This window comes from Rhododendron vialii, chromosome 2a (assembly GCF_030253575.1).
Source record: "Rhododendron vialii isolate Sample 1 chromosome 2a, ASM3025357v1".
NCBI lineage: Eukaryota > Viridiplantae > Streptophyta > Magnoliopsida > Ericales > Ericaceae > Rhododendron > Rhododendron vialii.
In genome coordinates, this window is record NC_080558.1 from 24,558,860 (window position 1) to 24,847,217 (window position 288,358).

At 41.6% G+C, this 288,358-nt stretch overlaps 6 protein-coding genes and 3 long non-coding RNA genes across 21 annotated transcripts; 5 read left to right on the forward strand and 4 right to left on the reverse strand.

Moving 5' to 3' along the window:
* Positions 1–4,743: 4,743 nt before the first annotated feature.
* On the forward strand, positions 4,744–5,574 carry LOC131317334 (uncharacterized). Its single transcript, XM_058346892.1, has 2 exons — positions 4,744–5,118; positions 5,215–5,574. Exons 1-2 carry the CDS (start codon positions 4,744–4,746, stop codon positions 5,572–5,574), a joined length of 735 nt encoding a protein of 244 aa, XP_058202875.1.
* A 6,868-nt stretch (positions 5,575–12,442) lies between these two features.
* On the forward strand, positions 12,443–31,074 carry LOC131315843 (uncharacterized). Its single transcript, XR_009196918.1, has 2 exons — positions 12,443–12,602; positions 30,656–31,074. It is a non-coding gene; the product is annotated as an uncharacterized LOC131315843 (long non-coding RNA).
* An 8,252-nt stretch (positions 31,075–39,326) lies between these two features.
* Positions 39,327–61,150, reverse strand: LOC131315844 (ras-related protein RABA1d). Its single transcript, XM_058345054.1, has 2 exons — positions 60,746–61,150; positions 39,327–40,074 (listed from the first exon to the last, which is right to left on the reverse strand). Exons 1-2 carry the CDS (start codon positions 60,964–60,966, stop codon positions 39,639–39,641), a joined length of 657 nt encoding a protein of 218 aa, XP_058201037.1. The 5' UTR covers positions 60,967–61,150; the 3' UTR covers positions 39,327–39,638.
* A 14,664-nt stretch (positions 61,151–75,814) lies between these two features.
* Positions 75,815–117,595, reverse strand: LOC131316355 (uncharacterized). Of its 2 annotated transcripts, XR_009197076.1 has the most exons (9): positions 117,214–117,595; positions 101,507–101,599; positions 101,227–101,374; positions 101,046–101,099; positions 97,383–97,470; positions 80,099–80,975; positions 79,814–79,995; positions 77,666–77,728; positions 75,815–77,362 (listed from the first exon to the last, which is right to left on the reverse strand). It is a non-coding gene; the product is annotated as an uncharacterized LOC131316355 (long non-coding RNA). The 2 variants fall into 2 exon arrangements; XR_009197077.1 differs by lacking the exons at positions 97,383–97,470; positions 101,046–101,099; positions 101,227–101,374; positions 101,507–101,599; positions 117,214–117,595 and adding exons at positions 99,847–99,987; positions 100,063–100,639.
* A 7-nt stretch (positions 117,596–117,602) lies between these two features.
* On the forward strand, positions 117,603–122,420 carry LOC131316356 (uncharacterized). The gene is made up of 2 exons (XR_009197078.1): positions 117,603–117,670; positions 122,111–122,420. It is a non-coding gene; the product is annotated as an uncharacterized LOC131316356 (long non-coding RNA).
* Positions 122,421–135,638: 13,218 nt separating this feature from the next.
* LOC131317335 (uncharacterized) lies at positions 135,639–136,352 on the forward strand. Its single transcript, XM_058346893.1, has one exon. It carries the CDS (start codon positions 135,639–135,641, stop codon positions 136,350–136,352), a length of 714 nt encoding a protein of 237 aa, XP_058202876.1.
* Positions 136,353–156,179: 19,827 nt separating this feature from the next.
* LOC131317336 (uncharacterized) lies at positions 156,180–156,774 on the reverse strand. Its single transcript, XM_058346894.1, has 2 exons — positions 156,406–156,774; positions 156,180–156,347 (listed from the first exon to the last, which is right to left on the reverse strand). The coding sequence occupies exons 1-2, from the start codon at positions 156,772–156,774 to the stop codon at positions 156,180–156,182; spliced, it is 537 nt and encodes a 178-aa protein (XP_058202877.1).
* Positions 156,775–160,323: 3,549 nt separating this feature from the next.
* Positions 160,324–171,846, reverse strand: LOC131315077 (protein HIGH CHLOROPHYLL FLUORESCENCE PHENOTYPE 173, chloroplastic). 7 transcript variants are annotated; one of them, XR_009196598.1, is made up of 17 exons: positions 171,608–171,845; positions 169,805–170,059; positions 169,556–169,717; positions 169,342–169,392; positions 166,921–167,079; positions 166,145–166,168; positions 165,920–166,031; positions 165,292–165,417; positions 165,111–165,160; positions 163,929–164,087; positions 163,756–163,851; positions 163,552–163,667; positions 163,304–163,427; positions 162,096–162,209; positions 161,835–161,915; positions 160,594–160,862; positions 160,324–160,479 (listed from the first exon to the last, which is right to left on the reverse strand). XR_009196598.1 is itself a non-coding variant. In XM_058344166.1 (16 exons), the coding sequence occupies exons 1-16, from the start codon at positions 171,674–171,676 to the stop codon at positions 160,716–160,718; spliced, it is 1,782 nt and encodes a 593-aa protein (XP_058200149.1). In that variant the 5' UTR covers positions 171,677–171,846; the 3' UTR covers positions 160,324–160,715. The 7 variants fall into 7 exon arrangements, 6 of the variants coding, with proteins under 6 accessions (XP_058200149.1, XP_058200165.1, XP_058200122.1 ...); XM_058344166.1 differs by having other exon boundaries at positions 160,324–160,862; positions 169,805–169,958; positions 171,570–171,846; XM_058344182.1 differs by having other exon boundaries at positions 160,324–160,862; positions 169,805–169,958.
* A 20,056-nt stretch (positions 171,847–191,902) lies between these two features.
* On the forward strand, positions 191,903–206,101 carry LOC131316565 (UDP-D-apiose/UDP-D-xylose synthase-like). 6 transcript variants are annotated; one of them, XR_009197183.1, is made up of 4 exons: positions 191,903–193,847; positions 193,960–194,141; positions 204,443–204,819; positions 205,872–206,101. XR_009197183.1 is itself a non-coding variant. In XM_058345978.1 (4 exons), exons 1-4 carry the CDS (start codon positions 192,344–192,346, stop codon positions 205,950–205,952), a joined length of 309 nt encoding a protein of 102 aa, XP_058201961.1. In that variant the 5' UTR covers positions 191,903–192,343; the 3' UTR covers positions 205,953–206,101. The 6 variants fall into 6 exon arrangements, 2 of the variants coding, with proteins under 2 accessions (XP_058201961.1, XP_058201960.1); XR_009197181.1 differs by lacking the exon at positions 205,872–206,101 and having other exon boundaries at positions 191,903–192,062; positions 192,137–193,847; positions 204,443–205,593; XM_058345978.1 differs by lacking the exon at positions 193,960–194,141 and having other exon boundaries at positions 191,903–192,370; positions 204,443–204,535; positions 204,712–204,819.
* The last annotated feature ends 82,257 nt before the right edge of the window (positions 206,102–288,358 follow it).

A 288,358-nucleotide genomic window follows, 5' to 3' on the forward strand; every position in this document is an offset into this window, starting at 1 on the left:
TGGAAGAAATGAAGGGCAAAGAATATTGCAAATATCACAACTCATGGAGTCACGCCACCAACAATTGCATGGTCTTCCAAAATGATATTCAGGATAAGATCAAATGTGGAGAGTTCAAGTTCGAATCCAATGACAAGAAGGCCATGGGAGTGGATGCAAATCCATATTTTTCGACAGACTTGAGTACCAACATGGTATCTTTCAATATGAGGGGCATGCCTAGGAGTTCTCCAAGGCCTAAGATCAGCCTAGGAGAACCATCTAGGCAAGCATGAAGGCTTGTTTATGAAGATCAATCTTCTAAAGAGGAGGGCATAAGGCCTCGTCGCATGAGTAAGACTGAGCAATGGCCATCGCGGTGGAGTAGGCCTGCATCAGAGATTAAGAAGTTCTTCCAACAAAGGTGCTCTCTGGTCTGTAATGAGTGTGGACAAACTGTTGAGTCAACCAGACCGCAGTTGAAGAACATTATGGTTAGGCATCTAGAAGTTAGGCCTGATCAGAGGAAGGAAACGCATAGACGCCCATCTGTTTTCTCTCGCCTCCAATCGTGCCAAGCCAGTGATACAAGACGCAATTATGAATTTGAGGCCTCTTCCTCTGCAGAGAGAGGAGGCCTAGGACTGTGAAGCCTAGACACACTCCGCCAAACGAGTAGTTCAGGGTAGAACATCCTACATTCCCTGCAGTGAGGCTGCCTTTATCCAAATCACAAAAGCGGCATTACCAAAGGTTTAGGCAGGCCGCCAAGAGGGCTCAAGAGGAAACAAGATTGGAGGATATGCCAAAGGATGACCCTTTAGAAGACCTGAAACCTTTGAAGCAATACAGCATGGAGGTGGACTTTCACGAGGCATTAGAGTTCATGAGGAGCAGAAAGGGCAAGGAAAGGATGCCTGTGCAACAGAGCCCTTCTTGTTCGAAGGAAGATGAGGTTTCCAAGCCTAGAAGGGAACGCAGGCCCAAAGAGAGAGTCGTGGGAGAGGCTCCTACCGAGCCTCCACGCCAGGTAAGAATCCTTCAACGGTCTGATCCGGTGGCCATTACTTCTGTCCCAAGCTTGGGCAGTGAGTCAGCCTCAGGGGGCAAGAAAGGCCTGAATCCTTTGGCCAAGGAGTTTAGGCTCGCTTAAGGCTTTTCAAAGCCTTACAACATGGTTTTTATTCTGCCAGAGGAGACCATGGCCAAGGAGGACCAACTTTCCGTCATGGAAGGCGATGTAGAAGAAGTGGGGGAGACAACATAGATTTTGGGACAATCTTCTAGGCTTGTTGAAGCTGTCTCGTCGGTGATCATCTTGAAGGAGAAGGTTGAGAAGGAGCAGGCCGAAAAGGCCGCTTGTGCAATTTTTGAGAAACCAACTTCAAAGGCTGCCAACCATATTAAGCCTTTGTATATCTCAAGCTGTTTGGATGGGGGTGCCTATCAACCATTTGCTGGTAGATAATTGTTCAGCCGCTAACCTAATCCCTAAGTCTCTGATGGATAAGTTGGGGAAGATCGATCAAGACCTTATCGCTTCCAGTGCAAGCTTGACTAACTTCACTGGAGGCGTCACTGCTTGCCAAGGCATCTTGATCATGAAGTTGACAGTTGGGTCCAAGACGCTCACCACTCCTTTCTTTGTGATTGATTTTTGAGCGTCTTACAATGTTCTGTTGGGGAGAGATTGGATCCATGCTTGCATGACAATTCCTTCAACTCTTCATCAATGCATAATGTTCTGGAATCAAGATGAGGTAGAGGTTGTGTGGGCAGATCGTAGGCCTTTCCTCGCTTCTACGAACCATGCGGAAGCAATTCTGTACGATCCAGACGTTGGCCTAATGAAGGTAGCGGGCCTGGACAAATATGGCTGCCACAAGACAGTCTTTCTCTCTCCACAAGCCTCCATGGAGGAATTAAAGATGCTTTTCCAAGAGCTCGTTAGGCCAAAAAACCACAGGCCGATCGCTCCCACAACTAAAGCCATTTCCAATGTCAGTACAACCGATTGAGCAAGAGAAAGACATGGCCCTTCAGGTCATGATTGCGATGTTTAGTTCGTACTTGATGGAGGAAAGGATGTCAGGATTATACGAGGATAAAGGGTCGTCAGTTGGAGCAGCAAAGTTCATCTACGAAAATGAAGGCCTTGCAGAAGGTCCCGATGTGATATAGCTAGAGGATTTGGACGCAGCACCGACCAAGATGGATGATTTGAAGGACGATGTTCAGGATCCTTTGGAAGAAGTCAACTTGGGGGATTCCGAGCATCTAAGGCCTGTATACATCAACCAGCTCTTGCCTGGTGAAATAAAAGAGAAGTTCATTCAGCTCTTGTCAGAATTCAAGTGTTGTTTTACTTGGGATTATGATGAAATGCCAGCACTCCCAAGGGATTTGGTTGAACACAAGCTGCCAATATAGCCAGGATTCATGCTGTTCAAGCAGCCTCCAAGACGGATGTCGGGCGAGGTGGAGCTCAAGGTTAAGGAGGAGATCGAAAGGCTTCTCAAGGCTGGCTTCATTCGGACGGTAAGGTACATGACTTGGCTTTCTAATATTGTCCCGGTAGTCAAAAAGAATGGCAAGATTCGAGTTTGCTTAGATTTTAGAAACTTGAACCTCGATTCACCAAAGGATGAATACCCAATGCCACTAGCGGTCTTGATGGTAGATGAAGTAGCAAAGCATAAGGTCTTGTCTTTTATGGATGGGCATTTGGGTTACAACCAGATCTTCATCGATGAGGCCGATACCGCCAAAACAACATTTAGATGTCCGGGTGCTTTGGGGACATTTGAGTGGATTGTGATGGTATTCGGCTTGAAAAATGTAGGAGCTACATATCAAAGGGCCATGAATGCCATCTTCCATGACTTTATTGGCTGTTTCTTGGAGGTCTATATTGATGATGTGGTAGTGAAGTCTCAATCCTATGATGAACACTTGGAACATCTCCGGAAGGCCTTTCAGAGAATGAGAGAGTTCGATTTAAAGATGAATCCTTTGAAATGTGCCTTTGGAGTGTCCGCGGGGAATTTCTTAGGATTTTTGGTTCATCAATGGGGGATTGAGGTCGACAAGAACAAGGCAAAGGCCTTGATGGAAGCAAAGCGTCCCTCAACGAAAAAGGAGTTGCAGCAGCTCCTTGGTTCCCTCAACTATTTGAGGAGGTTTATCTCGAACTTCGTAGGAAAAGTCAAGGCTTTCTCCGCATTGCTGAAGATAAAAGACCGGGAAGACTTTGTTTGGGAGGCCTGTCATCAGGAGGCCTTTGAAGCAATCAAAGGATATTTAGCACGGACCCCGGTCTTGATGCTGCCAATCAAGAACAAGCCATTGAAGTTATATATCTCTGTGGCTGAAGACTTGATTGGAAGTTTGCTGGCCTAAGACAATGAGCAAGGCATGGAGCAGGCGGTTTACTATCTAAGTAGATTGTTAACTCCTTATGAAAGCAATATTCTTCGATTGAAAATTTGTGTCTTGCTTTGTACTTTTTAGTAATAAAATTGAGGCACTACATGCTTCACGTTTCTGTTTAGATCATGAGTAAAATGAACTTAGTTAAGTACTTGCTAACTTGGCCTATCTTAAGAGGCCGAATTGGCAAATGGTCTTTGGCCTTAATGGAATTCAGTTTTAATTATATCCTTTAAAGGGCAGTAAAAGGCTAGGCCTTGGCAGATTTCCTGACTGATCACCCATGTTTAGAGGTCAGTGATGAAGTCAGCTCAGGCCTGGACACATTTGAAATATCTATAAAACCTTGGAGGTTGCTCTTTGACGGATCTAAAATGCAAGAAGTATCAGGCAGTGGGATTATCCTAATTTCCCCAGAAGGCCTGAGAACCAAACTGTCTTTCCAATTTGATTTCCAATGTACGAATAATCAGGCCGAGTATGAGGCAGTAGTGACGGGCCTTGAAATTTTGAGAGAATTGGGGGTTGGAACTGTTGAGGTTGTAGGGGATTCAGGCCTTGTAATAAACCACTTGGCGGGCACGTTCAAGTGTTACAGTGAGGATTTGACACCTTATTATATGGCTGCAATACAGCTCATACAAGACTTTGATGACGTAACAGTGAGGCACGTACCAAGGAGAATGAACGAGGAGGCTAATAGTTTAGCTCAGGCCTCAACAGGCCTAAAGCTTTCTCCAGGCACTTTTTTTAGGGCCGTAACGGTCCAGAAAAGATTGTTGCCCTCTGTCTGGAGGAGGGTTTAGGCCTGCCAGCATTTATGGTAGAACCTCTTGAGCCCGTGGTGGAGGGTACTCAAGGGGAACACGAGCAGCAGCAGAATGATTGGCGTGATCCCATTATCTCACTCGTTAAAAATCCACGTACCAAGGTAACGAAGAAAACTAGGAGGAGGGCTGTTAATTATCTTTTGGTAGGAGATGAACTATGCAAGAAGAGCCTAGAAGACGACTTACTCCTTAAATGCCTTGATGGAGTGGAAACTTTGAGGGTCATGGGCGAGGTTCACGAAGGTGTTTGCGGTGCCCATCAATCAGGTATCAAAATGAGGTGGTTAATTAGAAGATATGGGTATTATTGGCCTAGGATCCTTGAGGATTGCATCCGACATGCTAAAGGATGCCAGGCCTGCCAAGCCCATGGCTAGGTTCAACACGTGCTGGCTGCCAACTTCCAGGCTGTGATTAAGCCATGGCCTTTTAGGGGCTGGACTATGGATTTAATCGGGATGATCCACCCTCCTTCGTCTAAAAACCATATCTTTATTTAATGGCCATGGATTACTTCTCTAAATGGGCTGAGGCCATTCCATTGAAGGCTATGAACCAACAGGATGTAATCAAGGCCATAAGAGAGAGGATTGTCCATAGATTCAGGATACCCCAACACTTGGTGGTAGATAGGGGATTAGTCTTCTTTGGGAGGGAGGTTCAGGCCTTTTACAGCCAGTACAACATTTCCCTATCCCATTCCACCCCTTATTATGCTCAAGGGAACGGGCAAGCAGAGTCCACAAACAAGACCTTGATTGAGATTGTAGAAAAGATGGTTAAGGAGAATCCAAGGGTTTGGCATGAATTTTTGTCCGAGGCCTTGTGGGCTTATTGGACATCTAAGAAGGAAGCCACTAACGTTACTCCCTATATGTTGGTATATGGCCATGACGTAGTGTTGCCAATGGAGGTCACCGTTTGGTCGACAAGGTAGGCCTACCAGAATGGCCTTACTCCAGCAGAGTATTACCAGGCCATGCTCATGGAATTGGAGGACCTAGATGAAGTGAGGCTAGCGGCCTTTGATCATATGGTAGTCCAAAAACAACGGGTGGCCAAGGCCTATGACAAAAGAGTAAGGAGAAAGAGCTTCTTGGAAGGGGATTTGGTCTGGAAGACGGTGTTGCCGTTAGGTGCAAAGACCCCTAAATATGGGAAGTGGTCCCCAACATGGGAGGGGGCTTACCAAATCTGTCAAGTCTTTAGAGGTAATGTTTATCTCCTTATGGATTTGGATGGTGAGGTGTACAAGCATACTACTAATGGCAAGTTTTTAAAACATTATTATCCTACAATGTGGGAAATGGGGGATTTTATTGAAAAACAACCATAAAAAACATAACGCATGTGCAGAAAAACCAAAAGCCTGGGATTAAGTTTTGAGGCCATATGAAGCAACAAACAAAAGGCCTGAAAAGGGGATTTAGAGGCCAAACATAGTCAAAGAGGCCTAGATGAAAGCAAGCCACTACATAAACAAATAAACAAGCCTCAAGCCTGATAAGGAAAGTTTTAGGCTAGGCAATTCTAAACAAGACAAAGAAGTGCATGGCTAGGATTATTACATGCTCCTTGAAGTTCAGAGCTCACTTTCCAAGCTGGCCTTGAGGTGCTCCCAGGCCATCACAGCATCGTTAATCACCACCTCTACTTGATCCCTCGAGGCCTCGGCTGTCGGCTTTTCAACCATTAAGGTCCAGAGAGCGTCCAAAGGACCTTGAGCAGCTTCAAGAAGTTCCTGCCTCCTCTGGGCTAATAGTGCCTCCTGCTGTTCGTGGTCTGCCAATTGCTGCCAAGTTTTGCTCAATTGCTGCTCTAACGCCTGGATGGTTGAAAGGAGGTCTTTACGCTTTGATTTGGCCTCTCCAATCTCTGTTTTTAGCTGGTCCTGCGCTCTGAACCCCTGTGTCAGTTCTTGTTGTAGGTCTTCAATCTTGGCAAGCTTGGAGGTGGCAAGGGTACGTCTCTCTGTGGCTGCTTCATAAGACCTTTTTAAATTAGGGAGATCTCGAAGAAAAGAATGCAGGGCAGGTTCAGCGTTCCCTCCCAAGGCTTGGGATTTAACCAGAACATTCATCGATTTCCGAACTGAGGAGTAATGGTCCTGGTGGAAAGCAGAATCGATGCCTAGGCCTAGGGCTACTTTCAAAAACTCCTTGGCTTGGTTGATCTCTTTGGGAGTATATGATGCTGGGGTTGACGACTGATCCCACTGCCAGAGGTTCCTGAAACTGTGGGCTTGACCAGTGCTTCCATGGTCTGAAAAAACTTATCAAAGGATTCATAATCGAGATTAAGAAGGATGTATTTTTTCTCAATAGATGGCGGTGCTTTCGGCGTTCCCAGAGAGAAAGAGGTAGTCTTGACCTCCCCAGACGCCGTGGAGTCCGGCTTGGAACCCTCAGGCTTATCGAAGGAACTAGATTCGTCGAGTTCCTGTCAAGACCAACGATGGATCAATATCAGCCATGGCCATGATGAGAGGGCTAAGTAAGATAATTCCTTACATGAATAAAAGGGGTGCTAGAATCTGTCCCCTCAAGAGCGGTAGTGCTTTGTGCCTTTCGTGACGAAATTACCTGCAGCTTCTTCGTTTTGGCAACGGTAGCTTTCATTTCCTTGCTACTGCTACTCTTGCCAATGGCCTAATTCAGTGAAAACAAATGGGTTAAGCTTAATTTGCAACAGAAAAGAAAAGGGCAGGTCTTAAGGTGATAGAAGTGAAGAAACTACTGTCGTGAGGGGAGAGTGAACATTTAAATGCAAGGCCTACAAAGCCAACCAAAATGAAGGCCTGAGAAAGAGAGGATACCTTTGAAGGTTGGTGTTTCTCGATGGTGGCCTTTGGGGCTGGAATGGAGGGTTTCTTGGCTTTCTTGGTGGCTTGCTTCTGTTCCACCTCTTCATCTTCTTCTTCATCAAGGCCTGCATGGAAAACAGTTGTCAGAAAATAAAATCAGAGAAGGGAACAAATTAGAATGATGCGAATATAGTCTTACCCTTTCTTTTGGAGGAGGTTGCTGAGGCCGTCTTAGCCTTAGAACTGCCATTCTTTGGTTCAGGAGGGGGTGGAAGAGCAAGGTCTTTCAGTACCTTCCCCACAGGCTTGGACAAGAGAGGGTTGATATAGCCTTTCCACCAGGTGACAAATTCATCGGATTTCTCGGGGAATTCGGTATAAGGCTTGAAAGTGAAATCAGCCTACGCCTTGTCAGAATCCTTCTTCACCTTCTCCAAGAGTTTCAAATTGATGTCAGGCCTCGGTGTGAAGTTAGTGTTGAGTGATTTATAAGGAGGAAGTGGAATAAGTTGGAGAAGGCCAAACTGTCGTGCAAATTGAGCGGCGTTGTAAAATTTGACTCCAACCTTGTCATTCCTCAATTGGGCACTTAGACCATATAGTAGGTCTCGGGAAACTAAAAAGCTGGCTTAAATCTTTTTATGATCATCTCCTTCCTCCCGACTTCCCTCGGAGAGGCCTTCAGCCAAGCAGGGACCGCGTTTCTTTCAAAGGGCATCCAGCCCTTACCCATCGAGACCAGGTCAGAATAAAAATAACGAAAGTGGGCCTCAAATGTATGGTCTTGGGGGGACAAGTCATGGTAGTGAAGGCCATAGCAGGTGTTGTCAGGAATCTTGTTCAAAGCTGAGCCTAAGGATGGGAAGTAGGTCCATAACCATAAAGTCATGATCCATAAAGGCCCAGCAGCAAAAACGTATTGATTTTCCAGGAGATCATGCATACCCCTGTAAACGTAGGCCAAAACCAAAGGGGCCATGGCTACCTCTCTGTCTGCGGCCAAAGTTTTGGCCAAATTCGTAAAGTCTTTGGTGATTCGGCTTGAAGAAACATAGAAGATGAATTTATTGAGTCACATGCTCCTCATGAATGTATTGAAACACAGAAGTAAAAAGGCCACATGCTTCTCATCGGTTACCTCCACTTCCCCGTGGAAGGGGGGGGGGAGGGACAAAGCGAGTATAGGCCAGGAATTTCGAGGCAGGATAATCAAAGACAGGGGTCGCTTGGCTCAGGAAACAATTGGCCTCGACATCGTGAGCATGGAGGCCAGTAAGGAAACAGACATCTTGCAGAGTTGGACCCATCGTCCCAACTCTAAAGTGAAAACTGTTAGAAGTCACGGACCAAAATTGGGCCGCGGTAAAGAAGAGGGCTTTGTCCATGTTTATGTAAGATCTACTAAGCATAATGGCATCGTGGATGCCTATTATTTCCCACAGTTCACCCTTAGCCTTGGCAACTCAATCCAACCAGGCGATGTATTCCTTGTTAGGCCGAGGCCATAGCCGGTTAGGGTTTGGCTTGTGATAGCAACCCCAGTTGGGTTCCACCGAGTCAAATGGCAAGGAGTCTTCAACAAAGGGGTAGTACATAAAAAGAGAAGAAGGAAACTCATCGTCGAAGGTTGGGCTGAGTGCCAAAAACCAATTTCGTGTCCTCCCCTTCGAGTATTTGCATCACTTGGGTAGCAAGGCTCATTGCTTTTGGGCTTTTCTTAGGAGCCATGGTGGAAGCAAGAAACTTGGAGCTAGGGTTTTTGTCTGCCCTTTGGAACAAAGAAGAAGTGAGAGAAGATGGGAGTACCTATTTTAGGTGGAAAAGAAAAAGGAGAGTTGGTTTTTGAAATTAAAAAGAGGAGTTATGGAAGGAAGTAGTGGAGCAGAGATCATAACCACCCACTTCCCCCTCATCCTTGGGAAACTGAGAAAGCCCATGTGGCGTAATCATCTCTCTCCTCTTGTTTCTAGGTAAAAGTATATGCCTGGAGAGGACAAGTGTCCTTGAAATTGAAAATAGTGGCTAATTTGAAAATTGGAAGTTTCAAGTCTTCCTAAATTTAAATTAGGTGCAAGAGGAACACCAAAAGCACCACTTTTATGCCCAGATTTTCGGGCTTAGCAGCTACAGAGAGACCAAAATGGAACTGATACACGCCTCGATTTTTTGGATAAAATCAAGGCGTGGGGGGGCAATGTTTACACCCATTTTAGCCAAAAATCAGAAAATGAATTTATGGGTTAAAAGAAGACATTGAAAAGCCTTATAACCAGTTGCCCACGAAAATGAGGCCGGTTTGGAAGCCATTGACTGAATTGAAGTTTTGCATAGGCTTGGAACAAATTAAATTATCACAAGCCCAAACCCAAGATAGGCCAAAAATGTGGGTTGGCCCATCAGATCTGGGCGTTTTTATCTAGGCTAGGCCAGTTCTTAGGAAATAATAAGGCCTTCTAAATAGGTCCAAATCAGTTAAAGCCCAAGTTTTCTTTCCAAGATTGGGCTCACAAGGCTTACAAAGAGGATGAAGGCTGTCACGCCCTCGATTTTCAACATAAATAATAATAACTTTAGATAATTAAAATTCTCACGATAATACAAATAATACCCCAAAAGACAGTTCAGTCCCCAAATCCACAAACTTGCCCAATAAATTACAGAGTTCCAAAATAGATTAAAAAAAAAGTACAATGCGGTTTGTTATACAAAGATTATCAAGTGTTCTCTGAAAATAGCTTTAATCGATAACAACAACATACACTCCAAGCACTTCATGATCGTGACCTGCAATGTACCTGAAAATGATAGGTTGAGCTACACTAGCCCAGTAGAGAATTTTAAACTCAAACTATATGAAAATGCAAAGAAACATGCGCCAAGAGTGAGTGGATTTCAATAAGCAAATATGATAAACAAAGGTTTACCACAATGAACAAGCGGGCTATGACTACAGAGTTCTAGATGTCTTATAAGTATTCCTAGCTATTCACACATCAAACTTGCAACATTAATAAACTTGCATCAGTCTACATCAACCCATAACCAATCTTCAATAATCTCATTGTTTCCCGTACGGTACCATAATCCTCCACATTTCTATATCGTTCATCATCAAACCCTTTTACCATAAAAAGTTTCCCTTTTGAAATAAGTCAATTTGATAAAAACCAACCTCTCTTCCCTTTTCCGATAATCTCATATTATAACAAACAAAGTTTTCGCATGTATCGCTCGTTTTCGGTCATCTCACCGAATGTCCATGGTGATACCCGTAGTGTCAATTCCGGTCATCTCACCACCGAGTGGTGATACCCGTAGTGTCAAGTTTTCGTTGTGTCTATAACCTCAAACATTCATTCATATCCTATGTTATTACAAACAATCAACCATGTCATAAATCAACAAATACATAAGTTCACACCTTTTTCCCGAGTATAACACCATGCCCGATGTAACGTACTGAACCCACAAATAACTTTAAAACGCACCACCTACTAGGTCCTATACGAGAATCCTATAGAACGAGCGCCAAAGTGTAACGACCCAGATTTTTTGCCCTATTTTTTCGAATAAAGAAAAAAAAAGTACAGTTCAAAAAAAAAAGAAGATTTTTTTTCCAAATTTTATTAACTAATTATTTTACTAACTATTTATGTGATTCCAAAATATATTGGTAATTGTGATTAGTATTTATTTTGTATTAAATAAATCATTTAATTGTGTAAACGTGTATATATGTACCTTGTGCCATATGTACTGTATAATTTTTCCCACCACCAAATGTGCTCCCAGCCTTATCTCCTCTCTCGCAATCGACTTTCTCATTTCTCTACCGTCTCTCTCTCTCTCTCTCTCTCTCTCTCTCTCTCTCTCTCTCTCTTCCCCAAGCAAACCATCCCCCTTCCCATTTTTGGTAGCCACCTCCCCTACCCAATTTTCTTGCCCAACACCCTACCTCCTCCTCTCCTAACCGGCCTTATCCCTCTTCTCTCACTCCTTGCACCCCACTCCACCCCACCTCACCTCTATAAATAGCACTTTATCTCCATCCGAAAAACAGAAATCACACACACCCTCAACTGTACCCAGAAAAAAGAAAGAAAGAGAGAAAATTCGATTTCCTCCCATGGAGGTCTAGAGAGAGAAAGTGAGGTGGGTTTTTGTTTTGCTTTCAACCAAACACAAATTCAGTTCACATGTCATTCATTGAGTTCCCAACTATCCCAAAAATGTTATCCACTTGTCTGAAGTCAGTCCCAAAGTCTTTCGTCCCAGTCGGCCAAAATTCACCAAAATCGTCCACTGTGTTTTTCAATCGAATTCGAGGTATTATAATCCTTCTCCTACCTCTCCCTAAGTATATTAATGTACTAAGTTAGTTTTTATGATTAGAATCGAAAAGAATCGAAAAGAATTGAAATTGGAATCGAACGAATGAAACCCAGTTTTTCCGAAAATTCACTGTTCACTATTCTTAGGCGTGAACGCTATTCACATTTTTGGGAACTGTTCATAACTGCTGAAAGTTTAAAAAATGGCACAACAATTACACTTATCCCCCTAGGTTTCCTAAGTTTATAATTTCGGCCCAAATGATGTGTTTTGTCCTCTTGTGAATTTAATTTGTATACAAGTAATTGATAAATAAGTCCATAATCATGTTGCTTTGGTTTAAACTGAAAAAATGGCTATATCAAATAATAATAATGTTAATTTTTTTGGGGAATAGAACAATATTAAATAATTATTTGGATATCTTTTTTTTAAAAGAAAAGAAAAGAAAATTTGATACGACAAAGTACATCGTAGAATAAAATTTTGTTTACAATAATAAGAGACTCAAATACTTTTAATAAAATGATTGAGTGGTTTACTAAAATTATAGATATATGAAGATATTATTAAGTAAGACCAAATTGTGTTAAATCAAATAATTTGATAAATGTAGGAGTTAATAACTTAAACTAATCTACTTGTTCGACAAAACTTTAACTATCAATTGCCATGCTTGCTTATTATGTTTATTGATTACGTTATTATGGATTCATGGTTGTTGTATTTGTTGGATTGGACTTAGGTTCGCTTGGTGGTTTCAAATGAGAAATTAGGCAGACGTTGTTATGGTTAATGGAAAAGGAAAAACGGATGAAAGTAATGGGCTTAGCAGGACCTCGGGGGGAGCCTTAGAGGACCTCGTATTGATCGGAGGTAACCTGGTAGGACCTTGAGGGTAGCCTGAAAGACCGGATATAGCAAGGGTGGCCAAACAGGACCTCAGGGCAATCTGGCAGGACCTCAAATATTGGGGTAGCCTATCAGGACCTTGAGGGCAGCTTGATGAACCTAGAATTGGGATGGTGGCCAAGCAGGACCTCAGGTATTGAGGGCAGCCTAGCAGGACCTTGAGGGCAGCCTGATGGAACTAGAATTGTGTGGATAGTCTACTAATACCCTATGGTATTGAAGGTAGCAGAATGTTTGAAATATGTTCAACGAAATTTTGAGTTTGAAAGCGATGGACACTATGGTGCAGGAATGATTATGAAATGTGAGAAAAAAGGGTAATTTAAAGGCTTGCTAATGGATTTACTTATTTAATGCTTGTTGTTCTATTATTTTCATATGAATTGTGATAATATTGCTTAGCTATAAAGGAAGGGGTTGGCAGGGTTAGGATTATTCTACTTGGTGAACTATTACTCACGGATACGTTGTATCCTGGTAAATTGGTTGCTTCGGCGATCAATTTGCCAGAGGGTGCAGAATTCTAGGGTGGAGCAGTTTGACACAGGAGGAATACCTGGAGCGGAGACTGAGTATGCTTGGGATCTATATCAAGACTAGAGTCGCTCTAAAATTATTTCAACAAAATGTCATATTTTGTTAAGGTTAATTAAGTATTTTTTTCCGAGCTAGTATCTTCCAGGAGAAGTTGGCTCAATGCTTATCAAACAAATGTTTACCTTTGAATAAAAGCTTAGTTTTTTCAATTTGGGTTGAAATAAAGAAATCCCTATGATGGAGCATTCGTATATATTTGGTTGACCAAATAAATCTTTTTCGAAAATGATAACTAATGCTGCGATATTCGTTTAAAATATCAGGGTGTTACAAATGGTATCAGAGCATACGTTCAAGTCTCGGCCTTGGGTAGATGGGGTAGATCACTTTCGAGAGCGTAAACCTGAGTTACTAATTGTAGTTGTTATGTATTTTAAGTCTAAACTATAAGTACAAATCAAGTCATCACCTGACCTAAATTTCGGGAGAGTACTGTGAGAAAACATAGGCTTTACTTGTATGACTAATAGCTAGGCTAATTGTAAATGGTACGTGTCCAGTCTATATGACGTTCCCTGTATTGATATGTGACTAGTTTGCTATTATTTATTTAATATTCTTAAAAAAAGAGGAGAAAAAGGGTGACATTTCATTATTATGAATTGTTAAAAATATGTGTGTATATATATATACACACACACACACACACATAATAGTAATATTACTTATTCTTATAACTTCAAAATATTTGTCACGAAACTGATTTGTTAACATGATAATTAGAAACCCTTGAAACCCTAAACCTAACTTCGTGGGGTAGTCATTACAAGATTGGTACAAAAGGTCAACGACGTCATTCTCTATGGTCATTTTGTCGACCCCAGCAGCAAGGACAATACGCGTAGCCCTGATGCCAACGACAATGATGCTTATGTTGACAAGAATGCTTGCACGAGTCCCGAGGTCATGTCAACACTAACTCTCATGCAATATACACCTGAAATCAACAAAACCATTCAGCTACTACTAATGATCGCCAACACGGCTTATGGACACCCCTGACTTAAATTTATATATTTTAGATGATAGAAACGATAAACGGTTCGCATGAAAACAACCAGAATAATGGCCAAAACATTGGACAAAACGGAGGTCCACAGCCGAATGGACAAATCGGAGTGCAAGACCTGTTTCAACTCATGCAAGCATTTATTGCCGCAGCCACCGCCAATCCTCAACATCAACAACAGGCCACACATGTACCACGAGGCCCTCTGACTAGGAGTCAGGCATTGAACGAATTTTGTAAATGCTGCCCACCGTACTTTCTAGGCGAACCGAACCCCGCTGCTACGGAATCTTGGTTGGAAGAAAATAAGAAAATCCTTGAAGTTTTAGACATCCGTGGAAATAACAATCGCATCGTGCTAGCCACCTACCAAATGCAAGGAGAAGCGCAACATTGGTGGAAACTAATGAAGAGTACACATGCTACAGAGACAATGACTTGGGAGAGGTTTGAAGAAATCTTCCTCAACAAGTACTTTCCTGCCCCAATCAAACAGGCAATGGTTCAAGATGTAGACACCCCAATTTGGCCTAACGATTATTTCAAGTCCCACCTTGGGGACCATCCCGATGATGATATGGATACAGTGATTGTTGATTGACTTATTGTGAACACATAGACTTATGGTGAGTACTTTTAGCCACTTAGAGGACCCAATCCAGAGCCAAATAGCCTTTCAAATAGAAATACAGTATCCTAGGAAAATCTATCTTTCGGCCGTAACATTGATCTCACAGCCTCAACATCATTCTTTCACTCATGAAACATGTTGCTTGAAAATCTCCCTGAGAGATCGATTCCTCGGCAGCCGGATCGATTCTTCGGCCGCCAGATCGATTCTTCGGCCGCCAGATCCATTCCTCAGCTGCCAAATCGTCTTTTTCTAGAATTCTAAAATGTTCTGTCATTCGTTTGATTGACGCACCAAAACCCTAGCAATATTTTTTCAATTCTTTCGGGCTACGAAAGTAGATTCGAGCAGAGATCTTGTTACCCTAAACTACCTTATTGATTCACGCCATTTGATTGGCCGGAGTGAGTCACCAATTGCCTATATAAAGAGACCTTATGGTTCCAAAATTAACATTCAATTCCCCCATCTCATACCTCCAATCTCTGTAGAAATCATCTCTCATTTCCTCTCTACAAAAGCCCTAAACCTTTGTGAGCAGCCACATCCCGAGCGATCAAACCCCGAAGTACAAACCCTAATCCTAGGGTTTTGAGAAGAAGATAAATCAATCACCCTCAATCCGAAGCAATCAAGCACTAAGGGACCAAGGTGGTAAGGCCCTGGGGCCTATTGGTTTGATTCTTTTATGCTTCTGTACATTAATCGTAGCATTTTGATTTTTTGTTAATCATTTAGTCTGGTGTGAGGAAGAACATCGGTTGGGGAATCAATCCTTCGGCCGATACATCGATCTAGTGGGATCCCTCGGCCGTGACATCCATTCATCGGCCGAGGGATCTATTTCCCGGGACAGTCCATCTTTCTTGTCTATTTTTATGCATGTTTCAATTACTGTTCTGGCTCATCTTATCTACTGTTAAAGGCTAAATAAATAGATTACTTGTTTAGAATTAGATAAAACATGTATTAATCGTATGTCGAACGATTATGGGCCAGTCTCAAGACTGGGCAAAGAGGAGTGCCTAACACCTTCCCCTTATTGTACTCTTGGCTCCTGTACCCATAATCTCTATTTGTTTTTCCCAGTTTTTATAAACTAGGTGGCGACTCTATTTTGATGATAACCGCTATCGTGTGGAGATCTTCCTAGCCATAGGAATATCCACGATCTTGGTTTATGAAGTGGAAAGCAAACAAACGTGATCAATCTATATGGCGATGCCCCGTTTGGGAGGTGTCTACAGTATTTGGCGACTTTGCTGGGGACTTGAGAGCCATAACCAAAAAGTTTGACATAGGATTAATATTTTCTTTATCTAATTCTTTTATCATATGCATCGAGCGGGCAACCTCGTTGAGTTCACCTAATATCTCGGCATGTTACGGGCTATGTTAGGGGTTCCAGCAAACTCCACAGTCACTTGTACCTAGTGGTATATCAAAAAGGGGATCACCCGATCGCCGCCTATGATGGGCTGGCGAGAGGACTGGCACCCTTTGACAACGGAGCACCCTTGAGACTACCCAAACCTTACATGCGTTAGAAAGCCATAGAACCTATCAAAATAAGACAGGATCCCGCAGGTTAGGAATCTACTTGCATCTTTTATAGAAGTTCTTCAATTCCTCACACCTTGTATATGTTGTTGTAACATCGCTATCTGTGTAGAAGGGTTGGGGCTTGACCTAAGAGCCCTAACTCATAGTCTTTATAGTTGAGCACTGAGGCATAGCATTGCCTGCAAGGTATGTTTTTGGTAAGTTGAAAGCACCACTGCTTACTTCCTACTCCTACTTCACTTGAAGCACCACGGAGCATAGATTTCTAAAGCAACATCAAACAATGGCAGTAGTGTAAGCCGCCCACCAAAAATTGAATTGAGGTTACTCTAGCAATCTCTGCTTTGAAAGGCCGAGAGAAAGGAGGAGTGCGAAGTGGAAGAGTAGGTTATGGGTGATGGCATGCAAGATTGAGGATATTATCGATAGAAGTGGCAATATTCAAATGGATGATTCAACATGACAAGTTTAGGGCTTTGATTCCTATTTCCAAATCGGCGTAGCAACCCATCTTTTAAAATTAAAAATTTTGAGCATGCTTACTGCAACGAGTCGGTAAGATTTAGGAGTTTGTCAATGTGCTGGCAGGTAATCATGTGGATCCCAATTACCTCAATCATGTTTTAAGAAAGAGAGAGAAAAAGGAAAAAACTTGTTGAATGAGTTTCTGAAAGATCAACCCCAATGTGCTTTGGTAAAAATAAGTTTTGATAAACACTTGCTGAAAGAATAAAACCAAAGTTGGTAAAAGGTCGCATTAGCATTGTTTGGAGTGAAGGAATCTTCCCTAACCAAGAATTGAAAGAGAGAGAAAAACTTTCAAAACTTTTTGCAATGCCTGATAATAATCCTCAAATGACAAGTTTTTCTTAAAACCAAAAGTTGAGTAAGGTGCAACATTCAAATAGTCACTAGCACAGTGGTGGACTCTGACTCTACTCTCCGTTGTAGTCATTTGCTCAGCTTTTTCGGTCTATCTTATAGTGTGGATTGGCTTGGAAGTAGGATATTAAGTGGCATACAGTATTTGTAAGCAACGAGTCTTAAGAATCATCCATATCAAAAATTGCTAGCTATCTATGGTATCCAATAAACTCATGCATGCACACGAATTACTATGCATGACTCATCCATAATCTGTGCAAGTAGCTATAGTGCTATATATATCATTTTTTTTTACCCTTCTCTAACGATGCATGAGACTAAATCAAAGGAGGAGTCCATCACTCTCATTTCTTCTCATAGCACGTTACATGACCACGTGTCAACATTGAGTATCATTTGGTTAAGCCACCCCATCATACTAGATTTGCATATTAAGGGCAATGAGTGTGTCTATTGTGTGCATTGCATAAACAATTGATTTTGGATATCTCAGCTTGAGCGTAATCGAGTTTTTTGCTTTTCCTAAATTTTGGGTTTGGTTTAAGACGTGACAGCGATGGTTGACAAGAAGATTGAAACTCTGGCCGCAAAAGTTAATGTATTGGCTGAATCAATGGCTCCTCTAGCTACCATTGTTCACAGTTTGCAAAGAAGTTCTCCACAAACTCCACCTCCACCCCCCCTGCTAGATGGACGAAGAAAGCAGTTCAAGCGGAAAAAGGAAAGACAAGGAAGAACAATGATGAACCTGCAGCAGCAACATGAGAAACAACTTCTTCTCGATACCGTCGGTCTAAACCAGGAATCTCTCAAAGAGAAAAATAGCTGTAACATGAACATAAGCAACAGTAATGTTGAACTAGTGGGGTCTCATCTCAACCATAAGTAAAAGAGAAATTTTTTTCCTCTTGGAATGAACTTGGAGAAGGTGTTCTCTATCTTGGAAGCAAAAGGGGTATTAAAGCCATTACAGCCAAAATTTCCTAAATTTATACAAAAAGGCGGAGGGTATTGCAAGTACCACCAAGTAAATGGTCACTTTATCAGAGAATGCGGAGCTTTCAAGAATGCGATCCAAGACCTCATCGATCAAGAGAAGATTGATCCTACTGAGTTTGATCACTGGGCAGCAGCATCCATGCCTGTCACGTCTTAGGCTATGAGGCAATCTTTTGAAGAGTATTGTCTAGCTACCTTTGGCTATTGTTTTGGTCCGTATCTGTTCCTCTTTTAAAAGGCTACGAGTTTATTTTGGGTCGTAGGTCGGCTTGTTGCACCTAGCATGAAATGTGGACCTAAAATGAAAATCTCCTTGGACTTGAACTACGAATGGCCTGATTCTTTTTAGGATACGTAGGCACCTTATGGTCGGCCAAAGTTTTCAAACTATTTTCCTATGTGCTGAGCTGCTGCTATAGCATGTTCATGATAACGTCAAATGTTGAAAAACGATCCTTAGGGATTTCAAAGTGATCTCATGATATCTTTTTGAAACACATCATAAATCACTGGAGTTGTTAGATGCTAAGAATGAGTTTTCAAATCTATGACCCATGTCATTTCTGTTGAGCTAAGAAAGAGTTGAAACATTTTTGCACCCCCGCAGAGATCACTTGCAAGCAAATCATGCTATATGAAGAGTAGGAAAAAGGAGAAAAAAGAAAAAAAGAAAAGAAAAGATGAGCTCGCTAGATTGAAAACCCGCAAGGGCGGTCTAGGCAAAAGTTAGAGCACGAATGAAGAGAGAAATCAACCATGTCTCCCTGCATCTGCTATGTGTCTCAAAGAATTGTCCTCAATTTTAGAAAATCCACTTGGTTAAACATCAAAGCTCTTAATCTTTAGCTAGGATCCCTATCACTTTGTTGTATGATTCAAAACGAAGAGAGGCATTTATTTCATCTATCGTACACTTATCCCTTGCTAGCCATGTTGAGCTTCTGGATAATTCCTTTGAAAAGCCTGCTATCCCTTACGCTGGGGCAAACAAAAAAATACAAAAAGGAAATATGAAAAAAATATCAATGAAAAAAATGAGCACCTCATCATACAAGGGGCATTTTGAAGGAAACATTTTTCCAATCCATACAAAGGAAATTTTGAAGAAAATAACTCTTTCACACAAAGTGAGACAAGAGGCGACAAGAGTTGATAAGAATGTTGAAGATGGCTGCTAGCTTTTATAATCCAAGCATGAGTAGAAGTTAGGTTTGAGCCTTTACATCCGCTTCTTTTCTTAAGCCAAAACCCTAAGCCTACATTATGGTCCATAATAAAGTCCTCTCAGATTGAAGAACATGACTTAGAAGCAGGATCCAAGGCACTAGGGGCATAACCAGTATGGAAAAGTGATGCGATAAGCAAACATCATGGGGTACGTATCACTTTGGCAAAGTGCACATCATGAAGACTCATATAGGATAAGGGGTTTGACTAGGCCCTCCTCTACTCTCCTCTTAGAAATATCCAACCTCCCGTGAGGATAGCCATTTAACAATTCAACTCGTGACGATTGACTCAACACAATGACCACACCTAAAATGACTAGGGGCATGTGTTTGTGAAGCTATGTCTCATGGAAAATTGAGTGGTATGGATGTGGTGCATGATTGATGGAATGGTATGATTTTGAAATTCTCGAGGAAAAGTTTTCAAAGCTAATTTTATCCTAAGCATTCTTGACACAGCAACATGGGCACATTTATTATCTGCAAACATTTGAGGAGATAACATGAGTTTCCCATTTCATGAAGAGTGTAGCAAGATGGGCTCTTGGCCAAGCAGTACTATCACTAGAGTGTCGCGATGTTTTAAATCTTATCTTGTCATAACTGCTTGGCTGGTGTGAAGGTTTGTCAGTAGTGAGTCACCTTAGGAAGCATCGGATCAAATACGCGAAAGTTGAGATGTCCAGAATACATTGCGAATTTGTGTGCATACCATTATCATCCTGTCATCTGGTTTGGGCATTTGCATCATCTCTTGGCCCTAATCTTTCATGCACACATCCTTATGGTGGGTGTTTTGGTTTCTTGATTACATGACATTTGTTTGGACTAACTTCAAATATGAGCTGCTCTTGTTCAGGGAATTACTATCGTCAGCAGAGCATTTCCTACAAGAATTCTTCTAAATAGGAGTATTTAAGTGTAACCACCATCACCATGATGCGAGCAGCAAAGCAAAAGAAATGAGTTTGAGGCCATAAATCGGGCGAGCTGTTTGTGTCAGCCGAAACCATCCCGCTCTCATTGCCTATCAACATAAGCATGGTTTACTAACAATTTTGCAGGTAGGAAGCAAAGGGACAGTGAAAAGACGCTCCGTGGAGCCTGTCTCTTCACCAACATACTTGGCTCAATCTAGCTTGGAGGGTGCCATATCCTGGAAGGGCAGCCCTGCCACAAACCGTTTTATGGAGGGCTGTCACATAGCACTATCAAAGAGCATGCCAGCAAGAGAAGCATTGCGTTCATATTCGTTGTTGCATACATTGCATATCTCTGTGCTAGGGGCAATTAAGTTATCATTATCACACACGATTGAGCTAGCATTCATGGCCTAAACAGGGGGCTTATGTTTTCTTCTTAAAATGCTCAGATTAATGTTCATATGTGTTGCGTCGCACTATGTCGCCCAAAATGGTTCAATGTTTGAACTAGGCTCCTTAAAAGTGTGGTGGCCTTGCCCCTAGCAGTCAGCATAAAAGGTGTAACGACCCTGATTTTTGGTAAACAAAAATTTTGTTAAAAATTTGAATTTTTATTTTTAATTACTTGGATTGCTTATGAAATCCCTTTTTAATTTCTAAAAATCTGTCATAATTAGATTTTGGCCTCTAAAATTCGTTTCTTGATTAAAAGCCCTACTTGGCAAGTGTAGTTAGCTTCTAACCAATTAGTTGAGGAAACCTAACTATCAATTCATCTAGTTACTTTCTCCTAACCCTATCTCTTAACCTTTACCCATTGAACAATAAAAGTTAGGAAAACTTTTATCCATTGGACAATAGAAAACTTAGATTTTCTATCAAAGATATTTTGTGCTAGATTTGATAAAGTACTCATATATAGTTGTATAGAGACTTATATACACATACCTAAAGGACATTTGGTTATTTCAAATATTATTCAAGTATATATTACCTTATTCCTTTTATTCATTGGTCAAAAAATGCAAGGAAAAATATTATCCTTTGGATAATAAGTTAGTCTTACTAACTAGTACTAAGGTTTATTAAATAAATCACTTCATAGATTTTCCTATGTGTTTATATGCATTAAAGATATGTGAATATCTAATTTCCTAGATTTCTAAGTACACTAATAAATATATAAGTACTAGTACTTCTTGAATTATTCTAATAAGAAAATCTTGGCCATATATTTTATTTGATACTTGAAAATCTTGATGGATTATATGGTACCTAATAGTACTTACATTTATATTTGAAAACTTGGACATGTGTGTGTGTATATATATAATAATATAATAGGAACATGTGCTTATTAGATTAGTTTATTAGGAAATTTTGATCTTATATTTTTTTATTGGATACTTGAAAATCTTAAAAGATTATATAGTACCTTGTAAAGTATTTTACTAGATTTTCTAAGTACACAAATATATTTATATATGGGTACATGTACCTCTTGGCCTATTATTTTTCTAGGAAAATCTTTACCCATTGGACAATAATTGCTAGGAAAAATTTTATTCTTTGGGTAATAGCCAAGACTTTTGCTATAAATAGCACCCCATTCTTTCCATTTAACTCACACCTTCCAACCTTTCAACTTCTCTCTCTAGAAATTCTTGAGTTCTTACTTTGTTCTTTCTTGTTCTTGGTGTTCTTGAGTTTTTCTTGAAGTTCTTCTTGAAACTCATCCTAAGCCGCCACTAAACCGCCACCCAACCACCCTCTCGATCCAAAAGTTAGTAGTTTTTAGTCAAGAACTAGTTTTGAGAGAAACCTTTCTCTTTCGAAGCTACCGGAAGCTTATCGTAGGAAGTCACTCCGTCTAATAGCAGACTTACTTTTCCGTAGCCGCCCTACCGCCAAGAAGAACGGTAGATTATTCTTATCCCCTATCTCTAAGTATATGTAGAGTCCCTTTGTCCACTAAACTCAACGTATAACATTAAACCGTAGGTTGGAAAGTATAACGTAGCATCTTTTTATACCCTATCATTAAGTATATAAGGTTATCTATTGCCTATAAGGTTTGAAATGCATGATAGATAGTAAACTTATTCTCGCTAATGGAAGTATGAGCATGTTAGAATAATCGACTTCTACTCTAATAAACATGTGTTGTTTTGAATTTCCCACAAAGGAAGAAAGAACGATTTTCGAAAGATAAGACTTTATTGTTTGGTAGAAGTATTCGTATTTTGATCTTTAGGATGGTTATGAGCATGTGTACATGAATTGCTTGCATTACTTGTCTTGTTGGAAAGCATAAGTGATTTTCACTCCAAAGGCGTCCGTACATGTGGCGTTATGCTTTAAGTTGTGATATGAGCATGATAGAATAATATAGAGTTGGATGATCTTGCTAGTTTAGTTTCGAGATTACAATGAATGATTTATGATTACGTATGTGAAAAGTCCTACCGCGGAGTCGTTGCATGAAAACAAGACACAGAAATCGAGAAAGTAGAAACATGGCACCTAGGGTATGGTTAATGATGAGATGTGTTTTGAAAAAAAAGAAATATTTTGAAACCACAAGTGAGGCCGGACGTGGTAGCCCATTGCGTGGTGTGTGTGTGTGTATATGCCAATGGGAACCCGGAGCGATGGAACCATTGTGCAGATACTCAGGAACCCGGAGTGGCGGAACCGAGGTAGGGTGTGTGGCTTGGTTACCGCGGAGAGGTGCCAATGCCAATTGTGTGCCAATGGGAACCCAGAGCGGCGGAACCATTGTGCGGATACCCGGAACCCGGAGCGGCGGAACCGAGGTAGGGTGTGTGGCTTGGTTACCGCGGAGAGGTGCCAATGCCACCTGTGTGCCAATGGGAACCCAGAGCAGCGGAACCATTGTGCGGATACTCGAGAACCCGGAGCGGCGGAACCGAGGTTGGGTGTATAAAAATGATTTTGGAAATGTCGATTTGGAAAATGAAAAGTGGAAAATGGAGACACGGTTTACGAGATATTGCGTAGGAGAAACTCAAAAATCACGGACACCAACGTTAGTTGAATAGTGAATGTGGATGTGTCATTGTTAATTGTTTTGTTAAATACGCATGTACTATGTGGATCTCACTGATTCTATGCCCTATTATGTGTAAGTTATGGGTTAGCGGGTATGAGATTGTTCTGCTGAGCTTTCGTAGCTCATGGTGTTACCTTTGGTGACCTTGACATATTATACTGGTGGCGACGCTGGTATAATGTGTCAGACTTTGTAGATGAACAGGGAGAACTCTACACCTTAGAGACTTTCGGAGCCGAGGAGCTGGCTAGGATGGAGGAGCAGGCGGAGCAGTAGATAGGAACCCTAGTTTCCCCTCCTTTTGTTGAATAAAAGTACTCTTGTGAGAATTATGATGTAATATTGAGCCAGACTCTATTTAGATTTTCAATGAAAATGTCTATTTAACATTCCCAAAATTCGGGGCGTTACAAAAGAATTTCGGCCCGTGGTCGATTCCAAATTTGTTGAATATTGTTTTCTTATTCATGTCGTTTTCTAAACTATTTGAATGTGGAATTGCAGGTAGTTCTGAATGTTCTCCACATTCAAGTGATAAGTAGGCTCTCAGTCTTCGCGATCGCTCCAGTATGTTGAGTACTACTCAGAGTTGTCATGATCAGAAATCCAAACTACAAAGAAGCTAGAGTCCTCCAGAAGGCATCTGTATTGCCAAAAGACATCCGTATTGCTGAAGGTCCTCCAAAAGGCACCCGTATTGCCAAAGTCCTTCAGAAGGCATGTGTGAAGGCATTTGTGTTGCTAAAGTCCTTTAGAAAGCATTTGTATGGCCAGCTTTCAGAAAGCGTTCGGGCTCCGGAAGGCACCTCGTTAGCAAAGACGATGGAAATCTACCTAACAAGGAGGCGAAGGAAATCTCCTAGGCGTGCATAAGGATCACCTCATCAACAAAGACGATGGAAATCTCCCAAAACAAGTTGAATTTGCTAAAAGAGGCGATGGAAATCTCCTAGAGCATATGTGTGGATCACCCATCAGTCGAGGCGATGGAACTTTCCATGGCACCAAGTTGAAGAAGGCAATGGAAACCTCTAAAGACAATAATAGCCGAAGCATTTAACAAACCTTATGGCATTTTGGGTCAACAAGTTGACGTGGAACATGGCTAGAACTAGCCTTGGGGACAATCCCGAGCATGTGGAATCTAGCCTTGGGGACAATCTCGAGCATGTGGAATGTAGAATGTACTCAGAACTAGGTTGATGAGGTGATCCTTGTTGATGAGGTGATCCTAGGCGTGCATAAACATCCCAAGCATGAGGAACAAATCAAACCCCGTGGAAGATGGAAGATGGAATACTCAATAGCTCTAATCTCAGTAGCTCTACGCTCGCATTCTCAAGCTCACTATCTCAGCCGACTCTATGCCGCAACAAGATATCATCAGTTCTCAAGCTCTATGCTTGAATGGTGGGTTTTTGTTTTGCTTTCAACCAAACAACAATTCAGTTCACAAGTCATTCATTGAGTTCCCAAATATCCTAAAAATGTCACCCACTTGTCCGAAGTCAGTCCCGAAGTCTTTCGTCCCGGTCGGTCAAAATTTACCAAAACCGTCCATCGTGTTTTTCAATCGAATTCGAGGTATTATAATCCTTTTTCGACCTCTCCCTAAGTATATTAATGTACTAAGTTGTTAGTTTTTGTGGTGGCTTCGGTTAAGGGGTTCGGATATCCTTCCGAGCCACAATGAACCGAGGTCTCACGAGTGAACCGGCCAATGACTTTGTGAAGGCTTGGGAAAGGTCCGAGACTTTCTTCGGTTAAACGATTAGGAAAGGGACTCTAGAGTAGGCTTCGGAGTGATCTTGGAGCACGGAGCGTACTTGGTCCAGAGCTCCCGGGACATACGAAGGAAAACAGTTGCACCAGGGGGGACCCATTAGGATTGAGCGACGAGCACAATCATTGGGGTCTGACCTGGCCATGTGCTCCGTAACTGCCTTATCCCCTACGACACATATGACATCGCCTGAGGCGGTTACCCGAGCGTACCCTCCACGCGCTAGCTTGGAGGCCAAGCAAACGAAGGTCTATAAATACAACGGGATAATAACCTAGAAAGGTACGCCATTTGACCTTAACCTTAGACCTCCATATCTTCCCTGAGATCTAACTTGATCGTCGGAGGGTCACTGAGCAATATTTGCCCTTGTGACTTGCTGTAGGTACGACGGAGGGAGCATGGAACTGTGGAAGAAGGAATCTGACCCGAACCACGGCTAAGATCCCGTCAAATCGAACCCCTACAATTTGGCGACTCTGCTGGGGATCTAGTCTCCTTCTCAATGTTTGTTTCCTTCTTTCTCAAGAGCCCCGTTCACCACTCCTGAACCAGATATGGTGGAGGTTGAAGATTCGCACCCCAGCGATACCACCCTAAGGCTTGGTCCCCTTGGAGACCATAACCTGAGCTTCGGTGGAGCCAACGCCCTGGGGAAAGCACACGTGTTCATCAGAGTCAGAGCCGGAGTCTCGACGCTGGACGCGGGTCCATCCTTTGAATTCCACACCTACATACGTCACCTGGAGCGAAAGGTTGACGACCTTGCGACGGTCGTAGAGCGTGACAAGCACGTCAGGGACGAGCTCGTAGAGATCAAGCATCTCCTCCAGATGTCCCCATCCCATTCCGTCGGGAGCCGGGGCGGTCGAAGAAGCCACCACAGTCCTCCCCACTGTCGCGAAGGAGGCCCTCTAGTGGAGCATCGGTCCCGTCCTTCCATCAAGGACCGACTCGCACCGCCAGAGGAGGATGGCCGCATGGAAAATGATACCTGGCGTAGGGAGCGCTCTCGTTCTCCTAACCCTAAGGGTCCCTGGGGGAAACCATCCGCCTTCGAAAGACTCAGACCTGGAAGCGTCTCCGCCTCCTCCACCCATTCTGTCAAAATCGAGAAGGAGCGTCGCGAACCCACCCCTAGTTTCACCAAGGTTGCAAAAGAGGACGGTGGCCTCATGGAGTACCAAACCAAGGGGTATCGCGAGTGCCTAAAAAGTGGATGAGGAAAAAGCCCGGTCATCACACAATCCAAAGGAGGTCGAGACAAGAGCTCGGAGACCGAGCAGCTAAACAACGCATCTTCCTCCAAGCAAGTCGTGTTGGTCGGTCCCGAGCCAAAGCGTGCTTGTACCGATGACGGCTCTAAGTGGACTATCTCTTTTACCGAGAAGGACCTAGACTGCGTCCAGCTCCCGCATAACGATGCCCTCGTGGTCACGCTTCGCATCGGCACCTTTAACGTCATACGCATCCTCATAGACTAAGGCAGCTTGGCAGAGGTTATGTACTACTCCCTATTCAAAGACTTAAAACTTTCTAAGATCAACCTTTGTCCTTCCGAAGTCCCCCTCATCGGGTTCAATGGGGCTCTGGTTTGGCCTCTTGGCATGATAACCCTCCCCGTTCGCGCCGGTTCGGTAACTCTCGAGATGGAATTTGTTGTGGTGGACGTGCCTAGCCCTTACAACGCCATTTTCGGGCGCACTTGGCTACATAAGATGAAGGCTATTGCCTCTACTTATCACCAAGTGGTCCGATTTATCGGCGCTTATGGACATCAGGAAGATCTCCTCGACAACCAAAATGGTGCTATGTCAACGCGGTCCGAAGCAGCAAACAGACATCCCGAGTCAACCTCATTGAGGTCCCCAAGGCCCCAGTTCTTGAAGATGTGGGAAGAAGAGCCGACGAGAAAGCAGTTGAAGACCTTGTCACCATCTCCATCGACGAGGACGGCTCTTGCTTTTTCCTTGTCGGTTCCTCACTTAGTGACACCGAACGGAACCAGATGGTCGACTTCCTCAAAACCAACATTGAAGTATTCGCTTGGACCCCATACGAGATGCCCGGAGTTGATCCCTCGTTCATTTGCCACGAGCTCAACATTGACAAAATCAAGCGTCCAGTTGTTCAAAGAACAAGGCTATCCTCCCCGATCCATTCCGAAACTATAATAGAAGAGGTTAACCAGCTCTTAAACACTCGGGCCATTCAAGAAGTTCAATACCCTAAATAGTTAGCTAACACCGTGGTGGTCAAGAAAAAGAATGGCAAATGGCGAGTATGCGTCGACTATGGCCATTCGAGAAGTTCAATACCCTAAATGGTTAGCTAACACTGTGGTGGTCAAGAAAAAGAAGATTCGCTTCCGAATCACTCGAAATCTCGATCGACAACAGATAGCAATGGCGGCAGCAGTTCATCGTAAGAAGAGAGAGAGAGAGAGAGAGAGAGAGAGAGAGAGAGAGAGAGATTGCCCATTCTCTCTCCAACCACCCCTTTTATAGGAGAAGATTCAAAGGATTGCGCGGGAAACGAAGCATCGTGCACCAAGCTGTAGGATCTCTGACACGTGTCATCATCGGACGGTCGATGATAAGGGTTCTGCAGGGAAGTCGGAGCGCCGAATCACCGAGCCACTAGGGGTCTGGCACGTTTCCTTGTAAAGATGTTTCGTACCAATCAATTGACATTTCACGTGCCGAGGCTCCCATCAATTCGAAGCATTTCGGCGATAAATGACGCGTGGCATCTAGGTTGGAGTCAATGATCTGACAATTACTGAGGCCGCTTTTTGCTTCAGTTACTTGAGGATAATGAATTCCAATGTGACGATTCACGAGCAGAGTAAACTTCCGCGAGTTCGAAGATATCACTCCCACAAGTTGAGGGGCTATTGTGGTGGCTTCGGTTAAGGGGTTCGGATATCCTTTCGAGCCACAATGAACCGAGGTCTCACGAGTGAACCAGCCAATGACTTTGTGAAGGCTTGGGAAAGGTCTGAGACTCTCTTCGGTTAAACGATCAGGAAAGGGACTCCGGAGTAGGCTTCGGAGTGATCTTGGAGCACGAAGCGTACTCGGTCTAGAGCTCCTGAGGACATACGAAGGAAAATAGTTGCACTAGGGGGGACCCATCAAGATTGAGCGATGAGCACAATCATTGGGGTCTGACTTGGCCATGTGCTCTATAACTTCCTTATCCCCTACGACACATATGACGTTGCCCGAGACGATTACCCAAGCGTACCCTCCACGCGCTAGCTTGGAGGCCAAGCAAACGAAGGTCTATAAATACATAGGGATATTAACCTAGAGAGGTATGCCATTCGACCCTAACCCTAGACCTCCATATCTTCCCTGAGATCTAACTTGATTGTCAGAGGGTCACCAGGCAATATCAGCCCTTATGACTTGTTGCAGGTACAACGGAGGGAGCACATAACTACGGAAGAAGGAATCTAACCCGAACCACGACTAAGAACCTATCAAATCGAACCCCTACAGTTTTTATGATTAGAATCGAAAAGAATTGAAATTGGAATCGAATGAATGAAACCCAGTTTTTCTGAAAATTCACTGTTCACTATTCTTAGGCGTAAACTCTATTCACGTTTTTGGGAACTGTTCATAATCGCTGGAAGTTTAAAAAATGGCACAACAATTACACTTATCCCCTGGGTTTCCTAAGTTTATAATTTTGGCCCAAATGATGTGTTTTGTCCTCTTGTGAATTTAATTTGTATACAAGTAATTGATAAATATGTAGGGGGATGAAAACAATTGATGCTTCGGATCAGCTGGATTGCAACGGCTTATTCGTGCCTCTTCACCGGAACCCTAGCTCGACGTCTGAACCCTAATCTGCAAAATAGATAGGGGGTGAGTGCACCTTTGCCTCTCGTGGCAAAGGCCCTCCGATGCCTTTGTTAGTATCACGTACTAGAAAACTCAACCCTAATTATCAGTAGGAAAGCAATAATAATGCAACATATTGCGTACCTTTTGCCTCTAGGTTTGCCTCATATTTATAGATTTGCGTATGTTTGCTGGCCAAGCATCCGTGTTGCCATAGGGTTCCTAACTCATATAGGAAACCCAGGATATCAAGGAGTCTCGTTTCCTTTATCAGTTTATGGAAAAGAGTCTTTTTGGGATTCTTTTCCATTATGAGCCGATCATCCCATACTTGTTGGGTATCTTTCTCAGATCCTATATTCTTGGGATCTTATTCCTTTACGGAACATGAATATTCTGGAATCTTCCAGAGCATTCCCTCTGCTCCTACTCTCGATTGGAGCTCCATCTTTGTTCGGCCGTCTCATGGCCGAACAGACGGCTTGGACCAGTTACTTCACATGTAACTGGTCCTTGAGCCCGTACAACCTTCCTGGACCATTGACTTCTCATGTCACTGGTCCATATTGCCGAACACTTGTTTAGCATGATGACTGTCCTGTCTATATTCAAACTATGGTCCTACGTACCATTTATTCGGATATCGATTGCATTGCTTTCAACCCGTGATCACTCGTATCATGTGGTAGGTTCTTTACAACATCCGTTCGGCTGTATCATAACCGAACAGTCTGCTTGGACCAACTACTTCACATGTAACGTGGTCCAATGTAATCAGAATGTCTCTAACTGCCGAACAGTCTATTTATAGCCATGACTTCTCATATCACTGTTCACCGAACTGCCCGGTGGTAAGTCTAGTCGTATTTACCATGTGTTCCTAAACATCACATGTTTGGTAACTAAATGTACCTGCTCGGGAATACCTCCCTACAAAATAAGTCCATAATTGTGTTACTTTGGTTTAAACTGAAAAAATGGCTATATCAAATAATAGTAATGTTAACTTTTTTTGGGAATAGAGCAATATTAAAAAATTATTTGAATATCTTTTTTTTTAAAGAAAAGAAAAGAAAATTTGATACGACAAAGTACATCATAGAATAAAATTTTGTTTACAATAATAAGAGACTCAAATACTTTTAATAAAATGATTGAGTGATTTACTAAAATTATAGATATATGAAGATATTATTAAGCAAGACCATATTGTGTTAAATCAAATAATTTGATAAATGTAGGAGTTAATAACTTAAACTAATCTACTTGTTCGACAAAACTTTAACTATCAATTGCCATGCTTGCTTATTATGTTTATTGATTACGTTATTATGGATTCATGGTTGTTGTATTTGTTGGATTGGACTTAGGTTCGCTTGGTGGTTTCAAATGAGAAATTATGCAGACGTTGTTATGGTTAATGGAAAAGGAAAAACGGATGAAAGTTGTGGGCTTAGCAGGACCTCGGGGGTAGCCTGAAAGACCTGATGTACCTAGGGTGGCCAAGCAGGACCTCATGGGCAGCTTGACAGGACCTCAAGTATTGGGGGTAGCCTAGCAGGACCTTGAGGGCAGCCTGATGGACCTAGAATTGTGAGGGTGGCCAAGCAAGACCTCAGGTATTGAGGGTAGCCTAGCAAGACCTTAAGGGCAGCTTGATGGACCTAGAATTGTGTGGATAGTCTACTAATACCCCATGATATTGAAGGTAGTAGAATGTTTGAAATATGTTCAACAAAATTTTGAGTTCGAAAAGCAATGGATACTATGATGTAGGAATGATTATGAAATGTGAGAAAAAAAAAAGTGGGTAATTTAAAGGCTTGCCAATGGATTTACTTATTTAATGCTTGTCATTCTACTATTTTCATATGAATTGTGATAATACTGCTTAACTGTAAAGTAAGGGGTTGGCAGGGTTAGGATTATTCAACTGGGTGAATTATTACTTACGGATACGTTGTATCTTGGTAAATCGGTTGCTTCGGCGATCAATTTGCCAGAGGGTGCAGAATTCTAGGGTGGAGCAGTTTGACATAGGAGGAATACCATGAGCGGAGACCGAGTATGCTTGGGATCTGTATCAAGATTAGAGCCGCTCTGAAGTTATTTCAACAAAATGTCAGATTTTGTTTAGGTTAATTAAGTATTTTTTTTTTCCGAGTCAGTATCTTTCAGGAGAAGTCGGCTCAATGCTTATCAGACAAATGTTTACCTTTGAATAAAAGCTCAGTATTTTCCATTTGGGTTGAAATAAAGAAATCCCTATGATGGAGCATCCGTATATATTTGGTTGACTAAATAATTTTTTTTCGAAAATGATAATTAATGCTGTTGATATTCGTTTAAAATATCGGGGCGTTACACAAAGTAATTTAGGAAGATCAACGAGACGAATCATGATGACACAAATTACCCTATTATCATTCAGACTATTAGACAGGCTCACATCAACCAACTATACACCCCACGATATACCTTGTATAGCCTACGATGTTCAATAACAATTCTACGGTACGTTTTCCATTTCATCAATCACCACGTCACGTCATAGCACTTAACAGTCTATATCATTTATTGAAACATGACATAACATCTACTTCAATCAACCAAATGTATAAATAATGTACGAGTACCATATTCATTTAATTATACTCTTTCTTTTACTATGACGAGAGCCAAAGGAGTGAGTATGATCAACGAATCATTGGAATACAAACAATCAAGCTTAGAAGTGATTTGAAGACGTTTAAAAGGTATTAAAAGTAATCGGGGGTCCAAACCATGAAAGGAGAAACTTTTTAGAAATTTTTAGTTTGGTACATGTAGTAGTTAAGGGCGCTACATGTACCCAGCGAACATAATGTAAAATCTGGGTTTTGGTACATGTAGCAGTTAAGGGCGCTACATGTACCCAGCGGACAGAAGATACAATCTAAGTTTGGTACATTTAGAAGTTAAGGGCGCTACATGTACCCAATGAACGAAATTAGAGAAATCTGGGTTTGCTACATGTACCGAGGTAAACACTGGTATATGTAGCACCTAGGTTTTTCAGCACGATTTGACAACTTTCAAGGGCAAATACAAGGCTTCCAAACAACGATCCAAAGCAAGTTTTAGACACCGAATCAACTCATAAACATATAAAGAAAGTTAGAAATCCCTACCTCGAGTCAAGGATTGAAACCCACTTGATTTGAGCGAGCCCTAGCTCTCCGAACTTCGAGATCAACCGAGTACTCCTCCTCCAAGCGAAACCCACGAAATTCAAGGTTGGAATCGCGTATAGAAGACAAATTGGAGGTGGGTTTGTGTGGGTTTTGGTGGATTTTTGAGTGAGAGAGGGCCGAGAGAGGAGTGAGACGTCGGGTAGAGAGAGAATGAGATGGGAGAATTTGATCTCTTACACACACACACCCTTTTATACTAGCACACACACAAAACACACTTGCACTCCCTCAAGTAATAATCCTATCACATAAACCCCTAATCACATAAATTTGACAAATTTCATATTTTCCTTGATTTCTAGCATTTATAAAATTTTTAAATAATATCCAAAAAATACGGGTCCTTACAAAGGCCCATGATTCAACTCAAGTTCAGGCCCAATTGATAGATGGGCCTACTTACTTAAAAATGTCACATATGGCCTTTAAAATTGGCAGGAAAAGGCCTTAAGTTGCTCACAAGTAGCTCAAAAGTCTAGAATGTTCTTGTTGGGTAAAGTTTGGACAAGCTGCTCATAAACAGCTCAAGGTCTTAGTGGCCACCATCCTTTAGCTTGAAGCAAGGCCAAAGACATGTGGCGTACATGCATCCCTTAGAGCTACTAGTGAATGACTCATGTAGACCTAAGCAAGCTGCTCACAAGCAGCTCACCCAAGTCTGGTTGATCATTTGCTTCTTGATTCTTCTTCCATAAGAAATCAAACTTAGAGGATTTAGAGGGCCCACAAGAGGTGCAAGGACCAATATGATGGTGGGGAGGCCTAGAGAAGGCTCGGTCTTCAGCATTGGTGGGCTCGGAGGATGTCCATTCAAGCAGTAGCTTGAGTGTTGAAGCAGCTCAAAAGGCCTGGATGCTTGAGGAATCGAAATTCCTTTTACCCTTTTGCAAAGTTTTATGCAAGAAAGAAGGATTTTTCAGGCCTTGGCCTTTTTCTTGGAGTAAAGAGTACGTTTTGGTCTGGGAGTAGCCTCTCATTGGAGCATTTTTTAAGCAGCTCAAAAGGGCCACATGGCAGCCATGCATTGAAACATTTGAAGCACCTAAAGGCCTGTAACTCTTGCCTATAAATTACAATTTTGAAGGCCTTATGAATGGTCCACGACCTCAAGAGCTCAAAGCTTATGCAACTACATTTCCATTTCTGTCAAACTTTGGTTGTACCTACTTCATAGTAGTTTAAGTTTTTATCATAATCTTTGTATCCAAGCTTCGTTCAACCGTTAAGAGTTCGTTTGATCCAAGTTTAGCCTCATTTCATCTTTCTTTCCATTTTTCTAGCAACGGTAGGAAAATTTTAAGTCCTTAGCTCGTAAAGGCAACCAACGAACCATCACGAGGCCTTACCCATTGGGCCAAGCACAGTCACTCGAAAGGAGTCAGATTTTGAGGCACGAAGGCCTTAAAAACAACTCGGACAACAATCCTGTCCTGGCACACCCGCAATTCCAAGCCGATTTGGTTTGACACTTTTTGTGGAAAACAGTTTCGCAACTTTGAGTGCTCGTTTCAACATTTTTGGAGTTGAAATGAATTAGTTATGGGTTTTATACTAAAACAAGTTTGCTGCCCTGTTTTTCTGTAGAACAGCTTGTTCTTTCGAAATCTTGAGAATATTTGGTTGATGGCTAATCTTTCAATTTTTACAGTAGATACACATGGATGTTACACAAGTTTGGGCGCGGGTTTGGGTCGTGACAGCTGCTGTGGTAATCGGGGATCCGATACTTCATCATAGCTGTATTCGGCCACCCTTGTCGTAGTGGTAGTGAGGGGTTGCAGTCTTGATCAGCAGTTTGGGTGGCTGGATTTAGGTGTGTGGGTTTGTTGTTACTCGTAGGTTTTGGTTTTGTTATTGTTTGCTATTTTTTGTTAGTGTTTGTGTGGGTCTTTCTCCCCTGCATTGGACTTTCTCACCCCTTGTACGTGGGTGTTGTTGTGGCGGGTTTTTTACGTCATCTTGATGACTTTTCGAAGTCGAAGACGAGTATTGTATGTGTGAGGTTCTGAATGTTCTTTCATGAGTTTAGGTCTTCTTTGTGGTTGCTTTCCTCCCTCCTGGGGGGTGGCTGCCCGTTCCCGGTGTTCGGTTTTCATATCAATGAAAGTACCCTCTAAAGATTGACAAAACAAAAACAAAAAACAAAAATTCACGGGTGAGAATTTGTAAATTTACAGGGTGTGAATTTGTAAATTGGACACAAATTCACAAGGTCAACAACAATTCACGGAGGTGTGAATTTCTGAAAAGACAACGTGGGATGTATCAAAAAGAGTGGTTAAAAAAATACTTCTTTATCCATTCATAATTTTATATTGAATTTAGATTTTAGTTGATAAATTTAGTTGAGTAGATTCTGAAAATATAAATTATTATAAAAATTAGACGGGTAAGGTATAAGAGCTTCTCCAACCATTGACATCAAATTGGGGATGTCAATTTTTTTTGAAGGCTGATGTGGCATTTTGGCATCTTCAATTTGACATCAAAGTCTTCCTTTCCAACCCTTATGCTAAATTCTATTTATTTGACATCAAGTTATCCCTCTCCAACCCTTAATGTCAATCCTTATGTCAAATTATATTATTCAAACTGTCATTTTTTGAAATTTGGCATGGAGGAGGGAGATTGTCAAAGTTGGCATGAGAAGGCTTGCCTTCAAATCCACGTAGGAATTGGCATCAAAGAAGGCTGTTGGGTTGGATTGAATTTTGGTGTCAAAATTTACCGTTAACATGTCCACGTAGGATTTGACATCTCCCGTTGGAGATGCTCTAAGTAGTATAAATTTTGAAGTATGGGACACAAAACACAATAAAAAAGAAACACTACAAAGGCAGGATATAATTCATACAAGAAAGAAGAAATCACTGAGGGCTACGCGATTAAAATTTTCTAGGCCTTTCGACAGAGATGAAATCCCTGAGCTTACTCGTGCCACCCTTATAGCTGATCGAGATTAGAGATCATTGATAGGAAGAAAAAAAAAAAGGTAGACAAGATGGCATCCGTCCTTAAGCTAAAGACTAGAAAGCTACAAAGGAGGATAGCCTTCTCAGGTACAAACACCTAGACCTCTTCTACCTCTTCTACTCCTAACCAAAGAACATGTCATCTCATTCGCACTCCAACGCACAAAGAAAACTCACACTCATCAAACACACACTTCACCATAAACTTCGATGCAAATTCAATTGGAAAATTAAAAACGAAAAAATGGAAAAAAAAAATCTCAAAAAATCACAAACCATCTTAAACTGTCACTGGTAGAACCACCGCAACCACGACCATAAACCATGAATCTCTGACGGCCTTGAGATGCTAACCAAACCATATATAACTACGAATGACGATCCACTGGCGACCACGCATTGGAGATGCTGCATGAGGAGCGGCAGAGAAGGGGATTGGTAATTAAGGGGAAGCTAAAAAAAAAGGAAAAGAGGTGATGCCTCAAAGAAACTCTCAGATTTGAGATCGAGAAAGAAAACCCTCACTGAAAATGAGGAGTTCTTGAAAGCGGAAAATGTCATTACTAAAGAAGATGAAAAATATACGGCAAAGCCTCCCCTCCCGCCGCTGTGTTAAGGGTGGTGAAACCGTAGGGGGGTGGAGGGGAAGGAAGGGAGGACTAAGGTTTTTTAAGAGAGAGAGTCGTATGAAGAGATGAAAACTTAGGTTGGCCTATTTGCCAAATTATGGGTGTTAAGAGAACCAAGTTATGGAAATGCATTCTCAAAGCTACAATTTAGATGCACGATTTGAGAACAGCTATGGAGCAGTTTTTGCATTCTGGTTTTTCCATGGGGACAAAAAGATCTAATTACCCCTACCTTTTATCATATTTTTGAAATTGTCCTCATGTTTTGTAAGCCTAGCCCTTATCCTCTTATTAGACCTATTGTCTTGTAGATGTTGTAATGATATTACCTTTAAAAAATTAAGGAATAAGACTTTCTAGTTAGAAATGATGTAGAATACGTGGAGACCCAATTCCATGATCAGCTAGACCGAGCCAAGCCTAGAAGCCCAAAAGATGTTTAATTTCAGATTACCCAATTTGGCAAAATTCGGACGAGCTCGGAATAGGCCCAAACTTGGTAGGCTGATTTATTTTCGCGCTCCGGTCAATACTCCTAAACCCTAGGTTGATGATCAATGGTGCTTTTCGACCTAATTCTTTCGTTTAGGCCTTCAATTGCGTTATTTTGCCGTTTTAGGAAAGATTTGTTTCGTTAATAACTCTTAGACCGTAATTCCTTTTAAGTTGATTCCTTTTGGGAAAGTTTTGTTTTTCTTTTCCGTTTTCAGTTTCAGGAAAAGCCCCAAATTCTGGGACTTTTTATTTTTCAAGTTTATTTTTAGGGTTTCTAGGGTTTGGGCCTATATAAGGGTTTATAACTTAGAGTTTATGCAACTTTTAATCAATAATATTACAGAGATTCTCTCTTTCTTTCTTGTGTGCAAGATTTTCTCATTACAACGTGTTGTTTATCTCATTTGTACTAGTACGCTAACTAGTCTCTCTTGAATTCCGCTGTGTCAAGAAAGAAATGCAAACTTCTAAATATGGGACACAAGTATTTGTCCAGATATTTGAATTAATAGTATTTAAAAATTAATGTCCAACTAAAGAAATGGAAACTCTTAGATATGATACACAAATATTTGTGAAAGATATTTTAATTAGCAATATTTAAAAACTAATGTCAATCTAAAAGGGCCTAAAAAGCTAAGAGAAACAACACCTATTCATAGGGCTAATAACACCCTAAGGGTATCCACAATGACATAATCAAAAGTAATATGTTTCTAAAGTTAACAATATTGGTATAAAATATGACTCACAATAGTATAATTGAACTTAAAAACGTCGTTACAAATAATCAAATTTTGGGCTTCCGATAACCAAAACTAGAAACTTTTTGTCAATAACCAAATTTAGTGGACCCCACATATTCTTAATCAAATACACACATCATTACACAAAAACGTTCTCTCTCTCTCTCTCTCTCTCTCTCTCTCACACACACACACACACACACACAATTTTTAAAAACATATATTTTACTAAAACTAAATTTTTTAACTACTTTTTAATCCCAAATAATTAATTTTTTTGCTTTTTTTTCTAAAATAGTTTTTATACAAAAAAAAAACAGTTCTTTTTTTGAAACACTGTTTTGTTTTTAAAAATATTTTTTAAAAACCTTTTCATATATAAAAACTATTTTTCCAAAAATTGTAGTTACCTGTTTTTTTCGAAAAAAAAATGCAAACCATTTTCTATTTCTAGTAAATAATTTTTATTAGTTTCAATACTATATTAAGAAAAACCATTTTCTATGTTTGTAGTAGACCGAATCTAATGGACCAAGTACGTAGTAGACCGAATCTAATTGTCCAAGTACGTTGGGGAACAGGTCAAGGTCAAGCTCGGCTATCGTCAAGGTGACAACGCGGACAACTTAATCAATCTCGGCAACCGTCTTGAAGAAGAAAGCTTTCAGCCTCGGCCACCTTTGAGGAGTCTCTCTAGATTCGGCTACCCCTTGTGAGGCGGCTACATCAGACTTCCCCCTCATGTTGTTCGCCATGGCCGGCGAGATGTAGGCTCGGCCACCCGCTGAGTCACGTGCTCTTTCACGTGACGGAGCGGTTACGCCAAAGGATAACGACGAGAGCACATGGAGGCTGCCAGGTCACGCACGAAACGGTTACCAGATCTGCTTAGTGACGTCGAGGCAACGTCACCTAACCCGTGCAAAGCGCATGCCCGTGCTTGCGGAGCAAGTCAAGAAGGCTCTATAAATACTGGAGGAGTAACCCTAGAGAGGTACGTGCACACAACCTTGCAAAAAACCCTAGTCTCTTTCCTCTCGCTAAACACATACTTATCCTCTCGCCGGAGGGCCTTGCCAGGCAACCCTGGCCAGGTCTTAGTCGTGCGCTCACTATGCAGGTGAGGAGTAGAAGGCTAGGTAGCCCCCAGCAAGCGGAGGAGGAACTCGAATCGAGGATCGCGGGCCACACAATGTTCACAGTTTTTAATTTTTTATAATTTGAAAAGGTGATGGGGCAAGTTTTGGTTAATCCAATTTTAATTATGTCATTGTGGACCTCTGCATTGCTAACTTTTGCAATCTCTTAAATAGATACTTAAAAGCTGATATAGTAACTTTTGGTTATCTATTTTTGATTATGTCATTGTGAATACATAACCAAGGGCAACATGGTATACTCCTTAACACAACTCTGTTGCAAAGTTTATTCTGCATATATCTTCTAAACATTCATGGTATATTCTAATCATAATCTAAAAATTTACAATTTACAATCCGCAATGTAAAATGCCAAGAAAAAAAAAAATATAGAATCTCAAACGGGCCCAACTGCCATACCTTAGTTTGACTGAAAACTTGTAACTTGGAGAACAACTTATATACTCAGATCGTACAGTGGCAAACAATATCATATAGTCAGACTGATTAAATCCAAAGGTCAAATTAATCAAAAACTTTGACTTTCAATTAAATAGTTGTTGGAATCATCCGACAAATTAAAACCACCAATCTCGGTGTCGGTGGTTTGTTACGAAAATTAATACATTATCGAATGACTGCTTTGACATGATTTCCATCCAATTGCTTGGCTAGCTAAGAGGATTACAGTAATCACAATTTAATTGAACCCGATAAACTTTCTTTTTCTTTTTTTTTGGAAGAAGATCGCTGCCATGGTAATTATTAATTTAAAAAAATCCAAAAAGATTAAATTATGGAGATACAGGACAGTAAGATAAGACGCAGGACGATAAAGTACCCAAAACAAACATTCATAACTTCGCAACACATTCCCGTATAAGAACAACCGAAGCACACTCAACAATGACAAATGCAACTTGCCTACGCACCGATGAATGTCCGCAATCCGTAAAGGCCACGTTATCATTTCTGAACATTACTATATATTCCCATAAAATATGGATAAGAAACCATCCACCGCATAATTCATTCACTAGGACCGGAATTATTTGGCAGTTCGTAAAATGTTAAAGTTTATGGCCTAGAGCTTGCTGTCAAACAGAGCATCAGCCCCCTTGAAAATTTCAAAGGAAACAAGTCAGGCAGATAAACCACCCTCCCAGGTTTACTTTGCAGCCAAATGGCCTAAGGTTGTGATTGGTGAAAAAATGCGTACCAAACACAAAAAGACCTGAAATAGCAAAAGCAATCAAATTGAACTCCAACAGACAAGAATAATCAAACTAATTTTACTAAATTATCCCCTTCAGCTACCCTCCAAATGATATCAATAGACGTTAAATCACATCCTTAAGCAAGTTTCTTTCCCCGCATAAACGTACGATAATAAATCATGGTCAAAAAAACATTGCAAAAAATAACTAATCCCACATTTTCTCCTATTGTAAGCGTCTTTGAGAGAGAATTTTACATAAGATTCACAGTCTACATGATAGATGCAGCACGATTTTTTACCCAAAAAAAAGATGCAGCACGACAAACCACAGCCACATTCGAATTGAAACCAATCAAATCCAATTCAAAACCCTAGCTTGAACAACACCCGACTCTCTTCATTGCCGACACATCTTTACCAACCTCGATTCTCTCCCCTTTGGAAGGGACAGCAGAAGCAGCTCCATCATCTGCAGATTCCATAGCCTTTTTGCTGACAATGCGGTAGATCTGAGTCAGAACTTCAGAAAACGCATTTTCCACGTTAGTAGCTTCTAAAGCAGAGGTTTCCATGAAGAAGAGAGACTCCCTCTCGGCAAATGACTTCCCATCCTCAGTCGAAACTGCCACGAGGTGTCGGAGATCCGATTTGTTGCCGATGAGCATGACGACGATGTTGGGATCAGTGTGATCCCTCAGCTCCCTAAGCCACCTTTCAACATTTTCAAATGTAGAGTGGCGAGTAACATCATACACAAGCAGTGCACCCACAGCACCTCGATAGTAGGCACTGGTGATGGCACGGTACCTACATACCCGAAAGGGATAAGAACGCAGAAAAGGTAGCTTATCGCATCCAACAACAAAAAATATTTACCACTTTCAGAAGGATTTAGGATGTTCCTAAGCAAGAGAAGATTGTTATCGATTTTTGGCATGAAAACATCAGACAAAATATCATCTTACCAGGTTAACCATGCAATTAATCATCTGTTAAGAGCAACTCCAATAAAACGGCTTAAAAATGCAAAGCATGACCACAATCCACTTCTAAAGCTCTCCAGTGCATAGGTGGAAATTAGAATGGTCCAAATTGACAATGACCAAACCATACACCTTTTTCAAAATTTTGTTTCGGCATCTTCTAAATTTAGATCATAGTCTTCTCGATTTCTCTTTGGGACCAAACAGTAGTTTGAACACATATATACTTTTTAAGTAATAAAATCCAAGAAAGTGCATTTCTTGCACTGGAGCCAGGTTGCTACACTTGAGCATTTTAAGAGGCATGGTGGCATGCCAAAATTTGACTTTCACAGGCCTCAGTTTTATCACCTGTGTAACAGAGATGCTCTAAACTGGTTCAACACTTGGCAAAACATCATTTTGTTCACCTATACACTCATGTACCATTTTCCGATCACTATTATACAATCTTGAGGTAAAGACGGTAACATTCTGTGCCGTAACACATTGCAATAACTGAAATCCAACAAATCCTCTAATATAACACTGATCTATGTTATGCTCATACAACTCTGATACTCATTTCTCCTCCCCATACTGACTTTCACAGAGTTTTAGTTACTAAGCTTTCTTTGGTAAGTGAATAATTTATTACCACAATGAGAATTTTACCATGAAGCTCAACGCATGCATTCTTAGATGAAACACAACAGAGCCTACACAGCAACGGCAAGTGACCCATGATTTTTACCTAGTTGTGTACATGTTTTGCTCTTGGTAGTTCAGGGGTTTCGATTTTATGTCCCATAGTTGGCAATCATAAAATGGCTAAGGTTGTAATTTATTAATGGGGGTCCTTGGGCAATCTTTTGATGCGTCATGTATGAAACACAACAAAATACACCTATGCTAAGGGAATTTGCAAGTAGGTGAGGTCACTTGACCCCACAAGTGGCTTTGCCCTCGGATGCCGTCCTAAAGAATACGAGTTTAAAATGTCTTCAAACTGTTATGGAATTACGCAGCCATAATGCTGAACTCACAGAGGAAAGCAACAACACGATTAGAGCTAAAGCATAGGGCTCTAGCCGAGCCGAGCTTTGTCAAGCTCGAGCTTGGCTCGTTTACTAAAAGAGCCAAAAACTGAGCTCGAGCCTTAACGAGCCGAGCTTAGTCATTAACTAAAGAGTTTCTTTAATCGAGTCGAGCCTCACTTAACGAGCCGAGCGGAGCTCAACAAATGAGCCGAAAACTAGAACTCGAGCTTGGCTCGTTTAGTAATGAGCCGAGCCGAGTCGAGCTGAGCATTAACAATTTGAATCTAGCCGAGCTCGGGAGTTGCTCGGTTCATTTACAGCCCTACTAAAAGCATATTATGCTAAAAAATTTCCCCTGTGCAAATATAAGACATTATTAACGTTGTCTTATAACCCTCTTGCATATCATAAACCATGAATTTATAGAAAATTAGTTTGCTTCTATGTTATTAGACCAGCATTTAGCCCCACATGGGATATGGGAATCATTGCTTATTACTAGTTTCTGAGTTTAAAAAACACAATCCCCCGTATATAATGCATGTTTGATGATTATTTTCAATATATTTTTCGAACATCCCACTTGGATAGCGACACTTTTGGTCAACAAAAACAATGTACATTGACACAAGTTCTGACGCCTCAAGCAGTGAGGATCATTCATTTAGGTTCTGAAGCCAAATAAGGAATTTATCCTTTTACCTCCACATATTATCAACAAATGAGCTGAAAAAGGAGACTTAACAGCGACACGCTCTCATAACATTAGAGAATCTTCTCTTTTTCTACTCAGAGATTAGTGTAAGGTAGCCTAAGAAATCCAAGAAAAGTTTTCACGCAAACCATCATGTGACTTAATATGGCTAAAATTTACAGACACCAAGTGGGTACAAACACGAAGTAGGTTAGGATCAAAGAGTGAGAGAATACAAGACATAGGATATAATAAGAAGACACTGGCTTTCATTAACTTGAAGTTTACAGAGGTGAAGCTCTCCTTTTATAGACGGAGTAAGGAGGCTTAAACAGGGTTTACATAATTGGTGCCCGTCCATTTTTCTACTGCATAGTACAACATCTAAGACTTTTGTTACAGGGCATTTACTACTCTAAGACTTTCCTTCCTCGTGACTTAACTTTACAGACATAACATTTATAGTTTATACAGACTTTACTTTCACCCTCTCCGGAAAGAGGATAATACTACCACACTTTATATTACAGTACACACCAATAATATGAGACAACAACAAACAGTAAACACCAATAATTTGCACTCTTGTCCCTCTGGATCATCTGAACTACTTTCTTCATCTCTGTCAGTCAAGTAATACTGTTCCAAAAGATAGCGGATATTTTGGCGCCATTCTTCCGGATAAGTATCATTGAATTTTCAGTTTGCAGATTCATAATGGAGGAGAGATGAGGGAACGTCTGCAGGTGTCAATCCATTAAGTGAACACATTGTTTGAGTCATGACCAGATAATTTCCACTGTGGATCTCAATGCTCGGAGACTCTTGATATGCTGAAAGAAATATAGTGTGATACTCCTTTCTCCAAGTGATAGAACCATCAGGATTAGGAAGACATCTGTTGTTGCGAGTTGTCCAAAAAGCAAATTGGAGGTCTTCGTCTGGACCTGTGGTGACTTGTCTGATCTTCTGTTGTCAGTAGGGTATGTTGCCAAAGAGCAGAAGAAATTTCAAAAAGAAATCTTTTGGAGGCTGAACTTGATTGATCGCCGCATGAGCCAGATAAACCAAGACTGCTGATTTATTAAAACAGACACTTATAGTATACACATTGACTAAATACCAAAAGAGGAGATAGGCTTCTTTTTTGAAATAAAAGACATTATGGTAAGACACTTCAAACTGGGTGAGAAAAGGATAGACAGGGTGAAAAGGTAGACCTTTTATGGGACCTTCATCAAGACCATATTTGAAAATACAGAGATGTTGAAGGTTTTGACACATTTGAACACACCTAGAAAGAAGGGTTAACTCTAAAATATGACACTGAAGGTGGACAGGAAAATTGACCGGATGGAAACAGAAAATCATGGGAAAACAACCAGGAACAAAGAAATGTGGTTTTGTTTTTGTAAACTGGTTGATTTCTTTTTTGAGCCTTGATAAAAAATCAGGGAGGACATTTGTTTTTCCTTTTATGTGAACAGCATCAAAACTCCAATTGAAAAACCAATTTGCCCATCTGAGTAACTGTGCTTTTGGGAGATGTTTCTGTTTGAACTTGAGTATACTGGGGAAACTCATCATGTCAGTCTCAATCAAGAAATGATGACCGATTAGATGAAATTCAAACTTCTCAATGCTCCTTTTGATTGCCAGAATTTCTTTGTAAGTAGAGTGGTAATGAAGTTCTGCTGGAGAGAATGCACCACTCTTGTATCCACAAATTCTGCGCTTTTGATCTGTATTTTCTTCCAAAAGAATTGCTCCCCAATATAGATCAGAGGCATCTGTCTGAAGGACTCTCTTTCCATCTAAAGGTATGGTTAATGGAGGAAGAGTTTTGGTTAGGGCTTTGAGGTCTTTTACAGCTTTGGTACAAAGGGTTGACCAAAGAAGAGGGGTTTTCTTTAGTAGAGCTGAGAGAGGAGTTCGGTATTGGGCCAGGTTGGGAATAAAATCAGCCATATAGTTAACAATTCCAAGGAACTGTTGGACTTGTTTGACTGTGAGATTTTCATCTGAAAAATGATCAAGTTGGGAGGCTATATGAGGTTGGAGGGTATATTGACCTTTAGAGATATGCATCCCTAAAAAATCAATTTCTAGTTGGGCAAGAAGCATCTTTTTCTCTGAAAGCATGATACCATGGGTTTGGACTAGGGAATGGAAAATTTGTAGTATGATAACATGAGACTCAGTATCTGGGAAAAAGAGTAGGATATCATCTATATAGACAAGGGCTGAGGATAGAATAAGAGCAAATACCCGAATCATGGCCTTTTGAAATAAAGATGGAGCTGTTTTCAATCCAAAAGGCATGACTGGCCATTGGAAGTGGTGGTCTGGAATGCAAAAATCAGTTTTAGGGCGATCATCTGGATGGATGCCCAGCTGCCAAAAACCTGCTTTTAGGTCAAACTTTGAGAAAATTTGAGCTTTAGGTAAGTCTGCAAAAAGAACACTTCTTCGAGGAAGAGGGAATTTGTTATCCTGCAAAAAATGATTAAAAGGCTGGTAGTTGATAACCAGGCGAAGCTTTCCTCTTATCTGTTCTGTTCTTTTGTTGACATAAAATGCTTCACATGCCCACTGAGAGGTTGTGGGCTCAATCAATCCTTCTGATTGAAGTTGCTGAAGCTCCTGTAGAGCAAGTTGATCGTGTTCTGGGTTCATTCCATGATGGGTAGCTTTGGTGGGGTTGATGTCTTCATTTTTCTTAAAGGGAAGAGAAATGAAGAAATCTGAATTTTTTCAAAGTGGATTGGAGCATTTGGTGAGGAACTGGGAATGGGATTCAGCACAGGAAGTTTGGACTATGGCTTCTTTGATGGTGGAGAAGTTTTCTATGGAAAAGAGATTTGGTTGGGTGGTCCAAGGTAACAAGTAGTTTTTGTATTTCAAATCTTTTTTGAGCTAGGAAACTTTGCTGAGATTTTGGAGAATATCAAAGCCTAACAATAAATCTTTTCCTGGGAGATCAAAACCATAGACTTGGTGTTTTATGGTGTATCCTGGGAAAAGTTGGATGATAATAAGCTTGCTGATCAGGGTGATAGCAAAAGTTTCTCCATTAGCTGCTGTAAAGGGCCTGAAACAAGACTGCCAGTAAGACCTGGGAAGGATTGCTAGGTTGAGAATGGAGGTTGCTGCACCAGTATCAAAGAAAGCGACGACTGGTATGGGTTTCTCATATTTTCCAAGCAAAATTTTGACCTTGACTAAAGGCTGAGCGAGCATGATGTTGGAAAACCCAATTGTTTGGACTTCATAGGGGAATGAGTCAGGATCATCAGAAGAGTCACCTGATTCTGAGGAATCGTCTGAATCACCAAAAGTGAATGCAAGGACTGCTTCATCTGTTGCTTCATTGTCGATAGAAAAAAGAGACTCGACATCAGCATCGTCAAGATCATCATCAATGAGAGCCAAAGAGCTCACCAATTTGTCCCTTGCTGCCTTATTTGGACACTGTTTTGCATAGTGCCCCTTCTTTCCGCATATGTAACAGCGATCAGACTTTCGCTGCCCTCTAAATTTTTTCTTCTTGAAAAATTTCCACTTCTTCCGGCGTGAGAACCTGCCAGATTTTGGAAACTTTGAAAACTTGCCAGGAGATTGGAACTTCCATTTCTGAAAGTGTTTGGACTTCCGGTGTGAAGGACGGCAAGTGCACTTCTTGTCTTTGCGCTTTATGGATAAGTCCGGTCGGTCACATGCTTTGCCAAGAAGTTTTCCCTGTTCTTCAAGAATTCTGAGGAATTTCTGGTGATTGCACAATTTTTCCAAGGCAATCAAAGAATGCTGGTAAATACCACCAAGAGATGTTGCATTCAACGTCAATCCTTTTGTCTGAAGTAACCTTGTCGTCTCATTTCCCAATGGTTCAGGAAGGGAATTGAGAAAGGCTTGCTTGAGATTGACATCATCCATGCCGTTGAGAAGATAAAATCTCTGAGACATGCGGTCATAATGAATCTCGAGATCTTTCCTTTTGAATGAATAGCACTTCATGCTGAGATATTCCTCTCGAACAAACTCTTTTGTGTTGTTGTGGTCACCAAGAAACTCAGTATGCAAGACTGAGATGAATTGATCAAGGGTTGGCAATTGTTTAAGTTGTAGCTGTCGGTACTCACCCAGAGCTAAATACCATTGACGGAGACGGCCAAGGAATTTCGTTGTACACTTAGTAATGACATCACTGAGTGTAGCGTTTGGGGAAAGCATAGCAGCTGTGCACCAGGCATGAATCTCATAAAGTTTATCCAACCATTTTGATGGGGGAATGGTGTCAAAAGAGAAACCTTGGGTATGGATATTGGAATGTGAGAAGGAATCAAAGGTTGGATTTTGAGGGGGTGTATCAAACTCAGGACCTTCTTCAATAATAGGATCAACATTTTCCTCTGGGTTTTCAGGGTTCATCATGAAAACATGAGGAATGGGCATCGAGTCAATGGATTCAGTATCTGATTCAGACTCAATAGTTGGTTCAGGAGATGGGGCTTCGGGTATAGTGGCTAAGGTATGTAGGAGAGTGGAAATTGGATTTTTAGCAGGGCTTGATGTTGGTTGGACCATTAACTGGGGTGACTTTGAGTTTGGGTCAGATGGTTTGGAGGGAGTAGAGGTAGTTGGAGTAGAGGTCGATATAGATGTAGATGGTGGAGACGGAATTGGTGAAGGCTGGACAGGTTTTATCTGGGGCTTTGGGAAAGGGAGTTTTGGTGGAGATGGTCTTTTTGGTGGAGGAAGAAAAGCTGATGAGCTCCCAAAGATATTGGACTCTCCAAATCTTGAAGTAGGATTTATAGATAGGGGTTCAGACATTTGAGGATACTCAAACAAACTTTCTTGAGAGTAAGAAGGGAAGTCAAATGGGCTTTTTTGCTGAGAATACTGCTGAGCTTGAAGTGAGTGAAGCTGGTTTTTGAGGTGCTTCATTTCAGCATCCTTTTGAGAAAAAGCTGCTGAAAATGCTTGGTTGGTATAGGCCATCTGGAGAAGCTCCTGGTGAACATTTTGAATTTTTTGCTGCAAATCTCTGATAAGAAGTTCCAAGGTGGATAACTTCTTATGGACAACATTCTCCAAATTTTGCTGGGAGTTAGCAATTCTCTGAAGAATTTTGCTCTGAGCCAGAGAATTTGCTGATTGCCAATTTATTGCTGCTTCTGCTGCTGAAACGGCTTTGGTACTACCATCAGGGAGAATGGTAGTAGAGTTTGAAATTTTATGCCGATGGGTTGTCCTTTCTTGGGAATTATGAAATTCCAAAGGAGGAAAATCTGCTTCTGTCCAGGAGGGGGATGAGGTGAACATAAAACATCCACTTGGTTGACTTGACGAAGATGTAGGTTGAGGAGGAGGTGGAAATTTACAAGGAGTGGGAGGTGACGAAGGACATATGGGACATGGTTCTTCAAAGTCCTCGTCATCTTCTAGGAGACTGTCTTCTAGACACTCATCACAGTCACAGGTATCAAAATAACAATGACCTGTTTCTGGATTTTTGAAATAGAAAACTGGAAGGCCACTGGGATCAAAATATTTAATTGGAAGACCAGGCCTAGAACCATCCACAAACATGTTAATTCTTGAGGGAAATATAACAGGATGGGTTGAAGATGAGACAGAGGTTTCTTTTGGAAAAGTGATTTCCACAGTACCATCAGGTTTGGTGATGAAAGTTGGGTTGGATGTTTGGACAGGTATGGGCTTGTTTTGATTTTTCTCATAAGCTGTAACCCAAGATTCTGGGAGAAGCTTGAGAAGCTCAGGACGGGAAATTTGTCGAGGTACATGGACACAAGAAGTTTGGTGAGGTGCATTTATAGTGAGGAAAAGGGCTTCATTTGTGGAGGATGGTAAGGACATGTCAAAAGCATGGTTTTGGACACGGTAGGCCATTTGGTAGTGAAGGGTTGCTGCATATGTGGTGGAGATTTGGGAGGCACCACCAATTTGAACTTGGACCTTCAAGGCGGATAGCAGATGAGGATCTGCTAATGGCATGTTGAAATTGGGGTAGAAAGTAAAAATCACAGTTCCAGCATTTAAAGTGGTTTGGACTGTAGCGATACATGCGTGCTGATACTGTAGAAACCTGGTATCGACCAGAGCAAGTCTGGAAGTAACAGGTAAACCTTTTCTACCATGGAAAGTAACAGCCAAGCGGATTGCTCCAAAGTGAAGATGGGTAAATCCTTGTTGTTGCCAAAGACGAGGCAAATCAACCGGGATTTCCAAAGGTAAAAGTTGTTCAGCTTCTGTAGCTGCTATGAAGCATTGGTCAAATTTAGAGGCTTGAACATATTCTTTTACGGACGTTGGGCGTTTTGTGGAGAAAAGTTGGGTGACGGTCTTTTTTACAGAAGTTTGTGGCCTGACAAAAGCATTATAGGGATTTAAGAAAGGGAGATCAGTAAGAGGGACTTTACTATCATTTACTATCATCAGGAAGGTACTCAAACTCATACAAATATTCAAGATTAGAAGAAGAAGATGAAGAATTTCTACTGGTAGAGGAACATGAAGGAACTAAGGATGACGTAGCAGAGGAGTGGGTGGTAAATAGATGATTTATTGTTAAGTAAAAATCTGGGTTCTCCTTTTTCCTTAGTACAGCAAACCTTTTTCTATTTCAACGTAAAGTCCTTCAACAGATGTTGATTAATAAAATTTTGTATACCAGGGTAGATAAACCGAGACACACCGCTCAATAGCCAAAAGTCTCAAGGTACTTTAACCCACTGATACAAAATTCTTTTAACCAAAATAGTTAATGAAGTTTCTGATGTGGAGGATCCTTAAAAGGCAACCACAGAGCATACCCTTCAAGTTTTTTCTTTTAGAAAAGATTTGAAGTAGTTTTGGAAAAGAAGTTCCCAGAAGAGGGTTTAAGCTAGAATGGAAGACATGGCTTTGATACCAAATTTACAGACACCAAGTGGGTACAAACACGAAGTAGGTTAGGATCAAAGAGTGAGAGAATACAAAACACAGGATATAATAAGAAGACACTGGCTTTCATTAACTTGAAGTTTACAGAGGTGAAGCTCTCCATTTATAGACGAAGTAAGGAGGCTTAAACAGGGTTTACATAATTGGTGCCCGTCCATTTTTCTACTGCATAGTACAACATCTAAGACTTTTGTTACAGGGCATTTACTACTCTAAGACTTTCCTTCCTAGTGACTTAACTTTACAGACAAAACATTTATAGTTTATACAGACTTTACTTTATATAATGCCATGTTACACTGAACGATATTTTGTCAATACTAATACGAGGGAAAGGTGAGAATTCCTGTTTGCAAAGGAAAGTGTGCAAAATGCATGACATAAATAGATTCATAAGCAGATGGGTACTCATAATATGTGTCTACACACTACAATAGAACCATAGTTGTCAAAAGCGCGCCTAGGCGCCAGGTGAGGCGAGGCGACCCCATTGTGCCTTGAGTCACCCCAGGCGAGGCCCATTGAACAAGGCGCAGGAGGCGAGAGGCGAGAGGCGCACGAAAGGCGCGCTTCTTTCAAGTTTTTCCCTGATCGTCAGATCTGAAAGAACAGAAAAGGGGGTCTTAACCTGACCGTCAGATGGAGGTCTTGGTCTCTTTACCTCTCAATCGATCTCTCGGACTCACAGTCTCAGCCGATCTCTCACCACTATCTCCTCTCACTCGATCGACTCGATCTCTCACGCCTGTTGCTGTCATCTCTCTCTCTCTCCTGCTACTGTCGTCTCTCTCTCCTGTTGCTATCATCGTCTCTTTCACTCGATTTCTCTCATTTCATGTACACAGTGCACTTGTTACCCTCTTGTACACGATCACAGTACACTTGTTTGTTTTTATTTTCTTTTTTGTCTTATTATTTTCAGAAATAGGGGTAATTAGTAATTATTTTGGAAATAATTAATTTAAATATATAAAAACAAGTTCAAATTTTCTGAAAATAATTTCTTTAATGTTGTAGCTTTCTGTATAAAAAAAAAGTGCAACTAGGAAAAGTACTTGGATGCTTGTCTTTTATTGATTTTGACGTTGTAGTTTTTCTCTGTGTGAGATCGGTGACTATTTGACATTTCATGGATATTTTTATGTATCTTTTGGATGGAAAACTCATTGGCTTAGTGCTTATTACTTGAAATATTAGAGTTTGCTATTTTTCCTTCTTTTTTTTCCGCATAGGTGCGCCTCGCTTCAAAAAGGCGCGTGTCTCGCGGCTCTCGCCTTGTGCCTCTCGCCTCAGGTCCAACAGGACTTTGCGCCTCAGTGCGCCTTTCGCCCGTGACAACTATGAATAGAACGACGACAATTTGGATATATCTTGCTTTGGTGGTGACTGATGAGAATAGAAATGCACAGAAGCAGTGGTAAACTGTGATCTTAAGGCCATGATACTACACCATATTGGTGGTAAACTGTGCCATATTGGTTGGTAAGATACTAGGAACGAAGGACGCACAATCATGGTGAAGGACAGGTACGATTGGGTTCATAGAAAATACAAGGGGAAGATCCTAAGTTATGGCCATTGGTCTCGTAGACCTTTGACCTTTAATGATTCTATTGGAAGGATTTTCCTCAATCTGGTTTCCAGTTAAATCCCCGATGATCTCTTACATTTTCTCCCATGGGTATAATCAACCCACATTTTCTGCTTTCCCCTTGCCCAGGTCTCAGATTTTCACTTTGACTTCCTAATGGGCAACACATTCTCAGACTCTCTTTTATGAGAGCAAATAGGCAATGTTGTATAGCAAAGGAGTACAAGATGGCCCAAGACCATCGAAAGACCCAAAAGTGCTGTTGATTTGACCTAGCTTAAGCTCTGAGCTCAGAAAAGTGGAAACTCTCTGGAAAACTCTCAACAAGATCTGCAGAATCGATACCAAATGCTGGACACCAAGCCAAATTTGGCTCAAAATTTCTCTTTGACGACTTGTTGGCATGTTTTGCCAAAAGAGAAGATTTCTAGTGACTTAAAAGTATTTCACTTCTAGTCAATATGGATCAACACTCATTGTTGCCCAATTTAGTCAATTTATCATTTCATTTCAGTATACAATGCCCATTTTGGACTAATCTGCACCACTAACTCTGTTAACCTAACATTTTAATGACCTTAGCATCCTCAATGTCTAATTCATTTTCCTTTCTTCTATTCCATCTTTCCCTTTCTTTTGTGATAGTTACGGTTTTCCACTAACATAAACGATTTGTTAAGAAAAAATTACCAAGACATTGTAATATTTGAAACCAAATTTCTCATATACTCCCTCTATTCATTTTTAAGTGTTCAGTTTTGTAATTCCAACTTATTAAGAAAATATCGTCATTACACAGTATACACCTTGCACATCAACTTTGAACTCCACTTTCCAAAATTATCCTTTACTTTTACCCATTACTTTTCAAAGTAGACTCTCATTTGGGGACAGAGGGAATACTATTTAAAAAAGCACTAGTTAATTCACGAGGCTCCTACTACTGCAGAATTATATACATAATACACGTCTTCCATGCTATATGTTGTGCTTGAAAAGGAGGGAGGAGGGGCGTAAGAGTGTCAAAAGCTCTTTATATATCATCTTGATCCTTCTTAATTTCATTTTTGGTGTGGGAATTAAGGAATGAGAATGTGATGTCTTATCACCATTAATTCTTGCACTCGAATCAGGCTGGAATAAGAATGTGATTTCTGATCATACCACAACCTGAAATCAAATTACCAACCTAAGTGGGATCTAATCGCTCCCTACCACACAATACTTCCCCAAACCATAAGAAAGGAATCCTTGACTATGATTAGTCCCTCTATATATTGTTTGCTACATGAGATTCTTCAAGCAAACCAAACACTGGAATGGGACCTCAGCTATTTGGTTCCTAGAAACAATATACCCATTAGTCCTTGATCCCTACAATCCAAGCCTCAGTGTAATTCTCCAGGGGAACTGCACGATATGCTAATGTTCACACACTTGGAAAGATGATGGCATAGCCATGGAGTGGTTAGACAAGTCTCATAGGTTTTGGAAGCCTAGACCAAAGGCTAAGGGTAGCACGAGCATCGAGAAGTCTTCTTGGTCCAAAAACAAGTGTCCTTGGTAGTTGATAGTTCAAGGGTCATCATAAATTTAGTACTTGCATTAATTTTCATCTAAATGCATTAAACACATGTTAGTAGGTTCAATGTATGCATTTATATCTAGGTTCATTCAATATCTTATTAAATGGGTTTAGTGATTAGGTTCATTTCATTTAGACTTCTAGGAATTAGAAGAGTCTTTTCCATGAATTATAAATTGGGCTGTAATCTTTCATTTGGAATAGAGTTGATTAATGAATTGAGTTTTACGAGGCTGAGGCCATTGTGATTGGGGTTTGGGATGCGGTTCTTCATTGTAGAAACCACCTAACCCTTGCGAGGGTGAAGCACATCATATTTCCCCACCCAAGACCACCACGATTCCAATTGTAGGCGGCAATACTCTGAGTGTCCTAACACCGTCCTATATCAAAAGACCTGCCAATAGCAGAAGTGATCTAGAATCTCTTGCATAGAAACTCGTTTTCTACATGGGAGCAGGATTCTGTGACAAGGTATCAAGTGTTGCATAAGCAATCGTTCTAGGCTCATGTAATTAAAAGACTGATAGAACCAATTTCTGCTGTAAGGCTAATACACAGCGTTGGTGGCCCAGTGAAGTTGGGAACTTGGGACAGCATCAGGAACTATAGAGGGGAGAGGCGGAGACTGCTGGTGGCTTGATTTTAGGGCCATGGGTTTTAATGGGTTAGGACTTAGGAGGAATAAGAACACAACACCAACTCTCTCTCTCGGTAAAAAATTTTACATAGGCGTAGGTAGTGCATGGGGTCAGTATGGAAAGAATTTTGTGACTGGAGGGAGTAGTAGTGCGAAATGACTAAAACCATGTGAGGGTAGTTGCATAGACTTGAAAGTCAAGGAGGCAAAACCACAGGGAGAAGTCCTTTTTCAGGCAAGAAGTCGTTTTCAAACATGGAGACAAAGATAAAAAAAATATTCTGCAATATGGGAAGTATGATTCTACTTTGTAACATAAGATGATGCTAGCATGCAAATAGCTCACATATGTTGCAGATCAACATCATACACATGATTATCAAGGATTAGCCAACAGAATAGGAAGACAAAAAATTGAAGTATCCAAAGTGGCAAAGTATTGGATGTAGCTACAATGGGTAACACGATTTATTGCAAAAATCATGCATCTGCAACCAAGTACTTGAAGGCCAAGATGTGGCATAACACAGCCAAACAAGTGCTCCAGGAAAGAGAATACATAAACTGAGCTGACACAAACACTAGTATGGCACTAATACGGGAAACAAAAACAGGTGCTTCTGTGTACTTTTCACTTATTCATGATTATCAATAAAAGGGGACTATATAAGAAACTATATTCTTAGATGTATTACACCCATAAATTAGGTCATATACAAAAATAAATAAAAGAATTGCAAGATTATAGTGGTTAGCGATAAAGCACCCAAGGAAAGACACCAATAAATTGCTGAAAACACGGATGACAAGCATGTGGGTTTTTGGGGAGAAAGGAGAACCCAAAATTAGGTTTCTCTCTCTCACACTTTGTATTTATATGGACAAGAGTAAAGTACAAATATAACCCTAAGTAACAAATACATAACAAAGTGAACCCTAACTTAACACTCCCCCTCAAGTGGTGCAAACATATCTATCAAGCACAACTTGAACACAATGGGGTGAAAGATCTTACTATACTAAGCCATCAGCCCTTACAAACGGCATACATATCAAACCCTTGCTCAGCTTCTCCTTTATGAAATCCCGATCAATTTCTATATGCTTCGTCCTATCATGCTATACAGGATTATGAGCAATATTTATAGCCGCTTTGTTATCACAATAAAGATTCATAGGACCACCATCAGAGATCCCCAAATCTTTCAACAAGGTTTGGAGTCACAAAAGCTCACACACGCCTTGAGCCATAGCCCTATATTCAGCTTCTGCACTTGATCTAGCTACCACTGATTGCTTCTTACTTCGCCAAGTAACCAAATTTTCACCAAAAACGGTGCAGTAGCTAGAAGTAAAGCGTCTATCATCCATTGAACCAGCCCAATCTGCATCAGTAAAGGCTTCCAACCTTAGGTGACCATGATTGGAGAACAAAATTCCTTAACTTGGAGCCGATTTGAGATATCTCAAAATACGATAAACTGCATCTAGGTGCACAGTGCACTGTACGTGGCTCATGCATAAATTGACTGACAACTCCAACGGCATATGTAATATCTGGTCTAGTGTGAGATAAGTATATCAGACGGCCCACAAGTCTCTGATAGTTCTCCTTATCTGTATGTTCTCCAACATCTCCACTAAGATGATGATTAGCCTCAATATGAAGAGTGCAGGTTTGCATCCCAACATACATGTTTCTTCCAAAAGATCAAGAATATACTTCCTTTGGGAGATAAAAATGTCTTTATCAAATCGGGCCACCTCCATTCCAAAAAAAGTATCTCAAAGATCCCAAGTCTTTAATCTCGAACTCTTGAGCAAGACGAGCTTTAAGACGGAGTATTTCATCAACATCATTGCCTGTCATGATTATGTCATCCACATAGAAAATAAGAATAGCAATCTTATCATTACCTCCCTTGATGAACATAGTATGATCTGCATGACCCTACCTGTATCCAAATCTCAACATAGTTTTGAGAAATCTGTCAAACCAAACTCTAGGTGACTGCTTTAATCCATAGAGGGTCTTTCTCAATTTACACACCTTCCCTTCAGTAACAAAGGAAGAGGGGGAGAAATCTGGTGGTATATCCATATACACTTCTTCTTCTAAGTCACCATGAAGAAGTGCATTTTTTACATCAAATTGTTTAAAAGGCCAATTCAAAATAGCAGCACAAGGGAGCACAGTCCGAATAGAGTTCATCTTTGCTACTGGAGCAAAGGTTTCCTCATAGTCGATACCGTATGCCTGAGTAAAGCCCTTGGCAACAAGTCTCGCCTTGTATTTCTCAACCGTTCCATCTGCTTTATGTTTAATTGTGAACACTCATTTACAACCCACTAATTTCTTACTCTCTAGAGAAAACACTAGTTTCCAGGTGCCATTCTTTTTCAAGGCTATCATCTCCTCGACCATAGCTTCTTTCCACTTAGGTATTATGAGTGCTTCCTTCCAACTCTGTGGGATAGATATGGAAGAGAGAGAAGAAACAAATGCACGATACAAAGGGGATAAACAATCATATGAAACAAATTGTGAGATAGGATATTGAGTACATGTTCTAACTCCTTTTCTAACAGCCACAGGATCATTCAGATCATCAGAAACAATAAGGGATGGTTCATTATCAGATGAGTCAGCCGAAGAATCAGAAACTGGAATTGAAGTTGGAGTAGGTGATAGCGATTGGCAAGGTGGCATCACAGGCAGGCTGTCCCTTTTTTGCGTTGAGAAAACTTTTGCAAGTTAGGCAACCTATGCGGGTAAAGCCTATCATCATATTCCACATCTCGGCCACCCATGTCATGTTCTGTTCTTTTTACAGATATAGGTTCTTCCCTAGAGTTTTTCTTCGCCCCCTCACCATAACAAGGTATTGGGAAGTAAGACCATGACTCCGGATTATGGGATGTCAACATCTCCTCCTCCATATTATTCTCCCCCTGAAGAGATGTAGAGGAAAGAGGGTAAAAAGAAGTTGTTTCCCAAAAATTGACATCCATAGAAACAAAATGTTTACGAGAGTGAGGGCCATATCATTTATATCCCTTTTGAGTAGAGGAATAGCCAAGGAAAATGCATTTACGAGCCTTGGGATCTAACTTGCCACCAGGATGTTTAGAAGCATAGACAAAACACAAGCAACCAAAAACTTGGGGTGGAAGAGAAAAGATCGAATAACTACGAAGGAGAAACTCAAGAGGAATTTTAAACTGAAGAACACAAGAGGGCATGCGATTGATAAGATAAGCTGCAGTAAGAACCGCTTCGCCCCAATAAAATTTTGGGACATTCATGGTGAACAAGAGAGAACAGGCTACCTCAGCAACGATTTTTACGTTCAGCAACCCCATTCTGCTGTGGAGTGCCAACACTAGTTGTTTGAAAAAGAATGCCATAATCACTAAGATATGCCCGAAACTGGCCATCAAGGTACTCAGTCCCATTATCACTACGAAGGATTTTAACGTTGGTGTCGAATTGAGTACCAACCATCTGATGAAAAGATTTAAAGCATGAAAAAACTTCATTTTTGGACCGAAGTAAATACACTCAAGTGACACGAGAATAACAGTTAATAAAAATAACAAACCATCGATAACCAGAAATAGAAGTAACCGAGGAAGGACCCCAAACATCAGAATGGATAAACGTAAAAGGGGAATCACTTCTTTGATTAACAGGAGCATAAAAAGAGCGTTTGTGTTTAGCCAGCTCACAAGCTTCACAAAAAAACTGACTACATTGCTTAATTAAAGTAGGAAAAACTTTTTCTAAAATCTCAAAAGATGGGTGACCCAATCTGCGATGCCACTGATGCAATAAAGGAAGAGCTGAACTTGTATCTACTTCAAGAGCTTGACCCAATGACGGGTGTAAAAGATGGACGAGGTGCAGAATCCAAAAAGTATAGACCAGCATGAGCTTTACCACTTCCAATCATTCTCCCCGTATCCAGCTCCTGAAAGACACAACGTGTAGGAAAAAAGATCGTGGAGCAATTCAAGAAGTGAGTAAAACTACTAATAGAGAGAAGGTTAGTAGAGAAATTTGGAATATAGAGAACTGAAGAAAGAAATGGTTGGAGAACAGCGGATGGAACCTTTCCCTGAAATAGCAGATAGGGAACCATCAGCTACTGTAACCTTATCCTTACCTAAACATGTAGAGTAGGAGTCAGAAAAGGATGAACAACCTGTCATATGATCGGTGGCACCAGAATCTAGTATCTAAGGAAGAGAGGAAGAAACAGTAGATGCACTAGCTGGGATACCTGTGTGAACAAAGTACGAGGATGTAGTGGATGTAGAAGCCGTGGAAGATGGAGTGTCAAGCATAGCCATTAGGCGCCTAAGAGTTTGTAACTCCCCCTGAGAAAGAGTACCCCCACTTTGGGAAGCATTAGGCACGTGAGCTTGCAAACGAGCACCAATATGGTCAGGCAACATGTCAACAGTAGACTCCGAAACATGTGCATGAGAACGCACAAGACCACCCCCTCGACCACGTCCTCGTCCACAAGAGGGACGACCATGTAACTTCCAACAAAACTCCCTCGTATGCCTGGTTTTGTTGCAATAGTCACACCGGAGCAATTCCTTATCAACAGAGCCACTTTTATCACCAAGCTGACTTTGGGTAGACTTACCATCCCGTGGAGGGGGGAATGGCAACTGAGGCAGAGCGATCCAGAATTGGAGAATGAACCATCGCACTCAGTCTACTCTCTTCCTGTTGAACACATGCATAAGCCTCTCCTAAAGTAGGAAAAGGAATCCGACCTAGCACCTGCACTCGAATCGGATCATATTTTATATCAAGACCAGCAAGAAAATCATAAATGCGCTCTTTCTCCATCATCTGGTGAAATGTAGTGGCATCAGAAGTGCAAACAGCTTGAAAAGCCCGTAGTAATCAAGTTCCTTCCATACTCCATGCAATTCACCATGATACTCAGCGAGAGATCGATGGGGTTGATCCAATCTATGAAGTTTCTTCATCAACTCAAAAGCCTGAGCATCATTACCTCGGAATAGGTTTGTGCTACAGCAAGCCAAATCGTATGACGTGTGTCTAGAAGCAAAAATGTATAGCGAATGGTAGGAATCATAGAGTTAAATAGCCAAGTCATGGCTAAATCATTCTGCCACGTCCATGTCTCACGTTCATGCCTCAAGTTCTAGTCTAGCAGTTGTTGGTTTTGAAACAGGGCCTATGGTGAATTTCAACAAGTCACAGGCAGTGATAGCCGAGGTAAAAGTGTGAGACCAAAGCAAATACTTGGAACCATCCAACTTAATGTGACAAATATCCAGAGGAGAGTTGTCTAGAGTCCCAACATGACTACTCATTCTTGGCACTAGCGGAAGCAATTTTGGGATCCTCCGACATATCAACGAAGGAACAACAACCCAAAAACAGATAATACCCAGTAAACCCAACACTAACCAGCCTCAAAGCAACACCAGTTGCAGCAAACAGATGTAACCCAACCGAAATCAACCCTAAAAGCAGAGATTCAAGTGCCCAAAAACAGATTGAAGACTCTTACCGCTGTGTTGACTGCCGAAATAGTGATAAAACAGAAAACTGAGCTCTGAAAGGGCACTAAAATGCCTGGAAATGTCAGGAACAGACTTGAATCGAGCAGGAAATGCTGGGTCGAGTCTGAATCCAGCAAACCAAGCTCTGTCGGGTGCTAAAAAGGGTGGATAAAGGTCGGGACAGAGGGACAGCAAGGACGATGTCAGAAAAGGAATGGATCTGACTCGCCGATGTCAGAAAGGAGTACCGGAGGTCTCGCAGCGTCGGAAAGGTCTGCCGGAAGACTCGCCGGCGTCAAGTTTGGTTGATCGAGAAAATCGGTGAACTGGGTCACTAGGTATTTTGCTCTGATACCATGTGGGTATTTGGGGAAAAAGGAGAACCCAAAATTAGGTTTCTCTCTCACACACTTTGCATTTATATGGACAAGAGTAAAAATACAAATCTACTCCTAAGTAACAAATACATAACAAAGTGAACCCTAACTTAACAAAGCACCATGATGAGAACAAATAATCTACAGCTAGGAATTTAAATACAAGCTATTGAATTGGTGGGAGTTATGAATTTGTAACAAACTATAACACCACTTATGGTTCAAATTGGTTCCACTTCGGCACAATCCTGTGAATAAACCAGTCAATAAGGATTAAGGACACAAACTTCCAGCATATAAGACAGATTTACCATACACGAAGGAGGGAGCATATGAAATAACCGACTAGTGTGAAGGTATCAATTATAGCCACCAGATCCTCCCCACATCGATTAAATATTCAAAAAAAAAGATTTTAAATCTACTCGAAATTACTTTAAAGTTTAAAATGATTTAAAATGTAACATTTCTTTGGATGAATAAAATAATTGTGGGCTCCAACTTCCACCTAATGTCAGGGGAAAGCAAAAAATGATTCATCATTGGCATTCAAGTACAAACTGAGAAGGTCAAAAAAGGACAAAATTATTCCTTTTCACTCCATACAACCATTTTCAGTTCAAGGGAATTTTGCGAATCTTCCCTTCCGTCTAATTCATGTCCATGGAAACCAACACAAAGCTAGAGTTTATATTTACTTCATTATCCTTGAATTTTTTCGGGATAAAACAGTTCTTACAAAAGAAATTACGACAAAAAAGCTTATACAAGATTGTAGACTACTAGCACAAACTTATAGGGTGCAAGTTAGAAGATACATCAGAGAAATATGTCTAATAATACCCTTGCACACGTCTCTGGCTGTCCAATACAAAATTAAACCAAACTAAGCATTGTAAACCAACCCATTGAGGATGGCAGAACACTCCCTTTGTCCATGTCATGTAGCCTTTGGCATCTGAACACCACCATGAACCAAGCACGAGGGGCCACACACACAACCAAGCCATCCCCCACCACCCAACACAAGCACATAAACACACACGACTGCTGATAGGCACCTCTTCCTTTTGAGTGTCCAACAGTAGTTCACCAATTTATGAGAGTGCATGAGATAGAAACTGACTTATTTGACTTATAATATGGTCATTCACATTGAAAAGGCAAGAAAGGCCATGCTTCCAATACATGCCACCAAATAAGAGATACACATTCCCCAATCTAAAAGGCCATGCATTGTGTTTGTTTAGTTGACTTGGTTTGATGAGGGTTTATTGGGGAGTTTCGAAGGGCTTTGGATGCCATAATGACCCAACTCCCAAGGCTCAGATACGTCACACTACTAGTTCCAAATTTCAGATCTGGGTCTTTGATAAATAGTATTTGTGTCTTTTCAAGGCTATGCACGTTTTTCTCTTTATATTTTTTGGTTTAGGGTTGGTAATTGTTTGTTCGTAAAGACACAAATACACGTATTTATCGAAGACCCATAACTGAAATTTGGACGTATTAATCCAAGACCCATAACTAGTAATGTGCCAAATCTAAGTCTTCGGATAGTATGGCATCCAAAACCCTTCAAATCTCTCCAAACAAACCCTCGTCAACCCAACCCAACTCAAACAAACCCCCAGATGCCTTACAACAAAACAACCACCGCTGCACTCACCACTCCACAAATCCACCAAGCCTATCAAACCCAGATAACAAACTTAAGCTCTCACAAAAAGCCACCACTCAGAAATGCCCAAATCATACTTAACCAACTAATACAAGGACGAACAGCTACAAACCCAGAATTAAAACTAACCAAAAAAGAATGCATAGTTTCATAAAGACAAAAGTACAAAGATTCAACCAAAACCCAGATCTGCAAATAAAAGTACTGAGAATTGATTAAAAAAAAAAAAAAAAAATCACCTTAACCAACTTACCAAACAGACGACCAAATACAACCCTAAAGTATACAACAAGTAACCAAAAGAGGATGTATAGCTATAAAGAGACAGAATACAAAAGATCAAGGGAAAACCCAGATCTGAAAACAGAACAAGTAGTTAAAAAGATCACCTTTCTTGGCCAGCAGTGTCCCAAATCTGAGCTTTGATGACCTTCCCATCAACATTCAAGCTTCTAGTAGCAAACTCAACACCAATTGTGGACTTGGACTCGAGACTGAACTCGTTCCTAGTGAATCTTGAAAGCAAATTGGACTTGCCAACGCCTGAATCTCCGATCAGAACCACCTTGAAGAGGTAGTCGTAGTCATCTTCAGCTCTGTACCCAGCCATCAGAATCTAAAACAGTACTACAAACTCACTCTCTCTCTCTCTCTCTCTGTATGAGACTGTGTATGGGACTATTCTATATACTTTCTGGTTTGAAATGGTGGGGTTTGGAGAGGTTGTAGTGGGAAGATGTGTTCTTTTCTCTATGCCTTTTTCTGCGCGTCTTTTTGACCATTATTTTGAGTTGGAAACAAGACGGACCACTCTGGCGCTCGACGAGAAATGGGTCAGAGCCTAGCGACCGGGTCCGGAAAAGTCTGTCTGCCCCGACCCGACCGGTGTAAAAAATTAAGTGTTCCAATTTTCAATCCGTTTAAACCGGTGTGAAGATCTTATTTTTCTGAGCATTTTATCTTAAATGGTCATAATAGATTTTTGGCTCAAAGGCCTTTCAATAAGTCCTAAGAGAGTCCTGAAATTAAATAAGGAGTCTTCGAGTGCTCATTGAAAGGCCTTTGAGCCAAAAATTCATTACGACCATCTAGTATAAAATAATCAAAAAAATAAGATTTTCGCATCGGTTCAACCAGATTGAAAATTGGAACACTTAATTTTTTAATTATATTTTTCCGTTAGTTTCATTAACGGTGTTAATGATTTTACCAATTTGTAACGTAAAACAAACTATGGGGACAAAATTGAGATAATTGAAACTAGAGGGACGAAATTGAGAAAGCCGTAAAACTAGAGGGACAACTACGAAAATTTACCCTTCAAAAACTGTTTTTTTAAAACTTTTTCTGAAAAGTGTTTTTTCCAAAATAAAATTTTTCAAAAATCATTTTCTATTTCTAATAATATGTTTTTATTAGTTTGAAAACTATTTTTAAAAAAATTATTTTATATGGTGGCAAGTTTTGATTATTCAATTTTGATTATGTCATTATGGGCATCTACAATGTTTGTCACGACCCGCACTAGCTGACCTGCTAACCATTCGCCTAATCACGTGACTCAAAAGGTTAACCTCAAATTATATAGTAGCTCATCGCGTTTCATTATATATGGAATCACTTTCCATATATTTCCCGACGTCCATATATTTCCCGACGTAAGACCGTCATATTGCTAATTTTAACAATTTCTTAAATAGAAAATCAAAAAATGAGTTGACAACTTTTAATTATTCCACTGCGGATGCTCTTACACCCTTTGGGAATTGGGAATCATCTACATTGGAAACTATATAAGGTCAAGCTCATGCTAATCAAAACAGTACATCGTGATTAGCATGTTGTACAATTCCTACCGTTTGGGCCAAAGAAAAGAAAAAAAAAAAAAAGGCTCATGCTACTGACATGAATTCTGAGAAAGCTTTGGCGGCTCTGAGATTTGTGAGGCCTGAATCAAACTTTTTAAATAGGGCCCTTTAATCTCAACATACTATGCATAACGTAAAATAGTTAAGCAAAAAAAAATCATTTCTTCCCCTCACACACCGGTTGATATAGAAGGAATGATTCGAAAACACAACTCAGGGCAGTTTCTCAAAAAAAGCTACTTGGCTTTTTTATATTGTACTTATTTAAAAATTTCGCGTTTGTTAGTTTTGCGTCAAATTTTTGTGAATTATTAATTCGTCTCGACAAACAGAAACAGTCTCAACAAACAACAAACAGAAGCAAAAAAGTAAAAAAACTATTTGGGTTTTGGTTATAATTTTTTACTTTTTTAATTCCTTTCTGCCTACAAATATCTTTCCCTAGAGGGAATACTATTCAGTAAATTCCCTTTCGATGGAATGTCGTCTTGTTAGTACGTTGAAACGAATTAATAATTTACAAAAATTTGATGCAAAACAACAAAAGTGAGAAAAATTTGAATATGAACAAAATAAAAGGCCAATTTAACTTTTTTAGGGAAACTGGCCCTCAATCAACAACCCAGAAAGAAGGATTCACAAACAATTTCAATTTCATAAACAATTCAAGGTTCAAATAAAGTTGGGAGAATTTTTTCCAGGTCCACTATACCATTTTCCAAACCCACTAAGTCCATTTCTAAATTCTATAACCCCCTAAGTCCACTAACCTATTAGTAAAGATATAATAACCCTGGTTAGTCTAATATACCCCTGCTTTCAAAAAATCTTTTATCCCATTTTTTCCTTCATTCCCTTTTTTTCTCCCTTTTTTCCTCCCTTTTTTCCTTCATTCCCTTTTTTTCTCCCTTTTTTCCTCCATTTACGTTTATTTCTCAAATTCATCCATTATAAAACCCATCCTCCCTCCCCCCTCCCCCCTACCCACCCACCACCACCACCCCCCCCCCCCCCCCCCCCCCCCCCCCCCCCCCCCCCCCCCCCCTTTTTCCAAAAACTCCTTTTTTCCAGAAGAAGAAAACTCGGCAGAAACCCAGACGAACGAACTTTTTTGTCGTCACTTCTTGGTAGTCGGCAATCTTCGTCCTCTTCGGGCTTCTTCGGCGTCAGCCCTTCTTCGTCGTCGGCCTTCTCCCACGTACGTCTCCGTTCACCCACGTTCGTCTCCGTCGCCTTTGATTCGCCCTCGCTTCAGTCGGAAGCCGTCGCCGTTGCCGTTCTTCGCCTTCGTTTCTCCATTGCCTTCGTCAGATCCTACATCGCAATCGAAGGGAAAGAAGTTACAAGATCTCCTCTTTTTTTTCTTTTTCTTTTTTTTGAGTTAGAAAGGACAGAATCTCAAGTATAAAGTTATAAGGTTATATGTTTATTTTTTGTCACACGTACTATGTTTTTTTGTGTGTATTTATTTATGTGGCAAAGTAATCAAAACACATATAAGGTTCTTTGTTTGTTTTTTCATTGTAAACATATATAAGATTATTTATATGTTCTTGCATTGTAATAAAAAAGATTTCAGAAGCTCATACATATACGGTTATCAGAAGCAAGTCAATGAGGCCGCTGCGCGGACCAATTCAATAAAGTATATAACGTTATATAACGTTATACATGTACAATGACGTTATATTGACATTATATAAGGTTAAACCTAAACAACCAAAATCATTTTAGGTTTGCATCCTTAATATCGTTATATGTGGTCTTCTGTCATGAGTGAATGAGTATATAATGTTAAATGCGAGCTGATAAATGAGTATATAACGTAAAATGTAAGTATTTCACATTAAATGTGAACCGATGAACGAGTATATAACGTTATATACAGTGTATCAAAAAAGGAGAATCTTCTGTCGCTCTATTGAGGCCGCTGCGCGGACTAATTCAATAAATTATATAACCTTATATAACGTTATATATGTACAATGACGTTATATTGACATTATATAAGGTTATATCAAACTCTAGTCATTATATGTTCTACTTTATTGAATTGGACCGCGCAGCGGCCTTGCTGACTTATTATTTGTGCAGTAAAAAGATTTCAAAAACTCATATAACGTTAAATGTGAGCCGATGAATGAGTATATAACGTAAAATGTAAGTATCGCACGTTAAATGAGAACTGATGAACGAGTATATAACGTTATATATGTACAATTACGTTATATACAGTGTATCATAAAAGGAGAATATATAACGTTATATACAGTGTATCAGAAAAGGAGAATCTTCTGTCGCTTTATTCCAACGTAACTGCTGGGATTTCAAACGTAGAACGGATAATGGGCTAAAAATATGGGATTTGAATGGAAAGGGTAATCTTCTCTCTCTCTCTCTCTCTCTCTCTCTCTCGTTTGGACTCTGTTTCCCTTCTGGATATGGGAACAACGTGAATATAGGAGATTTTATAGGAGTGGGATATGGGAGATTTTATAGGAGTGAGATATAGCAGATTAACAGTTTTTAAAGGTAAGGGTATTTTAGTCTTAAACTAATTCCTTTTTTAATTGAATTGGACTTAAGGCCTCACCAAAACCTAATTAGTGGACTAGAGGGGTTATGAAATTTAGAAGTGGATTTAGTGGGTTACAAATATGCTATAGTGGACTTCCCAACAATTTTTTAAATAAAGTTAGCGAGACATCACTTCAAGGGCCTTTTCTTTTGTCGATGGCTACAAGAACGTAAATATCAAGCCATCAACAATCCACCCACCTAAACCAAAATGGCGTCTGTAAACGAACAAGGAACTAAAAGACGGACAAAAGAAGTCATAAAAATGAACAAAAATGTTGTCAGAAATTAGTTTTCTAATTCATCGAAAAATTAATTGTCAATAAATGTGAGAGATTCAAATACAAGAACATCTTATGAACCAAAGTGTGGTGCTGTGCTTTCTCCAGTTGAACCCTCTTGAATGATGGCTAGGTTGGTGTATCTTGAGCGTGGATGAGATCTACACACTTAGCACCCGTGTTAGTGCCAAACCCGGATCATGGGGTGTCCGGGATAGACACTCCGACGGTCAAGTTAGAAAGAGGGAAAAAAAGCTTTTTAAGAGGTATTTAGGGTTTCGGAGAGAGAAATCAATTACTTTCTTCTGAAGGTGGATTACTCCTTTTATAGGCAAAGGTAACTTGGAGACCAACCCACGTATATGCACCACGCACTCGGTGATTGGTTCGTCAATTGTGGTGCTAAATCAGGCCCGCAATCTAAGGCCTGTCACAATCTCCACGATCTGTTCGTTCAATAGAGGAAATGGTGTCACGCCACCTGCCACACCTCCCCGACTCTACCTGACTTCCTCTCCAAGTCAGGGAGCATGGGTGGCTTAGTGGTTGACAGTTTTGCCGATTGATATAGCCCGGCTGCGTTCGGGCTTCTCTCGTGTTATTGATTGGTCCGGCGGAACGTTGCTGAACAGGCAAATTTATCCTAGAAAGGCTAACCCACGCCTTGGTCTCTAGTTCCTACCTCTACTAGGGGTAACTGGCCCGCGCGGGATGGATCTGGCGAAGGTACAATGAGAACTGTACACCGTCGATCCGTCCAACCCTTATGACCACGGGTTCTACTGGTCAACGTGACGAGTCCATCCCCTGGGCCACTTCGTCAAGCCATGCCCACCACACAGAGTGTGTAGGGGTCTCTTTTCCTTTCGAAATATTTATTGATGTTCAATATGTCCCTTTAACAAAACTTTAGATTTTGTAGTTAATAACAATCCAAACTTGCTAATAGGTCTCCAATATCAAACAATTATAATCTATTTAAAAAAATGATGGGTTTGGAATGAGCTTAATTTTGCACACTTTTTTTTGGGATAAATATTAACAAAAAATTGGGTTCTACTCGTAGTAAAATTTTAAAACAAAAGGCAAAATGCTTGAGAAAATTTTAATTGGGTCCCTGTACTTTAGCACTATTTTTATTGTTGTCCCTTAGGATGAATTTCCCCACTTGTGCTCCTTCATTTTCACTTTGATACTAACGGAAGTCATCACAGGGACAAAAATTGAACACAAATGAAATATGTAAAAGGTTAAATTCGGTACAATTGTTACTGGAGGGACTAACATAGAATTTGTCGTAATCTACAGACCCTTTCTAAAAAATTTCCTACCATTATCATTTATTTTGTAAATGTTCGGTGGAATTGGAAATGTGCATAACCATTTCTTATCTTGCTTAATTCTGATTTTTATATCTTTTTTCGAATTCATAGAATATGAAAAAAGAATTGTTGTACTAGCATTTACAACCGATTGTAGTGCCAATGGTAAGGAGGTCTCATGTTAACCATATTTCTTATCTTAATCAATTTTATATAGTACTACTATATATATGTTGTAAATTAATATTCTGAATGTAAAATAAACAACAAATGTTACGTACGTACCAAGCCAGCTTAAACCTTATATTAAAAATGGAGAGAAACGCCAACTTGACTTGATACCTCAAATCATGCTACCCACGTTCCACATTAACTTAATTAATTATATATGATTGCATACAACGTCCACACACGTCCTTATCAAAGTAGGAGGGAGTAGAATAGTATTTTCCCACTTTCACAGAAAGAACCCTTCACATGCAATTAAAACTCCCCTCTAAAAATGCGACTTAATTTGTCTCCGGCCTCCTCAATCGATCGATCCGTTCCCGGCCGCCAATCCCAATTCCCCAACCAAAATCATTCCTTTACGTACGCACCTCATTTGATGTTTTTATTTCAACCTGATCTGCCTATTCTTATTATTGTCTCAAATGTCAATCTCCGAAATGCCACAATATTCACCCTCATTTCCTGATGCAATTTTCTCTCCTTGGAGAATCCAGATGGTTTCCAAATCCGTCTCTGACCGAATTCTCATGAAATTCTCAGATGTTTCGGAATTCGACTTCGATTATGCCCGGAGTGGATTGTGGTCTCCCCCGATCAGAAGAAATCTGTTTCTAAGCTCATATGGGGCTGGGGAGATATTAAATGGAAGGGAAATGCTGAGAAAGCCACGTGATTTGCCGGCGAGGAGGAGAAGACGCAGAGTTTGTTTCAGTGTCGGGAACAGTGGGAACTCTTCATTTCTTGGCTGTTGAAATTCTTTGTAAGGGCGGTACAGGGAGAGTGTGCTTCTTCAGTCCGTTTTGATTGAATAATTTGGTTAGTAAACAAAGGAAAAGAAAAGGTTAATTCCAGTTTTCCACCAAATCACTCATTTGGGTTGCATGATTTGGTGGGAAATGTTGGAAAAATGGTTTTGTGAAAACCATTTATATATGAATGAGAGATTATCGCTAAATATCCCTATTTGGAATTGGTTGAAGAATGGCTATTACTAATGGTTTTTGGTGATTAATTATCATTAATGTAGAGGTGTGCCTTTTGAGTTGGTGCCTGTTCGGATTCTTTGGAATGAACAGTTGCGTCCATTCCTTTTTATGATAGTTTGTTCCTTTATATATAAGTGAGTTAGGTTCCGGTGAGGAATTCCTCATTTTATTAAAATGCGGGACTCTCCTTCCCGATTGAATTTCGACGATCCGAACCGCTCAAAGTGATCAGAACGTGATTTTAAGGGTCCCTGTGAGAAATCAGCAAAAAAAATGACCGGGAAGGGCTTCATCCGAGCAGTTTTCATTGAACGGTTCAAAAAAAACTGCTCGGATGACGCCCTTCCCGGTCATTTTTTTTGCTGATTTCTCGCGAAGACCCTTAAAATTACGTTCTACACACATTGAACGGTTCGAATTTTCAAATTTTGATCGGAAAATGAAAGTCCCTCATTTTAACAAAATAAGGGATCCCTCACTTGAAAATTCCTCATATATAAGTTGTTACAATCTCCCCAACTTAGTTATGTTTCAAAATATGCGCTCTTTTTCTAAAAATAAAACCACGCTTTGGCTGCGTACTTTGACAAAAACACATTTTTAGTCCATTCACATGAGAAGGTACAAATACAAGATAGTTCGCGAGACCCTCCAACTGTAGTGCTGCTTTGGAGGGATTTTGATTAAGTAGTTCTCGAAGAACAACTCGAAATGTGCTTTAAGTACATAGTGCAACACTTGCCTTGATCACCATTTCAATCTCAATTTCGAGGCTTTACATTATAATTTGATTATGTTTTGATATAATTGGGTGTATCACAAAGAATAATCATATTTTCTAATAAGAAATTAGGAGGAACGTATTTTTTGAGTGGTTACTTCCTTTTTCCACATAATATTATAGATTCGATCAGGTGAGATTTGATAAGAAAGGGTTTTCCTTTCTCATCACCGTTGATTCTCAATGTCCAAAGGCACTGCCAAGGAAAGAAAGAGGAAGGAAATGAGAATATAGATAAATTTTTTTTTTGCTTCTTTTTCTTTTTGTTTTTAGCTCAGGATAGAAAATAACATGATCCCAAGGGAAATAATTTTAAATCAGTAGGAAACTAGTTTCCTTCTTGTGGGGGTAGAAAATTATTACTCCTATTTATCTTTACCGTGGAAACGAATCGTTCAACGTGTTGAAAAGTCAAAGTCGCAGAATGATGGAACTATTCATACACGAGAGACGAAGCATTCTAATGAGCAAAGTGACATGATTCATTAGAGCATCTCCAATCCAATACTCCATTTTTGCCTTCAATTCTTCATTTGAGAGTATCAAAATAATATATTTTATTGCAAAAGTGATTTTGGAGGAAATCTAACTCCAACCCAATACTCTATTTTTACTTCTATTTCTTTAAAAACTCATCTCAAATCTCAAACTTCCCCACTTTCCCTCCAAAACTCAAATTTTCATTTTTCTAACTTCATTAAAAAAAATACTCAATATGGGTCTTATTTTGAAGATATTGTACATATCTTTTGATTGATACCAATTTTATAAAGGATTAGTGTATCAAAACTAATTTGATAAACAAAATGGGATTTGGTGAGGGTGAATAGTGAAATGAAGGACATCTTCCATTTTTTTCTCCATTCTTCATATTTGGAGTACTAAACTTGATCCCCTCAAATGGAGGAGAACATAAAGGATGGGTTGAAATGGTATTTCTTTCAAAAATGATATTCTCAAATGGAGAAATAGAGGAATGGAGGATGCATTTGAGATGCTCTTAAGAAGGAATATGTTATCATTTAATAAATGGAGACGATTACATTTCGATCCTTGAGATATACAATCCAAAATAAATTTATAAACAAAAGAAAACACGAAAGGGGAGAATGGCTCCAAGCAGCAGTAGCTAGCTCCTTCTTAGTCGCACAGGATGACAGGTCAACGGTAAAACCGAACCTGCAAGTTTAGCCACGATACGAACGGCGCCATGCCTATCTGAAAGGAAGCACCTCGCCGAAAAAGGAAGTAAGGGAGGGGGTCACCGGAGGAAGAGTACGGGCCGCCGAAAGTGATCTCCCAAAACGATGCCCAACCCATGACCAGAAATATCGATGCATGTGTTCTTCCAGTTGTGGGGGCTCGCCCGCCGAGGTGATAACCCTGCCGCTTCGACGGGGTAAGGGGAGGAAGCTGAGCCAGCCAAGGGACGGGTCGAGAAGAAAGAAATCTTCTCCTTCGTGACCTGGTTTGAAGGACCCGGCTATCTCCATGACTTGGTTTGATGGACTCAGTCGGGCTATCTCCAAAAGCCCCATGCTCCAAAGGAAAGCATTCTTGACAGTCTCGCCAAAAGAGTTATGAATAAAGGGAAAAAGAGTATGTATAGAGATTGCTTGGGAAACAAATAAGCATAAGAATAGGTAAGGATTCATCAAACGGATTTATCCATTTATAGTGGCAACACAAGGGACTGAGTCCCTACAGCGCTGCCAAAGGGCTGCAAGCTGCAGTGCCCTGAAACGACACCGTCCTATGCAAGTCAAAACTACCGATCCTATTTATGAAGCCCAATCATCCATATTTGCCTTAATTGACACCTTTTTACCAAATGTCTTTTTTTTTTTTTTTTTACACTTCTCTCAACTCATTTTGATTTGTCTTGATTTTACAAATTTTGATTCGGCTATTTTATTTGTCTCAACAATATAAACTGAAGAACTAATAATATATTTACTGACAAATAAGGTGAAAAGGATAACTCAAAACTTGACTTTTTTAGTTTTTTTTTTTTAAATAATAGTCCACCACGAAAACATGTGTAATTCTTAGATCAAAAATTAAGATTCTTTCATTCGTAATATTTTAAGAATCTTGACACTAAATTAAAGTTTTGATAAATTAAAGTCCTTATCGAAACTTTAATTTGGAGATATCATCATTAGATTTTAAAAGCTAACTTTTAATTGTTTCGTTTATGAATATATTATCGTTACACTGAAATTTTTTGGAATTTACTCGGGACAAAATGGGAATTGCATAAGTTTTTATATTCCACTTACAATAATAACTACTTATTTTTTGAATGAAATGTGATATATTGTGAGAGAATGACCTGTCTTGTAAAGTGAAAAATAAATACTTAAAAAATAAGAACCATGGCGAAACATGACCTAACTTTTTAAAATAGATACTTATCAATTGACAACTCAAAATAAAATATTGAACCATAAAAAATGGACGGAGGGAGTATATATAATCTTATAAGAACATTGTTCGGGGTAAGTCGCTTACTTGCTTTTGTATGTTATCTTTGGACTTATTTTTTGGTCCATATAATTCTACTTTCTAAATTTATATAGTTGAGACGAGTAGAAGAGGCCAATAGTTGTACAAAATTTTTAAGGCTCCGTTCCAGAAATGGAATAAGAACTTATGTTTTGTTCAATAATAAGGTTTGTTCTACAAAGTTAAGAAGGAGGTGCTTATTTTTGAAGAATTTATATAGGTACCAATAGGCGCCGGGGAGGGAAATCGTACCAAGGCCGTGCCGGGTCGTCTCCGGCCACCAGACGGCTGATCCGAGCCATCCAAAAATTCTAAAAAAAAATCCGAGGGGGCCAACGCAGGAATCAACGGCATCCGAGGTGTGTAGGGTCTCGGATTTTTTTTTATCGGCCGTCCGATGGCCGGAGATGGCCCGGCTCTGCCGTCGGTACGATTTTCCTCCGCCGACACCCATTATCATAGCAACAGTCTTATTTTTTGTATAAGGTAATTTCAAGCTCAAAAATCATGTGTTTACGCAAAATAATTTTCCTATCACTATGGATCTTATTTGATAGATCTCATTGAGATCTTTAATACAGTGCAAAAAAATTGAATTTTTTTTTTCATTTACATTATTTTTGAGTTTGAAAATGTAAAAGGAACTTTTTATTTGAATTTTGTGGAATAACCCTTCTTATTTTTGAATGAGAAGTAGCAAAATAAGTACTTATTTTTTAAGAAGGTTTCCGGAACGAAGCCTAAGAGGAATTCACTGAAAAGAAGAAATTGATCAACAAAAAACTATACTACGAAAATCAAGACAAACCACAATTAGTTTAAGCATATTGCTTATGCCCCGTTTCGGAACTCAATATAAGTACTTATTTTTTAAGAAAGCAATTTCAAGTTTAAAAATAATGTGTTTACGCAAATAATTTTCCTACCAATATGGATATTATTTAATAGATCTCATCGAGATTTTTTATACAGTGTAAAAATAATTAAAAAATTATTTTTTATTTACATTATTTTTAAATATGAAAATGTGAAATAAGTACTTATTTTTTAAGAAGGTGTTCTGGAACGGGACCTTAGAGAAGTAAAAAAACAAAGTGAGATGGGCAGCTTAGGGTGTCAAGGCAAATATGAATGATTGGGTTTCATAAATGGGAGCGGTGGTTTTTGTCTTGCATAGAACGGTGCCATTTCAGGACACTGTAACTTGTAGCCCTTTGGTAGCGCTGCAGGGACTGGAGTTCCAACAGGACTCACAACGAGGGGAAGGAAAAGTGAATCTTCCTTTAACCAATGGAAACTGCCTGAGTGGATGGGCATTAAATGTGAGTGACAGCTTGAGTTCTGGGGCAGTCAAAAGAGCTATGAATAGGCACAAAAGCAACAACCAGTAGGAGGTGGTGTTCCAACTAAAGAAAAAAAAGGTTTTAGAAAAAAGAAGGTAATTTCAAGCCCAAAAATCATGTATTTACGTAAATAATTTTTCTACCAATATGGATCTTGTTTGATAGATTTCATTGAGATCTTTTATACGGTGCAAGAAAAATCAAAAAATTATTTTTCATTTTCATTATATTTTAGTTTGAAATTTGAAGAAAAAAAACTTTTAAAAAAGGAACCTTAGTTGGAACACCCCCGGAGTCGAGTAGTCCCATCAATAGCCGTCGGTTAAAAAGAGACCTGCGAGTAAGGTTCCGTTCCAGGAACCTTCTTTAAAAATAAGCAGCTTATTTCACATTTTCAAACTCAAAAATAATATAAATGAAAAATAATTTTTTAATTTTTTTTGCATCGTATAAAAGATCTCAATAAGATGTTTCAAACAAGATTCATATTGCATATTTTTACATTTTAATAAGCCCATAATTTTTGAACTTGAAATTGCCTTTTTAAAAAATAAGGACTTTTTTCCTGTTCTGGAACGGGGCCTAAATCCCCTCAGGAAAAGTCATCGATTGAAGGTCCGCCTACAGGAATGCCCGAGTAAAACGAAGGATGCCACCAAGCCTACGATAATAGTGGGTCCACAAAAAAGCATAAGGGAAACTCGGATGCCACCAAGGAAGCCTACGACAGTAATGGGTCCACAAAAAAGCATAAGGGAAACTCGGCAGCAAAAGGATGGAGTTGAGCAAGGGAGATTAGTATAAATAGCAAAAGAAAAACAGAAACAAACGCAGAAAAAATAGAGAAAAATTACTTTTCATACTAAAAATGCAAAATTACTGTTTGATCAATCAATGAGGATACTAATTGGAAGGTCGGAGGGCACTAATCAGTTAACCAACCGGACTGAGGTGCCCCCTTGACGAGTTGTTTATTGTGCAGAAAACAGGAGTTGGGTCTGGGTGTGGCTCGCTCTCGCATTGGTGAAGTCAGGAGTCAATTCTCAAACAAAAAGTGAGGGTGAGAAAGAAACGGTTCTCACACTTCTCTCTGTTTTTTGGGTTTGTTTGGAACTGGGGCATAGAAATAGGAAAAGAAATAGAAAACTAAGGCTCCGTTCCATAAACCTTCCTAAAAAATAAACAATTTATTTTACATTTTCAAACTCAAAAATAAAGTAAATGAAAAATAATTTTTCAATTTTTTTTGCATCGTGAGATCTTTCAAAAAAGATCCACATTGCATATTTTTAAATTTCAATAAGCCCATAATATTTGAGCTTGAAATTGCCTTCTTAAAAAATAAGAATTTTTTTTTTGGTTCCAGAACGGACCCTAATAAATCTCCTCTCTTCTGCTGTTGAATTCCTGGGTAGGAGGGAAAGAAGAAAATTTTGTTATCTCTAGCTGCTTGCATTTACCTTACCGAATGTATATTTACTTTAGTAGTAAGACAAAATATAGTCTTTCCGATGCCGCCTTCATTGCCGCCAACGTACGCTACTAGGAGTAAGCAAGCAAGCTACCTTGCTTGGGCAAGGAATACCCGGATTTTTCAGCACAGGGAAACTCCTATTGCAACTCTGACTCACCAGATTGAGGAGAAAGTTAGGGCTTTGTATTTTTTTTTTTTGGTAATGAAAAATGTCTTGATGAACTGGACTAATCTCCCCTGTCCCCCCACAGCCCTTTTCACGCGTTTGCGTGAGGTGAGGTGGCCCCAAGGACAAATTGTTGTCGAGAGAAATCGACCTTGCGACCTTGGAGTGGTAAGCCTCGCCGAGACAAGTCGATTACCAAGTGCGCGCGACAACCCCCTTGGGGTTGGGAGAAGGGTGAAGAGGTCAGATAAGAATAGGATCGTGGCCAGTGATTGGAGGGTATCTCAGTGTACTTTTACATCTTAGCTAGGCCTGGTGATTTGGTTTGACTGCAGAGAAGGATACGCTGTTCAATCTAAACCGTTCACATTGACAATCAATGGGTCAGATTTGTATAATCTTTTACCGGTTAAAAGTAGAATACACTTAAGGAGCTCAGCACTACCAGGCCTGCAGACCTGGGGAGTGCAAGCTAGCTCTCATTAAACCTCCTATGAGGGCCAACAGAGAATGGGGCAATAACCTTCCAGCTTCGCCTTTCAGACGAAGCAGAAGGAGGGAGTCCAAGGACCAGCTTCGGCCCCTAGCTCCCGTGAGAAGCGTAACGTCCACGGAATCCCACGAAAGATAAAAGATAAACTTAATCCGGTAAAGATGCCACGGCGGGAAGGATAAATCCTAAAGGGTAAGGTAAGGTTAAGATAAGCCCAAAATGCCAGAGATATGCATAATCATAGTTGACTATGGGATTCCTAGCCCTGGCAGGAAACCTGTGGATTCCTAGCTAAGGCAGGACTCCACACTCCTCAAAAAGGAGATTCGGAACCTACAAGGTATAGTCCTACGAGGACTCAAACTCCGATTGTAATGCCTATAAATATGACGGTAGAACACCAATATACGGTACACAACTCTAACGCAGAGAACTCCCGTTCCTTTATAACAAGTTTTCTACTGACTTAGGCATCGGAGGGTGGTAGGCATGCCACCACACCGGTGACTCAAGTTATCAGCTTTGTTTTGCAGGTCTAGGTTGGAGCTGTCGTCAAAGCTGCTTCATCAATTGAAAATAAATCTGGACCATTAAAAACACTATACAATGGTTGCGATCACTTGGACCTCAATCGTTGGATAGTGTTTTCATGTTCTTTTCTTTGGGGCTTTCCCTTGTGGAGTAGTTGTTTTCATTAGGTGTTGCACCTGCTGAATTTGGTTGTACGGGCTTTGCCCTCTGAATTCTATTTTGTTTGCTTAATGAAGGTTTAAATTACCAATAAAGAAGAAAATCTTGAAGAAATAATTTAAGGACTTTTAACTATTTTTCTGTTCTTCCTCCCTCTTTTTGGGGGGTAATTAAACCATTTTATAAAGCAAACCAACTAAAAACTAGGGGAAAGATGGGAAAATTTCAAAATGGCACCTGAACTTGATACCAAATGTCATAGAGACACCTGAACTTAAGTTTATTTCACTTAAACACATGTACTAACAAAATCCCCAAATTTAGACACCTGAACTTAAGTTTATTTCAATTAAACACCTGTACTAACAAAATCCCCAAATTTAGACCCCCGCCGTTATACTCCGTCCCAAAAATTGCTGATATGGCATCTCCAACCCGTTTAAGTTGCCCCATTGCACATGTTTCCAACAGGGGACGATGCACCCAAGCGAAACCCATCATTAGAAGTATGCCGAGCAAAAAGAAGAACTGGGTTTGGGCAAAAAAATATGTGCAATGAGGCAACTTAAACAGGTTGGAGATGGCATGTCAGCAATTTTTGGGACAGAGTATAACGGCGGGGGTCTAAATTTGGGAATTTTGTTAGTACAAGTGTTTAATTGAAATAAACTTAAGTTCAGGTGTCTCTGTGAAATTTGGTGCAAAGTTCAAGTGTTATTTTGAAATTTTCCCGGGAAAGATCCAACATTACAAAAAAGAGAACCAGGCACAACCTAACAACCACCTATATGCCCAGAAAAAAAATACAAAATAAAGCAACAAGACTTTACATTTGATCAAAAAATCTATAGCGACACCATGTCCTAGCTACCAAACGAGTAGTATCACAAGGCTTCACACCTTGCCATGAACACAAGCAAGCTCTAATCTCTTCAATGATCAGAGTACTAAGACTCAAAGCAGAGGCCCTTTGCCCCTGAAAAATCCTCTTGTTCCTCTCTCTCCAAATCCAGTAAATGGAGGCAGCCAAAGAAAGTATGTACACTGTGCATAAGCATGAATTGCCAGCTCTATGATTGACAACCCAAGCCATCTTGTTAGCAAGAGTAGCACTCTGTCTAAATATATTGTTCCTTTGTAAGAGTGTATCCCACACTGCACTAGAATATGCACAAGCAAAAAACAAGTGTTCATGTGATTCGTTTTCAACTTGATAGAGCACACATCTTTGATCACTAACCACTCCCCAGCTATAAAGTCTATCTTTAGTGGAAAGTCTGCCCAGAAACGCCAGCCACTCAATAAAAGCCCAACGTGGCACATGGTGTGAGAACTAGACACCCTTAGCCCATGGGACCAAAGGAGAGACTTGCCTCATTCCCTGCCATGCTGATTTTGCACTATATACTCCAGATTTACACAAAGTCCATCGCACACAGTCAGGTACAGAGACGTTAGGGATCAGAATTTGATACAATCTCCATGGTAATAGCACTCCTTGGTCTAGGCCACTGCCAAACACCATTATGAATGATTGAAGAAACCTCGGCAGATAACGGCCTACCCACATGGAAGTCCCTAGAATCACCAAATCTTTTGCAAAGAGGACTCAAATTATGCCAGTTGTCAACCCAAAGATATGTAGACTTACCATCACCGATAATGTATTTGATCCAAGGTTGAAGCTCATCTGAGAAGTTTTCTAACAGTCTAAGAAGCCTCCTGAGGAATTTTTACCCTCCATACACTTTGATTCCTTAAAATAAATGTGTGAATCCATTTAATCCATAGAGTATCTGCCTTCATGCAAATAGCCCACAAATGACGCATCATAGAAGTCTTATTCCAAGTTTTTAGCATACGAAGGCCCACCCCACCTTCCTCTTTAGGGACGCACACCGCATGCCATGCCACCTTAGCATTAGAGTGCTTTAAATCAGGACCAGACCATTAGAAGGATCGTAATATCTGTTCAATGTCATTTAGCACCCGTTGAGGCAAAAAAAAAATAGAGAACCAGTAGATTTGAATGCGAAATAGAACAAATTGTATGAGTTGGAGCCGACCACCATAGGTAAGGGTTTTATTGGACCAAGATTGTATTCTGACCAAAGTCTTTTCCTTCATCTGAGCACAATCATGAGCACGGCGCCTCATAGAGATCAAAGGAACTCCTAGATATTTTACTGGGAGAGAGCCTTCAGGGATAGGAAGGACTAGTCGTAGAGCCTCTTTGTAAGCTGCCTCCACCACATCAAAGAATATAGTGCTTTTTTGCATGTTGGGCTAAAGCCTAGAGAAGTGGTAAAAGTCTGACAAAGAGTCAACAATCAATCGAAAAGAAACCATATCAACCCCACAGAGAACAAATAAGTCGTCAGCAAAAATGAGATGAGTGAGATTGAGACTTCTACACTTAGTATGGAAGATAAAACCCTCATTTTTGTCGAACTTTGTATGGCAAAAGTCCAGTGAAATCTTCCATAACCAACAGAAACAAATAGGAGGAGAGAGGATCTCCCTTTCTAACAGGCACAAACGCTAGTAAAGGCAAACAAAGATGTATATTCTCTATAGATGATTGTTTACCTTGATTCAGTCGATCCACCAACAAAAGAAGCGCGTGGTTGTTTCATTGTTTGAGAGGCACCACTAGTACGTAGGACCAGTAGCTAGAAGTTAGCACAACACCAAAGGCATCCCCTCGTGAAGTATTTTTCAAAAACAAAAGTTCAGTAACCTCTGATGAATTTGGGAATTAGACAGAATAGTTTTGTCCAGAATAACAAATAACAGATCAATCTTCATAAATTTCATCGTAAATCGGAAATACTTATAACAAAAAAATGCGGGAGAGATAAAAAAGATGCAGGGTCATTTTGTCTGTTTGGCTAGTAAAGCACGAGATAATTCATATCAGCCAGTCTAGCATTAATAGCATTAGATAACAACATATGACCCAAACCCAAACAGATAAGGATCCATATCTCACTTATTAAGTAATATCAAATTTGGCGGCAATTCTCGAATCAAATTAAGTTGTTGCGGATCCGTAAAACGAACAACCAGACATGAGAGACTCTCCATCAATGAGAGTCAAGACAGCTAGAACCAACAGAAGTGAACATAACTCTCTTGAACTCAAAAACTTGGAAGATGGCTTGATAATCCGGGTACCACCAAAGCTCTGATACCACTCTTAACACATAATGAGGGTAACAAGTAATACCTGCTGCGGATTACACAAATATAAATGATTGAAAACTTGTTTTACGAGCTCCTACCAATATGCATATCCCGCATGAATTTCTGTAAACATTTCACATAGGTGAAGTAGCTATTGAAGTCCTCTACTATTCTTCACATGTTTCAAATCCCTAGGGCTATATAGTGTACCCTAGAGAGAACTGGGAAAGAAAGAGAAATATTGAGTACTTGATATGGGAGTAAAATACAAGTCGTGTATAGATGAGATAAGACATACTTATCTCTATCACTTCGCTGGGTTCAAGAGTGCTGTAGTGTGGCATCTGAGTCGTCCACCTCGCAATCAATGGTCTAGATTTCATCTCGGTCTCTGTCGATCTGAGCCGTCACGCCAAGATGAAATCTGAACACTATTGATTATCTGGATGAACATTTCAAATGCTGCACTATCAGAAACCCAAGTCCCACTTAGTTAATTTTAATCCACCAAGGACTTATTTCCTTAAATGATTGAATCCACTTAGGACTTGTCACCTATTCAAATAGATGATATATACAAATAAATAACATCTCATGTGAATGCGCACATAGGCTCAATGCTACAGACTCATTTGGAAACAATTGTATATTTTGCTTATTTTGATATTGATATTTTATATCTTCTGAATGAACAAATAACCAAAATAAACAACTAACGTTACCAAACATTTAGCCAAAACAAAATATGTTACCAAACCAGCCTATAAAATGGAAACACCAATTTGATACCTCAACTCATGTTTTTCTGATAACTTGATTTCTGAGCCTGCTTGCTCGCACCTCGACTAATTCCGGGGCCATGAAGTTAATGGCCGAGCAAACCTGCAATGGCTCCCAAGGTTTGGAATTCTTAGGCTTCGCTAAATTCAAACTTGCGAGATCTCGGGGGCCAATCTTTTATTTTCTTTTTCATGCCACTTGACCATACCCCCTTGGGATTTGACACCTCAAATCATGCTACAAACGTTTCACACAAGATAGCAAGCAACCATAGTTATCATACATTTTCCCACCTTTACATAATCATCACAGAAACTCCCCACTGAAAATGCAACTTTGTCTCCTCCCTAAATTCTCACCAATTCCAAATTCCCAACCTTCCGCACTAATATTTTTTTCTTATCTTCGACCAACGTACTTTTTTAAGGTTTTTATTTGAACTTCTAACATTATTTACCCAAATGTCGATCCCCGAAATCCCACATTCACCCTCATCTCCTGGTGGCATTTTCTCTCCCCTGAGATTCCAAATGGTGTCCAAATCCATCTCCGACTGAATTCTCATGAAATTCTTAAATGTTTCAGAAATTGACTTTGAGTATGCCCGGAGTGGATTGTGGTGTCCCCAATCAGAAGAATGTTTTTCTAAGCTCACCTAGGGAGATATTTCTATTAACTTGTATGTGTCATAAGCAAACAGCTGGACTGCACTATAAGGTATGATGCATGCGTATGACCTGAAATTTGAAAGCAAACGTTAAGTGGACTTACCAAAAGGCGAAAAGGCATTTTCCTGATAGGAAAAAGCTTATCGAAGAACAAATTCAAAGCTAACAATGCAAAGGACTTGAGGAAGGTTGCCTTTCCAGTACCCTTTAACCCCTTCTTGCTTCCCTATCAATGCGAAAGCATGTAATTTATGTCCAGATAGGCACCATTACCAAATACTCCAACTAAGAAGTTAACATACGAAAGATGAGTCATCACAGATTGTGACTCACAGATTGTTCTAAATCAGCCAGGTACATGATCCATCATACAAATAAGTTACTTAACTGGAAAGGTATGGCAGCAATCCATTGCAAGTCAAAGCAATGACAAATGATCCTGTAATATTGTTTGATTTAGCTGACGAGCTAGAACAAATTCTTTAGTCTTTAGACTTTTTACTAGAAGCACAATACTACTGAAGCGTGTTCTCTCACCCACAGGTGGCTATGCATATTTGCTTCCCCAGGTCTCAACGATCTTGTGGATTCATCCTGCACTCAAGTAGCAGATAATCGAATTTAAAGTGTCCCTCATCCATACTACGGTCTGAAAATTAGTTAGAAGCCATGGGATTCCACAAAGGATCACAGGCTAGAAAAGGAAAAGTGATCAACCTAATAAGCTAATGGGATACAGATACTAAAGCTAATAGGCTAGCTGTCATGGATGTTAGAAGCCAACAAGCAGCAGAGTGAGCGTACATTTAAGCATTGAAACAGGCATATGAGGAAATCCCAGCGAGGATTAGGGACTATAAGACGGATAGGACATTGACTCCTATAAATTTGATGACAGGAATCTTATTAATATCCGATACCTGCTAACTAACACGCTTCCATCTCGTTCCATCCTATGGAATTGCCTTCCCACACATTATAACACAAGAAAGATGAATATGAAATAGATACTAACTTGGGAAGGGGTAATGTCTGAATGACGAATGTGAGAAACAAGTCAAAAAGGCTTCAGTACTGATAATGTCAACTACATTAGAATCCAAATGAATGACCAAAAGCACATGTAGTAGCACACATAGCTGGTCACATGTGGAGCAATTACCAAATCAAATAAGTGGTGCTCTTAACTCATAAGTGGTAAGTGGGACCTCAACAAACCCAATTGCTTTCTTAGCACCTTCTTGTCCGGCTCGTAATCCATGAGTCTGCAAACAGATTAGACTAATTAGGACTATGGAATTGGACCCCAACCACTAAGAGCAAGTTTACTAGTTATTAGCTAAAAAAGCTTGTGAACAGTGCACATTTTTCATTTTATCTACTCACATTTCTTTCAACACTATACCAACATTATCTATTTAACCTATTCTCTATTAAAATATTGTTATTTTTGTAGGTGGACAAATTCAAGTAGTGCTCTGAATAGCACTGGAATGCAATGGCTTCACGTGCCTCTCGAACGGAACCCTAGTTTGTCAATGAAACCCTCGTCCTGCAAAACAGACAAGGAGTGAGTGCACCTTTGCCTCTCGTGGCAAAGGCCCTCCGATGCCTTTGTTAGTCTTTCGTACTAATGGAGCCCTAATTATCAGTAGGTAAATATCGAATAATGCAATGAATTGCGTACCTTTTGCCTCTAGGTTTACCTTATATTTATAGATTTGCATATGCTTGCTGGCCAAGCATCCGTGTTGTATCAAGGATTCTCGTTTCCTTTATCAGTTTATTTCCTTAATCCTTGTAGGACTCTTTCCATAACAAGCCAATCATCCCATACTCGTTGGGTATCTTTCTTAGATCCTATATTCTTGGGATCTCACCTTTTAACGGAATACCGGTGATTCTGGACCCTTCTAGAATGTTCCCTTCAATAGGACTTGTCTTTTTGTTCGGCCATCTCATGGCAGAACAAATGGCCTGGACCAGTTACTTTACATGTAACTGGTCCTTAAGAAACAATGGAGACCATATGCTTTCCTCATTGTTCGGCAAAGAGCCGAACAATGTATCTGAACAGTGGCATCACATGTCACTTTCCTTGTATTTGGTCCAATAACATCTCGTGTTATTGCACAGAGAATCGTGCAACCTCTCTGGACCATTGACTTCTCATGTCACTGGTCCATAGCGTGTTGACCTTTTCTTTGACCGTGCTCGGGCCCGTTTTGTACCTGTTCGGGAATACCTCCCTACAATTGCTCCCCAGCTTTACTTGTTATCCTTTACTTAGATGACGTGTGAAGCTCCTTTACCGAGCAAATTCATTCTGCTCCTGCACCTTATATATTGGTGCAACTTATCATCATTTTACCATGGCAAAAACATCTTTTCGTTAGGCCATCACAGGCTTTTAATCCCTAATCTTTACACGTGTCGATCATTGTATTGCTCATATTTAATACGGACAGACATGTTTTTGGGAAACGGAACGCTCAAACGGCGTCTGGGGTGACGTTTCACGTACGCCACCAACTTTTAGGGTATTTTTGGGTTTTCGTCCCATTTTTCAAAAACCCCAATCTCTCTCTTAGATTCCCTTCGCAGAAAGAGACGATTTCAAGTTTTACCCGCCATTGAAGCTCTGTTCATCATATCAAGACCTCCTCCTTTCTGCTCTTAGGGATTCAATCGACTATTTTCGTAAGTCACCATTCCTCTCCTTATTGCTCTTTTTCTCTTGGTGGATTGTTTACAATCTCTAGGTAGGGTTTCGTCGTCCTCTTTCTTTATACTTCAAAGAACCCCAAAAGCTTTTCTGGTAATGGGGAGATTTTGTAGACACTGTAATACTCCTCAAACCATGGCTAGTTTCAGATCTCGATATGGGATTCGTGACAACGTAGCTACTGTTTTGGCTCCTGAGGATGCCATTCGTGAAAGCTTCGATTTCGAGACCCTTCACATTCCAGTAGTAGCCGTCGTTGAAGGCGGAGTTAGATTTCCCTTAGCCCCTCTGCTCCGCCAAGTCTTAGCATATCACAGGCTTTCGCCAATGCAGGTTTCTGCTAATTTCTTTCGAGTAGTTATGGGCATAAATACCCTAAACCAAATGTTAGGGACTTCTCTAGGCTTGTACGATATTCACCACCTATACAGTATTTTCAGAACTGGGGACGCCCTCACTTATTATTTAAAAAGTAGGGATTCTAGAAAGAAGCTAGTCCTTGAACTCCCTGACTCTGCTCGAGGGGATGACGACGACTTTCTAATCGTTACGGGCAACTTCAAACCCAGAGATGAGGACAACCAAGTGATTGGTTTCCATGCCCCTCACATTTTCGGGAGCCCACGTTAGTGCTTTCCCCTAATTTCATATGTTTTGTCCTTTTTCATAGGAAAAGCTTTTTCGTGCTTTTAATTGCTTGTGCTTTGTTTCAGCATCAAATATTAACCGTGGTTATAACATCATAACCCCACAAGTTCACGTAGCTGATATCAGACGAGCACTTGCATTCAACGGCGAAGGGACATACCTTGCAGGCCAAGCAAGAGCAGCTCAAGTACTTCTCAGCTACAAAGCTTCGTACGGTGGGTTTATTGATCGGCGAACCCGAGCAGCTGACATCCCTGCAATAGCTGGTCCTTCAAGACCAATCCCCGAACAAGAAGAGAGGCGTTCCCGGACTCCTCCAATCTTTGACGAACCTACCCCTCTTGCTGAGGAAGCTTCCAGTTCCACATCTAACTCGTCTTCCAGCGGCCATACCTTCTCAACTTCAGAGATGAACCGGCCAATTGACTTGGGCAGCCTTCTCACCATTCCTGGTCGAGGTCGTGGTTGGGGCCAAAGTATTCAAAGTCGTGGTCGTCGCCCCCAGACTCAAACCGATGCTCCTCCTGGATTTTCTCTAGAAGAAATTGAAGCCCTCCACAGAGAAAAACGTCAACGGGTGGAGGAATCCCAAGAAAGACCCCCACCATCCTCCTCATCTCCTGCTCCAGCATGGGCTCCCTCTTTCTCTCATGGGAACCGAGCTATTACTGCTCGGGACACTGTTGAAACTAAAGGGACTACACTTGCATTGTCCCAGGCCTTTCTGTTGCCTGGGGATATGTAAAAAGAAGTTGCAATGTCTCCTGACAACCTTCTTAGCTCTTTCATGTCCCATAATGCCAAGGTAAAGTTTCTTTTTGTAACCATAGCGTATATAGCGTTTGATATTTATGTTTATCAGAGCTGTTGTTTGATCGTTCCAGGTGATGCAAAAAATGGTGGCCATGGCTCAAAAACTCAGCCAATCTAAGCCCCAACGTGCCAAACTGGTCAGCGAGAACAACAAGCTTCAACGCACCATCATCAGGCTTGAGAGAGAAAGAAACCAAGCCCTGGGAGAAGCTGATGGACTTAAAGGACAACTGAAGGGAGCTGAGGATAGTCTACATCAAACTCTGAAAGAATTGGAAGCGAGCCAGACGGAAGCCAAAGCTGCTTTTGAGAAGGGGTATAACGAAGGAATCAAGGTTGCCACTGAAAGCTACACAAGCCAAATGCCTGGAATTCAGGACCAAGTTTGGGTGGCTTCCTGGACTGCTTGCCTTGCAAAAGCAGAGATTCCTAAATCATCTCACCTTTGGACCAATATGGATTTACCAAGTGCTGCTGCTAGCTGTGAGGAAGATATTGCAGAGGAGAGGGCTGAAGAGCAGGTGGTGAACGTGTCTGAACAACCTGTTACTGAAGTAGAGCCACAGAATGATATGACCAACCCTGGCCAAAAGGAAGTCAGTGGTGGTCCACTTGAAGATGAAAATACCACAGAAGAGCTGGCTGCTCCAGTAGCTCCTACAATTACTTCTGCAGCTGTCAAGATCTCACAGAAGATGAATAAATTCAATCATTATGTGTCTTGACAATCTGTTTTGCCACCTGTTTGAATTGTGGTTTTGTGACGTCAGAATACTGTGCTAAAAAACTCGTTTAGTATTTCGTACTTGTCTTTGATTTGTAAGTTTCCCGTACTTAATCGTTTGAAGGTTTCACGTACTTATGCACATTCTCGTATGCTGTGGACTGTTTGTGCATATTCTCGTATGCTCTATGCATGTATTCGTATGCATCACAGGGGTTTTAAGTTTCTCGTACTTTGAATATTTCGTGGCTAACATGTACTTTTAAAGTTTATGCATGTCTGTCCAAGTTTCTCGTACTTCAATTTCATACAAGTGTTTCTCGTATGTGTTTAAGTTTCACGTATTTAGAACAATTCACAAGTATTTCGTACTTGCGTTCTCACAAGTGTTTCGTACTTGCGTTTAAGTATTTCGAACACGTATTTAGAACAATTCACAAGTATTTCGTACTTGCATTCTCACAAGTGTTTCGTACTTGCGTTTAAGTATTTCGTACTTGCGTTCTCACAAGTGTTTCGTACTTGCGTTTAAGTATTTCGAACACGTATTTAGAACAATTCACAAGTATTTCGTACTTGCGTTCTCACAAGTGTTTCGTACTTGCGTTTAAGTATTTCGTACTTGCGTTCTCACAAGTGTTTCGTACTTGTGTTTAAGTATTTCGTACTTAAATGTTTGAAGTTTACACAAGTGTTTCGAACTTGTGTTTAAGTGTCACGTACTTAAAATGGATATCCTATACCCTGCTCCCCAATACGAATGAGGGAAATTAATTTCGTAAGTCGTATTTAAAACAAATACCAAGAAAGCAGCAGGTATACTAAAAAAGTAACTTTATTCATAACCTGCAAAACTCAAGAGGGCGTTATTCGTACCCCTTGCAGCTAAAATAACAAAACTAGAACACAAGAGAGTTTTATTCGTAACTCTCACACAATCACGATGTGCATAAAGAAAAATTTATTCAGACAAAAAATTTTCTCAGATTATGGACATTCCAAGGTCTTGGCACTGGGTTCCCATCCAAGTCTGCCAATCGATAAGCCCCAATGCCCGCGATTTCTGTAACTCGATATGGGCCTTCCCAATTCGCCCCTAGCTTTCCCTCATTAGCCACTTTAGTATTGCCGAGCACTTTTCGTAGCACAAGGTCTCCAACACCGAACTCTCGTGGGTGTACGTTCTTGTTATAACTTTTGATGAGCTGCTCTTGGTATGAGGCCAAGTGCACCAGGGCCCGCTCTCGTCGTTCCTCGGCAAAGTCTAACTCAATCTCCAAGGCTCTGTCATTTCCTCCACTTTCAATCAAAGTGGTCCTGTTGGTCGGCAGACCTATTTCCAATGGAATAACAGCCTTTGTTCCATATGCTAATGAATAGGGGGTCTCTCCCGTAGACCTCCTAGGCGTTGTTCGGTATGCCCATAGAACCAATGGCAATTCATCGGGCCATTTCCCCTTTGCCTTATCCAAACGTTTCTTAATCCCATCAAGAATTGTTTTGTTTGAAGCCTCTGCTTGTCCGTTGCTTTGAGGGTAGGTTGGAGTTGAGTAATAATTTCTTATCCCATACTGGGCACAGAAAGTTTTGAATTTCTTCTGAAATTGTGACCCATTGTCTGTAATCAACGAATAAGGTACCCTAAAGCGAGTTATGATGCTCTTCCACACGAACCTTTCTATCATAGGTTCAGTGATCTTGGCCAATGGCTCAGTCTCGATCCACTTAGTGAAGTAATCTGTTGCAACTAGTAGGAATTTTCGATTCCCAGTTGCTTTGTGTAGTGGACCTACTATGTCCATTCCCCATTGAGCAAACGGCCAGGGACTTGTCAGCGGCACCAGGTCCTCGGTTGGTGTTCGAATCATTGGTGAAAATTTCTGACACTTCTCACAAATTTTTTACGTACACCTTAGCATTTTCTTGCATGTACGGTCACCAATACCCTTGGGTGATTGCTCGGTGGGCTATGGATCGACCACCAGCATGGCTTCCACAAGTTCCCTCGTGAATTTCGTGGAGGAACTTTTGCACCATCTCAGGATGCACACAAAGCAAGTAGGGTCCTGTAAAAGACTTCCTATATAGTTTTCCCTCTGGGGATAACCAGAACCGAGCAGATTTGGTCCTGATTTTATGAGCCTCCTTTTTGTCCAAAGGGAGTGTTTCATCTCGTAAAAACTCCACTATTGGGTCCATCCAACTTGGTCCTTGGTTCACATCCAAGACCATCTCCACACTTCTCCCAATGCTCGGCTTAGTCAGATACTCCACGGCTATTTTTCTTTTAAACTCAGATGATACAGCTGCGGCTAACCATGCCAATGAATCTGCATGAGCATTTTTTCCAGAACTTATCTGCTCAATATACACCCTCTCGAAGGTATCGAGCAGATCTCTGGTCACCTGTACATATGCCGCCATCTTCTCGCTCCGGGTTTCATATTGCCTGGACAGTTGATGGACTATGAGTTGTGAATCGGAATACACCCTAACACGTTCAGCTTTTTAGGGTTTTTGCACTTCTCAAACTAGCTAAGAGTGCCTCGTACTCTGCCACGTTATTTGATGCACTGAACCCTAGCCGAACAGATAATTCCAACATTGACCCTTCAGGGGGTAAAAGCACAACTCCAATTCCTGAACCGGTGTTGCAAGCTGACCCATCAACAAATAGCTTCCATTCTAAGGGATCTTGTTCGGCTGATTCATATTTCTTCGTTACAGGTGGCGTTGCCTCATGCTCCTTTCTCGTAGGAGGCAAAGGTGCTACTGTGGGTGAGAATTCTGCCACAAAATCAGCCAACACTTGACCTTTGATTGCTGTGCGCGGCTGATAATCAATGTCGTATTGGCTCAACTCCACGGACCAAGTTGAGATCCTTCAAAAGAAGTCTGCCTTTCGTAGCAGTGATTTTAACGGGAACTCAGTGTAAACCACAACTTTATGACTCTGGAAATAATGTGGCAATTTTCTGGTTGCTGTCCTTAATGCCAGGACTAATTTCTCGAGGGGCAAATATCTCGTTTCCGCATCTAACAATGTTTTGCTCACATAATAAACAAGGATTTGCTCGGATCCCTTGTTTCTTAAGAGGACTGCACTTACAGCATGCTCAGAAACAGCTAAATATAAAACTAAGGACTCACCTGGCTCTGGAGTCGAAAGAAGGGGAGGAGAGGCCAAATATCCCTTCAGATCCTGGAAGGCTTGTTCACATTCTGCTCCCCATTTGAACCCTTCCCTTTTCTTTAATAGCTGAAAGAAAGGTCTGCACTTGTCGCTTGATCGGCTAATAAATCGATTAAGAGCCGCTGCCATCCCAGTCAATCGTTGGACTTCTTTCGTTGTCCGAGGACTTTCCAGATTTTGTAAGGCCTTTATTTGGTCGGGATTCGCCTCTATTCCCCTTAGAGTTACAAGATGGCCCAAAAACTTTCCAGAACCAACTCCAAACGCACACTTCGAGGCGTTGAGTTTCAACTTGTATTTCCTCAAAATCTCAAAAGCTTCTCTCAAATCTGCAATATGGCCTTGCCTAGCTTTACTTTTCACCACCATGTCATCTATGTAAACCTCCATAGTTTTGCCGAGCAATTTTCTGAACATGATGGTTGCCAGTCTCTGATACGTTGCCCCTGCATTCTTCAATCCAAAAGGCATGACATTATAACAGTACAACCCTCATGGTGTAATAAAAGACGTCTTCTCCTGATCTGGCCCGAACATTGCAATTTGATGGTATCCTCGATATGCATCGAGAAAACTCATCCGTCCATATCCCGCTGTTGCATCAACCAACTGGTCAATCCTTGGAAGAGGAAAACTATCCTTTGGGCACGCCTTGTTTAAATCTGTGAAGTCAACACACACACGCCATTTTTCGTTCTTTTTCTTGACGACAACAGTATTTGATAGCCATTCTGGATAATAAACTTCCCTTATTGCCTTGGCTTCCAACAAATGATCCACTTCTTCAATTACAGCGTCAACGTGCTGTACGGCTGCCCTTCGTTTCTTTTGAATGACCGGTTTATGCTGTGGATCTATATTCAAATGATGGCAGATAACATCTGCACTTACCCCAGGCATCTCCTCTATCTGGATCAGTCTCGTTGATCAGTGTTTTCTTCAAATCCTCAACTACCCTCTCGGTTGGGTCTTTTCCAATATCCTTTGATGTGCTCAATTCCATTAGACCCTGGGAACTTTACCATCTGATGGAAAGTTGAAGAGACTGCCCTCATCTTGTGCAACCATGTTCTCCCTATAATCACGTTATAGGAAGACGGTACATCCACCACTAAGAAGTCGGTTCGTAGCACCACTGTCCCAGCCCGAACAGGCAGAGTTACCTTGCCTAATGGCCAAACTGCTCCTGCTCCAAATCCGACCAATGGAGTTACTGATTGTACCAAATCTTCTTGTGTGAGCCCCAGTTTCTTGAATGCATCATAGTATAGCACTTCGGTGCAACTCCCTGAATCCACCAGGATTCTTTCCATATCATATTCCCCAACTCGTAGGGTTATGACCAAAGCATCATTGTGAGGTACCTGGACTCCTCCCAGATCTTCATCCGTAAAAACTATGCCCTCGTTACTTGCCCCTTCGTTGCGCCCTCTTTTCTTCCCCAACTGCATTACATGTTGGTCATGTTTCACTTGTCTCTGAAGCAATCTCACCTCATTTCTCATATAAGGTTCGGCTAATCCATGTATCATATGGATTACCCCTTTTGGATTCTGTTCGTAATCCAACTCCATTGCCTTGTCTTTATCCTTGGAATCTTCTTGGATAAATTCTTTGAGATAACCTCGTGAGACCAAATCATCAAGATGCCGTTTAAACATCTCACAGTCCTCAGTCATGTGACCCCAATCCTTATGGTAACTGCAGTGCTGATTCGTAGCACGTTTTGCATCTTTATTCCCACCAAGAGTTGGGGGCCATTTGAAATAAGGTTGATTCTTTATTCGATAAAAAAATCCTGTAAATGGGCTCTTTCCAAACCGTGTTTATGGAAAAGAATGACTTGGGATCCGGGGCTTGTTTATCTTTGTACTGCTCTTTCTTCGCCTGCCCATAATCTTTTCTTTCACGATAAGTTTTGGGCTCTGGCTTGTCAGCTTTCTTTATAGGTCCCTTTTCCTGCTCGGCGGCTAACTTACCATCCTCTCGTAGGATGTCATCCTCGTTCCTGGCGTGCTGCTCAATTCTCTCCATCAATTTTGCCAATGTCTGCACGGGACTCATGTTTAGAGACTTACGCAGTTCCCCCCGAACAGGTAAGCCTGTTTTGAACGTGGCTATTGCGTATTCTTCACTACATCCTTCAATCTCGTTGAAGGTTTCCCGGTACTTCTTTGCATAAGTCCTGATCGGCTCGTCCTCTCCTTGTTTCATAAAAGAAAGATTCTCAAAGGTTTTGGGAGCTTTCCTGCTCGTCAAGAACCGTGCAGTGAATTCCTCGGCCAACTGCACCTATGTTCGGATGGAGCGTGAGCCCAATCTATGGAACCAGGACAAAGCAACCTTCCCTAAACTCGACGGGAACATCTTGCACATGATTGCATCATCTCCTTCATGCATAAACATCGCTTGCTGGTAATGCTGTATATGGGCCACGGGATCAGCATCTGTCTCGTAGAGGATGAATGTTCCGTGTTTTACCCTGGTCGGCAATCTAGCCTCCTATAACTTTTTTGCAAAAGGGGAGGATGCTATATTCTGAAGTGCTTTCCGTGCTGCTTCCCGTGCAGTCATGGCTTCATCCTCTGGTCCTTTCTTGGATCTAATTCTTTCCCAATCGGAATCAGGCCTCTCGTACCTGTCCCTATGATGTTTCCTACTCCTTTCCTCCTCGGGGGTAGAGCTTCGACCTCTGCTTCTCCTCTTTCTCGGAGATACCCTCCTTCGCTCGGGTGTTCGGATCTTGCTCCTTCCTTTTCGTGGAGAAGCTTTATGTCGCCTTGGGGTCAGACTTCTGCTTCTGCTCCTCCTTCCTCGTGAAGGAGCCTTTTGGTACTGTACCAAAGCGTATTCACTGCCTCTAGAATTTCTTCGAGATAGTCCAGAGTCCTCCGGATGTTCTCTGATTCTCTCTAGTTCTCTGATTTCATGTTCTCGTTTTTTGATCAAACGAGCATACTCCTCAATCTCTTGTCTCTTCTTATCAAGAACGTCTTCGCTACGGTATACACTTCTGGAGTGTGCAATCGATTCATCCCCTCGATGGGATTTAGTCCTTCTCGTGGACTTCGATGCCGTCTCTCCATCTCTATTTTTGGAGTTGCCGTGGATAGTAAGGGGGTGGCCCTTACTCGTGGTCCTCTTGTGTCCTCCTTCGGGCTTTCTCGGAGCCCCGGGTGGAGACTTATCCCCTCCTCCAACTAACACATCCTTTGGGTCGTGTGGCGTTGCTGGATCTACTTCCACCATGGTCGTATTTCAAAAGGAACTCTTTCGTTTCCCACAGACGGCGCCAATTGTAGGTGGACAAATTCAAGTAGTGCTCTGAATAGCACTGGAATGCAATGGCTTCACGTGCCTCTCGAACGGAACCCTAGTTTGTCAATGAAACCCTCGTCCTGCAAAACAGACAAGGAGTGAGTGCACCTTTGCCTCTCGTGGCAAAGGCCCTCTGATGCCTTTATTAGTCTTTCGTACTAATGGAGCCCTAATTATCAGTAGGTAAATATCGAATAATGCAATGAATTGCGTACCTTTTGCCTTTAGGTTTACCTCATATTTATAGATTTGCATATGCTTGCTGGCCAAGCATCCGTGTTGCCCTAGGATTCCTAACTCGAATAGGAAACCCAGGATATCAAGGATTCTCGTTTCCTTTATCAGTTTATTTCCTTAATCCTTGTAGGACTCTTTCCATAACAAGCCAATCATCCCATACTCGTTGGGTATCTTTCTTAGATCCTATATTCTTGGGATCTCACCTTTTAACGGAATACCGGTGATTCTGGACCCTTCTAGAATGTTCCCTTCAATAGGACTTCTCTCTTTGTTCGGCCATCTCATGGCCGAACAAATGGCCTGGACCAGTTACTTCACATGTAACTGGTCCTTAAGAAACAATGGAGACCATATGCTTTCCTCATTGTTCGGCAAAGAGCCGAACAATGTATCTGAACAGTGGCATCACATGTCACTTTCCTTGTATTTGGTCCAATAACATCTCGTGTTATTGCACAGAGAATCGTGCAACCTCTCTGGACCATTGACTTCTCATGTCACTGGTCCATAGCGTGTTGACCTTTTCTTTGACCGTGCTCGGGCCCGTTTTGTACCTGTTCGGGAATACCTCCCTACAATTTTTATTTCTTAACCCTATTTTTAAATTGGAGCAAAAGAGAGAAGGGAGAAACCTGACAAAAAAAATAATAAAGAACTCTATTGCTTGTGAACAATTCTTCTCTAGAAATACCTAACTACTGTAGCTGGAGCAATAATACATATGGGTTTACAGAATCTGGTGCAGGGCTGTTTTCTTGTTTTGCATAGCTAAAATAGCTTCAAAAGCATATATAGCTAAGTTGGTAAACATGCTCTAATCAAAGTAGCCGATACCCTGTTGATTACACAAGTCTCTAGCAAAAGGATAAAAGCAAACTAATCTTCTCTGTCACAAACACGTGCATTTAACTCCAATGTCACAATTTTGATATTATGGAGCCAAAAAGGCAATCAAAAGTAGCAGTGTCTCTAGTGATAAGACAATCTTCTCTACAGAGAAAAGGGGAAAAAACAGTGGGATTCTCTGGACTCCCCACCATCGAGACTTATGCATTTCCCTCTCGCTCAAATTTCTGAAATTCTGTAACTGTTCAACGAAACTTTCAAGAGAAAACATGAAATCCATAAGTATGAGCAAGTTCACTCACAATTCATCTAACACGCAAACATCAGCAGTAAATTGCCAGTTTTCTCAATATTCAAGATGAGCTAGACAGTAACCTCATACCACAATAAAAATAGTTTCGTGCAGTTAAGCCCCATTATTGGGTTTCATAACTAGAATAAACTTTTCAATGATTATAGCTAACTTTGTGATTTTTAAAATACCTATCAGTTTACCCCATCTAAGATCATATATAAAGGATGGAGCAAAAAATAGTGGCGACGGCCCCCTCCACAATTATATTGTAAAACTACATTACTTTAATAGTATTTTCTTATTTACTGCCATACACTATAGCATCGTCACCTCTAGATGTTTAATACAGGAACTAAGAATATAAAATAGTAGTTAAGTATCCCTTCAACACTAGAGAATTCCAAACTATGAAGAACGTGTTCTCTCAATATGGTTCCTTGCATGAACTAATGTACTTACAATTCTTTTCGTATAATATAATATGCTTTCCAGAGTAATTAATTTAGTGCTTGTTATGTAAATAATAACCTTTGAGTGTTAAAGATCATGGAGTACACAACTTCAAAGGGGTAAATACCCTCAATCGTCTCACACAATAAAAGGTTGCATGGCGTAGCATTTTAGACTCAATAAGGTGGTTGGATTGCAACATGCAACAACTCTCGTTGACCACTAACATTACCTATTTGAAAATCACACAACCTGCACATTATCGGGATGGTTCCCAAGGTGGGGACCTTAAAATCTATCGAGTCAAATTGCGGTGTCTACACTATTGACTGGTTCCTTACCCTAGATTTCACCAAGTATAAAGAATGGAAGGAGATTGCCAATGCCTTCATCAAGCAGTATGCCTACAATGTCCAGATCGAGTTCATTACTCGAGATTTGGAAATGACCAAGCAAGAGTCCAAGGAAAACTTCACCACCTTCCTAACTAGGTGAAGGGAAAAAGCAGTTAAGACGAAGAACCACTTCTCCAAGGAAGACCAAGTCCGAATGGTCATCAAGAACCTACAGCCTCACTATCTCAAGCATGTCTATCCACAAGCTGTCTCTAACTTCAAACGTTTGCTTATTGGGCAGCAAGTGGAAGACGGCTTCAACCTAGGTCACCTAGAAAAGAGCGAATCATCCCAAGCCAGCAAAACTTTCCTTAACCGCAGTTGTACCTCCGCCAACACCATAAACTCCAGAAATGCTGTCTCCCCACAAAGCCCTTTCCAAAGCTCCACCTCCTTCACGCCCAGAAGCTGTTGCCCTCGCCGTAACTTCCACCCACTCCATATGATCCCAACTCAAGCTTTTGCCACCTTGGTCAAGCAAAGGTACCTCAAGCCTCTTGAACCCCAACCACCACACAGTCTTAACTTTGACCCTAACAAACATTGTGCCTATCTCCAACAACCTGGTCATAAGACTGATTGTTGTATCCGCCTTAAGCATGACATCCAAAATCTCATTGACAACCAAACCATCAAGCCACCTAAAAAACCCAATCTCCAAGCCAACCCGCTTCTTGACTACCAAAATGTACCACCACTAAATGCCAACTATATCAGCCTGTCCTATAGCTCCACATATGACCCCAGCCAGTATATCATCCCATTCAACCAACCTAAGCCCAAAGTTGTCTTGCCTGAAGACGACTTCTACTTCCTAGTTGAGGAAGACAATGACTCTGACCATTCGGAAGTGATAGACCCTAAAACTCCAAAGAGTAAGGAGGAAGAGAAGGAGATAATTCAGAAGTGGAAAGAACACCCTTGGTTAGAATGCAACTCTGAAGAACCAGGCATCCCTTTTGTTGCAAACGATGAATGGCTCCGTTTGTGGTTTGAGAAAAAGAGGAAGGAGAAAGCCATCCGAACATAGGCACCTAAATGCCCCAAACCTGTCATTGTTCCTGCTGACAAACCTGTTCCTGAACCTAAACCTGAGCCGCGAGCCATTGTGTATGAGATGTTGCACAAATGCATGATCACCATCGGTGATACCTTTGAATGGAAGAATGGCAAACTGCTTAACAACAATCGGTGGTGGGAGGAAGCACATGAGGCTTTGGACAAGATAAATCTCATTGACCCATGGGAAGAAGAAATAGCCCATCTTACAAGAAATAGCCCTGAACCTAAACCTGAGCCTCGAGCCATTTTGTATGAGATGTTGCACACATGCATGATCACCATCGGAGATACCTTTGAATGGAAGAATGACAAACTGCTTAACAACAATCGGTGGTGGGAGGAAGCACATGAGGCTTTGGACAAGATAAATCCCGTTGACCCACGAGGAGATGAAATAGCCCATCTTACATGAAGTGCACATTTTAAGCTGAGAAGATAAATCCCGTTGGAACTACCACCTGAAGCCTTGGTGAACTTGGTCACCCCAAACCGCAAACCGGTCATCGCTTTCACTAATGATGGCTAACCTCGTAAAGGTCTAGCCCATAATCGCTCGCCGTACATATCTGTGAAGTGCTTCAAGAAGTGGGTGCCTGTAGCACTTGTTGATAACGGGACCGCCTTAAACATTTGCCCTTACCACATAGCACTCATATTGGGTCTCCAGCCATTTGATTTCCATCCATCAAATCAAGGAGTAAGGGGGTATGACAATGGCAAAAGATAGGTCTTAGGACGTGTTAAGATAGTTGTACAAGTAGAAGCCATCAAAGAGGAAGTGGAGTTTTACATCATGGAAATCCCCGCAACCTTTAACTTCTTGTTAGGAACGACCGTGGTTACACGGCATAGGAGCAGTCCTTTCAACTCTTCACCAAAAACTCAAAGGCTGACTTAACCTACTTGGTGATGTAGAAAGCAAAAGGAGAACCCGTGCAAAGAACAAATTTCACATCATGGGTTAGCCATACTTGAATCCAAAAAAGAACAAAAATCTATAATGAAACAAAAACTACTTGAAGGGGCTACATATCCCTCTCTCTCTCTCTCTCAATGTCTTTTGATTCAGGTATTCATACAATGTTCTCAGAAATTTAGCCTATAGAGAACCCACACTGCTAAGCCTATGTTGTATTTACACCTTTTTTGTACCATCTTTTTTTGGTTTAAATTCTTGCTAGTCAAGAAAATCAATTATCATGGGAAAAAGGTGTAGACACTCCAATTTGGCTCGACAGATATTTTGGGTCCCACCTTGGGGGACTGTCCCAATGATGAGCAAGTTATGTGATTGTTTTGATTGACTTCACAAAAGCCTGAGGAATTTTGTGAGTCTTTGTAGCCCATTAGAAAACCCATAAGCTAAACATCCCGTTTCAAGGAGAATCTTTTTGTCGGCCAACAGAACGAGCCGAAAAATCGTTCACCAGTTCAATCCTTCCCCAGAGGAATCTTTGCAATCACAACCTCTTCAATCCCTTGGCTGACACTTCTTTCTACCAGTCGCCAAATCGATTTTCCAAGAATTTTGAGCAGTTTTGTGAGCATTTGATCCGAACTCAAACTCTTTGTGCCGATCGGTCAACTTGGCAGGCATGTTTAGGGCTCAAAGAGGTAGAGTTGTAGCCCTAAACTACCACTTTTTTTGATAACCGAGGAACAACGCTACAGTCGAGCCACAATTGGACCCAACTGCGCAACCCAAACCTCGGGGGAAACTAGCGCGGCCACACTAGTCACGGCCCCCCACTTACTATCAGGGTACTCACCTGGTGGGTAATCGAACCCCTGACCAAAAGGAGCTCTCCCAAAGTCAGTCATTCGCCCTTACCATTGAGGCAACTACCATATTAATCATGCAATATGATTGGCCAAAGTGAGTCATCCGAAGCCTATAAATATAGAGCTTTTAGGGGTTCGAAATACACATTCGATACACCATTCTCTTACCTCTATATTTTGCCAAATCTATCACTCATACTCCCCCTACAAAAACCCTAACCCCCTGCGAGCAGTCGCATCCCAAGTGATCAAACCCCAAAGAACCCACTTAGTTCTTAGGGTTTCGTGAATCAATCACAACAAATCAACCTTAGTTCAAGCAATCAAGCTATTAAAGGATCAAGGTGGCGAGACCAATTGGCCTATGGTATGGTTTTATTGCTTTCAATTTAGTTTTCTATTGATTCTGTAATTTTATTTCTGGCGTGAGGAAGAACACCAGCCAGCACTTCGATGTGCTGGCCGGTACATTAAACCAGTGTGATATGTTGGCTGACAGATCTATTCTGCGACAGACAAATCAATCTACTGGGACAATGTACTTTCATTTATTTTCTATTATTTCCAACATGGCGCCCCCCTTATCATGTGTGATTTATTTTTTATTTGGATCACCAATCACTTATTAACTGCTTAATAAAAAGGTTTTGTGTATGGAATCAAATAAAATAATAGTTAGATAAGTGTTGAATGACTATGGGATGGTCTTTGTGGCTGGACAGTGAGGGGTGCCTAACACATTCCCCTTGCCATACCTTTGGCTTCTGATTCCAGAATCTGTGTTTGTTTTCTTAGTTTTTCTAAGACTAAGTGGCGGCTCTCTAATAGTTTTACAAGTGCACCGCAATGGGCACTTTCGGTTAATGGTATGCTGCAACAGGTACCATGTCGTATCGTCATGTTCTAAATGCTCTGATCACTGTGTGGAGATGCCTCTCCAAGGGGGTGTCTACAAAAGGACTGGTGCACAAACTTTTATTGGTATATAGAGAAAAACCAAAATTTTCTACCCTACTAAGAAACTCAAACATACGTAGTCAACATATTCTCAACCCAAGTTCAAAAGTGTGGCTCAAAGGACAAAGATGAGTACCTGAACACAATAAAAAAGGAGAGAAATGTAAAGCTACCTTTTCCAATCAGCCAAAACAAAGGACCAAGATGAGTTCGAAGTCGGCTACCTTAAGCTTCTCGTCATTGTCACGGTGGAGTTCTAAGGAGCATGTTGTGGATGTTGTTATAGTGTCACAAAACCACAGGAAACTGATCCTATACAATATCAACTCTGCAACCAATCAGCTTGTTTAAGTTCATAAGCTCTAGGTCATCACTTGTAAGCACTATATCAGCTTTTATATATCAACTTCAACACTTTGGAATATGGATTTTAGCACCCATAGGCTATAACATACCTATTTCAACACTTAATCTTCAATTTTAAAATTCTGTAACTACAAAATTTAACTTAGTTTCTAATGAGGTGGTGGTTCCATGCATAAAAATAATGACCATGTTTGTTTTGGGTTTCAAGGAAGTTTTTTGGGGTAATGAGTGGCTATGTAGCACAGATATGGACATGGATATAGACACGGACACGGGACACGACAATTCTTTAAAAATGGGGGTACGGACACGGCGGGGGACTCGCCATGTGTATAAATCAATAAAAACTATATATATATATATATATATATATATTTCTTTTATGAACCATTGTATATGAATAATTTCACAAATTGTAATTTTTTTCAAAGGCATAATTACAGTTTAACCCAAATATTTTGAATAATTTTATATTAAGCCCCCAAAATTAAAAATATAACATTTTGACCCATAGCCGTGTCCCCAGCCATGTCCCCCGCGTGTCCCCTATCAAAAAATAATAAAAATTATGGGACACGTCATGTGGCGTGTCCAATACGTGTCCCCATGTCCAATACGTAGATACGGCGCCCTTTTGGAGTATCAGGATAGATAGAAAATGAGAGTAATAATTGGAAAGAAAGTTTAGTGGGGACTGTGCCCAGAGAAAAAAGTGTGGGTCTAGAGACCCAAAACGAACATGGCCAAAATGAAGCATTTATGGGGTAGTTGGAATTGTTTAAAAAAAATAAATTTGCATTTTTTCAATTTCTTAGTAGTGGCAATGTGACGGTGGAGTGTTGTGGGTTGATGGTGATGAGGTGTTTGGTGGTGGTGGTGGTGGTGATGGTAGTGATGTATGGGTTCGGCTGGCAGTGATGTGATGATGGTGGTTGTCGGGGTGGGAGAGGGTGGGGTGGGTCGTTTGCCAGTTACTTATTTTTGGTGCGATGATGGTGGTTGTCGGGGTGGGAGCAAAGGGTGGGGTGGGTCATTTGCCAATTACTTATTTTTGGTGCAAAGGTCCAAAATATGTTGCAGAAAAGATAGAATAACCACAATGTCCTAATTAAAACAAGTTTAGAAATTCACCAAAATGTGCTTAGAATTTTTGACTGTACAATAGAAATGGCCCTCAAGGACTAGTCGACTCGCACGCAAGCTGGACACTTTAGGACTAGTTGATCAAATCCCACACCAAACCATAAAAGATGAGCTGAGCTGCATCCCTTTTATGTATAGAACTTCTATAAAATCAAAGAAGAAAAATGCTTTTAATCGTATACTTCAATGGTTATATTGCACAAACAAAACAACTTATGTGTTCTTTTCAACCTTAATAGAAATACTAGTGAAGGGGCCGTTGTTATAGTAATTGGCTCAATGCATGAAGTTTGTATCGTAATGGAACTCAGGGTGTAAAGGATGGAAACAGAATTGTTATGACAAAAGCTAAATAGTACAAGATAAATTCGCGTTGCAACAAAAATATAAGCAAAAAGACTGCACAATTCCATTAGGTGCAGGTGCAGTAACTGGGTGAGGACCACTTGTCAATCTATGTGATTCAGGATCGAAGGGCATGGATTTGAACTCTGCTCAAACTACTATTGTACCATGTGTATATATCATTTGCTGACAAGGTACTATGATAAAAAGACCTAGAATTCAATGCTTGCTCACATTCTTCAACTGAATAATTTCAGGGTACGTGCAAGGCCTGTGACCTAGTGTTATAAAATGAACTTTTTTGCTGTTCGAGTTTTGAACTATAGTACAAGGTGGTGAAAAGAAGATCAAGAGTTTAATGTGGGTGGTAATAATGCTGGAAAAACAAAATACGCAAGCATGTGCTATTAGGAGTTGATTCAAAACTATAGTTATCTTAAAAGAGGAAGATAAATGTAGGTTTATGAGACAACTCAAAAATAGTTGTACTTTAGAAGTACCCGCATTAAATAAAGTAACAATGAAGAATATACCTATAAATCTTGCAAGAATAATCTTAATTGATTATGTAGTACTATCAGAGAGTGCATGGAAATTAACAGAACTAAAGCAAGGATTGCAACAGAGAAGAACTAGAAGCTGGACCTCAAGAGATAAGCGGAAATACCAAGAATGAGGAATTTGAATCATACTGAGTTGTAATAAAAAAAGAAGCCTTGCAACCCATTGCTACTCAACATATTATTTTGATAAGTACCTTGGAATCTGAAGTCCTTTTGAATGCAATTCAAGGTATGGAAACATGAGATTTTTTTTTTAACAGCGTAGGTGTACCTTGGACAACTCCTCTGGTTTGGCTGTGAGAGTAAAGAGAATCCAACCATCTCTCCTTGTCTAAGTTGTTGTTGCAAAGCTAGAAAGTGTTTGTCACTTGATGCTCTCTTGAAGCAACTGTTCTTTCCAATTACCAATTAACTTTGCAAAACAGTTGAATGTGGATAAAGCAGACATTGATTAGATGTCGTATGAAGGAACTGGGCTAAGTAACACACCTGCCCCCAACTCTGATATATGAGATCATGGTTGATGGGTTTCACTTAAGTAACTGGGTTAAATAACCCTTGCCCCCAACCCTGGAAAAAACAAACAAACTTTATTTCTAACTTAGAGCATGGACAAATCTTGGAAGATGAAGTAGTTGCAGGTAGCATATTATAGTTGTCCCAAGTTTTAATCCATCATAAGGTCAAGTTGGCTTAGAGCGTGAACAAACTTCACATGAGAGGCACAACTGACCTAGGAGTTTCCCACGTGCACTTGATTAGGTGGATATGTGAGGGTTGGGAACCAAACAAAGCTTTGCTAGTCCAAAATATGCAACCTCATAATAAACTAAAATTAAGCATCAATGATACTAATGGAGACTAATATTTAGAACCAATGAACAACACAACTCAACACCTTCACCGCCATTTATCAGATGCTCTTTTCTGTATACAAAGAAAAAATAGAAATAAAGAGGGTCGGAAAAGGAACATTTAGTAAAGAAGTAAAGAAAGTACGTTGCCAATGGCCTATGAAGCATCGACACACCTAAGTAGTTGTCATACCCGTGTCAAAGTTAAACACACTAGGGACGCCGACATGCCAGAAAAACACATTGCATACTTATAGGACACGAGGGAAACGTGTACACTAATGTTGGATCAACCATGACCACATACACTGTGTACTTTTGAAAGACCAAAAGGCTTTGAGGAAGGAAAAATTGTTGCCCATTTGTTGTTTTTGGCATGTTGCCAGAAGTAAACGATGCAACCTTCTCTTTTCTTCCACAACTTCTTTTTGTGCACCTCATTGCCTTGAACAAAAGAACATAGAGTAACAAACAAAAACAATAGTAAGCATAAAAATCAGTTTCAAAACTCATCCCCATGAATTTTGATTTGTGTTAGGGCCATTTAGAACACAAAAAATTCAAACACCCCTACTTGCAGAATATAATATAAACTAAATGAATTGAGTAAAACTACCATTTGATGCGTGGTATTGACAGGAATGGTATTAATGGTTCAGAGCTAGAATAGCTGAAAGAAATAAAAAGATTACCCATAAAATCAAAACTTAGAACCAATGCATAACTTAAGAGTAGGATACTACAGTATTTTAAAAAAAAAAAACTCTGAATTGAGCAAAAGAAAACTAAAGACAAACTTGATTGCAATGGTTTCAGTAGATGGGGATGGTTTGGACCCGTTGCCGCAGAATCATGGGTTGCGACTATGGGGAGGGAGTGGGTGCTACAATGGGAGGTGATGCAAGGGGTACACAACACAGGCGATGTTCGTAGTGTGGCTATAGCCTGCATTTGTGGTTGTTGACGAATGACGACCAATGGACATAAAGCTTATTTGCCATTATTTAGACATCCAATAGACATATTACAACAAATAGGAACACAAAATAATTTTGAAACTGAACAAATATAGCTCACCACATAATAAGAAGGCCACTAGTCATAGAATGCTGATGATGATGGCCGGCAGCATTAGAGGGTGATCTTTAGGCTCATAAGTTAAGCCAATACCTGTTTCCAGTAGCAGATGTAATGGTTAAGATGATCAATTGAGTCATTGACATAAAAGGCATAACTAGTCATGACATGAACATGGATATTCTACCATGCTCCCAAAACCACATTTTCAAAATATTGAGTCCAGATTTGTAAGGTGGTTTGGGTCATTTTAAAAAACACCTATGTTGCGAACTCCATTCACAACCAACCAAAGATAATTGGAATTGATTTCAGTCACAAAATAAAAAATTATGAAGGTGATATTTAAAAAACTTGAAGTTCGTTGTCACTCCCCAAAACTGTCGAAGCAGTGGACAAATCCTAACTCATCATTCAAGATTGATGCTTCTCTCTCTCTCTCTACAAAGAAAGTTAACAAAAATCTAAAATCATCATTATTAGACCATTAGTTAACCATTGCCAGATTCGTTAGTCTCAACACTCTGTTTCCTTACACTACTAAATAATCCACCAAATCTAAAGAGATAAATCATAGGGAGGATAAACGTATAGAATTTTTTTGATTCAACAAAAAGTAAAAAATCAAACAGAAAAATAAGGGCAAAAAAAAAAATAAAAACCAAACATTTGTTGCTTGAGGAAGGCTGACAAGTGATGATTCTGTTGGCGAGAGAAAGAGGGAGATAGGAGGGATGGGGGCAATGGGGCTGAAAATAAAATGGTGGTGATTCGTAAGAGAATTGCTAGACCTGGATGGGGCAGTCGAGTGAAGATTGAACCACTGCAAGCAACTAAAACCCCTCCGCATGAAACCACTAGGGGAGAGAGAGAGAGAGAGAGAGACTATGGAGGATGAGAGGAGGAAGAGAGAGAGGAGAGGAGAGTTTTCAAATTTTGAATTGCAAGAAGAGGAAACACGCACCGTTGGAAAGTGAGAGAGAAGGAAATAGCCATGTATTTACAAAAATGCCATCAGATTGTGTAGGATGATGGTCTCAGCTGTTGGATTTATCCCATCAAATTGTGTATGTTCGACTTTGTCCCACATCGCTCATTCAAGCCACCAAAGCTTGGTTAATATAATCAAGAGATTACTTCATCTATAGCCAATTGATTTTAGGTTGGAACCTTCCAAGAAATCTAACATGGTATTAGAGCTAGGTCTTGGGTGGCCTCACCTCTCGTGGTCAAGTCTCTGTCGCCCGAAGCAAATCTCCTGGTCAGCTCAATTCGCACCTCACGTGCATCGGGGCTACACGTGAGGGGGAGTGTTAGACTTAGTCCCACATCGCTCATCTAAGCCACCTTTGGCTTGGTTAATATAATCTAGAGGTTACTCCATCTATAACCAATTGGTTTTAGGTTGGAACCCTCTAACAAATCTAACAGGATAATGGTCTCAACCATGGAATTTATGGAAATAAATCCAACGGTTCAAAATATAGGGATTTCAAAAGCTAAGCTTCCTTGTTGGGAAACATAATAATACTTTTGAACTTCTTTCCCATCGAATCAAAAAAAACAAAAACAAAACTTCCCCATGACAGTATGTGAGAATTTTAGCTACAACTATTCTCATATAAGAGATTGAGATTTTGGCAACTAAAAAAAGCATTGTATCATGATAGCTCTCCATTATGTAACGAACGACATTAGATCCATTAATTCATTGGAAAACCACAAAGGAAGTTGAGCTAAAGGCACTGCATTAGCTCTCAGTAATAAGGTCACCTTATAAATTTCCAAGAACAATCATGTAGGGGGCCGAAATATCCGAAGGTTCATCAGGTCCAAAAGGGGCGATGAGGGTTCACACGTTGTTTGACCCATCATCCAAGCTATCACGGTTCGCCTCCAAATAAGTCTGGACGTCGGCTGGCCGAAAGATAGACAGAACCACGAGTACTTCACCGAACAATTATAAGCAACATCCGAACGTACGACACATAAGTTCGCTCGGGGCTTTATCAAGCGCACGGGTACTTCCGTTTGTTCGGCCAGGGTGTGCCTCGGCCGGGATGTCATACGCTCGGATAATTCGTATGCTGGACGCGGGTCCCGCCGAACCTGGACGATTGTGGAACCTTCCATAAATATCTACTGATATTTAGGCTGTCCTCTCTTACATTCGAAGTGACATCTCTGAACGATGTGACCCTCCTGACATCAGCCCATGTGGCTCTGAAAGACTAGGGAAGTGGTGTTCATTAACTGGCCCTGCTAGAAAGGCGCCAACCGAGCAGAACGTGACACGTGGAAAGTGTGGCCAACTTGCTCAGCACTTCACCTCTTTGCCTATAAATAGAGAGGCATGACCACTGAGTAAAAGGATCAGAAAAATCTAGTCTAAAGAACACTTCTCTCTCCTACATATTGTTCTTACTAAACTTCTTCTTCCCATCTACTGACTGGATCATCGGAGTTTCTTCCCGGAGGAACAACCCCCTCCGGTTTTGCAGGTACATCAAGACCGGCCATACCAGAAGGAGCACGAAGAAATCACGCCCCCACAATTGGCGATTCTGCTGGGGATCGCAGAAAACAACTTTCGGGGTGTTCTTTGTGTTCTTCGCATTCATAATCCGTTGAGGGCCTTTGTTCATCGCAGATCCTGTTTGTTCTTCATATTTGCACGGAACAAATGGCTCAACATCTCCCACCTCCGGGCCCAGAGAACTTTACCCTTGGGTTGGAAGGCTACGGATCTATCAACCTTGAGCCCCGTCAAGCGGCTAGGGCAGTTCCACATGTAGCCCGCCAACTTTGTTTTCCACCGACCGAGTTGGATATCGCCCTGGCCGAACAAAAACGTCAGGCAGCGGTTATTACTATGCTGCAACAACGGCTAGAGGAGCGGGACGGGGGGTTGACCGCAACCCCTACCAACGAACATCATGCCGAGCCCAGTCGACCGAATAGATCCCGCAAACGACGTCGGCCGTCTCGCCCACCCCAAACGGCCGAACTCGCTGTTACCGAACGACGAACTGTCTTTGAGCGCCTCGATCAGGGGGTTTCACGACCTCGGCTGACAAGCATCATTCGAGCCGAGAGTACTAGATCCTCGGCAACGGGCTCCACGGCGGGAACCAACAGGGGAGGCGAATCTGTCCAAACACAACACCGCTCCGAACGTCGGATGAATCAGAAAAGTGGGAAGAGGCCCGTGGACTTAAATGATCCACCTCGGCGACCCCATACCAGTAGCAACCGGGAATATTCATTTCAATCGCGACATAATTCCGAACGTCACGATGGGCGACACTCAGCCAACTCTGGCAGTCGACACCGAACAGAAAGCAGAGGAAACCGTTCGGAGCACGATAATACGATTGTCCTCTACGATCAATTCACGGGCCTGCCAACCGTGTACCAACCCGTCGACCCGGCTCTTCAACCTTGGCACGCCCCATTGACAAGCTTGAGGGAGGCACAGGCGCCCTTAATGCTAGCTGCTCCACGACCGAGGGAAAAAGAGGAGCACCGTCGGCGCCATCGGCGGGAAAAGAGAGACTCCGGAGCGGCATACTGATGTTCTTCCCCCTATCGCCCCACAGATCACAGCCGAAGGGCAGGCCGAAGACAATTCAAAGCTCGGGAAGGCAAAGGCTTCCCCCTTCGTGGATGCTATTCAACAAGAGCGGCCGCCAGACAGATTCGTCATGCCGAAGCTGAAGCGCTATGAGGCAAAAGAGGACGCAGTCGCGTTCGTTTGTCGCTTCAGGCAAACCATGAGCCTCCATAACTTTTCTGACGCTCTTATGTGTAAAATCTTCCCGCTCACTCTCAGTGAATCGATCATGTTATGGTACAATCAGTTGAAGCCCAAATCCATTTCTTGCTTTAACGAGCTGGAATTGGAGTTTAGCAAACGCTTCGTCACCAGCAACATTCAACCGAAGACGTTATCAATGCTGGTGAACATGCGAAGAACGGCGGGAGAAACACTGCGACTCTATACCGAGCGTTACTGGGAAGTCTATAACCTTATTCCCGACTGTGATCAAGGGGTGGCAGCCGAGTCTTTCATGAATGGATTGGACCCAACCTCGGCAATGTTTCGTGACCTCTCACGAAATCCACCTAAGACGATGGGGGAGCTCATGACAATAATCGAGAAAGATTGCGTTCACGAAGAAGCGATGGCCGAGCGGCATACGTCAAAGGCTGAACCTGCCAAGACGATAGGGCCGAAGAAGCAGGTATCGAACGTTCGCCAAGGGCAAGGAAGCCAGGGTAGCTCGGGCCAGGCATCGAACAAGCCGAACAACAAGGGCCGACCCTCTCAGCACCCTCAGCCACAACCCTGGACACAAACGAAAAGAGAACCCCGACCGGACGAATACGTCGCCGAACGTACGGTATTCACTGAACCTATTTATAAACTTCTTAACATCATTGGCAAATTGCCGTTCTTTGTTTGGCCAACGGTACTCTTAGGCACCGTCGGAAGCGGACCGGGGATGTGCACGTATCACAAGGAACGTGGCCATTACACCACGCAATGCCCACCTTTCAAAAGGTATCTAGAAGAGCTAGCAGCTGCCGGTCACCTCAATCAGTGGATCGACGTTCGGCAAAATCCACTTCCTCCGCCTCCCCCTCTTGTTGGCAATCTCGTAAGCGTGATACAAGGGCTGGTATCCGAAGGAATGGCGGCCGAACTTCGTTCGGAAATTGACAGGGCTGTCGCCTCTGCGTCAATCTGCAATGTGGGAGCCTCGGGAAAGCGAAAGTGGGAAGATCCGAGCTTCGGCGGTACCATAACTTTTTCTTCCGACGACTTAAAAGGAGTGCAACTTCCACATGCAGATGCCCTCGTCGTCACTATTGCCATCAAAAAATCAACCGTACAACGGGTATTGATAGATCAGGGAAGCTCGGCCGATGTCATGTTTTTCTCCACTTATCAGAGCCTCGGATTATCTCCCGCTCAACTTCGGACAGCGTCAGCCCCCCTTGTCAGTTTTACGGGAGCCCCGGTATGGCCACTCGGCCTGATTACCCTCCCTGTGCGAGCTGGATCACGCATCCTGGAGATCGAATTTGTCGTGGTCGCTTCGCCAAGTCCGTACAACGTCATTCTTGGCCGAACCTGGCTACACGAGATGCAAGCGGTTGCTTCAACATATCACCAGGTGGTAAAATTCGTCGGATGGAACGGACGACAGGAGAGCCTGTGAGGCGATCAAATCCAATCCAAGAAATGCTACATCAGCACTGTAACGAACAAACAGAGCTGCATGGAGGTACAATGCGTGGCTGCCGCTCCTACCCCAGTGATTGAGGATGTTGGTGTACTCGCCGAACAACGGTCAGCCGAGGAGCTGATACGTTTTTCCATTCCTGGAGAAGAAGGAAGATATTTTTTGATCGGGAGTTCATTGAGCATGGACGAACGGGAGGAGATGTATCAATTCCTGATGAGGAACATAGAGGTCTTTGCTTGGACACCACAAGACATGCCGGGCGTGGACCCTTCGTTCGCTATGCACTCATTGAACGTGGATCCGAATAGGCGACCGGTTGTGCAAAAAGTCCGACGCTCGTCGGCAGCGCATACCGAAGCTGTGATAGCAGAGGTGAATCAACTGTTGGAAGCTGGCGTCATTCGGGAAGTACTATACCCCACCTGGCTTGCCAACCCAGTGGTAGTCCCGAAGAAAAATGGGAAGCTAAGGGTCTGTGTCGATTACACGAACCTCAATGACGCCTGCCCTATGGATCGATTTCCACTTCCTCGGATTGAGCAGATGGTAGATGCAACGGCAGGATGCGAGCGCTTAAGCTTCATGGACGCGTATCGGGGCTACCATCAAATAGCTTTGGATCCGGAAGACCAGGAAAAAACGGCTTTCATCTCGCCTCGGGGAACCTTCTGTTACAAGGTTGTCCCGTTCGGCTTGAAGAATGCAGGCGCCACGTTCCAACGTTCCATCACGAAGATGTTTCCTGGCATGCTCGGCGTGAAAGTAGAAGCTTATATTGACGATTTGGTTTGCAGGAGCATATTCGCTCGGGACCACCTTCGAGATCTGGGGGAGGTCTTTGCTGTTCTAAAACATAGGAAAGTGCGTCTCAATGCCGAGAAGTGTGCGTTCGGCGTTAGCTCGGGGAAATTCCTAGGATACATGGTGAGTCGCCGAGGAATCGAAGCTGATCCTACCCAGATTTTGGCTGTGCAGCGGTTACGAGCTCCAACGACAATTAAAGAGGTACAGCGGCTCACGGGGATGGTTGCTGCCCTGAACCGTTTCATTCGACGTTCGAGCGATCTCTGCCGCCCGTTCTTCCGAGCAATCACAACAAGCCGACGCAGATTTGTATGGACAGAGGAGTGCGAGCAGGCTCTGCAATCTTTAAAGCAATACCTATCTCACGCTCCTTTGCTCGTCAAGCCCCTGCCCGATGAAGATCTCTATCTTTACCTTGCCGTTTCTGACCATGCAACGAGCGCGGTTCTTGTTCGGAGAGAGGGGATGGACCATCAACCGATCTTCTACTCGAGTAAAACGATGACAGATTCTCAGACGAGGTATCTGCCTATGGAAAAGTTGGCATTGGCTCTCGTTTCTGCTAAAACGAGCCTCTTGCCCTACTTTCAATCCCATAGGATTGTGGTCCTCACTGAGTTTCCTCTCAAAGCTGTTCTTCGGAAAACGGACACGTCGAGCCGAATCCTGAAGTTTTCTCAAGACTTGGCCAACTTCGACATCCAATTCGAGCCTCGGACAGCTATCAAAGGGCAAGTCTTGGCCGACTTCTTTGCCGAACTCACTCCCGGCTTACAAGACGAGGCCAATGCCCTGGCAACTGCCGCTGATGAAGCTCGGATTCAAGAAGAAGAGGTTTTGGAAGGGCCGTCCGTCTGTCAAACCGAACCACTCCGTGCTCGGTATACCTTCGGACGCAAGAAACCCAAACGACAATGGAAGCTCTTCTCCGGCGACGCTTGGCGACTGACCGTCGATGGAGCTTCTAATGTTCATGGAGCTGGTGCAGGCATCGTCCTTGTCTCACCTAGCGGGACTGTTCATGAAAGCGTGGTTTCAATTGGGTACACGGCGACGAACAACGAGGCGGAATATGAAGCTCTAATTGCAGGCCTCCAGCTTGCTCTTCGGCTGGATGCGGATTCGGTTCATGTCTTTTGTGACTCTCAGCTCATTGTGGGGCATTTAAACGACGATTATAAGGCCAAAGATCGACGCATGAATGCTTACGTGAGCCACGTCTTAGATTTGTTCGGAAGATTTGGACGCGTAGAAGTGGAGTGGATCGCTCGGGAGCATAACGCCCATGCTGACGCCCTTGCAGGTCTTGCTTCAGTCTACAAGACCTCGGGTAGTCGCACCATCACCTTTGACGAGGTCCCCGAACCGAGCTTCGAAAAGCCGTCTGAACAGGTTATGGCCATCGCCCTCGGCTCAAGCCAGCTGGATTCTGTGGTTGCTTACCTGAAGAATCAAGTGCTACCGACGAACAAGCGCGAGGCGTACAAAATCCGTTGCCGAGCTGCCAATTTTTTCTTGGGACCGAATGACAATCTCTACCGACGGACTTTTACTGGCCCCGATCTGCGTGTCGTCCACGACGACCTCGTGCCAGCCGTTCTGGAGGAACTTCATTCGGGTAGCTGTGGGGCTCACTCAGGAGGACGGTCCCTTGCACAGCGTGCCCTAACGCAAGGCTATTGGTGGCCGAAGATGGTCAAGCAATCCGAAGACTACGTGAAGCTCTGTGTTCGGTGTCAGAAGCATGCATCTCTCATCCACCAGCCTGCGTTCCCCCTTAAAATGATCACCAGTCCATGGCCGTTCGCGGTTTGGGCTTTTGACATAGTTGGCAAGATGCCGAAGGCGCCCGGAGGATTTGAGTACATGCTCACTGCCACAGATTTGTTCACCAAGTGGGTCGAAGCCTCCCCCTTGATCAAGACCACCGCCAGGGATGTGGAACGCTTTATCTGGAAGCACATTATCTCCAGGTTCGGCGTGCCGTACGCCATACTATCTGATAACGGTTCCCAATTTGTCGCCTCCGCTCTCAAAGCTTTTTATGCGAAGCGCCATATTACCATCCAAAATTCCTCGGTGGCATATCCTCAGGGTAATGGACAAGCCGAAGCATCAAACAAGACAATCACTCGGGGGCTGAAGCGCCGTCTGGATCGGAAGCTCTGCAAATGGGTGGAAGAGCTTCCACATGTCCTTTGGGCCTATCGAACAACGCCTCGGCGGTCCACCGGCCGTACTCCGTTCGCTATGGCCTACGGTATGGAGGCTGTCCTCCCTTTATCTACTATGATCCCTACAGTTCGGACGGAGAATTTTAACCCTGTCGACAACAGTGCTCTAGTGGGTTCCGAGTTAGATTTTGCCGAAGAACTGCGTGACAATGCTAACCTTCGGCACGCCGCGTACCAGCAAGAAGTTGCAAGGGGCTATGACCGCAATGTTCGTGCTCGACCATTCAACGTCGGGGACCTAGTCCTTCGGATGGTTACTGAAGCGACAAAGTTGACCAAGCTAAAAGACCCCTATGAAGGACCTTACCGAGTGGTTCAGAAGATCGGGCATGGAGTCTACAGGCTTGCTGAGATGGATGGCACGCCAATCGCTAATCCATGGAATGCCCAAAAGCTTAGAAAATTCTATGGCTAGTGTTGGCATCTTTTGTATTTGCTTTTTTGCTCGGCCCATGCGCCTTTGAGCGTTATGCACTTAATATAAATTCGTCCAGTATTCTGCTTTATTTTTACACAAGGGGTATTTTTTCTAGCTCCAGTAACATCTCTTGTTTGGGTGAAATTCTCTAAGCCCCTGATAATTTGTTTGTTCGGGTGCAATTCTCGAAGCCATTTGTTTGATCGGGTGAAATTCTCGAAACCCATGATCACTTTTTCGGCTCAGTTTTCCCATCCTACTGCCTTATTCTATTCCTACGGTAATACAATAGGGCAGGGGGCTACCATATGGGTAAACCTGAGTTCATCTCTCAGTGACTTCAAAATCACATAAACAGTCTTTCCGAATGAAAAGACTTGAAATATTTCTGAGATGTGATGTATATACCGAATAAAAAGACTTGGCAAATATTTATATACTTGGAAACAACATCCATACCGAACGAAAAGACGATTGTCATTCAAAAAGAAATTCTCCATGATTTCGTTACATCCAATGGTCGGCAGGGTTCCCATCGTTCGGAGCCAACCATTTTCAAAAATATAAAAAAAAAACATAGACTTAACAAGAACAAATCTAATCCGCTGCAGCATCAGCTGGAGCTGGTGGGGTTGGAGCGTCGGTTTGGGCCTGTGGGATTGGAGCTTCGGCCGGGGCTGGTAGGGTGGTCGAGTCGATAGCGTCGGCTGTTGTATCCTCTGCTGTGACTTCGGCAGGGGCGAAGGGTGGTATTTCCACCAGACTCCTCCTTTCGTCGTCAGCTTCAGTGCCTGCATCGTCGAGACCCATGTTGTAGCCGAGCATAAAGCTCTCTTTGTGCTGGGCCTCCTTGATCTCGTCCTGCACTTCAAGGACTTGATCGGTCACGTCCTCTTCGGCCTGGGCGTATCCTTTCTCGTACTGCCCCTGCGCCTCTTTCTCCATCTCCTTCTTCATCTCTTCCCTCCCCAAGGCTCTCCCCTCGGCCAGACCCTCATCTTTTCCTTCGGCTCTGGTCTGCTCGGTAGACTCCTGCAACCCCTTGATAAGGTCATTTTGATTGGCGACCTGAACCTCGAGGCTTTGCCTCACGAGCTCGGATTGCTCCAAGCTCTTCTTATACTCCTCGGCCAGGGCCTTGTTGTATTCCACCGACTGCTTTTGCAGCTTTGACTTCTTGTCATATTCGGTGAGATGCAGCTGGGCACTCATTATGGACTGGGTAGCCTGTAAACAAAGCAAAACGAAAGTCATTCCGACGAAATAAGGCATTTGTGCAAAAAAAAAAAAAAAAAAAAAAAACAAAAGAAATTCGCAAGTGTAAAAACATTTACTTACCCTTCCTGCGTGATAATAGTATTCACTCAGGGCTGCTTTCAGTGAGGAGGGATTCTGTACATCCCTCGGCAAAGCTAGCCCCGAGTGGAGGGTGAAAGCCAGGGAGGGATCCTCCCTCAGGCTATCAGATTTGAGGACCTGTTTCTTGCCAGGTGTTATGAAGCTCGGCACCCATGGGGTGTCAAGATCGAAGGCAGTCACCCTCCCTTCTCCTCCTGCGGCCGCTTCTTTCGGGTGCTCCACCTCTTGGCCCTTCCCCTTAGTGGCCGCCCTCACCTTCTTGCTCGCAGGTGGTTCCTTCGGGGAAGGAGGAGCGCTCAGTGGTCGCTTTTTAGAGGGTGGGGGAGGTGGGACTTTCTTGCTCGGGACCGAGCCTGAAGCGGCTGCGTCCCCAGCCTTCTGCAGTCGGGCCTTCTCCCTCTCTTTTTCCTCCAGCTTCTTCTGGAGAACCTCCTTGATATTTCTCGGAGGCATAACTTCTTGTTGTTCTAGGAAAGGCTCTTCCTCGGTCGGAAGTCGGATTGACCCTCGGAGGGGTTTGTCGAAGCTCGGTTGGAGCTCTTGTGGAATGTCCTCGGACTGCTCAGGCTCGTCAGTTACCTTTCATCGGATCCGACCGCCGTAGGTAGCTGTATATTTGAGGATGGTTGGGGCGTCTCTTTCCTCCGCTGGGATAGTGAGCAGGGAGTCGGCAAGACCGCAACCTTGGGCGGCCCTTAACAGTACCTTGTTGATCTTGGTGGTATCTGCCGAAGAAAAAAAAAAAAAACATGAAATCGTAAGTTAAATTTTTACAACTGAAATCAGAGCAACAGAAATAAACGTTTGAAATAACGGACAAGTGTTCTTACTCGGCGTGCCTCTGCGTGTGGCTATTTCAAACTGACCGTATTCGTGTTCGGGGAATTGGAAATTTCCTCGAACTTCGACGTAGTCAGAGGCCCACTTCTCCGAGTCGTACATGCCCTCGGGAATGATCTTTTGCATCTTCCTCCGGGAGCAGAGGTAGTATCGAGAGTACCGAACGTCTCTCGACATCATATAATTTTCAAAAAAATGAAAGGCTTCTAAGCGGAACATCTTCACCTCAGCAAGGGCGATTACCGAGTGAATGATGCGGTAGGAATTGACGCTCAGCTGGCACGGAGTGAGATTGAAGCGGTGAAGTATCTCTCTCAAAACTCTGTGCATCGGGAACCGAAGGCCGCCTTCTGTGATTGCCATAAGGGGGACAGTGACATGTTCGTCACCATATTTTATTCGGTTCCCTCAGACGGGTGTAATGATAACGTCGTTAGGGATGTCGTAAACGGCCCGGAAGGTGTCCAGGCTCTTTTTATCTTGGAAGCATTCCAAGTAAGGGCAGGGGTCCTTTCCCGTTCGGTCAGGGATCACATCGGGGTCCATCGGAACGATCTTCCTCCTCACCTTCGGCGGATGCGACGAGGATTTCCCAGCAAATCCGGCCCCTTCATTCGCTCGGCTTGAGGAAATAAGCGGAGTCCCTGGTCTCGACTCGGCTTCGTCAGCTCCTTCGGCCTCCTCTTCCTCTTCTGCTTCGTCATGAGGACTCTCGGACGAAGATTCGCCTATGTCTATAATATCGGGGTCCGGCCCGATTGTTCGGAGAGGAGCCACCATGGCGGGGTAGTCGACTCCTTCTACACCCTCGGGGATCCTTCCGCTTGATCCCGTTCGGTAATTTCGGGCGAAATCTCTTATAGCTTCGGATAACCCCGGATCGGATCTACCAAAACCCGAATCTTCGGAATCCATCGACCGATAAGATTCGCCCGAAGAAGGTGACTTTGCAGACTCCATACCTAGAAACAGATAAGTGCATGGGATAAGACCGTTAGCGATTTGCATGGCCAAGAATCTAAGTGCCTACGTTCGTTGTTTTGTGTCGTTAGGAGAGATATCACCTTTGTTCGGTTGTTTCCCGAGCGATTCCCCTCGGAAGAGATTCCGAAGGAAGGGCTCATACCGATCAGGAAAACGGTGGGGGACCCTACGCGTTCCCAATGGGGAAACAGAGATTGAGAAGCTTCACAGGGGTTGTAAAGCTTCTTAAAGACTGCCCCTTTGTAAAAACCTCACGCTTGAAGATGCCCTCGTGTTCGGAAGAACACAATTTCAAGGTGTTCATACGCTCGGAAGAACACATGAACACTTGGGTTTCAGGCGGTTCTCAGTCAAGACCAAAAGGAAAAAATCGACCAAAAAGGGGGGAAAACATTCGAAAAAACACTCAAAATGCATCAAGAAACGGAGGGGCTCAAGAAATACCTGAGAAATCAAGAGAAATCTGTGATCAAAAGCCTTCAAATATGCAGATTTCTGGCGATTTCAGTCTGGAATGGTGCTTGAACAGTGAAACGATCGAGAGTCAGAGAGAGAGTAACCTTCTCTCTCCTTCCCTCTTCCCTTTTATACTGGGTGTAGCATTCGAAGCGGTATCTCACCCTGACCGTCGGATTTGGGCGGGAGACTGATGTGCCGCTCGATGAAGGACGCGTGGCAGGTATGAAGCGTGCCGTACCAGCACCCAATGAAATCGTGACACCTGGCATCGATTCAAATCGACGGTTACAGAAGCATTTAATGAAAGGCTGCGCGCGCGTCTCGAAGCGTTTCAAATAATTTCTGTCCGTTCAACTCTGACGGTTCGTCTGGTCGATCGCTCTTCGGACTGATGGTTCTTCGGTTTTACGTCTTCGTTCGGCCAGGTTCTTATTCAACTCCTCTTTCATTTCCGAGCAAGAAAAGAAGGAGTTGAGGGGCTATTGTAGGGGGCCGAAATATCCGAAGGTTCATCAGGTCCAAAAGGGGCGATGAGGGTTCACACGTTGTTTGACCCATCATCCAAGCTATCACGGTTCGCCTCCAAATAAGTCTGGACGTCGGCTGGCCGAAAGATAGACAGAACCACGAGTACTTCACCGAACAATTATAAGCAACATCCGAACGTACGACACATAAGTTCGCTCGGGGCTTTATCAAGCGCACGGGTACTTCCGTTTGTTCGGCCAGGGTGTGCCTCGGCCGGGATGTCATACGCTCGGATAATTCGTATGCTGGACGCGGGTCCCGCCGAACCTGGACGATTGTGGAACCTTCCATAAATATCTACTGATATTTAGGCTGTCCTCTCTTACATTCGAAGTGACATCTCTGAACGATGTGACCCTCCTGACATCAGCCCATGTGGCTCTGAAAGACTAGGGAAGTGGTGTTCATTAACTGGCCCTGCTAGAAAGGCGCCAACCGAGCAGAACTTGACACGTGGAAAGTGTGGCCAACTTGCTCAGCACTTCACCTCTTTGCCTATAAATAGAGAGGCATGACCACTGAGTAAAAGGATCAGAAAAATCTAGTCTAAAGAACACTTCTCTCTCCTACATATTGTTCTTACTAAACTTCTTCTTCCCATCTACTGACTAGATCATCGGAGTTTCTTCCCGGAGGAACAACCCCCTCCGGTTTTGCAGGTACATCAAGACCGGCCATACCAGAAGGAGCACGAAGAAATCACGCCCCCACAAATCATAGAGCACAAAACATCACAACACAACATCCATGCATCATGAAGCATAAACACCCCAAACCCATCAAATAATGTACATTGAAAGTAAGCTAGAAAACAAAGGTATGTGATTTATGCAGGGTCGGTGCCTGAAGGCACGATGAAATTCGCTCACACGCTCATAATCGTAACCAACATACAACATTACCCGCACTGCTCCAATCATCGAGTATTCCAGCTATTCCGGTTAATACAATCCACATATCTCAAAGTTACATAGCATGAAGGCACGGTTCGAGCTTTTAGACACAGCTCGAGTACTTAGCACACACAAATCAATTATGGGCTCACATGCAATATCCCATTTTAACATAGTGATGACCAAAAGGAATTAACCAAGTACAAATTATCCTTCAAATTGAACCCGACAAACCCAAGGAGGGAGGGAGAGAGAGGCAAGCTAACGATACTAACACTTTTGAGATCTACCAAATTACTCGTGCCTAAGTTACCTGTAGACACCTCCCGGGAGCGGGGCATCGCCATACAGATTGATCATCGCTGTTTGTTTGGTTGTTTGCCTCATAAACCAAGATCATGGATATTCCCATGGCTAGGAACATCGCCACACGATAGTGGTTAGGCACCCCTCATTGCCCAATCGTGAGATTAGCCCATAATTTGTTCAACATAAGATTAGTACATGCTTTATGTAATTAGCCTTTAAAAAGTTAATGGTGAGCCGAGACGATAATGAAAACATGCATCATAAATAAGCAGAAAATAAGAGAGCTGTCCTAGAGAATGGATCTCTCGGCTGGTGAATTGATGTCACGGCCAAGGGATCCTTCTGGATTGATGTATCGGCCGAGGGATTGATTCCCCAGTCGATGTTCTTCCTCACACTAGACTAAATGATTAGCAGAAAGTCAAAACGCTACGATTGTAGTACAAAAACGTAAAAGAGATCAAACTAATAGGCCCCTTGGCCTCACCACCTTGATCCCTCAGTTGCTTGATTGCTTCGGATTGAGTGGGATTGATTGATTTTGCTCCTCGAAACCCTAAGTTTAGGGTTTGAACTTCGGGGTTTGATCGCCGGATTAGCGGCTGCCTTCGGAAGGTTAGGGCTTTTGTAGTGGGGAGTTGAAAGAGTATAATGGCAGAATTTCGTGGCTAGAGAGGGTGTATTCTGTGTATAATTTCGGAACCCAAAGGCCCCTTTATATAGGCAATTGATGACTCACTTCGGCCAATCAAATGGCGTGAATCAAAAAGGAATTCTAGGGTTCAAAGACCTCTAAACGTAATTTGCTACGTGGCCCGAACGCATCGGAAAAAGGCTACTTGGGTTTTGTGATCGGATCAAACGATTGACAGAACGTTCCAGAATCTGGAAAATAGACGATCTGGCGGCCGAGCAATAGATCTGGTAGCCGAGGAAATGATGTTGCGGTCGAGGAATGGATCTGGCGGCCGGCTAATCAATCTCTCAGGGAGATTTTCAAGCAACAGGCTTCATGGGTGAAGAAATGATGTTGAGGCCGTGAGATCAATGTTACAGCCGATAGAAAGATTCTCATAGGATTCTGTATTTCTGTCTGAAAGGCTATTTGGCTCTAGATTGGGTCCTCTAAGTGGCTAGAAGTTCTCACCATAAGTCCTAAGGTTCACGAGAAGTCAATCAGCAATCATTGTATCCATATATCATCATCGGGATGGTCCCCAAGGTGGGACTTGAAATAATCGTTAGGCCAAATTATGGTGTCTACATTAGCCGCTTGTTAAAAAGCTTGCGATGGCTTCTTCTATCGTGATAGGTTACTCGCTTGGTAACAACTATAGAGAACACTCTATGGTACAAGAAAGACATTGAGGGGAAATGCCCTACTTGAGAACTCTATTATGGACTCCGAAAAAACTCTACATGAGTCCCAGAAAAGAGACAGATTTAAGGAACCGAAACATGTAGCTCTAGTTTTTTACTTTGCCCAGAACAGTTTTTCACAAATCCAACAATTAGGACAAAAAAAGGACCAAGAAAAAGTAGTCAAATGGGCATACGAAACTTGAAAACTGAAGGAAAAAATTAAGGAAAACTAACTACGACTGATCTCAATGACAATAGAACAGACCTTATCAAGATAAGAACATATTGAAGTATGTAATATTCTCATCTTTGATCTTTCAACGGTTCCTTTTTTTGTTTTTCTTGACATCTACATCAAATGGTGCAAAAAAGAAAAGAAAAATGTGAACATAACGACACAGTTAGTCTTAAACAAAAAGTCCTCTCTAAGTGTTACCCATGATTGAGATTACACCCCTCACAAGTTATGTACACTTTTAGGACCGATGGAACCCAAACTTCATATCATTTAAATTAACGAGGGACAAAATAGTAAAATCTAAAATTTAGCCTAGCCAAGAGATAGGAAGGGGATCTCTAAAAATAAACCAGCATACTCATACTTGAATACTAGATTATTAACACAATACGCTTATAAAAATGGCTGGAAGCTCGCCTTATGTTCTTCAGAGGGATGATCCAGAACATAATTTGAAACAACAGTTGCATTCACTACCATCTTTGTCTTACTGAAAAGAAAATCGGTTATTAGAGAAGAAAGGAAAAAAAGGAACTTCAAAGGGAAAAAATGTAAAAAAAAAATAATTTTATAGCGAGCCAATCTTTTGAATTGTAACGCCCCCAAGTTTTGGGTACGTTAAATAGACAATTTTCATTGAAAACTAAGTAGAGTCTGGCTCTTATTACATCATAATACTTACAAGAGTACTTTTATTACATAAGGGTGGGTAACTAAGGTTCCTAACTACAGGTCTACCTGCTCCTCCATCCTTGCCAGCTCTTCGGCTCCGAAAGCCTCCAAGGTGCACAGCTTACCCTGTTCATCTACAAAGTCTGACACATTATACCGACGTCGCCATCAGTATAATATGTCAGGGTCACCAAAGGTAACACCATGAGCTACGAAAGCTCAGCAGAACAAACCCATACCCGCTAACCCATATCCTACAAACAAAAGATCATATACAACAGATAGAACAATAACACATCCACATTTGCTATTCAAACTATCTTTGGTGTCCATGATTTTATGAGTTTCTCCTATGCAACTCATCGTAGACCATGTCACCATTTTTCATATACCGACCAACATTTCAAAAATCATTTTTCAACACACCCAACCTCGGTTTCGCCATTCCGGGTTCCCGAGTATCCTCACAATAGTTTCGCCGCACCGGGTTCCCATTGGCACACAAAACTTGCATTGGCTCCTCTCCGCGGATAACCAAGCCACATTACCAATGAGGCTACCACGTCCGGCCATATTGGCAATCTTCACAATGGGCTACCAAGTCCGGCCACATTGTGGTTTTCACAATCCACGCAATGGGCTACCAAGTCCGGCCACATTACGAGTTTTCATACACACAACGGGCTACCAAGTCCGGCCACATCGCGAGTTTCCATACACACAATGGGCTACCAAGTACGGCCACATTGCGGTTTCAAAACACATCTCATCATTATCCACACCCTAGGTGCCATGTTTCTACTTCATTGATTTTTGTGTCTCGTTCTCATGCATAGACTCCGCGGTAGGACGTTCACATACGTACTCATAAATCATTCATTGAAATCTTGAAACTAAACTAGCAAGATCATCCAACTCAATATTACTAATCGTGCTCAAGCATAACACCACATGTACGGATGTCCTTGGAGTGAAAAATTACTTATGCTTTATCACACAACAAGTAATACAAGCAATTCATGTATACATGCTCATAACCATTCTCAAGATCAAAAATAAGTTCGTTGCCTATCATGCATTCCAAACATTTTAAGTGATAGATAACCTTATCTACTTGAAAACTAAACGATAGATGACCTTATCTACTTAAGGAAAACGGTCAAGGAAATTTATACTTCCAACATACGGTTTAATGCTTATACGTAGAGTTAATGGACTAAGGATTCTACTTTCTAGCATACGGTTCTATACATAGAGTTAGGGGAACAAGGGATTCTACCTTTCTTCTTGGCGGAAGTGGCGACTACGGAAAAAAATGAGTACGTCGGGCAGAGTAACTTCCTACGGTATGCTTCCGGAAGTTTCGAAAGAGAAAGGTTTCTCTCAAAACTTGATCTTGACTAAACTACTTGAACTTTTTGGATCGAAAAGGGGTTTTAGGATAAGTTTCTTGAAGAACTTAGGAAGAACTTCAAGAATGCTCAAGAACAAGAAAAACAAAGTAAGAGCACTAATCTTTTTCTTGAGAGAGAAGTTGCTAGGTGAAGGTCTGAGTTGAATGCTTGGACAATGGTGCTATTTATAGCAAAAGTCTTGGCTATTACCCAAGGAATAAAATTTTTCCTAGCAATTATTGTCCAATGGGTAAAGATTTTTCCTATTAAACTATTCAATTAAACACATGTGTACTTTGGAATAAATTAAGTATACATACATATATATATATATATATATATATATAAATAAGTCCAAGTACACAAATATATATATTAGTATGTACCATGCAATCTATGTAGATCCATAGTATCCAATAAAAAATTATAAGGTCAAAATCCCTTATTAAAATAATCTAAATTAGCACATGTTTCTTATTAAAATATTAAATTAAGTACTTTAGGAAATCTAGGCTTTAATATAATATGATATATATGTACCCATGTCCACATATTCAAATATATAAGTAGGTACCAAGGATCCAATAAAAAATTATAAGATCAAAACCCCTTATTAAAACAATCTAATTTGGCACATGTTTCTTATTAAAATATAGGATTTTGTACTTAGAAAATCTTAGGGAAATCTTGGGTATATGTTATAAAGTACACACATATATATTTATATAAATATATCATCACATGGGAAATCTAGGAAATGATTATTAAATAAAATCCTAGTACTTATTTATTCTATTATCCAATGGGTAATATACCCTAGGGTTATTGACCAATGGATAAAAGGGTGAGGTACTATATACACTAGAATAATACTATATGTCCTTTAGGCATGTGTATATATACCTATATATAATTATATAGTTGTACTTAACAAATCTATCAAAAGATCTTGGATGAAAGATCTATTGCCCAATGGATAAAAGTTTTCCTAACTTTTATCGTCCAATGGGTAAAGGTTAAAGGTCCAAAGGGTTCTACTAGGGTTTGAAAGGTTCAAAAGGTTCAAGAAGGTTCAAAAGGCTCATCTAGGGTTAGGAGAAAGTAACTAGATAAATTGGTAGTTAGGTCCCTCTAACTAATTGGTTAGAATCTAACTATACTTGCCAAGTAGAATCTCTAGCCAAGAAATATAATTTTAAAAGACCAAAATCTAATTATAACAGATTTTTAGACGTACAAAAGGAATTTTTGGAAGCGAATCCAAGTATTAAAATAAAATTCAAATTTTTAACAAAATTTATACTTACTAAAAATCAGGGTTGTTACATGAATTCACAGCCATGATCCATGAAGAAGCCCAGAATTGCCCCAAATCCAATAAAAGCTAAAAGAAAAATAGAAATTGCAAATGGAATTGTCACAGGAATTGCTGATATTAAGAATCACCAACCTTCACCACAAGGAAAATCATTAGGTTTGTCTATCAAAAACATAAAAAGAAACAATAGAAAAATCTGACAACGACTAGCAATATAGTGACCGAACTTTTGGGCTTACTCACAGGTCAGCAGGGCTGATGCTTTCTATATTCACCCTTGGAGCATTAAACCAAGCTCGAGCCGCCATCCATTCCAAAAGACCTCCGCATTAGCTCATTTTTTGGTCCGCAAACATATAGTCAGTTGATCACTTTCTCCACCAATTCGCAACAAGTCCTTTTCGTCAGTTTCGTTTTTTCCTGGAGGTTTTAAAATTGATCTTGAGCTGATATCAACACCCCCGGGGTTAAGAAAAAAGCTTTGGGGCTTGGATTAGGGAGCATGCAACCTCCCATGATAGCAACATGGTCATACTACCAGTACCCTCCAAACCTAAATTACAATCCTAACCCCCCCGATCACCACCAACCCCCTTCGCCGTCCACCTATGCCTTCGCACCTCCCTTCGCCCCCACCACCGATTCCCCCTTTACCTTCAAAATCCCAATCCTGTCCCCACCCCTCCCACAACCTCTAATTCTCAAGCCTTGAAACTTTGCAAATCGGACTTCACCACCTCTTAAAAAATTGGAGATTAGTATGTGGAAGGCAGTGGGCGGCTGAGTACATCGAGATGATGGATTGCGGAGGAAGGCGTGGCTGTGGACTGTATAAGGAGTAATGGTGGGTGGCGATGCAGTGGATGATGGTGGAGGGCAATGTAGAGTTGTGGAGGGTGAAAGAGGCAGCCACTCTTGTGTCAGCTGTGGAGTAAGGAAACCAGGGGAGGGAAAGCCCTAACATAAACAAGGGCAAACAAGTAATTCTATTATTTTATTCTAACAGAGTAAGCCCCTTGGTGGACTAGTGATAGATGAAGGGGTGTATATGATCAGTTTTATAATAGATGAAAAGGCGTACTTGATAAGGAGTGATAGATGAGGGGTTGTATATGATTTTTAACTTAAATCCTTATCAGCCTAAAACATAAAACCAAAAACAGAACAAGTAGAATCTTGACCAAGAGAGATGTAAAGACAATACCTTTTTTTTTTTTTGGTCAAAGCACCAAATATGTCTAGTTTTTGTACATTGAGCTAATGTAGTTGTGTTAATGTTTAGAAGTTTAAACAAATAAGAGGGTTCTCCTACTTGATAAAGTGTTCAAAACTGATCCCAAGTTTAGTACTTTCACCTCCTCATTTTGAACTCATGTAGAATTAATACAGAGAAGACCAAGAAACCATTAGACTAGTTCGTATGGGCATTCCTAAATCTTTCAAAAATCATCATAAACATCTCAAAATGCTTGTTTTGTTGCTACTTCAAAATTAGTAATCAGTATTTTGCAAAATTATTTCTGAAACAAGAACAGAGAAGGCTTATATGCTTCAGCTTTACAATTTTTGATCATTTTCATGTGTCATCATCGAGCCTTATAGCATCAAGCCTTATGGAGAGAAACATTGGGTATGGCCGAGACGAGATTGGTTTAGGTTCACCTTGCAACAACGATGCAACGTTGGCAATTTTGCAATTTTCAGCCACTGATTCCATCATTGCCAACAACTTGACATTGTAACGGCCATGGATCTATAGTAATAAGCAGAGAGCAAACAAAATACACATAAAAGAAAAAAAATGCTCAACATATAGCTGGTTGATATTAGCAAAAAGGAAAAAAAGAAAGAACAGTACATATCCTTTGAAGTATTTTTTAAAGAACGATGCTATTTTCAACTTGCTAAAGAGACGGGGAGAAAGGAAAGATAGATCTGAAAGGCCAAGAAAAGTGAGATTTATTGGTGAGAGAGAGCATTGGGTCTCTGATCAAAAAAATATAAATTGGGTCTATGTATAACAGAAGAGAGTTGTCACAGTTTTGTTGCAGAAAACCTGAGAACAATGATGATGGAAAATCCGAAGGACTGATCTGATTTTCCATTCAGAACAAAACCCTGAAAATTTAAACTACTCCACAAAAATCCAACCCAAACTGGCATGCACATTTCTTCAATTGAACTACTGAAGGTTATTTTGGTCTAAATGGGAAACAAAAAGACATGGCACAGAGAGCAGTCAGAATTGCTTGCACCAAGCTATAAAATACAAAGTCTGGTTCAGTAGTCAAATAGGGAACAATCCCAAAAATACCCTTAAACAGCCAAACCATAAAACGATGAAGAAGGTCAAAATAGTAGAATCACAAGGGATGAAAACTTATTGTTCTATGGATCTTCATGCTCTATATATATAGGGAAGGAAGTGGGACAAAACTGTATATGTTGCTGCCAATTTGAATGCCAATGGAAGAAATTATGATGGAATCCAATGACAGAGGGAGACCTGAAAGCGGGAAAGAAAGAGAATTGATGCGTAAATTACGAGAATGGAACTTATTTAACTCTTTTTACTCGATAGAGAATCAAATATCCTAGTTTACCCGTGCAGTTATCAGTTATCGCAGATTATGTTATTGAGTTTGAGGAGAACATAGAAGTAGCTCAAAAACCCAAAACAAAATATATGTGGCAATAAAGGGCAATCTAGGTATGATAACAAAAACAGATGTGGCTTCGAAAAAAGCAAACACCAACTTGTGCTCTCCCTTCATACTAGTATAGATTTACATTAGTCGCAACTAAAATAAATACAAAGCTAACATACATATGCATAAAAATTTTGATTCCGAATATAGGTTGCTAAAAACTGTAAACATATTAAATAATGTCAAACATAATCTAAAATCATACGCAAAAAGAAAAAGAATAATTCAAGTCATCCGTATTTATTGCTTAACAATGAGCAAAACACCCTTGAAATGCTCAAAACTTGTATGTATAAGCAAGAAAGAGGCAAACGAAATGTAAAATGATATTTTCCAGGGAGTAAGATCTTTTGAAAGTTTGAAAAGCAATTCATGATTCAATGAGACTTCAAATGCAACAAGGTTGACTAGTACCTTACACAATTACCAAATGTTATGTACTTTAAAAAAATTGCAATGATATTCCATATGACCCATACCAAACTTCTGGTTTGAAAATACGTTTTAGATTAGGATGTGTGTAGTGCAATGCGAAAAACAACACTCATATAAGATAATAACTGATAGTAGAGTCCAATTATGCATCCATAACAAAGCGGGCCAAGCCTAGAGAATGTTGAAGCCCTATTGGTGTAATTTTATTTCTGGCGCGAGGAAGAACACCAGCCAACACTTTGATGTGTCGGCTGATACATTAAACTAGTGTGATCTCTTGGCTGACAGATCTATTCTGCAACCGACAAATCAATTTGTTGGGATAGCGTACTTTCCTATTGTTTTCTGTTATTTCCTGCATGGCGTCCCTTCCCCTATCCTGTGTGATTTATTTTCTGTTTGAATCACCTATCACTTATTAATGGCTTAATAAAAAGGTTTTGCGTATGGAATCAAATAAAACAATAGTTAGCTTTGCGTAAAATGATTATGGGACAGTTTTTGAGGCTGGACGGTGAGGGGTGCCTAACACCATCCCCTTGCCGTACCTTTGGCTTCCGATTCCATCCCTGTTTGTTTTCTTACTTTTTCTAAAACTAAGTGGTGACTCTCTAATAGTGTTTTACAAGTACGCCATAATGGGCACTTTCAGATAATGGTATGCTGCAATAGGTACCACGTTGCCATGTTCTAAACGTTGTCTTGATCACTATGTCGAGACGCCTCTCCAAAGGGGTGTCCACAAAAGGACTGGCGCACAAACTTTTATTGGTGTATACAGAAAAACCAAAATTTTCTACCCTACTAAGAAACTCAAACATACGTAGTCAACATATTCTCAACCTAAGTTCAAAATTCAGTCTTAAACAAAAAGTCCTCTCTCAGTGTTACCCTTGATCGAGCTTACACCCCTCACAAGTTATGTTCACTTTCAAGACCAATGGAACCCAAACTTCATACCATTTAAATTAACGAGGGACATAACAGTACAACATAAAATTGTTCTGTAACTAGATTTTTCTTTTCCTATCATTTTTTTTCTCTTCTTCTTCTTCTTCTTCTTTCTCTCTCTCTCTCTCTCTCTCTCTCTCTCTCTCTCTCTCACTATCTCTCTATCTCTATCTAAAGCTTTAAAACTAAGAGAGTTGAAGCCAATTGGACCACTTGCCAATTTTACCCAATTTGGGACACATTTGCCCCTCAATTGCTAAGGTTCTCTTCTTAGCTGGCTGTCCTTAATTGTAATTTCACGCCCTATTTGTCACATGAGGGCCACAAACAACCACGTCTTCTCTGTTAACATTTTTATTTTCTTCCACACACGCACTTATATAGACGCTGAACACGTTTATAGAGAGAGAGAAGACAATGAAAGGCGACGGAAGACTTAGAAGACGAACGGTAATAGAGAAGACGAACGTCAATTGTGGTCTCAGATGGTTGTTCATACAAGGGTTTCGACAGACATAAACCGTACTGAATCCGCCTCAGATCTCGCATCTCTTCCTCTCTCTCCCCGGCAGATGCTCTCTCTCCAGCAAGTTGACTCCATCTTCTTCCCCTCCGAGAGATCGGTTGCCTCATATATATACATATATTGTGAACTGTAGACTATTAGTTTTCGACCTCGATCAAGGCTGTGGTTCTCTTTTCCGGACCTCTCTCTTCCAGATTGTTGGTCTCCGACCTTGATTGAGGCTGTAGTTATCCGACCTCAGATTGTTCTAATTGATTTTTTTTCTCTCTACGTACTTAATCTGCATGTCTGCTACCTATCCAAGCTCTAGATTGTTAGTTTTCAACTTTGATCGAGGCTATAGTTTTCCTTTCCTTAAATATATATAGTCTAGCCAATTTATTGTGCTCTCTGATTTGTTTTATTTTGGCTTTATTCACCATATTTTTTAACCCTAATTTCTGAGATCTACGAGATAAGTTCCTCTTGTCATTTGGCTTTCCATTTGCAATTTTTGATTTACTGGATTTTGAAGACAGGGTTCTTTGGATTTGATAATTTCACATCGGCTTTGATTTTTGATCATTATCCATAAAGGAAGTTCTGGCTATGGTTTTGGACTTTTGGTAAATCTCAAGGTTGAATCTATCTGAACCATTATGAGGTATTTTTGTTGTAGTGTTCTGTTGTTTATTTTAGTGATGCTATTTTGGTTTTCCCATCTTTTTTCTAACAGGATATCTATTGCAGGGTAAATGGTGAACTCTACGCGACTACAAGTTATATAAAGGGGAAGTCTAATATGGTAAAAAAACATGTATTACATCTGCTTTTTGTTTGTCTTCAAGTTTTTTTTTTTGGGTGAATCTGTTTGAAAGAGAGTAAAACAACCAAAAAAGCCAATTTCTGGGTGTTTCCAAACTATTTTCATGCAAATTTGATTGTCTTCAAAGGCATCCCTTTTTTATTTGCTAACTGTTGGAGGTGAGAAGGTAGTTTGTGCCTTTGGAAGTCGTGGGGAAGGAAACCACATGACCTATAAACCTTTTGACTATTTCCCTCAAAGATTATCGTGAGATTTTACCTTCGGGTACTGTGGTCAAAGGGAATTTTAGCTGCCAATTGGGTGCATGGTTAGATGGCATTGTGTACCATTCATTTGTACAGTATAGCAAAGAAGGTCGAGTTGGACTATAATTTCTTGGATTTAGTTACCATCAATGTTCGTTATGTTTGTTATTATTATTTTTTTTAATGTTGAATGATTCCAGTTAATGCACAATTGCTGGCAAAGTTGCTTTTACGTTTTTCTGATTGTTGTTTATGTAACATTCGCATATAGGTGTGGGTCATTGCTGGTACTTAAAGCATGTTTCTCCTACTAATCATGCCGAGGTATCTTCTTTCTAGTCCAGTTACTTGTGCTCCATTTTAATTTATGCTACGCTATTGTCGGGATTTTTATTTTTTATTCTAGTAGAAAATTGGAGAAGCATCAACTTGCTGAGTGTGGCTTCTAATTTCTTAAGTTGTTCACCTTGGGTTGAGGCCATATTCGTAGGTAATTTAAACTCCTTATGAAGTTTGATTTGTTGTTCGACCATTTATTAAGTAATGCATTTTTTCATGCCTTTTCCAAACGATCATAACAAAAGCCCTTGTGAATACAATGGCAAGTTTGCACTTGTAGTCTTGTACATATAAGAATGTATGCTTTGCACCAGATCAAGTGCAACAGCAAATCCTTTCAGTATATGTAATCTACTTCTATGACTATTTCAACTGAAACATTGGTGCACTTAAGATTATGTTGCCTTCGAGAAATATAAATTTTGTTTTCAAAATCTCCTATGCATAATCTAATTAGTTGGATATAGAAGCAAGGAGGCTGTGCCTTCGGTGTTAACTATTGAAAGATCAAAACTGGAATTTCCAAAGTGCCAAAAAATAAAATAAAATAGAAAGATCAAAACTGGGGAAAGTTAGGGGTACTAAAAATGCATTTTTAATTTACGTGTGGTACCTAACCATTAGGAATAGGAATTCAATGGTGGAAAAGAAGCTTCAATCTTTGCTTCTTGTGCATTGTGCAGTATTCTTGATCAGGGCATAGGATCACGATTCACTGTGCACAAGATAATCAAATGATCTTCAAATTTTCGTGTAAAGTTACTGATTATTCGGGATTATAGAGATGCATATACGGGTGGTAGTCGGATATTCCATTCTTGGGTTCATTTATTATAGAGGATATCATCTGGTCATACAAATATACAACATAGATCAGGTGTATTTGGAGTTCTATTTCCATGAAAACTGTTGGCTGGAGTTTTCTCCTCTATTGAGAAAATCAGAGTTCTTAGGCATCCTATTTTAGGAGCATCCTGTTTAATCTCGCTACCTTTCTTACGGATGACTTGCATTCAATTAAAAGTAATTAGTAGATCCGTTTAAGTAATGTTTCTTAAAGGAAAAAGTGTAGTACTTCGTGTCCTAGGCATTGTGGTTTTACGTTGCTGATTTGCTTCCTCATGGTTTTGACCTAAAATGCTATGTGACCGCCAAAACTAGAATGTACACACACACACACACACACACTTAAATATGCATTGCTGCATGTCCTTCATGACTCAGATGAACCATTCAAAACAAACAAGGGCTCATATTTATGGTCTCTTACTTTTGGCCAATGTTGATTATAACTTGTAATCACTCTTTAGGACCTTGAGAAGTATGCATGTCACGCCCTGAATTTTCAACATAATAATAATAGAAATTCCAATAAAAATCCATCACGATAATACTTCATAATACTCCAAATGTTTCCCATAATCCATTCGAGAGAGTAATCAAGTTTTAAAAGTTTACAATAATGGCACTCCGGCCCTAAATTTCATAGTTAAGCAAAAGACAGCAAGTTTAGAGATTACATGATTTTCAAGTCAAAAGAATAGCTCAAAATTACAATTACATCTCCCAAAAGAATTTTACAATAATGCCAAAGTAATTCTTCCACGTTAGCTTTCAAAATGATGAAGTCGTATGCACATCAAGCATTCCACATCAATGCCCTTAAGATGTACTTGAAAATAATAATAGGTTGAACTACACTAGCCCAGTAGAGAAATCTTTGCTCAAACTATATGCATATGAAATGGTTTATGCACCAGAAAGAACAATGGCAACAATAAGTTTTTCCACATGAACTGGAGCAAGCTGATATGACATGATAACCGACACTGCTTTCATTACATGAAGCGTAACAATCTCTAAGTTCTCCGCTTTCATTATGTCAACTATTCTTGATTTCATTTCTGGGCATATGGGACCCCATGCATCCCGTATTCGTTCTGGCATCACACCGTGTGGTAGATCCGTGGCTTTCTTGTGCACTTCCGGGCATTTGGGACCCTGTGCATCCCGTTTCAGGCATCCCACCTCATAGTGGTTCTGTGGCTTTCTTCGTATCATTCTATCATTCTAAATTGTGATTTTTCTGTTCCACAAGCCTCAATACCATAAAGCACGACATATGACAAGTCCGTATCATTCATGAAACATGCCACAATGCTCACATAATAACCCGAATGCATAAACAAAGGAACGAGTATCATATTCATTTAGTTTTACACATTTCTTTGTTATAACGGGAGCCAAAAGAGTGGGGACGAACAACAAATCGTTGGAACATGAGCAATCATGTTTAGAGGTGATTAGAATGTGATTGGAGAGTATTAGAAGTGGTCGGGGATCAATACAATCGACAAATGATCAACAAAGTTCAAAACAGTTTTCTGAGTCATTGGTACCAATACCTCAAAAAGTAGGTATCGGTACCAATGGTACCGGTACCTCAAAAATAGGTATCGGTACCACTGCATTACAGTGTGCGATTTGCAGAAAATCAAGATAAGGCATAACTCCAAATTTCAACCAACTAGGGCATGATTTAGGCACACAATCAACTCATAAATATGTAGAGAGAGTAAGAAATCCCTATCTCGATTACCAAAGCCGAACCCAAGAAGCTTGATCAAACCCTAGACTCTGAAAACTCAAACCAAGCGAAATACGCCCTTTCCAAGCTCAATCCACCGAGATACGAGCTCAATAACACGAATAGATGAAGGATTGGAAGTTATTTGCCATGGGTTTTGAGTGATTGAATGGGAATTTAGATTTTGGAGGAGGAGAGAGAGAGAGAGTGCCGAGAGGGAGTGAGAGACTGGGAGGTGGAGAGAGGGAGTGAGGAGTATTTTACTCCTCTACACACACACCCACACATATATATACTACCTACACTTCAAATTGCATATGAACCCTCCTACAAACAATTTCATCACATCAACCCCAATTCATTTAAACTCAATAAATCTCATATTTTCCTCCATTATAATAGCAAATAAACCTTTTATTAATTTCCAAAAATACGGGTCCTTACACCCTATCCTCCTTAAAGAAATTTCATCCTCGAAATTTATAACCGTAATCATTAAGGTATGCAACATTTAGATATGCATCAATTGAATTACTAACAATCATGCAACAATTTCATAATCATAAGTCTTAATTCGGAAACTCACATTGATTCAAACTGGAAATTAGTGAGGATACTTCTCCCTAACCTCAGCTTCTCATTCCCAAGTCGACTCTTCCTTGCCTTGGTTACTCCATATGACTCGCACTCACGGTATTGTCTTACCCCTTAACACTTGATAGCGCGAATCTAGGATATGTATCGGTTCCTCCCTATATGACGCATCGGCTTCTAACTCAAGTTTGGACCACTCTAAGACATGACACAGATCCGGTTCGTATTTCCTCAACAGAGACACGTGAAACACGTCATGCACTCCCGAAAGTTTCGGTGGCAAAGCCAAGCGATACGCTACTTCCCCGATCTTTTCAATGATGTCAAACGGCCCGATATAACGTGGTGAAAGCTTCCCTTTCTTCCCAAAATGTGACAAACCCCGACGTGGTGATAATTTAAGAAAAACGTGATCCCCTTCTTCAAATGATAACGGTTAGCGACGACGATCGGCATAATTCTTTTGCCTACTTTGTGCGGTCAACAATCTTTGACGAATCACCTTGACTTGTTCGGTCGTTATCTCTTGAGCTTTCAAAAGGCGTTGGCAAATTGCTTTCATGCTCTTTGAGGTCTCCTTAATCATATTCGGCCCTACTAATGTAGCCTCGCCTAACTCGGTCCAACACACAGGTGATCTACACGGTCTCCCATACAAAGCCTCATACGGTGCCATCTCGATACTCGATTGATAATTGTTGTTGTACGCAAATTCGACTAATGGCAAATGATCCTCCCAACTACCTCAAAAATCCATGATGCAAGCCTGAAGCATGTCCTCCAAAATTTGAATTGTTCGCTCGGATTGACCATCGGTTTGAGGATGATATGCAGTGCTAAACAAAAGATTTGTGTCAAGAGCGGCTTGTAAGCTCTACCAAAAGCGCAAGTAAACCTCGGATCTCGATCGGATTCGATAGAAATAGGAATTCCATGGAGACGGATAATCTCTCGAATGTACAATCGGCTAAGCGTGTCAATTGAATCGGTAACTTGGATAGGTAAGAAATGAGCGGTTTTGGTCAAACGGTCCACAATCACCCATATAGCATCGTGTCCCCTCGGTGACTTCGGTAGACCCGTAACAAAATCTATGGTCACATTCTCCCATTTCCACTCGGCCACTGGTAACGGTTGTAATTCTCCCGCGGGTCGTTGATGTTCGGCTTTCACTTGTTGGCACGTGAGACACTTAGACACAAAAATAACGACATCTCTCTTCATTCCGAACCACCAAAATTGTCTACGCAAGTCGTGATACATTTTCGTCCCTCCCGGATGAACGGCTAACAGAGAATGATGGAACTCTCGCAAAATTTCTTCTCGACACGAAATAGGTACGAACAACTTTCCTTGACAATGTAAGCCCCCATCGGTATGAATCATCCACCCTTCTTGAGCATTCCCACTAAGGAATTTGGTACGAAGTTCCTCCGCTTCCTCGTCATGTTGTTGTGCTTCAATGACTCGATTCGATAAAGAAGATTAAACAGTCAAATTGCATTAGGTAACCTCATCCAGGACATCCTCAAAGTGCAACGCTTAGAATCTCAAATCATTTATCATTTTCCACTCGTGAATCGCTAGACTCGCAAGGTGTGTCGCTTTTCTACTCAATGCATCGGCCACTACATTCACCTTCCCTGGGTGATATTGCAAATCGAAGTCGTAGTCCTCCAAGTGTTCCATCCAACGTCGTTGTTGCAAGTTAAGCTCTTTTTGGGAGAATAGGTATTTCAAACTCTTGTGATCAGAAAAGACCTCGAATCTCTCACCGTACAAGTAATGACACCAACTCTTCAACGCAAATACAACGGCCGCAAGTTCTAAGTCGTGCGTAGGATAATTTCGCTCGTGAGTTTTCAATTGCCGCGACCCGTATGCCACTACTTGCCCCAGTTGCATCAAAACGCACCCAAGCCCCTCTTTCGAAGCGTCGCAATAAACAGAATAGCCAACTCCACGTTCGGGCACAATCTAAACCGGCGAGGTCAAATGACGCTATTAACAGTTAGTTTTATGTTGTCTAACCTTGTTTGAACATGTTAAGTAATAAGTTGCCATACTTTTACATACATGCCTAATCAAGTGACGGAAAGCCACCATTTGAGAGGGTAAGAAACTAAAGAACCTAACATGTCTTGTTATATGAGTCTATGACATAGTTCTTTCTCATGGTGTAAACACATACTTTTACATACTTTTACATACATGGCTTACATGTCTTGTTATATGAGTCTATGAAACTAAAGAACGTATGGTCCGGTTTGATTTAATTTATTCTCATGGTGTAATCAGATCTGTTGGTAGATGTAGGTTGGTTTATTTTGTTTATTGGATGAGATTGGGCTAGAGGATTAGTTGAGGTGGATGCCTTTGTTATGAATAAAAATTCCTATCGATGAAAATTTGGATTACATAATTTAGAGACATCGATTTCCTGCTCAATTTTAGTTGTAATATCACAATTCTTATTTTTTACGCAATTTTCATCTCGGGATTTCTATATTGGGGAGTTAAGTATGAAATATATTGACAAAGTTTGGAATTATATGGTGATTTGAATATTCAATTTGTGGGTTTCGATTTGGAGATCACTCATTTATTTTCAACTGCAGATCTGATCTTGATAAACCACAATTTATTGCTCCCTCTCCACCAAACCTTTTGCTGGGCGCCGAATCTGCTTTTCAACAACTTTTGCTTTTCATAGCTTGCTTAAACTTCACTATATATCAACCTAATTTGCAGTCTTATTGCCTTCCTTTTTGCATGCCCTTTTCCCACCTTTTGCACTTGTGTTAGTAGTTAAAGTTCTGAAATCCAGTTCTTATTGATTATGCCTATATCATGGCATTAACCATTTAGCCATCCCATACAATATACCTAATATATATTGACCCAAAGCAACAGGCATGACAATCGTGCCTTGCACGAAGTCGTTTACCTAATATGTTTAAAAACGAGAGTGTGACAACACAGCTTTAGAATTTGATGTTTAACAAGTGATAGTTTCAGAAAACTTTTGGAAATTGCATGACTGACACCATGTAAGTTTCAGAATTAAGCAACATATGATAATCAGGACAAAAGCTTTCTTGTAGAGGTGCATGTAGTCCTTGCCCGTTGGTGATAACAATGACCTCTATTAGTTAACTGTTGTGTCCATCCTAATAAAGTGCCATACAGATTGAAATTTGAGTCTATGTGGTGCACTAGTGAAGAATGTGGAGAAGTTATTGCGAAGGCGTGGAATTATAGCCAAAGTGGCTCAGAGCAATCAGTGTTGGCCAAAAAGTTGAACAAATGCAAGGAAGCTTTAAAGGTGTGGAGTAGGCAGAAGTTCGGAAATAACTTGGAAAGGGTGAAGGAGCTCAAAAACCAATTGGGGTTTATTCAAAACAAACCCTTTTCAGAGGAAATTTTTTTGAGGGAGAATGCTATCAAAGAAGAGTTGGAGGTTACTCTTCTGCGAGAAGAAATGTATCAACATCAACGTTCCAGGCTCAATTGGATCAAATATGGCAATAAGAATACCTCCTTTTTCCATGCAACAGTGAACCAAAGGCGACAGAGGAACCAACTGTCCAAGATCAAAGATAGCAACGGCAACTAGATTTCAAAGGATAGAGAGATTAATGAGCATTTATCTGGTTACTTCTCAGCCTTGTTCAAAACTTGTGGCCCAAGAGATTTTGACTCAGTCCTTCAAAGGGTGGATCGTTGCGTTACAGATGATATGAATAGGAAGCTAACTAGGGTGGTGACAGATTTGGAAATCAAGGAGGCTGTGTTTCAACTCGGAGCACTCAAAGCTCCTGGTCCTAATGGTTTTAATGGACTTTTCTACTAGCAATTCTGGGATACGGTGAGTTTGGACGTGAGCTTTGCGGCCAAGGGGTTTTTCAATCAGAGCAACCTGTTCAGAGATTTCAATTTCACTAATTTGGTTTTTATTCCTAAGGTGCATTTTCCAGAATCTCTCTCTCAACTCAGACCCATTAGCCTTTGTAATTTTTGCCTTAAGATCATTACAAAAATCTTGGCAAACCGCCTCAAAATGTTTCTAAGAACTATCATCTCCCCAAACCAATCTGCTTTTGTTCCCGGAAGGATGATTCAAGATAGTATCCTTATTGCTCACGAGTCTTTCCATTTCCTGAAACGCAAGAAACAAGGCAAGGAGAATTTCATGGCAGTAAAACTTGATTTCAACAAGGATTATGACAGAGTAGAATGGGTTTTCCTTCGTGCTTTGATGAAGAAAATGGGCTTCGCTGATAAATGGGTAAATTGGGTGATGGAAAGTGTGACCTCAGTGGATTTCTCAGTCTTGGCAAATGGTGAAGTCAGAGCCAAAGTCATTCCAGAGCGTGGATCTCAGGGTGACCCATTATCACCCTACCTCTTCCTATTGGTTAAGGATGTTCTCTCCAAGCTCATTCAGGAGAAGATTAATGAAGGGCAACTTGCAGGTATGCGCATTAATAAACATTGTCCAGTCCTCTTGCATATTTTCTTTGCGGATGATGTCATGTTATTTTTGAAAGCTGAGTTAAATGAATGTAGTGTTTTTAAATCTGTTTTGGAAGAGTATGGAAGGGCGTCAGGACAAATGGTTAACTTCGAAAAATCCAGAATCTATTTTTCTGCTAACATGAATGATATAGATAAACAGTTATGCTCCGATTTTCTGGATATCAAGCCAATGAAGGGGGATTCAAAGTATTTGGGTCTCCCAACTTTCTGGGGGAAATCAAAAGCTGAGGCGTATACTTTTCTGGTTGAGAAAGCAATGGGTAAAATGTAGGGATGGAAGAATAAGTTGATTTCTTTGGGTGGTAAAGAAACTCTCATCAAATCAGTGGTCCAAGGAATTCCAACTTTTGCTATGGCTTGTTTTCTATTACCTAAGAAATTGTGCGAGAAACTGGATTCCTTGACAAGGAATTTTTGGTGGAAAGGGAACCCTAAGGATAGGGGCATTTGCTGGGCTTCTTGGGAAAATTTGGGCGAAGCTAAGGATCATGGTGGGATGGGTTTTCGAAACTATCGAGCTTTTAATGAGGCTATGCTTGCACGAAATGGCTGGAGAATGTTGATGAATCCAAATGCTTATTGGGCTAGGCTTTTCAAGGGAATCTATTTTCCAAACTCATCCTTTCTCCAAGCTTCGAGGGGTAATCGGCTTCTTGGGCATGGTTGAGTCTTTTACATGACAGAAATATCCTAATCAAGGGGCTTAGATGGCAAGTGCAAGACGGCAAAAGCATAGATTTCTGGGGTGATGCTTGGATTCCCTCCTTACCTAATTTCAAAATCCCAACTCCTAAACCTGCTAGCAGTGCTATTAACAAGGTGGAGGACATCATCGATACAAAAACTCGGCAATGGGAAACTCAGAAAATGTCAATGGAAATTCCGTTGGAGGTTATGAATGCAATTCTCGAAATCCCTCTCGCCCATGTGGAGAGAACTGATCAATTAGTGTGGCACTTTAACCCCAATGGCTGCTATTCAGTTAAGTCAGGGTATCATATTGCTCTCCAGAATCAAAACAAGAAGGCTTCCAACAAGCCTGGGACATCTTTCAATTTAGCAAAAGAAGTTTGGAGAGTTTTGTGGAAGATGAAAGTTCCAAACAAAGTCAAAAACTTTTGGTGGCCTGTTTGTAAAAATATTTTAGCTACAAAGGAAAATCTTTTCAAAAGGAGGTGTGCAAAGGATAACCTTTGTCCTGTTTGTGATTGTGAAGTGGAAACCTTTGACCATATGCTCTTTCTGTGCCCCGTGGGCTAATATGGTGTGGTTTGGATGCAATATTAAACCCTTCGGCGACTTGTGGGGCATTGGTTTGGCCATCAAGTGGACAGATGATATGGTTAACATGCTAGGCACTAACAAAGCTACTGAGTTTATGGGAAGGGTGGTTGTTATTGCTTGGCATATTTGGAAAGGGAGGAATGATTTTGTGTTCAACAGATGCGCAGTTGATCCGCAGAGAATTGTGGATTCCATTCGATATATGGAGATGGAAGTTTTTACTACTCATGTGATTCCTACAGTCCAAATGGATAACCCACTAAATCAGGAGGAGACATCCACCTGGAGGGCTCCGGACATAGGCAGACTCAAAGCCAATTGCGATGTGGCTTTTCCAACGCCGGGGAAAAAGGGTAAAGCAGTTGCAGTGCTTCGAAATTGGAAAGGAAAGGTGATGGAAGGCATAGCAAGGTCTGTTCATACTGCATCAAGTCTTGGGGGTGAGCTTTATGCCATTAGAACTGCATGTGAGATGCTTCTCAGCTTGGGCTTGAAAGAGGTAGAAGTTGAGTTTGATAACAAGCAAGCGATCGCTCTTAGTGTTTCTGAGTTGGTTCCCCCGTGGTCTGTAAGAGCCTTGGTGATGGATATTCGGGATTATGATAAGGAGGGTGCACTCCTTCTCAGATGGGTGAGGAGATCGGCAAACAAGGCGGCCCACAAAGTGGCTTCTCCAGCTTTAAGAAAGTCTCTTCCTTGTAATTGGATGTTCAATCCCCCTGCATCTCTTGTAAAAGTTTTGGAAAAGGATATTAATGGAAGCCTTTAAGACGTTTTTTTTGCTGATCAAAAAAAAAAAAAAAAGTTTCTGTAATTCACTCTTCATAGTTTTGATGAAGTACTTACGTCCCTTTTGTGAATTGGATGTTGTGCAATTGGAAAAATCTTTTTCTGAAAGTTAGAATAAACAAAAGACAAGAAAAGAAGGGAAATTGGATTTTGAAGGGAATCTCAAACCCCGTTCCAGAACACATTTTTAAAAAATAAGTACTACAGTACTTATTTCACATTTTCAAACTAAAAAATAATGTAAATACAAAATATTTTTTTTATTTTTTTTGCACTATATAAAAGATTTCGATGAAAATTTTCAAATAAGATCCATAATGCATATTTTTAGATTTTAGTAAGTCTATTATTTTTTAGTTTGAATTTGCCTTCTTAAAAAATAAAGATTTATTTCCTAATAAGCCCTTATTCAGAACTTTTTCTACTTTTAGGATTTTTGTTTTTGTTTTTGTCCTTATTCAATTTTTTTTTGGTATTTTTTAATTTTGCAGCTTATTGATTTGTCTTGGAAAAGTTAAATTTTTTTACTTTAACCCAAATATTGGTTCGTCTCAACTTCTCTTACTTAGAAGTGGTTATTTTTCAAAATATTTAGGTAGAAGTTAAAAAAAAATTTACTCCACCTTTTTCGATTAACAAGTCACAAAAGTTTAGTGTAAAACTAACAAACGCAAAAATAAATTGAATAAGGACAAAAGATGCTTAAAAAAAAGTGTTCTAAGCGGGATAGGGTCTAATTTGGACAAGTTATACTTGTGTGATTTTGGAGCGATTTTGGAATCGGCAACATACAGCTGGTTCACGACCATCATTGAGGTTGTGGCGGCAACAGTGCTTCGGAATTCAGATTTTGGGTTTAGGCAGGTTTTTCGGGTTTGGGGTGTATTTGGGTTTGGGTCTCGGGTACCTATGAAGATTAAGTAATTTTAATTTTTTTGTGCCCTCATCCTTTTAATCCTGTAATTTTCGAATTCAGTGATTAATAAAAGTTTTTGCTAATAAAAAAGTCATATTTGTGTGATAAAATATGAATAGCGAGAGACCACATTTCTAACCACTGAGGTGGTAGTCCATGTGAAGACCCGATTTTTTTTTAAAAAAATAAAATAATAATTGGTAATTTATTTATTTTGAAAAATTATTTATTTCGTCACACAAAAATTGTATCCTATAATTGTTTGTGTGTGTGCGCGTACCTGATGAGTAATTTTTCTTAATATGTGCATGTGTTGCACTAGATTATTTTCCAACCTAACCCAATTGTTTCCCAGCCACACTCTTTCCTTTCAGCGTGGCCCATTTTTTTACCAATTACCCCACCCACCCATTTTTTCCTTCCTTGGTAGGGATCCAGCTACCATGCCCCAAAGTGGTATTGAGACATCATGCTCCCATTTCTTTTTTTACCATTCGATCTCCTCTTTTACTCACAGCCCGTAAATCCCTTACACTCTCTCCTACCCACCAACTTCTCTCCCCTGTTAACCTCTTACACCAGTTAAAAAGATTTTGAAAACACCCAAATATTTAGGGGGCATCTCACACACTTTCTCTCTATCTTCTCACACCAAATCCTTACGACCCACGCTAGAGAACCCCCCATGCCATGGCCATGCCTCCCTCCTCCTATCCTCCTCCATAGCAGCTCCTCAACAGCAACTCCTCCACAACATCTCTTTCATAGCAGTTCATCATCCCCCCCCCCCCCCCCCCGCTCTCTCTCTCTGTAACGACTCGGAAGTTCAATAAATAAAAATTCCGTTATATATTGGAATTTCTTTTTAATTACTTGGTATTACTTTTAAAAATTCCTTTTTAATCCCTATAATCTGTCATAATTAGATTTAAGCCTTTGAAAATTATATTTCTTGACTAGAAATCCTACATGGCAGGTAGAATTAGTTTTTAACCGATTAGTTGGAGGAACCAAACTACCAATTCACTTAGTTACAATTTCCTAACCCTAGATGGACTTTTTTTGACCATCTTTGAGCCTTGTGAACCCCTCCCAACCCTAATTGAACCATTTAACTATTAGGGGTAATCATTATACTTCATGTTAGGTCATTCAAGACCATACTTATCTTCTTTATTTCTCTACCCATTGGATAATAATTATTAGGAAATTTTTTATCCCTTGGATAATGGACATTAGAAATTGCCAATGAATATGTGATTTGGGCAAAACAAATCATGGACCATAAGAAGCCATCATTTTGCATCCAAAAGAAGCAAACTTAGCCTTGCCATGCATGTCAACCTTAGACTTATAGCCCTAAACCTAAATTGCCCACCAAAGTTACTTTCCTAGATTCTCTAAGTACATATATGTGCTTATATATAGGTATATACACCTCATAGCCTACTAGAGTCAAGCCTATACTTTCATATATACACTTTCTAGGAAAAGTGTTAACCATTGGACAATGCATTACACTTGAAAGCCTTACCATAATCATTTCTCTTTTCCTTCACTTAGTGAGCTAGACCATTTAGCACTCAAGTGTTCTTATATATATATATATATATATATATATATATATATATATATATATATATATACATGGTATGAGAGAGAGAGAGAGAGAGAGAGAGAGAGAGAGAGAGAGAGAGAGAGAGAGAGTGAGCTGTGTGTTGTGTTTTGAACACTTTCACAAGCTACCTATTAGCCTTAAGCCTAATTTCTACTTTACAACCCATTTTTAGGCTTCCTTGAACACAATCCTAGCCATCATTTTCTTCTTTCTTGCAAGCAAGCCATCCTAGGACATGACAAGACTAAAAACCCTTCATGATAACCTAAGTTATGGCCTAAAATGGAAGTGACATTACTTGGCATGCTTTCAAGCATGATTTGACAAGCCAGTGGAGCAATTCCATGGGAGAGAAAGAGAGAGATATGGCCGGCCAAGAGAGGGAGAGAGGGAGCCCAAATTTTGGCTATAAATAGCACCCCATTCTCACCATTCAACTCACACCTTCAAGCCTTTCAACTTCCCTCTCTAGGATTCTTGAGTTTGTTCTTTGTTCTTCTTGTTCTTGAGTTCTTCCTAAGCTCTTCAAAAAACTCATCCTAGGCCGCCACTAAACCACCAATCAACCACCCTTTCGATCCAAAAAGTTTAGTAGCTTAGTCAAGATCTAATTTTGAGAGAAACCTTTCTCTTTCGAAACTACCGGAAGCTTACCGTAGGAAGTTACTCTGTCCGACAACCAACTCACTTTCCGTAGCCGCCCTACTGCCAAAGAAGAACGGTAGAATCTTCTTATCCCCTATCTCTAAGTATATGAAGAATATTTCTACTCTCTACCCTAAGTATAATCGAAGCTTGTATATTGTTTGTATAGTTTGAAAAGCATGAAGAAAGATAGCTAGTATACTTATTTTGCTAAAGGATATATGATCATGTTGAATAATTGACCTTTACTTCAATAAACATATATTGTTTTGAACTTCTCACAAAGGAAGAAAGAACGGATTTTGAAAGATAGGAATTTAACGTTTGATTAGAAGTATTCGTATTTTGATCTTTAGGATGGTTATGAGCATGAATTGTTTGTATTACTTGTTGTGTGATAAAAGCATAAGTGATTTTCAATCCAAAGGCGTTCGTACATGTGGCGTTATGCTTTAAGTGGTGATTGAGCATGATTAGTAACATAGAGTTGGATGATCTTGCTAGTTTAGTTTCAAGATTACAATGAATGATTTATGATTACGTATGTGAAAAGTCCTATTGCGTAGTCGTTGCATGAAAACGAGACACCGAAGTCGAAAAAGTAGAAACATGACACCTAGGGTGTGGTTAATGGAAAGATGTGATTTGAAAAGGAGAAAGGTTTTGGAAACCGCAATGTGGCCGGACATGGTAGCCCATTGTGTGTATATGTGTGTGTGTGTGCCAATGGGAACCCGGCGCGGCGGAACCATTGTAAGGATACTCGGGAGACTGGCGCGGCGAAACCAAGGTTGGGTGTGTGGCTTGGTTATCCGCGGAGAGGAGCCAATGCAAAATTTTGTGTGCCAATGGGAACCCGGCGCGGCGGAACCATTGTGAGGATACTCGGGAGACCGGCGCGGCAGAACCGAGGTTGGGTGTGTAAAAATGAATTTTGAAAATGTTGATTTGGTAAATGAAAGGTGAAACCAGTGACACGGTCTACGAAATAATGCGTAGGAGAAACTCAGAAATCATGAACACCAACGAAAGTTGAATAGTGAATGTGGATGTATCATTGTTAACTCTTTTTGTTAGATATACATGTACTATGTGGAAATCGTTAATATTATGATCTAATGTGTGTAAGTTAAGGGTTAGTGGGTATGGATTATTCTATTGAGCTCCTGTAGCTCATGGTGTTACCTTTTGGTGACCCTGACATATTATACTGGGGATGACGCTGGTATAATGTGTCAGACTTTGAAGATGAATAGGGTGAGCTGTACACCTTGGAGGCTTTCGGAGCTAAGGAGCTGGCTAGGATGGAAGAGCAGGCGGAACAGTAGATAGGAACCCTAGTTCTCCCTCCTTTTGTTGAATAAAAGTACTCTTGTGAGAGTTATGATGTAATAATGAGCCAGACTCTATTTAGTTTTCAAAAAAATCGTCTATTTAACGTTCCCAAAATTAGGGGCGTTACACTCTCTCTCATACCTTTTAATGGGTTCTGGGTTTTCTTCCCACAATAGGCCAAACCTCCCATTGCCGAAGCTAAGTCTCGGAGAGCTGCTGGAGGGTTGCGTGCTTTATTCTGGTCTACTTGGATTCGCCCGAGGTTTCCAATTTTTTTGGAAAATCGAAAAAAATGGAAGGATTGGTTTTCCAATTTTTCAAAAAAGGATGATTGGATCCCAGCACCTACACATATCGGATCGAGCTAATTTTTCGCGATGCCCACTCGATTTTTAAAAAAAAATTATTGAACAGCTTGGATCATTCTTGCGGAGCCCGGAGTGAGCTCCACATGACGAGCGGTGGCTGGCCACTGCTTTTGGGTTCGGTGACTGTAGACTTTTTGAAATACATATATGTGTGTATAATCAAATATGTATTTAGATTTGGTAGGTTAATCTTTTCTTTGTTAAACTTACTTTATTTAGAGATGAAATCTCATTTATAAAGAAAACTTTTATTTTCTCCATTCCTTTCCTATTCCAGCAGATTACCCTCCTATTCTTTCAATTCTTTGCAACCTTATTTAACAGGTAATAGTCTTAATTTCAATTTCATGTCTCTCTTTCTCACACACAGGTGACATGTTTCATCAAAATTCATCCCTTCAAGATTGTGAATAAGTGTTTGGATACACTTTCCATTTTGTCCCTAAAATTAGATTTTATTTTGAAAAGTTTGTGAGTAAAAATGTAATGATAAATGTCTCCATGAGTAAGGAAAGTGGAGGTAAAAATTGATGTAAAAGGTGTAATGATAATCTCTCCTTAATAAGTTGGAGTTATGAAGGTAGACATTTAAAAATGGGCAGAGGGAATATTATATCTGGCCGCGCCGGACCGGACTTGATTTTAAGAGAGATTCCCAAGCCCATCCCATTAGCAGATTTAAAAACTCAATCCAACCAGACCCGATAAGCCTAAACACATATCCCAAACCCTTAAAAAAGGGAGGCTAAGCAGGCTGGTGTGCACTCCTAGCAAAAACACTTCAATTGCTGGATAAGGATCTAGAGACCAGAGTCAAGCACGACGTTCTTTGGGTCTTTGGAGAATTGCACAACTCAACTCAAAGCCATGATTCTTACTCCACCGAACCATTTCCAATGCACACAAAATTCTCTCTCGTTTGCCCTTTTGCAAAAGCATTTAACGTGGAGAAAAAAAATCCCAAGAACCCTGAAAAGTAGACATCTAAAATCCGGAAAGATGAAGAAGACCGTTGTGTGGCCCACGATCCTTGATTTGAGTTCCTCCTTTGTTTGCTGGGGGGCTGCCAAGCCTTCCATTCCTCACCTGCACAGTGAACGCACCATTAAGACCTGGCCGGGGTTGCCCGGCAAGGCCCTTCGGTGCCAGGATAAGTATGTGTTTCGAGAGAGGAAAGAGACTAGGGTTTTTTGTAGGGTTGAGTGTGTGTAGAGCGTACCTTTTTAGGGTAATCCCTCTAGTATTTATAGAGTCTCCTTATGTAACGACCCTGAATTTTGGTCTGTAAAAATTTCGTTAAATATTTGAATTTTATTTGAATTACTTATTTTCTCTTGAGTGTTATATGATTTCTTGTTGATATTCTTCGTAGTTAAATTTTGGTCCTTGGTTAAACTCGTGACTAGAAAAACCTACGTGACCAATTTTGTTAATTTCCAACCGACTACTTGGAGGAACCGAGCAACCGACTTACCTAGTTACTAGATGAACCTCTTGGACCTTTTGAACCTTTATCTTTACCCATTGGTCCATAGTTGCTAGGGTAATCTTTGTCCATTGGACAATAGGCCTCCTATTAAAATATTTTTTGATAAGTACAAAGATATAATATTTTAATGGTTTATAAAAACATGTGCTAGTACTTATATGCATTTGTTTATTGGGGATTCTTTCACCCCTCCATTATCCATTGGATAATAACCACAAGGGTAAATTTTGTCCATTGGATAATAAACTTTTTATTATAAAAGTACATGTAGTCATTCAAAATCTTATTTTAAAATAAATGGTACTTGTACTCTTTTGTCCAATGGTTATTAACCGCAAGGGAAATTATTATCCATTGGGTAATAACCGCTAGGGAAGTTAGTAACCATTGGGTAATAAAGTCTTTTGACCAAATAAAGTACCGATGTGACTAGGGAACCTTCCAATAAAGTTGATTTGACTAGTCAACCTTTTTCAACCCTAGAAATTACTTATTTATTTCCTTTTCTTAATTTGGTTTTATTCTTTGTCCATTGGGCAATAAAAGTTAGGGGAACTATTATCCATTGGATAATAGAAACCCAATTCTTTATATTAAAGGGGTTTTGAGCAAAGTACTTGAATAGACTTTTATAATTATTTTGAAAAATACTTTTGATTATTTTTTCTAATAAAAGTACCCAAGTAAACTTGGACCATTGGACAAAGATTGTTAGGGTAATCTTTACCCATTGGACAATAGCCCTTCCTTTATTATATTTGATTAAGTACATGTATATATATACACATGTGTATTTACAAAGGACATGTAGTCTTTTAAAAGACTTAAATTATGATTTAAAGTACTCGTACCTTATTATCCATTGGACGATAACCGTTAGGGTATTTATTATCCATTGGGTAATAGAGTTATTCTTTCACCAAGTACATGGGCTTATTAAACTAGTCATTTTTCCTAAATGCCCATGTGATGAAGTACCAAAATTTTATTTTGAAAGTACTTAGTAGCTTTGTAGCCTTTAAGGCCTAATATTCTCCTAAGTACCTTTTTATTATTTTGTATTGGGGTTTTGTACCCAATTGGATTAATGGGAGGTATGATCTACCTAGATTACAAAGTACCCTAGTTTATTTATTTACTCAACATGTGCCTTATTGGATTTCTTTAATAGGATTTTGATTTGAAAAATCTTGTACTTTGTACTTTGTATTTATTCTTTCTTATATGCATATAGATATATATGTAGTACTAGGAGAGAGAGAGAGAGAGAGAGGGAGAGAGAGAGAGAGAGACCCGAGAGAGAGAGAGAGGGAGAGAGACCCGAGAGAGAGAGAGAGAGAGAGAGAGAGAGAGAGAGAGAGAGAGAGAGAGAGAGAGAGAGAGAGAGAGAGGAAGGAGAGAGGAAGATGGGATTGTACTTTGCTTGACCTTCCATGATCTTTCTTCATCTTTCAAATCCATGGGAGAATCTTTTCCCTAACCAAACATAACTCTCCATTGTACATCTTTCAATTGTTTAGTGACCAAATCTTGTACCATTGTCTCCTTCTTTCCAAACAAATCTCCCAAAGATCAATCCTTGGTACAATCTAGCCATGCAAGCCTACCATTTAGCCTAACCTAGCCATGCAAACCTAGGGTTTAGCCTTTGATCTTCCATAAGTGCATGCCATGTGTCAAAATTTGAGGTAGAGAGAGAGAGGGGGGGCCGGCCATGAGAGGGAGGGAGAGCCCAAGAGTTTTGCCTATAAATAGCAAGCCATCCCATGCCATTGAACTCACACCTTCACCTAGCAACTTCTCTCTCTAGAAAAATTGTGTTCTTTCTTTGTTCTTTCTTTAGTTCTTCTTTGTTCTTGTGTAGTTCTTGAGTTCTTCAAGAAACTCAACCTAGGCCGCCACTAGACCGCCACTCGACCACCCTCTCGATCCAAAAGTAGTAGTAGTGTTAGTCAAATAGAAGTTTCGAGAGAAACCTTTCTCTTTCGAAGCTACCGGAGACCACCGTAGGAAGTTACTCCGCCCGACCACCGACGTACTTTCCGTAGCCGACGTACTTTCCGTAGCCGACTACCGCCTAGAAGAACTGTAAGGAAATCCTTACTTACTCCCTATGTATTTACTTACTCAAATACAAAGTAGGTTATCTTTATTTACGTACTTATCGTTTGATTAGAAGTATTCGTATTTTGATCTTTAAGATAGTTATGAATATGCGTATATGAGTTGCTTGTATTACTTGTGGTATGTGATAAAGCATAAGTGATTTCACTCCAAAGACGTCCGTACATGTGGCGTTGTGCTTTGAATAAAGCATAAGTGATACACTCCAAAGGCGTCCGTATATGTGGCGTTATGCTATAAGTAGTGATTGAGCGTGTTAAAGTAATATAGAATTGGATGATCTTGTTAGAAAGATTCATGTCCTACCGCGGAGTCTTTGAATGTAAACGAGACACGAGAACCGAGAAAGTAGAAACATGACACCTAGGGTGTGGTTAATTAAAAGAAATGTTTTCCGAGGAAGGAAATATTTTTGAAACAACATAATGACCGGTTTTGGGTGACATTATGTGAGTTGTGTGCGTGTGTAAAAGAGACATTTGAAAAGGTTTTTTTGAAATGTTTTGAAAACCGCAATGTGGCCGGACGTGGTAGCCCATTGTGTGGTGTGTGTTTTTGTGTGTGTTCCAATGGGATCCGGGAAAAACGGAACCATTGTGAGGTTGTGTGCCAATGGGAACCCGGCGCGGCGGAACCATTGTGAGGATACTTGGGAACCCGGCGCGGCGGAACCAAGGTTGGGTGTGTATGCTTGGTTATCCGCGGTACGGAGCCAATGCAAATATTTTTGTGTGCCAATGGGAACCCGGCGCGGCGGAACCATTGTAAGGATACTCGGGAACCCGGCGCGGCGGAACCGAGGTAGGGTGTGTGTAGCTTGGTTATCCGCGGTACGGAGCCAATGCAAATATTTTTGTGTGCCAATGGGAACCCGGCGCGGCGGAACCAAGGTTGGGTGTGTATGCTTGGTTATCCGCGGTACGGAGCCAATGCAAATATTTTTGTGTGCCAATGGGAACCCGGCGCGGCGGAACCATTGTGAGGATACTTGGGAACCCGGCGCGGCGGAACCAAGGTTGGGTGTGTAGCTTGGTTATCCGCGGTACGGAGCCAATGCAAACGATTTTGTAAAGTGTGTGGCTTGGTTATCCGCGGTATGGAGCCAATGCTAATGATTTTAAAAAGGTTGGGTGTGTAGCTTGGTTATCCGCGGTACGGAGCCAATGCAAATGTTGTGTAAACAAATGATTTTTGAAAGGTTGTTTTGTAAATGAAAATGTTGACACGGTCTACGATGAGTCGCGTAGGAGAAACTCTGAAATCTTGGACACCAACGATAGTTGATTAATGAATGTGGATGTGTCATTGATTAACTGTGTATATACTTATCATGTGGAAATTGATGTTGTATTATAGCTTGTTTATAAGTTATGGGTTAGCGGGTATGGGATTACTCTGCTGAGCTTTGTAGCTCACGGTGTTGCCTTTTGGTGACCCTGACATATTATATCGGTGGCGACGCTGGTATAATGTGTCAGATTTTGTAGATAATCAGGGTTAGCAGATCACCGTGGAGGCTTTGGAGCTGAGGAGCTGGCAAGAATAGAGGAGCTGAGGAGCTGTAGTTAGGAACCCTAGAATCCCCCTCCATTGGTGTAAAATATTGAACTCTTGTGAGAGTAGTTGTTGTAATAAGAGCCAGACTCCATTTGATTGTATCAATAAATTGTCTTCTTAACGTACCCAAAATTCAGGGCGTTATAGATTTTTTTTGTCTTCTTAACGTACCCAAAATTCGGGGCGTTACACCTTAGCTTGCTCTCCAAGCACAGGCATGTGCCTTGCACGAGTTAAGTGACGTCGCCCTGACGTCATTGAGTAGATCTGGTAACCGTTTTCGAGCGTGAGCTGGCAGCCTCCATCTGCTCTCATCGTTATCCCTTAGCTTAACCGCTTCGTCACGTGAGAGAGCACATGACTCAGCGGGTGGCCGAGCCCATATCTTCGCCGACCCTGGCATTCGACATGAGGGGGAAGTCCAACGGAGCCGCCTTTCAAGGAGTGGCCGAGCCTGAAGAGACTCCTAAAAGGTGACCGAGGTCGAAAGCTTACTTTTTTGAGACGGTTGCCGAGCTCGATTAAGCCATCCGTATCGTGATCCTGACAGTAGCCGAGCTTGGTTTCGGCCTGCTTCTCAACGGACTTGGACCATGAAATTCGGTCTACTACAATAGCCCCTCAATCTTGGCCGACACCGAGCGCGTGTGGAGATTGAAGAAGAGCATGACCGGATCCCACTGTGGCCGAACGTGAATCACAACGGATGGGTAGAAATTTGGCCGAGCTAAGATCGTTTCCCTGGCAGCCGTCATGGACAAGCCCCAATAGAGGGTCACCAGGTGTCGTTTCAAGGTTCAGTACGGCTGATGGGGGGACGGCTGGCACGCGTGAAAACCTGCAAGGCCACCCCATCATTGCCACGTGTCGAGCGTTGAATGGCTGTCAGTTCGGTGGTGCAGCACTGGGCGGGAACTTTGAAACCCTAGCTCACCCCTATATAAAGGACGGTGAAAGGAGAGAGAAATGTTACACTCTAAACCTCCATTGCAGAGCTTCTCCCGCCGCCTGTTCATCTTCCATCCTTGATTATTCATCGATCCATCACCAGATCTTCAAGAAAACTTCAAGTATGCTTCGATTCTTGTTGCTCCTTTAGTTTCTGCAGTCTTCATGCATTTTATCCCTTGTTTTTTTGGGATTTGTTTATTCTGAGTGAACAGTGCGTCGCTGGGGATGAACAGTTTGTTCATCTTCATCTTCAACCTGTTCTTCCGAGCCCCAACTTTGGGTTTGGCCGACGCCAGGATGGTCTGAACCTAAATAGTCGAGCTGTAGCGTTTCCCGAGCTCAAGCCCTCAGAGAGTTAAGATAGAGTGTTGCTATATGTACCGACCACGGGGAGGGAAAACGTACCGACGGCCGCCGGCGGGCCGTCTCCGGCCACCGGACGGCCGATCCGAGCCGTTCAAAAATTCTAAAAAATAAAACCGAGGGGGTCCACGCGGGAATCAAAGGCATCCGAGGTGTTTAGGGTGCTTGATCAAAGCACCCTTTTTTCGTGTATATATGTGTGTGTACATATATACACGAAAAAAGGGTGCTTTGATCAAGCACCCTAAACACCTCGGATGCCCTTGATTCCCGCGTTGACCCCCTCGGTTTTATTTTTTAGAATTTTTGAACGGCTCGGATCGGCCGTCCGGTGGCCGGAGACGGCCCGCCGGCGGCCGTCGGTACGTTTTCTCTCCCCCAATGGTCGGTACTCATAGATTTTTCGGTTAAGATAGGGTGGGCCGGTAGGGTAGCCGTGCGTAGAGAGATCTTCGCCTGTCGCCGACGATAGGGTTTCTTATTATTTTCTCTATGTTGATAGGTCTGGCTCACCCGGTTATAGTCATTTCCTCCGACTCTGAAAGCTCAGGGGACGACTCTGAAAATTTGACAATCCAAGAGTATTTGGAAAGGCACAGGAGCCGACGCCAGATCTCTTCAATTGCCTCAAATATGTCAGCCGACACCGGTGACTCAAATGCCAAACGCGACTATGAGTACGGTGGGGATGGGTTCAACACCGACCCCGAAATCTTGTTTATGCCGTCAACACATTCTGAAGCCGAGCCCCGGCCAGGGGCTGAGGCCGAATCAAGATTTAATTCCCAAGCCGAAGCCACTTCCTCGGCAAGATCTGGTGAAGGCGAAGTGCCTTCAAAGGATAGAGAGGTCGCCAACCTCTACGAGAGGGGTCAGGTTTGTGCTCATGCCCATTTCTTCAACGGAGAACCCAGTGAGTATGAGAGGTTTTGTCGAGACTATAATATTCCTGATGACGTCGTCATCAGCCAGGTTGCTAGCAACCGTATCAGGGATAAGAGGGAGCATCATCCCGAGCACATTACGGCCCCCTGATGGTGGTCGGCGAGGCTGGGCTTCGGTTCCCACTCCATCCATTTCTGAGGGAGCTTTTGGCTCGGTTCAGCCTAGTCCCCCACTACTTTGCGATCAATAGCTATAGGATCGTGATGTCGGTGATTGCACTGAAAGAGCTCCGCAATCTGGAATTTACCGTGGCCGACCTCTTTCACACGTACATAATGTCTAGGCACGGCCAAACCGAGTGTCGATACTTGTCTACTCGTAGGGACAAGATGCCCCTAATAAATGGGTTGCCCAACACTGATAAGTGGGCAAACTTTTATGTCGAGGTAAATGGAAATTACGAGTTCGGCGACCAATCCAATCGTCGATACTCCGTGCCGAAGATAAAAGATTTTCGAGGTAGATTTCTTTTTTCTGTTTTTGCCGAACTCTTTTGTACTAGCATGCCCTGTGTATCATTGTTTTATTGCTTTTTGTTAACTGCAGATCACTGCTCCATAACGAAGACTCAGCAGTCGCTGGCTGTTGAAAAGCATGTAGAGGTCCTGTTATCTCAAGCTGTTAGGGACGCGCCGACGCTTCTCAGCTACATCCCATCTTACAAAGGTAAGCTCAGGAGGAGAGAGAAGGGGGTTGGCCATCCGAGCAAGAAGGCAGGAACCTCTGAGAAAGGTGGTGGTTCGGAGGCGGAGGAACACCAGCGGAGGGGAGCAAGCAAGAGGCAGAAGGAGCCGAGAGTGACGTTTCCAACGTTTAGGAAGCCCGTGGAATTTTGGTTTCAGGAGAGTCAGCAAGCCGAGCTTTCAGGTATAGATATTCCACTTCAGACCCTTGCACTTGAGTTTTGCAGGTATAAACATACCTCTTCAGACTCTTGTACCCGAGTTTGCAGGTGACATGGGGAGGAGGAACGTGATCCAGGTAAACATCAGAGATGGTGCCGCAGTTCGTTCAAAAGAGGTCGATTCGTCCGAGCCTGCCGAGAAAAGGCAAAAAATTACTCACGACTTCTTCCCAACCAAGTCGTCGACCCTACCTCCGGGCGAGAGGGAAAGGATCGAGTCATCAGCTGCGGGTGCTTCGAAGGCGACCCAAAAGTCAGTAGACTCGGCCGGTCCGATCGCTGTTCAAGAGTTTACCCCCTCTTTTGTTTTGGCTGACGGGAGGGTTGTAAGTATTGAGGACAGCGTCAAGCTCGAACCCGACTTGGCTGTTGCAATGTTGTGCGGTGTCACTCTACTAAGGGACATGGAAAAGGTTCCAGAGGACCTGCAGCCGAGCTTGATTCACGCGAGTGCCTATCTTGTTCAGGTTTGTCAAACTTTAAGTCCGAGTTTTGATGTTGCCTTCTTTTCCCGAGTCTATAATTTTCTTTGTTTTATGCAGGCTTGTCAAGCTCTTCTTCAGGCTTCCAACAAAGCCGAGCTTGTCACTACTGAGGGGTCACGCTATCGTGATGACTTGAAGATCGAGCGTGAACGTGTGAAGTCTCTAAAGACAAGCTTGAAGGTGGCGAAGGCCCGCGTTGCCAAGCTAGAAAAGGAGAGGGATGAAGCCGAGGAAAAATCGAAGAAAGCCGAACGTGATCTTGGGAGAGTTTTGAGAATGGAGAAGAGAAAAATGAAGGAAGTTGATGAGAAGGCTAATCAAGCCGGCTTCGACCGAGCCAGGGCTGAGTATATTAGAGATGCCCAGAAAATGGTGAACGAGGAGGTTGAGAAGCGGGTGCTTGTTGCTTATAGGAAAGGCTATAAGGATGGCATAGCTGCTGCCGCCAGCGCTCTTCAGCTGGAGTCTAGTTCGAACTTGTGCAAGTCCATTCCAGCAGCAGTCGTTCCCGACCTTGTCTTGCCATATACGGATGAGGAGTGTGCACCCCTCCCTCCTGAAGAATTTCCCGAGAGTGATGATGACATTGAGGATGTCTCTAGTGATGAAGGCGAAGGTGGGAATGAGGTAGCTGGGAAGGGGCTCGGCGAGGTCAGGAATGACAAGGTGGCCAAGCATGCTGAGCAGGAACCAATGAGTGTTGACAAAAACCAGGCCGAGGCTGACGTTGCTGCTGATGTTGCTGCTGAGGATACTGTTCAAGCTTGAGCTGGAGATCACCCTTTTTCCTTTCTTTTGGATATTTTTGTGTTGTTTTGAACTTTGAGATTTTGGTTGGACTGGACGGATCCGAGCTTGGAGTTTACCGATCCAGGTGTAATACTTAATGGGGGGTCGGCATCGAACGGTTTACTACGCCGCATCTCCCTGTTAGGTTTTTCCACAGTACTTGCTGTTATTCTGAATGAATGATTGTCTAACTTCTATGTTTGCAATGTATCAGCTTTGCCGAACTTGATTGATTTTTCTCATGCCTTTAAAATTTAAAAGGCTTGCTTGTTTGGATGGTAGATATCTTGTAGCCCCCACTTTGGTCTGAGTTCGGTCAAATATTAAAAGATTGGCCAATGTAGGAATTGGTTTGTCTATAATGGGATAATTGCCGAGCCTTGACCAAAGTACAGAGGTAAAATAGACTTCGATGGGAAGCCGGTTAATCACCTAAAGTTCGATAGGAGCCCTCTACATGTGATTGGGGCTCGGCCAATGGTGCCAGCCCCTCGCCAAGGTATAAGGGTCTTGAAATGTTTAAATGTTTGTGGGTGGTTTGCTCATCAAATTATGAGTATAACCGGGCGTTGGCCGACCTTATAGTCTTGCCAAACCGAACCCGAGCCTAAATTCCAGCCGGAGTGTAAGAGTTTAGGCTCGGTGGACCATATGTCCAGTTTTTGCTTCTCTGGGCAGCAATAGTGGCCGAAGTAGGGGCGTAAAAGCCGTTTGTGGGTTTGACCGGAGTCATCGGTTGTTTGTTGCTGATTTTGCCAAAAGTGAATTGTTTTAGTGAAATCAAGCCAAAAATACGGAAGACATCAATTGCCAAACAAGATTCTTCTTTGTATTAATAAACGTGGGGAGTACTGGAGAGAAATAGAACAGAGGGGCCGAAGCCAAACTTAGATTTAAGTATAAGATGGCTCCGAAGCCATTTCGTGGAAAATGTTTGTCACATGTATGCCTTTTTCAAGTTCTGTGCATTCCATGGATTGGTGAGGATTTTTCCATTCATGTCTTCGAGTGTGTAAGCGCCTTCGCCAGCAATTTTGACAATACGAAAGGGACCCTCCCAGTTGGGTTTGAATTTCTGCTTCTTGCTGGCTTGCACCATTTTTCTCCAAACCAAGTCGTCTGGCTTAAAGGTCTTGGTTCGAACACTTCGGTTGTAGCCTCTTGCCACTTGCCACTTGCTGTTGGTACTCGGCGAGCTTTAACTGAGCGTCGTCGCGCTTCTCTTCTGCCAAGATCAGTTCATGTTCCACTGCTTCGTCATTAGTCTTTGGGTCGAAGTTCTCTGTTCTCAGAGTGGGAAACGTGGATTCTAAGGGGATTATGGCCTCCATATCGAATGCCATTGAGAAGGGCGTTTGGCCAGTTGAGCGCCTTGGGGTGGAGCGGTAAGCCCAAAGTACGCGTGGTAGTTCTTTAGCCCACTTGCCTTTTTTGGAGTTTAGGCGACGCTTGATCCCAGCGCAGACGGTCTTGTTTGTGGCCTCGGCTTGGCCATTTCCTTGAGGGTACGGTGGAGTTGAGTTGAAGAAGCGAATCCCAAATTCGGCACAAAGGCTTGTTAGGTCCTTGCCGACGAATTGACTTCCATTGTCTGAGACGATGGCGTATGGTACGCCGAACCTAGTGACAATGTTCCTCCAGACGAATCTTTGTACGTCGGCTTCGGTGATCGTTGCCAGAGGCTCAGCCTCCACCCATTTGGAGAAATAGTCCGTTGCGGTGATTAGAAATTTGAAGCCTCCAGGGGCCGTTGGCAGCTTTTCGACAATATCGAGCCCCCATTGTGCAAAGGGCCAAGGACTGGAGATAGGGGAGAGGTTGTGGGTGGGTTGCTTTGGTATGGGAGAGAATAGTTGGCATGGTTAGCATTTGCGAACGATTTCTTCACAGTCTTTTTTCATGTTCTTCCAAAAGTATCCCTGACTCAATATTCGTTGGCAAAGTGAACTGCCGCAGGAGTGGCAGCCATAGCTCCCTGAGTGAAGTTCGGCGAGGATCTCAGGCACTTGGGTCGGGTGGACCACGAGGAGATATGGGCCGGAGATAGATTTTCTGGAGAGTTGGCCGCTTTCGGAGAGCCAGTAGTAAGCTGCTTTGTTCTTGATGCGGTAAGCTTCTTTCTTGTCTGCTAGTAAAGTGTCATGCTTGAGAAAACGCAATGATCTCGTCCATCCAGCTTAGGCCGAGTTCGACGTTGAGAACCTCTGGAGTGGCGTCAAAGCTTGGGTGGTCGATATTGCCGAAGTTGATTGTCCTGAATCCGGAGACCTTAGAAGCTGAGGCAAGGCCAGCGAGTGCGTCGGTATGCGCGTTGTGTTCGCAATTGATCTGTTCGATTTTGAAATTCTTGAACTTCGTGAGGAGTTCGGTTACCGTTGCCTGGTACTTTGACATTCGCGAAATTCTTGAGCTGCTTTGTTCCTGACACGGTAAGCTTCTTTCTTGTCTGCTGGTAAAGTGTCATGCTTGAGAAACGCAATGATCTCGTCCATCCAGCTTGGGTCGAGTTCGACGTTGAGAACTTTTGGAGTGGCGTCAAAGATTGGGTGGTCGATATTGCCGAAGTTGATTGTCCTGAATCCGAAGACCTTAGAAGCTGAGGCAAGGCCAGCGAGTGCGTCGGCATGCGCGTTGTGTTCGCGGTTGATCTGTTTGATTTTGAAATTCTTGAACTTCGTGAGGAGTTCGGTTACCGTTGCCTGGTACTTTGACATTCGCGGGTCTCGAGCTTCATAGTCTCCAAGTACTTGGTTCACTATGAGTTAGGAGTCGCAATAAACAATAAGGTCGGAAACTTTCATCGCTACTGCTGAGCGTAAGACAGTGAGTAGAGCTTCATATTCGGCCCCGTTATTGGTGGCGGGGAAGTCAATGCTTAGATAGCTTTCATGAAGTGTACCATAAGGGGAAACTAAGACAACCCCTGCCCCGGCTCTGTTGCTGTTGGAGGCTCCGTCGACATGTAGTCGCCAGATGTTGCCTTGAAAAAGTAGCCACGGTGGTGGTGATTTAGTTGATTCAGTGACGGGTTGAAGAGTGGGAGTTTTGAGAATTTCAGTGTCTTCTGGTGTCAGTTCTGCGATAAAGTCGGCCAGAATTTGACCCTTAATTGCCGTCCGTGGCTCGAAATGAATGTCAAAGTTTGCTAGCTCTACTGCCCATTTGGAGACCCTGTTGGATAGATCAGCCTTCTGAAAAAGGCTTTTGAGGGGGTGCTCCGTTAAGACGACGATGGGGTGTGATTGAAAGTAGGGCAGGAGTTTCCTAGCCTCCGAAACGAGAGCAAGGGCTAACTTTTCAAGGGGTAGGTAACGTGTTTGAGCTAGAAGGAGTGTCTTGCTTGTGAAGTAGATTGGCATGTCATCTGTGCCATCCCGCCGCACAAGTGCAGAACTAGTTGCGTGGGCAAAAACGGCGAGATAGAGATACAAAGTTTCGAACTCCTTAGGTTTCATTAATAGCGGGGTCGAGTTTAAGTATTCTTTGAGTTTGGCCAAGGCAGAGTTACAATCCGGGTCTACTCAAAGCTGCATCGACTTTTTCCTTTCAAGGCATGGAAGAATGCGTGACACTTGTCTAAGGACTTGCTGATGAATCGATTTAGAGCCGCTGCCATCCCAGTGAGCCTCTGTACTTCCTTGATCGTCTTCGGAGGGCGCAAGTCTTTAACAGCCTTTATCCGGTTAGGGTCGGCCTCAATACCACGTCGGGTGACCAGGTGTCCAAGGAATTTCCCAGCGCTCACCTCGAACACGCATTTTTCAGAATTTAGTCGTAGCTTGTGTAGTTTGAGGATTTCAAAGACTTCCGCCAAATCTCGAAGGTGGTCAGATTCCTTTTGGCTCTTGATGATAACGAGGTCGTCAATGTAGGCTTCCACGGTGTGTCCAATTTGTTCTTGCAGCATCTTAAATATGGCTCTGTTGAATGTGGCGCCTGAATTCTTGAGCCCGAACGGCATGACTCGGTAGCAAAAGATGCCATATGGAGTGATTAAAGCAGTTTTTTCCTTATCGTCTGGGTCCATGGCGATTTGGTGGTAGCCACGGTAGGCGTCGAGGAAGCTTAACCGAGCATGGCCTACTGTTGCGTCCACAAGTTGGTCAATCTTGGGGAGTGGGAACCAATCCTTTGGATAGGCGTCGTTGAGATTGGTACAATCCACGCAAACTCGCCATTTTCCGTTTTTCTTCTTAACGACCACTGTGTTGGACAGCCATGTTGGGTATTGTAGTTCTTGTATGGCTTTGGCTTCCAACAAACGTTTAACTTCTTCAACAACGGTGTCGACATGTTCAACTGCAGAACGCTGCGACTTCTGGATGACAGGCTTAGCATCTTTCTTGATGTTGAGAGAGTGACTGATAAAATCGGGATCGACCCCCGGCATCTTGTTGGGGGTCCAAGCAAAAACTTTTATGTTTTTCTTGAGGTATTGGAACATTTCTTCACGGTCGGCCTCGCTAATGGAAGAGCTGATTAAGAAGAATAGGGAGCGATCCTCGTTGATGGGCATTTGGACGAGGTCCTCTTCTGCTTTGTCTTTAGCTTGTTGGCCGACGTCATCGATCATGGAATGTCTGGGACTTCGACCCATTGCACTTGTTTGGCTTTGGTGGAATTGTGGACGGCTGAGACGTAGCACTTTTTGGAGGCTATTTGGTCGCCTCGTAGATCTTCCTGTCTCCCATTGATACCGATGAAGCGAACGACCTGGTGGTAGGTTGAGGCGATTGCTTGCATGCCGTGTAGCCAAGTTCATCCAAAAATTGCGTTGTATGGGCTAGGTACATTGACGACGATGAATTCGACGCTCAACGTTTTCGAGCCAACGACGATTGGCAGGAAGATTCGATCAAGTGGCCAAACGGGTGCTCTGTTGAATCCGATGAGGGGTACTTCGGCGGGTTGCAAAGCCGACTCCGGGAGATCAAGCTTTTTGAACAAGTCATAGTACATGACCACCGCCGGTTTCCCTGATCGATTAGAACGCGTTTGACGTCATGGACTCCAATTTGGATGGTTACGACGAGGGTGTCGGAGTGTGATGTTTGTACATGTTCTAGATCGCGCTTGGTAAAAGTTATTGTCCATTTTGGTAACTCTTCTGGACGTGGACGTTTGGATCCAGGTCCTACCGCGAGTACTTGCTTGGAAATGGATGCGCGATTGAGGTCGGCCCGAAGGTTGGTCTCAGATTCCTTTATCACAGGGCCGTGAATAACATGTATCGTCGGCCGCTGTTCATTTGGGCTGGGATTGCCAGCAGGTGGTCGGGTGGGTGTTTTGGTTCGATCGATGTACTGATTGAGATGGCCTTATGCTGCCAGACGCTCCAATAGTGCTTTGTATGGTGCGCATGCCGTTGTGTAATGACCGAGCTCGTTGTGGTATGAGCACTTCTTTTGTGGGTTCTGATCTTGTTGGCCAGTGTCTGTGCCCAGCTTTCCTGTTGGCCATTCGAACCACAGTTGCCTCATGATTTCCTTCAAGAAAGACCAGATGGGTTCTTTGAAGTATGTGGTTTCGGCCACATTCATGTACCTTCGGCTGGCGCTTCTTTCCTTCCTTGATGTTGTGGACAAGTTTCTTTGGCTGAGGCTGCTGCGGTGCGACTGGTGCTGGCAGCTGAGGTGTAACCGTTGGGAGGCTTGTAGTTGAGTTCGTTAGCCCTTGAGCCGCACGGTCCGCGTAAAATTCTTCAAGAGCGCAAAACCGTTCCATGATGCGCATCAACTCGCCCATGCCATGGGGTGGGCGAATAGCAAGTTCATCCAGGATCTTGCTGTTAATCTCCAAGCCATTTTTGAAGGTTCTTGCGGCCCAGTATTCGTCGATTCCAAAAATTTCGTTGAACAGTTGCCAATATCGTTCGGCGTACTGTCGGAGAGTTTCAGATGGGAGTTTCTGCATTTGGGACAATGACTCAGGCTCCTTGGCGGTCCTATTGCTTGTGATAAAACGGGTGATGAAAGCGCGTTCAAGGTCGACTAGGTTTCGTATGGATCCAGCGGGCAATTTATTGAACCACTAGAGTCCAAGGGAGCTGAGGCTGGACGGGAATGCTTTGCATTTGATTTCGTCCTTTGTGGTGCACAGCTCAATGGTTTGACGGAAGTGAATCAAGTGGGTGTAAGCTTCGCAAGTGGTTGGGTCGAACTTTGTGAACTTTGGCAGGTGGAAGTTGTGTTCGGCCGTTGTATTGATTATGTGGGACATGAAGGGAGAGACGCCGAGGTCCTTTAGCTGCCGCTCAAAGCCAGGGCGCGGTGGCTTGCCGTGCACATCAGTCTTTGTTCTTTTAGAGTCTCTGTCTGGGGATTTTTCAAGGTTTCAATGCCGAAGTTTATCTCGTAAGTCTGCTGTCGTTCGGTGAGGGCCGTCAACAGACTTTCCTCCGTCCCTACAGGTCTTGGGTTCGTTGTTCGGCTCATCAATATGCACGCCTTTCCCGTTCCGTCGAGCCTGGTTGTTATGGTCGAAGTTTTCTACCGGGATTTCCCCGAGACGTTCGGATATGTGGCGTCTGGTCTCCACGGAATCTCGGCTACGGTAGGAAACCGTTGTGCGAGAGAACTCCGTGCGACCAGTCGAGTATGTGCTCGTAAACGACTCAGTATCCCTAGTGTTGGTTCGATCGTGGTGGCTCTTTGAGCGGTGTGTTCCGGATGTTGTAGGCCATTTGTAAAGTATGATTTCCCTTGCATCACCTGGGTCTGGTGTGATGCCAAGGCGGTCCTTGACGGACACACGGTGGCCGGTTTCGTGAGGACGCTCTTGTGGTGGTGGCGCGGGTGATGTTTGCCTTCGTCGCCTTGCGCTTCCGCCTCTCGATGATCTAGATGTAGCAGGAGTGGTGTCTCGCTGCATCTGTTGTTTCATTTGGGCAACTTCTGCTCTCAGAGCTGCCAGCTCGTTGTCCCTTTCGTCTTCGCGACGTTGTAACAAGTGGATGTAGGTCGTTGTTACGTTGTCCGCTGCTGGGGAGAGACCGGAACTAGGGGGAGTGAAATGGACATGTGCCTCTCCGGGAACGGTGGAAGGATTGTGTTTCCATTGGCGTCTTTGGCCCCTGAGACGGTGACGTCCGTCAGATCTCTGCCCATGGTGATTGAAGCTCTGGTGGTTGTTGAGAGGAGGAGGGTGGATTGAAGAAGGTTCGAGCCGTTTGGATCAGAAGTTTAAGATTCACATCGGGTTCACCAATTATGTGGCCCACGATCCTCGATTCGAGTTCCACCTCCGTTTGTTGGGGGGCTACCAAGGCTTCTATTCCTCACCTGCACAGTGAACGCACGACTAAGACCTAGTCGGGGTTGCCCGGCAAGGCCCTTCGGTGCGAGGATAAGTATGTGTTTCGAGAGAGGGAAGAGACTAGGGTTTTTTGTTGGGTTGAGTGTGTGTAGAGTGTACCTTTTTAGGGTCATCCCTCCAGTATTTATAGAGTCTTCTTGGCTTGCTCTCCAAGCACAGGCATGTGCCTTGCACGGGTTAGGTGACGTCGCCCTGATGTCATTGAGTAGATCTGGTAACCGTTTTCGGACGTGAGCTGGCAGCCTCCATCTGCTCTCATCGTTATCCCTTAGCGTAACCGCTTCGTCACGTGAGAGAGCACATGACTCAGCGGGTGGCCGAGCCCATATCTTCGCCGACCCTGGCGTTCGACACGAGGGGGAAGTCCAACGGAGCCGCCTTTCAAGGGGTGGCCGAGCCTGAAGAGACTCCTAAAAGGTGACCGAGGCCGAAAGCTTACTTTTTCGAGACGGTTGCTGAGCTCAATTAAGCCATCCGCATCGTGATCCTGACAATAGCCTAGCTTGGTCTCGGCCTGCTTCTCAACGGACTTGGACCATGAAATTTGGTCTACTACAACCGTAATGTCCAACTGTGAGCACTCGACGCTCGATGATTCCATCTGGGGAAACCTTCCACCCGAACTCGTAGCCCACGTACTCTTTTTTTTATTTTTTTGGACAATCTCGAAGGCCAGCCAAGTCTCTCTGCCGATTCAAGTGCGTTTCTCCCTTGTGGAATTCCCTTATCTCTTCCCCCGATTTCTCCAAAACCCACGTTCACATAACCAATACTACCGACTACCCGCATAAAAGCCATTTTCATCTGCGGTGCGGAAAGGCTTGATTTTTCTTCGATCGAACAGTCCCGCGAGTGGGTCCGTAGTTGGGGATCTTGCAATGGGTTGGTTTTAGTTTCTGATGTAGGTAATCAATCCATTTCCTCCGCTGTACTATTGGTTCTCCATATGAATTTGAATTGGACGATGTAGCTGTCAATTCACTGAAAACTGATGCTTGGACAAGAATTCAAGATTCAATTTACCCCAAAAACATAGTGAGAATTCAAGTTTCACCTTACGTCCTTGTGGAAAATCCTCATGGGGTTTACCTAAATGAGCGTCTGCACTGGTCGTTTCGATGGTTCTTATGTTATTCTTGCTTTTGATTTATGGGATGAGATTTTTAGGGAATTGAAGCTGCCTTCTTCGCACAGTAATTATTAGCGTTCTTTGTTTTAAATATATTTAAAGCAATCAAGCTCTGCCAAGCCCACCAAGACGGCCGCCAAGCTCCGCCTAAACTCCCTTAGCTGCCAAGCTCCGCCAAATCTCCCTATCCACCGAACGAGCTGCCGATGGTGTAATCATGGTGCCAACCTTCCGCTGAGCGCTTGGAGGCCATTTAGAACACTGTGGATGACAGATGAGGAGACAATACGATGCTTCTTCAGGTGGAAGTTCAAAGAGTAATCAAGGATATTTCTAACCCTAGAAATGTTCTTATCCCTTCTTTTGTCGAGTAATAACTGTATACATCTTGTATTACTTGAGCTTGTATATTTAAAGGTTTTTGGAGGTTGCCTAACTACATATCATTTATTAATGAAAAATTATTCAATACTCTTGAGGCACCACCATAGCACCACGTGGTGGCCCAAAGCCTTTCTCTACCACACATGCGGAGCCCAAGGCTAGGCCGAAGGGCAACCACATGCCCCAAGGACACTGAATAATCTCTCCTTATTAATACCTATATAGATTTGGTAGTCGGAGTTACAAAGGGCATTAACTAGTGATGTATGTTGAATTTAGGTTATATGCTTTAACCATACACAAGTGGCTAGGGCCCATTCAAAATGCTTAGAGTTAACCAATGAAGCATGCCTAAGAGTACTTGTAGATTGCTGTCATATCCATGTAGGATATAGATACTCTTTGGATAGTCAATGGCACATATCTAATACACCTTAAACGTATCCACAATTTGTAAATTAATTTTCTTTATTCTTTAAGTATCCGATACTTTTTGGATACTCTTACATCATGTGTCCGCTCTTCCATGAAATAAAGATTATAGCATTTCTTATGCAGTATCAAAGTACAAAGGTTCGCAGTAAATACACGAGTAGTTTTTCAATACTTTGCCTACTTTTTAGGGGAGCATATAATGAACTCATGGAAAGGAAAGGTAAATACCATCGAACTTCAATGTGCGAGTCTATTTTCTGGATTGAACAAGCAAACAGTTACTTACACGTATACCTAGTATTTTCTGATTTCTCTGGCTTTTTCTCTATCTTTTATAACTGCTTTTGCTCTTTTCTCTGCAACAAGGAAGCAGTGCACAAACTTGGACCGAACTTCAGAATGAAATTGCGAGTATATGAATATGAAAGATGCAAATTTATGATGTTTTCCTAGGATTCATGGTGACTGACAGTTTTGTTTTCTCTTTTCCCTTCACCCAAGAGATTAACCAACTGAAGATCTGGAATTTGAGAACAGCTGCAACAATCTCTCTTGATATTTTGAAAGTACAAATACCATGCTTGCTCTGGAATTAGACGGCAACAGGACTTTGCTCTAGGACTTCTTTCCCCGTAATTCCATCTTTCAATGTCTTGAAATACACATCATAATCTTTCTCAGGCGGAGGGTTTTCAGGATCCACTGTGAAAGGCTCACTAAATGGAACGACACTTTTAACCTGCAAAATGTCAAAAGAAACAAAAATAAAGTGTATCTGAATATTTTGGTTTTTAAACTTTCAGGGTACGTACGAAAGCAAACGAATTTCAAACTTCCATGAATTCAAACTAAACCAAAACATGTGGGAAAGTGATTTGTCCAGTTTGTTAGGGAGTGCCATCGTGCACAATTCAGAACAAACTTGGTAAACTGAAGCTTTAGAAGCAAAGGATAACGTAACAGAAACAAGCTATGGACAGGCTTTGCACACCTAAGCAGCCAGCACAACTATCAGGTTCCTGCTGTGTCAGATATGAGTTCCATGTTTAGGTAGTAGAAGTAACAATAGGAAATATTTTTTGAATTATTAAAATGTTTCCACCACTTTGCGCCTTTAGAAGTTCTTAACCCACGACCAAGAAAAAACAACAAAGACAAAAGAAAAGAACAAGAACTGCAACAAAAACTCATTTCCTGGTTTCTGTAAACTAAAAATGAAAAAATGGCAACTTTTTCCAAACAGAGCCTAAAAATTTGGAATCTCAAACTTACACTGCCCATTGTCCAGCGATGTAAAACATGTTATATAGGGAACAGGCGGATGCTACTGTCATTGATCCATCATAGACACGAGGGAGAACAGCTCATAATTTCTTCTACGTAAGAAAAATTCTCAGGAGAGGTTACATACCTGGTCTCTCACATAGGAGATTATACATGAGAATAACAGAGTTAAATGATAATATCTTAAGCAGAACTGCAAACACCTAAAGCAACCTTCTTTAACATCACCACTCTTGCTAAAATTAACTCAGCAGATTTCAAGAAAATAATGCGCAGAAAAAATTTGAAAAAGCATGTAACGTTCACCATATGTCCTGCACATAAACCACTGCCTGAAGTTTCTGATTGGGAAGTAGATACAACCAGATACAACAGTAGCAGATAAGAATTGCACGCAGGTAGAAGGTGCAAGGTGTATAAGTACAACCTCAAAGGTCTTGTCACACGCATAAGGGCTTTCAAGAGCAGCAACACATATTCGAGCAACTTCTTCCCTTGATATTTTCCCCTGTAAGTTTCAGATACGAACATTTTGTTGTGAGAAGACAATATCATAAGAACACAGGCAAATGCCACAACTTTCCATTAGCCTCTTTTTTGGCTGCATAAACACATCAGCCATCTTCAGCAACATATGGCCAATTAAAGTGCAGGACACCAGTAACAAAATTCAATTGGATGGTATTACCGTTATATTGTCTCCTTGGTCAAAAATGAGATCAGCTCCTGCAGGCTCCTCAGTTAATGCACAAGGCCTAACAATTGTGTATGGAATTCCACTTTCCCGTATCAAATCTTCACCCTGCAAAAAGGACCAGGATGCGTAAATGAAAATATCTAATGAACAAACAAAAATAGTATCCCTTTCTAGCTCTCTTCTATACTACAAGGGATGACTGACATGGGTTTCAGAGAATGACAGGAAAAAATGGAAGGACAGAAAAGAGATCCTAACACTCTGAAAGTACTGCCACATATGTTGTGAATCTTGTGATGTATCACTTTGTCCACAAGCATGGCAAACATGCTAGTTTGAGGCATGTTATTTTTTTTTTATTAAGCATCACAATAATTGCCATACTCAGTCAAAGAAGAGAATCCACATTCCAATCTAGTGCAAACAGTTTATCAAAGGATTTCTTCTAAGAGGTCCAATACAAACTTGAGGTAAGGCCCTTGAATCACATAAGCCATACATCTGGTGGCAACAATGGGAATCAGAGACAACAGATGTTATTAAAAAACAGATTTTACAACACTGCAGATGACTTCCTACCAGACTTCTCTTACATATTTTTTCCGAGCCAAAAAACATGATCGCCAAATACATTTTCCCCTTTCAAATTGCTTTCACAACAAATAAACAGTCTTGACAATTCATGTGTTATAACATCCAAGTCGGTTCACACTGTTTTTTAAGGCAAGTAGATCTCAGTTCTCATGGCTGTCATGGTATTTGAGCATTATACACTTCAAATATCTTCACAAGCATTGCTGATCAGCTGCAAGAAGAGTTCAGACAAAATTTACACAAGCATAGACAGTTCAACAGAAGGTTTCTACCCTAAACCACAATGAAAGTATTTATCTGCCCTGGATTTCGATAGCATCACAAATTAACAGTACCATTTTACCACAACCTGCATCAGAAGGAGTCTTCCTAGTAGCAGACCAAGGCAGATAATCGATGCTAATTTTGATTGTAATCACATTCCAGAGATAAATAAAGAATTGTAGTGTCCTGCACTTGCAAGCGGATTGACTCAATTGGCATATCCAATGTGATTTATTTTTACAAACCACAAATTAGCACAACCAAGGTTGGGTAAAACTTGCATATCTAAACAGTATAAATTTGTGTGACGACAAAGTGGATGCGCAGAGATAGTATGGAACCTTCAACTTGAAAGTGAGAATAAATCCCAGTTCCTTGTTCAAGCGAACAGCAGGAGGCTGTTTACTTAAATCGAGTCCAGGTCTCTCAGTTCGAGTCACTCCGGCAGAGCCCACATGAACGAACCTACAAGGAGCAACCACTACAATTAGCCAAAACCACTACCCTCTGCAATAGTCATTACATTGCAAAAAAAAAAGAAGTGAAGAGACGAGACGAGAATCAAGAAAATTGAAAACAAGCATCGAACCTTGGGGTGATAGGATCCTTAATATATGACCGAATGCTTGATACAGGAAGCTGAAATGCACCTTCCACGAACGTTGGATTAAGCTCCCCATCATATTCGAACTTACTAAACATGAGCTGAAATTTTTTGCATCCATCATTACCGCAAAAAAGGCAGAAACTTAAGCTAAAAAATAGAAAAGTATTGGTAAGTGTAGAAGCATGCCTGCAACGATAGGATGTTGCTTGGGTCAAAGGGCGGAGCATCTGATACAGTTCGTGCTCTAAATATGGGTCTCAAAGAAGAAAAAGGTAAGCGCACCTGTAAGAAACAAATCAAATAATCAGAAGCCAGATTATTAAATATGACTCAACGATTACGCACTCAATGCAACTTACCGACTGCCACTGGCCTTCGACTGTGTCAAAACTCAATGTATATCCTATAGTATCCCAATCACTGCTCGTGCGAACAATAAGCTTATAACGCCGGCCGTCACCTTTAAGGCGTAGCTCCAAACCATCATATGCGGAAAGATCTTCAGGTACTGGGAAATTCTGAAAACAAATGCAACTTAATTTTTCTTTGCTCATATCACAAGCTACCTTCTAGCAAGTAATAAGAAAATAAAATAGGAAGAATTTTGTCATTGTACACTAAAGGTTAAAAATGGGAAACATTTACCATGCTATCTTGGAAGCACATTGTTTTCCATTATAAGTTCTTTTCTTTCATATATACTGATCATTTTACCTATGTGGTGACCTGTCAGAACTGATTTACCATCCTATCTTGGAAGCACAATGTTTTACATTTTTTAGTGGTCATATATAAAGTTCCAATCCAGTATATGGTATGTAAGTAAAAGGTGCCTTCTAGGTAGACAACTTCTTACAAGTCAGAAGTCAGAACTAGGCTTAGCTGCCTGCAAACATTTTTGAGAATAGTACTTCACTTTTAAAGGGTTGAATCCGAAAGTTTATCCTCTGTCTTCAGTGTCGGACGAGGGTCTCCAAAGTCCAATATGAAGCCATAATCAGTAACCTCATAATCCCTTGTAGAGAATCCCAAAGCCATGACTTATCAAGGAAAATCCCACCTTGGCGTAATAACTAAAATTTCCAATGTCTCTTCAAGCCATGGATGATGGAACAAATAATTGACCTAGTATTTTCTGTTAATGTTACAACAGAAAACCATCTGGATAGTATTGCTTCGATAATTAGTTCAACTAAGTACACCTTTATCGCCAATCAACTGAGTCAGTCAAATAAATTTATTAAACCATTCAGCTCTATTGGGGGCCACAGTGTTGTTCATCTCACTAGATTGCTAGGTCACCTTTCTCTAATCATTGCTACACAGCTTGAACATTTTGTTATTCGTTCACATAGATGCATCATTGCATCTTTTTTCCCATGTCACACCATCCTTAACAAAAGTGTTAATCTATGTGATTTAATTTATTTTATTCAACCATGGAATGAACTGTTGATTAGGGTAGATCCCAAAAAGTCCATTAAAATAACTAGAAAAAAAAAAAGGGGGATGAAAAATAAGAACGGCACCAAATCACCTACCCTTGTTCTTATACTAGAAAAACCACCATTGTTTGCAGTGGAAACGACACCTGAAGGTGACACAAAAGACAAATTAATCAATAAAATCAAGTCTAAATGACATGTTCTACAAGAGATGTATAGAGCTAATAGAACACAAAAGAGAGATACAGGAAGGCACAAGGTCTTGACAGGAGACAACCTTTAAAAAGCCCAGTTGGTCCACCATTTTCACCACCAGTTGGATCAACTTGAAATGAACTTTCACTCACTCCTCCCATCACGACGTCATCTAAAGCACCCCAAGCAAGTTCTTTAACTGAATTACCTGAAACGGAATTGCAACATAAGTGTACCCATATAGGAGGAAGAGCCTTAATCAGACCATACTTGACAAAAGTAGAATGATTGAAGAAACAAGAACGATAACAAGTTGCACTTCAAGAATAGGAAAGAAACAAAGGAGAGTCAGATCAAACCATGAAATTATGCATAACAAGAAGTTGCGAATTGCTACAACGTGACTTATAAGAACGTCCTAATTATCAGAGGTCACAAGTCTATTAGATACACTACTCACCAATTATTAAGTTACGCCAAATCTTATCAACCAGCAAACAGTTCCAGGCTTCCAGTAATTTGGTTAAGTTTCAAAAGTTCCCAGAAGGGTAGGAGTTAATAATGTCTCCATCCATTTTATAGCTGTCAATATATGATTTTCGCATGTCATTTTACCTCACCTGGTATGTCTCACACCTGACAAAATGTATTAAGATACCAATGCAATCATGTTGACACTAACTAGAGATTTTCCCTTAAGAGGGGTGTACCTTCATATCCATAGATCAGTTTTCCACTTCGAACTCCAACACTTGCCTTTACAGCATTAATCAAAATTTTCATTCCAATATACTCCACCATTTCAGGTGAATCACCTTTTATCTGCTTTTATGAATACAAAGGGCAAGGTCCAAAAGAAGACACCGTAAGCTTCCAAAATAAATCCCCCACAGGTAAACAAATCTAAAGTATTGGAAAGGCTATAGGTTCACCACCTCTGGTTCAAAGAACTTGATCCCCTGCACAAAACCAATGTTTGAAAGTCAATACAATGAAAACCTACGATACAGGATACGTATCCTACAGTTTGTATTTCCTTCTGTATAAGAACGATACGACTCCCACCACGTATCCTTTTTGTATAGAAATCTTACAATATGACAGGCATATCCTACTATATTTACGTGTATCCCTATTCGGAACGTATTCTACAATTACTTACTAGGCAAAAATAGGACATTATTTCAAGAAGCGGAACCCCTATTGCATTAATCTAATTCGTTTGATCTAATTACGATGACATTCAAACCATTTCAACGAAATAAAACCACAATGTAGGGCTTGAATAGAAGAAAGAACCATACTTTGATTTTGTTTTGCCTTAGCAATCACATAAGGGCTATTCTTTTCTTCTTGACCAAGGCAGTAGGAAGCCTCAATGTGATAACTCCCACTTGAGAGACTAAAAATCAGAATCTTAAAATTTATTATTATTATTTTTAAATATGTGCATAGTTTGTCGGTGTTATTATGTATAACTACTTTTGAATTGTATATTAATTATGGTTAACGTATACGTAGCCCGATACAATTTATGGAAAAAAAAAAAAACAATACATGATACATATTCCGATTTGCAAACACTGAATACAAGTATTAAAAGAAACCACCTCTGGAAAAGAATATAGGTGAAATTAATATAACATGACCGATACTTGACCGTAATCCAACCTAAACTCAAGTAATGTGTAATCAGTTTGCAGAATCTCACTTGGCTGTACTTTGCCCTGTCAGGAGTATCCCCTTCCTTTGGGCCAACAATGACTGAAACAGCATTTATAACCCTTTTCACTCCTTTGAAGTACTCAGGAGCAAGAGTACTATCCTTGGTAATATCTCCTACAACCTGAAAATTCGTGAGATTACCAACCTACAAGATGAAAATGATAAGGTTTCTAGAAGTAGCCACGAAAGAGCCTGAATATTATAAATGAAGCAATAACGTGAACATCCAACTAAGAACAACTTATGGAACTAAGCCCGATTATACTTCACCAGTATACCATGATGACCACAAAAATCCTTACTAATTCATCAAGTAATATTAAATGGTAACATACATGACAAATGCAAGTCCAGTGCGCATCAAAAGTCTTACAATAATTTTTCTGATCCAGATTCAAAATGTTCTGTAGATATCTAGATTCCCCCGTCCGCCACTAATGGTTTAACTATGTATTCCACCTTTTTATGGAGAGCAGTCGTACGCTCCCATATACATGCATCGTCTCCTCCCCAGTTTATAGAAATGCTTTCAAAATTGCTGTATCTTGACATTTGACACATTTCACATCGTCTCCTCTCCTTTTCCTTTTTTCTTCTCTTCCTTTCCACTTTCCGCCTCCTCTCTCCCCTCCGCTCCCTTTTCCTGATTGCTTTGGTTCGTTTTTGTCGTCACTGTTGGGTGCGATGGGTTGTGCTTAACGGCCTCATTCCGTCTCTGTCCGGTCAGGCTCTCACCGGGTGCTCATTGTTGGATGGCTTCGGATTTTGTCTAACGGCGAAGTAGGGCCGCTGCGGAGGGCGTCTGGACTCCGGGCTCTGTTCACTGCTGTGATTGTGTTCACCGATGGCTGCAGTGGCAGTGGTCTGGTTGTGGGTTTGCGGCTGGGGTTTGGGTGGAGCGGCTAGGGTTCTGTTTTTTTGGTTTTGGTCTGCAGGTCTCTGATCCAAGGGGTGTGTTTGCAGTGGAAGTGATGGTGGAGATGGCTCGGTTCTATGGTGGATCTGGCGGCAGTAAGGGGTTTTTTTGGGCGGCGGAAGCAAGGGTTTATTTCGACGGCGGCAATGACATTTGGAGTTTCATCGCAGGGGCTCGGTTAAGTGGTGTATTTGGTGGCAGCAAGGGGCTTTGTTGGGCGGCGGCAGCAAGTGTTTGATCGACGCCGGCAATGACATTTCGAGTTTTCATGGCAAGGGCTCGGTTCAGTGGTGGATCTGGGGGCGGCATGGGGCTCTGTTGGGCGGCGGCAGCAAGGGTTTGTTTCGACGGCGGCAATGGCAGTTGGAATTTCACGGCAGGGGTCCGGTGGTGGCAAATCGCTCGGTTAACAGAGGAGGGGTTTCGGCTTTGGTTTTTGGATGGGTCGGCAGCAAGGTGGATGATGAGGGTGCTTGGGCATGGATCTGGTGGCAGCAATTTCAGAGGCAGGGGTTCTGGTGGTAGTAATTTCGGAGATCATGGATGTGGTGGCACGGCGGCAACTGGGACACCATTCACTGGTTGTGATGCGAGGTGGTTGCGGCTGGGTCGGAGTGTTTTTGGGATCAACGATACACAGCAGGTTCACGGCGGTCTGCACGACAGTAGCGGCATTCCATATCCTAATCGAGTTGTTTGGGCAGGGGTTTATTCAGGTGTGGTGACAATGGAGTCAAGTCAGGTGGCATTTTCGGGTTTGGGGGTGTTTTTAGGGTTTTGTTAGTCTTTGACCAACGCTTGGGTCTCGGGTACCTATGAAGATTAAGTAATTTTAATTTTCTTGTGCTCTTGTCCTTTTAATCTCTGTAATTTTTGAATTCAGTGATTAATAAAATTTTTATGCTGATAAAAAAAAATTAAAAAATAAAAACATATTTCATCTCTACATAAAGAATATGGGTCTATAATGCAAGCTTCTAGTTAAAGTTCCATCTTGCTTTCCATTGCTGTATCTTGACATTTCATCTAGCAATGTAGGATACGGGGTCTTACTTCTTATTCTAATGAATATTCTTCTGAATGCATTTGCAATTGTGCTTCCGACTATGTCATACATCCATCGATTCCAATTCATCCAATCCTGAGTCTCCTGATCCCATTCTCCTGAGTGACAAATCCTAATGCATCTCCCATACCCATAAAAAACTTCTACAACAATCAACACTAGACACAGTTAAAAAGAGCAAACACTATTGCCTCTTTCCACACTTCATTTCATGATATCAGCCACTACTTATATCTAAATACATATCATCAAATTGTATGACCTGCCATCTTCAGTTCTTGGATTGCATGACCCATGACAGAAGAAGTAAATAAGATACTTTGTTATTGGTGCTCCGGAATAACAATAAATAAGAAACTTTGGCCAAGGGAATAATCATTGTCAAATTTTCATAAGTTCATCAATTGCAAAATTAGGTAGCTCACCAAGTCGATGTCTGGACCGAGCATGCTTCTTGCCTTGTCTTTGTTTCTGACCTGTCAGATGTTTGCTATAAGAGAAAACGAATTCATGCAGGGGAAACATATCTCGCCAACTACAAAATTCAGTTAACTTAACAAAAGATAGCATCCCTCCATTTATATCTTAACCATAAAACATCTAGTGCCCTACAAGCTCAATAGACATTAGGAACTTTACCAACACTCGGACTGGCAACCCTTTATTGCGTAGGATGTTGACTACTCTTCTCCCAACACCACCAGTGGCTCCAGCAACTAGCACAATCCCAGAAGAGTCCATTGCATTTACTGGTTCACTAGGTGACGGATTGGAAAGTTTTCCCACTACAAATTCAATGAACTTCAACAAGGAAAAGAATCTGGTTAGATTGGCATGGAGAGCTTGAATGCTCCATACAGTAAAAAGCTGCAGAGATATAATACCAACCTTAGCAGGAGATGGAGGACCATTAAAAAAGTACAATGTCCTGAAAAATCGGCCGAGATCCCACCCTTGGTTTCCAGCTTGTGCCGTAATAGTCCGCTTATATGTTCTCACAGGTTGAAAATAAGAGTATTGCTGGTAAACGAGGTGCTGAAATCTGTCATTATGTTGAAGAAATGGCTTAGAATGGTTGGAAGACAGCTGCCCAGGACGAAATTTTTTCCTACAAAGTCTTCTACCAACAGAAGATGCATTCCCCTGCAACATCAATTGACTCAGTTACAAGAAATAGAAGACCAAAATTTCAGATACACGTCAAACTGAAGGGACAACTCAAGCACCTATAACCCCACAACATCATAAGTTCAGCAAATTGCTTGCAGAGTGTTAGAGCTTGTTCAACACTGGTTAATCATAACCTCCAAAACTAGTATAGGAACCTGGGTGGCAGGAGGCCTCTTCACTCATTGCCAATTGGTTTTGAGTTGGATGCTTTTACCGTGGTATCAGAACTAGGGTTTAGGAGGCTTTTGGATAAGACTCTCCTGATTGATTGCTCCATTGTTTGTGCCACAAGTGCACCCTGTTTGGTTATGACCCAATACTATGGATCATTTGTTTATCTCTCCATGTGCGGGTCAGGCGTCACACGTGCAGGTGGTGTGTTAGAACTTGTCCCATATTGGTTAATTATAACCTCCAAAACTAGCATATGTGCCTGGAGTCCTTGACGGCCACTCCACCTTAGTTTTGAGTTGGATGCTTGAACAGAGAGGATAAATTCATCTGCAGCATTGCCATTTATCGGTAGTTTACTTGTGCATGGATTACGCCTTCATTTGATTTGTCACTTTAAAAAGGAGATCTCTAGGTTCCATGACATGTTTTCTAATTCCACAATAGTGACAAACTGTATAAAGTTTACTTGTCTTTCTTTCATGTCTACATTCAAGATGAAGAACTGAAACCTCTTCCCTCTTGGTATGGATCTCCCCCTTTAGTTTATTGGTTGTGGAAGAAATGTGTTGAGCTGGTTTGGATATGTTATACAGGTAACGTACCATAATTATCCGAACGGAAGGCCTCAAAAGAAGCCCAAGTTGATAATGCAAGCAGATAAAACTTTATTGCCCAAGACAATCAAGGATTACGACTGACCAACAAACTGGGTACCTTAGTTGGCCATTCCTTCATAATCCCAACCCAAAGTGGGTTGATCCTTACAAAAGGTGAGTTTTTTACTCTCTCTTCCCCGTTACCCGACCGTTTGTAAATTTGGTAATTTCTTCCACAATGTGCGGCGATCACTCCTGTTGACGTTGTGGTTGTTAGCTTGGTATTGGACTTGTGACTCTGACACATTTGATTGTCCACTTTGATGTAACTATCGCGATACTTTTATTTAATCTCCCCCCTACTGGATAAGAAAAAGGGTAAAATGGCTTTACCAGGACTCAAGGTAAAGAAGACGGACCCTGACCCAAGTAATTCGAAACATAGGCTAGCCGAAGTGAGCAAAAAGCTGCCGTTTTGCTTTTGCAATTGGCTTGCATGCCATGGTATGCCCAAACCATATCTATCGTCAAAGCAGAACCTAATTGGCATTCATAACAAAAGAAGTAATTCTAGAGCTAAAACATTACATCACTAGAACTGGTAAACAAAGAAGAGATCTAATGCAATCAATTAGTATTATGTTTAATCAACAAAAATACAAACTAACAAAAAAACCTGTCAAACATTATTTGACAAAGAGTTTGAAACTAACAAGGGGAATGAAGCTAGAACGGGGAAGGATCGATATACCCGAAAGTTGAGAAGGGTAGGGGAGGGAAACGTCGGTCGGTTGGTGTAACTGAAACAGCAACAATCCATTATCGACTGTGTAGCTTAAGACTAAAGACTACTTCGGAGAGAGGAAAATTTTGATGGTGTTAGATGATAATCTGTGTAGTTGAGGGAAAAGTTTAGACCACAAAAGGATAAGGATGGAGGGTCAGGGAGGTGACGAAAAGACTGAAATCAATGAGGCCCCGTTCCAGTTTTCCGTTATAAATAAGTACCTACTTATAATTTTCAGGCTCAAAAAGAATAAGTTTATTGAAATTAAAAATATACAATATAAATTTTGTTTAAAATATTTCATTTAGATTCATCAAATCCTAGAAAAAAAATTAAAAAATTATTTTCGTAAATCTATTATTTTTAAACTTAAAATTAGATCCTTATTTATTTTTTAAATACTTATTTAAGAAAATAAAACGGGTCCAAACAGTCTTCTAGCCACTTCCAAACCGGTATGGGTTAATACCACCGGCTTTCTGGTTAGTTTCTTTCCAAGAAGGGAGTGTTTGGTGCTCATTACTCCATTTCAGTTTATTCTAGTAAATTTTTAAATTCCAAAAAACACATAATCAGAATATATGAAAATGTTTGGCGGATGTATATATTATATGAAATTGTATCAAGCTAGCGTTTCGTTAAGTACTTTTTGGACTTTTTAAGCTTTTTTTTGTGGTTTGTTAGTTTTGCGCATCACATTTTTGGTTTTTCGATTCGTCTCATCAAGACGAATCGGAAAAGTAAAAAAATTATGATTTTTATCCAAATATTTCTGGAAATATTCAAGATAAAGCCCCAATTTCAAAAAAGATTTGGATAAAAGTCATAATATTTTACTTTTCCGATTCATCTTGATGAGACAAATTGGAAACCAAAAAGTGAAGCGCAAAATTAAAAATTTTGAATAAGAACAAACAAGGAAAAGTTTAAAAAAAACATAGTGAAATGACAATATCATATGTTACCTCCATTATTACACATCAAAAAACACTTCCTAAACTTTTTCTTCACGTGTTATTGCCATTACGTAAAAGATGTCCATTTCATCCGAAAAATAAAATACACATATAACAATTCCTAAAGGTGAATATTTTATTTATGATTATATCAAGACAATATATGTACATACAAATAATACAATGTATAAATATGTGGATAAATACGTGTATAATATATAAATACGTAATGTATCTAAGGAATATAAAGGTAGAAGAGTACTATGCATAAATGCTTTGGTATCAATGTAATATGTTAAGAGGGTGAGGATTAAAATAATCTCAAAATTTGAGAATCCAGAACGAGAATTCAAAATTAGTTTGGTGCTATTTTTTCAGATTGTGGCTCCTTATATCAGTAGTTTTGAGAATTTATTCTGGCATAATGCATTTTTAGAATTATTTTCTTTTAGTGAAAAAATTAAAAGTTTTATTAAAATAAAGAAATACGTGCATTTATAAAAAAAGGAGATTGTGAAAATCACTAACCTTTTTTTTAATTATGTGAATGATTTTGACAACCGACATTGTTTCATCATGCTTCCGCTACTCTGCAAAATAATATTTGTTCTTAAAATAATGTGAAAAACTAAAGCTCAATCCATAATTAATCGAGTAATACTAGGCTTACAATAAAAATCTACAACACAGTTACAACATCCTTACACGTGCCCAAGTGATGATGGAAGTTCAAGTGTCACACACAAAGAATGTGGTGGGTCCAGTGTTGACGTGTAAGGATGTTGTAGGATTTTGTTGTAAGCCTAACATTTTTGTAATCAACGGAACAAATTTTGACAATGTTGTATTACATCTTGAGAGAAAAATCACGAGCAAAAGACGGCCCATTACGTATTTTGATAATTAATACCCGTCAAGGACATGCTGAGCACATTTGTTAATGCTGAAAATGTTTTTGACGAGTATTAATTATCAAAACACATCATTGGCCGTCATTTTCCCAAAAATCACGCTTGAAATCTGTAATCAAACAGAATTGCAGAGGGTAGTGGCTTTTGAATTGTAACGACCCTGATTTTTGGTAAATAAAAATTTCGTTAAATATTTAAATTTTATTTTTAATTATTTGGATTTCCTTTAAAATTCTTTTTTAACTTTAATAATCCGTCATAACTAGATTTGAGACTTATAAAATTATATTTCTTTGCACCGAACAATCTAGTCATTTTCTAAAGACAAGTGTACTTGTAGAAACACTTGTATATTTTCTTAGTGTATAAAATAAAATCTTAAATTATATTTCTTAACTAGAAATCCTACGTGGCAAGTAGAATTAGTTTTTAACCGATTAGTTGAAAGAACCAAATTACCAATTCATCTAGTTACAATCTCCTAACCATAGATGAACCTTTACCGGTTGGACAATAAAAGTTAGGGAAACTTGTTATCTATTGGACAATAGGAAACTTAGATTTTCTATCAAAGATATTTTGTGCTAGATTTGATAAAGTACTCATATATAGTTGTATATAAACTTATATACACATGTCTAAAGGACATTTGGTTATTTTATATATTATTCAAGTATATACTACATTATTCCTTTTATTCATTGGTCAAAAAATGCAAGAGAAAATATTGTCCATTGGACAATAAGTTAGTCTTACTAACTAGTACTAAGATTTATTAAATAAATCACTTCCTAGATTTTCCCATGTGTTTATATGCATTAAAGATATGTTAATATCTAATTTCCTAGATTTCTAAGTACACTAATAAATATATAAGTACTAGTACTTCTTGAATTATTCTAATAAGAAAATCTTGGCCATAATTTTATTTGATACTTGGAAATTGTAGGGGGATGAAAACAATTGATGCTTCGGATCACCTTGGATTGCAACGGCTTAATCGTACCTTTTCACCGGAACCCTAATTTGTCGTCGGAACCCTAATCTGCAAAATAGACATGGGGTGAGTGCACCTTTGCCTCTCGTGGCAAAGGCCCTCCGATGGCAAAGTTAGTATCACGTACTAAAGAAACCCTAATTATCAGTAGGAAAATATCGAATAATGCAATGTACTGCGTCCCTTTTTCCTCTAGGTTTACCTCATATTTATAGATTTGCGTATGCTTGCTGGCCAAGCATCCCTGTTGCCCTAGGAGTCCTAACTCGTATAGGAAACCCAGGATATCAAGGTTCTCGTTTCATTTATCAGTTTATTAGAAAAGAGTCCTTTTAGGGTTCTTTTCCATTACTGGCCGAACATCCCATTCTCATTGGGTATCTTTACTAGATCCTATATTCTCAGGATCTTATTCCTTTACGGGACATGACTTCTTTGGAATCTTCTCGAGTATTCCCTCTGCTCTCACTCTTTAATTGGAGCTCTTTCTTTGTTCGGCTATCTCGTTGCCGAACAATCTGGCTGGACCAGTTACTTCACATGTAACTTGGCTCAATGTAATCAGAATGTCTCTATCTGCCGAACAGTTAGTTTTACGCCAATGTCTACTTATGTTACTGGGCTTTGTCGCCTTTCAACATACTGATCGGCGGTCAATCTTGTTCAATCTTTCACGTGTTTTGATACACCATCTGTTCGGCAACTAGATGTATCTGTTCGGGAATACCTTCCTACAATTGCTCCCCAGCTTTACCTATTTTCCACTGTTCGGGGGTAATGGGTGAAGCTTTTAGAGACAAACGTTTAGACCTGAACTTCCTCTGATACCGAGCAGTCATAGTTTTTAATACTTATTGATGCTCTTTGGCGCCTTTGTCTTTATACCATTTCGAGGTATAAACTCCACGTGGCACGTTTCGTATGCCTATCATTAATTTCAAACTGACGTTCTATGAAACGGCGTCAGAACGGTATTTGCTTTCCGTTACTTTAACTTGTAACGGCGTGAGACGAGACGTTTCGTCTCCGTCTTTTTCATTTAAATCCCAAAGAGGGATTTTCTTTGGAATTTTTTATCCAAAACACTGTGTCCCGTCTTCATCTTCCTCAAAAGTCAGGCGAGAAAAAACTCCCTTTCTACCGCCATAGCCGCCGCCTGCAACTTGCTCGTGTCACAGGGACCTTTTCATTAAACTCGTAAGATCTCTATTTCTTCTGTTTAGGTTTCCCATTAAGATTTCTCTCCTATTCCATTTGTTTCCATCTGAGATCTCGTTTCTCAGATTTTGGATCACTTCTAGGGTTTCGATTCGTACCCATTTCCAGTGTTTCTTTTTCTTTGAGTATACTCATGGCGGATGCTCATGATCCCAAGCCCAACAAATTTAGGAAACTCTGTGACACCCCTGCTGCCATGGCGGCATTTAGAGCAAAATATAACATTCCTGAAAATGTAGGACTTGAACTTGCCCCATTAGGAGCGGATAGAGATGCTGGCTCTTGGGATAGGATGTGTATCCCAATTGTAGCTATCGTTGAGGGCGGAGTCCGTTTCCCCCTACATCCATTACTCCGCCAGATTCTGAACTGGTATCGTCTTACTCCCATGCAAGTTTCAACCAATGTTTTCAGGCTGATAATGGGGATTATAGCCCTAAATGGGATTTTAGGGACCCAATTAGGAATCTGGGATATCCAATGGTGGTATAGTATAGTACTAAACCCCGAGTACAATACTTACTATTTCAAGGTTAGGAGGGCAGACAAACGCCTCGTACTTAATCTGCCAGATTCTGCTCGTGATCACGAGATCGACTTCCTCTATGTAACTGAGCATTCGAGCCTTTAGGGGAAGATGGCCAAGTGGTGGGGCTCCATTGCCCCCGCATATGGGGCTATCCACGTATGCCCTTGCTTTTAACTTTTGCAATTCTTCGTTTACTGCTTTCTCGTAGCTTTTCTATGTGTTCTAATTTTGGTTTTTCATGTTCGATCTTGCAGCTGAAAACGCTAACAGGCGTCCTAGACGTGTACCGAGCAACGTCCGAACAGAGGATATCAACAGGATTTTGAAATACACAAGCGAACCTGGTACCCGAACAGCAGGTCGGGGTCGGAACGCTAACGTGCTGTTGGGATACGACCCTTCGTACAGAGGGGTCATCGACAGAAGGCTTGCTCAACCAAGCACCAGTACTGCTTCTACCTCCACTGCTCCCCAACCATGTAATTCAAGACTGCAAGCTGGTGTTACCCTTGCCGGGCAGCTGGGTGAAGTTGCTATCCCTGAAGGCATTCCTCAAACACGTGTGGTACTCAGAAGATCTGAACGCAGGCTAGTCGTCTCCGAACAACAACTCGTTCCTCTTTGCATTACCAGTCAGTCATCCTCCTCCGGCTACTCACGATCTCCCTCAACACCAGGTACGATGACTCGTCAACCAGTTGATCTTAGCACTCTTATCACTGTCTCCACACGGGGACGTGGTGGTGCCAGCAGGGTGGCTTCAATTGGCGCCCCCCCCCGATCACGTCGCAATAGGGGGGGATCTGCACGATCATCATCTTCTCCTCGGGAACAAGATAGTTCCCTTGAGGCTGTTAACGCTCATCGGGACAAACGTCCCAGGAGCGAAGAAGCCGGAGATGCTGAAGGTCCAATTACTTCAGCTCCACTGGAAACCCCGGTGCCGAGCATCCAAGTTCATCCGGATGTCTGGGCCCCTCAACTCATGAGGGGGGATCGACTCATAAACATTGGGGATAGTGCTAGCTCCTCGGATACTGCACTGGCCTTGGCTCAGGGCCTATTGCTGCCTGTTGACTTGTAGAAAGAGTCCTTGTCCCCGCCTGATCGGCTTGTGTCCACTGGTCTCGTCAATGGAATCAAGGTAACAGAAACTTTTTGTTTTAAGCCCCATCTTTGTTGTAATAGTTAAGAAATGTTAACTTACGTTTGGTATTGCTGCAGTTCATCCAAAAAATGGTCGTATTGGGTCAAAAATATCAAGAGGCTGATACTGAAAGAATCAAGCTGATGAATGACAACACGAGGCTGCTCCGAACAGTCTCGAGATTAGAGAGGGAGAGAGATAAGGCCAAAACTGATCTTTCTGAAGCTAAAAGTAAGCTTGAGACTATTGACGACAGTCTTAACCAAGCTATAGCTGAGATTGACAACACAAAAAAGGTTGCATACGAAGACGGCTATCAAAAGGGCTTTGACGCCACGACGGCCAGCTATGTGGAGCAGATGCCAGCCATTCAAGACCAAATCTGGGCATCTTGCTGGGAGGCTTGTCTAACGAAGGTGGGGGTCGCCGAGGATTCCCCCCTCTGGGTGGAGAATGATCTTCCAAGCCGCCAAGGAGCAGCCCTTCAAGAGCATGATGGCTCTCCAACTGATGATGTCGATCAGCAGATTGACGATTTTGCAGATGCTAATGAAGAGATACAAGTGGAGTCACAAGATGTTGTCGAGCATGTATCTGTTCGGGAAGTGACCGTTGAGACTTTTGTTCCAGAGGAAATTGCTGCTGCGGCTGATAGCTCGGCTGGAACTGATATTCACCCAGAAATTCAGAACCTGGACTGAAAGGCAGGTAAGTATTTATATGTTTTGTGTTTGTTGACTCAAACAATGTGGCTGGTCCTGCGTGACCATAGTATTTCAACCCTGCGTGGTACCAGTACTTTCTCTTAGTATGGTAATACTTTTGATAATATAGGTATTCGGCCCTTTGTGGCATAACTATCCATTTTGCTCGGCTTCCCTCTTTGTTGCATCTGTTCGGATGCAAATTAATTTAATCTTAAGTATTTTGTACTTTGATCCTATTTGTTTGCTTCCAATACGTAGCAAATCTTGTGAATCATCATTACTTGTACTGTTTCAGGTACTTAGAAACAAATGCTCTAAGTATCTCGTACTTGTGAACTGCAGTTAAGTTTCACGTACTTATGAATTTCTAAGTACCTCGTACCTTAAAAAATACTTGTGTTTGATAACTTTTAAGTTTCACGTACTTAAAAACCATACAAGGTTGTTCATAGTTGTTTAAGTTTCACATACTTAAAAATCCATACAAGTGTTTCATACTTGTTAAGTTTCTCGTACGTAAAAACGTTCTAAGTTTCTCGTACTTGTTTGAACTGAATTTAAGTTTCAAGTACTTAAAAAACAAGCATACAAGTGTTTGTTAAGTTTCACGTACTTAAGAACAAACATACAAGTGTTTGTATACTTGTTAAGTTTCACGTACTTTAAAAAACAAGCATACAAGTGTTTGTTAAGTTTCACGTACTTAAGAACAAACATACAAGTGTTTGTATACTTGTTAAGTTTCACATACTTTAAAAAACAAGCATACAAGTGTTTGTTAAGTTTCACATACTTAAGAACAAACATACAAGTGTTTTCATACTTGTTAAGTTTCACGTACTTTAAAAAACAAGCATACAAGTGTTTGTTAAGTTTCACGTACTTAAGAACAAACATACAAGTGTTTTCATACTTGTTAAGTGTCACGTGCTTGCATGTATAAGTGCCCGTTCCCTGCTCCCCAATACGAATGAGGGAAACCAAGCCCATAATTCGTATTCTTAAGACAAATACTAAGAACGCAATAGTTATACTGCTAAAAGTGATAATCTGTGAAACTCAAGAGGGCGTTATTCGTACCCCTTGCAACTAAAATAACAAAACTAGAACAAGGAAATTATATTCGTAATTCCCACATAAGTACGTAGTGCAATCTAAAACATAATTTTAACGCTTCTAAACAAAGAATTTTCGTAGATTATGGACATTCCAAGGCCTTGGAACTGGATTACCATCCAAATCTGCCAATTTATAGGCCCCTATGCCTACAATCTCGGTTACTCGATACGGGCCTTCCCAATTGGCCCCCAGCTTGCCTTCGTTGGCCACCTTGGTATTGCCGAGCACCTTCCGTAACACTAGGTCCCCCACACCAAATTCTCGAGGATGAACATGCTTATTATAGCTCTTCATCAACTGTTCCTGGTAGGAAGCCAGATGGATTAAGGCCCTTTCTCTCCTCTCCTCGGCGAGATCAAGCTCAAGGGCCTTATCATTGCCCCCACTTTCGACTAATGCAGTCCTATTGGTCGGAAGACCAACTTCAAGAGGTATAACAGCCTCTGTCCCATAGGCCAATGAATAGGGGGTCTCTCCCGTAGACCTCCCAGGCGTTGTTCGGTGAGCCCATAGCACTAATGGTAACTCGTCAGGCCACTTCCCTTTAGCTTTGTCCAGCCTTTTCTTGATCCCGTCAAGGATAGTTTTATTAGACGCCTCTGCCTGCCCATTACTCTGAGGGTAGGCTAGGGTGGAATAATAATTTCGTATTCCATACTGGACACAAAAAGCCTTGAATTTCTTCTGAAATTGGGATCCATTGTCTGTTACCAACGAGTAAGGGACCCCAAAGGGAGTGATAATGCTTTTCCATACGAACCTTTCTATCATAGGTTCAGTGATTTTGGCCAATGGTTCTGCCTCAATCCACTTAGTGAAATAGTCTGTTGCAACTAGCAGGAATTTTCGATTCCCAGTTGCTCTTTGTGTAGTGGACCCACGATGTCCATTCCCCATTGAGCAAACGGCCAGGGACTCGTCAAAGGCACCAGATCCTCGGCGGGTGTTCGAATCATTGGTGAGAATTTTTGACACTTCTCACAAATCTTCACATACACCTTTGCATCTTCCTGCATGTGTGGCCACCAGTAGCCTTGGGTGATTGCTCGGTGGGCAATGGATCTGCCTCCAGCATGGCTCCCACATGTTCTCTCATGGATTTCATGAAGAAACTTCTGCACCATCTCAGGATGTACGCATAGTAAATACGGTCCTGTAAAGGATTTTCTGTATAACTTATCCTCTGGGAACAGCCAAAACCTAGTAGATTTAATCCTTATCTTATGAGCCTCCTTTTTGTCAGAAGGGAGTTTCTCCTCTCGTAAGAACTCCATGATTGGGTCCATCCAACTTGGTCCTTGGTTCACGTCCAAGACCAAGTCTATACTCCTCTCAATGCTCGGGTCATTCAAATATTCTACTGCCACCTTCCTTTTGAACTCAGTTGGTACAGCTGCAGCCAACCAAGCTAATGAATCTGCATGAGCATTCTATCCAGAACTTATCTGTTCAATATACACCCTTTCGAAGGTATCAAGCAGGTCCTTGGCTGCCTGTACGTAGGCCACCATCTTTTCACTTCGAGTTTCATATTCCCCGGACAGTTGATTGACCACAAACTGTGAATCACAGTACAGCCTAACCCGTTCTGCTTTTAGGGTCTTTGCACTCCTTAATCCAGCCAAGAGTGCCTCGTACTCAGCCACATTATTTGATGCACTAAATCCAAGCCGAACAGATAGTTCAATTAGTACTCCATTAGGAGGAAAAAGGACAACCCCAATTCCTAAACCAGTATTACATGCTGATCCATCAACGAATAACTTCCATTCCATAGGATCCTGTTCGGCTGAGGACTGAATCTTCTCGAGTGATGTCTTAGTCACCTGTTCCTTTCTCGTAGGAGGTAGGGGAGCCACTGTAGGAGAAAACTCTGCCACAAAATCTGCCAAAACTTGGCCTTTGATTGCCGTGCGTGGCTGATAATCGAGTTCGTACTGACTTAGCTCGACGGACCACGTCGAGATCCTTCCCGAGAAGTCTGCTTTTCGTAGCAGTGATTTCAATGGAAACTCTGTGTAAACCACAACCCTATGGCTTTGGAAGTAGTGTGGCAGTTTCCTTGTGGCTGTCCTAAGTGCCAGGACAAGTTTTTCTAAGGGCAGATATCTCGTTTCTGCATCCAGTAGCGTCTTGCTAACATAATAAATAGGGATTTGTTCGATCCCCAAATCCCTCAACAGGACTGCACTTACTGCATGCTCGGAAACAGCTAAGTACAAAATTAAAGACTCACCTGGCTGTGGGGTTGACAAAAGTGGGGGCTCGACCAGATACTTCTTCAGGTCCTGGAAGGCTTGTTCACACTCTGCTCCCCATTCAAATCCTTCCCTCTTTTTCAACAATTGAAAAAAGGGTCTGCATTTGTCACTTGACCTGCTGATGAATCTATTAAGTGCTGCAGCCATTCTTGTCAACCTTTGGACTTCCTTAGTGGTTTTAGGACTTTGTAGCCTTTGTAGGGCTGCAATTTGATCGGGGTTAGCCTCGATCCCTCTCATGGTCACCAAATGGCCCAGGAACTTTCCTGAACCAACTCCAAACGCACATTTCGAGGCGTTGAGTTTCAGTTTGTATTTCCTCAGGATCTCAAAAGCTTCTTTTAAATATGCTATATGCCCCCGTTTATCTTGACTTTTCACCACCATATCGTCTATGTAAACTTCCATAGTCTTTCCAAGGAGTTTCTTGAACATGATGGTTGCAAGTCTTTGGTATGTTGCCCCAGCATTCTTTAGCCCAAACGGCATAACACTATAGCAGTACAACCCTCGTGGTGTGATAAATGAGGTCTTCTCTTGATCAGGTCCGAACATAGCAATCTGATGATATCCTCGATATGCATCGAGAAAACTCATTCGCTCGTAACCAGCAGTTGCGTCAACTAACTGGTCAATCCTTGGAAGAGGAAAACTATCTTTTGGACACGCCTTGTTTAGGTCTGTGAAGTCTACGCAGACACGCCACTTCCCGTTCTTTTTTTTCACCACAACGGTGTTGGATAACCACTCTGGATAGTAGACTTCACGTATTGCTTTGGCCTCCAGTAGTCGATCGACCTCTTCAATTACTGCATCCACATGCTGCACGGCTGCCCTCCATTTTTTCTGAATGATCGGCTTGTGCTGAGGATCAATGTTTAAATGATGACAAATCACACCTGCATCTACTCCGGGCATTTCCTCTGGTACCCACACAAATATATCAATATATTCCATCAGAAATCTTATTGATTCAGCCTTTTCGTCCGCTGGTAATGATTCTCCAATTAAGAAATATCTTTCAGGATCAGTCTCGTTGATCTGAATTTTCTCCAAGCCTTCAACCACCTTCTCAGTCGGATTTCTTCCAACATCCTCGATAGTTGGTTGATCTGGTATTTCTAACGTATAGACGTGGTGGACCTTTGGGGCTCTTTTTATGATGGAAATCAAACATTGTTGGGCCACTTTCTGATTGCCTCTAAGTACCTCAACCCCATTCGATCCTGGGAACTTCACCATCTGGTGATAAGTCGAAGAGACTGCTCTCATCTTGTGCAACCATGTCCTCCCTATAATCGCGTTATAGGAAGAAGGAACATCGACTACTAAAAAATCTATCCTCCACACCATTGATCCAGCCCGAACAGGTAGTGTTACCTTTCCAAGAGGCTAGACTGCTCCTGCTCCGAACCCAATCAGAGGTGTCGTAGATTGCTCTAAGTCTGTTTGGGCCAGCCCCAGCTTTTTGAATGCATCGTAGTACATTACCTCTGTACAACTTCCTGAGTCCACTAAAATCCTTTCAATGTCATATTCCCCAACTCGTAGGGTTACGACCAAAGCATCGTTGTGGGGTATTTGGACTTCTCCCAGGTCATCATCTGTGAATGCTATGCTTTCATTGCACACATTATTCTCTCGCCCTCTCTTGTTTCCCAATTGCATAACATGCTGATCGTGCTTGACTTGTCTTTGTAACAACCTGACCTCATTTCTTGTATAAGGTGTGGCCAACCCATGTATCATATGGATTACTCCTTTGGGGTTTTGCTCGTAACCCAGTTCCATGGCTTTCCCTTTCTCCTTTGGATCCTCCTGGATAAATTCCTTGAGATAGCCCCGAGAGACCAAATCATCAAGGTGTCTCTTGTACATCTCACAATCCTCAGTCATATGGCCCCAATCTTTATGGTAACTGCAGTGCTGATTCGTAGCACGTTTTGTGTCCTTGTCTCCGCCTAGACTTGGGGGCCATGTAAAATATGGCTGATTCTTTATTCGATAAAGAATCCTATAGATTGGTTCCTTCCATACTGTAGTGATAGAAAAGAAAGATTTGGGATCAGAAGCTTGCTTATCTTTATACGGCTCTTTCTTAGCCTGCCCATACTCCCTTCTTTCTCTATAAGTTTTGGGCTCTGGCTTATCCATCTTTTTGACAGGTGCCTTCGACTGCTCGGCAACAGTCCTGCCATCCTCACGGAGTCTGTCATCCTCCATTCTGGCGTGTTGCTCTATCCGTTCCATCAGTTTGGCCAACGTGGCTACTGGATGTTTATTCAACGAGCGACGCAGCTCTCCCCGAACAGGAAAACCAGTCTTGAAGGTGGCAATTGCGTACTCCTCACTGCAGCTTTCAATCTCGTTGAAAGTTTCCCAGTACTTCTTTGCATAATCCCTAATTTGCTCGTTCTCCTCCTGTTTCATGGTGGAAAGACTTTCAAACGTCTTTGGAGCTTTTCTGCTTGTCAAGAACCGAGCAGTGAATTCCTTGGCCAACTGCCTCCATCCTCGTATGGATCGTGGGGCCAGTTTATGAAACCAAGCCAAAGCCACTTTGCCAAGACTAGAGGGGAACATCTTGCATAAGATGGCATCATCCCCCTCGTGCATAAACATAGCCTGTTGATAATGCTGTATGTGAGCCACGGGATCCGTATTTGTCTTGTAAAGTACGAATGTACCGTGCTTCACTCTGCTCGGCAACCTAGCCTCTTGTAGCCTCTTTGCAAAGGGGGAGGCTGCAATATTACTTAGGGCCCTGCGTGCTGCTTCTCGTGCAGTCACTGTCCCATCCTCGAGTTCCTTCGATTTATGAGCCGTAGCCTTGACCCAATCAGCTTCAGGCCTCTCGTACCTGTCTCGATGATGCTTCCTTGTTTCCTCCTCTTTTGGGGTGGAACTTCGATCTCTGCTCCTCCTTTTTCGTGAAGAAGTCTTTCTCTCCGGTGTTCGGCTTTTACTTCTGCTTTTCCTTTTTCGTGGAGAAGCTTCGTATCGCCCTTTGTTAGGACTCCTGCTCCTTCTTCCTCACGAATGAGCCTGCTTATGGACTACCACAGTCCGTCTGTCTTTCTGGGAATTTCTCCGAGAAAGTCCAGAATCTTCTGGGTGCTCTCGTACCCGTTGTAATTCCTGTATCTCGTACTCCCGTTTTCTAATCAAACGAGCATACTCCTCGATTTCCCTTCTCTTTTTATCGATGACATCGTTATCATTGTGTATACTTCTTGAATGGGTCACTGACTCCCCTCTTCGATGAGACTTACTCCTTCTCGTGGAGCCAGTGGTAGTTTTGTCTCCTTTTTCTCTGGAGTTATCTCCGTTATGTCTACCAGTGTGCTTTCTCAGAGCACCTGGTGGGGATTTATCTCTTCCCCCACCCAACTGGTCCTTCGGACTAAATGGAGTAACTGGATCTTCTTCCATCATGATTATTTTTCTGAACAATTGTTCGTTTCCCACAGACGGTGCCAATTGTAGAGGGATGAAAACAATTGATGCTTCGGATCACCTTGGATTGCAACGGCTTAATCGTACCTTTTCACCGGAACCCTAATTTGTCGTTGGAACCCTAATCTGCAAAATAGACATGGGGTGAGTGCACCTTTGCCTCTCGTGGCAAAGGCCCTTCGATGGCAAAGTTAGTATCACGTACTAAAGAAACCCTAATTATCAGTAGGAAAATATTGAATAATGCAATGTATTGCGTCCCTTTTTCCTCTAGGTTTACCTCATATTTATAGATTTGCGTATGCTTGCTGGCCAAGCATCCCTGTTGCCCTAGGATTCCTAACTCGTATAGGAAACCCAGGATATCAAGGATTCTCGTTTCCTTTATCAGTTTATTAGAAAAGAGTCCTTTTAGGATTCTTTTCCATTACTGGCCAAACATCCCATTCTCATTGGGTATCTTTACTAGATCCTATATTCTCAGGATCTTATTCCTTTACGGGACATGACTTCTCTGGAATCTTCTCGAGTATTCCCTCTGCTCTCACTCTTTAATTGGAGCTCTTTCTTTGTTTGGCTATCTCGTTGCCGAACAATCTGGCTGGACCAGCTACTTCACATGTAACTTGGCTCAATGTAATCAGAATGTCTCTATCTGCCGAACAGTTAGTTTTACGCCAATGTCTTCTTATGTTACTGGGCTTTGTCGCCTTTTAACATACTGATCGACGGTCAATCCTGTTTAATCTTTCACGTGTTTTGATACACCATCTGTTCGGCAACTAGATGTATCTGTTCGAGAATACCTCCCTACAGAAGTCTTGATGGATTATCTGGTACCTAATAGTACCTACATTTATATTTGAAAACTTGGACTTGTGTGTGTGTGTGTATATACAATAATATAATAGGAACATGTGCTTATTAGATTAGTTTATTAGGAAATTTTGATCTTATATTTTTTTATTGGATACTTGAAAATCTTAAAAGATTATATAGTACCTTGTAAAGTATTTTACTAGATTTTCTAAGTACACAAATATATTTATATATGGGTACATGTATCTTTTGGCTTATTATTTTTCTAGAAAAATCTTAACCATTGGACAATAATTACTAGGGAAAATTTTATTCCTTGGGTAATAGCCAAGACTTTTGCTATAAATAACACCCCATCCTTGCCATTTAATTCACACCTTTTAACTTTTCAACTTATCTCTCTAGAAATACTTGAGTTCTTACTTTGTTCTTTCTTGTTCTTGGTGTTCTTGAGTTTTTCTTGAAATTCTTCTTGAAACTCATCCTAAGCTGCTACTAAACCGCCACCCGACCACCCTCTCGATCCAAAAGTTTAGTAGTATAGTCAAGATCTAGTTTTGAGAGAAACCTTTCTCATTCGAAACTACCGGAAGCTTACCGTTGGAAGTCACTCCGTCCGATAGCCGACTTCCTTTTCCGTAGCTGCCCTACCGCCAAGATGAATGGTAGATTTTTTCGTCCTCATTATCTTTAAGTATACGTAGTATTTTCCTTGTCCATTAAACTCTAGGTATATTATGATGCTCATATGTTGTAATACATAAGAACTTGAAAGATGTTTTACTAAAGTTTTGAAAAGGAAGGGGAGTATGTGAATAACTCGACCTTATTTTCTGAAAAAACACATGTTGTTTTGAACTTCCCTAAAATGAGGAAAGAACGGATTTTGAAAGATAGGAATTTATCGTTTGATTGGAAGTATTCGTATTTTGATCTTTAGGATGGTTATGAGCATGTATACTTGAATTGCTTGTATTACTTGTCTTGTTATAAAGCATAAGTGATCTTCACTCCAAAGGCGTCCGTACATGTGTCATTACGCTTTGAGTTGTGATTTGAGCATGTTAAGCAATATAGAGTTGGATGATCTTGCTAGTTTAGTTTCAAGATTACAATGAATTATTTATGATTACGTATGTGAAATGTCTTACCGCGGAGTCATTGCATGAAAATGAGACACAGAAATCGAGAAGGTAGAAACATGACACCTAGGGTGTGTTAGAAAAAGTGTAGTTTTGAAATCGCAATGTGGCCAGACTTGCCTATTGTGTGGTGTGGGTGTGTTTTTCGAAAACCCAATGGGAACTTGGAGCGGCGGAACCATTGTGGTATACTTGGGAACCCAGAGCAGCGGAACCGAGGGATGTATTATGGTTTGGTTATCTGTGAAGAGGAGCCAATGCAATTGTTTTAATGATTTTCAAAAACCCAAATGGGAACCCGGAGCGGCGGAACCGAGGGTTTTGAATTGTGGATTGGCTATCCGTGGAAAGGAGCCAATGCCAAATTCAATGTTTTATGTGCCAATGGGAACCCGGCGCGACGGAACCATTGTGAGGATACTCGGGAGACCGACGCGGCGGAATCGAGGTTGGGTGTGTAAAAATGATTTTGGAAATGATGATTTGATTTATGAGAAATGGAAAATGGAGACACGATTTACGAGATATTGCGTAGGAGAAACTCAGAAATCACGAACACCAACGTTAGTTGAATAGTGAATGTGGATGTGTCATTGTTAATTATTTTGTTAAATACGCATGTACTATGTGGATCTCACTGATTCTATGCCCTATTATGTGTAAGTTATGGGTTAGCGGGTATGTGATTGTTCTACTGGGCTTTCGTAGCTCATGGTGTTACCTTTGGTGACACTGACATATTATGCTGGTGGCGATGCTGGTATAATGTGTCAGACTTTGTAGATGAACAGGAAGAACTCTACACCTTGGAGACTTTCGGAGCCGAGGAGCTGGCTAGGATGGAGGAACAGGCGGAGCAGTAGATAGGAACCCTAGTTTTCCCTCCTTTTGTTGAATAAAAGTACTCTTGTGAGAAGTATGATGTAATATTGAGCTAGACTCTATTTAGTTTTCAATGAAAATTGTCTATTTAACGTTTCCAAAATTCGGGGCGTTATATGAATAGGCTAGGCTAAGGCCCAATACCTCATCGCATTAATTTTTATAGTGGTTCAACCGAATTAACCACTATGTAGCCTATATCCTTTATCAAGTGCTTGTAGAACCGCCAGAGTACATCTCTCCTTAACTTCTAATGCTACAACCACAACTAATGTCGGATCACACTAGTCCTCCCCAAATGGAAGATGCGATTCACTTTTCATGTCCAGTAGAGTGTCTTGTGGATTCTCTCCATGACACTGCTAGAGGGCCTCGAAATTTGAAGTCTAAGAGAATTATGGCGATACCAACCAGAGGTCTGTGGCCCTACATCAGGTAAGCATCCTGGCAATTGGAAAAGGAAGAAGATGGACATTGTTAAAGTTGGTGGACGTAGTAGCAAGGTTGTGTAAAACCCCACTCAAAGGAAGTATAAATGGGAAAAGTGTTATTGATGACTGCTGTGGAGACCCTCACATTTACTGTATCCCTCAACAACATGTTTTACGTTGATTTTTACGTGTCTTGTTCCCTATCTGTTTTGTAAGTATCGTTAGTTGTGTGATTTGTAGGTATCGTTAGTTATGTGATCGACGTTGAGGGATTGTTTGGGGTGTTTCTTTGAGATTTGTGGGGTGTTTGGTTAGCCTTGTTTGTTTGTTTGTTATGTTGGGTCTTTTTTTTTTGTTTTGCCGGATTGTGGTGTACTTTGTTTTGTGGGGTTGTATGTATAGACTTGGATGCATGGTCAGGCATGGATGTACCTATTTTTTTTTTATTATTAATGGATTATGTTTGTGTTTCTCCAAAAAAAAGGGAGGCTACAACCACAACTAACTTCCACCACCGCACAACCGCCATATTTCTACCACCACCACCACTATATCCACCACCATCTCTCCAGTCTCCACCAACTTCCACAACTACAACTAACACGACTACACCCATCACTCGTAATCATCGTCACTATCACCATTGCTTGTCACTGCCCTTCCACCACTATCACCTTTGCTAAAACTGGCACTTGTCCATCACCACACCACCATCACCAAATTCTCTCGACCACATGCATGCAGTCACCAACTTCCCTATAACCACTGTCCACCGACACTCTCCACCATATTCCACCGCTACCATTACCCCACTGTTCAGTACCATCATGACTTCGCCACTTGCCATCATCATAACCAACACCACTCAATCTTTCTACCACCACCTACGCTACAACTATCGCTGTAAACAAGCTGAGCTTTATTGATCTCAAGCTCGAAAACGAGACAAAAACTTGAGCTTGATTAACGAGTCGATCTTAACCATTTACTAAACGAGCCTCTTTAACAAGATGAGTCTCCCTTAATAAGCCAAGTTTTTTTTGAATGGGCCGAGCTCCACTCAGTTCATTTACTGGACCAAGCCGAAAACTCAAGTTCAAGCTTAGCTCATTTACTAAACGATCCAAGCATTGACGAGCCGAGCTGAGCTCGCGAGCTGCTCGATTAGTTGAAAGCCCTAGCTACAACAACCGGCACATCTCCACCATCACCACCTTTTCTCCACAACACCATCACATGCCACCTCACCACCACGTCCCATTGCCAGAGGTGGAGCTATGTTGGGGCTTGGCCCTTCGGCTCCGGTTCTTCGAGTGTCTGAGTTTTAAAAAATTTATTTTGTATATATGTAGATACCCGGAAAATCTTAATTCATGAAATATTTATTAAATGTCTAATTGGGAAATTGTGGTTTATTTGGTGTCTAATGAGATTGGGGATTGAAGTGATAGAATGGAAACTTGAGGGAGTGTAGGTATGATTAAAAGATATATGAGTATATATAATGGAGGTGTGTAGTAGGGGATCATTTTCATTTCTCCCTTTTTCTCTCTCCCTCACTTCTCCTCTGTCTCTCTAGCCGACCATCTCTCTCTCCTTCTCTCACTAAAAACCTCACTCCATCTCTCAAGAACTTCAAGAATCAACCTCCCTCTGACCTTCCGTGATCTCGAGCTCGAAAATCCTTGGGTCAAGCTTGGAGCAGAGCTTTGAGGTTCGAAGAGGCTGGGCTTGTTCAAATCACTTGGATCTTTGTTATCGTAGTAAGGTAGGGACTTCTTTACCTCTTTTATGTGTTTATATGTTGTTATGGCGTGAGAATCGAGCTTTGATCATCTCCCTTTGTTCATTTGAAAGTTGTCAGAAAACTACAGAAATCGCCTAGGGATCGATCCCCCTTTATTTTGCCTTCATCCAGTGACTGTAGGGATCAATCCCTGATGAGGGAGGGATCGATCCCCCACTCCTCTGGACAGCTTCGTGCTGTTTTGCTTCTTTTCAACCATTTTGACTCCTGATTGCTTCTAAACCCTTTCGGGCACTTCCTAACTTAACTCAAACATGTTCAATTGACTTCCTACGTTGAATTGATGTTATCCTTGATCCGTTGGCTCTCCGTAGTAAGGAACAAATAGGGAATCACTTAAAACTTCATTTAAACGCATCTTATTGATTATTGGATTACTTGTGACTGATTGTGGTGCATTTGTGGCAATGGTGGGATGTTGTATGATGTCTCACATATGAATGTGATCGTTGGGAAGTCTTACCTTACATATTGAATAAGAAAGTAGTTGTATGTGTCGGAAGTTGGGATAGAGAGTCTCGTAACGCAAGTGGTGGTAATACAATGACCCAAGTTGTTAGGGCTCTCCGTAACGCAAGGGGTGGTAATACGGTAACCCTCGTGGTGTTATACTATAACGCAATGAGTGGAAATACAGACAGTGGAAATTGATGATAGCGAGTTGTGTCGAGATAACAAGAGTCATCAATGTCTTGTGAACTAGTTGGCATATCATGATAATGGCATGACTTTGGATGATCATATTGAATGTTGACACACTTGTGAATTGATCGTTATTCATCGATTGAACTGAATCTCTCGTCTTCATCCTTTTGCAAGTATCATCATATTTATACATAGAATTGGTAAAGATTTTCCTACTAGGCTAGTGTAGCTCAACCCAATCTTTCTTTTCAGGTTCAAATGTTGGACAATAGCTTGCATGTATCGTGTGCTTGGAAGTGAAAGACTTTTTTTTTTGGAAGTTAACTTCATTAGTTACTTAATCATCTTTGTAATCGACTTTCTTTTGATAAAGATGGGTTTGTAACTATTCATTTAAGAATTTCCTTTTGATTAAACCGTTTGTAACTTAACAACTTGTTCGTAATTGTACTTAAGCTTATTTGGGGCCGGAGTGCTAAAATTGTATATCTTTTGACTTGGGGACTTGTTTGTAAAGTTGGACAGGTGAGAACTTTTTTGGGTATTGTTTATGATATGCAAGGATCCTTTATTGAAATGGAATATTTATTTATGTTAAAAATTCAGGGCGTGACAATATACTTGATTTTGAATATTATTGATAATTATTCATGTATAGCTACTTATAATCTTGATAATTTTTGTAACAACCCAGATTTTTGACCCAATTTTTTTTTAAGATTTGCAAATTTTATTTCGGTATGATTATTTTTAGTAAATTAGTTATAAAGATTTTTATAAATTCCATGTGTGTATTGTATGCCACATGTACCATAATTTTTTCCAAAACAATTTTTTTTCCACTCTCTCTCTCTCGCTCTCTCCATTAATTGTCTTCATTTCTCCCCAAGTGAACCATCTCCCCTACACCATATTCAGCATCCATCACCTCTACCCCATTCCTTGCCCACCACCCTACCTTCTCTCTTCCCCAACCGGGTATCTCTCCTTTTTCCCTCCTTGCTCCCCACTCCACCCAACCTTCTATAAATACCCCTCCATTCCCATCCGAAATTAGAGAACACGAACCCACACCACGACACCACCATCACCACTGAAAATTTCGTAGAGAAAGGTAGAGAGAAAAACAGAAAGCTTGAAACTCCGTTAATGAAGTTTTAGAGAGAGAGAAAAATGGGTTTCGTACCTAGACCCAACCGAAAACTAATTCAACTGTTTCAATCAGTTCCCACACACACACACACACAGAAACACACACGAAGAGAAGAGAGCAAAGGAATGGCGTGATTCAAAGCTACTGCCTTCACCAATCGAGCACTAGCGGTATCACCGTCCGGCCTCGATCCCGTCATCTCCTAGCCCTAGCGCTTGTTTGACCTCGACCAGAACTCGGTAAGTCTAATAATTGCACTCTCAACGTTTATTCTTGATTTACTTTAGAGTTTTGATTCAGGAATCTATTTTAGGGTTTTCGATTTGGGTTCTCGATTTTGGGATTTCAATTTTGAGGGTTTGGCAAAATTTTCTTTGGTGTTTGGAGGCAATCACTTGATGAGGCTGCAGAACCAAGTTTTCTAGATCTATTTTCTTCTCTGCCATTTGACGGTTCTTGATTCTTCCGTTTGAATTGATGATTTCTAGCAGGTGCTGGTTTTCAGCCATGGCCTCCGGTCATGATTTCCGGCAGCAGAGAGTTGTCTGTACGTATGCTTTTTGTTAATCTTCAATACTTGAGTTTAAGATTACTTGCTTGATTGTGATGTCCTTTTTACTACTAAGATATTTGAGCATTCAATATCAATTGCTAATTTTGTGGTAATTACAAAAAAAAGAAAAAGAAAGGCTAATGTTGTGTTAAACCCTAAATCATTGGACTGTTCTCCCTATTCTTTTTCAGCAGAGGTCTTTTTGAATATATATGCTCAACGATAAATTCTGAAAATTTGTAACTGTAAGTATATTGTCACAAAACTAGATTAAATTGAACCTCATAGCTAATACTCATTTATTTTAATTGAATCATATGTGTTGTTGAGTAGAAAAGTTGTTATTAAAAGCAAAATTCTCAATTACATGCTTGTTTGTACTAGTGGTAGCCAAGAGCAACTCTGTATATTGTGATTTCATAGTTGTTTAGTTTTTTTCCCTTCAAGTTGCAGTTTTTGTGAAATTTGATTATGCAATGGGTAAATGTGTATGTGCTGATTTGCTTATAGCGATAGCTATCATATTTGTTGATATCTAATTGCTCCATAAAAAATAGCTTTCTTCTACTTCTATGTTCTTGGTTTCAAAGCTTGGTTAGGAGCTATGTAGAATTGAGCACTGAACTTGTCACATGTCACAATACATATTGCCCTCTCCAACAAAGATTTGGGAGAAGGAATAATTTATAGTTGATTTGGGAAAAAGGAGTAAGTTTTTGGACATATCTCTCAAACCATTGCAAATGGTGAAAAAATGGCCTCATCAGGTACGGTAATGTCTACAAATTATATTGTAGGTCAAAATTCTAGATGTTTCACTTTGTGCAGTCCTTGGTAGATCTTAACAGTAACTCTTTATTTTCACTATTGTGGATTTGTGATAGTGGTTATTAACCTATCGATCTTTGTCTTGTGTATGTGCTTAGCTTTTAGCATTCTTAGTATGAGTTAATTTGTCAACTGAAATAAAACTATTACGGAAACTAAGAGTTTGAGAGACACCTATTGTTGGAGAGCATATATAAGTGTTAGAAATTATTTCTGCTTTTTGGTTCAGAGATTTAACATTCAATCCCCTTTGGAAGTTTGGGTATAAAGTACTGTACAAAGTTCTACCTTGTGCTACAATTTAATTTTGAGATTTGCCATGCTTCTTTGATTTGTCCTGCTTCTTCTTTGGTTTGTCCTACTTCTTTGATTTGGGTAGAAATGGAAGATTGTAAAACAAACATGCTTGTACTAGTAGGACCCAAAAGTACCCAAGCCTGTTTTAACCTAGTTATTTTGTTTTGCCCTTCATCTTGTAGGTTTTTCCTAAATCTTTGGAGACCAATTTGGGCAACCACATGGATAGCATGCACAACCACATGGATTGCATGAACAATATATTAGGATGTAGAACAAACATGCTTGTTCAGTTTTCCTTTCATTCTCTTTCTACAAGAAGAAAGTAGTATTTTCAATGTGCGAGGTAATGAGTTATACTATTTTTTTAACCACTCTCATTACTTGTTGACTTCACCTATTACGGAATATGGATGTGTTATGTTTTGAATCTGTAGTTATATAATGTATTAGATTAGGGTGTGGTGAGAGCCATTTGTATGGAACTGAAGGTCCACTATATTACTTGAAGAATGGAACTACTGTTCGTTGGAGTCCTGCCCGTTGCGAGGAAGAAGTATGCTCTACACTTGTTTCTTGTTGTCTCTCCTATCTATATTTGGCTGGTATTTATGTCTTTGCAGCCTCACAAAGAGCAAAGGTTGGACTTATTCCTTCCCTCTTTATATTTCCCTACAGTGTTGTTCATGTCTAGTGCCAGGGATACTGATTACTGCCTTTTTTCATTGTCTGGCATGAATTCCAGTGCATATCTCTGTAGCTTTTTGGAAATATTCGTCCAATTAATCAGAAAGTTGGTTCATCTCACTACTACAAATATGGGTTTTTATAGAATTAGTTAATAGCATTCTATAAGGATGTATACAAGGGAGTAACTTCCATTTCATCTCAGTATTCAAGCCATTTTGACCTCTTGGGGCTTTATCTTGTTGGTTCCTAATTTGGTGCATTGCCTTATTGATTCTTTTTTAAGGGTATATCTCATTGATTCTCTCAACGCTATAACAAATTGGTCCTCTAGCTGCCTAGCATAGCTTTGTACATTGGAAAAATTGCTATGCGTTTCTATTTTTCTTGCACAGTAGGTTGATTACCCTACCTATTGAGCCAAAAAGTTTAAATAGATATTATAGACTCTAGTTCTCCTAATAGTATAAGTTAGGCCTTTTTAACAGCCCTTCTTATAAGATGCCACTTTACTGTCTAGCAAACTAGAAGATAACTAGTGAGTGGGGAAAGTAACCAGCTATAGAATTTGTGCACTTTTTAAATTGGAAGTTTGAACTAGCAAGTAGTTAGTTTGACTCTGGCTAGCACAAACATTGTTGAATAGAAGTAGTAGAGTGTAGGAAAAAGATGAAAACTAGTTTCTTTGTGTACATATGTTTCTTTGTTTCCACCCCACCAGTTAGAATATGGTATTCTAACGGCTGGAAACCGAGTTTTTATTACTGCAATGTGCTGAAACTATTAAGTACAGGTCTTGAAATATGGATCAAGTGCAGCTGAGAGAAATCATCTCTACCTTGACGATTTTATAATCTATGTTATTATGTGGTTATTTGTTTCTACACTTGGATTATTCTCTTTGATTAGTCGTGTTCATTGGATTGTTTTGTTTTTTTCCTTGTAAAGCCCCTGAATTTTGGTTAGTAAAAATTTCGTTAAATATTTGAATTTTATTTGAATTACTTATTTTCTCTTGAGTGGCTATATGATTTCTTGTTAAAATTTTTGTCGTAGTTAGATATTGGTTAAATTCTCGACTAGAAACCCTACTTGACCAATTTAGTTAGTTTCTAACCAACTAGTTGGAGGAACCGAGCAACCAACTCACCTAGTTACTAGATGAACCTTTTGGAGCTTTTGAACCTTTTGAACCGTTTTCGTTACCCATTGGTCCATAATGGTTAGGGTAACTTTTGTCCATTGGTTAATACCCTTTTCATTATTATATTTTGTTTAAAATACATGTAGTCTTTCAAAGTCTTATTTTTAGTATAAAAGGTACTTGTACTTCTTTTATCTATTGGTCTTTACATGCTAGGGAAACTATTATCTATTGGGTAATAGCCCAATCTTTCAACAAGGTACAAAGTTTTAATTAAATAAATCAAGTATGGATTTCCCATGTGATTTTATACATTAAACTATTGGGGTATATCTAAACCCTAGATTTCCAAAGTACTTTATTTATTAAATTAGTACTTGTACTCTATTATAAACTAATGGGGAGAATCCTAGCCTTTTATTTAATTGGGGTACTTGGTACCACACCTATATTTAAATATAGGGCTTTTGTCACATGCTTTAAAAAGGACAACTTTAATTATTTTATTATAAAAGTTTCCTAGTAGCTATTGTCCATTGGACAATAAATGTTAGGGAATTTATTATCCATTGGGTAAAAGAGTTATTCTTTCAACAAGTACATGGGTTCATTAAACTAGTCTTTTTCTTAAACCCCATGTGATAAAGTACATGTTATTTTATTATTAAAGTACTTGTAGCATTTAAAGCCTAAGATTTTCCAAGTACTCTGTTATTATTTTATATTGGGGTTTTGTACCCAATTGGATTAATTTATTGGGGAGTTGATCTTCCTAGAGTATATTAGTACACTAGTTTATTTATTTAACGTGACATGTGCCTTATTCGATTTCTTTAAAAGGATTTTGTGATTTGGAAAATCTTATACCTTGGTACTTTATTATTCTTTCTTGTTATATATATATATATATATATATATAAGTGTACTAGGGAGAGAGAGAGAGAGATTGCCGAGAGGGAGAGAGAGAGAGAGAGATTGCCGAGAGAGAGAGAGAGATGGACCGAGAGAGAGAGATAGGAGAGAGAGGGAGAGATTTTGTGGTACTTCCATAATCTTTCTCATCTTTTCAAATCCTTGGTGATATCTTTCTTCCTAGCCTAAATCTATCTTCCATTGTACTTCTATATTTGTTTTATGACCAAATCTTGTACCATTGTCTCCTTCTTTCCAAACAAATCTTCCATAATCCCATCCAAGGACAAATCTTAGCCATGCAAACCTACCATTTAGCCTAACCTAGCCATGCAAGCCTACCATTTAGACTTTGACCTTCCATGAGTGCTTGACAAGTGTCAAAAATTGAAGAATGAGAGAGAGGGGGGGGGGGAGGGGGGGGGGCGGCCATGAAGAGAGGAGAGAGAGCCAAGGTTTTCCTATAAATAGGACCCCATTCCAAGCATTTCAACACACACCTTCACCTAGCAACTTCTCTCTCTAGAAAAAAATTTTGTTCTTTCTTTTGTTCTTCATGTTCTTGACTAGTTCTTGAGTTCTTCAAGAAACTCAACCTAAGCCGCCACTAAACCGCCACTCGACCACCCTTTGATCCATAAAGTAGAGTAGTGTTAGTCAAGTAGAAGTTTCGAGAGACACCATTCTCTTTCGAAGCTACCGGAGACCACCGTAGGAAGTTACTCCGTCTGACCACCGACTAACTTTCCGTAGCCAACTACCGCCAAGAAGTAAGGTAGGATTCCTTGTCCCCTAACTCTACGTATATGTAGTTATCCTTATCATTCACCCTAAGTATAAAGTAGGTTATCTTTATTTATTTGCTTATCTCGAAGTATTTGTATTTTGATATTTAAAGATGGTTATGAGTATGCATATATGAGTTGCTTGTATTGCTTGTCGTGTAATAAAGCATAAGTGATTTCACTCCAAAGACGTCCGTACATGTGGCGTTGTGCTTTGAATAAAGCATAAGTGATACACTCCAAAGGCGTCCGTACATGTGGCGTTATGCTATAAGTAGTGATTGAGCGCGATAAGTAATGTAGAATTGGATGATCTTGTTAGAATGTTTCATGCTTATTTTTGTCCTACCGCGGAGTCTTTGTATGTAACGAGACACGAGAATCGAGAAAGTAGAAACATGACACCTAGGGTGTGATTAACGAAAGGAAAATGTTTTCCGAGGAAGGAAATATTTTGAAACTACATAATGACCGGTTTTGGGTGGCATTATGTGAGTTGTGTGCGTGTGTAAAAATAAGATTTGTGAAAAACCCAATGAAAACCCGGAGCGGCGGAATCATTGTGGGGATACTCGGGAACCCGGAGCGGCGGAACCGAGGGTTTAGTTTTTTTCGAAAACCCAATGAGAACCCGGAGCGGCGGAATCATTGTGGGGATACTCGGGAACCCGGAGCGGCGGAACCGAGGGTTTTGAAATGTGTGCGTTCCCATGGGAACCCGGAGCGGCGGAACCATGGTGAGGTATGGCTTGGTTATCCGTGGTACGGAGCCAATGCAAATGTTTTTGTGTGCCAATGGGAACCTGGGACGGCGGAACCATTGTGAGGATACTCGGGAACCCGGAACGGCAGAACCGAGGTTGGGTGTGTTAAACAAATGATTTTGAAAGGTTGATTTGTAAATGAAAATGTTGACACGGTCTACGATGAGTCACGTAGGAGAAACACGAAACTCTTGGACACCAACGATAGTTGATTAACGAATGTGGATGTGTCATTGTTAATTCTTTTTGGTTAGTTTAGTATGTGTTGACTTTATTATGTAAGTTATGGGTTAGCGGGTATGGGATTACTCTGCTGAGCTTTGTAGCTCACGGTGTTGCCTTTTTGGTGACCCTGACATATTATATCGGTGGTGACACTGGTATAATGTGTCAGGTTTTGTAGATAATCAGGGTAAGCAGATCACCGTGGAGGCTTTTGAAGCTGAGGAGCTGGCAAGAATGGAGGAGCAGGAGGAGCTGTAGTTAGGAACCCTAGAACCCCCTCCATTTGTGTAAATATTAAACTCTTGTGGGAGTTTTGTTGTAATAAGAGCCAGACTCTATTTTTGAGGTTTTTAATGAAATTGTCTTTTTAACGTACCCAAAATTCGGGGCGTTACAACTTGGTATCAGAGCTTTAGGTTCAAAACCTCGGCTATGGGTAGAATGGGTAGAACCACGAGATAGTTTGACCGTTGCACAAACGTGAATTGAGTTTAAGTTTACCGTCCCAACTTGGGTGGAATTCTGTCAAAACAATCTTCGGATTGAAGCAAGGCACGGAAATTGGCAGTACGGCCGAGCTGGGAATTCCCGAACAATTGGATGATGACTTAAATCAAGAATCGAAAGTGAAACATAGATTCAAAATCTTCTTAAGTGATTACCTGTCGTAGGATATTCCTAATTGAGGTTGAAACTTTTTCTTGTAGATGAAACATCTAGTTGATCTTTTAGCCGAAGCCTACCAACCTAGAAATACCATAGAAATCCTGACAGCCCAAAAGTTGGAGGATCCTGCCTTTATTGCCGCTGTACTTAAAGAAAAGAGAGATTTCCAAAGAGTGCAGCAATATACCCCTATTCCCGTCGAAAAGGACCCCTGGTTTTCAGAAATGTTTCCTATACTGTCTGATTTTCATGAGTATTTCGATGTCTTACCCCCGATGGAGAACTTTGAGGTTGGAGTTACGGAGGAGGAAGTCAAAGGTGATAAGGACGCCAATGAGGTGACCAAAGAGGAAAACCATACGGAGGAAGAGGATCTCGAAGAGGACGAGGCCCTAGAAGGTCCATGAAGGCCAAAGAGATTGCTTTGGCGTGCCCAAAATAAACCTAGTAACCGTTGTAGTCCTTCGGGATGTAGGATGTTAAGGATTAGGACCGTCTCAGCTTGTAGTAGGAATTCTTGTTCTAATCTATTTGTTTTGTAGTAGAACTCTATGTTTATGTTTGTAAATTCTATGTTTATGTTGTATGATGTTCTTATCTATGAAAAACCTGCTTTATTTTTAAAGAGTGCCGTTGCATACTATTTGTTAAACTACTTTTTGCTTTTGAAAGATAGACCATTTGCAAAAAGAAAATTTGTTTTAGTAAACAAAAACCCCTTTTCAAATTTCCCTCGTAGATGGTGAATAAGCGTCGCGAATTAGAACACGATAACGGAGAACCCTCTAACGCAAATCCTGACCTAACCCAAGTCATGCGAGCGTTCATAGCTGCCTTGAACGCCAACCGCCAAAACCAAAACCACGACGATGGATCTATGACCCGAACCCGAGCGATGAACGAATTCTGCAAACGCCGAACTCTGACCTTTCATGGGGACACCAACCCTGTTGTAGTCGAGACGTGGCTGAATGAGGTCAAGATGATCCTCAGAACCCTCGAAATTACCCAGGACGGAGATCGTGTGGCCTTGGCCACGTACCAGCTAAAGGGAGTATAGCTGTTAGTCTAGTGCGTTGAGAGTGCAAATTAGGAGTAGCCGACCTGCGCCTAGCTTGCGACCCTCTAGTGATCGATATGGCGGATTTCGACGTAATCCTGAGGATGGACTGGCGATCTGCACGTCAAGCAGTCATAGACTGTCATCAGAAGTTAGTAACAGCCTATACCCTAGGAAGGACTCGTTTCCTTTTAAGGGGGATAGACGGACAGCGAGTTCGGCGACGAAAAGATCAAGGTGGTAGAATCCACTACGCTAGTTTCCAGTAAGGAGAAGCCGATAGAATGGAAGTGGGATTACCACGCGTCGTGTGCATATACGCCAATGTGTTCCCTGAAGAGCTTCCTGGCTTACCACCCCTAGGAGAGATAGACTTCTCCATAGAATCCAACCGTGGACGGCACCAATTTCTATGGTGCCATACCAAAAGGCCCCTTCGGAACTAAGGGAGATCAAGACCCAATTGCAAGAGCTATTGGACTGGGGGCCTGTCAAGCCGAGTACGTTACCATGGGAAGTACCGACGTTGTTCGAGAAGAAGAAAGGAGGCACGCTTCGACTATCAGAGGTTAGGAAGGTTTATCTTTCCGTGACTGCAAAGGTTCCTTCAGTGCCTTTGTGAATACTGAGAAGTGTCGTAGGGCTTACCTGCTGATGTTCGATGGAAGACTTATGCTATACTACGTTGGAAATGATTTTGTTCAAAGTTGATCCGTTGTTTGGAAATGGATTTAATATCGTTAAGTAGGAAAGAATCGTGCTAAGGAAACATCTGTAGGATATGAGTCTGCATGATGACTTGGTAGAGATTTTGTATTTGGCGTTGGTATTTACGGTGGAGACCTTACCAAAGACGTACGACGAGGCAAGCTGTTCGATGGCAGAAGCAACTTCAACCCCATCTCGTTAAGCAAGTGATGAGGCTTAATTCGATTGATGGTGACCTACTCCAATTTTTAAGGGGGATAGTCGATGATCCCAAGATCGGTCTAGCGACCTAGTCTAATCTGTAGTCGCGCGCCAATTTCGGGGACGAAATTGTTTTAAGGGGGATAGATTGTAAAGCCCCTGAATTTTGGTCAGTAAAAATTTCGTTAAATATTTGAATTTTATTTGAATTACTTATTTTCTCTTGAGTGGCTATATGATTTCTTGTTAAAATTTTTGTCGTAGTTAGATATTGGTTAAATTCTCGACTAGAAACCCTACTTGACCAATTTAGTTAGTTTCTAACCAACTAGTTGGAGGAACCGAGCAACCAACTCACCTAGTTACTAGATGAACCTTTTGGAGCTTTTGAACCTTTTGAACCGTTTTCGTTACCCATTGGTCCATAATGGTTAGGGTAACTTTTGTCCATTAGTTAATACCCTTTTCATTATTATATTTTGTTTAAAATACATGTAGTCTTTCAAAGTCTTATTTTTAGTATAAAAGGTACTTGTACTTCTTTTATCTATTGGTCTTTACATGCTAGGGAAACTATTATCCATTGGGTAATAGCCCAATCTTCCAACAAGGTACAAAGTTTTAATTAAATAAATCAAGTATGGATTTCCCATGTGATTTTATACATTAAACTATTGGGGTATATCTAAACCCTAGATTTCCAAAGTACTTTATTTACTAAATTAGTACTTGTACTCTATTATAAACTAATGGGGAGAATCCTAGCCTTTTATTTAATTGGGGTACTTGGTACCACACCTATATTTAAATATAGGGCTTTTGTCACATGCTTTAAAAAGGACAACTTTAATTATTTTATTATAAAAGTTTCCTAGTAGCTATTGTCCATTGGACAATAAATGTTAGGAAATTTATTATCCATTGGGTAAAAGAGTTATTCTTTCAACAAGTACATGGGTTCATTAAACTAGTCTTTTTTTTAAACCTCATGTGATAAAGTACATGTTATTTTATTATTAAAGTACTTGTAGCCTTTAAAGTCTAAGATATCCTAAGTACTCTGTTATTATTTTATATTGAGGTTTTGTACCCAATTGGATTAATTTATTGGAGAGTTGATCTTCCTAGAGTACATTAGTACACTAGTTTATTTATTTAAAATGACATGTGCCTTATTGGATTTCTTTAATAGGATTTTGTGTTTTGGAAAATCTTATACCTTGGTACTTTATTATTCTTTCTTGTTATATATATATATATATATATATATAAGTGTACTAGGGAGAGAGAGAGAGAGATTGCCGAGAGAGAGAGAGAGAGAGAGATTTTGTTGTACTTCCATAATTTTTCTCATCTTTTCAAATCCTTGGTGATATCTTTCTTCCTAGCCTAAATCTATCTTCCATTGTACTTCTATATTTGTTTTATGACCAAATCTTGTACCATTGTCTCCTTCTTTCCAAACAAATCTTCCATAATCCCATCCAAGGACAAATCTTAGCCATGCAAGCCTACCATTTAGCCTAACCTAGCCATGCAAGCCTACCATTTAGACTTTGACCTTCCATGAGTGCTTGACAAGTGTCAAAAATTGAAGAATCAGAGAGAGGGGGGGGGGGGGGGGGGCGGCCATGAAGAGAGGAGAGAGAGCCAAGATTTTCTTATAAATAGGACCCCATTTCAAGCATTTCAACACACACCTTCACCTAGCAACTTCTCTCTCTAGAAAAACTTCTCTCTCTAGAAAAAAATTATGTTCTTTCTTTGTTCTTTCTTTTGTTCTTCATGTTCTTGAGTAGTTCTTGAGTTCTTCAAGAAACTCAACCTAAGCCGCCACTAAACCGCCACTCGACCACCCTTCAATCCATAAAGTAGAGTAGTGTTAGTCAAGTAGAAGTTTCGAGAGACACCATTCTCTTTCGAAGCTACCGGAGACCACCGTAGGAAGTTACTCCGTCCGACCACTGACTAACTTTCCGTAGCCGACTACCGCCAAGAAGTAAGGTAGGATTCTTTGTCCCCTAACTCTACGCATATGTAGTTATCCTTATCGTTCACCCTAAGTATAAAGTAGGTTATCTTTATTTATTTGCTTATCTCGAAGTATTTGTATTTTGATATTTAAAGATGGTTATGAGTATGCTTATATGAGTTGCTTGTATTGCTTGTCGTGTAATAAAGCATAAGTGATTTCACTCCAAAGACGTCCGTACATGTGGCGTTGTGCTTTGAATAAAGCATAAGTGATACACTCCAAAGGCGTCCGTACATGTGGCGTTATGCTATAAGTAGTGATTGAGCGTGATAAGTAATATAGACTTGGATGATCTTGTTAGAATGTTTCATGCTTATTTTTGTCCTACCGCGGAGTCTTTGTATGTAACGAGACACGAGAATCGAGAAAGTAGAAACATGACACCTAGGGTGTGATTAACGAAAGGAAAATGTTTTCTGAGGAAGGAAATATTTTGAAACTACATAATGACCGATTTTGGGTGGCATTATATGAGTTGTGTGCGTGTGTAAAAATAAGATTTGTGAAAAACCCAATGAGAACCCGGAGCGGCGGAATCATTGTGGGGATACTCGGGAACCCGGAGCGGCGGAACCGACGGTTTAGTTTTTTTCGAAAACCCAATGAGAACCCGGAGCGGCGGAATCATTGTGGGGATACTCGGGAACCCGGAGCGGCGGAACCGAGGATTTTGAAATGTGTGCGTTCCCATGGGAACCCGGAGCGGCGGAACCATGGTGAGGTATGGCTTGGTTATTCGTGGTATGGAGCCAATGCAAATGTTTTTGTGTGCCAATGGAACTCGGGACGGCGGAACCATTGTGAGGATACTCGGGAACCCGGAACGGCGGAACCGAGGTTGGGTGTGTTAAACAAATGATTTTGAAAGATTGATTTGTAAATGAAAATGTTGACACGGTCTACGATGAGTCGCGTAGGAGAAACACGAAACTCTTGGACACCAACGATAGTTGATTAACGAATGTGGATGTGTCATTGTTAATTCTTTTTGGTTAGTTTAGTATGTGTTGACTTTATTATGTAAGTTATGGGTTAGCGGGTATGGGATTACTCTGCTGAGCTTTGTAGCTCACGGTGTTGCCTTTTTGGTGACCTTGACATATTATATCGGTGGTGACGCTGGTATAATGTGTCAGGTTTTGTAGATAATCAAGGTAAGCAGATCACCGTGGAGGCTTTTGAAGCTGAGGAGCTGGCAAGAATGGAGGAGTAGGAGGAGCTGTAGTTAGGAACCCTAGAACCCCCTCCATTTGTGTAAATATTAAACTCTTGTGGGAGTTTTGTTGTAATAAGAGCCAGACTCTATTTTGAGGTTTTTAATGAAATTGTCTTTTTAACGTACCCAAAATTTTGGGCGTTACATTCCTTTTGTCCCTTATTCATTTCTATGTGTGTGTCACTCTATCTCTCTCTCCTTTTGTTTTGAACTAGTGCAATCTATCTCTCTGTGTGGAGTTATTTGTATCTTGGTTTGTCTATAACCTGTGGCTTAGTATGTAAAAGTAAGCACTCATCTGATTTTGAATGAAATGTATTAGTTTTTGCCACTTTGTGGATCACTAAGGTGCATAGGAAGGATACACTTTGGTTTTTTTCTCTTGTTTATGTGAAGGTTGGATACTTTGATCTTGAGAGACTAAAAGTTGATTTATTTTTAAAAATTGTGATGGCTAAAAGTTAATTCTGAAAACATTAACCAAAGAAACCCGTTATTGATGGGATTTATGTTGATGGTTGGTTCTTTTGGGATGTAGACTATAAATCTTGCGGCTATCTGTACTCCGGCAGATTACAATACGAGGCCTCTTGACACAATTTACAGCAACTTCATCGATGCTCTACCCGTGGTACGCGCCTTTGATTTTCTTGATGTTTTATTCCGGAGCATTAATGAAATGCGCGTGGCTTTAATGGTGAATTGTTGTGATTCTTGACAGGTTTGTGGAGTTTTTTGATTTTGTTGTTGGCATTAGTTGAAGCTGAATGTGCATTTTGATGTGAATTGGATGTTATGTTATGTGAGGTGAAGTACTGTTCGGAAAACAACAAGTGTCTCATTCACTTGTCTACTTGTGAAGTGTATGGGAAAACAATTGGTAGCTTCCTTCCTACAGATCACCCTATGCGGCAGGTGAGGCTTCATTTTGTGCTTTGTTTATGCAAGGACCAGAACTTAGTTTTATTTAATACTCCAGGGACATTGTGGTGCCCTTTTTGTGTTTTTATTTTTAATTATGAGGTTGCTTGGTAGTTGGATCATGAACTTATTAACATTTCACCTGGAGTTTGAAAGTCTCGTTGTTTTTCCTTGTGCAGTTTATGTACAATGGGGTTTTAAGAAAAGTGTGAAACTTGGACATGGTTGGGCGAATACTTGATGATTTGAATTATTTAGTACCAATTCACTGGTCTAACGACTTTGACCCTGCTTATAATGAAGTAATGTTCACGGCGATAAGTTATAACCATTGACTTGATTAGTGCATGTTATGATCTTATATGGGAGCCATCTGATGGCAGTCCGAAGTTTGTTCGTTCATGTTAATTTGGCATGATGATGATATTATGCATCAGGGGAAATATTCAAGTGCAGTTGCATGGATTACCATTGGAGCTAATTAGTTATTTATCTATCAGATGATCCCATTGACCAAACAAAAGATTATGAGTGTGCGCAAAAAAAAGGAAGGGAAAATATTCTGGTAGTGATCACTTAGTCCAGGGACTTGAATTCTGGATATATGAATATGACCAAGGATTATTTGATGCTGATGCTAGTTCTGTTTTATGCCATTCTGATTCTGAAATGGAAACAAAGTCGCTTATTGACTAAAAGAGAGAAGCTGTCTCATAGTACAAGGTCCAGGGAGAGTTATGTGCTGTAGAACAAAGTTGAACCTAGGACATTTGATAGCCTAGTAGTTGGAAAGTCAATAAAATACTCTGCTCAACTAAAATTTGCACCTTATGTAGCATGTAATTTTGGATATCATGCACACATTGGCTTAACATTTGTAAGATTCCCAACTCTATAGTGCTTTATCTATTGTGCATGTGCTTGTCGTGTGTATGAAGTCTTAGTAGGGGTCCTTGGTCAGTAGTGGTGTTTTCTGAAATTCCATTTTCTTGTAGATGAATTAGTAAATTATGTCTGGATAATGAGTGTTCAATATCTCTATGTAGGTGTTCGAGTTGGAAGAGAAGATCAATATTTCCTCACACTTTGATGAAGATGGAGATTACAATGGTGCCGCTGGAACCTAGTTGAAGTTTTTTCCTTAATACTTCCCGTTTTGTGTCAAGACATGGGGTCAACTTTTGGGACAATAAGATTGTTTCACTCATGCCATTGTCCTTCAAAATGTTGGAAGGACATGAAGGCTTGCTATTGAATTTATTTTTATTTAAAGTTACTTGATGTTGGATGAAAATATATTTCTCTTTTGTTTTGAATGAAATCCTGGGTGAATTTATGTGTAGTTCATTGGTTCATTTAGTATTTTGGCAAAAAACTTGTTGTCAAATGAGTTTATGAAATACTTTTTAGGTCATTTGTAGAGAATACATAGTGTTACATAGTGTTCTAAGACTGCTATCAAAGGTCTATAATACATAGCATTCAGGAAACGCTATTACAAGTTTATGATAAACAGCAGTCAGAAAACGTTATGATCTACCCCCCACTTTTAACAGCATGGGCTAATACAACATTTTTCTGAACACTATCTATTACTTTCCATAGCGTTCATTGCCCGCTATACAAGAGATCAACAATAGCGAACAATGAATGCTATTGAAAGCTTTCCATAGCGTTCATTGCCCGCTATAAAAGAGATCAACAATAGCGGACAATGAACGCTATTGAAAGCGAAAACTTTTAATAGCATCGGCTAATAAGGCGTTCTCTTGAACGCTATGTATATGATACTATAGCGTTTTTGGCACGCTATTAAAAGCCTTATTTGTTTTAGTGCGACCTTAAAATGAAACCTTTTTCACCGATCGGTCCAGGAGACTGTAAATCCATGGAGTTTGGGATAGCCCTGGTGTTTGCCGTGCTCGAACGGCTCCCTTGGTCGAAAGCTAACCTTAAAAGTGTGCGAATCCAGATTCCGGTAATCATATTGCCTTGTCTCGGATGGTCAAGATAAGGAGATTGGCTTTGGTTCCCCCAAAATTGGTGGAATTTAACCTGCTTGACAGTACTTACACAGATTGTCGGAAATCTCTGTACAAACACCTTTAAGTGAGATTTGGGTCATGGTAGGTCTTAGGTTTAGCTTCTAGGAGGCATGTAGATGGTAGGGCAATCTTACATGATTAGTTTTGAGTCGCTCCTTTTTGCTCCATTGCCAGTTCTAAAACTGTAACGCCCCGATTTTCTAAAAAAAATTGGAGGCATTAAGCCTAAAATACATTGAATTTTATAAACTACTAGGCCCCTATTTGTCGTTATACAAAATTTACATTATAAATAAATACAAAAAGAATCTAACATTTCTATTTAAACATCTTCAGAGCGACTCTAGTCTTGATACAGATTCCAAGAATACTCAGTCTCCACTCTTGGTATTCCTCCTGTCTCAAACAGCTCCACCATTTAACCCTGCATCCTCTGACAAATTGATCGCCAAAGCAACCGATTTACCAGGATACAAACGTATCCGTGAGTGACAATTCACCCAGTAGAATAATCTCAATCCTACCAACCCCTTACTCTACAATTAACAGTTCAACAATATAACAATTGATAATACATAGAAGGTACAGAATAATAACACATCATCATTTTCTTTACTATCCATTAACTTATATGAAATCTAAGGATCTTCTCCACAAGATCCTTTCCTCCCACATCCACTAACTACAACCGTCTCATGGGTCCACCCTTCCTCTTGCTTGTCCTGCACCAGGGCCCTAGGTGAGCGCACCTAAGTTATGTACCTAGTATGTTCTCACTTAAGACCATAACAGAAGGATTGAGTCATCCCATGACGCATCGTACATTAGGTCGCACATCACCTACTACTAACTATAACCGTCTCATGGGACCTATTTCCTCTTAAACAAAGAAGCAAATTTTCCCATGACGCATTATACATTAGCATCACAACATTTCTCAACACTGGGCCCCGTTGGTTACCCATTTTAACACAGGGCCCCATTGGTTACCCTTGCCATCACCATGGCTCAAATCACAATCCACACAATCACACTTCCAACACTTTACCAATTTCCATTCACTTAACATCGTCTACATGAATCACTACTCGTAACCACCCAATGAACCTAAGTCCATTCTAGCACGTACAACATGATACAGTTAATAACAGCTCATTTCTTAGCATGATACATTTCAATGAGATAAAAGTACATATCAAATAATATTGTGCGAGTAAGTAAAGACATAATATTTTAATTATGATTAGGCCGATGCCCTTTTGGGTTGCTTAAACTTTTCATAAACATCTCTGTTCATTAATAGCTAACCAGGATAAATGAGTCGTAACACACATTCAAGATTTTTAATTATCAAAGTGTGACAAGTAGGGTAAACATGAAACAATACATAGTTTAGGGTTAATTCTGGAATCAACGTAAGCATGAGGGGCTAACTGCAATTTCAGTACCCTTTTTTTAAAATTTCAACGTTCATGAATAGTGCTCATTCGAAAAAAAAAATAGAGCAAAACTTCGGATCACTGGGTTTTGATCCGTGAATCGATTTCTTCCATTCTAACTCATTAAAATCATCATTTAAGGACTGAATATACTTAGGGAGGGGTAGGAGAAAGATTATAATACCTCGGTTCCGGCCGAAACAGCGGTTAACGGGGACTGCTCGGGAATGGTTTGGTTGATTGCGAATCGGTTCTGGGATGCTTGAGGTCTGGACTATGGATGGGTAACCCAAATTGGTGCCTAGGCTAGTATGAAATCGAAACCCACTTGTTTTTCTCTCTCTATACCACCATTGGAGAAACTCAAGCTTTCTCCCTTTCTTCTCTGAATTTCCAGTGAGTGTGGTGGTGTGATTTTGTGGGAAATTATCGGAGGAAGATGAAGAGTGTATTTCTGTAGAGGAGATTGGAGAGAGAGAGGTGGTGTGGTGAGTAAAAAGAAAAATAGGGAGGAAAGGGTGGTTGCCGAATTTATGGGGAGAGGAGGTGATAATGGAAGTTGTGATTTGGGGATGAGGGAGTAGGGTAGTGGCAAAGGATGAGTGTGGCAGTGGTGGTGGCCGAAAATTACTAAGGAGAGAGAGAGAGAGAGAGAGAGAGAGAGATATTCGGGAGGGAGGCGAGGAAATGGAGAACCAAATCCCATATTTTATGGAGTTGAAATTCTAGGGTGAAAAATGTTATGGTATAACTAGCACACCACGGTATAAATATACATATACATGTTCTTATAATAATAATCAATATAATTATTAATCTAGTTAATTTAACTAAATAAAATTTGAAACGAATTTTTTTATTGAGAAGGAAAGGGAAAAAAAAAAACTAAAATAAAAATTAGGGTCAAAATTCAGGTTGTTACAAAAACATTGGTCGAATAGAAGAAAAGGCTGTACTGGTTTCGTCCACTCCGAAGATTGGTTCACACAAACACCATGGAAGAAACTCAGTTGTTTGATGTTGAAGTATTGCCGGAAGGGCAACCAACAGTGGAAACATTACAAGAACCGCTAATAGCAATACCACCAGAAGATCCTTTACCAATGGCTAACCAGGAGAATGGAATGGAAGAGATCAGGCAAAACATGACGGCTTTGGACACCCAACTTAGACAGTCCATTGCCAACATCGATGCGCAGCTCAAAGCTTCTGTTACTTCAATGCAGAAAGAATGACAGAGACCATGCAAGAAATCAGCGACAAGTTGCAAACCAGGCTTCCCCCACAATCTGAACAACCCAAAGAAGAAACCCCAGCTACGGATCCTAACATGACTGCCCTCATTGCCAAAATCAACAAGCTGGAAGAGTTCGTGCAAAAAACCGAAAGGCTTGAAAAAGGAGAGATAGACATGAGCAAGCTGTGTTTGTTCCTAAATGCCAAATTGCCAAAAAAGTTCAAAGGCTTAGACTTTGTAAAGTTTAATGGTACCACAGATCCAAAGGCTCATCTGTAGGGATATGTTGGATCTCTCACCATGTGAGGGATTGAAAAGGAAGCCATGACACAGTTGTTTCACGAGTCACTATTTGGACCGGCACTACAATGGTTTCTTACCTTCGAACCATCTAAGAAAAGGACCTGGGAGGATATTGGGACAACTTTTGTTGCCCAATACGACTTCAATGTGGACCTAAAAATGACCACGAGGGAGCTAGAAAGTACCAAGATGGGTGACAAGGAAAGCTTTGCTGACTATGTGAAGCGTTGGAGAGCCAAGGCCGCGTAGATGCAGAATAAGCCAGACTTGAAAGAACAAATCTGAATCATCACCAAGAACTTGCCAAGTTCTTTTGCACCATACATGGTTCTTTCTCTGGCAGCCCTAAACTTTGAAACCTTCTATGTCTCTGGATTGGCAGTGGATGAAGCTTTGAGAGATGGAACCCTAGAAAAGAAGGAGTCAAGTTCAAAGAATAAAAGGGCGTACTCTAGAAACAACAATGTCCTTTTCGGAAATGCCAATCAAGCTGGGACCGCTTCTGCTAAACTGGCCGAAGTAAACCAAATCATCGAAAAACAAAAATCCCAGAACCGAACCTTTACCCAATTCAGCACCCCTAGATCCTCCCTACTCAAGAAACTTGTTGAGTTTGGGGTTTTAAAAGTACTCTCACCACCACAAACTCTCCCACCACACCTTAACCATAATGTCTACTGTGACTATCACCAAATGCCTGGTCATACCATAGATAATTGTATTCGCCTTCGTCATGAGATTCAAAACCTCATTGATAATAAGGTTGTTGAAGCTCCCCCACCAGATAAGCCAAACACTGTCTCAAATCCCTTGCAATAACATAATAACACCTTATGCATTAACCAAATCACCCTCACAAGTGATTCAACCCCTCAAAATTTTGACCCTACTCTCTTTATCATTCCCGAAACCGAACCAAAACCTGTTGTCAAAATCCCTGAGGAAACTACCCTTTGCTTTCTTCAAGAATGGGAAAATACATGGGGAAACCTGATCTCTGACTGGGAGGAGTTTGAAGCTGCCAACTTTCAAGGAGCTGTCGAGCCACCCTTTGAACCCGCATGGAAAGTTGATTAGGAAAACATTCGAACTGACCCTCTAGACGGACTTTCCTTGAACATGACGTTTGAAAACCAAAAGGAGAACGATGAAACTCCCCAAGCAGACCCTGAATGGGAATGGGATCCGGTCCCGAATGCGTACTAGCTTCTAGCAAGCGATGACCCTTACAACATGTTCTTCTTGCCGATGATAAATGCCAAGGACTACTAGCCTGAAAGGATCACTTATGAATGGCCAGAACTCGCTCCAATTCGCCCTGATTTCTCCCATTTCAATGACTTTGTTGTTGACAATCTGTACAACAACGTGAACCTCAATCCATGGGGCCTAGAACCAAGGGAGGAAGAGGTGGCAAGTAACGAGTTCGACCCATTAGACAACATTGTAGATGAGGCAAAATTAGAGCCATTTGTTACTTTCTCTGAAGATGTCAATGTCTCCATGCTGCAGTCTGAATCCTTCATGAACTTATGGGAGGATGAGCCACAACCATTCTTTTGGGAAGCAGAGATCAGGCCAAACCCATGGGCAGATTCGGAAGTGGTCAACATGCGAGTAGGAAATGAAGAATGGACAGTAAACCAAGCAATGATGGAAGCTGAACAATGGAAACCCGAAGATCTTTAGGAAGACTTGGTCATTGCCGACTTGGCTGAGAATCTCCAAGGAACTACCATTGGCTGCAAGCGTAAAGCTTCAATTGACTTATGGAGTGACGAACAAAAGTTCCGCCAGATTGACCACTTAACAAGAAGTGGTTGTGTTTACCAACCCCCTATCCTCCAAATCGGAGAATCCTCCAACCCTGTAGCTCCACCAGCCAAAGAACCTTCCTCACCAACCAGGAACCTTTTTCAACCTTTTGCCCCACCAACCAAAGAACCTTCCCGTCCCAAGAAAAACCCTAAAGGAATGATAAAGCGACAACTTGAACAGACTCATGCCAAAATTTCTATTTGGGATGTGTTTGTTCACTCCACTCGCCATCGCAAAGGACTCATCCAAGCCCTTTCTCACCTAAAAGTTCCCTCTGACATAACCCCGGATGAGCTTGTGGCGCTTATCAAAACTATCCCTACCAAGCATGCCATTACCTTTACCGATCGAGACCTGCCTGCTCAAGGAACTAATCACAACAAACCGTTGCACGTCATTTTGAAATGCCATGGTAAATGGGTTCCAGTAATCCTAGTCAACAATGGCTCTGTAATCAATGTCTGCCCACTCTGAGTTGCCTATTGCCTAGGATACAAGAACAAAGATTTCTCCCCGCCTGACGTCAAAGTTCGAGCATATGATAATACTCGCCGAGATGTAGTTGGCACTCTCATGCTCCCAATGACTTTCGGGGCCTATCAGACTGAAGTCGAGTTTAATGTGTTGAGCATCCCTGCCTCCTTCAATCTGCTGTTCGGAAGGCCTTGGATGCATCGCCCTGACATCATGGTTGTACCTTCCATTCTCCATCAGAAGATCCATCTAGGACTCGAAACGGGAATGCTCATTATCCATGGGGACTCTAGGATTCATACACCCATCGAGGACAATGCCCCGCTCTTGGAGGATTTTCATTGGACATTACAAGCTCTGTCTTCTCATTCAGGATGGACAATGACTTTGTTATCAGCAATGTTGCTCTGAAAATGATGAAGAAAATGTCCTACATGCCAGGGCTAGGTCTGGGAAAGAATCAACAGGGACCCCCAAAGTTTGAGATCATTGGAACTCTGGTATGCAAGATCGGTCTTAGCTATGAGCCCTCCGGCGATAATGTGGTGAAGAAGGGAAACAGATTGGAAGACTACTTTGTAAAGGAAAAAGCAAAGCAGATCTACCAAGGTCAGCTAGAGCCATTCTGGGATAAAGAAACCAACACTTTGCTGCTAGGGTTAGAAATATTTGCCAATGATGTTTGGCCAGAAGAAGAGGAAGAGGTCAGGACTCTGGAAGAAAAAAGTAAACCAGCTGACTGGATTGAGGTCTTCGACATGGGAAGTCTGGCGATCTTGTTTGAGGAAGGCGAACCAATGGGTCTATCATTGAAGCAGAAGTCCTCGTGCTGGGGGCAGGAGGCCCTCGAAGACCCGACTTCGCTCATTGTGGATGCCATTGGAAAGTATAAAAATTGGATCTTCATGCCAAGTGTAACCTACCATGAGACTGATTCTGAGTCTGAATTAGAATCTGAGACATCTGAGTCTTCCAAGTCCTCCGAGTTTGTTGAGTCTGGATTGGTCCCTTTTGGCCCAAATCCTCATGGTCTATACTTTGAATTCGAGTCTACTCATGTATGGCGCCTCTGAGGCCTTTGCTAATGATGAAATAAATGAAACTGATTCCGCCTACTTCCTTGATTTTGAAATAAATTATGTCGACCTTGACAATGATAAGACGAAATTTTGATGGGGACATCCCCAAAGAAATTCGGTCCCTAATTGAAAGGGAAGATGAGAGGCATGCTCAGCCTGTAAAAGAAGCAGTAATTCTAATAAATCTGAGAGATGAAGAGAATCCTCTAATGGTCCAAATCGGTTTTGCGTTATCTCCAGAAGAGCGTCAAGCTCACATAGATTTGCTTAAAGAAGTTGAAGATGTTTTTGCTTTGTCACATGCTGATATGCCCGGAATCGATCCTGAAATCGTGGAACACTGGATTCCTCTTTGTCCCGATACAAAACCTGTAAAGCAAAGACTCAGACGAATGAGGCCTGATTGGGTGCTTAAGATAAAAGAAGAAGTCACCAAACAGATTAATGCAGGATTCCTAATAGTTACTAAATATCCTCAATGGGCTGCAAACATTGTGCCTATCCCTAAAAAGGATGGCAAAATTAGGGTCTGCGTTGACTTTAGGGACTTGAAAAAAGCTAGTTCGAAGGATGACTTTTTGCTACCTCACATCGATGTCCTAGTGGACAATGCCGCTGGACATGCTTTGCTTTCCTTTATGGATGGCTTCTTAGGTTACAATCAAATTCTCATGGCTCTAGAAGATCAAGAGAAAACCACATTTGTCATCGAATGGGGAACTTACTGCTACCGGGTCATGCCTTTTAGGTTGAAGAAGGCAGGTCTAGTTATCAACGAGTTGCTACGACCTTGTTGCATGACATGATTCACAAGGAAGTAGAAGTTTACGTTGATGACATGATCGTCAAAGCAAAAGAATGAGAAGGGCAGCTACCGTCACTTAGGAAATTCTTTGAAAGGATCTAAAAGTACAAAATGCGTCTCAATCCAACCAAGTGTACATTTGGGGTTACAGCAGGAAAGATGTTAGGATTCATGATCACCACCCGTGGCATCGAAGTCGATCCTTCAAAGAGCAAGACTATCCTAGAAATGGACCCGCCTCGGTCTGAGAAGGATGTGAGAAGTTTTCTTGGAAAAGTGCAGTTCATTAGCCGGTTTATTGCCAAGCTGACATTGACCTGCGAGCCAATATTTCACCTACTCAAGAAAGGAGTGCCATTTAAGTGGGATGACAAGTGCCAAAAAGCGTTTGAAGCAATCCGAAATTATCTGCAAAATCCACCTGTTCTAACACCACCCGTATCAGGAAAACCTTTGATCCTATACTTGTTCGTCACTCCATCTGCGATGGGGTGCATGCTGGCACAAGAAGGAGACGATGGGTTGAAAGGGCCGTTTACTATCTAAGCAAAAAGATGGTTGGATGCGAAGAGCGCTACACTCCATTGGAAAAGACATGCTGGGCACTTGTTTGGGCTTCCAAGAAACTAAGACAATACATGCTGGGATACCCGATAAGGTAGATTTCTCGAATGGACCCTCTGAAATACCTATTTGAGAAACCAGCTCTCACTGGGAAACTGGCATGATGGCTACTCATGCTAGCAGAGTTCGAGCTCAAATACATTACCAGGAAGTCAGTAAAAGGAAGGGCTGTTGCAGAATTCTTGGCCGATCACCCAGTTGAGGGTGGTGAGGATGCCGAGTTTGAGTTCCCCGATGAAGACATAATGACCATGGTCGAGGATGTTTGGAAATTATACAATGATGGAGCTGCCAATCAAAAAGGGTTTGGAATTGGTGTGTTGTTAATCTCACCTAATGGATCTCACATTTCGCTCGCTTTCAAGTTAAACTTTGAAGTCACAAACAATCAGGCAAAGTACGAGGCTTACATCGTCGGCATGGAAGCAACCATCGAAATCGGCATAGAGAAATTGGAAGTAGTAGGGGATTCCAATCTGGTAGTGTTATAGGCTAACGATGATTGGAAAGTAAAAGAGGAAAAGCTGAAGCCATATCACCAAGACCTTGAGGACCTCATCCCTCATTTCAACAAAGTGACTTTTACTCCCATGCCAAGGCTTAAAAACCAATTTGTAGATGCTCTCGTCACATTGACATCCATGGTAGAAATCCCTATCGACGTGAAACTTAGGTAGAAGGATTGGATAGCTCTCCAAAGACTAGCAGCCCAATACATCATTTGCGGAGGGAGTTTGTATCGGAGATCACACTGCGGAATGCACAAGCTATGTATCCATGGAGAAGAAGCTAAAAGGGTAATGGAAGAGATTCATATGGGAGTTTGTGGACCTCATATGAATGGCATGATGCTCGCTAAGAAAATTCTAAGACAGGGATACTTCTGGTCCACCATGGAAATAGAATGTATAGAATATGTGCGGCGATGCCACAAGTGCCAGATCCATGCCAATCTCATGCATGTTCCGCCATCAAAATTGCACCAGATAACTTCTCATTGGCCATTCTCAGTATGGGGGATCGATGTTATTAGAAGAATCACACTGGCGGTGTCCAATGGTCACAAGTTTATTCTAGTTGCCATCGATTATTTCACCAAGTGAGTGGAAGCTGCTTCTTTTGCCACTCTGACTGCAGTACAGGTCGCCCATTTCATCAAGCAGAACGTCATTTATCGATATGGGGTTCCTTAGACATTTGTGTCAGACAATGGGGTTCATTTTAAAGGCCAAGCTAGAGAAGTCTTGGAAGAGTTTCAGATCCAAGTGCACAAGTCCACGACTTACCGGCCGCAAACTAATGGGGCCGTAGAAGCAGCAAACAAGACTTTCAAGACCATTCTAGAGAAAACCATCGAATCTGCAAGGAATTGGCATGAGCAGCTGCCACTGGCTTTATGGGGATATTGGACATCTGTACATAAACCAACAGGAGCAACCCCCTATTCTTTGGTTTATGGTATGGAAGCTATGCTCCCCATTGAGCTGGAGGTTCCATCTCTCCGAACAATGATTGAGTGCGAAGTACAAGAGGCAGAATGGTTAAGCAATAGATTCGAGGAACTCATGCTGTTTGACGAATGAAGACTAAGAGCCCTTTACCACATCCAAGGGTACCAATGGAGGATTGCACGCGTGTTCAACAGGAAGGTGAAACCAAGGGACTTGGCAGAAGGCGACATGGTTTTAAAGGAAATTCAAGCACCAGTTTTTGATCCACGAGGAAAGTTTCGACCGAAGTGGTCAGGGCCATACATCATTAAGACCATCTTGTCCGGAAGGGCTTCACAGCTTATCAATTTGGATGGGAATGAGTTCTCAACCCTAGTCAACCTAGATCAGCTCAAGCGTTATTACCCCTAAGAGAGGCTCGCTGGACTGAAAACCGCAAGGGTGGGCAGTTCCAGGCAAAAGTTAGAGCAAAGGCCTGATAGGTTGAAAACCCGTTAGGGTAGCCTAGGCAAAAGTTAAGGCGTATAATAAAAGAGCTCGCTAGACCGAAAATCTGAAAAGGTGGTGCTAGGCAAAATTTAGAGCGCAAAAGGAGAGTATTAAAACCATAGCGAACCCTACCTTGAACTCCGTCATGACCTGATTCCTTTGCAAGAAGGATATGTAGGCAGCCTTACTTTGAGGCCCGGTCATATTCCGTCAAAATAAATCGAGGTTGCGAGAACTCGAAGTGTGGAATTAAGAAGGGGGGGAAACCTTTCATAACTCACTTTTATTTAAATTACTACTTCTATACATGAGGCTGAGCATACTTTTTGAAAATAAAAAGTGCAACATGATAAAGCAAAGCGGGTCCATAATTTATTCTATGGTCAAAGTGGTAGGGGTGAGTCAGTTTCTTCCGGCCCTTGCCCTTACAACAATGTCCTTCCTAAGCCATTTCCGATAGTTTCCACGTGCCAGCACAGATGGATAGGGGCTTGCGTCAATCACCTCACGAGTCCCCCAGAACTCCTGATAATAGTAAAGGACAGAAGGGCAAAAGAGAGGCAAGACAACGTCCACCAGAACCTCCATAGGCGCCTCTTGCCTCAAACTGAGCCGGCATTGGATCCGATAGGGGATGTAAAAGGAAAAGGCCTCCAAACCAGCAAGAGCGACCCACTGAGGCCCCATGAAGTGCACAGTCATAGGTGGAAGGTCCAGCTAAGGGCACCTCCAAGAAATGGTCTCAGCCCTCAATCATTTGAAGAAGTTGACCCATTCAGAGATGCGACGGTCTACAAACTCAGAACACCGACGGGATAGCAATCTAGCCTCGTATGTTCAGTTCCTCGGGGGGACAGTTATCACGCTCACCTTGTCACAAAGCCAAATCTACAAAAGAGAGAGAAAAACAAGTGAGAAGCTATAGAAAGCCAAGCCGAGCGTAGAGGTAAAATGAGAATGTGAGAAAAACTCGAAAAAGGAGAGCTGAGTGAGAAGCTTACCTGTAGAAGGAGAGGGCTGCCCCCAAAAACCCTGGTCTCTCCAAAACAAACCTTGTCCAAACCAATCAGCGTCTCAGCTAAAACCATTGGAATCACGTCTTTCCTAGCCTCAATCTGAATAGCGATGTTAACCAACGCCGAGCTAGCATGACCAACGAAGGAAACCAAGACATAAGCCGCCAATAGGCACATGCAAAGGGCTGTCATGTGCCGGGACTGATAAGTCATGTCCGTACGGTCGCTCGGAGGAGAAAATATCTCGATGAACCGCATGGTATTGAGATGACCATCGCTAACCAAATAGCGAGCAGCACCACCGCTCAGTCCAAGAACTGCAGCTAGGACCTTGGAATCACGTGCACATAAGGGATGATGACCGCTCCTGAGCTAAAGCCGCCGAGGTATGCACATAGCTCTTCCACGGTTGGACAAAGCTCTTGCTCGCCAAAGCGGAACACATGAACCTCTGGATCCCAGAAGCTCGCTGTTGCCTTAAAAAGCTCAGGCCGGACGCGAATGTTGCGAAGGAACCTCATGGAGTAGAGGCCATGGGCTCGAAAGTTGAGCCAATCAACACCGTCCATTGCAACCAACCAAGGACAGAGCGAACCAGTAAGTGAGAGAGCCATTTGAAAGAAGAGTCTTTAATAGAAGAAGGATAAAGAAAATTTGAAGATGGAAGCCTGAATTTATAGGACAAGTGAAGGGAGCAACTTAAACTTTCTAAGAGCCTTGAGTTTCCAAAAGTGCAAATTTTCCATAAGTCTTGCATGGGAAAAGGCTTGGTCATAGCATGGAAGCTCAATGCAGGCATGCACTGGCCCAAAAATACCATTGCAAGGGTCAAACTTCAGCCATCGTGCAATCTGTCTTGGGAAGGAGCAAACTGCAAAATTTCAGGAAACTGATACCGTGCCGTGTACCATAACAGCGTATGGCATTGTAAAACCGTGGATTATCAGTATGGTATTTCATCAATGTCTCGCACAGCGTTTTGTAAATCCACGTTATTTTGGTAGAACCACGCATGGTGTTTTGTGACACCGCACGACATACTATGGCCAGAATTCCTGCAGTTTTTGACAGCAGAGGTTGAAAATGGATTCAAAGACTCTAAGGGTGCTACCAACTGCCAGAACACATTCCAACAAGTATATGGGACTTTAGAGACGTCTCACTTCCAATCCACTCTCAAAATTCGAGGTCGTAATAGGAAAAGTCGATAAAATCTCATTCTCAAGTCAAGTTGATATCAAATTCGATTTGGAGTCGCTTCATGCTATACTTTCGAGTCGTATAAGTCATAGTGGTCAAATGTGACTTAGTCCAAGTTTTGGTTCGAGTCGTTGCTCAAATTTCAAAGTTGTTGTCTTGAAAAGTTGATATTTCCGTACTTTCAAGCATAATTCAAGGTGTAAAGAAGATTTTGAAGTTATATCTCGAGTCGTAAAGCTCATTGTCAACATACATGGTCATGTTCAAACCTCTAACAAGATCGAGCGTAAATTTTTAGATATAGTGTCAATTTTTCATACTCTGTTCAAATACTTCTTTGATTTTTGTTAGAACTATGGCTCATATGTTATTGGGGGGTGCGGGGGGCGTTGTACGGTAGGGTTTGTATAGGGGTATTTTTGGGAAACAGACCAAATACCATATTAGGGTTAGAATAGAGTCAATATAAATACTCTATGTTGTAAACCCTAATTCATACTGTGATAATAAAGAACAGCAGCCGCTCTCGCTCCTGTGGACGTACCCGGTTTTGGGGAACAACGTATATCTCTATGTTGATTCTTTATTGTTTATACTCGTAAATCATGTGTGTGTATGTGTCGATCCTAACAAGTGGTATCAAAGCTACAGGTTGTTTTAGATCACACAGAAGAACGATGTCATCGAGTTCGTCTGTTTCGAAGTTCGATGTGATGAAGTTTAATGGAACTTTGAATTTTGGATTGTGGCAACAGCGGGTAAAGGATTTGTTGGTGCAGCATGGCTTGTACAAGGGATTGAAGGCGAAGCCAGAAGCCATGTCTAACGACGATTGGGAAGAACTCCAGATGAAGGGGGTGAGTACGATTCGTCTGTGTCTTGCAGATGAAGTTATGTATCACGTGTTGGGTGATGAATCGCCGGCTAGGGTCTGGACTAAACTGGAGAGCAGGTACATGTCAAAATCGTTGATAAACAAACTGTTTCTAAAGCAGAAACTGTTTGGGTTGAAGATGGCCGAGGGTGCTGATCTGATTCAACATATCAACACGTTCAATCAGGTTGTGAGCGACCTGCAACGGATTGACGTAAAGTTTGAGGAGGAAGACCAAGTGCTGATGTTACTGTGTTCATAACCGATTTCTCTCGAAACCCTAGTTACAACCTTACTCTGGGGGAAAGAAACCCTAGAACTGGAGGAAGTCACTGCAGCCCTTCTGGCGTATAATCAACGCAAGCAACAAACAGAATCGCTGCAGGGTGAAGGTTTAGTGGTTAAGGGGTACGGGGATTGTGGCAGGAAGAATGAGAGGGGTAAATCATATTCGGGGCGTGGGAGGTCTCAGTCAAAGAACAAGTTCGAGGGCACGTTTGAGTTCAAGTGTTACAGGTGTCATGAACCGAGGCACATGAAGAAAGACTGTCCGCAGAAGAGTAAGGGAACTGACTGGAAGAAGAAGGGAAAGGCAGGGGAGATGAAAGATGGATCAACTTCTGCAAACATTGTGGAGCAGGAGTCAGATGATGGTGATATGCTTTCGGTCTCAACAAGTTCAGATCACATGGTAGATTCGTGGATTATGGATTCAGCATGTTCTTTTCACATATCTCCTATAAAGGAATGGTTCAACACATACAGGTCAGTGGATTATGGTAATGTTCTTATGGGTAACGATGCATCGTGTAAAGTCATAGGAATAGGCACAATTAAAATCAGAATGTATGATGGTGTTGTGAGGACTTTGGGGGATGTTAGACATGTTTCAGAATTGAGAAAGAATTTAATTTCATTGGGAACCTTAGACTCTAATGGCTGTGGGTATAAAACAGAGAGTGGGGTCATGAAGGTAACAAAGGGTGCTATGGTGATGATGAAGGCTTGTAAAGTTCTTGGTAATATTTACAAGTTGGTAAGGAGTACAGTTGTAGGTGGAGCTGCTACCACTACAATAGACGATACTGATGATATTATGCTTTGGCACTTGCAGTTGGGACATATGGGAGAGCGTGGGATGTTAGAGCTGCATAAGAGGAATCTGCTGAAAGGGGTTAAATCGTGTAAATTGGATTTCTGCAAGTTTTGTGTTTTGGGAAAACAGTGTAAGATGCAGTTTAGGAATGCAACTCACAGAACGAAGGGAATTCTTGACTACGTTCATTCAGATGTTTGGGGGCCAGTGAGGGTAACTTCGAAAGGAGGATCTCTGTATTTCTTGACCTTTATTGATGATTTTTCAAGGAAAGTTTGGGTGTACTTCATGAAGCACAAGTCTGAAGTCTTTGCTAAGTTCAGAGTGTGGAAAGCTGAATTGGAAAACCAGACAGGGAAAAAGATTAAGTGCCTCAGGACAGATAATGGGAAAGAATTCAAGAATGGGCCTTTTCTGAAGTTTTGTAAGGAACATGGGATTCAACGACACTTTACAGTTCGGAAGACACCACAGCAGAATGGGGTGGCAGAAAGAATGAACAGAACCATTGCAGAAAGGGCACGGTGTTTGAGATTGAATGCGGGACTTCTGAAGTTTTTTTGGGCAGAAGTAGTGAGTATGGCATGCTTTGTTATAAACAGGTCACCGAGTGCTGCTTTGGATGGGAAGGTAGCTGAGGAGATGTGGACAGAGAAAGAGGTTAACTACTCAGGGTTGAGAATTTTTGGGTGTCCAGCCTATGTTCATGTTCCCAGTGATGAAAGGTCAAAGCTTGATGCGAAGTCTAGACAGTGTATCTTTCTTGGTTATGAGAAAGGGGTCAAAGGGTACAAGCTTTGGGATTCATGGACAAAGAAGGTGGTGATCAGTAGGGATGTGGTATTTGATGAGGACTTTATGATCAAGGCACATCAGAGGGTTCAAAATTCTGAGTCAGAGGAAGTGAACAACAAACAGCAGGGCGTACAGATTAAGCTGGAGAGTTTTGATATAGGTGATACTCAGCCAGATGAACAACTTGATCAACAGCAGCAGCAGGAGCAACAGCAAAGCTTGGCTGCTGGGAGAACCAAGTGCACTATTAAACCATCAGTGAGGTATGGGTTTGATGACTTGGTTTCTTATGCATTGACTACTACTAGTGGAGATCCATTTACTTTTTAGGATGCTATTATGAGTTCTGAAAGGGACCAATGGATGGAAGCCATGGTAGAGGAAATGGAGTCTTTGCATAAGAATAAGACTTGGGAGTTGAAAGAACTGCCCAAGGAAAAGAAGCCAGTGGGTTGTAAGTGGGTATACAAGCGGAAAGAGGCATCAACAGAAAAGGAGAGGGAAAAGTTCAAGGCTCGGTTAGTGGCAAAGGGGTATTCACAGAGGGAGGGGATTGATTTTGATGAGGTCTTTTCTCCAGTGGTGAGGCATACGTCAATCAGGATTATCTTGGCATTGGTGGCTAGCTATGATCTGGAGTTAGAGCAGATGGATGTGAAAACGGCATTCCTCCATGGTGATTTGGAGGAAGTCATATACATGGAACAGCCTGAGGGGTTCAAGTAGCCAGAGACTGAGCATCTTGTTTGTAAGTTGAAGAAGTCCCTTTATGGGCTGAAGCAATCTCCAAGACAATGGTACAAGAGGTTTGACTCTTTCATGATACGGATTGGGCACACACGCTGTGAGTATGATTGTTGCGTTTATGTTAAGAGTCTTGATGATGGTTCCTATATTTTCTTGCTTCTTTATGTGGATGATATGCTGATTGCTGCAAAGAGTATGGTTGAGGTAAACAGGTTGAAGTCTTTATTGGGTAAAAAGTTTGACATGAAGGATTGAGGAGCGGCTAGGAAGATACTTGGGATGGAGATTCGCAGAGATAGGTCAGCTGGTAAGTTGTGGTTATCTCAAAAGAATTATGTGGTGAAAGTGTTGGAGAGGTTTAGTATGAATAATGCCAAACCGGTCAGCACTCCATTGGCAAGTCATTTCAGATTATCTTCAGCTCAGTGTCCGGTGTCAGATGAAGAAATTGAGGATATGTCAAGGGTGCCTTATGCAAGTGCAGTGGGTTGCTTAATGTATGCAATGGTTTGTACGAGGCCTGATTTGGCACATGCAGTTAGCACAGTCAGTAAGTACATGGCCAAACCAAGCAGAGAGCATTGGAAGGCAGTCAAGTGGATGTTTAGATACTTGAAAGGTACTTCAGATCGCGGGATTATGTTTGGTAGGCAACGGGGTCAGATTTCATTTGTCGGGTATGTGGATGCGGATTATGCTGGGGGTTTGGATAGACAGAAGGTCTACAACTGGTTATGTGTTTACACTTGTGGGTGGACCTATTTGTTGGAGATCCATGGTACAACCTCTGGTGGCTTTATCCACTACTGAGTCTGAGTATATGGCGGTGACTGAGGCAGCCAAGGAAGCATTGTGGTTGAAAGGGTTTGTTAAGGAGCTTGGCATAGATCAAGGTGGAGTTCAATTGCATTGTGACAGTCAGAGTGCCATTTATTTGGCAAAGCATCAGGTGTATCATGCTCGAACCAAGCATATCGACGTGAGGTTTCACAAGGTGAGAGAGTTGATTGATGCTGGAGATTTGATACTAGAAAAGGTGCACACTTCTGAGAATGCAGCTGATATGTTGACAAAGACAGTTACTGCAGACAAGTTCGAGCATTGCTTGGACTTGGTTAATGTCTCCCGGTGCTAGGAAAAGGGAGGCATCCCCCCAACTTACTGGATAGTGATGGTTATCTTCTGAAGGGGCGAGAGTGAATTCGCCAAGGTGGAGATTGTTAGAACTATGGCTCATATGTTATTGGGGGGTGCGGGGGGCGTTGTACGGTAGGGTTCTTATAGGGGTATTTTTGAGATACAGACCAAATACCAGATTAGGGTTAGAATAGAGTCAATATAAATACTCTATGTTGTAAACCCTAATTCATACTGTGATAATAAAGAACAGCAGCCGCTCTCGCTCACGTGGACATACCCGGTTTTGGGGAACCACGTATATCTTTGTGTTGATTCTTTATTGTTTATACTCGTAAATCGTGTGTGTGTGTGTGTGTGTATCGATCCTAACAATTTTTTTCCTTCGTCAATATGTTTCCCACTTTGAAATATATGCCGGAGTCAGTATCATGTGCCATCGCTGGTAACATATTTTGGTGTGCATTTTGGTTATTCAGTTATTTTTGTACAACAATAATAAGGAAAATTGAATGACAGAAATAATAAAAAAACAATTTTTTATATGCATAAGCTCAATGGCATCCATAAGTCAAAGTACATCACAAAATTAGAGCATGCAAGCCCTATCATCAAAGTCCTATCCGTGAGGGTAAACAGACGCCCTAAAAAGAAAAAGCACGCAGGCTCCGTCAAAATGGCAAAAAGCAAAAAGTGGAGGCTCAGTCCTCATCATCTTCGCTCCCCTCCTCATCCTCATCCTCATCCTCATCCTCCTCAGAAGCTTCCTCATTTGTCTTAGAGCTAGCTACCTCCTGGACGTGCGCAGCTCTAGGCACTAAACTTTCAAAGGTATCATCTAAGTCAATATCCTCTGGCTCCTCGGTCTCGTCCGAACCGGCGCTAGACACCTCAGCAAGAGGTGAGACCTTTCACCTTTTTTCGGGATGCTCCTCCCGAGAGCCCGTAGTGAAGGCCTGTGGCGCAGGCATGCGAACAGACTTCCGGCGCTGTCCCCGAGAGGTCCCTCCTCTAGCTTGCAGAAACGCATCATTCATACCACATTTGCATAATAGTTATAAATATAAGCAATGAAGTAAGTAAGAATAAAGGTCTACCTCCGTCACCTCCTTGCGTGTCCGCACCGGTGGAGCGTGGCCCATATCATACAAGCATACTAGCTGCTTCAGACCCAGGTTGGCCGTAGCCATCTCCCTCCCATACTCCGAAGTCACCTGCACAATAAGAAAGTCAATCGAAACATGCATTGAAAATGACAAGTATCAAAGGAAAATTGAAGCATGTCAACCGTAGCAGTGAACTCCGGAGGCTCCTCCACTGGGCGTGGGATCTCCACGAAACCAGAAACCTCTTGAGCGGTGGCCACGTCCATCGTCCAGGAGAGTGCAGGCAAACTGGCCCCTATGGGCTACCCGCCCGGAAGGCTTCCGTTTTGAAAAATAGAAAGAGTCGCCACCCGGATTTGAGGTTTGCCACCCGAGAAACCATTTTGATTGCAAATGATGGTTTGAAATTGAAAACCAGATATTGTTTTTGGGTTCGGAAGCCATGTTACGAGAGGGGAAGAGTTTTACGGCACCCCTCTCGCCCGATGCAATGTTGGTCTCTACTCAATGTTTGTAGGATTTTATTAAAAATATTTTGTTTCATTAAAAATAGCTAGCACATATTTACAGGAACAACAAGTAAAAGTGTATACATGTGCATATGTACAATATGTAACAGTAGGATGAGATGATATGAATAATAACAAAAAATAAGACTGGTGTCACTGAGATCACACTTGAGCGCTCGGGATTAGACTTGAGTGCCCGAGAGTATTGTTGAGCCACCCTGCAATTTTTGGTTAGATCCAGACATATTCTGATACTAAAAACAGAAACATAAAGCTATTAATGCACACCGGTGCTCAGCAGATGGTTTAAACAGATCCAAACCTTGCTTCCTTGCAACTGAAAATAAACCTAACTGGGCTCTGAAAAGACCAGTGCACATCTGGAATTTATTGAAATACAAGAAAAACAATATTTAGTGACAAAATAGGATTTTGGTGACAGCAGCACTCCTGACGCTCAAGAGTGGTCCCGAGCGCTCGGGAGTGAATACAGCGCCCAGAAAAAGTTTTGTTTCTTTGTCTTCCTCTTGCTCTTGTTGCTAAACTAAAATCAAATGAGCTCATAACTAGTATGAGGAACTGGTATGGGCCCTAGATCCCCCTCAGAAGTAGAAAAACAGTGGATTATAAAGATGTTTATTCCTTTTCAAGCTTAGACTTTGCTCCTTGGATTGAATTGAAGACTTGGAAATAGATAGAAAAACAGTAGGAAACAGAGCCTTAGATGTATCTAAGACTGAAAATATGTTTGTAATTTTCTTGGACTTTTCTTAAAAAAATACTTGAGAAAAAGATGGATTTTTAGAAAATGTTTGAGAAAATGGGTGATTTGCAAACAAAGGGAGGGGGGGAGGGGGGAGAGTAAAAGAGAGAATTTTGTGCCCCCTTGTATGTAGAATGAAAGGGGTATTTATAGGGGAGGAGGAAAACATGTTTGAATTTAGAAAAATAAATAAAAAAATAAGGAGAAAAATATTTTTTTTTGGGGGGGGGGGGGGGGGGGACATGTCTGCTGGTCTTCTGAATATTCAACCTGAGTATTGACTTAGACTAGAGTTGAACGTTGAATGGACTGAAAAGAGCCTGAAAAAGCCATGGTCAATGGTCAAGCTCATCATATGCTGTGACAGAGCTCCCGAGCACTCAGAAGTGGTCCGGAGCGCTAAAAAATGGTCTGGAGCGCTCAGGAATGGTCCAGAGCGCTCAGGAGTATCTGCCCAACTTCAGAAAGGCGCCACAGACACTCCCGAACTCAGATTTAGGTGTTTTTTGAAGTGTTGGAAAGCTGGTTGAGTCCTCTTTCTAACCCAATTGGTTTCATTCAAATATTATAAAAACTCCAATTTTTGGTAAATAAAAATCTTGTTGAATATTTGAAAATTCTTATTTAAATCTTAAATTGCTTTATAAAATCTCTTTTAACTATAATAATCCGTCATAATTAGATTTGAGACTTTTAAAATCAAATCTCTTAGCATCGGACAATCAAGTCCTTTTCCAAAAGACAAGTATGCTATAAAAGCACTTGTATATTTTCCTAGTAAAGGAAACAAAGTCTTTAAATTATATTTATTGGCCAGAAATCTACTTGGCAAGTAGAATTAGCTTCCAACCAATTAGTTAGTAGAAACCTAGTTACCATTCAACTTAGTAACCTTTCCCTAATATTTAAGGAGCATTAGACCAAAGGTAGTCATCATTATGCTTCCAAAAGTAGTATTCTTAGCCTTGCCATGCATGCAAACCTAAGATTATTAGCCCCAAACCTAATTACCCACCAAGGTTACTTTCCTAGATCTTTTCTAGGTATATTTATGCATATATACTTCATAGCCTATTATAAACATGCCTATATATGGCTATATATATACATATATGCACTTTCTAGGAAACTATTACCCAATGGACAATGTTCTTGTCATTGGAAGCCATCTTTAATCATTACTCTTTCCTCCTAGGCCTAATAGGACTAATTAGTACCTAAGTATTCTTAGCTATGTATAAGTATATATATATAGATATATACATTTTCTAGGAGATGTATTAACCATTGGACATTGTCTAGCACTTGAAAGCTTTAACTTTAATCATTACTCTTCCCCTAGACTTAGTAAGCTACTTAACCCTAAACATACTTAGTCTTACACACACACACACACACACACACACACACACACACACACACACATATATATATATATATATACACATGGGATATAGCAGCCGAGAGAGAGAAAGGCCGAGAGAGAGAGAGAGATAGAGATAGAGAGAGAGGTGCATGTGTATGCTTATGTTGGTACACTTACACAAGCTACCCCATTAGCCTTAAGCCTAATTACAACTTGACAACTCATTCCTAGACTACTTTAGACACAAAATCTAACCTTTAATCATCCTAGAACCTAGCCCTTAATCACCGTAGATTTTGACTACAACCTAGACCTAGGATTGACTAAACATGGAAGGCTAATCCTTAGACTTGTAAGTCTTGCATCCTAGACAATAATCACCTAGGATTTGCCTAAAAAGCATTAAGATCCTACTTGATATTTAGCCTTAAGCCTAAAAATGAAAATGACAATACTTGGCATGCTTGAAAGGCTTGATTTTACCAGACTATGGAGCAAATCCATGGGAGATAGAGAGAGAGAGAGGGAGGCCAGCCATTGAGGGGGGAGAAAGAGCCAACATTTTGCTATAAATAGGACCCCCCACATGCCATTCAACTTATACCTTCATCCTTCAACTTCTCTCTCTAGAAACTCTTGTGTTCTTGCCTTGTTCTTGAATTCTTCAAGAAACTCATCCAAGGCCGCCACTAAACCACCACTCGACCACCCCATCGATCCAAAAAGTTTAGTAGTTATAGGTAGACAAAAACTGCCCTATGTAAATAGCAATATGTTGGTATAACAGCTTCACGTGCTTCTTGACCAAAAGCCTAGCTTCTCGTCGAAGCCCTAATCTGCAAAACAGACAGAGGGTGAGTGCACCTTTGCCTCTCATGGCAAAGGCCCTCCGATGCCTAAGTTAGTATCACGTACTAGCAGAAAACCCTAAATATCAATAAGAAGTATCATATGAATGCAATGATTTTTGTACCTTTTGCCTTTAGGTTTATCTTGTATTTATAGAATCATAGATGCTTGCCACCCAACCATCCCTGTTACCTTAGGATTCCTATCTCGTATAGGAAACCCAGGATATCTTTGATTCTTGTTCCCTTATCAGTTAATTACCTTAGTCTTTTTAGGACTCTTTTCCATAACTGGTCGAACATCCCATTCCCGTTGGGTATCTTTTCTGGATCTTACATTCTCGGGATCCCATATCTTTATGGAATATCATCTTTCTGGAACCTTCTAGAGTATTCCCTCTGCTTCAGCACTTAATTGGAGTTATTTCCTTGTTCGGCTATCTCATTGCCGAACAGACTGCCTGGACCAGTTTTACTTCACATGTAACTAGTCCTTTTATCAATTACTTAGACCAATATCTACTCAAGAGCTCTCCTCCCGTTCGGCCCTTTTGTTGCCGAACAAACTACTTGGACCAATGACTTCACATGTTACTGTTCCATTATTAGTCCCTTGGTCCAATAACTTCTCATGTCTACCGGACCAAGAGTTAATACAACTTTCCTGGATCTCCAACCAACGTCCTGCTCGACTGTTATCCCTGCTGTGTTTATATCATGGTCCCACGTTCCGCGTGTTCAAGCCTTATTTCTGCCTGTTCGGGAATACCTCCCTACAATTGCTACCCAGCTTTACTCGTTGTCACTGTTTGGGGGCAATGTGTGAAGCTCTAAAAACATATTTTAGGCTGAACTCCTTGGGGCCCCGTGTGGACATATTTTTTTATACCTATTGATGGTTTTGGCGCTATTGTCATTACACCATCTCGGGATAGTAAATCCACGTGGCATATTTTGTACGCCTTATATTTGATTTCTAATGACGCCTTTTCAAATGGTATCAGAACGGCATCCGTTCAATCCCTGTTTTCACGTTACTTTTCCAGTAACGGTGTAAGAGGAGACGTTTCGTCTCCGTCCTTTCTCTTAAACGCCAAAAAAGGGGTCTTTTGGGTTTTCCACCCAAAACTCAAATCCTCCCTTTCTCTCTCTAAGAATCCAGGTGAAAGCTTCAACCTCCATTACCACCATCTGTAATTTTTCTTTTGCACCCTTAGGAATCGCCGTAACAGCTTCGTAAGACTCTCATTCTCGCTTTTTCTTGCGTCTTATTCTGAGATTCGTTCCCAGATTTTATTCTTTTGTTTTAGGGTTTCAATCGCACCTAGTTTCAGATTCCGTCCTGTTCATTTCTCATGTATCCATGGCGGATGATAATGAAAATCCTCCAAAACCCAGCAAGTTTAGGAAACTTTGTGAAACACCTACTGCCATGGCAGCATTTAGGACTAAATATAGTGTCCCAGATAATGTGGGGCTCGAACTCGCCCCTTTAGGTGCGGATAGGGATGGTGGTTCGTGGGATGGAATGTATATCCCTATTATGGCTATTGTTAAGGGTGGAGTTCGTTTCCCCTTACACCTATTACTCCGCCAAGTTCTGAACTGGTATCGTCTTACCCCCATGTAAGTTTCGACCAATGTTTTCAGGCTGGTAATGGGGGTTGTAGCTCTGAATAGAATTCTAGGGACTCAACTAGGAATTTGGGACATTCAGTGGTGGTATAGCATTGTGTTGAACCCTGAATACAACACCTACTACTTCAAAGTTAGGAGGGCAGAAAAGCATCACGTGCTAAACCTACCGGACTCTGCTCGTGATCACGAGATTGATTTCCTCTACGTTACCGGAGCATTCGAGCCAATGGGGGAATATGGCCAAGTGGTGCGCCTCCATTGCCCCCATGTTTGGGGCTACCCACGTATGCTCCTAATTTGCTTTGCTCTATTTGTAATTTCTTTCTATTGCTTTTCTGTACTTTACTTATCCAATATTTTGTGCCTCAACTTGTAGCAGATAACGCCAACAAGCATCCTAGAATAGAACCAAGCTGTGTTCGAACCAAGCTGTCATCGTACTTGAAATATATAGGTGAGCCTGGTACCTCGTCAGTTGGTCGGGGTCGAAACGCAGACATACTATTGGGATACGATCCTACTTACAGAGCTGTTATTGATAGAAGACTTGCCAACCCAAGTACTAGTGCTGCCTCAACTTCAACTGCTCTCCAATCAAGGAGTTTGAGATCAAGTGCTGGGATTACTGTTGCCGAGCAGCCAGGTGAAGTACTCATCTCCGAGGGCATTCCACTGCCTCATTTAATCCTTAGAAGGACATCCCAACAACAAGCCGAACAACCAGCTCTTGATCGTGATACCAGCCAATCCTCATCATCTGGATATTCTCCGTCCCCACCAAATTCAGGTACGATGACTCGCCAACCTTTGAATTTGAGCTCTCTACTTACCGTCTTTGCGTGGGGTCGTGGTGCTGGGAGGGCAACATCAACTGGGCATGCTCCCCCACCACCCCATCGTAATTGGGTTGGGGGGGGGGGGGCCGCTCTACACGATCTTCCTTATCTCCTCGAGAACATGATACTTCCCTAGAGGTAGATGAGGCTCACCGGGACAAACGTCCCAGAAGTGATACCGAGGATACCGCAGCTCAAATCGCTGCTTCCATTCAACAACCTCCCTCACCGGCTACCCAGGTACTTCCTCAAACCTGGGCCCCTTCATTCATTAGGGGTGATCGACCAGTACACATCGGGGAAAGTGCCAGTTCCTCAGAAACTGCATTGGCCCTCACCCGAGGCCTGTTGTTGCCGGTTGATATGCAAAAGGAATCTGCGTCCCCTGCAGATCGACTTATATCCACTGGCCTTGTTAGTGGGATTAAGGTATCTCATTTATTCCTTCGTATTCTTTACTTATCACATATGTCCATATCATTTGCTAACTGCTCGGTTCTGGCTAGTTTATCCAAAAAATGGTGGCGTTGGGTCAAAAGATGCAGGAGATTGAACCTGAACACAATAGGCTACTCAGGGACAATACCAAGCTGCTGCAAACTGTCTCCAGGCTGGAAAGGGAAAGAGACAAGGCAAAGCTAGAAGTAGACAGAATGAAGGTGAAGCTTGAAACCGCTGAGGATAGTCTTAGCCACACTCTATCTGAAATTGATTGCACCAAAAAGGCAGCTTATGATGATGGGTATCAAAAAGGTTTTGACGATGTGACCACAAGTTATGTGGAACAGATGCCGGCCATTCAGGACCAGATCTGGATTGCATGTTGGGAAGCGTGTTTGACGAAAGTAGGGGTTGCAGATGATTCGCCCCTCTGCGTTGAAAATGACTTACCAAGCAACTATGCAGCACTTACCCACAAATCCGTGGAACAACAAGCTGATGATGTTGAACAGCAGATTGACGAATTCATTGACGCTGATGAGAGTACACCTAATGAGTCTCTGGGTGCCACTGCTGATCGTTCACCTATTCGGGCGGGGGCCAATGAGCCCATCAACCTGGAAGAGAATGCTACTGGTTGTGGTACCAGTACTGAGGTTAATGTACAATCTACAAACGAATCTCCTCCAGAGGTCCAAAACCTGGACTGATAGGTAAGTACTCCCCGTGAACCTGTGAGTTTTGGAACATTTTGCTGGTCCTGTGTGACCATAAGTATTGGCCCTGCAAGGCTCCAGTACATTCATACTTTTGATAATACAGGTATTCGGCCCAATGTGGCGTAACAACATGTTTTGCTCGGCCCCTCATGGCCATAAACTATTGTGTTGAAATGTTTAGCCTAGTACCTCATACCATCTCTGTGGATATTTCGTATGCAATTGTTTGTATGTACGAATGTTTATCTAAGTTCTCATACTTAGTCTAATTTACTAAACACATCTCATTATGTTTGTGCTCAAGTGTTTTCATACTTAGCAATCTTGTGCACATGTGCGTATGCAAATCTAAGTCTCACGTACTTGCGTATGGAAAAATACTCAAGTAATCGTACTTGGAATTATAACCATGTATATTCGTACATAGATTACTGTCCAAATGAATTCATATTTGGCAGAATTACTGGTATTCGGGGTGTATTCGTACCTGGACAAAAAATCAAGTATATTCATACTTTTTGACGTTTTGAATTGTTTTGAAATTCATACTACACTCCTCTGCTCCCCAATGCGAAGCGGGGAAAAGTGGTGTAGAATTTTGCTAGCTTCGTATTTAAACAAAAAATTCATAATCAAACTTATTATTCATGATCTGATAACTCAAGGGGGCATTACTCGTAACCCTTGCAACTAATAATAAAAACAGAGGAGCTTTATTCATAACTCCCACACAATCACGTAGTGTATCCTAAAAATTAACTGAAACAAAACTGGAGTCTTTTAAACAAAGAACTTCTTAAAATTATGGATATTCCAAGGCTTTGGCACTGGGTTCCTATCCAGGTCTGCCAAACGATAAGCTCTAATGCCCACGATCTCAATTACTCGATATGGGCCTTCCCAATTGGCTTCTAGTTTGCCCTCGTTGGCCACCTTGGTATTGCCGAGCACTTTTCGAAGCACAAGGTCTCCAACACCAAACTCTCGTGGGCGGACATTCTTGTTGTAGCCTTTCATCAATTGTTCCTAGTAAGAAGCTAGGTGCACCAGGGCCATTTCCCTCCTTTTCTCGGCAAGGTCAAGTTCAATTTCAAGGGCCCTATCGTTGCCTCTTCTCTTAACTAATGCAGTTCTAATGGTTGGATGGCCAACTTCTAGGGATATAACTGCCTCTGTACCATATGCCAGTGACTAAGGGGGTCTCTCCTATAGACCTCCTAAGCGTTCGGTGCGCCCACAGGACCAAGGGCAGCTCATCGGGCCATTTTCCCTTTGCCTTATCCAACCTTTTCTTGATCCCATCAAGAATGGTTTTGTTGGAAGCTTCTGCCTGTCCATTACTCTGAGGGTAGGCTGGAGTTGAGTAGTAGTTCCTTATTCTGTACTTGACACAGAATGCTTTGAACTTTTTCTGAAATTGGGACCCATTATCCGTAATTAATGAATAAGGGACCCCAAATCGAGTAATGATGCTTTTCCAAATGAACCTTTCTATCATAGGTACAGTGATCTTGGCTAATGGTTTTGCTTCAATCCACTTGGTGAAATAATTTGTTGCTACCAACAGAAATTTTCAAGTTTTCTGTCGCTTTGTGGAGTGGACCTACGATGTCCATGCCCCATTGGGCAAACGGCCAAGGACTCGTTAATGGCACCAAATCTTCTGCCGGTGTTCGAATCATTGGTGAGAATTTCTGACACTTCTGTAGGGAGGTATTCCCGAGCAGGTACATTTAGTTACCGAACACGTGATGTTTAGGAACACATGGTAAATACGACTAGACTTACCGCCGGGCAGTTCGGTGAGCAGTGATATGAGAAGTCATGGCTATAAATAGACTGTTCGGCAGTTAGAGATATTTTGATTACATTGGACCAAGATACATGTGAAGTAGTTGGTCCGAGCAGACTGTTCGGTTATGATACAGCCGAACAGATGTTGTAAAGAACCTAGCACGTGATACGAGTGATCACGGGTTGAAAGCAATGCAATCGATGTCCGAATAAATGGTACGTGGGACCATAGTTTGAATATAGACAGGACGGTCATCGTGCTAAACAAGTGTTCGGCAATATGGACCAGTGACATGAGAAGTCAACGGTCCAGGAAGGTTGTATGGGCTCAAGGACCAGTTACATGTGAAGTGAACTGGTCCAAGCCGTCTGTGTGGCCATGAGACGGCCGAACAAAGAAGGAGCTCCAATCGAGAGCTGGAGCAGAAGGAATACTCTGGAAGATTCCAGAATAGTCATATCCCGTAAAGGAATAAGATCCTAAGAATATAAGGATCTGAGAAAGATACCCAACGAGTATGGGATGTTCGGCTTGTTATGGAAAAGAGTCCTACAAGGATTAAAGTAATGAACTGATAAAGGAAACGAGAATCCTTGATATCCTGGGATTCTTATACGATTTAGGAATCCTAGGGCAACACGGATGCTTGGCCAGCAAGCATATGTGAATCTATAAATAAGAGGAAAACCTAGAGGTAAAAGGTACGCAATATTGCATTATTATTGCTTTCCTACTGATAATTAGGGCTGAGTTTTCTAGTACGTGATACTAACAAAGGCATCGGAGGGCCTTTGCCACGAGAGGCAAAGGTGCACTCACCCCCTGTCTATTTTGCAGATTAGGGTTCAGACGTCGAGCTAGGGTTCCGGTGAAGAGGCACGAATAAGCCGTTGCAATCCAGTTGATCCGAAGCATCAATTGTTTTCATCCCCCTACAATTGGCGCCGTCTGTGGGAAACGAAAGAATTCCCTTTTGAAATACGACCATGGTGGAAGTAACTCCAGCAACGCCGCATGAACCAAAAGATGTGTTAGATGAGAGAAGGGACAAATCACCACCTGGGGCTCCGAGAAAGCCCCAGGGTGGGCACAGAAGGAACACGAGTAAGGACCGCCCCCTTACCGTGCATCATAACTCCAAAAATAGAGGAGATGGAGAGACGGCTTCGAGATCCACGAGAAGGAGTAAATCCCATCAAAGGGATGAATCGATCGCGCACTCCAGGAGTGTGCACCATAGTGACGACGTTCTTGATAGGAAGAGGCAAGAAGTCGAGGAGTATGCTCGTCTGATTAAAAAACGAGAGCATGAGATCAGAGAATGGGAAAGAATTAGGGAGCATCCGGAGGATTCTGGCCTGTCTCGAGGAAATTCTAGAGGCAGTAGGTATGCTATGGTACAATACAGAAAAGATCCTTTACGAGGAAGAAGGAGCAGAAGTCCTGTCATAGGGCGTCATGAAGCTTCTCCACGAAAAAGGGGAAGAAAAAGTAGAAGCCGAACACCAGAGAGAAGGACTTCTTCACGAAAAAGGAGGAGCAGAGACCGGAGTTCTACCCCCGAGGAAGAGGACACGAGAAAGCATCATCGAGACAGGTACGAGAGACCTGATGCTGATTGGGTCAAGACTTTGGCCCATAAGTCAAAGGAGCAAGAGGATGGGACAGCGACTGCACGAGAAGCAGCACGCAAGGCCCTGAGTAATATTGCAGCCTCTCCCTTTACGAAGAGGCTACAAGAAGCAAGGTTGCCGAGCAGAGTGAAGCACGGTGCATTCGTACTTTACGAGACAAATACGGATCCCGTAGCTCACATACAGCATTACCAACAGGCCATGTTTATGCATGAGGGGGATGATTCCATCTTGTGCAAGATGTTTCCCTCCAGTCTTGGCAAGGTGGCTTTATCCTGGTTTCATAAGTTGGCCCCACGATCCATACGAGGATGGAGGCAGTTGGCAGAGGAATTCACTGCTCGGTTCTTAACGAGCAGAAAGGCCCCAAAGACTTTTGAGAGTCTTTCCACCATGAAGCAGGAGGAGAACGAGCAGATCAGGGATTATGCAAAGAAGTACTGGGAAACTTTCAACGAGATTGAAAGTTGCAGTGAAGAATATGCAATTGCTACGTTCAAAACTGGTTTGCCTGTTCGGGGGGAGCTGCGCCGTTCATTGAATAAACATCCAGTAGCCACCTTGGCTAAATTGATGGAACGGATAGAGCAACACGCCAGAATGGAGGATGACATACTGCGTGAGGATGGCAGGACGGTTGCCGAACAGCAGAAGGCACCTGCCAAAAAGGTGGATAAGCCAGAACCCAAGTCTTACAAAGACAGAAGGGAGTACGGGCAGGCTAAGAAGGAGGCATACAAGGACAAGCAAGCTCCTGACCCCAAGTCCTTCTTTTCTATCACTACGGTTTGGAAAGAGCCAATATACAGGATTCTTTATCGAATAAAGAATCAGCCATATTTTAAATGGCCCCCAAGTCTAGGTGGAGACAAAGATGCAAAACGTGCTACGAATCAGCACTGCAGTTATCACAAAGATTGGGGCCATATGACCGAGGATTGTGAGGTATACAAGCGGCACCTTGATGATTTGGTCTCTCGGGGCTATCTCAAAGAGTTTATCCAGGAGGACCCTAAAGAGAAAGGGAAGGCCATGGAACTGGGTTACGAGCAACACCCTAAAGGCGTGATCCATATGATACATGGGTTGGCTGCACCTTATACAAGGAGTGAGGTGAGGCTGTTGCAAAGACAGGTCAAGCATGATCAGCACGTGATGCGGTTGGGAAACAAGAGAGGGCGAGAGACTAATGCATGCAACGAGAGCATGGCATTCAGTGACGATGATTTGGCGGAGGTCCAAATACCCCACAATGATGCATTGGTCGTAACCCTACGAGTTGGGGAATACGACATCGAAAGAATTCTAGTCGACTCGGGGAGCTGTACAGAGGTGTTGTACTATGATGCATTCAAGAAGCTGGGCCTGGCCCAATCAGACTTAGAACAATCAACAACACCTCTAATTGGGTTCGGTGCAGGAGCAGTCTGGCCCCTAGGAAAGGTGACTTTACCTGTTCGGGCTGGATCTGTGGTGTTAAGAGCAGACTTTTTGGTAGTCGATGTCCCATCTTCCTATAACGTGATTATAGGGAGGACATGGTTGCACAAAATGAGAGCAGTCTCCTCGACATATCACCAGATGGTGAAATTTCCAGGATCAAATGGGATTGAAGTCCTTAAAGGAAACCAGAAGGTAGCACAGCAATGCTTGATTTCCATCATCAAAACAACCCCAAAGGTCCACCATGTTCTCACACTAGAAGTACCAGATCAACCAACCATCGAGGATGTTGGGAGAAGCCCGGCTGAAAAAGTGGTTGAGGGCCTAGAGAAGATTCAGATCAACGAGATTGATCCTGAAAGATATTTTTTGATTGGGAAATCATTATCAGCAAACGAAAAGGCTGAGTCAATAAGATTTCTAAAGGAATATATTGATGTTTTTGCATGGGTGCCAGAGGAAATGCCCGGGGTGGATGCAGACGTGATCTGTCATCATTTAAACATTGACCCTCAACACAAGTCGATCATTCAGAAAAAACGATGGGCTGCCGCGCAGCATGTAGATGCAGTGATTGAAGAGGTCGATCGTTTATTAGAGGCCAAGGCAATACGTGAAGTCTATTACCCAGAGTGGTTATCCAACACTGTTGTGGTAAAGAAGAAGAACGGAAAGTGGCGTGTCTGCGTGGACTTCACAGACTTGAACAAAGCATGTCCTAAGGACAGTTTTCCTTTGCCTAGGATTGACCAATTGGTTGATGCAACCTCTGGCTACGAGCGAATGAGTTTTCTCGATGCATATCGAGGATATCATCAGATTGCTATGTTTGAACCTGATCAAGAGAAGACTTCGTTCATCACACCACGAGGGTTATACTGTTACAGTGTCATGCCGTTTGGGCTGAGGAATGCTGGGGCTACATACCAAAGACTTGCAACCATTATGTTCAAGAAGCTCATCGGGAAGACTTTGGAAGTTTACATAGATGATATGGTGGTAAAGAGTCGAGAAAAGGGAGGGCATATTTCTGATCTAAAGGAAGTGTTCGAAATCCTGAGGAAGTATAAATTAAAGCTCAACGCCTCGAAGTGTGCGTTTGGAGTTGGTTTAGGAAAATTCCTAGGCCATTTGGTAACTTTGAGAGGGATAGAGGCAAATCCCGATCAGATTGATGCCTTACAAAGACTACAGAGTCCCAAGACTACCAAGGAAGTCCAGAGATTGACTGGAATGGCAGCAGCACTTAACAGATTCATCAGCAGGTCAAGTGACAAATGCAGACCCTTTTTTCAGTTATTGAAAAAAAGGGAGGGATTTGAATGGGGAGCAGAATGTGAACAAACTTTCCAGGACCTGAAGAAGTACTTGGCCGAGCCCCCACTGTTGTCAACTCCACAGCCTGGTGAGTCTTTAATTCTGTACTTAGCTGTTTCCGAGCATGCAGTAAGTGCAGTCTTGTTGAGGGATTTGGGGATCGAACAAATCCCCATTTATTATGTTAGCAAGACATTGTTGGATGCAGAGACGAGATATCTGCCTTTAGAAAAACTTGTCCTGGCACTTAGGACAGCAACCAGGAAATTGCCACACTACTTCCAAAGCCATAAGGTTGTGGTTTATACTGAGTATCCATTAAAATCACTGCTTCGAAAGGCAGATTTCTCGGGACGGATCTCGACATGGTCCGTAGAGTTAAGTCAGTGTGATCTCGAGTATCGGCCACGCACAGCAATTAAAGGCCAGGTGTTGGCTGATTTTGTGGCAGAGTTTTCCCCCACTGTTGCTTCCTTGCCTCCTACGAGAAAGGAACAGGCAGCTAAAACATCATCCTTGAAGGATCAATCCGTAGCCGAACAGGATCCCAAAGAATGGAAGTTATTCGTTGATGGATCAGCATGTAACACTGGTTCTGGAATTGGAGTTGTCCTCTTTCCTCCTCAAGGAGTTGTGATTGAACTCTCTGTTCGGCTTGGATTCAGTGCATCGAATAATGTTGCTGAATATGAAGCACTCTTGGCAGGATTAAGAAGTGCGAGGACCCTTAAGGCAGAAAGGGTCAGGGTGTATTGTGATTCCCAGCTTGTTGTGAATCAACTGTCCGGCGAGTACGAGACTCGGAATGAAAAGATGGTAGCCTACGTGCAGGCGGCAAAAGACTTGCTTGATACCTTCGAGAGGGTATATATTGAGCAAATAAGTTCTGGACAGAATGCTCATGCAGATTCTTTAGCTTGGTTGGCTGCAGCAGTACCAACAGAGTTCAAAAGAAGGGTGGCAGTAGAATACCTAAATGAGCCTAGCATTGGGAAGAGTGTAGATTTGGTCTTGGACGTGAACCAAGGACCAAGTTGGATGGACCCAATCATGGAGTTCTTACGAGACGAGATACTCCCTTCTGATAAAAAGGAGGCCCACAAGATAAGGGTCAAATCTGCTAGGTTTTGGCTGTCCCCAGAGGGTAAGTTGTATAGGAAATCCTTTACGGGTCCCTATTTGCTATGCGTACATCCTGAGATGGTACAGAAGTTCCTTCATGAAATCCACGAGGGAACGTGTGGGAGCCATGCTGGAGGCAGATCTATTGCCCACCGAGCAATTACGCAAGGCTATTGGTGGCCACACATGCAAGAAGATGCAAAGGTGTATGTAAAGATTTGTGAGAAGTGTCAAAAGCTCTCACCAATGATTCGAACGCCCGCCGAAGATCTGGTGCCATTGACAAGTCCCTGGCCTTTTGCTCAATGGGGGATGGATATCGTGGGTCCATTGCACAAAGCAACTGGGAATCGAAAGTTCCTGCTTGTTGCAACTGACTATTTTACAAAGTGGATTGAGGCAGAACCACTGGCCAAAATCACCGAGCCTTTGATAGAAAGGTTCGTGTGGAAAAACATCATCACCCGCTTTGGGGTCCCTTATTCATTGATTACAGACAATGGATCCCAATTTCAGAAGAAATTTAAGGCTTTTTGTGCCCAGTATGGAATACGAAATTATTACTCCACTCCGGCCTACCCTCAGAGTAATGGGCAAGCAGAGGCATCCAATAAAACTATCCTAGATGGGATAAAGAAGAGGCTGGACAGAGCAAAGGGAAAATGGCCTGATGAGTTACCATTAGTTTTGTGGGCTCAGCGAACAACGCCTAGGAGGTCTACGGGAGAGACCCCCTATTCGTTGGCATTTGGAACAGAGGCTGTCATACCTCTGGAAGTGGGTCTGCCGACCAACAGGACAGCTTTGGTTGAGAGTGGAGGCAATGACAGGGCCCATGAAATCGAGCTTGATCTTGCCGAGGAGAAGAGAGAAAAGGCCTTGGTACATCTTGCTTCTTACCAAGAGCAGCTGATGAAAAGCTACAACAAACATGTTCATCCTAGAGAATTTGGTGTTGGGGACCTTGTGCTACGAAAAGTGCTCGGCAACACCAAGGTGGCAAACGAAGGCAAGCTGGGGGCCAACTGGGAGGGCCCATATAGAGTAACTGAGATTATAGGCATAGGAGCCTATCGATTGGCAGATTTGGATGGTGATCCAATTCCAAGGCCTTGGAATGTTCATAATTTACGAAAGTTCTTTGTTTAGAAGTATTAAATCCTGTTTTGGATTTACACTACGTGATTGTGTGGGAATTACGAATATAATTCCTTTGTTCTCGTTTTTGATTATTTTTTAAAGGGTACGAGTAACGCCCTCTTACGTTTTGCAGATTATGAATACAATCGCTTCTTAGTATAACTATTGTGGTATTTGTTTTTAATACGAACTGCGAATTTAATTTCCCTCATTCGTATTGGGGAGCATGGTATTCCTTTTGAGTATGTGAAACTTAAAAGTTCTATACATTTTTAAGTACGTGATACTTAACGAATACAAGTACGAAACACTTGTATAGAATTTCAAGTATGTGAAACTTGGGTATACATTTTGAGCACAAGTATGAAACACTTGTAAACTTGTAAGATTTTCAAAGCTTTAAGTACGTGAAACTTAAACACAAACACTTGTGTGATGTTCTAAGTACGTGATACTTAGGCGCTTTTATGTGAGTACGTGATACTTAACAAGTATGAAACACTTGTATGGATTTTTAAAGTACGAGAAAACTTAAACGTTATCCAACACACGAGTAGTTCTAAGTACGTGATACTTAGAGGTTTTTGTGTGAGTACGTGAAACGTAACGAATACAAGTATGACTACACTTGTATGTACTAAAAAGACAGTACGAGATACTGGGAAACAAATGTTTTTAAAGTACGTGAAACTTAAACTTCAGAACAGGAAATCATGTGTAAGTACGAAATACTTATGCAAACAAATGATGCTTAAACAGTACGAACTACTTAGATTGAAAATTGCATACGAACAGATGCAGCAAACATGGAAGCCGAGCAAAACATAAAAGTTATGCCACGAAGGGCCGAATACCTGTTTTAACAGTAAAGTATTGATAGTACTGGTACCACGCAGGGTAAAAAAGGCTATGGTCATGCAAGACCAGCCGGATGATTTTTAAAAAACAAACTACCTGTTTACTATCTTAATCCAGGTTCTGAACCTCAGAAGGGACATCAGCCTCATCAACAGCAGTAGCAGTTTGTACCTCTGGGGTAACGATCTCAGTGGTCACTTCCAGAACAGATGATTGCACAACGTCATTTTGTGCTTCAACTTGTATTTCTTCATCAACATCTGCAAAATCATCAATCTGTTGATCAACATCGTCTGCTGGAGCTGCAACTTGGCGACTTGGTAGATCATTCTCAACCCATAGGGGAGAATCCTCAGCAACTCCTGCCTTTGTAAGGCACGCCTCCCAGCAAGCAACCCAAATTTGGTCTTGAATATTAGGCATCTGCTCGACATAACTTGATGTTGTGGCGTCAAAACCCTTCTGATAACCGTCTTCAAAGGATGCCTTTTTGGTGCTGTCCATCTCGGCCAGAACTTGATGCAGACTCTCCTCCGTGGTCACAAGCTTGCCCTTTGTCTCAGACAAGTCAGCTTTAGCTTTATCTCTCTCTCTCTCTAATCTCGTGACTGTTCGGATCAACCTGGTGTTGTCATTTAAAAGCCTGATCCTCTCGGCTTCAGCTTCCTGGAATTTTTGGCCCAGTACGACCATTTTTTGGATAAACTATAGCAAATACCAAAACGTGAGTAACTTTTTTCTTAAAACTTATAAAGATGAAGCTTTAAAGAAGAGAAGTTTTTATTACCTTGATTCCACTGACGAGACCAGTGGACACAAGCCGATCAGGGGGAGACAAAGACTCTTTCTGTAAGTCAACAGGGAGTAGCAACCCTTGGGCCAGAGCAAGTGCTGTCTCCGACGAACTAGCTCTATCCCCGACGTGAACGGGACGGTCTCCTCTAGTGAATAGAGGAGTCCATGTTTGAGGAAGTACTTGGGTAGTTGGTGAAACGGGGTGATGTGTTTCGGTGTCTGCTTGAGAAGCAGTACCAGTAGGGTCTTCTGATCTAGGCCGTTTGTCTCTGTGAGCATCACTGGCCTCTACGGTAGTCTCCACTTCACGAGATGAAGTGGAGCGGTTCGAACCTCCTCTGTTACGACGGGGTGCAGGAGGGGCGTTCCCTGTGGAAGCTACCCGACCAGATCCCCGTCCCCGAGAAGAGACGGTGAGGAGAGAGCTGAGGTCTAAAGGCTGACGTGTCATAGTGCTCGAGATTGGAGGAGATAGAGAATAACCTGAGGATGAGGATTGGCTGGTTACACAGATGGGAGCTGGCTGTTCGGGTAATGGTTGAGAGGAGGCCTGACTCCGTGAGGATCTTCGAACTCTTATTCGTGGTAACGGAATTCCTTCAGAAATTGGGACTTCACCCGGTTGACCAGCTACAGTTACTCCTGCGTTGGCTCTTGTGCTCCTAGGCTGAGGAGCAGTTGATGTGGAGGCAGCACTGGTGCTGGGGTGAGCAAGCCTCCTGTCGATAACGCCTCTGTACGAAGGATCGTATCCCAGCAGCACGTCAGCGTCACGACCCCGACCAGCTGTTCGGGTACCAGGCACGCCTTTATATTTTAGGACTTTGTTAATATCCTCTATTCGGATGTTGCTTGGTGTACGTCTGGGACGATGATTAACGTTTTCAGCTGCAAGTTTCAAATTGAAAAACCAAATTTAGTTCATGAGAAAGCTACGAGAAAGCAGTAAATGAAGAATTGTAAAAGAGGAAAATCAAGAGCATACGTGGGTAGCCCCATATGTGGGGACAATGGAGCCCCAGCACTTGGCCATCTTCCCCTAAAGGCTCGAATGCTCCAGTCACATAGAGGAAGTCGATCTCATGGTCACGAGCAGAGTCTGGCAGATTGAGCACGAAGCGCTTCTCTGCTCTCCTAACTTTGAAGTAATAAGTATTGTACTCAGGGTTTAGTACTATACTATACCACCACTGGATGTCCCAGATTCCTAAATTGGTCTCTAGAATCCCATTTAGGGCTATAGTCCCCATTATCAGTCTAAAAACGTTCGTAGAAACTTGCATGGGTGTAAGACGGTACCAGCTCAAAATCTGGCGAAGTAATGGATGAAGGGGGAAACGGACCCCTCCTTCGACAATGGATACGATTGGGATACACATTCTATCCCATGATCCAGCATCCCTATCCGCTCCTAAAGGGGCAAGTTCAAGCCCTACGTTTTCAGGAATATTGTATTTTTCTCTAAATGCCGCCATGGCAGCAGGGGTATCACAAAGCTTCCTAAACTTACTGGGTCTAGGAGGGTTGTCATCCGCCATGAGTATATTCAGAAATGGAGAAATAATGGAAATGGATACGAATCGAAACCCTAGAAACGACCCACGAATTTGAGAAATAAGATCTCAGATGGAAAACTAAGCAGGTGAAATGAAGTGAGAACGAGAAATCTTACAAGAGTACTGTGACGATTTCCCGGTTTGCAATCAAGTTTGCAGAAGGCGGCGATGGCGGAAAGCTTAGAGAGAGAGAATGAAAGTTCGAATGTTTTGGGTAAACAACCAAAAAGAGCCTTTTTAGGGGTTTATGGTTAGGGGACGGAGACGAAACGTTTCCTCTCACGACGTTACGGGTAAAAGTAACGGAAAGAAGAAACTGTTCTGACGCCGTTTCATAGAACGTCAGTTCGAATTTAATGCTAGGCATATGAAACAATCCACGTGGAGTCATTACCTCGAGATGGTATAATGACAGAGGCGCCAAAAGGCATCAATGAGATATTGAAATTATGACTGCACGGGATCAAAAGAGTTTGGTCTTGATAGAATTCTGTTTCTAAGCTTCATATATTGCCCCCGAACAGTGGTAAATACATGAAGCTGGGGAGCAATTGTAGGGAGGTATTCCCGAGCAGGTACATTTAGTTACCGAACACGTGATGTTTAGGAACACGTGGTAAATACGACTAGACTTACCGCCGGGCAGTTCGGTGAGCAGTGATATGAGAAGTCATGGCTATAAATAGACTGTTCGGCAGTTAGAGATATTTTGATTACATTGGACCAAGATACATGTGAAGTAGTTGGTCCGAGCAGACTGTTCGGTTATGATACAGCCGAACAGATGTTGTAAAGAACCTAGCACGTGATACGAGTGATCACGGGTTGAAAGCAATGCAATCGATGTCCGAATAAATGGTACGTGGGACCATAGTTTGAATATAGACAGGACGGTCATCGTGCTAAACAAGTGTTCGGCAATATGGACCAGTGACATGAGAAGTCAACGGTCCAGGAAGGTTGTATGGGCTCAAGGACCAGTTACATGTGAAGTGAACTGGTCCAAGCCGTCTGTGTGGCCATGAGACGGCCGAACAAAGAAGGAGCTCCAATCGAGAGCTGGAGCAGAAGGAATACTCTGGAAGATTCCAGAATAGTCATATCCCGTAAAGGAATAAGATCCTAAGAATATAAGGATCTGAGAAAGATACCCAACGAGTATGGGATGTTCGGCTTGTTATGGAAAAGAGTCCTACAAGGATTAAAGTAATGAACTGATAAAGGAAACGAGAATCCTTGATATCCTGGGATTCTTATACGATTTAGGAATCCTAGGGCAACACGGATGCTTGGCCAGCAAGCATATGTGAATCTATAAATAAGAGGAAAACCTAGAGGTAAAAGGTACGCAATATTGCATTATTATTGCTTTCCTACTGATAATTAGGGCTGTGTTTTCTAGTACGTGATACTAACAAAGGCATCGGAGGGCCTTTGCCACGAGAGGCAAAGGTGCACTCACCCCCTGTCTATTTTGCAGATTAGGGTTCAGACGTCGAGCTAGGGTTCCGGTGAAGAGGCACGAATAAGCCGTTGCAATCCAGTTGATCCGAAGCATCAATTGTTTTCATCCCCCTACAACTTCTCACAGATTTTCACATAAACCTTATCATCTTCTTGCATATGTGGCCACCAGTAACCTTGGGTGATTGCTCGATGGGCAATGGATCTGCCCCCAGCATGGCTTCCACATGTTCCCTCATGAATCTCGTGGAGAAACTTTTGCACCATCTCGGGATGCACACAAAGCAAGTAGGGTCCAGTGAAGGACTTTCTGTAGAGCTTTCCCTCAGGTGACAGCCAAAATCGTGCAGATTTTACTCTAATCTTATGAGCCTCCTTTTTATCAGTGGGGAGTATCTCATTTTGTAAGAACTCCATAATTGGATCCATCTAACTTGGTCCTTGGTTCAGAATTTTGTGAAGCAGGCACATATTTTTTGACAAGGAGACCCTATTTATGACCCTCTTTTGTGAAGTTTGTGAAGTCTTCTAACCTGGGGTGTAGTCAATGGGAAGCCGCTTTTTGGAAAGGCTTTTGACAATAGTGGTGTATATATTTATTTTGTTATTTCCCATATAAATTGAAACTGCATTTTATTGTCTGTACTCATGACTGTTTAAAAATCATTTAGTTTCTTTGAAGTCTTATAACTGATGTTGGTTAGTTGTGACCTTAGTTTGGGTATGCTTTCAAAAGCATCCACAATAAGGATGTCTCTCATTGGCCTTTCTGGTAGCTCTTGGAAGGTACAGGTGTGGGTTTCAGCATCTTTAATATGGTGATCTAGGCTGTGAGAATGCTCTTTGAGATCCAATGGTAACTTTTACTATTCCGATTTATGTCATTAGTTCATTATTTGCTCTTTATTATTTCGATCTATGTAGCACACATGAGCCCGACTTAGTTTATTTATTTTTATGTTTGTGCAAAAATACTACTCAAGTACGTCGAATCGCGAGGCTTCAATTCTGTAAGTATTCATTTATTATGCAGAGCACTGGCTGGTGTGCTTAAATTTGTACTTATGTTGTTAAATGCAGAGCATTGGCTGACGTGCTTATATTTGCTCTTATGTTGTTAAATGTAGAGCACTGGCTGGTGTGCTTTGATTTTTACTGATTTAGTTGACGCAGAGCATTGGCTGGTGTGTTTAAATTTTAAATGGTTGGTTTTTACATTTTTTCTTCAATTTAACTTAGATTTGCCGAATTTAGAAATAGAATTCGGAAGTGCCATAGTCTTGAAATAAATGATTGGATTTGCTTTGTAGAGAGAGAGAACGACAAGGTGCACACTGGGTCTGTGTTGACCATTGGTGTATGCAAGGGTTAAAGTTTAGGATGTCTGAAATTTTGAATTTTGCTTCGTGGTTAAGAAATTATGCAATGGGGTTCTTTCAACAAAGTAATACAATTGTCAATTAAGTACATAATAGGGTGTAGACTCTCCCTTGCAGGGCATGTGTCTTGACTTCTAATTGTAGTTATGTAAAGAAACAACCTACCAAGATTATTTTTTTAGGGATCTTTTGCTAAATGTAATGCATTTTCTTTATATGAAAATACCTTAGTGGATTGGATTGCGTTGGTTTCATTTTGTGTATATTATCGTCTTTTCTTTAATGCGTTTGCTAGAATTTATTAGCTGGACGCTTTTGGTCACTTCACTAAAAATGTGGACCTTGGGAGGAGTTGGGTGTACGGGTGAGTATGATACTTAGGAAATGATACTTTTTTAGACTGAAATCAAAATACACTGCGTCGTGCCTTCAGGCGCGACAATTCCTAATTTCCTAGTATAGTAATAATAAGGGTCCTACACACCGCAAATGGTGTCTGGACTGTGCTATTGAAGTTCATGGGGAATTAACGAGCAGACCCATGCGCGCGGGACATGGACTTGTCTTAAGAAATCACGAGATTATTGTATCATTCTTCCTTTGTGTCCAAATTTTTGTCCCGCTTAGGATTCCGTAGTATTTTCAAATCTAATAATAGTGCACTTCTCAAGATATTTCAATTTTTTTACACTACACAGAGACTTTCAAATGAGATTTTGTGAACCTTGTAAACAAATTGTAAAATTAATTACTTCCGGCCGTGCGCATGTGTGTATTTTTTTCTTTTGGGGGTTTGATAATGGCATAAAATCCCAAAAGAGAAAATAGATACGGGATGGAAGAAGTAGTACCAATCCAAGAAAGGGTGCGGAGGGATGGATTGGCTCAGCCGCGCGACCATCTTATTCAACCTTTCAATTTTTTTTAATTGTAATCTTTTAAAATTATAGTATTACATAAGCTCGCCTCACATTTTTTGACAAAATATCTAAAGCAAACCATTCAATTTTTTTATTTTTATTTTTGAAAATGAGAGTGTTTCTCTAAATTAAACAAATGTATTTTTTCATCGTCTTTTCTGAATTTTTGATAGTACATTTAAATTCTTTTTGGATTGATCATACTTCTAAATATGAGAAATCTAAAAAGTATAAAATGATGACCAAGAGTAAGAAAAGAAGTTTACTATAGTCAAATTTTTCCTACAAAATATATAGCTTTATTGTCTTTTTGTTTTTGTTTTTTTGAATTGAAATCAACTTCAGACGATGTTTTAATAATCTTCAATTAGGGGTACACACGGTCCGGATTGGTCTTGTTCTCTTGAAAACTAGTAACCAGACCATTCTAAGTGGTTCTAAAATATTGAGAACCAAAACATAACCAATATAACTGTGGAACCGGACCAAAACCAAATTTCAAAACCGGTTCAGTTCCAGTTCTATCCAAGTAGTAACCAAAAACTTGTTTACAACACATGAACTTATAAAATAATTGAGAATTTAAAGCAACAACAACAATAATATATTAAAAACTTTCCTAACAAATGAGATTTGTTCTCTAAATACTCTAAATATAGTAATTACTTACCAAACCAAAATACATAATTATATGTATAAATAGTAATATTAAATGGTCCGTGATTCGGTGCTAACCATGGTCCTTGAATTGATAACCACTAACCGAACCAAAATTAATGGTTCTTATTTTTAAAGATTAATTTTAACAATTGGCCCTATCATTTGGCCTTTTGAATCAATATGGATGCGCAAAATTATTTGTATCTATACAAATTTATAACCAAAATTATTATGTCCATACTCACAAACTCAAGTGGATTTTTACTTACCCAAAAAAAAAAAAAAAAAACTCAAGTGAATTTTTCATTTACTTGGGCTATGTAAGAATAATTTAGTGACTACAATACTAAAGAAAAAAAAATTTATGTGGAACACACTACAACAAAACTGAGAATAAGTGACGAAATTGCTTGTGAGGAAAATAGATTTCGTCTCCAATTGTGCCTATTTGTGAGGAATTTTTTTTCCGTCACCAATTAAGAGGACAGACAAATTTAAGATGAGGAAATTTTATTTTGTCACCAAAAATAGTTAATTAGTGAGGAAAATATAAATTTCGTCACCTAAAGGATTGACAAAAAAATATAAGGTGACGAAATATTTATTTTCGTCACTAATCTGTGCCCTTCATAATTTGAACAGATGCTTACAACTAATACATGACAAATTAGTTCCTCACAAAAGGAAAGGGTTTTGGTGAGAAATTTTTATTGTCGTCATTGAGGGGGAATTTTGGCAGGTGAAAAGGGCGCTGAAAATTTTAGGGAAAGCCCCTTTTTCGTTCTAATTTTTTACACCCCTCTTATTTCTCTCACAAACCCCATCACCGTCTCTCACACTGCGCCCCACTCCATCTTTGCAACTCCATCACTCACACCGATCCCCTCGCCATCTCTGCAACTCCAAATCTCTCTCTCAAGGTATGTTATTCAACTTATTTCTCTTCTCCTCTATGGATTCCCTTCCTCACTTTCCTCCCCCGATTTATAACCTCTACTGCGTTTTTTTTTTTTTGCAACGGCATCAGCAGTCATCAATGTCTGATTCTGGTGAGCTCTCTCTCTCTCTCTCTCTCTCTCTATATATATATATATATATTTTTGTAGATTTTTGTAGATTAGGTTCCCAATTTCTTACTTTGGAGTATTTGTAAAGCCCTAGATTTGTAATCTCAAGTAGATCCTGTAAGCCGCCCTCGATTTCTTCATAAAGTCATTGTAACCTATTCTATGTTTGCTATATAGATTTCCTATACTGTGATTAGTTTATTCTGTAATCAAAATTCGTTGGTTTTTTTTTATTATCTAATTTGTTCCTTTTGGGTGCCGACACAATGAGATTATTTAGCATTTCTTTATTTTGATACTCGTACCCTTACGTCTTATGCCTAGTTTTTTTAATGGAGCTAACTTCAAATTTTTTTTTTTTTAACGTTTTATATTCTTCAAGTCAAACATGATTCTAGATAATAGAGGAGGAATAAGGGTGGGGCTATGGCTGCTTGGGGGCTGTTTTGGGACTGGTTTTAAAGGTGATTTCAGAGTTTATTACATCTGGTTTTAGGGTTTTTTTTTTTTGTATGGTCTTAGGGGGGTTTTTTTTTTCCCTTCATGTAGGCATTTTTCTTTGGACTATATTCTTTTCTTACCCCCATAACTTGAGAGAGCACGTATTGGTAATTAGCAGTCTATATAGAGGAGAGGGGTTAGGAGTAATAGGGACAGCCTATATAGGGTAGAGGGAATTGTCCTTAATTGGACAAAGAAATTCTGAATTTTCACCATTTACTCAGAACAGTCATGTGTTTTAAACAGAATTCAGCGGGTTCAATCGAACCTTCTTCGTACTTAAAACTTCATAAGTACAACTCATATTTTTGGACTAGGGGTTCAGCTGAACCCTCTTATTATATGGTACAACGGCTACCGCCACCAAGCTTGTACATAGGAATCGCTGAAACAAGAGTAGCCATTGAGGTATAGAAATATGTTGGGACTAAACAATCCTTCGAAATAAAAGCTGTCGTGAGGATTGGAAGGCATACTAAATCTTAACCAAAGTGATGAAGATGACCTTTTGACCAATAGTTGTTTAATGTAGTATTTACATGTTTGCTTTTTTACTTTAAGAGGTAGTAGAAGACGGTGATTCTTCCACATGCACACGTATTCAGAACTTTTAAGCTTGAAGTATGCATTTTACCTAATGTATTGTGTTGCTTTATGCATAGCTAATTGTGAAGAGTATTCATGCTAATAGAGAGTTTTTTTGTCAATGCACAATTGTATTGACTTTCCTGGCATTCTCTTTCTTTCTTTTCGGGTAAAATAAGTTGAAATAAAAAGAGGCTAAGCGAATGTACAGCCTACAAAGGGCATACCCCAGGAGGAGAAAAACAAGAGAAAAAAAACAAAGATTAAGAAAAATGATCTAGCCAAATGGCTACATTGATTTACGTCTAAGGTTACATAGAACATTCACATGTTTCAATTCCATCTAAGAGATGGAAGAGAAACACATGGCATTGAACATTGAAAATTGAAAATTGGCCCGAATTGCATAACAAACACAGCGGCATAGCACGGTTTTAGTCAGCAGTGTAGCTTTTAGTCAGCAGCATGAGAGGCCACCATGAGAGGGTGGTTGACACTGTAGCTAACCGGATTACAGGCATCTATTGACTATTAACAGCAGTAGTCTCGCTGCCACACATCAAGAAGCAGCAGGTACAGCAGTAGCAACTAGCAACTTCACCATGACAAACTTTGTCAACTAGCTAGAGACAACCAGTAGCAGTAGTAGAGAGCAGCAGAACAACAGCTACTTGCTACCATGATAGCAACAAACAGCAGTAGTAGAGAGCAGCAGAACAGCAGCTACTTGCTACCATGATAGCAGCAAACAGCAGCTACAGCAACCCATATAACGAGAACCACAACAACAGCAGCAGCTGGACTTACTGAACTACAGCAGCAGCAGCAAGGCAGTTAAGCATTTATAAACTCTGCTGGAAACAGCAGCAGCAAGGCACACAGAGATCTATCATGGACCCAGTTTGAAACTCGAAAGAGAATGTAGGAAGCTAGGGACAAGCCCCCTAGGAAAGCTTAAAACAGCCCGGGAGACAACCCCCTAAGGGTAGGTACAAAACATAGGGACTTACCAAACTCCCAAGCTGGACAATTACAACATAAACACCTTATACAACTTTATGAAGGCATCAAAACAGTCCAGCACTCTGAATGGTCGAGCAAATTAGCTGCTCAGCCTAAGAGGAATAGGACAGCAGAAATATAGCCCACTCTATACACTGTTGGACTGCTGTAGAATTACAAGACTTTTGTGAACTAGAATAGAGCATACATAACAGAACAGAATGAGTAACAGAACAATAGTCTCTTTCTTTCTATTGGAGAATGTGAAAAGGAGAGAGATTCCCAACAACAGTCTAAGATGTTTGACATAATGTTCTATTTGGTTTTGATGTTCATTAATTTGGAAGTCTATGGATTATGGAGGTTTCTTAATTTCATTAGTTGCTTTCCATATGGCGCTTTAAGCTTTTCCCTTGCTTCCGAATTTTACTCCATTGTATACTTAGTCATAGTCAAACTAAATACTTTCATTGATCAGGTTACTCTAAAATTATGAGATTGAACTTTGTACTTTGCCTTAGCTTCGTAATAGGTCTACTCTAATATTTTTGTTTATTCAAATCTATCCAATCTGAAGACCTTATTCATAGTAAGCAACTTAATTACTATTTGATTCATGACATGACATTAATTTGATTACTTAAAACGTACTTGCATTTGCTATCAGACATGGACAAAAATTGGATGAAAATGGGCGTGACAGCAGATGGAAGAATTAGTCAGCTGTATTATGATGGTGTTACTTTGTTTATTCAATTTGCAAGAGCAGTTGTTGATGCGCAAGGTAATATTCTGTGTCCTTGTCTAAAGTGTGTAAACTTTTACCGAAAAAGGCCAGAAGATGTGCAAATTCATTTGCTTCAGCATGGGATTATGCAAAGTTACACTATCTGGAATGAGCATGGAGAAACCCGTGAATCAAATGATGTTCGGCGTCATGAAATGAGAGATGGTGATCTAGGTGGTATTGATGCGTTGGTGGAAGATCGAATAAGAGGGGAACTAATAGATACAACCCAACATCATGAGGAAGTCCAGAACTTTGATAAACTTTTGAATGATGCCCAACGTGAGATATACCCGGTAGCAAAGATTATAATCTGTTGAAGTTTGTAATTGAAGTATTTAATATGTAGGTAACGAACCATTGGACCAATAAATCACTTGATATGTTCTTGAAATTCCCGATAAAACTTTTACCAGAAGGTAATTTAGTTCCCAAGAACACATACGAGGCAAGGAAGATATTGTCTGGCTTAGGCTTGTCATACGAGCTCATTGATGCCTGCATAAATGATTGTATACTCTTTTGGAAGGAAAATGCAGCACTGGATAGATGTCCAAAGTGCAATGTGTCGAGGTACAAGATCAATTGTACAAGGGGAAAGAAGATTGCGCGTAAGATTTTGCGTTACTTCCCTTTGACACCGAGATTAAAACGGTTGTTCATGTCTAGAGCGATAGCCAAGGCCATGAGATGGCACATGAATAATCCTACTGATGGTGAGGAATCCGGGCATCCAGCCCACAGTGATGAGTGGAAGGAGTTTGATGTTAAGCATCCTGAGTTCGCTTGCGAGGCTCGTAATGTGAGACTAGGAATAGCAACTGATGGGTTCAACCCTTTTGGTAACATGAGCAACTCTTATAGCATGTGGCCTGTCATTCTTATTCCCTACAACCTACCACCATGGTTGGTTATGAAAGATTCTTTCTTCGTGCTGACATTGCTTATTCCAGGGGATAAACAACCCGGGATCGATATCGATGTTTATTTGAGCCCCTTGGTTGATGAGTTAAAGGAGTTGTGGCACACTGGTACATTAACTTACGACGCAGCGAGTTGTGAGTGGTTCCAAATGCGTGCAGCTTTTTGGTGGACACTACATGATTGGCCAGCATTGGGTGACATCTCAGGGTGGAGAACAAAAGGCCATTATTCTTGTTATACTTGCAACGATGAACCATATTTTGAGTCATTGAGAAGTAAGACTGCGTACACAAATCATCGAGCCTACTTGCCTGAAGATCCTGTAGAACGGAGAAAGAGGCTGGCCTATAATGGTAAGCCTGAGAATTGGAAGAGGTCTTTAGAGTTGCCGGTGGAAAAGATACGAGAGCAGTTGAACAATGTAAGCGAGGTCATCTTGGGAAAGAATCCAGCCAATAGGAAAAGGAAACGTCACAAACCGAACTGGACAAAGAGAAGTATTTTGTATGAACTAACATATGTGGAGGATAGGAAACTTCTACACAACATTGATGTCATGCATTGTGAGAAAAATTTCAATGAAAATATTGTTGGAACAATGTTGGGCATTGATGGAAAGAACAAGGACAAAGACAAGGCACGAAAGGATTTGGAAGATAAGGGCATACGAAAAGATCTGTGGTTGACACAACGTCCCGACGGATCGTATGTCAAGCCTTGTGCGAGCTTTGCGCTAACCCTTAAAGAGAGGGAGGCTTTCTTTGAATTTTTGAAATCGGTCAAGTATCCAGACGGCTACGCAGCAAACATATCAAGGTCCGTAAGTTCAACTAATGGCAGACTAACAGGCCTAAAAAGTCATGACTATCATATTCTTATACAACAGATTCTTCCAATTGGGATGCGTGGTTTTGTGGATAAGGAAATTAGTACAACATTATTTGAGTTGGGTAGTTTCTTCCAAGACCTCTGTACAGTACAAAATTTTAGTGTAAATTTTGAACTGAGGTGATGGTAGAGCCGTCCTTGTCTGTGTTCTTTTATCAAACATTAATAAAATTTTCTTCGCCTTTGATAGAATAACACGCCAACCGGCCGAAAAAAGTATGAAATCGTGAAAATTAAGGCTATAATATTTTCACTTTCCGGTAGGAGAGTTTTTGGGACATTTTGCAGTTGATCGCATGCAGCTAATTACACGTTTATTCTCCTTTACCTGTTTGATGTGATTGTCGAATCTATGATTAAGATGTAATTAAGGATAAGATATATATATTAGAGTTTAGTAGTACTACTAATTAAGAGGGACTTGTTTTTGAGTGTGCACTCGTGACGTACAGCAGCTCACAATGATACAGAGAATCAAAACTGTCTCCGATCCTTTATATTTATCTCTCGTGCTTATAAAATTAGCGAGTAATCAAGATCGATCAATCGTACTCTTATTTTTCAAGTTATCCGAACCACGTTTTTTTTTTAATAAAAATTATGGAATGGTCATGTCAACTTGCACGCACCTCAATTAATTCAGAAAATCCTCAAATAAACAAATCCGCCACTAATCCCAAAGTTTGAAATGTTCGACTTCTATGAGATTTGAACATGTGACCTCGAGGACGACGAGGAGAACAATATAAAGTTTAATTATTTTTTCATATATATATATATCTACTTGGCCAAAATGTTTGGGTTTATCCAAAACCATGAGTTACCAAGTTTTTCATTTTCATTTTTGTTTTGGAGTCCACTCTATTAATTTAGTCATTCCGGTCCCACCATACTTTTATTTATTACGATTGCGACAATCTCCCTCCTAAATAGTAGTAACTGACAATTAGGTGATTATTTGTTAAATAAGTTGAGCATGCAAGCATGCATTGTCAATTTGTATTAATTTTCCTTGTAAAAAACACTTGTTTAGGACACGCGCGTAATAGGATGACCTCCGTACATATACAATGCAAAAAATATATATCATTAGTAGTAAATTAGGCCTAGTTTCCCAAAACCACAAGCCTAGAATTTTGATTTTATCCTTATTCAAATTATTATTATTATTTTGCATTTGTCAACTAGCTAGTTTTGTTCCAAATTTTTATGAATTATTGGTTTGTCTCGATGAGAGGAATCATATAAGTAAAAAAAAAAAGACTTTTATCTAAATTTTTTCGAAAACATCATAAATTTAATTAGCACTATAATCTAGTAGAAAAATCTTTCCTAATGCTATGCCTGCTTTGTTGTTTAAGGTTGTTTTTGAAGTGCAAGCCAAACTTTTCCATTGTTTTTCTTAAAACCGGATGTCAAGGCCAATTTGGTGCACCTCGATTAATTTTGGGATGATGAAGTTAGCAAACAAAAAAGGCTCTAAGGGTTTGGTTTAGCCTTCATGGGACTCAAACCTACAATTCTATGAAGAACTACCACTTATTTACTTTTCAATGCCGGCACTTATTTCCATTGTTGCACAAAATGGACTACATTGATCAGAATCAAATCGAATTTTGAAATTGAGTTTACATAAATTCGTACCCAATTCGATAAGACAATGCTGATTTAGAAACTGATGGCAATTCAACCCCTCCCGCCCCGATTGGGGCGGAGTTTTGTTGTATTTTTCGAAGGTCGGGTCGGGGTCGGGGGAGAATTGATGCAATCCGGTTGGGGTTGTGTTGGCATTGCCCCATTCAGATACCCGCCCCACCCCACCCCTCCCCAGAATTATTTTATGCATAAAAAATTATTTTTATTCTTGTATTTTTACTCTTGCAACTAAAATACCATATACAATATTAACTATTTCTTTTATTTTGCTTAGATAATAGCTTTTGGTTAAATTATAATAGTTATTTCATAAAATTTTATTACTTGTGCTCACTTATTTTAGAATCTTGAACACATTTTCTCAATGGGAAAGAAAAAAATGAGCGGGGGTGGGACGGGTAAACCCAATACCCAATAGGGTTGAATCCGCGGTCATTATTTGACGTATTTTATAAAAACAAAGAATCTGCATGCGGTCATTATTTGAAGTATTTTTCTTATTTAGTTCATCTTGTATAGACTTATTTCTTGAAATTGTATCTTGTCGAAAATATTTGTAGCTCCATTTTACTCTGATGTAGAACCTTTGCAGCTGTTCTTAATTATGATATAGAAGATATTCTACCCTTCTTTAAGAGGAACTGATGAAGCTCCAAACTTTAAGCCACAAAAAACATGAAGTGACCAAAATAACCTTTCCCTAATCTCTGAAAAATAAAGACATTGTTTAGTTAAGGGTTTTAGATTTTGGATTCTAATCAATATCTTATTTCTTTCTCCACTCATTATCCATATTTTTAATCATTACTCTCATTTTTTTTCTCTCTGTCTCCAATTATTACTCTTATTTTCAATCGTTACTATATTTCTCTCTACACTCATTACGTACAAATCTAAATCCAAAATTCCAAAACGAACAGGGTCAAAAGGATTGGGACTTATAAGTCTAGATGACAAATTTTGAAATCTCCTAACTGCTATCAAGTACTCTTATGGGCAAAACATATGCATCCATTAGACTTTTGTTTTGTATTCAATCGAGCTCTCCGCTAATGAACGGAAGAATTAGCCGGTAAGAGTTAGTTGACATATGCATAAGCTGATTGGGAAATTCCGAATAAGAAATCTCACATAGCATAAAATAAAGATTTCAGATACTTATTTATCTTCCTGCTGCTTAAAATATGTGAAGAAAGAATAAACTTAGAAGGCCAGCAGTGGTGTATTTGGCAATTATTAGTAGTAGTGCGGGACATAATTAATTAGTATTAGTGTTGCTAATGTCATTCATCATGCTGTTGACAATGACATGGCGTGCCATATTTCCGACCAGGATATGCTATTTTTATACTAGTAATTTTTTTTTGTTGTTGTTGTCTTAACTCTATAAATGGTCCCGTGAAAAAAAAAAAAAAAAACTCTTTAAATGGTCTAAGTAGTTTATATTAAAAAAATTAAATTGCAGTTGAACAATGGCACGTTGCTAGTTACCCAAAAAACCAATGCGACCTTTAATTAATTGCTTGTATTATAGTCCGGCCACCTCAGTTGGAGATTTTTGAAGTATTGGCTCCCTATTTTTCTTATCCAGCTTTGAATTATTTTATACCAACAAGGGTTCTTATTTCCCTTACCAAAGTTGCAAAATAAGTACTTATTTTTTAACAAGACTTAGCAGAACGGGGCCTAATTAGCAAAAAGCAGAAAAAAGAAATAGAATTACTCCACACATTTTGTTTCTCTTTTATCGTTAATAAAATCTCTACCAACTCATCTAAAAGCTTAAATTGTTAAACAGAGGGGCAACTTTATTATATATAACTTCAACACGCCCCCTCAAGTGTAGTCAGTCTCTCATTCATAAGTGGGCTAAAAACGTGTAAAATATTTTAACATTTGGTAGGCGGTGAGATTCGAACACACGATCTATTGCCTGCTCTACTATATTAGATTATTAATCACTAACTCATCTAAAAAGTTTAACCGTTAGAGAGAAAGGAAACTTTATTATTTATACATTCGACAAATATCAACTATCAACACTAAAAAGTATCTTGATGGCAAAAAATACAATTCAAAATTTTTAGGGACGGAGAGAGTTCAATGACATTTCCTGATTAAACATCGATCTGACCATAATTGAAGCTTTCCAACAAATACTAGCATACATTGATGAACATCCAAAGAGGTTGGTCAGAAAAAAATGAGCCAATTGACGGCTAGCTAGGTGTGCACGTCTACCCCTACCCCCATATAGCCTATATAAACACAACACACCCAACACTCATTTCCCAGGAAAAAGCCCACTCCCCATTGCATTTCCCATCTCCAACAACGTACGATACCCTCTCTCTCTCTCTCTCTCTCTCTCTCTCTCTCAAAGACATACTAGCTAGTAACATTGTTACAATTGGCATTCATATGGCTCGCTCAAGTCTTGTGTTTCTCTTCGTCTTTACGATCGCGTTTGCTTCCTTGGTGTCTAATTCACATGGCCGGAGACTTCTAACAACCGTTGAAGAAAACAAAAGAGAGGGCAGTTTGTTCCTCAATGCCCTTCCTAAGGGACTAATACAAACCTCTTCACCTAGCAAGAGGGGTCAAGCCCTAGCCACCAATAAAAACCCTTTCCACCGCCACCGCGGGCACCACCTCTCCGCCATCCATCGCATTCTCCGGTCAGTCCCCAGTCCTGGCGTCGGCCATTAGTTCCATGGTTTTATGCAGTGGTATCAGAAGATGTAACATGAACAATGACGACTTACTATATCGAGAGTATCATAGGATACAAATTGGGGATCGACTTCGGTCTTGAATTATTATTTTTCCAAAGTAATAAAGGCGAAAAAAGGATTTTAGAGGACCTGAATCAGTCGTATTAGCCGTGAACCAGACATCTAATGTGTGTTGAGAATCAGTCAACGCGCATGTGAATTTGTTCTCACAAGGATATTGGGATTGGAATGTGGCATGTCGGAGAGCTAAAAAAATCTATAAGTACTATCGGCCCGTTTTTAGAACCTCTTAATTTCCATGTAAATTTTGGATTTTGGGTTAATGGTTATGGTACTTTTGTTTCCCTCTCTCTGCACAATTTGGATTCTGCCCACGCTTTGGGTGGAGGTTTAGACGAGCATGAGGATAGGAAATTAGGAATTAGAGATAATTAGGCTTCTTTTATCATTTAATTATGTTCCTTTAATTTATTGGTTGGATTTTGTTATCATGTATATTAAACCAAAAATAAAGACATGATAATAATGCAAAGTTACCATTTGTTAGACTCTACTGTGTTGTTTTCAATTTGTTAATTTGGGCCATGTTCGTTTTATTTAGGTTTTGAGAAAGTTTTTAGAGATAGAAAGATAAATAAGAGTAATAAATATTGGAGAGAAAATTAACTGAGAACGAAAAATTCTAGAGATACAAAACGAACGTGGCTCTCTTACAGAAAGAACGTCATTCAACCGGCTGGCCCATTACATTCCAACGTAATTATGACCCAAAATAGCCTTTTCTTTTTTTTCCGTGCATAGATCAATTGGGTTGTTGAAGAGCAAGCTTGGAAAAATATTTGTGTGGCCCATGATTCGTTGATCTCCAACCCCCCTCCATTGGCTCGTGGGTTTTCTGTCTTCTCCCCGAGTCCTGCACAGTGAACGCACGACTAAGACCTGGCCGGGGTTACCCGGCAAGGCCCTCCGGCGAGAGGATGAGAGAATGCCAAGAATCAAGAGAGAATTTAGGGTTTTAGATAGCGTAGTGTATGTACCTCCACTCTAGGGTTCCTCCTTCAATATTTATAGGGACTTCTTGACTTGCTCTGCAAGTACGGGCATGTGCCTTGCACGGATTAGGTGACGTCGTCCTGACGTCACTGAATAGATTTGGAAACCGCTTTTGGGTGTGAGCTGGCAGCAGCCCCCATGTGCTCCCATCGTTATCTCTTGGCGTAACCGCTTCATCACGTGAGAAAGCACGACTCAGTGGGTGGCCGAACCGCATATATGACCGAGCCCGGTACATGGCTGAACCCGACTGGCGATCCACTTTGAGAGACATGCCAACAGGCCCTCCCCTCTGTCGTCGGCCGAACATGGGCAATCCACGTCGCTCGAGTTCGGAATAAAATATCTCGTTCATAAGTGACCCTCGGCCAGCAAAAGTGCCCAAGTTCAAGTATGGTTCAGTGGCCGCTCGCCGAGAGTCAAGTTCGGCCTGCGTTACGTTCGGCCTATCACAATAGCCCCTCAATCTTCGTCATCGCCGAGCGCGTGGCGGAGATTGATATTTGAGTTTTGGCCGAACCTGCTTTTGCTGAGCGTAGTCTATTGGTTGATTGAAATTTTAGCCGAGCTTCGTCCGTTATCATCAACCGTCACAGATGAGCCTCAATGGAGGGAAGCCAGGTGTCCTCCTATGGTTGGGTACGGTCGATGGAAGGATGGTTGGCACGCGTGAAGTTCTGCTTGGGCTGTCCCATCATTGCCACGTGTCAAGCTCTTACCGGCCATTGGTTCGGCGGTGCAGAGATGGGCGGGAACTTCGAATTCCCAAACCCTATGTCTATATAAAAGTCGAGGAGAGGAGAGAGAAGGGCTACGAACTCTCTCTCTCTCTAGAACTCCATAACCAGAGCTCTTGCTTCCTTCCCTTCGACTTCCAGCCTTGGTCTTTTGTTGGTTCATTGTTGATTTTGCAAAAAATCTCCAGGTATGCATTCGATCCTTGCTTCTCTTTATCTTTCTATGATTTCATGCGTTTTTCCTCTTTGTTTTTTGGCTTTCTTGGATGCATTTTGTTCTGTATGAACAGTACGATGCTGGGGATGAACCGTCTGTTCATCTTCAGCTTCAACCCGTTCTTCCGAGCCCCAGTTTGGATGTTAGTGGTTTTGGCCGACGACGGTGTTGGCCGAGCCCATCGTCTCGTCTTATTATATATCTCCCGAGCTTGAATCCTTGTAGGGTGGGCCAGTAGAGTAACCGAGCGTAGTGAGATCCTTGCCTTTTGGCTGATGATGAGGTTCCTCATTATAACTTCCTCTGTTTTGTTGGGTCTGGCTCACCCGATCATTGTCATTTCATCGGACTCTGAAAGTTCGGGGGACGACTCCGGAAGGTTGTTCATCCGAGAGTACTTGGATAGGCTCAGGAGCCGACGCCAAACTTCTTCAATTGCTTCAAACATGTCAGGCTTCAGCGATTCCAACGCCGAACGCGATTATGAATATGACGGCGGTTTTAACACCGAGCCGGAGATATCCTTCACAACGTCTACCCGTTCCGACGTCGAACCCGAGCCGGGTCCTAAGGCCGAGTCCAGGTTTTGTTCCCACGCCGGAGCGACTACCTCATCCTGATCTAGGCCTAGCGATACTCCATCCGAGGATAGGAAGGTTGCCGACCTCTATGAAAGGGGCAAGGTTTGTCCCTACGCCCATTATTTTAGCGGGGATCCTCATGAGTACGAGAGTTTCTGCCGAGAGTACAACATCCCTGATGATGTTGTAGTTAGTCAGGTGGCTAGCAACCGTATTAGGGATAAGAGAGAGCACCGTCCCGAGCACATAACGGTCCCCTTGATGGCTATATGTGAGGCCGGGGTCCGGTTCCCTCTTCACCCCTTTTTAAGGGAGTTGCTTGCTCGGTTCGATCTGGTGCCCCATTATTTTGCCATCAATAGTTATAGAATAGTGATGGTCGTGATTAAGCTGAAGGAACTTCACGACCTTGAGTTTACAGTGGCCGACCTTTTTCACACATACATAATGTCTAGGCACGGTAAGACCGAGCGTAGGTATCTGTCGACGCGTAGCAACAAGGAGTCGTTGATAGAGGGGCTGCCCGATACTGATAAATGGGCCAATTTTTACGTCGAAGTTAGTGGTAACTATGAGTTCGGCGATCAAACGACGCGGTTACACAGCGTGCCGAAGATAAAAGATTTTCGAGGTTGTCTCTCTTTCTTTACTTCGCCGAACCCCGACTTAACTCTTTTTTTTTTTTTAAGATATTCGATTGATGCCTCTTTGCAGACCACCGTGCTATAACTAAGAGAGAGCAATCGCTTGCCGTTGAGCAAAATGTTGAAACCCTGAAGGCCCAGATTTATTGTGACGCGCCGACCCTTGTGGGTTATACCCCTTCGTACAAAGGGAAGTTGAAGAGGAAGGAGAAGGAAGTGCCGCCGAACGTGAAAGCCGGGAGCAAGAAGACTGCCGAGCGACAGGTGGGGAGAGACAAGCAGCTGAAGCCGAGCAACAAAGAGAAGGAGCCGAGGGTAAAGTTCCCTACATTCAGAAAGCCTGCCGAATTCTGGTTTAAAGAGAGCCGACAACCCGAGTTTCCTGGCATAGATATCCCTCTATAGACTCTCGTACCTAAATTCACCGAAGAGATGGGAAGAAGGAACGTGGTTCGCGTGAATATTAGGGATGGTGCAGCTGTTCGTCAGAAAGAGCAGGATTCGGCCGAGCCTGCTGAAAAGAGGCAGAAAGTTACTCATGATTTTTTCCAACCAAGCCGCAGGCTGCTCTTCGAAGTGAGAAGGATAGGACTGAATCATCGGCGGTTGCGGGCGGATCAATGGCGGCCCAGAAGTCGACGAGCTCGACCGGCCCGGTGAATGTTCAGGAGTTTGCTCCATCTTTTGCCTTAGCCGAAGGAAGGGTTGTGACGGTGGAGGATTCCGTTAAGATGGAGCCGGGGCTGGCTGTTGCCATGCTCTGCCGCAGGATATGCTGAAGGTTCCTGAGGATCTTCAACCAAGCCTGGTGCATGCGAGTGCCTACCTCGTCCAGGTGTGTTTGAGCTTGATCTCTTTTTAAACCTTTTTGCGTCTGTTTTCTGAGTTTGATTTATTTTTTCTTTGTATTTTATCTTGCTTTGTTTTATAGGCTGGGCAAGCTTTGCTTCAAGCTTCGAACAAAGCCGAGCTCGTTACCGCTGAAAGGTCTCGTTATCGTGAGGACCTCAAGACCGAGCGTGAAAAGGTTAAGTCATTGAAGGCAAGCCTGAAGGCAGCGAAGGCTCGGCTGGTCGAACTGGAGACGGAAAAAGGTGAGGTTGAGGAAAAAGCAAAGAAGGCCGAACGTGAGCTTGGGAAGGTGTTAAGGAGGGAGAAAAGAAAGATGAAAGAGGTTGACGGGAAAGCCTATCAGGCCGGGTTCGACCGAGCGGGTGCCGAGTACGTGAGGGAGGCTCGGTCAGTGGTGAATGATGAAATTAAGATGAGAATCCTCGTCTCTTACTGAACGGGATACAAGGACGGCGTGAAAGTTGCGTGTGTGGTCCTGCAGCTGGAGCCTGATTTGAACTTGACCAAGTCGATTCCTGCGCCTGTCATACCCAAGCTTGTATTGCCGTATACCGAGGAGGAGTGCGCACCTCTTCCTTCGGAGGAATTTCCCGAGAGTGACAAGGATGTTGAAGACCTTACTGACGCCGATACTGAGGTTGGTGATGGTTCAGGTGGGGTGAAGTCGGTTGAAGGTGATGGGAAAGTTGCCGAGGACGTTGATCATGAACAAATGACCAACGAAAAGAATGCCGAGGCTGGGGCTGATACTGTTGCTGATGATGTTGCTGCCGAGGATAATGTACAAGCTTGAGCTAGGGATCATCTTTATTTCCTTTCTTTTGGGTATTTGTGTTGTTTCGAATTTTTTGAGACTTTGGTTGGACTAGACGGATCCGAACTTGGATTTTTCCATTCTAGATGTAATGTCGAGTAGGTGGGGTCGGCACGAACGGCTTTCTGTGCCGTACTTTCCATCGTAATGATTCGATCAGAACTTTTCTTTGAAATGGTTGTTATGATTTCTTGTCTGCAGTGTTTCTGTTTTTTCAAACTTGATTGAATGTTTTTTGTCCTTTTGGAAAATTCTGATAGGCTTGCTTGTTTGAATAGTAGTTATCCTGTAGCCCCTTCTTTGGTTTGGGGTCGGCTTAGTTAGGTTGACATGGAGCAAAGTAAAAACTGCTTCATCTTGTTGTTGGGTGTTTGCCGAGCCTTAAACAAAGCATAGTGATATGACTACCGAGCCTAGGCCATAGTAGAGTCGTTGATGTGATAGGTCGCCGAGCCTTGGTTATTTTGTGGGTGGTTTGCTCATAGCCCCCACTTTGGTTTGGATTCGGTTGAGGAAGCGAACGTTGGCCAAAGTAGGATTAGCTTTGATAATAGGTTGGTGCCGAGCCTTTGTTGTCGTTGGCTTGTATGTGAGACTTAGTTTTTAGGGAACATGAAAGTTGAAATAGGTGCCTGCTAACTGTGGTTGGGGCTTGGTGGGATGGTGTCAGCCCCTCGCCAAGGTGTTAGAAAGTTGATGCTGTTAAATGTTTGTGGGAGGTTCTCACTGAACCGTTAGTATAATCGCGTATTGGCCGACCTTGTTGTCTTGCCAAGCCGAACCGAAGCCTAAATTTCAGTTGTGTATTCTAGGCTTGGTGGACCATATGTCCGGTTTTTGCTTTTTTGGGCGGATATAGTGGCCGAAGCAGGGGCATAATGTCGTTTGGAGGTGTGACCGAAGTCAACGTTTGTGTTTGTCGGAGTATGCCGAGTGTATTTTTATAAGAAGGAAGACAGGTAAAAATTTGTAAAAGACATCAATTGCCAAACAAGATACTTCTTTTACTTGGTAAACGTGAAATACAAGTTGAATGTAAAGATGTTGGTCGAAGCCAATAATAAAGAAATTGACATTGTTGTGGCCGAAGCCAATTCTGTCATGAAAAAAGCTTAAGAAGATAAAAAGCGGGATAGTTAGTGGCCGAACATGAGGCGCACTGTTGGGATTTTTTCATTACATGTATGCCTTCTTTAAATTCTGTGCATTCCAGGGGTTGGTAAGGACTTTCTCAGTCATGTCCTCCAGTATGTAAGCACCTTTACCAGCAATTTTGACAATACGAAAGGGGCCCTCCCAGTTGGGTTTGAATTTCTGCTTCTTGCTTGCTTGCACCACCTTTCGCCAAACCAAGTCGTCGGGTTTGAAGGTCTTGGTTCGAACACTACGGTTGTAGCCTCTTGCCACTTGTTGTTGATACTCAGTGAGTTTTAGCTAAGCGTCGTCGCGCTTTTCTTCTGCCAAGATCAGTTCCTGTTCTACGGCTTCTTCATTAGTCTTTGGATCAAAGTTCTCTGGTCTCAGAGTCGGAAACTTGGATTCTAGTGGGATTACTGCCTCCATGCCGAATGCCATTGAAAAGGGCGTTTGTCCTGTTGAGCGCCGGGGGGTAGAACGATAAGCCCAAAGAACACGTGGTAGTTCCTTAGCCCATTTTCCTCTCTTGGAGTTTAACTGACGCTTGATCCCGGCGTAGACGGTCTTATTTGTAGCCTCGGCTTGTCCATTCCCTTGGGGGTATGCTGGTGTAGAGTTGAAGAAGCGTATCCCAAATTCTGCACAGAGGCTAGTGAGGTCTTTACCGACGAATTGGCTTCTGTTGTCTGAAACGATGGCGTAAGGGACTCCAAATCTTGTAACAATGTTTCGCCAGACAAATCTGCGAACGTCAGCCTCTGTGATTGTCACAAGAGGTTCGGCCTCTACCCATTTTGAGAAATAGTCTGTTGCGGTGATCAAGAACTTGAATCCTCCTGGAGCTGTTGGCAGTTTTTCGACGATATCAAGCCCCCATTGTGCAAAGGGCCAAGGACTGGTTATAGGGGAGAGGTTCTGGGCGGGTTGCTTTGGAATGGGAGAAAAAAGTTGGCATGGTCGGCATTTGCGAACTGTGTCTTCGTAGTCTTTCTTCATGTTCTTCCAAAAGTATCCCTGACTCAATGCTCTTTGGCAAAGTGAACGGCCGCCGGAGTTGCAGCCACAACTCCCTGAGTGAAGTTCGGCGAGAATCTCTTGAACTTGGGTTGGGTGGACCACGAGGAGATATGGGCCGGAGATAGATTTCCTGTAGAGCTGGCCGCTTTCAGAGAGCCAGTAGTAAGCGGCTTTGTTCCTGATGCGATAAGCTTCGTTCTTGTCTGCTGGTAACGTATCATTTTTTAGGAATGCAACGATCTCGTCCATCCAGCTTGGACCGCACTCAACGTTGAGTATTTCAGGAGTTGTGTCGAAACTTGGATGGTCAATGCTGTCGAAGCTGATTGTTCTGAATTCGGAAGCTTTAGAAGCTGAGGCAAGGCCAGCGAGTGCGTCTGCGTGAGCATTGTGTTCGCGGTTGATCTGTTCAATTTTGAAATCGTGGAAGTTGGTGAGGAGTTCGGTGACGGTTGACTGGTATTTTGACATTCGTGGATCTCGAGCCTCATAGTCCCCAAGTACTTGGTTGACTATGAGTTGGGAGTCGCAATAAACGACAAGGTCGGAGATTCCCATCGCAACTGCAGAGCGTAAGCCAGCTATGAGGGCTTCATATTCAGCTTCATTGTTGGTTGCTGGGAATTCAATGCTGATAGCACTTTCATGTAGTGTTCCGCAAGGGGAGACTAGGACAACCCCGGCCCCTGCTCCGTTGCTGTTAGATGCTTCGTCAACATGTAGACGCCAGATGTTCCCCTGGAAAAAGTTCTAAGGTTTCGGCGGCAACTGATGCTTGGCGATGGATTTTGCTGGGATGGGTGTGTTGAGAAGTTCAGTATCTTCTGGAGTAAGCTCAGCAATGAAGTCAGCAAGAACCTGTCCTTTGATTGCCGTTCGTGGTTCGAAATGGATATCAAAGTTTGCTAGCTCTATTGCCCACTTGGAGACCCTGTTAGACAGATCAGCCTTTCGAAAAAAGCTCTTGAGGTGATGTTCTGTTAAGACGACGATAGGGTGTGATTGGAAGTAGGGCAGGAGTTTCCTAGCCGCTGAAACGAGAGCAAAGGCTAACTTTTCAAGTGGTAGGTAACGAGTTTGAGCTGGAAGGAGCGTCTTGCTTGTGAAGTAGATTGGCATGTCATTGGCGCCTTCCCGTCGCACAAGTGCAGAACTGGTTGCGTGGGCGGACACAGCGAGGTAGAGATATAAAGTTTCGAACTCCTTGGGTTTCACCATCAGCGGGGCTGAGTTTAAGTATTCTTTGAGTTCGGCTAAAGCGGAGTCACAATCCGAAGTCCATTCGAAGCTGCATCGGCTTTTTCCCTTCAAAGTATGGAAGAATGCGTGGCACTTGTCTGAGGATTTGCTGATGAATCGGTTTAGAGCGGCTGCTTTCCCAGTGAGCCTCTGTACTTCCTTGATTGTCCTTGGTGGGCATAAATCTTTAACGGCTTTTATTTGGTTTGGGTCGGCCTCAATACCTCTTCGGGTGACTAGGTGTCCGAGGAATTTCCCAGCGCTCACCTCGAACGCGCATTTTTCGGGATTCAGCCGTAGCTTGTGTAGTTTGAGGATTTCAAAGACTTCCGCCAAGTCTTGCAGGTGGTTGGATTCCTTCTTGCTTTTGATGACTAGGTCATCAACGTAAGCTTCCACGGTGTGGGCGATTTGTTCTTGCAACATCTTGAATATTGCTCTGTTGCACCTGAATTCTTGAGTCCAAAAGGCATGACGCAGTAGCAGAAGATGCCATATGGTGTGATGAAAGCAATTTTCTCCATGTCGTCGGCGTCCATGGCAATTTGGTGGTAGCCACGATAGGCGTCTAGAAAGCTTAGCCGAGCATGGCCTGCTGTTGCGTCCATGAGTTGATCAATCTTCGGGAGTGGAAACCAATCCTTTGGACAAGCGTCGTTGAGATTGGTATAATCCACGCAGACTCGCCATTTGCCGTTTTTCTTTTTAACGACCACAGTGTTGGACAACCACTTTGGGTATTGTACTTCTTGGATGGCATTGGCCTCCAGCAGACGCTTGACCTCTTCGACGACGACGTCGGCGTGTTCGGCTGCAAAACGCCGTGCCTTCTGGATGACAGGCTTAGCGTCTTTCTTGATGTTGAGTGAGTGACTGATGAAATTGGGATCGACCCCCAGCATTTCGTTGGGGGTCCAGGCAAAAACTTATATATTTTTCTTGAGGTATTGGAACATTTCTTCGCGGTCGGCCTCATTGATGGAAGAGCTGATTAAGAAGAATCGGGAGTCATCCTCGTTGATTGGCATTTGGACGAGGTCCTCTTCTGCTTTGTCTTCGGCTTGCTGGCCGACGTCATCGATCATGGTGATGTCTGGAATTTTGACCCATTGCACTTGCTTGGCTTTGGTGGAATTGTGGACGGCTGAAACATAGCACTTTTTGGAGGCTATTTGGTCGCCTCGTAGATCTTCCTGTCTCACATTGATCCTGATGAAGCGAACGACCTGGTGGTAGGTTGAAGCGATTGCTTGCATGCCGTGTAGCCAGGTTCGGCCAAGAATTGAGTTATATGGGCTTGGTACGTTGACGACGATGAATTCGACGCCCAATGTTTTCGAGCCAACGACGACTGGTAGGAAGATCCGACCAAGTGGCCAAACGGGTGCTCCGTTGAATCCGATGAGGGGTACTTCGGCGGGTTGCAAAGCTGTTTCTAGGAGGCCAAGCTTTTTGAATAAGTCATAGTACATAACCTCCGCCAAGCTTCCCTGATCAATTAGAACGCGCTTGACGTCATGTACTCCTATTTGGACGGTTACGACGAGGGCGTCGGAGTGTGGTGTTTGCACACGTTCAAGATCGCGCTCGGTAAAGGTAATTATCCACTTGGGTAACTCTTCTGGTTGTGGACGTTTGGATCCGGGTCCTACCGCGAGTACCTGCTTGGAAGTTGACGCGCGACTGATGTCGGCCTGAAGATTTGATTCAAATTCCTTTGTTACGGGGCCGTGGATAATGTGTATCGTCGGCCGTGGTTCATTTGGGTTGGGATTGCCAACAGGTGGACGAGTGGGTGTCTTGGTTTGATCGATGTATTGATCGAGATGGCCTTGTGCTGCCAGACGCTCCAATAGGGCTTTGTAAGGTGCACATGCGGTTGTGTAATGACTGAGCTCGTTGTGGTACGAGCACTTTTTTCGTGGGTTCTGATCTGCTTGACCAGTGTCTGTGCCCAGCTTTCCCGTTGGCCATTCGAACCAAGGTTGCCTCATGATCTCCTTTAAAAAAGACCAGATGGGTTCTTTGAAGTATGTGGTCTCGGCCACATAATCGTGTGCTTTCGGCTGGCGCTTTTTTCCTTCCTTGATGTTGTGGACAAGTTTCTTTGGCTGCGTTGTGGCTGGTGCTGGCGGCTGAGATGTGACCTTTGGGAAGCTTGTAGTTGAGTTCGTTAGCCCTTGAGTAGCATGGTCCGCGTAAAATTCTTCAAGAGCGCAGAAACGTTCCACGATGCGCATCAACTCACCCATCCCATGAGGTGGTCGAATGGCAAGTTCATCTAGAATTTTACTGTTGATTTCCAAGCCATTTTTGAAGGTTCTTGCGGCCCAGTACTCATCGATTCCAAGAATTTTGTTGAACAGTTGCTAGTATCGTTCGGCGTACTGACGGAGAGTTTCGGATGGGAGTTTCCGCATTTGGGACAATGACTCAGGCTCCTTGGCTGTCCTGTTGCTTGTGATGAAATGGGTGTTGAAAGTGCGTTCAAGGTCGGCTAGGTTCCGTATGGATCCGGCGGGCAATTTGTTGAACCACTGGAGTCCAAGGGAACCGAGGCTGGACGGGAATGCTTTACATTTGATCTCGTCCTTTGTGGTGCATGGCTCAATGGTTTGACGGAAGTGGATTAGGTGAGTGTAGGCTTCGCATGTGGTAGGATCGAACTTTGTAAACTTTGGTAGGTGGAAGTTGGGTTCGGCCGTCGTGTTGATTATGTGGCGTGTGAAGGGAGAAACGCCGAGATCCTTCAGCAGCCGCTCAAAACCAGGGCGCCGTGGCTTGCCGTGCTCATCCGTCTTTGTCCTCTTGGAGTCTCTGTCGGGAGACTTTTCACGATTTCGATGCCGGAGTTTGTCTCATAAATCTGCTATAACCCGGTGATGTCCGTCAACTGTTTCTCCTCTGTCCTTACCGGGTTTTGTTTCGTTGTTCGGCTCTTCAATATGCACGCCTTTTCCTTTCCGTCGAGCCTGGTTGCTGTTGTCGAACTTTTCTGTCGGGATTTCCCCGAGTCGTTCAGATGAATGGCGTCTGGTCTCCACGGAATCTCGGCTACAGTGGGAAACCGTTGTGCGAGAGAATTCTGTGCGACCAGTCGAGTATGTGCTTGTAAACAACTCGGTATCCCTAGTGTTGGTTCGATCGTGGTGGCCCTTTGAGCAGTGTGTTCCAGATGTTGTGTTCTGCTTGTAAAGTATGATCTCCCTCGCATCACCTGGATCTGGTGGGATGCCAAGGCGGTCCTTGACGGAGCCGCAGTGGCCGGTTTCGTGAGGACGTTCTTATGGCGGTGGTGGGGGTGGTGTTTGCTTTCATCGCCTTCCGCTTCTGCCTCCCGCCGATCTAGATGTAGCGGGAGCGGCGTCTCGCTGCATCTGTTGTTTCATTTGGGCAACTTCCGCTCTTAAAGCTGCCAGCTCGTTGTCCCTGTCTTCGTCGCGACGTTGTAACAAGCGGATGTAGGCCTTTGTTACGTCGTCCGCCACTGGGGAGAGGCCTGAACTTGGGGGAAGTGAAATGGACATGTGCCTCTCTGAAAACGGTGTAAGGATTGTGTTTCCATTGGCGTCTTTGGCCCCTGAGATGGTGACGTCTACCAGATCTCCGCCCATGGTAATCGAAGTTGTAGTGGTTGTTTAAAGGAAGAAGATGGGCTGAAGGAGGTTCGAGCCGTTTGGATAAGAAGTTTTGTACTTCACGTCAAGTTCACCAATTGTGTGGCCCGTGATTCGTTGATCTCCAACCCTCCTCCGTTGGCTCGTGGGTTTTCTGTCTTCTCCCCGAGTCCTGCATAGTGAACGCACGACTAAGACCTGGCCGGGGTTACCCGGCAAGGCCCTCCGGCAAGAGGATGATAGAATGCAGAGAATCAAGAAAGAATTTAGGGTTTTAGATAGCGTAGTGTATGTACCTCCACTCTAGGGTTCCTCCTTCAATATTTATAGGGACTTCTTGACTTGCTCTGCAAGTACGGGCATGTGCCTTGCATGGATTAGGTGACGTCGTCCTGACGTCACTAAATAGATCTGGAAACCGCTTTTGGGTGTGAGCTGGCAGCAGCCCCCATGTGCTCCCGTCGTTATCTCTTGGCGTAACCGCTTCATCATGTGAGACAGCACGACTCAGCGAGTGGCCAAACTGCATATATGACCGAGCCCGGTACATGGCCGAACCCGACTGGCGATCCACTTTGAGAGACATGCCAACGGGCCCTCCCCTCTGTCGTCGGCCGAACAGGGGCAATCCACGTCGCACGAGTTCAGAATAAAATATCTCGTTGATAAGTGACCCTCGGCCAGCGAAAGTGCCCAAGTTCAAGTATGGTTCGTTGGCCGCTCGCCGAGAGTCAAGTTTGGCCTACGTTACGTTCGGCCTGCCACAATATTCATGTCTAATTTTGAGCATTGAAGTTATTCTGGTCTTGATTTGATGATTGTCAATATCCTTAATTTCTCTGTCTCATTACTATACTACGTACGTACGTACTTTGTTATGTTATTGGTAAAACAACAAATGACTTTGGCGCCTAATTTTTTAATAATTTAAGATCCACACTGGTGTGGGAAAAATCGAAAACATTCTGTCCACAACTCTTTTTTTTTTTTCAATTTTCAAAAAAGGACTTAAATAATATGATGGAGTGATTACTACTTTTCAGAAATTTTTTGTTTAATTTGACAAAAACTTCACAATAGGTCATGTTGCTATAATTAAGAAACTTGGGTTATCCGATAAGTAAGAAATACTAAAAAAAATAATGCGTTAGTCCCCTTTTCCTGATCCATTTATATATTACTATTATATTATATGTCATTCTTAACTCATGGGCTCTAGAGATTTTTTGACAAGAAGAAAAAATAAAATAACGAAGACAAGCTAATTAATGACGGTCCAAGACGTGTTTTGATAATTAATACTCTTCAAGGACAAGCTAAGAACATTTGTTAATGTTGAAAATGTCCTTAACGGATATTAATTATCAAAACACGTCCTTGGCTGTCATTTTCCCAAAGTCCAAGGTACAGGCACGAAGCATATCCTCTAAGGTCTGAATCGTCCTTTCGATTTGTCCATCTGTTTGTGGGTGAAAGGCTGTACTCAAACGAAGATATGTTCCCAATGCTTTCTGTAGACTCTGCTAGAAATTCGACGTGAAGCGCGGGTCGCGATCGGATACGATTGATACCAGTACCCCATGCAGTCGTACAATCTCTTGAATATAGAGTCTGCTGAATGATTCCATGGTATCCGTCATGCATACAGGGAGGAAGTGTGCTGACTTAGTCAATCGGTCCACAATTACCCAGATGGCAGTGTTGGATTTTGGTGATCGAGGTAGTCCTGTGACGAAGTCCATAGTGATGTGCTCCCACTTCCATCCAGGTATCGATAATGGTTGAAGTGTTCCTCCAGGTTTTTGGTGTTCAGCTTTAACTTGCTGACAAGTGAGACATGTGGACACATATGCTGCTACATCCTTCTTGATTCCGCTCCACCGATACTGACGACGAAGATCTTGGTACATCTTTGTACTTCCTGGATGTACGGCAAAGTTGGAATGGTGAAACTCCTTCAGTACGGCTTCTCGAAGAGTACCAATGTCAGGTACAAAAATTCATTCTTGGAAACGGAGACTCTTGTCGGAGTGAATTGCCCATCCGGTTGATGCTTTTCCAGTTGACAGTTGGTATCCAGTGAAATCACACTCCTGATCAAAAGTTTGGGCCAACAGAATTTCTCGATGTAAAGCGGGCGTGGCAAACAAAGCAAAAAGGCAGGCTCCTTCTGCACTTACAGTAGGTTGAAGTCTAAACTCATTAATGGCTTCCATCATTTTCCATTCCTTGATAGCCATACTTTCCATCTGTCCTCGAGTTTTGCGACTGAGAGCGTCAGCAACTACATTGGCCTTCCCAGGGTGATAAGACAACGTGAAACTATAGTCCTCTATGTATGCCATCCACCTCTTTTGCCTCATGTTTAGCTCCTTCTGAGTGAATAGATACTTCAAACTTTTGTGATCAGTTAACACCTCGAACTTGTCTCCGTACAGATAGTACCACCAGGACTTAAGGGCAAATACATCTGCTGCAAGTTCCAAATCATGAGTTGGATAATTCTTCTCATGCGGCCTCAGTTGTCGGAGTCCATAAGTGATGACCTTTCTATTTTGCATGAGCATAGCTCCCAATCCATCTTTGGATGCGTCACAGTACACTGCATATCCCACGTTCCTCTCAGGAATGATTAATATGGGGGCACTGGTTAATCTCTTCTTGAGTTCTTGGAACGATTTCTCACATGCTTCATTCCATTCAAACTTAACCCCTTTCTGGGTCAGTCGTGTCATTGGTTTTCCCAATATTGAGAAATCCTGAATGAACCTTCTTTAGTAGCCAGCTAATTCCAAGAAACTTCTAATCTCAAACACTGTTGAGGGTCGTTTCCAGTCCATGACAGCTTCTACCTTACTGTTATCCACAGAGATTCCTTTCTCTGACACTATGTGTCCTAGGAATTTGACTTCTTTCATCCAAAATTCGCACTTGTTGGCCTTTGCGTACAATTGATTATCCCGAAGTACTTGCAGTACTATTCTCAAATGCTCCTCGTGTTCCTTCTCTGTTGACAAATACACAAGAATGTCATCAATGAACACTACCACAAATTTGTCCAAATATAGCGTGAAAATTTTGTTCATCAAACACATGAAAACGGTAGGAGCGTTGGTTAATTCAAATGGCATCACCACAAATTCATAGTGGCCATAACGGGTTTGAAAAGCTGTCTTGGGTATGTCACTATCACTGTCTCTAACTCGTAGCTGATGGTATCCAGACCATAAATCGATCTTCGAGAAGCAGGTTAACCCTCTCAGTTGATCAAACAAGTCATCGATTCTGGGTAATGGATAACGGTTCTTGATTGTGACCCTATTGAGTTAGCGGTAGTCGATACAGAGTCTGAGTGTTCCCTCTTTCTTTTTGACAAATAAAGCAGGGGCTCCCCATGGTGCTGTACTGGGTCGGATAAAACCCTTGTCCATCAGTTCCTATAACTGAGTCTTCAACTCTCGTAGTTCTGCTGGTGCCATTCTATATGGTGCCATCGATATTGGTGCCATACCTGGTTGCAACTCGATCGTGAAATCTAATTCCCGATGTGGCGATAGTCCAGGTAACTCCTCAGGAAACACGTCTTCGTACTTGCACACAATGTGAGGAAGACTGAGTTCCATACGATCTGTCTCCTCTAGCTTGAGGCTTGCAAGCCACCTTGAAAGCTTATCATGCCACCTCGATCGGTGTGGGGTTGTTGCGGAGGGATCTTGTCTATCGCCTTTAAATTTGAAACACGTACCGTCTAATGAATACGCTGTCACCATCTTTCGATGACAGTCTACGACAACGCGATGTGCAGATAGCCAGTCCATTCCAAGTATGACATCAAAGTCTGTCATGTCGATTACTCGTAGGTCGACGGATAATCTCATGTTAGATACTTCTAATTCGCACCCCTTACAGATTCATCCCACAGAAATTTTACCTCCTAATGGTGAGGTTACATGCATTGTCGTCCCTAGAGGTTCTGTTTCTAGTCCAAGAGCAGAGACACATGCAATAGATATGAAAGAGTCTCCTGAATCGAATAATGCTTGAACGCAAGTACTATATAGAATAAGAGTACCTTGTATCACCGACGGGTCATACTCCTCCTCAGTATCTTGCTCAGTGCCTTGCAAAGCAAAGACTCTGCCTCCTATTGGCTTGTTCTGTCCGCCTGCATTGTTCTGAAAAGGACGGGATTGTTGCTGATTCCATCCGATCTTCTATTGGTTTGGATTAACTAGATTCTGGTTCCTAAACCCTGACGGCCTAGCCTGAAATTGTTGTTGTCCCCTTTGTCCAAAATTTCCAAATCCAGCAAGCTTTGGGCAGTTGTTTCTGAAATGGCCTTCTTGGTTGCAGTTGAAACACCTGCGGTTCTGGTTCTGGTACTGATTTCCTGCCTGAAGTGAAATTTGGTTCTAATTTGGGTTAGGGTTAGAGTTTTTCCAAGTCTGAGTAGTTTGCTGCAAAGGGCGAGGGTTGCACTGGTAATAGGGTGTTTGGGCGATGGAAGTCCTATTGTTGTTTGTTCGGATTGGTCCTCCAGACGAGGGGCCATTCTTCTTTTGCGCCTCCCACGTTGTCCTTGAGTCAGAGTTCTCGCGCTCCATCATGAGTGCACATCTCACTACCTTTGCATAGGTGGGGTACTAATGAGAAACCACACTAGTACGAATAGAGCGGGACAGACCCCATTCAAACTTACTAGCTTTTGCGTCATCAGTGGGTACTATGATAGCGGCATGACGTGCCAGTTCTTCAAAACGGGCAGCATATTGGGTTACTGTCAGGGAACGCTGCTTTAAGTCCATAAATTCTTCAGCCATGGCTTGTTTCACAGGTGCTGGAAAGTATTTTTTGAGGAAAAGGTTTTCGAACATCTGCCAGGTCATAGTCGTCAAATTATGAGTGGTCTTAATCAAATCCCACCAATGATCTGCTTCCCCTTGCATCTGGAATGTTGCTAAGGCAATGCAATCGCCCGCATTGGTCACATTAAGTACTTCCAGGTACTTGGAGATTTGTTTGATCCATGCTTCTGCAGCGCTAGGGTTTGCTTCCTCATAAAAGATCGGAGGACGACGTTTGCAAAATGCATCTAGAAGTTGATCTCTACTCCTGGTTAATGGCCCACGTTGTTGTTGTGGTGGTTATTGGGGGTTGGCTGCAGCAGCAGCAACAAATGCTTGCATCAGTTGAACTAAGTCTGGTTGTGCTCCTTGCCCATTGGGTTATGGTCCGCCATTCTGATCATTGCTCGATTGGGCTCCGTTTCGTGTTCCCATCATCTATATACAAATTTTATTTATTTATTTATTTAGTCAGGGGTTTTTCCATTTTTTTTTATACTTAAAGAGTGAATTATAGTGACGAACGCAATAATACTGATGTGACGAAGTCATTTTTATTGATAATAATGAGACAAAACACATTAGGTCCTAACAGAACAAACGAGTACCATGAACACACGATAAAAGGAAACGATACTACTATAAAAAAAATGATACTAATAATAAAAAGCAGTAAAGTCAAACTATTATGTCATTTTACACAATCGTTCTAGACTCTTATTCTTTACTAGTTCTAGTCTTCTTCTTTTTTTCACTCTACTCTCCGACTCTAAGACTACCCTATTCTATTCATCGAATGGTGGTTCTTCTGGATCTTCGTCCTCTGAATCCGAGGATATGTCAATGTACACTGGGGGTGGTGCCAATGGTCCAGGGTAATGAGATGTCATGCTCTTGGGTGAAGCTTGGCGGTAGGAAACATATGGCTGAGCCAAAACCTCTGCCCTCCATTCGTTGTACTTCACATCATCCTTCAGAATACGATATGCTTCCTCCTACTTCCGGATATGATTCCTTATGCGGTGGAGCACCAATTGCTTCTGTTTCCCTTCATCGATAATCGCGGAATCCTCGATCACCTTCTTCATGTCGTATTTGATACTTTTTTCGGCTTGCCATGTCAGTCTCCCTTGGTGTTCACGTTCATCCCAGGGTTTGCTATGACATCCTCACTGAATATAGCGTCCATAAGTATCGAAACTCGTACCATATGGTTCTGGAGAAGAAGAGCTCGACATCTTACATTTTAAAATTTAATGTTTAAATGATATAATCTTCATACTAAAAAAAATATGACAATAATAATTTGGCGCGTGAGAGGGCAGTATATTTACTATACGATTAAATACATATACTTATGAAACCTAGTGCTACCCAGTCTACCCAAGGCCGAAGGTTTGAACCTAAAGCTCTGATACCAAGTTGTAACGCCTCGATTTTCGGACACGTTAATTAAATCATTTTCAACTGATTTAATAATTCATAAAAATTGATATATAAGAAATGAAATTTTATTAAACAGAGTTTAGCAGAGGAAACCTCAAATTCCAAATTCAAACCTACTTAATTGTTTTACAAACCCACAAAATGAAATAGAGTTTGACAAATGTGATAACACTTATGAGAATTTAATTAAAAGTACGTCAAAATAACTGAGCTTCTAAGGGTATGGCCTCCAAGGCTCAACAAACTCCCCTTCCTCAGCTGGAAGGTTCTCACTTTGATACGACTCGTCTTGTAGTAGAATCTGTTATTCAGTCTCTTGATTACCTGGCATGAAACGCCAACCCAACGGCAACATGATGAGTTTTGAAACTCAGTAGATAATCTCAACCCTTCTAACCCCTTACCTTACAATTAGCATTCAATAATAACAATAATATCACAATTGATAATACATGAGAGGTATAGAATAATAACACATCTTTCTTTTTCTTTACTATCCATCGTCTTACATGAAATCTAAGGATCATCTCCACGAGATCCTTTCCTCCCACAACCACTAACTACAACCGTCTCATGGGTCCACCATTCCTCTTGCTTATCCTGTACCAGGGTCCTAGGTGAGCGCACCTAAGTTATGTACCGAGCATGTTCTCACTTAAGACCATAACAGGAGGATCGAATCATCCCATGACGTATCATACATTAGGGTCGGACATCCACTACGCCACGCTAACTATAACTGTCTCATGGGACCCATTCTCTTCCCCAAAGAGAAACTTCCCATGATGTATCATACATTAACGTCTCACCAACTATAACTGTCTCATGGGACCCATTCTCTTCCTCGAAGAGAAACTTTCCATGACGTATTATACATTAGTGTCACAACACTAGGCCCCGCAGGTAACCCATTTCAACACAGGGCCCCATAGGTTACCCTTGCCATCACCATGACTCAATTCACAATTCACACAGTACTCACACTTTTAACACTTTACCATTTTCCATTTACTTAACATCATCTACATGATTCACTACTCGTAACCATCCCGGGAAACTATTTGTCCAATCTATCAGTACAACAACATTTCACACAATCTAACATTTTTATGAACATGCTAACAATAATTAACCATGTGATAAAAATAATCATACGATAAAACTACTCATACGACAAGATTTATCATGCCATAGAATTTATCATCCGAATACATTAATCATGCGATTTATAACAACTATGTGATTCTTATTGGGGCGTATACGATTAGCTTTTGATACACTAGGGTGGGATTTACAAACTAAACATACTTGAGGGGCTAAACTGGAAATAATTCAAAATATATATTAGAAATAAACAGTGGCCATAGGTTCGGACATTTCAGTGGGTTTCGGCCGGTTCGGCCGGCGGCGTCGGAATCGAAAACTAATTAATCTCGGGGCTAATTATTAAATTTTACTACTCAAGAGTTAGATTTATAAGCTCTTAAATTTGAAGGCCTAAACTGTAATTATTACAACTAAGTTTTCAACAAGTTCTCCAAAGCTACTGTTTCATTTCGGAAAAAAAAACAAAGGATCTCGGCCGGGCTCAACCGGCGACGTCGGATTTGATTATTATCGCACCAAAACGCTACAATCATTATAGAGACGCAATATCTACGTAGGGTGATCGGATTCGGCTAAAATTTCCACTTGACCAATCTACTCTCATTAACTAGTCTTGAGATAAATTTCCACTTGACCAATCTACTCTCATTAACTAGTCTTGAGATTAGTTGGTTATCTATCAATTATCCAACTTAAAACCATTCAAATTCTACCAACATTTTTACAACTTAGAGAAATATCATTCACCGGTGGAGACAAAAGTTTTGGAGAAAAATATTAGGTTTAACTGTTGCACTAACGGATTCAATTACCAGCTTCCAATCCCAGGGGCTTAACTATGTTAATGACGCTTCAATGGATTTATAGCCCGGTCTTTCATTTTTCTGTCCTAAACCATTTATTCCATAACACGTAACAAGATTCAAAACTTACAGTACCATATTATAAATAGAGATATACTCAGGAGAAAGTAGAGGAGGGATTATTCTACCTTTTCTTCGGCCGATAAGCAAGTAACCGGAATTGACGGAAGAAGAAAAAGAAAAACAGGAGTTGGAGAGGACGGAGAACGGAGAACGGAGTGGCTTCTGGACTGCCTTGGTTTTTTTTTTATATATTTTGGGAACCTCAGGATGTCGGTTTTGTATATGGACGAGAGAGAGAGTGCAAGTGTAGAGATAGTAGGAGTGTGGAAGATAAGTGTGAAAGTGATGGAGTGTGGGAGGGAATTGAGAGAGAGGGAGTGAGATGAGGAAGAGATGATGGTGAGGGGTTCAGAAGGGATAATGGAATTTCAAACTGATAAAACAAAAATGAGGTGCATGCATATGGATGGAATAAAGACTAAATGAAGAAAGTGAGGTAGGCAAGATTTTTATCGTTACATATATGTATGCAAGGATAAATACCGAATACTATTTTATAAACTATACACCCAATAGTTACGTATGATTATTAATCCAATCAATTATTGATTTAAAAGTGAACATTTCAAATTTTTATTTATTTAAAAATTTAGGAATGTTACAGTAGCTGTGTCCAAGATCACATCAGTACGCAACCTAGCAGATTCTTTTTACGTACAGCTTATGGGCTAAGACTTTTGATAGTCACGTAGAGGGAATGTGAGTGAGATGTGTGGCAGCATGACTTTGAGTCTGAGTGAGAGTTTGTTAGGAGCTTATGTATAAGTTATGATTTTATATGATGGATTAATATTGTTATGTATTAACTAGTTTTATCCATTTTTGATGAGAATCTTTTATGGGCAATATTTGCATGATATTTTTGTATGTTGTGCATGTGTGTCTTTTATTCTACATAGTAGATAATCCACTGTGTAAAGTTTGGCTTACACACAGAAGATTGGATCATCGGTTCTTGTGGAATATAAGTTATGGTTCACAGTTTTAGATGGAATTTGACACACCATCGGTAGGACTGTAGCACAATGTTTAGTAGGTCTGTCGTGACTACAGGGAACGGTCTAGTTCTAACTCATTGTGCTAGTATACTTTTTGTGTATTGAACGGGACCGCATTGAGGTAATTGTCTTTGTACTAACTTTATAAGACAATTGGAACCTCATGGTTATTATAAATGCTTATGCTCTTAATCCAAAAATAATTATTAGAGGTGTATATTTAATGTTGTTGACTTTGATTCATTAAAGAGTGAGAGATCTTTATACGGTCAATAGTCTCGGTGAGTTGGGTAGCAACATTATGTATATGACAACTATTAATTATTGATGGAATCCACGTCCCAGTAGGGATTGATAATACCCCTTGAGTAAGCTTATAAGTTTCGATTATGTCAAACCCTTCAGGTGGATATTTGTATCCGACATATCGAATAAGTTAAGCGGATAGTCTCAAGTTAAGATGTTGATTAAGTGGGAGATTGTTAGTAATTTATTTTAATCAACGGGTATCTGTAATCTTAACGTGGGGAGATTAATAAGTATTTAATATTATGGAGCTCGTAATATAATTGAGATAAGGACGGGAGTGCAATTATAATTCTGTAGTGGGGTGAATTATAATTAGTGAAATAAGAAATAGAATCCTTGTGGGATTAAGTTTTCTTATTTACACTGGGAGCCCAGACTTATTACTCCTTAGATCCCTATCGTAGCCCTATATATACACATTATACTCTCTAGGTCAGGTTGATGTTTTTCTATTATTCAGTAAATAGAGGCAGGCCGATAGAGAGCAAATAGATCACGAAAGACTCCACACTTGGTTCATGTTCTAGACGTGGAGAGAATACGATAGAAGATCGTAAGGTACGGTCGAGCAGTATTCGTGGTTTATAGCAAGGCGTGCTATAACAAGTTCAACCAGCATTCGTGTCGCAGGGAGTTGAGGTAGAACCCTAATTCCGCTTTATAAGGTTTTACAATTTTTGTTGTCTAATCTGTACGCATCATTACTGGGTCTTGAGGATTCAGTTTCCCAACAATTTTTGTTCATGTATTGCCAACTGAAGTAGTTACCATAAGGCTTTAAGACTACTAGTTCTTCAAGTTTATGATTTTAAAGTCCAGATTTTGGGATAAAATCCTTGGCTAGTTTAGTTTTCCTTTATTTATGTGGATGTCATTTTTTTTGAAATACTAATGCCTCTAGTGTTGTACAAGATTCACCTCATTTATTTGTTCACATAAGATGAGTATCTTTTTTTCCTTTTCTTGTCAAAATTATTCAAACTCTGTCACAATTCTTACCCGTACAAGTCACATGCTGCAACTGAACTGTAAAATTGATTTTGTATTTCTGGCTGAGTAAACAAAGGTACAAAACTTTGAATAGCTGATTTTGTACATGGTGCTGATGGGCTGGGCAACCAAAACTTCCCCCCGCCAGTAGGAAAGCCAACACAACAAGAAATTATAAGAACACAAGAGACTGGAATATTATTGCAAACACTGACTGGCTTTCTAACTTGGTTCTTTACAATGGGGGAAGCCCTCCTTTTATAGGCATAAGGAAGGGACGCTTACATCACTGATTACCTATACAAACAGTATAAACATATAATTGGTTTACCACCAATTATATTCGTTACAGACCAAAGTCTTCTACATACATTTATTACACATACAGCTTTACACTACTTTCTTTCCTGCTAGCATTTATTACAACAGACCAATAATACTACTACAGAATTTTATTAATCAAAATTAGTTGAAGGTCTTACGTTGAAAAAGAAAAGAATTATTGTACTAAGGAAAAGAGGAACCCATAATTTTTCCTAAGAAATGAATCATTTTTTTTCCACCCACTCCTCTGCTACGTCATCTTTAGTTCCATCATGTTCCTCCACCAGTAGAAATTCCTCATCTTCTTCTTCTAATCTTGAATATTTGTATGAGTTTGAATACCTTCCTAATGATAGTAAGGTTCCCCTTACTGATCTCCTTTTCCTAAATCCCTATAATGCTTTTGTCAGACCACAAACTTCTGTAAAAAAGACCATCACCCAACTTTTCTCCACAAAACGACCAACCTCCGTAAAAGAATATGTTCAAGCCTCTAAATTTGATCAGTGCTTCATAGCAGCTACAGAATCTGAACAACTTTACCTTTGGAAATCCCGGTTGATTTGCCTCGCCTTTGGCAACAACAAGGATTTACCCATCTTCACTTTGGAGAAATCCGCTTGGCTGTCACTTTCCATGGGCGAAAAGGTTTGCCTGTTACGTCCAGACTTGCTCTGGTCGATACCAGGTTTCTAGAGTATCAGCACGCATGTATCGCTACAGTCCAAACCACTTTAAATGCTGGAATTGTGATTTTTACCTTCTACCCCAATTTCAACATGCCATTAGCAGATCCTCATCTGCTATCCGCCTTGAAGGTCCAAGTTCAAATTGGTGGTGCCTCCCAAATCTCCTCCACATATGCAGTAACCCTTCACTACCAAATGGCCTATCGCCTTCAAAACCATGCCTTTGACATGTCCTTACCATCCTCCATAGATGAAGCCCTTTTCCTAACTGTTAACGCACCTCACCAAGCTTTCTGTGTCCATGTACCACGACAAATTTCCTGTCCTGAGCTTCTCAAGCTTCTCCCAATATCTTGGGTTACAGCTTATGAGAAAAATCAAAACAAGCCCATACCTGTCCAATCCTCAAATCCAACTTTCATTTCAAAACCTGATGGTACAGTGGAGATTTCTTTCCCAAAAGAAACCTCAGCCTCAGCCTCCACCCATCCTGTCATTCTTCACTCAAGAATTAACATGTTTGTGGATGGTTCTAGGCCTAGCCCTCCAATTAAATAGATTGATCCCAGTGGCCTTCCAGTCTTCTATTTCAAAAATCCAAAAACAGGTCATTGTTATTTTGATGCCTGTGACTGTGATAAGATCCTAGAAGATGACGAGGACTTTGAAGATCCATGTCCATGTTCCATAGGTCCTTCGTCACCTCCCACTCCTTGTAAATCTCCACCTCCTCCTCAACCCCCATCTGATGATGGTTCGTCAAGTCAACCGAGTGGATGTTTTATGTTCACCTCATCTTCTTCCTGGACTGAAGCAGATTTTCCTCCTTTGGAATTTCATAATTCCCAAGAAAGGACGACCCATCGGCATAAAATTCCAGACTCTACTACCATTCTCCCTGATGGTAGTACCAAAGCAGTGTCAGCAGCAGAAGCAGCAATAAATTGGCAGTCAGCAAATTCTCTGGCTCAGAACAAAATTCTTCAGAGAATTGCTAACTCCTAACAAAATTTGGAGAATGTTGTCCATAAGAAGTTATCAACTTTGGAACTTCTTATCAGAGATTTGCTGCAGAAAATTCAAAATGTTCACCAGGAACTTCTCCAGATGGCCTATGCCAACCAAGCATTTTCAGCAGTCTTTTACCAAAAGGATGCTGAAATGAAGCATCTCAAGAACCAGTTTCATTCTCTCCAAGCTCAGCAGAATTCTCAACAAAAAAGCCCGTTTGACATGTTCACATCTTCCTCTCAACAAAGTTTGTTTGGGTATCCTCAAATGTCTCAACCTTTACCTATAAATCCTACTTCAGGATTTGGTGAGTCCAATATCTTTGGGAGCTCATCAGCTTTTCTTCCTCCACCAAAAAACCATCTCCACCAAAACTTCCTTTCCCAAAGCCTCAGATAAAACCTGTTCAACCTCCAACCATTCCGTCTTCATCCTCCACCTCTACACCTGCCCCAACTACTTCCACTTCTTCTCAACCATCAGACCCAAATTCCAAGTCGCCTCAGTTAATGGTCCAGCCAATATCTAGCCCTGCTAAAAATCCAATCTCCACCCTCCTACATACCTTAGCAACTATACCTGAAACCCCATCTCCTGAACCAACCATTGAGTTTGATTCAGATACTGAATCCACAAACTCTATGCCAATTCCTCATGTTTTCATGATGAACCCTGAAAACCCAAAGGAACATGTTGAAGATCCCATCATTGAAGAAGGTCCTGAGTTTGATACACCTCCACCTCCAGAAATCCCAACCTTTGATTCCTTCTCACATTCCAACATCCATACCCAAGGTTTCTCTTTTGATACCATTTCCCCCTCAAAATGGTTGGATAAACTTTATGAGATTCATGCTTGGTGCACAGCTGCTATGCTTTCCCTAAACGCTACACTCAGTGATGTCATTACTAAGTGTACAGCAAAATTTCTTGGCCGTCTACGTCAATGGTACTTAGCTCTTGGTGAGTACCGACAGCTGCAGCTTAAGCAACTCCCAACTCTTGATCAATTCATCTCAGTTCTGCATACTGAGTTTCTTGGAGACCATAACAATACGAAAGAATTCGTTTGAGAAGAATATCTCAGCATGAAGTGTTGTTCATTCAAAAGAAAGGACTTGGAGATCCATTATGACCGCATGTCTCAGAGATTCTATCTTCTCAACGGCATGGATGATGTCAACCTTAAGCAAGCTTTTCTCAATTCTCTTCCTGAACCATTGGGAAATGAGACAGTACGGCTACTTCAAACAAAAGAATTGATGCTGAATGCAACATCTCTTGGTGGTATTTACCAGCACTCTTTGATTGCCTTAGAAAAATTGTGCAATCACCAGAAATTCCTCAGAACTATTGAAGAACAGGGAAAACTTCTTGGCAAAGCATGTGACCAACCAGACTTATCTATAAAGTGCAAAGACAAGAAGTGCACTTGCCGTCCTTCATACCGGAAGTCCAAACACTTTCAGAAATGGAAGTTCCAATCTCTTGGCAAGTTTTCAAAGTTTCCAAAATCTGGCAGGTTCCCACGCCGGAAAAAATGGAAATTTTTCAAGAAGAAAAAGTTCAGAGGGCAGCGAAAGTTTGATCACTGCTACATATGCAGAAAGAAAGGGCACTATGCAAAACAGTGTCCAAATAAGACAGCAAGAGACAAAATGGTGAACTCTTTGGTTCTCATTAACGATGATCTTGAGGAAGCTGATGTCGAATCTTTATTTTCCATTGAGGATGAAGCAACAGATGAAGCAGTCCTTGCCTTCACGTTTGACGACTCTTCGTCAGAATCAGAAGACTCTTCTGATGATCCTAACTCATTCCCTTATGAAGTCCAAACATTTGGAGTCTCAAACATCATGCTGGCTCAACCTTTAGCTAAGGTCAAAATCTTGCTTGGAAAATATGAGAAACCCATACCAGTCATTGTTTTCTTTGATACTGGTGCAGCAGCCTCCATTCTCAACCCAGCAATCCTTCCCAGGACCTACTGGCAGTCTTGTTTCAGACCCTTTACAGCAGCCAATGGAGAAACTTTTGTCATCACTTTGATCAATAAGCCTATTACCATCCAACTTTTCCCAGGATACACCATAAAACACCAAGTCTATGGTTCTGATCTCCCAGGAAAAGATTTATTGTTAGGCTTTGATATGTTCCAAAATCTCAGCAAAGTTTCTTGGCTCAAAAAAGGTTTGAAATATTAAAATTACCTATTACCCTGGACCACCCAACCAAATCTTTTTTCCATCGAGAATTCTCCTCCATTAAAGAAGCCATAATCCAAACTTCCTGTGCTGAATCTCATTCCCAATTCCTCACCAAATGCTCCAACCCACTTTGGAAAAATCCAGATTTCTTCATTTCTCTTCCTTTTAAGAAAAATGAAGACATTAATCCCACCAAAGCCACCCATCATGGAATGAACCCAAATCACTACCAGCTTGCTCTTCAAGAACTCCAGCAACTTCAATCAGAAGGTTTGATTGAGCCCACAACCTCTAAGTGGTCATGTGAAGCATTTTATGTCAACAAAAGAACAAAACAGATAAGAGAAAAACTTCGCCTGGTTATCAACTACCAGCCTCTTAATCATTTTCTGCAGGATAACAAATTCACTCTTCCTCGAAGAAGTGTTCTTTTTGCAAACTTGCCTAAAGCTCAAATTTTCTCAAAGTTTGACTTGAAAGCAGGTTTTTGGCAGCTGGGCATCCATCCAGATGATCTCCCTAAAACTGGTTTTTGCATTCCAGATCACCACTTCCAATGGTCACTCATGCCTTTTGGATTGAAAACAGCTCCATCCTTATTTCAAAAGGCCATGATTCGGGTATTTGTTCCTATTTTATCCTCAGCCCTTGTCTACATTGATGACATCCTACTTTTTTCTCCAGCTATTGAGTCTCATGTTGTCCTACTACAAATTTTCCATTCTCTAGTCCAAACCCATGGTATCATGCTTTCAAAGAAAAAGATGCTTCTTGCCCAACCAGAAATTGATTTTTTAGGGATGCATATCTCTAAAGGTCAATATACCCTCCAACCTCATATAGCCTCCCAACTTGACCATTTTTCAGATGAAAATCTCACAGTCAAACAAGTTCAACAGTTCTTTGGAATTGTTAACTATATGGCTGATTTTATTCCTAATCTTGCCCAATACCGAACTCCTCTCTCAGCTCTACTAAAGAAAATCCCTCCTCCTTGGTCAGCCCTTTGTACCAAAGCTGTAAAAGACCTCAAAGCCATAGCCAAAACTCTTCCTCCATTAACCATACCTTCAGATGGAAAGAGAGTTCTTCAAACAGATGCCTCTGATCTATATTGGGGAGCAGTTCTTTTGGAAGAAAACATGGATCAAAAGCGCAGAATTTGTGGATACAAGAGTGGTGCTTTCTGTCCAGCAGAACTTCATTATCACTCTACCTACAAAGAAATTCTGGCAATCAAAAGGAGCATTGAGAAGTTTGAATTTCATCTAATCGGTCATCATTTCCTAATTGAGACTGATATGATGAGTTTCCCCAGCATGCTCAAGTTCAAATAGAAGCACCTTCCAAAGGCACAGTTACTCAGATGGGCAAATTGGTTTTCCAATTGGAGTTTTGATGCAGTTCACATAAAAGGAAAAACAAATGTCCTCCCTGATTTTCTGTCAAGGCTCAAAAAAGAAATCAACCAGTTTTCAAAAACAAAACCACATTCCTTTGTTCCTGGTTGCTTTCCCATGATTTTCTGTTTCCACCCACTCAGTTTTCCTGTCCACCTTCAGTGTCATATTTTAGAGTTAACCCTTCTTTCTAGGTGTGTTCAAATGTGTCAAAACCTTTAACATCTCTGTATTTTCAAATATGGTCTTGATGAAGGTCCCATAAAAGGTCTACCATTCCATCCTGTCTATCCCTTTCTCACCCAGTTTGAAGTTGCTTACCATAATGTCTTTTATTTCAAAAAAGAAGCATATCTTATGGTATTTAGTTGATGTGTATACTATAAGTGTCTGTTTTAATAAATCAGCAGTCTTCGTCTATCTGGCTCATGCGGCGTTAAATCAAGTTCAACCTCCAGAAAATTTCTTTTTGAAATTTCTCCTGCTTTTTGGAAGCAACCCTACTGGCAACAGAAGATCAGACAAGTTCCCACAGGTCCAGACGAAGACCTCCAATTTGCTTTTTGGACAACTCGCAACAACAGATGTCTTCCTAATCCTGATGGTTCTATCACTTGGAGAAAGGAATATCACACTATATTTGTAACGCCCCGAATTTTGGGTACGTTAAAAGGACATTTTATTCATAAAATCAAATGGAGTCTGGCTCGTTATTACAATAAAACTCCCACAAGAGTTCAATATTTACACAAATGGAGGGGGTTCTAAGGTTCCTAACTACAGCTCCTCCTGCTCCTCCATTCTTGCCAGCTCCTCAGCTCCAAAAGCCTCCACGGTGATCTGCTTACCCTGATCATCTACAAAATCTGACACATTATACCGGCGTCGCCACCCATATAATATGTCAGGGTCACCAAAAGGTAACACCGTGAGCTACAACAGCTCAGCAGGACAATCCCATACCCGCTAACCCATAACTTATAAACAACAGGTTATAATAAAACATCTATTTCCACATTATACATATATACGCAGCTAACAAAGACACATCCACATTCGTAAATCAACTATCGTTGGTGTCCAAGATTTTTCGTGTTTCTCCTACGCAACTCATCGTAGACCGTGTCAACATTTTCACTTATAAAACAATCTTTCAAAAACCATTTTTTAAACACACCCAACCTCGGTTCCGCCGTTCTGGTCTCCCGAGTATCCTCACAATGGTTCCGCCGTCCTGGGTTCCCATTGGCACACAAATCACACACCACACAATGGGCTACCATGTTCGGCCACATTGCGGTTTTCAAAACATTTCAACCTTTTCAAACAAATCATTTTTAACACACCCAACCTCGCTTCCGCCGTTCCGGTCTCCCGAGTATCCTCACAATGGTTCCGCCGTCCTGGGTTCCCATTGGCACACATTGCATTGGCTCCGTACCGCGGATAACCAAGCTATACCTCACCATGGTTCCGCCGCTCCGGGTTCCCATGGGAACGCACACAATTCAAAACCCTCGGTTCCGCCACTCCGGGTTTTCGAGTAATCCCACAATGATTCCGCCGCTCCAGGTTCTCATTGGGGTTTTCGAAAAAACTAAATCCTTGGTTCCGCCGCTCCGGGTTCCCGAGTATCCCTACAATGATTCCGCCGCTCCGGGTTCTCATTGGGTTTTTCACAAATCTTACTTTTACACACACACACAACTCACATAATGCCGCCCAAAACCGGTCATTATGTTGTTTCAAAATATTTCCTTCCTCGGAAAACATTTTCTTTCATTAATCACACCCTAGGTGTCCTGTTTCTACCTTCTTGATTCTCGTGTCTCGTTACATGCAAAGACTCCGCGGTAGGACAAAAGTAAGCATGAAACATTCTAACAAGATCATCCGACTCAATACTACTCATCATACTCAATCACCACTTATAGCATAACGCCACATGTACGGACGCCCTTGGAGTGTATCACTTATGCTTATTCAAAGCACAACGCCACATGTACGGACGTCTTTGGAGTGAAATCACTTATGCTTTATCACACTACAAGTAATACAAGCAACTTATATATACATACTCATATCCATCTTAAAAATTGAAATACAAATAGTTATAAACAAACGATAAGTTCTATCTTAGTAATTCAAAACAACAACGTTACACTTGAGTAAGTAAGTAAATAGGAAGTAAGTAAGGATTTCCTTACCGTTCTTCTAGGCGGTAGTAACGGCTACGGAAGGTTAGTCGGCTATCGGACGGAGTAACTTCCTACGGTATGCTCCCGGTAGCT

Excerpts from the sequence above, each read along its gene's own strand:
- LOC131317334 (XM_058346892.1), top strand. The coding sequence starts at position 4,744 with ATGGATTACTTCTCTAAATGGGCTGAGGCCATTCCATTGAAGGCTATG. Across the intron at positions 5,119-5,214 it reads ACGTTACTCCCTATATGTTG|GCCATGCTCATGGAATTGGA; the intron begins GTATATGGCCAT and ends GAGTATTACCAG.
- LOC131315844 (XM_058345054.1), bottom strand. The coding sequence starts at position 60,966 with ATGGCTGGGTACAGAGCTGAAGATGACTACGACTACCTCTTCAAGGTG. Across the intron at positions 40,075-60,745 it reads GACACTGCTGGCCAAGAAAG|GTACCGTGCCATCACCAGTG; the intron begins GTGATCTTTTTA and ends TCGGGTATGTAG.
- LOC131317335 (XM_058346893.1), top strand. The coding sequence starts at position 135,639 with ATGGTTAACATGCTAGGCACTAACAAAGCTACTGAGTTTATGGGAAGG.
- LOC131317336 (XM_058346894.1), bottom strand. The coding sequence starts at position 156,774 with ATGCAGAAACTCCCATCTGAAACTCTCCGACAGTACGCCGAACGATAT. Across the intron at positions 156,348-156,405 it reads GAAAGAAGCGCCAGCCGAAG|GAAATCATGAGGCAACTGTG; the intron begins GTACATGAATGT and ends TCTTTCTTGAAG.
- LOC131315077 (XM_058344139.1), bottom strand. The coding sequence starts at position 171,676 with ATGGATTGTTGCTGTTTCAGTTACACCAACCGACCGACGTTTCCCTCC. Across the intron at positions 166,032-166,144 it reads TCAAGTTCTTTGAACCAGAG|ATAAAAGGTGATTCACCTGA; the intron begins GTGGTGAACCTA and ends TCATAAAAGCAG. Across the intron at positions 162,210-163,303 it reads TTCTCACTTTCAAGTTGAAG|GGTGAAGATTTGATACGGGA; the intron begins GTTCCATACTAT and ends TCCTTTTTGCAG.
- LOC131316565 (XM_058345977.1), top strand. The coding sequence starts at position 192,344 with ATGATTTCCGGCAGCAGAGAGTTGTCT. Across the intron at positions 192,371-204,442 it reads CCGGCAGCAGAGAGTTGTCT|ACTATAAATCTTGCGGCTAT; the intron begins GTACGTATGCTT and ends TTTGGGATGTAG. Across the intron at positions 204,536-204,711 it reads TCATCGATGCTCTACCCGTG|GTGAAGTACTGTTCGGAAAA; the intron begins GTACGCGCCTTT and ends ATGTTATGTGAG.